General features: G+C 45.7%; 3 protein-coding genes across 3 annotated transcripts in view; 2 read left to right on the top strand and 1 right to left on the bottom strand.

The window, feature by feature from the left end:
* Positions 1-14,867: 14,867 nt before the first annotated feature.
* On the bottom strand, positions 14,868-22,176 carry STMN3 (stathmin 3). Its single transcript, XM_054980959.1, has 4 exons — positions 22,086-22,176; positions 20,191-20,366; positions 19,104-19,295; positions 14,868-14,927 (listed from the first exon to the last, which is right to left on the bottom strand). The coding sequence occupies exons 1-4, from the start codon at positions 22,165-22,167 to the stop codon at positions 14,868-14,870; spliced, it is 510 nt and encodes a 169-aa protein (XP_054836934.1). The 5' UTR covers positions 22,168-22,176.
* Positions 22,177-59,273: 37,097 nt separating this feature from the next.
* RTEL1 (regulator of telomere elongation helicase 1) lies at positions 59,274-204,002 on the top strand. The gene is made up of 37 exons (XM_054980610.1): positions 59,274-59,362; positions 64,050-64,181; positions 67,878-68,076; positions 68,599-68,692; positions 69,427-69,508; positions 72,709-72,769; positions 80,632-80,707; positions 84,127-84,211; positions 86,742-86,807; positions 89,107-89,260; positions 91,199-91,237; positions 92,177-92,255; positions 93,954-94,051; positions 105,625-105,680; positions 114,624-114,695; positions 124,395-124,476; positions 127,819-127,951; positions 130,894-131,007; positions 138,740-138,780; positions 140,462-140,547; positions 142,180-142,257; positions 145,536-145,613; positions 147,570-147,713; positions 148,248-148,363; positions 149,373-149,496; positions 152,923-153,073; positions 157,665-157,813; positions 160,012-160,107; positions 161,806-162,013; positions 169,967-170,104; positions 175,695-175,811; positions 178,299-178,544; positions 191,278-191,475; positions 193,812-193,964; positions 197,488-197,637; positions 198,865-198,968; positions 203,529-204,002. Exons 2-37 carry the CDS (start codon positions 64,080-64,082, stop codon positions 203,607-203,609), a joined length of 4,050 nt encoding a protein of 1,349 aa, XP_054836585.1. The 5' UTR covers positions 59,274-59,362; positions 64,050-64,079; the 3' UTR covers positions 203,610-204,002.
* Positions 204,003-241,032: 37,030 nt separating this feature from the next.
* Positions 241,033-250,206, top strand: part of TNFRSF6B (TNF receptor superfamily member 6b) — a 19,686-nt gene continuing 10,512 nt past the window's right edge. Inside the window, exons 1-3 of the mRNA XM_054980958.1 lie at positions 241,033-241,116; positions 248,981-249,159; positions 250,044-250,206. The exon at positions 250,044-250,206 is cut by the window's right edge and continues 222 nt beyond it. Of these exons, the coding sequence (XP_054836933.1) occupies positions 249,112-249,159; positions 250,044-250,206 (211 nt within the window). The 5' untranslated portion in view covers positions 241,033-241,116; positions 248,981-249,111. The remainder of the gene's footprint in view (positions 241,117-248,980; positions 249,160-250,043) is intronic.

Below are 250,206 nucleotides of genomic sequence, written 5' to 3'. Positions count from 1 at the left end.
TTTGGCAAGAACTTGGATCTTTTCAGCAAGATGACAACTTAGCATCTGATATCCCATTGTCTACCTGGGAAATGCTATTTTGAAGAAACGTTTAAAGATAATGAGGGAGGTTCTACCTCTCCGTATCAATATTTCACAGCTACCTAATTGGCCGCCTCTGTCCCCAAAAGAAGTCCTAGTTGATAAAACTGAAACCATTGAACATACAATTATGGAGTGTCCCATATTTGATGAGCTGAGGGCTAGCTTGATCTTCCCTCTGCTCGTAAATGTGGAACTGCCTGGTGTGAGAGCCCAGATGACGTGGTTGCTATAGGGTACAGATGAGTCCGTTACTCACTCTCTGGCAAAATATATACAGTAGGGGCAATAATTAAACATCAGAGACATGATACCAAGTAAGGTTCTTTCCATTTTAATTTCTGCTTAAAGCAATAGCCGTAGGAGCAGGGATGGATGGATAGATAAGTCCTATCTTTAATTAAATGAAAATTGGAAAGCCGCCTGGGTATGACTTCCTTCTAGTTGAACTCTCTTAAGTTCGATCCAGCATGATGAGAAGAATTATTAGCTCCCTTATTCACAAAAATCAACCAAACCGGAGTAATTCCTGAAAGCTGGAAATTGGCATTAATAACCTCTATTTTGAAGAAGCAGATAAAAACAGATTCTTCCAATTATAGGCCAATTAGCGTACTTCCTGTATTGAACAAAATATATGCTACCCCTTTGATGAATAAATTAAAAGAATTGATGGGAAAATACAACATAATTTGATAAGAGGAGTTTGGCTTTCAAAAAGGCTGTAAATGTATACAATATTGTCTGATTCTATCAGCCCTTATTAATAAATACATCAAAACGAATGAGGAATCTATATTCACAGCTTTTGTTGATCTTTGAGCAGCTTTTGATTCAGTATCCCATACTCATTTATGGGAAAAATTGAATTCTATCTCTATTCCTAAACTTCTATTGGCCCTGATTAAGAACTTGTGTACTGGGAACGTTCTACAGTTAAAAACTTTTAACATGAATTCATCTCTGAGATTAATAAGAATCGAAAAGGTGTATGGCAAGGATGTGTCCTAGCTCCACATTTATTCAACATATATATATAAATAACTTCCCAAATTTGCAAAATAATATTCATGTACCATATTTAGCAAATCATTTTCTACCCATGAGTCATAGAGTTGGAAGGGGCCATGCAGACCATCTAGTCCAACCCCCTGCCCAGTGCAGGATCAGCCTAAAGCATCTCTGACAAATATTCATCCAGCCTCTTATTGAAAACTGCCAGTGAGGGGGAGCTCACCACCTCCCTAGGCAGCTGATTCCACTTTTGAACTACTCTGACCATGAAAAAGTCCTTCCTAATATCCAGCCGGTACCTTTGTGCATGTAATTTAAGCCCATTGTTTCGGGTCCTACCCTCTGCTGCCAACTGGAACAGCTCCCTGCCTTCCTCCAAATGACAGCCTTTCAAATACTTAGAGCAATCATGTCCCCCCTCAATCTTTTCTCCAAACTAAACATTCCCAAGGCCCTCAGCCTTTTCTCATAGGGCTCAGTCTCCAGACCCCTGATCATCCTCGTCGCTCTCCTCTGCACCCTCTCGATTTTGTCCACATCCGTTTTGAAGTGAGGCCTCCAGAACTTCACACAGTATTCCCACACAGTATTCCAGGTGCAGCCTGACCAAGGCAGTATAGAGAGGGGCTATGACCTCCTGCAATTTCGAAGCCATGGCCCCTTTGATACAACCCAGGATTGAATTGGCCTTTTTTGCCACCGCATCACACTGACTGCTCATATTTAGTTTACAGACCACTCTTACCCCAAGATCCGTTTCACATATACTACTGCCCAGAAGTGTATCCCCCATCCAGTATTTGTGCTTCTCATTTTTGTGGCCCAGATGTAATACTGTGCACTTGTCTTTGTTGAATGGCATCCTATTCAAAGCTGCCCACTTCTCCAGAGTATTCAGGTCTTGCTGAATTTTAATTCTATCTTCTTGGGTGTTTCTCAACTGAACCCTGATTGCCTTGAAGAAACTCTGAATAACTTCTGTGTCTTTTGTGCTCGAGAGTTGCTGACAATTTTGCTAAAACAAAGATCTTGAGATTCTCCAAGTCTAGGCATTTGAAAGAGCATTCCTGGCCAATTTGTGGAGATACTATCAAAAAAGTTAGTTTAAATACCTCGGTGTTACATTTAGTCATGATTTATCTTGGAACTCCCATATAAATTCAGTCATAAGAAAGACCCAAGTGACATTAATCACTCTCAAGAAATTCTTCTATACCAAAGGTGGCAAATTTATTCTGCTTTTGTTAAAGTTAGATAAGGCCATTATTCTTCCCAAATTGCACCAATCTGGGTCAATGGACTACTAGATCCTCTTGACAGGTTCCAGCAAACTTTCTTTTGTAAGATCCTTCCTCTCGAGTGTAACTTCGGCCGTGGTGCAGCTAGAACTTGGACTCTCTCAAATTCCAACAATAGCATGGTATCATGCTATGAAGTTAAGATTATCACTTCATGAATCCAATGTTTCACCATCCTTGCTGCAATTAGTAACAGCTGACTCTTGGTTGGAAACTTGGCTCAGCCCGATTGATTCAAACCTTGCTATACTAAAATCTAAACTTGAATTTCAGGGGCTCGCTGAAAAAGTTCCTCTTAACTGCACAAAATAGATTACTTAAAAAAGATGGGGCTTTGTTAAAAACTTCAAGCAGATTGGAAATGCTCCCCTATTTGCTTCCAATTAACCTATCAGAAAATGTTTGAACTATCCAAATACCTTTTTAATCTAACAATCCCAAAGTAACGGCTCTCTTTCCTGTTATTCAGATGTAATACGTTACCTTCTGCTGAGATGAAGGGCCATTTTAGTAGAATCCCCCCTGAAAAACGTTACTGTGCTTTACTGTAAAGATCAAGTTGACTCAACCACCCATATCCTTTTTAGTTGTCCTCATTATATTTTACTTCATAACCCATATATTATTCCCTGGACTGACCAGCTACAGAACATTTCAGAACTGCAGATACTAAAGATCTTACTGTCAGGTAAGATAAAAAAGTGCACAAGTGATTTAGCCATATTTATCCGGGCAGTTATAAATCACTCACAAAACACTCCGATGTATTGCTTGTAGGCTGTTAAGGTATAGGGAATAGAATAAATAATTTTTTAAAAACCCTATTTCACTGGAAGGTTAGTGCTACTCAGATTAAGAAACATGGAGACTTGTGGTTTCATATCAAGTTTATTTCTTTCCCCCCCTTATTAATCACTTCTTTTGCACAACAACAACCTCAAGTTGACAATGAAATGCATATAGTAGACTTAAAGGAATCAGATGAGGCTCTTATTATGTGCGTGGAAAGTCCACTCATGACACCGTTTCAGTTTCTTATTTTTGTTTTTGTTTTGTTTTTGGAAAGAACAGAGACGGCACACGCTGCATTCGAAGAAGTGGGCCCCATGCAGGGCTGGTAACATTCAAACAGACTGTATCGGGAGAAAACACAAGGGCAGTTCTGGGGCACATGAAACATCATTTAGGTCCTGACAGCTGTACAGATATTTTCAAACTTACTTTCTATTGGCTGAACCTGTTCTTAATGCAAGGAGGAGATCATAGTTGGAACAATAATACTTAACTCCTACGTAGTGCTTCTTGTACGGTTACCTCAAGGATACTGCTGCAAAGCAGGGGAATACTATTCCAGCTTTGCATGCAAGGAAGATGAGTCACAGAAAGTCTTGCAGCTCAATTCCAGCCAAGCTTCCTCACAGCTAAGCCCCAATATTTTTTGTCCACATTTGCTTCCCAAGACAGTTACAGGGACAGCTGAATCACATCTGCCAGAATTAGGGCTCCAGTATCTTTTTCAAATGTTGCCCAATAGCCGCTACTCTCTCTTTTCACTATACCTTGCAGAAAGTATGCGCAGCCCATTCCTGCCTGTATTCAACATTGCATAATAGATATTTAGCTACAAAAAGGCAGCTTATTGGCTCAACCATAAAATCAGCCATACCATAATATCAATGGTGCCTTGAATTGGTGTTTTGAAACCGGGTGGGGGGGGGATTCTGCCACATGCACTTAATGATACAGCACACACACTGCTCATGGGTACAATCCTATGCACGCTTACCTGGGAGTAAGCACCACTGGATGTCATGGGACTTACTTTTGAGTAGATGTGCATGGGCTTGTGCTGCATATGTGTTGAATGCATCCATCACATACGTGGTTATAATTGTACAGAGTGGGGGATCCTTGCGACAGCAGTGAATGTTTGCTATATGAAGCCATCTGTACCTGACAAGAAAGTCCTCAGAAATCAAGGAAGGAATGGGGAAGAAGATGAGATGGTCCTGCGTGCATGGCAAAAAGGTATTTAGGGTGACTCCTAAATACCTCGGAAATGAGGTTCATCCCACAACACAGCAACAAAATTGTGCTTGGAATGAGAACTTGCAAAATATTAGATTATAGAGCTTGGAGCTTTGTAGCTATGTACGGAACACAAAGCAGGCCTGTTGCTCAGTTGAAGCAAGAAGATTCGGTGCTTGGAGAAGACCGTGGTAGCCCTTCTCTTGGAATTTCTAAGGACAGTTTGTGTCAACTGATATTTATTACCTCTTGGTCTTCCTGTTTGCAACAAACAAAGCCTCTGAAGTGTGCGAAATCCCTCACAGGTTCCCGATCATTTTTATTCCCTTCCTCCAGTACCTGACATAAAGTGGACAAGCAGACTTGGAGTTCATTTCTCCCCCATCCCACATTTTGGTTGCTGTGATTGATAATTTGGCTCATCATCTTCCAAACCAGGAGGTGTATGAGGTGCACTAACAATGAGTTAAGAGCTACATGTTTATGTCCAGTTCTGCTGTGATAAACCTCTAAAGTGTATACTGCAGAATATTATTTGCAAGCAGCAGTGGACCAGAGACTACAATGGGCGATGACATGCGGAACGGCAGTGATAAGAAGTCCCAATTCTAGCCCGAACAGCTCTGACTTGATCAATTCAAGAAAGGCCTTGCCTATTTTTTATATACACACACACCCATTTGTTCACACTATGAGAAAGAGGCTCTTGTAAGCACATTCAAGTTCTGCCCACCGCTATCTTTTTTTAAAAAAAATCTTTGATGCTTCCTCGGATACTAGACAAACTCATTTCCCCCTTGCTTCCTGACACACCCAATAATGCTGCTCATGATATGACTTGACTGGCATTATTTTCTTCATACGGCATATTATATCGATACAACTAATGTCCACTTCATCAGATAACGTTCCCGTTTTCCCGATACACCAGCATACCCTGAGCAAAACCATTTGCGGATACACCTGCTCTTTCTTAAAGTACTGAAAAGATCAAGGTGAAGGAACTAAAGTTTCCACTCTTGATATCTAAATGAATTTCCGAGGTTGGATTTCTTAACTGTGTTTAGGGATGGTTCAGACATGTGCACTCATCACCTGGCTGGAAACAGAAGGTTGACTTGCATGTGTAAGTGGGCCACATTGGACTTCACACTGGTGGTCAAACTTCCTTCCATACAGCCTTGAGTACAGTGCTTTTCCATGCAGCCGATTCATACATTCAGCTGTCAGTCTTCAAATGAAATTACATAAAGCGTTCTGATGGGCAAACTGGCCTCAAGCCTCCAAATTAATGAAAGTGTTTTGATTAATTAATTAATGCTGAGCCTATGTAGAAGATTGAGACTGGCCAACGTTTGCTATGTGGATGTGGAATGAATAGCAAAGACTCAAGGTGAATGTGGATGAAGCAGCCACAGAAAATGATGGACTTGGTGATTGGAGGGTCAGGAAATGAAAGGCAGTTCCTGCTAAGAATGAGAAAACTCTTCCAGGCACCTCTTATTTACTGTTACAAAGGGTCAGGCTAGTTCCTCAAGACCGTAACTGGGCCTAGCTCCTTCGTGTTATGCTCCATTTGAAATAGAAGCACCCCTTGCAAATTTGTTTCCACCTAACCCTTTTCTCCTACCATCTACTGAACAGCTTTTCTCAGTTCCTGCCATGCCCTTCTCCCGCATCTTTATCTATGCCCCCCTCCTCCAAATATCTGTCATTCTTTTTATGCACAACACCTCAGCTGCTCCACCAGGCAACAAGACCAAGCAAATGTGGACGCAAGCGCTTTCTGCTCTGACTCAAACCGGGTCCTTACCAAGGCAGTAAGGCAATGTCTGAGCTGTCACATCACAGTCAGCCCTTCCGAAGGGTGCCTGTGCCACACGTGGCATCCTACTTTGGTATCTTCTCACACAAGCTGTGTAGCTGATTCCACACACGTTGGATAATGCACTTTCAATGCACTTTAGCAATCGTTTGGAAGTGGATTTTTTGTTTCACACACACAAAATTCAGTTCCAAATGATCTCTAAAGAGGATTGGAAGTGCATTATCCAACGTGTGCGTAATCAGCCTATCAGAGCCGCTTTAGATTGCAGATGGGAACTCACACGATGGTATGCTCTTCTGGACGTACACACTCTCGGCACAGTTTCAATTGGGCAGGTGTGTTGGTCTGCAGAGCAAAATTCAAGTCCAGAAGCACTGAAAAAACAACAGGTTGAGGGTATGAGCTTCCAAGAGTCAAAGTTCCCTTTGTCAGGTACCGGACAAAGGTATTTGACAAAAAGAGATTTGACTCTCAAAAGCATATACCCTGGAAATCTTGTTGGTCTTTAAGGTGCTACCGGACTCAAACCTTGCTCTTCTGCACACAGAGAAGTAGCATTTCAGGTATGGCTAGGTAAGGCTAATATCCTTCTCCTTGGCAAGGGCATTTGCTGTTTGCAGATAGTTTCAGGTAGGTAGATGTGTTGGCCTGTAATAAAACAGCAGGATTTGAGTCCAGTGGCACCTAAAAGACCAGCAAGATTTTTGGGATATCAGCTTTGGAGAGTCAGAAGCTGCATGCAGGCCATGTTTCCCCACATATACGAGTATTCGGACACGTGAGCCCCCATCAACAATCTCAAGCAGTACAGCTACACACAAGTTTGCCACCACAGTGAGCATTAAGAGGCTCCGAATTCCTGCCTTAAACCGAGGTATGGCCAACTTAATCTTTCTGAGTTCCAAATGATGAACAATCGGAATGACGTCTGCTTTTGAGCATCCGCTCATGAGAACGACCTTTCTAGTTGCTGTCACTGTGACAGTCAGTATCAGTCGTAACCATAGTACTAAAAACAGTATTTACAACGTCAGAATTACACACCAAGCAAACACCCAGCACCACAGCAAGTTAAGACACTGTTTTAACAGCTTGCAGTCCTTTTCACGGATCCTGCCAAGAGAACGTGGGCCCGGATAACTGCAACCACTTATTACACACAAACTCTTTAATTCCCCCCCCCACTAAAATTTATTTCGTTTATTTAAACATTTTAAACTGTATCATCGCTATAGTACGGATGAGATGATTCTGCATTATACACAGGTGCTTACCTAAGACAGCCGCTGTTTAGAAACGGATTTGTTCGCTAGGCCATTCAAACCCAGCTCCTTTCCTGATCCCAAGCACGCTGCTTCATGATGCCTGGAACAAATCTAGCCTCCTCCTAATCCTGTAACACACACTTCTGTGGGCACAAGAGCCCCTCTCTTTGGAAACAAAAGCTTCCCCTCTAACTAGGGTTGCCAACTTTGGGTTGGGAAATTCCTGGGGATTTGAGGGTAGAGCCTGGGGAGGGAAGGGGGAGGGACCTCAGCAGGGTGGGGCAAGGTAGAATGCCATAAAGTCCACCTTCCAAAGAAGCCATGTTCTCCAAAGGAACTGATCTCTGTGGTCTGGAGATCAATTGTAATTCACCACCTGTAGCATGGCAGCCCTACCTCTAACACCTTGGTGGAAGGGAGAATGCATTCTGGAGAAGAAGCAAAATTCCATCTGACTTCCAGCCGATTTTTGCCTGTGCTTTGACTGGGTCATGGAATTGGAAGCTTATCTACCTGCCCTCCTCAAGTGTCTAGTGATGACCTCTGGAACTTAAGGGCCCATGTGCTTTCTGAAATGCTTTCCTCGGGCTCCTTCCAACACCACGCCTCCCAAGTGGCCACAGACAATCTCCATTTTCAAACCAAGTCTACATTATTTCTCATTTAATCCAGAAGACTCACAGCAGGCACTTCTGAGAACCATTTCTCCAATTTGAAATGACTCTACTTTTAAAAAAAGAATCAAAACGATACTTTACTGTTTTGGATAGCTCTATCTGCCCCTCTTCTGACCTCCAAAATTCATCATTCTGCATAAGAATTCTTGCTACCAAAAGGGCAGCGAGAAGAAAGCTGCGATCCAGCTGGGCGTTAGAGAGAAGAGACAACCGGGGCATGGTGAAGGGGGGGGGGATTGAAAAGAAGTGATTTTAGCAACAAGATTAGTGTTCTAAGCGGCACCATGCTGTCTGACAAAGCACAAACCAAAAGTGGGGGAGGGGGCGTAAGTTGTTATAGATCCAGGAGGACAATATGAAAAAACTGACTCTTTTCCATACGCCACACTGGCCTATAGTTCTCCTTCTCCATTTCTGACTGAAATGGAGAAGGAGAACCAGGGCTTTTTTCAGCAGGAACGCGGTGGGACGGAGTTCCGGCACCTCTTAAAAATGGTCACATGGCCGGTGGCCCCGCCCCCTGATCTCCAGACAGAGGGGAGTTGAGATTGCCCTCCCCCCTTGTTCCAGCTGACCTAAAGTGATGTCATTGTGTGGTCCTGAGTTCCACCACTGAGTTCCACCACCTCTTTTCCCAGAAAAAAAGCTTTGAGGAGAACTATAGGCCCGTGTGGCATACAGAGATACACATACAAAATTATCAAGCAGCTTTATACAAAGCAGAGCATTGGACTGTATTCTGGCAGGAGCTCTCGAGGGCCTTAGGAACAGAGAGGTCTTTCTCAGCATTGGACAGGAGATAACAAGGGGTCGAAAGGAGGATGTTCAGCATCCAAGCAGGTGCTCTCCCACAGAACCAAACCCCCTCCAAAACCCTGCTTAAGGATTAAACACAGGCAGGGGTCATTTCGTAGAAAAAGAGCTGGAGGAACTCATTAGCATAACTCATTAGCATATGCCATGCCCCTTGCCATCACCGGAAGTGTGTCATTAGCATAATTGATTTGTATATGCCACACACCCCTGACATCAACTATCCTGGCTGTTTTGGACCCAATCCTGGCCATTCAGGGACAAAATTGGGCCCAAAATGGCTGAATCGGGCTGCTGCTGAGTGGGAGAGTGATCCACCACCCGTTAGAGGCCCGATCCGGGCCATTTCAGCCCCAATCCAGGCCGAAACAGGCCCAAAATGGCCAAGAGTCCTGTGGGCGGGGCCACCTGACGTGACCTCTTTGGGGAACTGCCGGAACTGCATTCCTGTGCGTTCCCCCTCAAAATGAGCCCTGAATACGGGCTAAATTAGATGTGACGAAATGGCCTAACCCCCAGTCCTGCGGTCGTTTCGGCACTTGAAAAGGCACAGGGCACGGGGACAAGCAATGCACCCCCGTGGCCTTTTTAAATTCATTTAAAGCAAGGGCATCTTCCTTGCAGTGGCCATGAGGACTCAGTCATGTCTTGTCAGGTCCTAAGAACCTCTTACTAAAGGGTGATGTATTCGCACAAGAGCTTTAGGATTCAGGCTATGCTGCCACTGGAGACATAATCAGCACGAAGTAGTAATTAGAGAGTCAGATGAAGATTGGGGAGACCCAGGTTCAAATCCCCACACTGCCACGGAAGGTCGCTGGGAGACCTCGGGCTAGTCACACTCAGCCTAACCTACCTCACAGGGTTGCTGTGAGATTAAGATGGAGGTGAGGAGAATGATATAAGCCTCTTTGGGTCCCCACTGGGGAGAAAGGCGAGATACAAATGAAGTAAATAAATATATTAGCAGATTTCAGACCTGCGGCGAGGGTAGTTTGATGCAGGGTGAAATGTCAGCCTTCGCACAGAGCCCTTGGGCAAGACATCGTCTCTCAGCCTTTGCTCCTCTCCTGCAAAACTGGAACAATGATAAAGTCACTGAGAGGCCGGATGAAATTGCATTGCAAAGCGACAAGCACCAAAAATTGTGTCTTAAGAGAGTTACAGCTAGGATGACAGCCTTGTGCTATCGTTGTTCTAGGCTAGCCAGCATCTTAACAATCCAAATAACGGTGGGGCCGTGAGATTTAGATAGGAGGCCTCCATCAGCAGGGGGGCAGATTTTCAGTTTTGAACCTTCCTGGGACTTGTGCTGGGAGCGGGAAGTTGTATCACCCAGAGACTAAAGTCTTTCCCATTAATTGGATCTAAACAAGTGTGAGCAGAGTAGCTGGAAGGGCTGTTCTGCAGACACTGGGGTCCACGCCGTTCTCTAATAGGTAGATTATGTAGTATTTCTCATGCTTCCTCTTGTGCAAGAAGGGGCAGGGGTTATATCAAAGCCCCCATCTGCACTACTAAATGACAGCTGTCTATACGCATACCGAAACCTGGCTTATATACTAGATACCCAAAATTTAGCATGCTCAACTTTCCAGCAACCACCGCTGGTACTACGGATGCAAATTCATCCGCCCTGGCAAAACCACACCATTGCATACTTTGTTTCCAAGTGACTCTTTGGGGACTCTTTCTGTGAAATCCTAAGCAGAGTTATTCCAGTAACTCTGCTTAGGATTTCACTAGTAGGCATGTAAACATTGCCAGCAGCAGTCAGTCTAATGTTTTCCCTTGGCTTGATGGTGAGTCGATCAGCAGCATAACCATATCAGACTCTGTCCTATGCCTTGGGCGCCATTCTGGGAGGAGGCAGAGAGGCAGGATAAAAATATTTGAATAGACTAAAATAATAAATAAAAAATAAATTAATACCATTACCGGCCCTCTTCTGCCCATCAGGACATTGCTGAAAACAGCCTAGCTCTATTCAATGGAGTGGAGTCATTTAAAGTGTGGGAAAACCTATTGTAAGACCTCTATCTGTAGAGTGGCACTTCTGCTGGCCCCCTGGCTCACCAACAGAGGCTTTATTGAATTTGCACTTCATCTCTAAGGGCTGCAGTCCTGTGGAGTAAGCCACATTTAATTTAGTGGGTTCTGAGTTCATGTGCATAGGATGGGACTGTCCCCACACATGCAGCTTTGTCAGAATTTCACTTAGCTCTGTGATAAATCTCCGAGCCAGTACTACCATCTGATCTCACTGGAACTATGTTGCAAGGATACCTAAATTATTATTATTTCTCTAGCACCATTCAGTGTCCAAGTGTGCTTCACAACTCTTATTTACTCCCCCTGACGAAGCAGTAAGGTAGTTTGGGCTGAGAGACAGTAAGTTGCAAAGGCCACCCAAGAGCAGACAGAAGAGCAAGGTTTTAGTCCAGTGGCACCTTAAAGACCAACAAGATTTCCAAAGTAGAAGCTTTCAAGAGTCAAAGCACCCTTTGTCGCTTGGTCCAGCATACCCGTGGGACTGCCTTCCTCCTTATGCTCCTCCGCAGCAGCTTCTGAACAGGGTCTCCTGCAGGTGCCACCCTGCACATGGGTGAAATCAACAGCAGCCTGTACACGGGCTTTCTCTGTGGTGGCCCCCACCCTGTGGAAGGAGAGCCCCCACTCTCCTGGCTTTCCGCAAACAATGCAAAAATGAATTGTTCAAAAAGGCTTTTTACTCAGATAGGAGGGCTGTATTGTAGGGAGGGGATCTCAGATGAACCATAGACCTCATCGCTATGTTCTATTGGATTCCTGCTAATGCTACGTCTTTGTGAACTTGCATCTATTTACCCTGTGGCGTTGTTTACGGAAATCTCCTTGATACTGACTGTACTAATCTCACACTGTGTAATCCACCTTGAGACTCAAGGAGAAAGGCGGACTATAAATGACATAAATAATAAATAAAATAAACAAATACAAGTAGGAATGCAGATACCTACTCGTATTTGGCAAGGGGAGCTTTGATTCTTGAAAGCTCATACCCTGGCAATCTTGTTAGTCCTTAAGGTGCTACTGGACTCGACTCTTGCTCTTCTACCGCAGACCAACACAGCTAACCACCCGAAACCAAGAATGGATAGTTGAGCCTGCATTTTTCACAACCAGCCCAAATCCACACACAACCTATTGGGTGATGCATAGTTTACCAGGAAAGTGCTGGGAATGGCACACACATATTTGAAGGGTCAAGACACAGAAGCCAGAAGTCTGTTAACCAAATGGTGCTTCCGTGTTTAATGGTGGTGTTGGTAGCAGGGAGATCTGGGCATTTAATTGTCATTTATTTTAAAGGTTAATTTAACCAAGAAGAAGGTGTCAAGTCACAACTGACTCATGGCGACCCCTTCCCTAGGGCTTTCCATGCATGAGATAAGCCGAGGTGGTTTGCCATTGCCTCCATCCCCATAGCAACCCCCGGTTGGTCTCCTCTCTTAAGTATTGACCACGGCTTAGCTCAAAAGCCCTCGTGAGCTCTGGCGAAACTGGGCCACGGCTAAAGATTTTTCCCCCTTCTACCTGTATTAGGGGGCAAAGGGAAGTTGCTGCAGATTTTAGAACCATGTGCTCATTTTTTAATGCATTTTTCTGCCTAGTGGTGCAGGGCTTTTCACTGATTTGAAACCATGAAGCTGAATATTGTGGGTTGGATCAGCCCAGCTTTTTCACTGCATCTGGCCCAGTTCGTCTCCTTACTACAGCTCCCATCCAACATGTCTTTTATCCATGCAGGTCCTAAGATCCTCACCTTTGGGGTGGTCAATGGGGACTACCTCATCTGTTTTTGACCAGTGGAAAAACTGGTAGGATCCAACCCTATAAGTGAAGCAAATAAGTCATAGTCTCAATGGACGGTGCTGTACACGTATTTTGCCATTCAACCCGGGTGCATTTTTCTACCTGAGTTGAAAAGGGGAAGTGTAAATTGGCTCCAAAAAAGGACTTTTCAACTATTCTGGGTTATATCTGAACGTGGCTGCTGGCAACACAGAAAGGAGCTGCCTTTATCTTTTTTCTCCATGTCAGCTGCTGCAATCACTTCAGGACAGACAAAAGGAGAGACAAAAATTGTTCTTTACTCAACAATTGATTAAAAGGTGGAATTTGCTGCCAGAGGATGGCATGATGGCCACCGGCATAGACAGTTTTAAAAGGGGATTAGACAGATTCATGGAGGTCTCTCAGTGGCTGCTAACCATGGTGAATAAAGGGAAGCCCCACATTCACTCTGAATACCAGTGTTGGGAGGCAGCTTCAGGGAAAGGCCTGAAGCTGTTGGCCCTCCAGAGTAACTGGTTGGCCACTATAGACTAGTCTGATCCAGCAGGGCTTTTCTGACAGGCTGCCACAATCCGAAAATCCCATTGAATGGGCATTCCTCCCTCTGCAGCATCGCCATAAGCACAGCCTCGTGCATTTTTCAATGCCTCCTTATCCTTTTGTTCAAGCAGCCTCCTTCCCTCACGGACTAGTAGCCGCAACAGCCAGCAACCCTTCAAGGGTTCTTCCTGCACCTTCTAAAAAAAATCAGGGCCTCCTGACCATGACTCCAGTTTTGTCACCTGTAAATGCTACTGCCAAGATTCTTCAGTCTTTAGGGCGAGGTGTTAATTGGGAAAAAAGGTCCCCAGTAACAATATTTAACTAAAGGCTTGATGCGTCACCACGCACCTTTCCCGTGGTGTCAAATGAATGACCCAACTAAAGCTTGAATTGTGACAGATGGATGAGCCTGAGACTAGGACACTGTGCGTCCCCCAGGGTTTGGATCGTACAATGTGGCAGGACCTGCTTAGCCAGTTTTCTTTGCCCAAGCAGAGAATCTTCTGAAAAATGCCATTAAATCCATCAGCATGATTGTTCTGCGGCAGAACCAAGCAGCAATCCACAGGCATACTCTTGGAGGTATTTTCCAAACCCACAATATTCTGCAAATGTTCTGCAATATAAACCCAACCCACAATATTCTGCAAATTCTCCGTTGACTGCAAATCAGCCAAGAAACACGAAGCGCTAAAGTTTTACAAGAGGCTGCTCCTGCCCAGATCCTTCAACCACCTCCTTCCTGCTCTAACCACTGAGAAAACAAAAGGCATTTTTTCACACCAAGCCCAGATTTGCCACTGGAAGTACACGCAACAGTGAGCTGAAGCCCATTATAACTCCCTTAGTGCACAATGGGTCTGGAAACACAAATTTGTCCCCCGTTTACCTTTTTAAGGGCACACTTAAAACTTTAAGTGCACCTTTAAAAAATAAAATGTGTGGACTCAGCTTTTTTTATTTATTTAAAACATTTATGTGCCACCTTTTCGCCCAGTTCAGGATCCCCAAGGCAGCAAACATTAAAACAATTTTTTTTGTCATTTTCCTTGGCAGGGGAAGAATCCTCGTTGTTCAGTCCCATGTTTTCACCTGGCTTGGGATGAACACAAAGAACAGTGAACACTTCCATAAAGAATAGCCCTCATCGACACAACATTGTTGAATATGGTAAATGTGTCACCTTAATTCTTGTGCATTCATTTTTTTTCCCAAAGAAGAAAAGCCCAAAGAGAAGCTGGTTTATGGATTCTATATTTCATGTGTGTGAACTAGCTGCTATTTCGCTTAGAGGTTCCTATGTACCTCCACAAGTTAAGGATACAGAGAGGAGAGAAAGATGGAGGTTGGCACACCGGAAGGAGGAGGGAGGGAGGGAAATGGAAATGGAGAAATCAGATGTTGCCTCGTCTAGACAAAACAAAAGTGTTGGGATTTGTTTGTTATTTGTTAGGAAGCAGGTGCGAGTTGTGTAGAAAAGCCCTTATCCAGAAATCTCTTCCCGCTGCTCCTTGTTTCTGCGCACCTCGGCTGCATGCAGTTCCTGAAACACACGGAAAAGAGACGGACAGTGAATTTCATATACAGGGAGGACAGGCAACTGGGGAGCCAGGGGCGGTCACATGTTCATTCACTCTGTCCATCCCCGCCCCCCGCAGCATCCTTTGCCTGAAGCCTGCTATTTCAGCATCTGAAATGTTCATGTTATGAAAACAGAAGCAGTTTTAGGTCCAAGAACATAAGAGAAGCCATGTTGGATCAGGCCAATGGCTCATCCAGTCCAACACTCTGTGTCACACAGTGGCCAAAAAACTAGGTGTCCTCAGGAGGTCTGCCAGTGGGGAAGGGACACTAGAAGCCCTCCCACTGATTGCCCTCCCCAAACACCAAGAATACTGAGCACCACTGCCCTAGACAGAGAGCTCCATCTAGACCTTGTGGCTAATAGCCACTGATGGACCTCTGCTCCGTATGTTTATCCAACCCCCTCTTGAAGCTGTCTATGCTTGAAGCTGCCACCACCTCCTGAGGCAGTGAATTCCATGTGTTAATCACCCTTTGGATGAAGAAGTACTTCCTTTTATCCATTCTAACCCGACTGCTCAGCAATTTCATCGAGTGCCCATGAGTTCTTGTATTGTGAGAAAGGGAGAAAAATACTTCTTTCTCTACCTTCTCTATCCCATGCATAATCTTGTAAACCTCTGTCATGTCACTCCTCAGTCGTCATTTCTCCAAACTAAAGAGCCCCAAGCACTTTAACCTTCATAGGGGAAGTGTTCCATCCCTTTAATCATTCTAGTTGCCCTTTTCTACACTTTTTCCAGTGCTATAATATCTTTTTTGAGGTGTGGTGATCAGAATTGTACACAGTATTCCGAATGAGGCTGTACCATTGATTTATACAGGGGCATTATGATACTAGCTGATTTGTTTTCAATTCCCTTCCTAATAATCCCCAGCATAGCATTGGCCTTTTTTATTGCCGTCACACACTGTATTAACATTTTCAGTGAGTTATCCACTACTACTCCAAGATCTCTCTCTCACTCGGTCTCCGCCATGAATGAAACCATTATCAAGAACAGGTAAAAGAAGAAACAGATCAGATAGCTCACAGGCAGGGCCGGCGCACCAATACAGGCCAGGTAGGCAGTGGCCTCAGGCACGAGGGCACTGGAGAGGCGCCGAAGGGGGTGTTGGGGGCAGAGGCGGAGGAGCGCACTGTGGAGCTGGCATGGCTGGCCCGCAGCTGCTGCAGCCAGCCAGCCCCATGCTGCTGCCGCCGCCGCCGCCACACGCCCCCAGATGGGTGCAGCAGCCACGAGCCGCTGCCGGGGTGGTGTGCGGAATGTGGAGCAGCCTCCGCCCGCCACTCCAGCCATCCGCTGGCGAATGCGCTGTGCGATGACGTCATCGCGCAGTCCGTGGCGCACGTGCGCTGTGCACACGCGCAGGGGGCTTGCCACAGGCGCCAGAAACCTTGGCGCCAGCAGTGCTCACAGGGTAGCAATTAATTGGAAGCCCCTTATTGACTTCCTTCGTGAGATGAAAAAAAATAAATTGATGATTTGTGGATTTGATTACTAAGAAGATAAACTTCGGAAAAATAAATACAAAGGGGCAGTATGGAAATGGTAAATTTTAGAGGTATTAAAACAAGTACAATGTGTGCAAAGATATAATAGGTGTTGTAGAGGAAAATGGAAAATGAAATATGTATTATTTTTCTTTGTTTTTCTTTCTTTTAATTTTCGTTTCTTTTTCTCTTTTTTCTCTCTTTCTATTCCGTTTTCTTTAACTTTCCTTTTCTCTGCCCCTTTATTGGGCTTTTAATCTTGCTAATAAAATAAAAATTATTATCTAGGGAAAAAAGAACATCATCATTCTTTTTTCCCCCTTCTGCTTTCTTTTATACAAGTTCTATGGAACCATTGGCTTGCTTGCTGAAGAGAGTTACTAATATTTCTGTTTAAAATTGCTTTTAAATTTAAAGTTTAAACATAAATTTGTTGCTTTGGAAGCTGTTCAGTAACTGCAGCAAAAATCAGAGCTGGACAAATGGTAGTGCCGTCACTAAGCCAGGTCACTGGTCCATCTCGTTCAGTATCCAGGGTCTCATACTAGAAGGTCTAGTTCCTATACCGGTTACCTGAGAACCTTTAAGTAGAGATGCCAAGGTCTGAGCTGGGGACCCTCCTTATGAAAAAAGATGCTTTGCCACTGAGGCACATCCCCTGCTAATTAGTTTTATCATAGTGGATTAGGTCATGCTGATAATGTATTTATATTATGGAGGGTTCTTACGTGAAATGGTTTGGTCTGTTGGCTAAGCAATAAACTTGACTGTTGTGGGCCAGTCAGAGCACAGCAGCATTGAGGGCTCCTTCGGAGAAGAAGAGCCCTGGGTAGCCAGCCCCTGAACCAGAAACCAGCCAGCGGTTGAGGCGGGGCCACTGACACACTCCGGCCCGGAAGCGACAATAGGTGAAACTCAGTTGACTGTTCCCAGCCCTCCAGCATCACCCACACCCAGGGCTTTTTTTCTGGGAAAAGAGGTGGTGGAACTCAGTGGGTTGCCCTCGGAGGAAATGGTCACATGGCTGGTGGCCCCGCTCCCTGATCTCCAGACAGAGGGGAGTTTAGATCGCCCTCTGTGCCACTTGGCGGCGCGGAGGGCAATCTCAACTCCCTTCTGTCTGGAGATCAGGGGGCGGGGCCACCAGCCATGTGACCATTTTCAAGAGGTTCTGGAACTCCGTTCCCCACGTTCCCCCTGAAAAAAAGCCCTGCCCACACCCTTGTAGCACAGCAGACTGAGGCTAAGGACAAGCCTACAGCAGAGACGGCAAAGCACCCTCCTCCTGGTCTGACACTACCTGCTTGTGGATAGCAATGAGGGGTAGACACAGGATAACTCCCAAGCAACTGGCTGCAAGCCCAGCCCTCCGGTACCATGAGGTATGGAAGCAACACTTTGCCGCCCCTCTGACTCTCACATTGGGTCGAGCCTTGTTTCCTGTTGGACTGTCCTTGACTCTGCCCTTGCCCCACCCTGGAACTGCATGCGGATGACTCTCGGAACTCCTGACGTTGCATTTCGGACCAGGCTACCACTGGCGTTTGGACTCTGTGCTTTCGACCTAGGATTGGACTTTGACTACGCTGTTGGAACTAACCCCCTGCTTGAGCGCACCACGCTCTGGGAATGCAGCCTGGCACCCGACAATGACCTGTTAGAAGAATTGACTGAAGGGATATCCATCCTACTATTTGCAGCCAAAGCAGTCGTAGCCTCCTTATGGGGAAAAGTGCCTCAGGTTTCTCAATGGCTTATCCGCATTTGGGACTGTTTTACAATGGAAAAACTCTGTGATCAGTTAGCACATCTAGATCTCTCTGACTACAGATCTTTCTTTATGGAACAATGGCTTCCAGTGATAGATTATCTTACGGAGAATGACAGAGTGAAACAACTCATTCCAGCTCCTGAATATTACGAAGCCTTGCTTTACCTATAAATATGTCTTCTCTTTTTCTTTTAATCTCTAATAAGAACTTGCCCTTTTTGTCTCCTCTTCTTTCAGCGAATGTATGGTTTCCTCTGCAGCACTGAATTGTACTATATTTCTTTCTACCAGTTATATTGGACAAGTTACTACTAGCTGTTGTTGCTAAACCATTGTTATTCTTTTTCTGACACTTGTTAATGTATGTTTACAACCACTTCTAAATAAAATATTTTTTAAAAAGAATTGGCTGCAGGTCCATCTAGTCAGGCCTACGGCCCCAGTAGCAACTACTCCGATGAAGGAGTAGGGTTGCCAGTCTCCAGGTGGGGGCTGGAGATTCCTAGAATTACAACATCTCCAGTCGATAGAGATCAGTTCCTCTTGAGCTGCTTTGGAACGTGGACTCTAATAGCATTATGCCCCAGTGAGATGATGCCCCTCCCCAAACCCCACCCTCTCCAGACTTCACCCCCAAATCTCCAGTCATTTCCCAGGCATGAGTTGGAAACTCTAGCATGCACCTGGAAGAACTCTGTCTCAGGGTACCGCAACCCACTGGCACAAGAGAGGACGCAGAGCCTGGCACTGTGCGGTCACAAAGAATGCCCCAGGTCCATTCATATCACAGGGCATGCTGGGAATGAGCGTTGTCACTCGCCCTCTTGACGCTCAGAGGTACTGTTTGGCATGGAGTTTCTGGGACTTGCCTTCTCGCGGAGTCGCTCCCTCAAGGCAGCTAGATGGGCCTCGCGGATCTCCTTGCTCAGCTCCATCTTGTAATTCAGTTTCTCCTCAGCCAGCCGGCTGAAGTTGTTGTTCTCCTCCAAGGCCTTGTGGAGGACCTCCCTCTCGTGCTCTCGCTTTTCGGCCAGCTGCTTCAGGACTTGAGCCTCCTGGGTCTGCGAGAAGGCCAACGAAACAGGTGAGAGGGAAGGGCTCTGGCAGGCCTGTGTGCGAACAACTTTCTGGCATCCTCTTGACCTGGGAAGCTTTATCTTTTATGCCTTTTCTAGGGCCTCCCAGCCCATCCCTGTTCCCTGTCCCACTTTGTGAAGTGTTTTAGAGGGCATGTTATCTCTTTGAACCCTTTGTGTTGCAAATAAAGCATTCTTTCTATACGTTAATCGGATTATTAGCAATCTTCTAGTGAAGATAGCTTCAGCCTTGTTGGCCTGTAGTAGAAGAGCAAGATTTCAGTCCGGTAGTACGTTAAAGACTTACAAGATTTCCAGGGGTATAAGCTCTTTAGGGTCAAATTTTCCTTGATCAGGTATCTGACAAAAGGAGTTTTGACTCTCAAAAGCTTATACCCTGGAATCTTATTGCCTACTAGACTCGAATCTTGGTGTTCTAGTGAAATTATAGCGAAGGCTGTGAATTTCTATTCTGCCCGCCTCCAGTGTTGTGACAAACTTTGAAGCATGGAGTTACAAAGATTTGAATGACACACACACACACCTGCTAACATATGATTTTCATTCCAATATATTCTTTTGCAAATTCCCATGTGGACAGGTTTACCAGCCTCCAAGTGGGGTCTGGAGTTCTCCCAGAATTACAACTGATCTCCAGACTAAAGAATACAGCTCCCCTGGAGGAAATGGCTGCTTCGGAGGACAGACTCTATGGCATCACATCCCCAGTGAATTCCCTTTCCTGCCCAAACTCTGCCCTTTCTAGGCACCACCCCTAAATCTCCAGCGATTTCCCAAGACAGAGTTAGCAGTCTTATCTCAGGGGCCGATTAAGGGAGAGCCAGACCATCGGCTAGCAATTCTTTGACAGCCCCATTACCTTCCTCCTCTCCTCTGCAGCTTCCAGCCGCCTCTGCAGATCTTCCAGGGACAGGTCCCTCTTCTTGGGGGGAGAGGAAAGGACTGGACTCTCTGGAGACAAGTCAGAAGGGGACTTCAGAATCACTTCAAAGCTCTGGCCGGAAGCCCTCTTGTCCAGCTGCTTGACCTCCATATCTGTGCAAAACAGACACCCGAGGGTTACACAGTGTGCATCACCTGAGACCATGTGATTTGCATCATAACTTGTTCTTTGTTAATTGCTGTAGAAGTCCTACTGGGCTCCAAAATCTTCCTTTCATATTGATGAGGTTCGGTAGTAATAACAATAACAACTTTCGATTTATATACCGCCCTTCAGGACAACTTAACGCCCCCTTAGAGTGGTTTACAAAGTGTGTTATTATTATCCTCACGACAACAAACACCCTATGAGGTGGGTGGGGCTGAGAGAGCTCCGAGAAGCTGTGGCTGACCCCAGGTCACCCAGCTGGCTTCAAGTGGAGGAGTAGGGAATCCAACCTGGCTCTCCAGATTAGAGTCCTGCCGCTCTTAAGTGACTGACCCAAGGTCACCCAGCTGGCTTCAAGCGGAGGAGTGGGGAATCCAACCTGGCTCTCCAGAATAGAATCCTGCCTCTCTTAACCCCTACACCAAACTGGCTCCAGTAAGATTCTGTAGTGCACTTTGGAGGTCTTTCATTTATAGGTTCGCCATATGTTGGAGTACGAATGAGTCACTCCATTAGAAAAAACCTGTTAGTTACTTCCCTCATAGTTTCATGTATGCCAAACTGGTGTCTGAGGAGGATGGACTGTGAGTAAAACGTCATATGAATACCTATTAGTGCCTTACAGTGAATCAGACCCTTGGTCTAGCAAGGCCATTAACCCCTCTGTAGGTCTCCACTACCTTGGAGGCCAGTTTGTGTTACAGTTGTAGACTGAACTGCCCACATTGAGGGTTTGCAGACTTTGATTTGCAGCTCACGCTAGCAGCATTGGGGGGGATTGGCACAGAGGCTACATGGATCGTAGGCTTTAGTCACGCTGGATAAGTGCGCCTGGCACTCGAAACTTGCAGTTTGGGAATAGCATGATGGCCCACCTGTACTTAAATGATGTGGGATTCGATTAGATTTAAGCAGTCTGGTTCACACTTTTATGTGCAACACTGAATTAGTCAGTACTTGATGACTTGCTATTGAATAAGGAAACTGGGTGGTTTGTTTCTTTTTTAGTTTTATATCCTGAAAATCAAATAAATGTCAGATAGGGCCACTCAAATATGTGGATACTAGATTACATCAAGCCTGAATTCTCCCTAGAAGCTAAAATGACAACACTGAGGCTATCGTACTTTGGTGACATCATGAGAAGGCAAGACTCTCTGGAGATGTCAATAATGCTAGGAAAAGAGGAAGACCTAAAATGAGATGGCTTGAATCAGTAAAAGAAGCCACATCCTCCAGTTTGCAGGATCTGAGAACGTCTGTTAACGGTAGGACATTTTGGAGGTCTTTCATTCATAGGGTCGCCATAGGTCGGAGGGGAATTGATGGCACATAACACAAACAGGGCCACTCAAGACAGCTAACAAATATCAAAGATAAATGAGTTAAAGGAGGCAAATGGGCCAGGCATTGTTTTCTTGCCCTCTCCTGCAAAGAAGCTGGCCTCAGAGGGTTTTTTATTTTTTAAACCCTTGCTAGGTAAGTCATCATTTTATACTTCAGTCATAAAACAAGGGTGGGTTTATTACTCAGCCTCAGCTGTGACTGCAACCAAAATATTACAAAGGACATGAGAAGATGTCTCCAGTCTGAAATGCAGCCACGTTTCCAGGAATGGATCGTGGCCTTGAGCACATCCTTCTTCTATCGTATCTGCTGCTTACCTCCATACTGGTAGATGGTGTTTGGATGTGGCTGGGTGTGGAAACAGGAACAAATCAATGAAAGCAGGGACAGCTCCTTCATTTTTTCTTTGTACGCTGGGAAGGGAAAAATGAACAGGAGTCTTATTGATGGATACGTGTTATTTAGGGAGAGAGAAAAGAGTAACGTGGAATCCTTCTCTTTCTTAGCTTTCTACCTCGTTTCCTCCGCAATCTCAAGAAATATTTTCATTTTCAGAGTAATACAAAAGTTGTACAGATAGTTTTAACATGCAACATGCCACTTGAATGCCTTGCAGCCTGCCCTTATGCTTCGCAGAATGATGCCCTCCTGTAAGTAATAATTGAGCGAGTAAAATAAGCAGCTCTTTTGCTTGTTCTGTTTATTTTCACAGACTGTCTGTGCGTGACTTTTCCAGATGGGTATCTTAGTATATATTTTGGATCTTTGGTTAGTTCATTTTCTCTTTATTAGAATTAACTTTCTTCCCGTTCCTTGAAGAGCCCGCTGTGGTTCTTTCTAGCAGTCACGGGGGATGCTTGTTCCTCCACTTTCCCATTTCCCAAGGCCACACCCTAATCTTGTTACTGTTAAACATAACAATGAGTGCTGACATGAAATACCTGTGCAGAGCTCAGAATAACGTTTGGCGCGTCTAGGTGATTTCAGGTAGCCATGCAGTCAGTTATCTGCTAGTGTTCTTCCTGGGTGTGAAGGGCTTACCCAGGACACAAAAACTTTGAGCCCTTTAGCACTTTAAGCAAGGGTCATTTTGTAGAAAAAGAGCTGGAGGAACTCATTAGCATAACTTATTAGCATAACTCATTAGCATATGCCATGCCCCTTGACATCACTGGAAGTGTGTCGTTAGCATAACTGATTTGCATATGCCACACCCCCTGACATCACCTATCCTGGCTGTTTTGGACCCAATCCTGGCCATTCAGGGCCAAAATTGGGCCCAAAATGGCAAAAAGGGGCTGAAAACAGCTGAAAAGGGGCCCCAAATGGTTAGGATCGGGCTACTGCTGAGTGGGAGAGTGATCCACCACCCGTCAGAGGCCCGATCTGGGCCATTTCGGCCCCAATCCAGGCCAAAATGGGCCCAAAATGGCCGAGAGTCAGGTGGGCAGGGCCACCTGACAGGTGACCTCTATGGGAAACTACTGGAACTGTGTTCCTGTGCAATCCCCCTAGTATATGGATTAATTGAGATATATGTATTGATGGTGATTGATTTTATTCCTGGGAGGTTTTCCTGTTTCCTGTAATGTTCTTCCTGGGCCAGTAGCTTGTGAGAGTCACAGGTCATGATGCCATGTGACCTATGGAGTGGGACGTTGTTTCGGGGGTGTGATGTCTTTGAGTTTATCCTCACTGTTAGAAACTATAGGTCCGTTACCAACCCTTCATCATAGCACAAGAATGAGGAAAAATAAAATGAAAAGAAACAGGCAGCAGAAGTTTGAAACCAAACATGAAAAGTGTAAGCTGGTGGACAGGCACCCTCCTTTTGCAGCTGCCCTGGAGTTACGTCAGGGCGGTACCTGTGGTTGTGGTAACTCTGTAGTGGCCCGATTTGTTTGGTGGTGCCTGGATTCTTATGCTGCTGATATAAAATTGTGTATCAATATTGGTTTTCATATTATTTATAATGTTTTATTGTTTTTTGAATAATATATTTGTTGGAAGCCGCCCTGAGCCCACTAGCCGGAAGGGCGGGGTATAAGTCAAATTAAATAAATAAGTAAATGAATATTGTATGCATTGTACATAACAACCCCCAGTTTTATTGCAACAATCCTGCAACTTAGGTCAGGACAGTGGCTTGCTGAAAAACACCAGCAGAGTTAATGGAAGAGCTGAGATTTTCTCAGCATCACACTGTACTGCCTCTAAGAACTGGGAGGCTATACATCAAATTGAGATCCATTCCAGTGCAGGTTTTACATTTCCATCAGAAGCCAAAATAAAACAAAGCCTGTTTAAGCCTCCTGTATGAAAACCACTGAAGAAAAAGTTGGTGATCCTACTAGGTCTGCTCAGTTGATGGTACAAGCAGTACCAGTTTGTGGTATAGTTGGTGGTACAAGCAACTGGGCTTCCTTTTGGATAAACAAGTGGTCTTGGTGGCCACAGGTGCCCTTAACCAGCTTTGGCTGGTGAGCCAGCTGCAGCCCTTCTTGGCAGCAAGGAGGGAGATTGTGCATCTGTGGTACATGCCCTGGTTATGTCTAGATTATTATAATAAGCTCTGTCTGGGGCTGCCCTTGAAGACTGTCCATAAGCCACAGGTGGTACAGAATACTGCAGCCAGGATGTTGAGTGGAGTGGTTTGTAGGGATCATATCACTCCTACCCTCGCTGCCAGTTTTCTTCCAGGCCCAATTCATGGTGCTGGTATCGACCCTGAAAGCCCGATTTGACTTGGGGCCAACATAACTTAAGGATCACCTTCTCCCATATGAGCCTAACTTCCACTCTGGTCATCTTTGGAGGCCTTGCTTTGGGTACCCCCCCACCATCTGTACAAGTGGCAACCTGAAGAAGGACCTTCTTGATCTTGATGCCAAAGCTTTGGGATTTCCTTCCCAGGGAGGTTCATCTGTCCTCCTCTATCACTGTCTTCCACCAGTGGGTGAAGTTTGTGTTTTGTTTGGCATACCTTTGTGTCCTTAGCATAATACTTTTCTTTGGGATGCTCCTCTGAATCTCTTCCCTATGTGTCAGATAGCCTGGAAGTTACATCATTTGCTATCAGAAATTTTCCAGGGTTTCCACTCTGTTACTTTGTTAGTATGCTTGGACTGTGCTGGAAGGGTGCCTTCTCAGTGGGTCAGTCTAGATGTTCTCAGGGGACACCTGAGTGATTGCAGTCAATCACTGGGGTGCTTTCCAGAGAAACCTTGGTCTAAGAGAAAATCAGCTTCCCCCCTCCTAACTGTAAGAACCCCCAATAGCTGCTATTGCCCTTCTTGCCAGGTTTTGGTGTTATGCGTGCTTACGTGTTTTTATTGAATTACTTTAAAGATGCTTTATTTTTTATATGTTGTTTTAAAGTTTTAAAGTTGAAATGGTTTAAAGTTCTGAGGTCCGCCACCTTGGGCACTGCATTTGGATGGAAAGGTGGCATCGAAAGGTATTGAATTAAAGAAATAATAATAAATACACAGCACATAAGGCACCTGCCTGGAAACCTGTACCGGCTGTTGGAGGCAACATATGACCTGATTCCACACACATTGGATAATGCACTTTCAATGCACTTTATCAATCGTTTGAGGTGGATTTTTTGTTCCGCACATGAAAAAAGTCCGTTCCAAATGATCTGTAAAGAGGATTGGAAGTGCATTATCCAACATGTGTGGAATCACTCCATGAAACTGTGTGTCCCCTCTTATGATCCACACTAGAGCTAATCTTGTTCCTAAAGGCACTGCTAGCAAGCTCATCATCTCAGTTGGGTCATGAGCATGTGATGTGAACACTGGGATGTCTCCCCCCCGCCCCCCCCCCGCTGGCCTGTCTGTAATCTCTCATGCTCTCCCCTCCGGTGAAGAAGCGTCTTCTCCCGTTGTCAATTAAAAGAAAAGTGAGCAGAAGAGGGAAGCTACCCAGCTGCTGTCAGCAGGCTAATGAGATGAGGCGAGCAGCGCACGTACATCTCCTGGCACTGTGGAGACTCTGTCTCTCCATCTTGGCGCCAGCTATCAGAAGCAATTAGCTACTTCCAGACAACACACATCGTGGGGAGGGAAGCAAAGAAAATTAAAAAAAATATCTCTTGGCTTTGGACGCATCGGCGACTTAGGAGGAGGAAACCACAGGGGAGGAAATTTGGAGGCGCTTTTTGCCCTCAACTCATCCCCTTGCAATTAAACGACACTCTGGCTGAACCTTCCAGATGGAGCCACGTTCTGCTGCAAAGCATCCTCACGAGAGAAGGAAGGCAAGGGCAAGCACTGGGCTTGCGGAAGAGCAGCTTCCCCAGAGGCAACGTCTCTGCCTCCCCTGCTTTGCAGGCCTCTCTCGGTTCCTGCTCACTTATGTCTGCCACCCACCATGCTCTTGAATCAGCCAGAAGAGATCAAACCTCGGGGTGGAGGAGCTGTCCATTCAGCACTATGAGAACAAATATGCCGCACAATGGATTTCTTAAAAGGTTATACAGTGGGGAATTTCTTTTTCCAAAATCCACTTTTTAAGATATAGCCATTGATTCATCTTCTCTTTTTTCTCTTTTGAAGAGCAGGATTTCTCTTTCATTTCTCCTCAAAGCAGGTCTATGCAGGTCTTTTATTAGTATCCAAAGTAGCCTATATATAATGGCGCCAGAGTATTTTAATATAAGTTTTTAAATCTGTTTTTAAAGTTGACTATTAATTTATTGTGTTTTAATTATGATGTGAGCCACCCTGAGCCCATTCATGGGAGGGCAGGACATGTCAAATAAAATAAATAAAATAAATAAAGAGACATCAAGGTGCCCTTTGGCAACTCTAGCCCTTGTAGTTGTTTTATGTTATACACCCCATGGTGATGCTTTAGCAGTAAGATAGGGAGGTTTGAGAAGACCCTGCCTGCCTCTGAGCATGTACAGAATGAAATTCTGAAATTGTGCAGAACCTCGCTTCCTGTCCTTCCTCTTTTCAAATTTTTCTTTGCTTGAAAAGAAATTGATTAGAATCTGACTCCAGATTCCTAAAAAGAGGGTAAGGACTGTTGCATTTCAGAGAGAAACTGGGTGAAGAGGAATTAAGAGAATTTCTCTTTTTAATTTTTTTTATTAGTGCAAAAATAAAAAAATAAGAAAGCAAACAGAAGAAAAAGAAAACAAAAAGAAAACAATGCTGGATACAAAAACACTATTGGCAAATCTATACATAGATATCTATAAGTGATTTCCAGATTTCTAAAAATAAGTCCATACGCAGTTTATAGGAAGTGGGCTTTTGTCTTTCCAGTGCTGAAGTATAATTCTTTTAGCAAGGACATGGGGGGACCATTTCCGTTGACAATCATTTAGATTCCAAGAGAGAGTTTAACAGTACATTAACTTCCTCAAAAAAAAGCAAGTTTCTTAACACAAAATTAATATGACTAATAACTTCCTCCCCAAAGGGCTGAATGACTAAACACGTCCAAAGCATATGCTTAAGAGAATTTCTCTTGACAACCCTAAATGGCCAGCACATGCAAGCAGGAAATGTGATGATGCTCTTGTACATGCCAACATGCATTACCTAGCCTCACCGCTTCACTCACAAGGGCTGAGTCAAGCCAATCCTCAATCAGATCCTAAAGCATTGATCAAAGCAGGTAGCCTTGAACTAGGTGCACTGACTGGGAACATGACTGGCTTATATTCATATCACTTTGCCTTCTTCATTGCCTGGCATCATTATCCTACCTTTCTGTTCCAGGAGCTCAGAGACTTATGCATGGTTCTCTCCCCACCTCCCACTCCACTGCATGTTCTCAATAACCCTATGAGGGATGTAGGCTGAGAGTAACTGGTCCAACATTACCCATTGAGCCATGTGGAATTTGAGTTCTGAACTCTTACTACAACAGCCCAACTACTACATCACACTGCCTTTCGAAAGCAGTGCAACAGATTGGTTAAAATGCAGTTCTTTATTGCTTATAAGGTGCATTAAATTTCTACTCTATGTTGCATGCCCCATTAACAACATTCACACACGGTCATAGATCCAGAGGAGTTAGCCGTGTTAGTCTGTAGTAGCAAAATAGAAAAGAGTCCAGTAGCACTTTTAAGACTAACCAATTTTACTGTAGCATAAGCTTTCGAGAATCACAGCTCCCTTCGTCAGATGCATCTCAAAAGCTGACAATGCATCTAACGAAGAGAACTGTGGTTCTCGAAAGCTGATGATGCATCTGACGAAAAGAGCTGTGGTTCTCGAAAGCTTATGCTACAGTAAAGTTGGTTAGTCTTAAAGGTGCTACGGGACTCTTTCTATTCACACATGGAACACCACTGAAACATCAAATGTGAAAATGCCCCTTCAGCCTCTTTATCTTTGGATTTATGCTCCATTTTTCTTGCAGGTACAATGTATTTTCTCCCCCTTCCCTGAAGAGCAACTAAAGTTGCAGCTTTGCTTGGGAGTAAATTCCACTGCAGTAAGTGGACTTCCTTCTCAATAAATATGCACAGAGTTCAAATATGCATGGCAACAGGAAGTATTTTATTCAAAGAGTAATTAAATTGCGGAATTTGCTGTCAGTGGGTGTAGTGGTGGCCATGAACATGGATGGCTTTAAAAGGGGGTTAGGCTAAAACCACAGGATACACTGTCCCTCCTCGGCCTGAAATGCATTTATGAGTGGACTCCGAGATTCCAGCAACACCTAAAGATCTATACTCACTTATGCTAAATGCTGTCATATCAACTAAAACTGTCATATCCAAATTTTGGAAGTCAAAAGCTTCATTACCAATTCAGCCTCGGATCAACAGATTGTGGGAAAATCTCACTATGGACAAAATCACAGATCACATCTCACTTGCTGAAAATCAAAACTTCCAGTCAGACCTTTTTGAGAAATGGGTCACCATTTCTGGAATTTATGGAACCTCAAGAGAGATTGCTCAGCTTGGTTCCTGGTAACCTTGAAGTTATTGTAATATATTAAGTCTTTAACATTGTATAACTCTTTTTTCCTCCGCTGTACAATTGTTAATGAAAATTATCCTATCATTCTGCACTGTTCTGATTATATATTACTGTTGTATTGTTAAAAAAACCTTCAAAATATTTTTTTAAGGGGGGGGGAGTTAGAAAGATTCATGGAGGAGAGATATTAGTGCCTATTGGCCATGGTGATTAAACAAAACGTCCATATTTACAGGAATATTAATGCTAGGAGACAACATCAAGGAAAGGCCTATTGTTGGCCTACTGGGGAAACTGGTTGGCTGCTGTGTGAAACAGTGATGTTGGACTAGATGGACCGCTCAGATCCGGCAGGGCTCTTCTGATGTTCACAGCTGTAAGTGCTTTTGCCATTTTGAAAGAACAAGAAAGATAGATGTTGCTCCTTCGCCGTGCCAGCCCTTCAGAGAACCGATGGTGACTCCCTTAAATCTCCAGCATCCCTTCCACCAAGAGATGCTGCCAGCAAGAGGCTGAGGTTGCTGACTCTTAAGAAGCCCTCTTGGTGTTCTGACATTTTACCCTACAGGGCATTTGATCTATTTGAGGACCTTAGGTGAACTGTACTTAATCACTTCAATTAGCACTGAATTTAATGAGAGCTGCATAAGAGCACAGGTGCAGGCTGTGCCTTGTGGTGTGAAGGTACACCTCATTCATTTTGCGGACCCGTTAGAGGAATTGTGTCGTGGTCCCACTCAGCAAGCCAGGCACAGATTTAGAGAAGGGGGAGACTCCAGGGGCTGCGGCCTCAGTGGAAGAGCCTCTGCTTTGCAAGCAGAAGGCCCCACGGTCAATCCCCACCATTTCCAGTTAAAAGGACCAAGTGGGAGATTATGGGAAAGTCCTCTGCCTGAGACCTTGGAGAGCCACTGATAGTCTGAACCGACAATACTGATCTTCATAGTCTGATTCGGTATAAGGCAGCTTCATGTATGTTCAGACCTTGGCGGGAATATGATAATATTTCTATTGTAATAAAGTGCATTCAAGTGCAAATAGCAACAGTAATATAAACAGTGTACAAAAATAAATATATAATTTTACAAGACAAGTCCGTCACTGTCCATAACTAATCCACAATGGGGAATCCACAGAAGGGGAGGTGGAGTTCTAGTTGAAAACTGAATATATCGGGAGATGCATAAATAATGCTTTAACAATCATAATCCATGCCAGATGAAACCATTATTGCCAACGAGCAGATATGTGCACAGATGTTCCAAATCTCGTTTCGTGGCAGAAAGAAAGACACGGTCCGTTATATCAATTGATTGTACATTTGATCCGGGAGTGTGTTGGACTGGGAGCTATTATTTTCCAGAAGATATATGCCCATGAGGAAGTGTCTTTCTGCCACCAACCAAGCCACAGAGAGCAGCATTTCCAGAAATAAGGAACTAGCAACCAGGTCCTGGCCCTGACCTGATGGAACTTTCTGTCGGAAGATACCCAAGCCCACCAAGATCTTCCACCTTTTCAGTGGGCCTGCAAGACAGAGATGTTCCACCAGGCATATGGTTGAGGCCAACATTAAATCCATCAATGAGTCTCCCTGCTGGTCTCCTACCTGGGGGGAAGCTATATGACCATCTGCCCCCCCCCCACGCATGAGCAGCCATAAGATATTGATCCAGTCCTCCACCCTTTTTATATATGGTGAGCAGGTGGATTTCCTGATAGGTTTGTGTTTGGAACCTGTGATTTTACAGTATTTCTCTATTTTTACTTCTTATTGTAACCCACTCTGAGCCTGCTTGGGGAGGGCAGGCTAAAAATTAAATAAATAAATGATGATGATGATAATCTTTCACATTGTCTATCTCCTAGTCCTTTCAACTGGAGATGCTGGGGATTGAACCTGGGACCTTATGCATGCAAAACAGATGCTCTAGCCCTGAGCCACAGTCCCTCCCCTAAAGGACCAGAGTTTGCTGAAGGACTACTCCAAGAAGCTGCAGTTACCCAGCTCTGCTTGCCAAAGGAGCTGCCGGGAGGCTGTTGAATGGTGCAGGAGTGGGAGACGCCAATCACGAGCGTAGCAAACCATTTCTCATGCAGGAAGGCAAGTCATGCTTCACTAGCACATAAGAGCACCATTTTGCCTCAGAGTAAACCAAATAAAATCTTGTTGGTGATGGGTGGGAGTTTCAGGACAAAGAGAAATACTTCTTCACACGGCACACAGTTAACTTGCGGAACTCACTGCTGCAGGGTGTGGTGATGGCTGCCAACTTCAAAGGCTTTAAAAGGGGAGTGGACACATTTATGGAGGATGGGGGCTATCAATGGCTACTAATCATGATGGCTATCTACACCCTTCAGTACCACAGGCGGCTTGCCTCTTTATATCAGCTGCTGGAGGGTATGGGAGGGGGTAAGCCGTTGCAGTTTTCCTGCTTGCGAGCTTCTTAGAGGCAGCCGGTCAGCCATTATGTGAATAGGAGGCTGGACTAAATGAGCCTTTGGTCTGATCTAGCATGTCCTGAGATTCCTGGTTATTTCTGCTGCAGTAGGCTCTCTCGGCTACCCTTCTGCAGCCGTGTGATAACCATCTTGGGAGCAAGTAGTCAGTAACAAGTTGCCCAAGGTCTTGGAGCCAATGCACAGCACAGCCTACTGCCTGCTTGTCTGACTATCCACGGGTCATACATGACTTGGTCCAGCCCCGGAAGATTTTGCTTCACCCTCTCCGTCCATCCCAGTTCCATGGCTGTGTCAGAACAAATCACCTCTATGCAATCAAGACCTCTGACTAAAGGAGATTTCATTTCCAGTCCTTGGAGCCGTTGGGTGACATATTCCTAGAATGTTGTTGTTTTTCTGTAAAGTACCACTGGATTTTTGCTACAACAGAACTCTCCTCCTGGAATTATTCTCAGAAGGGCAGCATTTCATAAATATCATGGACCTTAACAATCACCCTATGATATAGGTCAGTATTGCTGTCTCTTGCAGAACAGGAATTGAGGCTGATGAATTTTTCTGTTTTGTGATCCCCATTAAATCTTCTTGAGAGTGGCAGGCTATCAAAGCTGTCAAATAAATAGCAATTTCTTCAAGGCCCCCAGAAAAAACAAAAGATGCTCAGATCCTGTGACATTGCATCTCTTACGCGTTTCTCTGGCTGCTGCAAAAGCTTTCTGCTGTTGTGGCGTTCCCTCCCTCCGCCGTTAGAGCTTCTGCATTTGCAAGATCGGTGTTTTGCAAGGAGCCCTTACCCACGCGGAAGTGCTGGCAGCAGAGGAAGCAAATGCCGCAGTGGAGGAAGGCCTCTGCGAGGGCCAGGGAATGATGTTGTAGGATCCAAGTCACTGTCTGAGCTGGCATTTGAACCAAGCTATCCAATACTGACTTCTGCTTTGGAGGCTCGTCAAAAATTTTTAAATGGATTTTCTAATTTATTGTATTTCTAGTCTGCCTTTCTTTCATCATGACATTCAAAGCAACTTACATAAGATTACTGCGAAGTCTCACAGGCATTGGCCAGCCTGAGATCTGCTTAGCTTTCACAAAGCTGCATATCCTTCAGCCATAACCTGGGATTGGAATGTCATGAACGGGCCATGTTTACTCCAGAGCATTTGGCAAATGTGGGCAAGCTGGCCACAGCTAGGGTTGCCAACCTGCAAGTGGTGACTGGAGATTTCCTAGAATTTCCACCCTCCTGCTCTGGAGGATGGATTCTATGACATGGTACCCTGCTTAGCTCCCACCCCTCCCCAAACCTTGCCCTCTCCAGGCTCTACCCCCACCCAGATCTCTAGGAATCACCCAACCTGAAGCTGGCAACCATAGGGTTGAGGCAAAGTAGCTATCGTGTCAGACTAGGAGACTCAAGTTGATATCCCCACTCTGCCATGGAAGCCTGCTGGGTGGTTGACTTTCAGCCAGTCATACACTCTCAGCCTAACCTACCACGCAGGGTTCTTGTGAGTATAAAATGGAGGAGAATGATATAAGCCTCTTCAGGGCCCCAATGGAAGGAAAGATGGGGTATGGATAAATAAATCCCCGTGCACCGCATGATGCTTTTGCTCTCTGTTTCTCTTAAGTTTTGCAGGTATTAGCAACAACAACAACAACAACAACATTCGATTTATATACCGCCCTTCAGGACAACTTAATGCCCACTCAGAGCAGTTTACAAAGTATGTCGTTATTATCCCCACAACAAGGTCAGCTGTCTATGATTCAATATACCGCAGGGCATAAATGAAAGCAAGAAAGCTCCATTTTAGAAGCACTTACAGATTTATAGATCAGAAAGTCAATAAGCTCATTGGGGATGGGAAGACCTGAGGATGGTAAGAAGGTGAATACATGATTAGCGGCCCTTTAGGGACTTGGAAAGAATAACAGCCTCATGGCTTTGTGATTAGAAAATCCAGTTGGAACCATATGGGAACCATGCTGGGCCTATAATGAGAGAGAGACTTCAATGGAGATTCATCAATGTCATTTCAAGGGGGAACTATGCCAAGGTTCACTTTTCCTTCAAATGGATGGAACAGAGCAAAGGCCACCCAGTAAGCTTCTCTGACCTTCCTATTGATTTAGTGTGTGGGACAGTGCTGTCGCACCTAATAACAATAATACCAATAACATTCGATTATATACTGCCCTTCAGGACAACTTAACGCCCAGTCAGAGAAGTTTACGAAGTATGTTGTTGTTATCCCCACAACAATCACCCTGTGAGTTGGGTGGGGCTGAGAGAGCTCTGAGAGAGCTGTGACTGACCCAAGGCCACCCAGCTGGTTTCAAGCGGAGGAGTGGGGAATCAAACCCGGCTCTCCTGATTAGAGTTGTGCCACTCTTAATCACTGTACCAAACTGCCAACTCCAGGTTAGGAAATTCTCGGAGGTTTGAGGGTGAAACCTAAAGAGGATGGAGGGGGGAGGGACCTCTGTGGGGAATAATGCCATACATGCAGAAGAGTTAGCCATCGTGGTAGCAAAAAGAATGCCATACAGTCCATCTTTCAAAGCTGCCTTTTTCTCCAGGGGAATTATGTGCAAATAGGTAGGGGAAGGATTGAGATGCCCTAGGGCTAAGGACTGGGCCATGTGAGGAAAAGTAAGCCAGAAATGGTGCTCTACAAATAGGTTTCTGAAGCAATATCTCGTAGCCATTTTTATTGCCAGAGTGAAGACTCTTTTTTGGACCAGAGCAACAGCTGGGAGCCAGGAGGGAGGCCCCAGGGCCCATCCAAATTTTTCTTCATATTATAATCAAGAGCAGCTGCAAAATGCCTCTAGCTACAGTGACACAGGAATACATGAAGCTGCCTTATACTGACTCAAGCCCTTGGTCAATCAAAGTCGGTATTATTTACTTAGACTGACAGCAGGTCTCCAGGGTCTCAGCCAGAAGTCTTTCACATCACTGACCACCTGATCCTTTTATCGGGAGATGATGGGGATTGAACCTGAAACCTTCTCCATGCCAAACAGTTGCTCTGCCACTGAGCTACAGCCCCTCCCCTCATCAGCCACCTGGGTCCATATGAATTCTACATCTATGTCCGCTTCCTCTGTAAACACCAGATTTCATGATTGGCACAGCGTTCAGCTTTCTGAGAAATAGAACTGCCACATTAAAAAAATTAATAAAACAGGCTCTGACACCTGCACAGCAATTTTTTTTTGAAGTGAGCAAGCTGTGCCTGGTGAAATCTGAAAACCCAGATTGGGGGTGGGTGGGAGGAAGGGGCAGAGAAACCTTCCAGAGGACTGAGATGCTGGTTCAATGAAGCCCTTATCCCTCCCCACAGCCCCAGCTACTATTCCCTTGCCAAATCATTTTGAATTTTTGGGGTGGGGGGTGGAAAGGGAAATGGATCTTGGAAGGTCAACAAAATAAGCAAACACATAAACACGGATTTAATTTATTTCTGTCACAGAAATTTTGAGTTTTCTTGGCACAGAAAACATATGGTTTTGCAAATAAGAAAAGGAACCTCTGATATGTGTGTTATGTGCCGTCAAGTCATTTCCGACCAATGGTGATCCTATGAATGAAAGACCTCCAAAACGTTCCATCTCTAACAGACCTACTCAGAGCCTGCAAACTGGAGGACGTGGCTTCTTTTATTGAGTCAAGCCATCCCATTTTAGGTCTTCCTCTTTTCTTGCTGCTTTCCACTTTTCCTAGCATTATTGACTTTTCCAGAGAATCTTGTCTTCTCATGATGTGACCAAAGTACGACAGCTTTAGTCTTGTCATTTTAGCTTCTAAGGAGAATCCCAGCTTGATTTGATCTAGTACCCCACTAATTTGTCTTTTTGGCTGTCCACGGTATCCGCAAAACTCTCCTCCAGCACCACATTTCAAAGGAATCAATTTTTTTCCTGTCAACTTTCTTTACCGTCCAACTTTCACATCCATACATGGCAATGGGGAATACCATAGTTTGGATTATCTTGATCTTGGTTTCCAGAGAAACATCTTTATCTTTAAGGATCTTCTCCAGCTCCCTCACAGCTGCTTTTCCAAGTCTCAATCTTCTTCTGATTTCTTCACTGCAGTCTCCCTGTTGGTTGATGATTGAGCCAAGGAATAGAAAATCTTGAACAACTTCAATTTCCTCATTGTCAGCTTTAAAATTGTGTAGTTCCTTGGTAGTCATTACTTTTGTCTTCTTGATGTTCAATTGTAATCCTGCTTTGGCACTGTCCCCTTTAACCTTCATCAGTAGTTGTTTCAAGTCTTCACTATTTTATGCTAGTAATGTGGTATATCAGGAAGGTATTCTAAGAGGCCAAGGGGATAATGGCAGTCTCTTTACAGGTTACTAAGTACCTAGGGATGCTCAAGTGCAGGAGTGTATGTTTAGCCCTCAACTCACGTGCAGGCTGTTCTTGCTCAATCCACATGAATGCCAATTTCACACGGGAGCTGCCTTTGTGTGACTTGTATCTGCAAGTGATTCCAGAGGGCAAAGCACCAATTCAGCTCTGTTTTTGCTGGGAGAACAAGTATTGTAGATCTCTTTGAATTGCTAATTTGCATTTCTTTAAGGTGCGAGAAAGTGTCAAGTTCTGCATTTCAATGAATGGATTTGGGGGGAACCAGGATACTTTTAGCAGTTGAGGAGGAACTGATAGAGAACAGGTGAGGTAGAGCAAACTAAAGTATGACTTTGCGATTGAGTGCATGGAAAGTTGGAGTGAGGAGATGAGGTTCACTTGAGCATTGCTACTAGGTACTTAGCAACGTGTAGAGAGACTCTCTGAAAGACCTGGGGATCTGCCAACTCCAGGTGGGGAAATTCCTAGAGATTTGGGGGGGAGGGTTAGCCTGGGGATACATCATGAGAAGACAAGATTCTCTAGAAAAGTCAATAATGCTAGGAAAAGTGGAAGGCAGGATGAAGAGGAAGTCTTAATATGAGATGGCTTGACTCAATAAACACATCCTCCAGTTTGCAGGATCTGAGCAAGTCTGTTAAAGATAGGACATTTTGGAGGTCTTTCATTCATAGGGTCACCATAGGTTGGAGGCAACTTGACGGCACATAACACACACACAGCCTGGGGAGGGCGGGGTTTGGGAAGGAGTGGGAACTCAATGGGATATAATGCCATAGAGTCCATCCTCCAAAGCTGCTGTTTCCCCACTCATCTCTGTTATCTGGAGATCACAATCCTGGAGGTTCACAACTCTAAACCTGCGGAGGGGTTCCTTCCCCCTCTGCGTGTTCTCATTTCCCTCACGATTCTTCCCTACCTATTTTTTTCTGTTATCATTCCTTTCAGCCAAAGGATCGCCACAACTGTGCTTTACAACTGCACTAGTGCTATATCCAGGGCTTTTTTCTGGGAAAAGAGGTGGTGGAACTCAGGACCGCACAATGATGTCAATTTGGGTCAGCTGGAACAAGGGAGGAGTTTTTTAAAGTTTAAATCGCCCTTGGTGAAAATGGTCACATGGCCGGTGGCCCCGCCCCCTGATCTCCAGACAGAGGGGGGGGTTAGATTGCCCTCCGTGCCACTGTCTGGAGATCAGGGGGCGGGGCCACCAGCCATGTGACCATTTTTAAGAGGTGCTGGAACTCCGTTCCACCGCGTTCCTGCAGAAAAAGACGCCCTGGCTATATCTATAAAAACCATTTGGAATGAATCTCATAGGCCGAGAAGCAAATCTGGGTTCTGATAAATCCGGGGCCATCATATGGAAGTAGAATCAGCTTTGCAAAGAGAAATAGAAAAAGTCCAGTGAAAAATAAAGGTAATTTCAGAATCCTCAGTGACAATCTATCTATTCCAGAAGATAATTGAACTCATTTTGCATTGAAACAGGAAGATTACTGGATGCCTGAAACACATTTGCATACATTTTTAGACACCATTTTATAATTACCTTAGCAGTTCTTACCACTTGTTGGGAGTTTTTGTACGTTATTTATTCTCATATAATGAGGGATTGTTAACTGTGCAATCCTAAACCAAGTTACTCTAGTCTAAGCCCATTGAAATCAGTGGGCTTAGACTGGAGTAACTCGGTTTAGGATTGCACTGTTAGTATTGAGGCAATGGCTTGGCTCCACTCATGAACACACATCAAGCTGCCTTATACTGTATCAGAACGTTGGGCCATCAAGGTCAGGATGGTCTACTCAGACTGGCAATGGTTCTCCAGGGTCTCAGGCAGAGGTCTTTCCCATCACCTTCTACCTGATGCTTTTAGCAGGAGATGCTGGGAATTGAACCTGAGACCTTTTGCATGCCAAGTGGATGCTACTGAGCCATGGCCCCTCCCTTTCCAGCAATGTTTAAGTGGAAACAGCAGGGCTTTTTTTCAGCTGGAACGCGGGGGAACGGAGTTCCGGAACCTCTTGAAAATGGTCACATGGCTAGTGGCCCCACCCCCTGCAGTTTAGCACAGAGGGCAATCTAAACTCCCCTCTGTCTGGAGATCAGGGGGTGGGGCCACCAGCCATGTGACCGTTTTCTCCAAGGGCAACCCAGTGAGTTCCACCACCTCTTTTCCCAGAAAAAAAGCCCTGGGAAACAGAAACAGAGTTGGCACAGTTCTGCTCAAGCAAGATCTTGTACAACATGTAACACTTTCCTCCTTAGACATTAGTCTAGAAATTCGTTGCAAAAGATCTCGAACAAACAAAAATACAAGTGAGGATACAATAAATTTGACTTGCTGCAAGCAGCTACTATGTTTTCCTTGCATTTTCACTTGTGCCAGAGCTCTAGCACAAGTAGACATTTGGACTGGATCCGACCCAATGTATTTGGAATGGGTTTCATGTGGAGTAGCAGTGTGTGTGTGTGTGTGCTCTAGAAGCTGCATATAAAAAGTTATACGTATTTTTTTTCTACTTGCATTGGTTGCAGTTCTGCTGTTGAAGTGTTTGCGGTCATCTGTATTTACCACTGCTGTTCTTTGCAATTTTTGATAGTATATAGGACAGACAAGTCAATATATTGTCGTATGTTACATTTTATTAATCTTTTGTGTGAATTTATTACTAACCAGCCAATGATGAAGAAGAGCAAAAGTACTCCTTTGCCAAAGCTTGGGAAGGGGCCATGGTAGAACAAAAACCTTGCATGTAGAAAGTCCCACGTTCAGTCCCTGGCATCTCCAGCAGAGAGTAGTAGCAGTTTTCAGCCTTGTGTCCCTAGAAAGCTACTGTCAGTCAGAATAAATTATATGGGCTAGAAGGGCCTGCGGTCTGACTCAGCTTCATCGCAAAGTCTGCAACAGTCTACGCTTGAGGTAGTGTAGTGTAGCGGTTAAGATCTTGGGCTTCGGAGACCTGAGCTTGAATTGCTGCTCAGACCATGGAGTTCCCTGTGTAATTTTATCTTCCCAGCTATCTCACAGGGCTGTTGGGTGTGGGAAGAAATGGTATAAACCTATTTATTTGTTTAAATATTTATAACCCTCCTTTCCTCTTGGCCCATTCACATATGCCCCCCCCTCATCTGCTTGTAGGCAAGGCGGGATATAGATATGAGGAATGAGTGAGTGGGCTAGGCAGACTAATGGTTCTGCATCTTCATTGTGGAGGTGGAAGAAGGAGCAGCATAGATTTTTGCGAGGTTCAACCCCACCACTTCAAGAGTTTGAGGCAGCAGGAAAGACTGTCCTCTGTCTGAGATCTTGCTGAGCCATTGTTAGTCAGAGTACACAGTGCAAGAAGCAGAAGGCAGTTGAATATTACCAGAGTTATCCATTCTTGCTTTACTGAGCTGTGGAAGCCAGCACACATACATCATTGTCTTGACGAAAACATAAGTGTTAAAGGCTTATGTTTTCGTCAAGAGATTCAGAACTTCTGTGCTTCCCAGACATGCATGGCCTAATTCAAACATTTATTTCATTTATATGTTGTCTTTCTCCCAATGGAGACCCAAAGTGGCTTACGTTGTTCTCTTCCCCTCCATATTATCTTCACAACAACCCTGTAAGGTAGATCCAGAGGAGTTAGCTATGTTAGTCTGTAGTAGCAAAATCGAAGAGAGTCCAGTAGCACCTTTAAGACTAACCAACTTTACTGTAGCATAAGCTTTCAAGTCAGTTCTCTTCGTCAGATGCGTCTGTGCATCTGACGAAGAGAACTGTGATTCTCAAAAGCTTATGCTACAGTAAAGTTGGTTAGTCTTAAAGGTGCTACTGGACTCTTTTCGATTTTGCTACTGACGCATCTGACAAAGAGAGCTGTGGTTCTCGAAAGCTTATGCTACAGTAAAGTTGGTTAGTCTTAAAGGTGCTACTGGACTCTTTTCAATTTTGCTACTGACGCATCTGACAAAGAGAGCTGTGGTTCTCGAAAGCTTATGCTCCAGTAAAGTTGGTTAGTCTTAAAGGTGCTACTGGACTCTTTTCAATTTTGCTACTGACACATCTGACAAAGAGAGCTGTGGTTCTCGAAAGCTTATGCTACAGTAAAGTTGGTTAGTCTTAAAGGTGCTACTGGACTCTTTTTGATCCTGTAAGGTAGGTTAGGCTCAGAGCATGTGACCGGCCCAAGGTTACTCAGTGAGCCTGAAGGCAGAATGGGGATTTGAACCTGAATCTTTGAGATTCTAGTCTGACACTCTAGCCACTACACCGTGGGGGACCATGGTACCTAGGGAGAGGGGAATTACACCTCTCACCTCTGTGCTGTTTTCCTGACCTGAACCAGCCGGGGAGGGCATTACGTGCCCTTTTGGGGACTGCATGTGCACTATACACAAAAGGGCAAATACTCCTCCCTCCGGCCATTTCAGGTTGGAGAAACGGTCCAAGCCTCTTCTCTCTGCCTGCCACGGTCCCAATCCAATTGGGGTCTGTCAGCACCTAGATGTGCAGAATTTCAGAACACGCTTCTCCATCCAACCCAGAGGCATCTCCAGGCAAATTGCAACTTTTAGTTAAACCCCGAAAGTTGGTGAGAACCTCTCCCTTCACAGTTTTCTTGCCTGACTCAGCTTTATTGTTACAAGTAACACTGCTTTGGGAAATGGAAATCTGAAACCGCTGAGCATTTTCCCCCAGAGCAGCTGTGAGGGAGGTAGATAAGATCCTTAAAGATAAAGATGTCTCTCTGGGAACCAAGATCAAGATAATCCAAACTATGGTATTCCCCATCGCCATGGATGGATGTGAAAGTTGGACAGTGAAGAAAGCTGACAGGAAGAAAACGGATTCATCTGAAATGTGGTGCTGGAGGAGAGTTTTGCGGATACCATGGACAGCCAAAAAGACAAATAAGTGGGGTACCAGATCAAATCAAGCTGGGATTCTCCTTAGAAGCTAAAATGACAAAAGCTATCATACTTTGGTCACATCATGAGAAGACGAGATTCTCTGGAGAAGTCAATAATGCTAGGAAAAGTGGAAGGCAGCAGGAAAAGAGGAAGACCTGAAACAAGATGGCTTGACTCAAAAAAAGAAGCCGCGTCCTCCAGTTTGCAGGATCTGAGCAAGTCTGTTAATGATAGGACGTTTTGGAGGTCTTTCATTCATAGGGTTGCCATAGGTCAGAGACGACTTGATGGCACATAACACACACATAGAGAGTATCTGAAGCCAAATATGTGACCTTTCTCTGGACAGACCGTGTCTTGGATGGAAAAGGTATGAATGTGAAGAAACCTCTAACACTAGAAAAGAGAAAGAGGAGGGGCAAAATTCCAAACATACACACCCTTCTTGGCATCATCCCCAGCCCATTGGCAACGCAAAGGAGCAAATGGACAATGCCAGATGGGGCACCATATGCCTCATCCCGCACCCCAGCTTCATCAGTCCAAAGGCAGGGCCAAACCTCACAGCAGAAACATAATAAATGTACGGATTTTACTCAGCAATAGCTGTGCATTTCTGAGAATCTGTCAAGGAGCCTTCCAAAAAACCCCCAGGGTCCCTCTAAAGAGGAGAACGGGCAGCTTTTGCAAGTGAAGGACTCGTGCATACTAACCAGGAGCTTGGCAGTCAGGACTGCAAGAGGCAAGCTATTATCCATCACTCCCCCCTTTGCAGAGATATCGTGGGAGGGAGTCAAGAAGATAAAAAATACCTTATGGAAAAGAAAGGAGCAGTCTGAATAGGCAGAACTGGCTAAGCAAGGTCAGCCATAGTTAGTACTTGGATGGGCGACCACCACGGAAGCCCTGAGTTGCTATGCGGAGAAAGGCACTGGCAAACCACCTCTGCTCATCTCTGGCCATGAGACCCCCACAAGGAGTTGCCATGAGTTAGTTGTGACTTGACAGCACTTAATTAAGTTATGAGGAAGAAAAAGAAGAGAAATGAAACAGACACAGGCCTGTTTAAACTCAATGAGTACATAAGAGGCTTCAAGGCAGCTTAGGCTTAAAATTGGGGTTGCCAGCTCTGGGTTGGAAAATCCCTGCAGATTTGGAGTGTGGAGCCATTTTCTCCTGGGGAATTGATACCTGTAATCTAGAGACATGGGCTAATTCCAGGAGAACTCCCAGTCCCACCTATTTAAAATGCTTCTACTTGCTGGACATCAGAAGACAACTGGGTATCCAGTCAGTGAAGGAGAACGAGGCAATGCCGTTTGCCTTTGGAGACACCCAACAAAAACCACAACAGAAAAAAGTCATAGATCCAGAGGAGTTAGCCGTGTTAGTTGCAAAATAGTAGAGACCAGTAGCACATTTAAGACTAACCAACTTTATAGTAGCATAAGCTTTCGAGAGCCACAGCTCTCTTCGCCAGATGCATTGATGCATCTGACGAAGAGAGCTGTGGCTCTCGGAAGCTTATGCTACAAATAAAGTGGGTTAGTCTTAAAGGTGCTACTGGGCTCTTAACAGAAAAAGAAACAAAGATTATGGAGCATTTGGGGGATTCACAAGAGGGAACTTTGGACTGAGCAAGATGGACTTTGAAGCTCCCTTTGATTTCTACCAAGGGGAGGGATGACACCCCACCCCCCATCCTACCAGCAGTGGTCTTCTTGACCCAGGCTTCCTGTGCAATTCATTCATGCATCTGTCTTTAGGAGGATGTAGGTTTGCCAGCCTCCTGGTGGAGCCTGGCGCTCTCCTGGAATCACAACGAATCCTCAGACCACAGAGGTCCGTTCCCCTGGATAAAATAGCTACGTGAGAGAGTATCACAAAAAGATACAAAACCAGAAGGAGTTCGGGAAACCTAACTAACTACAACAATAAAAAGTCCCAGGGAGGTGGTGCGTGTTTGGATATATAGAACACAATGTCTGATTCATTACAGTTTATCATATGACAATTACATGTTATTGAATTGTGTAACTGTTGACTTTTTATTGTTGTAGTTAGTTAGGTTTCACGAATTCCTTCTGGTTTTGCCCCTGGATAAAATGGCAGCTTCAGAGGGCGGGCTCTATCACATCCCTGCTAAGCTCCCTCCACTCTCCAGACTTCATTGTCCCGAAGCTCAGTCCCCAAATCTCCAGGAATTTCCCAAGAGTTGGCAACCCCAGAGGAAATCTATCTGGATCCAGAAGACAGAAACTGGAACCTGAAGCATTTACAGGTGAGCAGCCATATTAGTCTGTGCTGGCAGAACAACATTTGAGTTCAGTAGCACTTTAAAGACCAACGGAGTTTTCCCGGGTATAAGCGTCTGTGAGTCCAGTCTCATTCCCTCGGGCATCTGGTGGTGCCTTTGAATCACAAAAGCTAATACCCTGGAAACCTTTGTTGGTCTTCAAGGTGCTACTGGGCTTGAATTTGTTTCTGAAGCAAGAGGCCAAGACTGGCTGAGCATGGATGCCAAAGAGTGGTGATTTGAGGAAAAGGGAGAATGAACTCAGACATCCGTTGACTAAACACGGGCTGATGCTGCACACATTGGATAATGCGCTTCCAATCCTCTTTAGAGATCATTTGGAACTGAATTTTTCGTGTGTGAAACAAAAAATCCACTTCCGAACGATTGCTAAAGTGCATTGAAAGTGCATTATCCAACGTGTGCGGAATCATCTGGCCTTGATATGCAGGTAGGTTTGGCTGTTGCCTGTAGTACGTGGTCAAGTGGGGAGGAAAATGGTCTATGCAATTGTTCCTCATCAAATGTCAAGGAAATTGTTCTCCTTGCTGTCTGTTAGGATGTTATGGAAACTGGCTTGCCAAGTGGTTCCCTTGGCAAGTTACCATGGGAACCGGATAACAAACAAGGAACAAGGCTGCGGTGAAACCGGGCCCTGCTTGGGCAGTGAAGGCCTGGCTGAGGGGCACCTTTCTTTTCACAATGAGATTCACATTTAGGAAGGTGATGAAGGTGGCAGCAGGATTTCCAGGACCCCTGACTCCCCCGGTGGGAGATCAGGGGCCCGGCACTTACCTTTGCTGCATCCCAGTTCATGTGCGTGCACAGCATGCATGTGCTCCTAGCTTCCACGATGACATCACTTTCGGGAAGTGACATCATCACATGGGTCAAAGGGCAGCCTGGGAGTGCTCCCGCGCTCACCAGGGGGACAAATTGGCCTGCTGCAGGGTGCAATTCATTGTGAATCGGGCAGCTGTGGGCGTGCGAGCCTGCCACACCACCTGGGGCGCACCGCACCACCAGAGGGGTGCCCTGGGAAGCCCACCCCATCCCAGCTGGCCAAGTACATAAGTGCGGGCGGGGTGGAGGGTGGGAGCAGGGGATGGCTCCCCTAGATGACAGAGTCATGATTCTACAGCAATGCGTGGAATGAAAAATAAGGACGTTCTCAGATGTATGCAAAAGTGATTTAGACTAGGCAACCAGGCTGTAAGAAGCAGGCCAAACCAGCCAGCCTCCAGGATGAGCGCTACAGCAATGCCCGTCAGCTCCCATCTGTACACTTGTAAGATCATCCAGAGATGACAACCTCATGATTATACAACACAGCTACTGCTAAGGGTTCAAAGCTCAGGCAGGCCCTTTGCCAATCTACAAGTGGAGGCTGGAGATCTCCTGGAATCATAAAGATCAGTTCCTCTGGAGAAAATGGCTTCTTTAGAAGTTGAAACTCAATGGCATTATACCTCTCTGAGGGGTCTACCCCCAAATCTCCAGGAATTTCCCAACCCTGAGTTAGCCAGCCTAGGAGGAGAATAAATGCTTTGAATGCTGGGGGGTCTCCACTTCCGTCTGTGGCATCTTTAGTTAAAGGGAACTCAGGGCTGGAAAAGACAGCTTTGAAAACCACTGCCAGTTGGAAGAGAAGACAGTACTTGGGTTGGATAGACATTGGATTGACTCCATATAAGACCGCTGCATATTTCAAGTAATGCTGCAGGCACAGGCAGACATATTAGATAATAAATCCCATTGAAATCAATTGGATTTACTTTCAAAGCAATAAAATGTGCTTCAGATCAGTATATTATTATTTATTTATTTATTTCAGATTTGTATTCCGCCCTCCCCACGAGCGGGCTCAAGTAATCTTCCTTACCTCTCCTGCACCCTTGGTGGAGTGGGAGGAGTCAGTTTATTTTGTTTAATATAGTCAAGTTAGCTGTACCTCTACCGGTTGTATTGCAAATGACAAAAGTCCCCAGAAATCATGGTGAGGCTGTGACCAAGACACAACTCACACAGAGCATTGGACTGGGTTTGCAGGCCTGCTTTGGATCACCCTGCCTGACTGAGATAATCGACGGAGCTCGTATGGCGCGGTGCACAAAGTATTGTGTTTAAACATGTATCTGAAGTTTTCTTCTCCTCCTTTTTATTCTCACAACAATCCTGTGAGGTAGTTCAGTCTGAGAAGGTGTGACTCGCTCAAGGACGTCCAGTGGGCTTCCATGACACAGTGGGGAACCGAACCTGGGATGCCCAGATCTTAGTCTGTCATTTTAGCAGGGCTCATTTCGAGGGGGAATGCGCAGGAACGCAGTTCCGGCAGTTCCCCAAGGAGGTCACATGTCAGGTGGCCCCGCCCACCTGACTTTCGGCCATTTGGGGCTCATTTCATCCTGGACTGGGGCTGAAACAGCCCGGATCAGGCGTCTGACGGGTGGTGGATCACTCTCCCATTCAGTTGCGGCCTGATCCTGACCATTTGGGGCCCCTTTTCAGCCATTTTCTGCCCCTTTTTGACATTTTGGGCCCTGAATGGCCAGGATTGGGTCCAAAACAGCCAGGATAGGTGATGTCAGGGGGTGTGGCATATGCAAATCAGTTATGCTACTGCCACACCTCCAGTGATGTCAAAGGGCGTGGCACATGATAATGAGTTCTGCTAATGAGTTCTGCTAATGAGTTCCTCCTGCTCTTTTTCTACGAAATGACCCCTGCATTTTAGCCACGATACCATACTGTACCCCTTTGATAAGCTTTTACGTATTTTACCCTTAAAGGGCTGTGGTGAAGCAAAAGAGGAAAGAGGTCCTGTATATGCCACAGGAAGCTCCTTAGGGAATGAGCAAGCTGGAAACAGATCTATTAGATATTTATTCATGAGATGTTTTACCCTGCCTATCCATACATGGCGGTTTATGATAACTCCAAAGTGTCACACATCACCTATCCAATAAGGCCTAATAAGCATCAGTACAACAATAACACACATTCCAAAACATAAAGACCAGCACAAGGTTAAGATCTTAAAATATCAAAACCACTGTGTTGTGTGATCAGTAACAGATTAAAACCCTCAAGAGCATTAAAGACAAAAAAGAATCAATTAAGTGAAAACAATGTAATTGCAATTAAACAAACAATTTATTTCGGCAGTTGTAATTAGTATCCAAAAGAGCCAAGTCAGCATGACCTGCTAGCCTTAAACAAAGCTCCGCTCCTTTTATTTTATTTTAATTTATTTTGAGTGTTCATATCCTGTACTTGTGGTCAAGATTAGATCTTAAGGCTTGGATCTCAAGGTGACCTTTAGTAAAAAGTCCAGTAGCACCTTTAAGACTAACCAATTTTATTGTAGCATAAGCTTTCAAGAACTATAGCTTTCTTCATCAGATGCAAGGTGACCTTCAATGCTGTCTTCAACCTTTTCCTTTCATTTGATGACATAGTTGGATTTTAAGTTTACTTGTACAATGGGTCCCCCACCTTTTGCAGTATAGGGGGAAAGGGCTCAGGTGAAATAGGGACAAGGTCAACAATAAACACAGGAGTGTAAGGGGAAAGTATTCCAGGGAAATCCTTCCAAAATTGGGCCATAAATGGAACAGAGGGAGATAGGGTGATCAGATGCAAAATAGGTATCTTTTGTACAGAAATGGGAATTTTGACAGGTGCAGGTTTTCCCTTCTTGGACAAGTTGCAACTGCCAAAATTCTTTCCTCTACACAGCTATGAAATAAATAGGAGGAGGTTTAACAGGCCACAGCTGTCACCCCCCCGGTAGCATTTTGGGGCAGGGACTGGTGTACCAGTGTCATGCTGGCATGCTGATGTCACTTCCAATAAAACCAGAAGTGTCTTCATGGGATGCTCTAGGATTTGCAAAGCTCTTATCACCCCTTCCCATCCTACTTCCTTCCTTTGGCAATTCAGGTGCCAGCAGGCAATGAACTGGTTTGCCAGGAGGTCTCCCATTATACCTGGCAACCCTAACCGTCAAGTGCATCTAAAAAGAAGAGGGCCGTTTGTAGGGTAGCCAGCTCTGGGTTGGGAAACTGCTGAATATAGAGGTGTGGAGCCTGAGGAGGGTGGGATTTGGGGAGAGATGGAACCTCAGGAGGGCATTTTGCCATACTGTCCACTAGCCACTTTCTCCAGAAGAACTGATCTTTTCCGTCAGGAGATCAGTTATCATTCCAGATCTCCAGGACCCATCTTCATCTGTAGGCTTGGTCACACTGAGATCAGGGAAAGGTTTTCAGGTTGTTGTGATTGCATGGTCTACATTACAGGGGGAGTGGTTTGGCCAAGAGCAAGGCTTAGCCTCAGGAAATATCAAGCATTTTCAGAAGAAGGAATACAAATAGAATTGGAGCCCATGAAGAAACAACAGTGCTGAAGCATGAATGCAGGAATGGCCGTAGTCATCAGTCCCTGTGGTTTCTCAAGCATTCTGCCACCCGGGTCCTGGAACCATTTCTAGGCAATGCAGGCCAATCAGCAAAAAAACCCATCCAAGTATTTAGAGAAAGTGCATGTGTAGACAATGCTGCACTGCTCCATTTCTAGCAGAGCAATCCCGTGGCCACATAAACCAAGCGCTTATCTTTGATGGCGACATTTGAAGGGTTGAATCCTGTAATGCATTACATGGCCAGCCCTGGGAAGGCTAGCAAGGTATAGGATTGCTGTGGCCATTTATTTAGATTTTAGAAAAGAACATGGCTTTGGGCTCTGTGGATCATCATTCGTTGAAAATTAAACGTGTCCACTTTATTGTTATTTTGTTGTTACTGATGAATATGCAATTCAGGATGTCCTTTGTTTTTGGATGTTTAGGGCAAGAATATCTATTTATACCTCTCTCACCAGGAACAATATGCTTCCTAGGGAGGTTAATAGAAAGGTTTATTGAAAAAGGGGCTGGGAACAATTAATGGGTGGGTATTGGGTAACTAAGCCTTGGCTCTCTTGCTCATCCACATAAAGGGTGCCTACCTTGCATCTCCCTTCCTGATCAGCCATGCCCTACTAGACAACCAAATACCCTAAGATCCCACAGGATAAAAACTTCTTGCTAATTAAAAATAAACCCTCCTGATGCAGACAAACAGTCATTTTATATCAGTCAGCATTAGCATCAGCTGCCAGTACTAGGTGCAGCCCTTTGACAAATCCCCATGGGGAACCATAAAGAGATGCCTATTGTTAGACATTTCGTGAAGAAAATGGGACTTTGCAAAGCCACAGTCACCGTGGCGTCTCCTATTTCTGCCCCCTTTCTAACCAAGTTTCCTGATTCTGCATCTGATGTTGGCTCCGATTAACAGACAAGGCTCAGTCAGTCCCAGGACAGGGTTTCAGTCCTGAGCTTTCTGTCTCAAGGCAACGCTGTGTTCAAGAAATGTTCCTCCTACAGCTGAGGTTACACCTGTGGGGACAGCTCCCCCTTTCTCCTGCTGCCATCCATCATCACCACATTCTCCTTCCATCTCTACGAGCCAAATACGTGGCAACCATTTGGACTCTCCTGTTGGGTTCTTCAATCAGACACCAGGTTTACCCATAGCAGAGGTTACTCGCAGCTGCCTAAGGAGAGGGTCATTGCTCAGTGGGAGATTATCTCTCTTGCATGCAGCAGGTCCCATGTTCAATACCCAGCCCCTGCAGTTTAAAGGGTCAGGGAGTGGATAATGTGGAAGACATTTCTCTCTGTGAGAACTTAGCCACTGCCAGTTAGAGGAGACAATAGTACTGATCTTGATAGACCAAGAGCCTGACTCTGAGTAATGCAACTTCGTGTGTTCATAAGTAAAGCCGGCCCAATGGATAGAACCTGCTGGCTGCCACCACACACGCACAAATCCATCATATAAGAACAGTTCCCCGGGGCATTCAAGATACTGCACCAATTCATAACCCTCCAAGAAAGGTCACCATAATTTATTCCATGATCGGATACTGAAACGGGCCTGCCTGCGCCATATATGCGCATGAGGTTTTGCATACAGACTATTGGGGGGAGAATCTTCGAGAAGGCGTGACCCTGCTGTGGGTCCGGGAGAAGGGCTCTTTGGAGCTACATGCAAGGTCTTTGCCTGGCCAACATCATTTGGCACGGCACGGCCATCACTGCAGCTGAGTCTGCACTGAGCATGTGCTATTGCTTAGTGAAAATGCTAATATCCAAGCGACTGGAATATGCCAGGGAAGCAATGAAAACAACAGGGGGCAGAAAACTGGCTCCCTTTTTTCAGGGGCAAGATGAGCTTGTTTCTTTCAACACACCCAAAGAAACCCTTGGGGGCATCCACATGAGCATCTATACAGATGCCAGCTCTCCTCCTTCTTCAAAGATAACCTGCTTTCATGATGGATGAGGGGATGGGGAATAAAAGCGGGGAGGAATAGGTAGAAAAATCTCCTTTCTTCTCAGCATTGTGGTTTGCATGCCTGTAATCAAGGACAGGGCGCTGCCTCGGACAGACCTGCTCTTTGTCTTCTGCCAAAAAAAAAAAAAAACACCCACCCTCCCAGGCTCCGATGTGCACTCTTGTCTCCCTGGAATCCTTGTTCTACCTATTAGAGCGACATTGTGCCAGACTTAATCCAAGGGAAACGGGAAAGGAATGGAAATCGCTCTCCAAGGCAAACCGCTCAGCTTTAAAAGCCCTGTCTCATTGTCAGCAAATTGAAATTTATTGTTTCAGGAGGGGGGAGAGAAGGGAAGGAAGTACCATATTGTTCCAGAGCGCCAGATGGGGAAGGCACCTGGCACCCAGACATGCCCCCACCCACAGCCAGCCTTGGCTTGTGGGCTGGGGCAACTCTTGTGTTACCCTTAAACTGGAACTATAATTCTTCAATAAACTACAAGGTGGGTGGGTCTACATAGCCCTTAGAAAACTCCCCCTGTCTTACCATTGCTTTCTCTCCCCCCTCCCCTTATTCAAATTCAGTGGATATGGATTTTTAGTGCAGATCAAGCATTCTTGAAAAGGTTTCTGGCACATTTTTAATGACATGCAAAGCTTGCTTTGAACATTACCTGATGTGTGGACACTCCTACTGTCCCCCGCCCCAGAGGAAGCAGAAGCAAAGAACTGCAGGCATCATCCCATAGGTGGGGAGCAGGAGAAGCCAATATTGAGGGGGTGGCAGCAGCTGCATTGATCAATGTGAAGGCACATCTTTCTTTCCCTTCCTCCCTCTCACCTTTCCCAGACAGGACAGTTTTACTTACCCACCACCCCCTTATTTTTTTAAAATCCAGTAAAAATATGACTTGTTTCTTAATTTTTGTAAAGGGGGGAGTGGGGGTGGTTAGGGTCTTGAAGGTGCTTTCAAGGCATCCATTGTCTAGGTTAAAACATGAGATATGTTTATCCGTTGCCAAATTCCACCCCCTTGATGCCAACCCTATCCATGCAAAACATGCAACGAAAAGCAGGTGTGCACACATAGGCAAGTTGATCCAGCTGGCCACACGCTGAGCAAAGCTGTGTTCCCCACCCCACCAGCCAGGCCTGGCAAGCTGGGTGGGCAACAGGGTGCAGCTATGCAGTTGTGTCACACGGCCCCTGCAGGAAATCTTGTCTAACAGCACTGGATTTCCTTCAGCGCCATGGGTGGACCACTCCCTCTAAAGCATCTTCCAGCTACCTACTCTGCCCTAATTCTGCTAACCCCCAGATGCCTGGGTTTCTTTCATTCTTTTTAAGCAATACAGTTTCCTTTTTGTTCTTTTCAACATCCATATTTTCTGCCACTGCTGATCCACTTTCACAGAACATGGTAAAAAAAATACATCAGACAGTGACCCCCCCTCCTCCCATTTTCCAGGTTTTTTAAAAAAATAAAAACCATATAAAACACAGAGCAAATCATCAGATCCTGGCACCTTTTACAGGCTTGTTACAGTGTTCGAAATGCAAGCTCATCCCACATTATCCCCTCCGCAGTGAAGACAAAAGCAGATTTGCAGAGGATCCCCCGTACATGCACCTTGAAAAGAAAGATTGCCAGTGAGGTTAATTGTTTCAAGCAGGTAGGGTCATTCTGAAGGATTTGTCTGCACTGTACAATTTCAAAAAAGGAAAAAAAAACCCTCTTGCAAATATTACCTGATACGGTACTGGCCATGGTGGTGAGATGAGGAGAGGATGCTGCAGCTGAAGATGCGGAGGCAGAGCGGCAGAAGGCTGACTTTCCTGCCGGAGTGCTGCAATGCTGTGGAAGGGAGGAAGGACTGACTCAGCTCTAGGGGGCTGTGGCTACCCAAGAAGGGAGGAGAGAAAGAGAGACAGAGAGAAAGGGAGGGAGAGAAAGAGAAAGGGCTTTAAAGGGTGGGGGGAAGGACTCCCCAGATCAGAAAACCGATTTGCCTGCGAAGCTGGCTTTGGATGTCCAAATCTGTTCCAGTGTATAAAGGCAGAGGCTTCGGAGCCGAGACACGCCCAAACTGGAGATGCACCACCTGCCTTCTCTTGTCTGGAGTGGATCCTCTAGCAGTCAGCTTTTTTTTTTTTAATTTCAGTGACCTGAAAACAAAATGGGGCAAATGAGCAGAGTAAACTGAATCTCACTTAGAGACAAGAAGCTTTGGGGGGGGAATCTCTGGCCACAGCAGGTTAATTCAGGCTGACCTGGTGAGACAAGGCCTCCCGCTAAGTTAGTCTCAGCTAGGATTGCTATAGTCGGAATGGCCCGTTCAGAATGTAGTCAAGCTGCAGTCACTGGTATGTCTGTTTCTAGTCCTCACTGCTCATTTGAAAGCATGCCGACAGCTAGCTTTGAAACACAAAGAGGAATAAAAGAACACCATTTCATATCTTTTTTTTAAAAGTCTCACCCTCCCCAATCTAATCATTCAGAAACATGCTTCATACAGTGATCTTCCTAGAAAAGTCGCAGGAAAGTAAACAAATTTTAATGGTCTCATCAGTTCACCAAATCTTTTATTCTATCCCATAGATCTTCATCTTCGTCACTATCCTCTTGGCCAGTCTCTTCAGCAACCTCATTTTTATTAAAAAAAAATGTATTGGAAAATGTATTGTCGAAGGCTTTCACGGCCGGAGAACGATGGTTGTTGTGGGATCTCTGACAGAGACAGAGATCTCTGTCTTTTGGTGCTACACCTCTGAAGATGCCAGCCACAGCTGCTGGCGAAACGTCAGGAACTACAATGCCAAGACCACGGCAATACAGCCCGGAAAACCCACAACAACCATCGTATTGGAAAATGTTGACAGATACATAAGTGCAAACTTTCAAGAACCATTTACATGCGGTAGACATGACACAACAACACATTTAACAGTGCTGGAGTTATGTCCATTGAAGTCCATTGTTACATTAAAATAATGGAATGGTTCTGGGAGGTGCTGTTAGAAAAGAAGCAGGATTGTTGTCTATTGCCCTGGTTGTTGTATGTTGTGTCTTGCTGTTTGTGCCATGCCTTCTGCTTTTGTAATGCATTTTCTGCATGGTTTATAACATGTCATGTCTTAAACTGGCTCTTTGACTGCATTGCCTTCTAATTTTGTAATCCTGTTTCTACTGCTTTGTTCATTGGATGTCTAATGCTGTCTACATTCTTTTTACATTTTGCAATCTGCCTTGAGTGTCACCAAAAAAAAGGGCGAGCTATAAATGAATAAATACATGAATACACAAAGCTAATAATTGTGTGCTCTTCAAAATGCACCAAACTAAAAAGATCAGTTATACTGTGGTGGCAGAGCAACATTATTCACCAACATCATTAAGATAAACCTAATATTCCAGATTTTATATATTTTAATTTATATTCTGCTCTGTTCCATCAGAATTTTGACGAGGCTTTGTCTAGTCACAGCTGTCTGGATGAATTCCAGTTTTTGTAGTCTGAAGATGTGAACAAATGACTAATAGTGCAATCCTAAACAGAGTTACTCCAGTCTAAGCCCATTGCGCTGTAATAGTGGTACAGAGGGACAGTTTTTAGTTTGTTGTTGCAAAATAAAACAAAAGTCCAGCAGCATCTTAAACATGACCAACATTTGTTTCAATATGCATTTTCTTAAAACTGGGTCTTGTACAACTATTAGAAACGGAAGTGAGTGAGGAAATCCACATCTCTGTTTAACCCAGGATGACAGGTCATGTTTAATTTCTTGATGAATTCTGATTCAGTACTTTTGCATCTTATATTCCCTTTGAATTTTTTTTGTAGAACCATCAGCGACTTTCAGATCTGCAAGGGTATGTTCACGGAGATTAAAATGTTCCCCCGCTGGTTTCTAATAGCTCTACACGGCCCATTTTTTAAAGAAACTTTAATTGGCTGTTCATAACATGTTTCATCATACTATAACCTTGTATTGATATCAGTTAATTTTCTTAAACTTCAGAATCCTTGTTCTGGATCAGTTGTCTTTATCTTATGTCATTGATTTGATTATTTGTACCCCAAGAGAGGCTGAAACCTCTGACTTCTCTTATCAGGGTAATTTCACTAATTCTGTTATACTTTGTTACACAGAGACATATGCTTTTACGATGGGATTCACACAAAATTTCTCTCTGCCTCAACTCCTCTCTTCCACTTCTTTTTTTCTTCCTAATCAGTATTCCCAAAATGATTTCCTTTCCATATATCTGAAGAAGTGAGCTGTGATGTACAAAAGCTCTTCTTGAAATAAACGTTGCTAGTCTTTAAGGTGCCACCAGACTTCTGTTTTAAGAATGGCGCAGCCAACCATGTCATTGTCTGTCCCTTGCTCATCTTGGCTTATCATATCTAGCTGAAGGGGATTCCCCGGATGGCTCTAAGAACTATTTCCTTAAAAGAGGGAATACTTCCAGTTATCTTGAAGGAGCTACCCAAAGATAAGCAAGGAGACCCTTCTGAGAGGAAGCCCCCAATCAGTTCAGCTTCCCATATTTATAGGCTTTTAAAATCATCTCCTAACAAGAGCTAGCTATCCCATGTGATAAGGATGCAAATTCTTGGCTAACTAATTCTCTTAAAACATCATACAAGGTTATCTATACTCGAAATATGCAGCAATGATGATTCTATGACTCAATATGAATGTGGGAGAGGGAGGGAGAGTGGGAGAGGGAGGGCATGAAGGTATTCGCCAGTGCTAGGCCCTCATAGCCCTTTCCTATGGTGGTGGTAGAGAGTGCCCTAAAGTCATAGTTGACTTATGGTGACCCCTGTAAGCAGGGTCAGCCTTGGTCAGTAATTGGATGGGAGACCTCCAATGAAGACCATGGTTGCAGCACTTTTGTGTTGTGTATTCCTACTGAAGATTTTTTTAACAGTGATTTTCAGATCTGCAACAGTATGTCTGGGAAGATTAAAATGTTTCCCCACAGGTTTTGGCATGCTGTGATCTCTTATGCCAGATTTGTGTTCATTGATTCTCTCAAGTAGGGACTGACACATTTGTTCAATATAGACAGCAAAAAGGGGCATGATGGCATAGATTATACTGAACGTCACTTGACTATTGTAATGCTCTATACGTAGGTCTCCCATCTAAGTTAACTAGGAGCTCCAGGTGGAGCAAAATGGTGCAGCTCGGCTGTTATCAGGAGCAAGCAGGAGCATGAACATCACCCCCATCCTGCAGTCACTGCATTGGCTACCTATCAGTTACCGTGCTCAATTCAAGGTATTGTTTATCACACACAGAGCTCTTTACAGCCTTGGTCCGGCTTACCTACAGGACCACCTCTCTCCCTATGTTCCTCCATGGTAGCTTCGCTATCTGAACAGGGTCTCTCCTGCAGGTGCCACCTTGCACATGGGCAAAATCAACAGCTGCCAATACACAGGCATTCTCTGTGGTGGCCCCTGCCTTGTGGAATGGCCTGCCTGAGGAAGTCAGGAAAGCCCCCGCTCTCTTGATTTTCTGCAAACAATGCAAAACTGAATTATTCAAAAGAGGCTTTTACTCAGATAGGAGGGCTGTATTGTAGGGAGGTGTTCTCAAAGAGATGCTTTACTAATGAGCTAGAGACCATAGACTTCACCACTATGTTGCCTTACATACTATCAGTTGCTTTAAATATGTGCTCCTATGTATTATCTGTTGCTTTAAGTATGACTCTGCTGGGTAGTTCTATGTTGTCTAAGGTCAGTCCTAGAATTGCTTATGCTCTGTTTCAGCATTTCTTCAACTCTGTAGCAGATTATCTGCTAATGTTATGTTTTTGTAAACTTGCATTTATTTACTTTATGGCATTGTTTATTGAAATGTCCTTGATATTGACTGTACTAATCTTACACTATGTAATCTGACTTGAGTTTCAGTGAGAAAGACGGACTATAGATGACATAATTTTTTTAAAAATATGTGAGCTTAAAATGGCATCGCTGATGTTATTAGGACCTGCAATAGGGGGGTGGGGAGGTTAGCATTTAGGTCTGCTGTAGGATTTGGTTCCAATGTTTGTATCTTTGGTGGGTGGGCCACTGTTATTGGTGGGAAGCTCTTTTAGGTTTGGGGGGGGGCTGTCTGTGAGGAAAGGTCTCCCATCCAAGGCCGATGAAAAAGAAATATCCAGGAGAATTATCAAAATGATAATCCCACCCTTATTAATGTTTCTGAATTTCCATGACAAAAACCAGTCTGTCCTTTATCCAAAAGGGATTATGTTGGCAATGTGGCCTGGTGATAAATAAGTGATAAAGGGTAATTTTCATGAAAACCCCAGGGGTCCAAGATCCCAGAGGCTCTAAGTGGGACTCTTGATCCCATAATGAAGTTTAGGATGTAAGTACACTGGAAACTGTGTGTGACCAAGGGACAAGATATCCTCTGCAGCTGGATGGGGGAGGGCAGAGAGACTGTGGCTCAATCCCCAGCATCTCCAGATAAAAGGATTAGGCAATATAGGTATTGTGAAAGCCTCCCATATGAAACCCGGACAGCTGCTGTCAGTCAGAGTAGACAATACTGACCTTGATACACCAATGTATACACAAAAGGGAGATTCATGTGTAAAATGCACGGCTTACCTAGTATGCAAGCGATCCTTGTCTTGAGCTCTGTCTTCCTTTGCACCTGGCTTTTATCCTTGAAGTTGTGCCAGATAAAGGAGGTGGCATTATCTTCCTGTTGCAGTTCATTTTCTGGTCCCATATGTAGGTGCCTTGTCTCCCTGGGGGCAAGCCAGTCATGACGTGACAGTCCAAAACACCAGCAGAGGTGGGGAGAAGGGATAGTACTCCCCATTCTGCATCTTCTGGATGCTGCTGGCAAGGCTCTTGCAATGTATCAGACATAACATGGGAAGAGACAGATGAGAAAGGATGCAGGCCTTTGTGGGGCTGACATGACCAGCACTGTTCCCTTTTATCAGCACGTAGCCTAGGTTTTTTAAAGAACAAAATCAAGTACACAGCTAAGCATAGCAAACTAAACAAGCAGCTTTATGTAACTCTGTACCATCATAGAGTAGCCACAGCAGTCATCTATATTAGGACACATATTTATAGGCTCTGTATGTAGGATGTAGTCTTGGTGGCCCCTACTCTATGGAACGGCCTGCCTGAGGAGGTCAGAGAGCCCCCATGCTCCTGGCTTTCCGCAAACAATGCAAAACTGAATTATTCAAAAAGGCTTTTTTCTCAGCTAGGTATTGTAGGAAAGGGGTCCCAGATGTTTCTCTAATGAGTTAGGAACCATAGATTTCACCATTATGTTGCCTTACATATTATCTGTTGCTTTAAATATGTAATCCTATATACTACCTGTGCTTCATGTTGTTTGATGTAAGTCCTAGAATTAATTATGTTCTGTTTCAGCAATTCTTCAACTCCATACTGGATCCTTGCTTATACTATGCCTTTGTAAACTTGTATTCATTTACCCTATGACCAGGGCCGGCGCACCCATTGAGGCCAGGTAGGCGGTGGCCTCAGGCGCGGGGTGCCAGAGGGAGCGCCAGAGGAGGCGCGGGGGGGGGGGGAGCGCGTGCCACAAAGCAGCAGCCACCTATCCCTCCCGCCCCGCCACCGCCGCCAGCACAAGCCCCCAGCCAGGCGCAGTCGCCACAGGCAGGCATCTGCGGCGGTGCAGGCAACCAAACGGGAGAGCTTGGAGGCCGCCCGCTGCAGTGATCTGTCCGCCAGCGGTGGGCTCCCGTGATGATGTCAGGCATGACGTCATCACACAGGCTGGTGCGGTGGGGGGGCGGCCAGCCACGAGCGCCACAAACCCTTGCACCGCCCCTGCCTATAACATTGTTTATGGAAATGTTCTTGACACTGTATGGAAATGCCTGCCCTTGTCCTTGCCACTGATTGTACTAATCTCACACTATGTAATCCGCCTTGAGTCTCAGTGAGAAAGGCGGAATATAAATGACATACATAAATACATACATAAAAACCTGCAGAGCTTTTTTCACACCATATAAGCTAAAAGGCAAATGCTTGACATGTTAAAAATACATATTTAAGGCTAATACATATTGAAAGGTGTCCTATTGCATTTACCAGGGAGTAAATCTCATTGAACTCAGTGTGACTTACTTTTGAGTAAACTTACACAAGCTCAGGCTGCAAGTGTTTTTACAAAGCACACCTTAATGACAAACAAAATACTGCTTTGGACTTACAAAGAGGAGTACATACTTTTTGGAATTGAGGAAGCCGTGGCAGGGCTGGTGGGAATGATGCAGCTAGAACTGCAATGTCAGTAAAGTAGGGCAAATTGTGAGAAGGTACGATTGAACAAGAAGATGGAGAAGCATCCAGCCAATGCTGAGTCACATCAGAATCTATGCAAAAGGAAAATCCTGACTCATTCTATCTGCTGCTAGCATTTGGTCCCCTTCCAGAGTTCCCCTTTTCTCTGAAAAATGCAGAAACTGTCATAATATAATTCGTTGAAAGATTTAGTGTAGGAGAAAAAATACAATACATCCAGGAAGTATTAATGTAGCATGCTTCTAAAGATAACAAAGACAAGCGTTTTTAAAAAAGCTTAGCAAGACTTTAAAATTAACATCCTACAGATCTGACAAATGTGTCACAATATAGAAGCCTGATGCAGATAAAATGTGACCCAGTGGATACAGAGAAAGGGGAACTTGGAAAGTAGGGTTAAAATTCCATCTCTGCCATGGACTGCCAGCAATATACTTATTTGTTGTTGACCCGGTTTTGTTTTTCATTGGCTTTTCTGCCATTTTGGCAATTGGTAGCTCTCATGAATCTTTGGGAAATACAGATATATTAATAAATAAACAGTCATGCTTCCACCACTCAACAGCAGCAAAGTTTCTACAGAGAATACAAATTGTTCTGCAGTTCCTATATTAGTATTTTAATGACAGTTTTATTATTGTGGTTTTTAGGTTCTGCACCATTTTTATTTCCCTAATTGTCTCTTAATTTTGTAATCCAGTTCTGTCACATTGTTGAACGTTCCTTATTGTTTTATTGTATTATACTGTTTTGGGTGTGCTGTTCTCCAGTGTTGTAATGCAGTAAAATTACTGTCAGTACTAGGTTGTTTTTAATTTGTGTAGTATACAAGAGTCACTAAGAAGGGTATACTATAAATAATACTGTTCTTTCTATATGCAGTGGTTTTAGCTTTAATCATATCACACTCAAAGAAAATAGCATTTTTTGACACGGCATTTTGTGTGTTTTTAAAAAAACTGTGGTCTCTCCTCAGTACCATTATTGAAATGTTTTTGAAATTGCCTGTATTGACTCACATCCTGGACTCTACCCTGAGTCTCAGAGATAAAGGCAGACTATAAATAACGTAAATAAAATAGAAAATAATAAAATAGGACGTATTTAAAGCAAAACAAATTCGTATGAATTCAAAATTAAAAGCCTAAACTGGCCAGTATTTTCAAGAACTCATTCTCATGACATAAAATTGCACAAAAGTTCGTGTTATGACCTCGTTTGTGTATACGAATATATATGTACACGAATTCAAAAATGCCAAAACACTCTCTGGCGTGCACGTGTTCATAAACACACAGCAGTTCAAGCATTTTGACGACGCTTGTGTGTGTATATTAATAAACACACTCGCGTTTTTGAATGTATATGATTTATTTTGCTTTAAATGATTCCTATTTTTAATTTTTAGTTTATGTTATACACATACATATATGGGTGTGTGGTCAAGGCTTCTCAACAAAACCATCAATTCCATTTTAAGCCACCAAAAGCAGGAAATCTAGCCTCAGCTTTTCTCTCTCCAATACGAGGATTTAAAAAAAAATCCCTCGCCTCAGTCCCCATAGCAGCCAGGGATGAAAAAAAATCCCTCGCCATTGTCTCTCACAGCAAGGGAAAAGGCGGGAAAGAAAAGCTGACGAGAGTGACGCGCGACTGCAAGAAAAGGGGCTGTCGGCGGCCGGCCGCCGCTGTTGCCATGGCGACAGCGGTCTCGCGAGATTTGGAACCAACCGCTCTTCTCCAACTCCCTCTCGCGCGCGCGGGAGGGGAAGAAAAAAAAAAAAGAACGCCGCGACCAATAGGTGAGCTAGTGAACGTCACGTGACGGAGCAGGCGGGGATTGCGAACCGGGTGCTGCGTGAGGTGGGTCCGGGGCTCCCTGGGGTCGAGGCGCCTTTGGGCGGCGGAGGGTGGGCTGTGCCCGGCCTTTTCTTCCCGGTCATGCCCTCCAAGCGCGGCAGGAGAAAGCTGAAAGGCTCGGGGAGGGGGGGAAGGGGGCTCTGCTCGGTATTAGGCCTGGGCGGGGCTGAGCCAGCAGCGCCCCCTCCCCATTGAAAATCTCCCTCCCTCTTGCTGCCCTTCAGAGGCAGCATCTGCTGGGGGGGGCACGGAAGCTTTTATGCCACCAGAATCGCTGTTGTCCTTGAAGCTGCTGTTAGGGTTGCCAACTCCAGGTTGGGACATTCCTGGAGATTAGGCGGAGGGGGAATCTCAGCAGGGTATAATGCCACAGAGTCCACCTTCCAAAACAGTCATTTTCCTTCAGGGATACTGATCTCTGTGGCCTGGAGATGATGATAACAACAACAACAATAAAAATAAATAAATAATCGATTTATATACCGACCTTCAGGACAACTTAACACCCATTCAGAGTCGTTTACAAAGTATTTTATTACCAGAGGAGTTAGCCGTGTTAGTCTGCAGTAGCAAAATCAAAAAGAGTCCAGTAGCAACTCCAAGACCAACCAATTCCACTGCAGCACAAGCCTTCGAGAATCACAGCTCTCGCTTCTGACGGAAGAGAACTGTGATCCTCAAAAGCCCATGCCAGGTGCCACTGGACTCCCCTTGATCCTGCTTCTGTAAAGGAAATCCGTTACCTGTGATAATGAGATAACCATTCATAGTCCCAGCTTGACAGAGTCAAATTTACATTTGAATTCCAATTCAGCAGCTTCCCGTTGGATTTTGTTTTTGAAAGGTTTCTGTTGAACCACAGCGACCTTTAAGTCTTTGATGGAATGTCCTGGTAGATTGAAGTGTTCTCCCACTGGTTTCTGGATGTTGCCATTTCTAATGTCAGATTTGTGTCCATTTATTCTTTTGCGTAGAGGTTGGCTGGTTTGTCCAATGTACAGAGCAGAAGGACATTGTTGGCACATAAGGGCATATATCACATTGGAGGAAGAGCAGCTGTAAGAGCCAGAGACAGTGTAGTTGATGCCATTGGGTCCTGTAATTGTATTCCCTGGGTAGATATAAGGGCAGAGCTGGCATGTGGGTCTGTTGCAGGGCCTGGTACCTGTGCTGGTGACTCTGCTAGCCGATTCATGATTGTAAGTGAGAAGTCGTTTAAGATTGGGGGGCTGTCTGTAGGCAAGGAAAGGTCTTCCACTCAGGGCTTCTGAGAGAGAGGTATCATTTTCCAGGATGGGTTGTAGCTCACTGATGATACGTTGGATGGGTTTGAGCTCGGAACTGTAGGTGACAACCAGTGGTGTTCTGTTGTTAGTTCCTTTAGGTTTGTCCTGGAGCAGACTGTTTCTGGGTACTAGTCTGGCCCTGTTGATTTGTTTCCTCACTTCATTTGGTGGGTACTGTAGTCCCCAAAATGCTTGTTGTAAATCTCTTAAGTGGGAGTCTCGATCAAGAGCATTGGAGCAGATATGGTTGTAACGCAAGGCTTGGCTGTAGACAATAGACCGGGTGGTATGTTTAGGGTGGTAGCTGGAGGCATGTAGATATGAGTATCGGTCTGTGGGTTTCCGGTATAAGGTGGTATTTATCCGTCCATTATGTAGTTGTACAGTGGTGTCATGACAATCACCCTGTGAGGTGGGGCTGAGAGAGCTCTGAGAAGCTGTGACTGACCCAAGGTCACCCAGTTGGCTTCAAGCGGAGGAGTGGGGAATCCAACCCAGATTAGAGTCCTGCTGCTCTTAACCACTACACCAAACTATTTTAATTTTAGAGTTTCCAGGTTGCACTTAGAGGTTGGCAACCCTAGCTGCTTTTGGTTTTATTTATTACATTTGTGATATTTTACTTTTCTCCCCGGCGGGGACCTAAAGCAATATAGGGTGTTCTTCCCTTGTCTGTCTTATACTCACAACAGCCCTGTGAGGTAGGTTTGGCTGAGAGTGCATGGCTAGATAAAGCTCACTTTTCTGTGGCAGAGTGGGGATTTGATCTCAGGTTCCCCAGATCCTAGTCTCACCTTCTGACCACTACACCATGCTGGCAAAGTGTCCCAACATTCCCCCCTCCCGCATTTTTTCCTCACAACAACGCTATGTTGAGGCCAATATTATTACTGGCCCATGGTCACCAAGGCAGAATGGCAGATTCAAATCGGGTCATCCTTGGCAGAATGGGGATTCAAATCGTGGTTTACAAGATCCTAGTCTTACTGTTACACTTAATTTGTTGTTGGTCCTTCTGTCATAGTGTTGTCTTCTGTGGCTGACATCAGATATCCAGGAACTCAGACAGTGTGGTGTTGGGGTTACGTTGTTCGAGAAGGACTTTGGAAACCAATGCAACCCTGTTACTCTGAACCTAACCTACCTTGCCAGGGTTGTGAGGATAAAGAAGGGGGTGCTATGTACACTGTCTTGAGCTCCTTGGAGGAAGGGTACGATAAACATTAACTAAATAAAAAAAGCCTTTCCCCACTTCGGCTTCCCAAGATGCTATAACTGGAGGTTGATCCTAGGACATTCTGTTTTACAAAACGGATGCTTTATCATGGAGCCTCCCTATAAATTGATTACACATTTTGGCCATATGGAGCTGTCAGATACTGTGTCAGATTGTTGGGCTGTCTAGTCTAGTTTTGTGTATTCTGCCTAGCAGATGTTTTCCAGGGTTTTACACATCTTTATCTCCGCTGTGGGTTGAGATCCTTACAACTGGACATGCTGGGGATTGAAATTGAGACTGATCTGCATACAAAGCACGGCAGTGTGAAATATCACGCAGAATCAACCAGGAGTTAAACTGAACTTTCCAGTATAGTCAGTTTCAGGTGGGTAGCTGCGTTTGCAGTGGTAGAATAAAATTCCAAGGTCAGTAACACCTTGACCAACAACGTTTTCAAGGATATCAGCTTTCATTAGTTTCAGGTGGGTAACTGTGTTAGTCTGCAGTAGAAGGAATCCCTTCCTTGGGTTGCCACCCCATCTAGCCTTAGACGGTGCGGGCACCTGAAACAGGGCCTCCTAAAGATCACTGAGTGGATGGGTAGGTTCGTATGGGATCAGACAGTACTCGTATGAATCACAAAGTTGCCACAGAGGTCTTTCTTCCCTGCCCCTGTTGGTCTGATGGATGGAGCCTGGATGATCTTGTATTTTGTGGTGTCAGTATCCATCTGTTAGATTTTTATACCACCCTTCCTTCAGTAACAATAACATTCAATGTATACATTGCCCTTCAGGACAACTTAATGCCTCCACTCAGAGTGCTTTCCAAAGTGTGTAAGGAGCCGAGTGAGAGGATAAAGCAGCAGCTCTTTCCTCTGGCTAGTTATTAAAGCCAAATTGTTCTCCCCACACAGAACCACTGAGGATTGGTAGAATATAGGGCAAAACTTTTCCTGTACTGTGGGACCCGATTTAAATGTAGTGCTGGGTGTAGAACACACACACATCCTTACTCTTGGTATGTGTAGCCGCTGTTTCATACAGTTGACTTATATGTGTACTGTCTGCATGCTAGGATTTATAATCTGGGCAGGCACCCTGATGGCATGTTGATGCTGCATAGGTCACAAAAGAATGAATAGACTTAAATCTGTTATCAAAAAGCACGGCATTCAGAAACCAGCGGGTGGACATTTCCATCAGCCAGAGCATTCCATCACTGACCTAAAAGTAACCGTTTCCAAGCAGAGAAACTTCAAAGGAAAGTCACAATGTGAGTTGGCTGAAACTGAGTTTATTTGCAAGTTTGGAACATTGGATCCTCCAGGGTAGAATTGGGACGCAGGATTTTTCTCACATTACAGATACTAATTTTCTGCACTTTGCATCCAGGAGCTGTCAAGCTAACTACTACATGTATTAGAGCTAGCTTCCTGACACTGTAGTTTACAATATCTCTTCCACCCTCCATCTGGATTTTGAGGATACCTTTCTTTTTCCATTCCTTGAACCTAACAAAGGGAGCTCTGACTCTCTAAAGCTCATACCCTGGAAATCTAATTGTTTTTTAAGGTGCGACGGACCCGAATCTTGTTCTTCTACAGATCAGCGTGGCTACCCAGTTGGAAAACTATCTGCATAGATAATGGCTGGGTGCCCAGTTTAAATGTGAAGCCTGGCAGGCCGAAGTTGAATGGATATATTTTTCTAACTTTGCCTTTAAATCTGGCCTTGATCCTTTTGCCGTGATATGTATGAAAAAAGCTGTAATCACCTTGAGTTTGTAGATAGGATGGGATATTAAGCTAAGTAAAATGAAAGTAACTGATGATGTTTGTTAAAATTTGTCATGTCCTCAGTATGCATGTTTATAGAATGCAAAAACACAGCAAAGTTTGTAAACTATGGCGGATATGAGAGCACAGATTGGGATTGGAGCTATATGGCTAATATAAATCTGCTTGAAAATGATAAGTAGTTTAAGTTGAATGCTATAGGACAAGAGAACTGCATTAATCCTGATTGGATAGATAGACTGCATGGTATAATATTGTGGGTCTCTTTACTGTAAGGAGAGAGGTAGAGATCAGCCTTCAGAGTGACATTTGGAAGTTTAGAGAATCCTACCTGTATAGATTTTCAGCAAAGAAGTCTGTTTAACTTGAGCATGCTGTTGGTTTTAGGTGCTGAAATCCTGGCATGTTCGATGAAATATGCCCCAAATAAAAATAAATGGCATTACTGTGGATTTTCCGTTTCAACCCTACCTATGTCAGGAGGCATACATGTCCAAAGTGCTGGAATGTCTACAAAAGGTAAGTATTCTGGGGCATCACAGATAAAAATTCTGGCTTCCACTTCTGGACTGGTATTTAGAAAGTGTGAAAACTGAGAAGCAAGTTTAGCATTTGTAATGAAGACTCAGAAGTTTTTTTTAATGAAGTTGAGTAAACTTTCATAGGAGGCTCCAAAAATTTGATCACAGACAGCTTACCGATATTCTATCATTCATGATGTACGCACAGTCTGAATAACACCTTGAGACTGTAGATCAGGCACTTTATATATACTGTATGTGTGTTTTAAATGAATGCTAAAATGGACTCTTTCAAAATGGCTTTCCAGAATGAATTTTAGTTTAAACGTTTAATTCTTTTCTTGGTTACAGAAAATGTGTTGTAAGCGAAGTAATAATTTTTTCTGGGGGAGCAAAGAACTTGCTGCTGTTGTCCATTTAATTCAGAATAAAAGAAACAAAACAGGTGTACCTTTGTTTGCTTTTTAATTGGAAAACTTCTTTTGAATTTGTATCTATAAATTAAAACCCCAAGGAAGCTTTTGCCTGCATTTGTAGCCAGTTTTACATTCTGTACCTAAGTAGCCACTTTATTATACCCCACTTTATATTTATACCCCACTCTTTCCCCAGTGGGGGCCCAAAGCATCTTACAACAGCATTTCTCTTCCTGCATTTTATTCGCATAACAACATCCTTCTGGGGTAGGTTAAGCTAAGAGAGAGTGACTGAGGCAGGTCACCCAGTGAGCTTTCATGGCAGAGCGATTATGGCTAATGTGTAGAACTATTACAAGCATATTACGATTAGGAGCTGGATGTCAGTGAGAGAGCTTGGCTCACCTAGTGGTCTTCAGCACACCACACTGGTTATAACTCTTTTAGAGTTGTTGGAAAGATTACAGAAGAATGGGTGTAAAGGGCGTTGAGCATTTAGGAAAAAAACTCTATATAAATGAGCATTAATCTTTGTAACCGGAAAGCTTGCATGAACTTTTCATCAGCTGAAATTGGTCCAATAGCACACATTGACTTGAATTTCACAGATATTTTTATACTGTGCAGAACAGATGCATTTTGAACATATGAAACGTGCTTAACACTTCCTGAAAAGAGGCTCTTCTGCAAAACCCACCTCCTGTCAGTGCCTGAAATATACATCTTAGATCCATTTGTAGAGAGGTGAGTAGGTAGGTTTTCTTCTCGAACAGGAGAGAGGAAAAAGGGGAAAAAAGAAAATAAGTGGCCCATCTGTTCATACAATCTGTACTTGAGCTTTAAGGATTAGCACAAGGCATTTTATTGTCTTCTAGGCTCCCCTTTAAGGAAACCTCTATGGATCGTTGTGCTTGACGTTTTGGAAGTTGTCAGTATTATCGTTAGCCTACACAGGAGGTCCTAACATCTGTTGTGGAAACAAGGGGATTGGTTGCAGCTGCTTGATGACAGCTACTTTTATGGGCCTCATGGACACTGCACAATGAAAGCTTTCACTGAGAGCCAATGTAGTGTAGTTGTTAAGAGTGTCAGACTAGGAGCTTGGTTCAAATCCCCTCTCTGCCATGAAAGCTTGCTTAGTGACTTTGGGCCAATCACACACAGTCTAACCTACCTTGCAGGGTTGTTGTGTAAATAAAATGGAAGGGAGGAGAACAATGTAAGCCACTTTGGGTCCCCATTGGCGAGGAAAGTGGGGTATAAATGAAGTGAATAAAAATAAAATTGTTCTTGTCATCCACCCAATTGATGAAATCTCCCCTTGGATCTGTTAAAGTGCCAGTTGATTAAATGGCACTGATTAATGGATGAAAGTTTGCAGGCGGTAGTTCTAGACCACAAGAACTTTGGGGCGTGTGTCCTAAAATTGCGTTGGATGTAATCAGTAAAACTTTAGTTTGATGCGTCTACCATATAATATATTTAGTGTGGCTAAATTGTGGCCTGAAGGTCTAATGGGACTCCCACTCCACTGAAATGATGCTCTTTTGTAGTTAGAGAGTGAGTTGAAATAGATCCCCACTTATGTGGCTTAATGGCAGAAAAGGAATCTCCTGTCCTTTTCTTCCTCCCCATCTCCCCTCTAAGGAAGACATGAAGCTGAGTTGGAGAATAAAGAAACGGCAGTAAAAGGAAAATGTGGAATATATGTGTGGAAGAGAGGAGCAGGTGCTACGACTGGAAGGAAGGGAGAAATGGAGATGGAGGAGGGTTCTTTGGCCAGGAGGAAGAGAGAAACCATAGCAGTAGGACCTGTGGGAGGAGGGGGTGTACACTATGAGAAGTTTTATAGAGGAGAGGAGAGAGGCCAAGTAAGCAAATGAACAGAAGCGGGTGAGAGGTGATCCTTGTGGAAGAGCTGTGGTGGAGGGGGAGGAAGAAGCAACTGGTCATTGCTTGTTTGCTCTCCCTCTCTCTTCCTCTCTCTCTTTTACACACGCACACGTGGTTGCCAGCACAACTGAAGAGGTATGCCCTAGCCCTTTAATCTAGGTCTAATATGTGGATATGGGCAGCTGAAGCTTGTCGTGGTATGAAAATTACTTGATCCGCTAAATAAATCTTTAAACCTCTGCTAAAGGGACAGGATATTTTTTTTTCTCCAGGGAGTTGGCAGTACGGGTGTGCAGGGCCAGGTCGCTGTGGCTAGTTGAGGGGCAGGAAGGGCCGGTGGCAGCGGCTCCGGCCTTCCCCACTGCCCCACAGGTTTAGGCGGCGGAAACATGCTGACCCCGATTCGGATATCCCTAATCTTTACGGATCGGGTCTGATTTGGGTAATTTACCCGAATCGGAAACCTGAAACGCACACCCCTAGTTGGCAGCCCTATTATAGCATTATTTGTTTATTGAAACATTTTTAGCCCTTCTTTTCATGTGATTCAAGGCAGCTTCCAAAAATTATTAAAAACATTTCCAATTAAAACCAAAATAAAATAAACTTCCTCCCTCCTTTCCCTCCTCCACGCCATTCATTGCCCCCTGCACACCATTTTCATACTATTGCCCACTTTATTTCACGGCATCTGCCAGCCTGTTCCTTCCTCAACTCTCAGCTTTTTCTCTAGCTAGGAGAGTCTCTAGGTCCTTTTTCAAATTTCAAGCACAGAGATAGAGCCAGAGTAGCCTGTGGAACTCAAGTCAACTTGCTGTTCCCTGGTCTGGGCAACATATAAGCCAGAAAGAGGGCCTTAGCTGTAGATCTTAATGTCATAGAATCTGAACCGGGAAAAAAACCTCTACAATAATTTAATTTAGCATTCTATTTTGGGGCCTGTTAACATATAAAATCTCTAACAAATGTACAGTGTAGATTAAACCGTATGCTAAAGAGGGAAGAGAACATACTGCTTGGCCAGACCAAATCCTTCTTGCTGCTTGAAGATGAGGTGTAGATGAGTGTGAGTTGCCTCGAGTGCAGACTTTTAGTGAAGGCCCACTGGTCGCTGTGAGAGCTTTTAATTGCTTCGTCCTCTCTGTTGTGGTCTCTGTATAGGCTCATATTGGGGTTCTGCACTTGTGGAAACTTCTCACACTAAAGCTCATATTCTCTTCCGCGTCTCTGGCTGAAGAGTTGTAGCATCATTGGGAAAGCTAGGAAGTATATTTGCTTCTTTTGATGTGGTTACAATCTCTTTGAGGAATCATTTGTCAGCTGACTGGTGAATTTCCAGTTCATTACAGATGATTTTCCTCTTGTCTTTCCCACCATTATTCAAGCAAGTGAACGGGATTTTGGAGAGTCCTACTGGCACAGGGAAGACACTGTGTCTCCTATGTGCAACTCTGGCTTGGCGGGAGCACTTAAAAGATGCTATCTCTGCGAAGAAGATCAGTCAGCGACTTAACGGAGTGGAGCTCTTCACTGACCAACCACTGTCATCTTGGGGCAATGTTGCCACAAATGGTGATGTCTCAGGTAAGTCCTGTGGCTTGTGGGTCCACAAATAATCTCACGGTTGCTTGGAAGCCACAACAGGGGTGCCTGACCTCCATAGGAGCAGTAGAATCTTCCTATCATGTACAAGAAGCAAGAAATTGGCACACCTGTGAATAAATTCCTGAGTATTTGGGTGGGTTCTTTTCCCTGGGAAAAAGTGAGGGTCAGATGAGGAAAAAATAAGGCACTCTAGCATACATTTTGCGGTTCTGGGACCCCCTCGTCGCTAATTAACTTTAAATGGCTGTAGCCAGGATCGTTTTTAACTCCTTTGGAGATATTTGTCTGCAGGTGTTTCATAGGGAGCATTTTTGCTTAAGGCAGTAAAAAATATGCACTCTTCCCATTCGCTATAGGTGAGCAGTTTGGTTGTAAAATCTCCCACTGCCTCTACAAGCTGAGTTGTTACCATAGCACCAGAAGGGGAAAAGCAGACTGGTGATATATTTAGCACTAAACAAGAACTAATTTTTTTTCTCCCTTTGCTTCTCCACTTGACAGCGTATTACAGTGACATACCGAAAATAATTTATGCCTCAAGAACGCATTCTCAGCTTACTCAGGTCATCAATGAATTAAAAAACACAGTTTACAGGTAAAGAAAATTTAAGATACTGCCGCTCACCAAGTGTGCCAAGAGCCTGGGATAAATATGTGCCTGGCCCTTTTCATTTTAATGCTGCCTTTGTATATAGTGATGATTGATGCAGATGATAAAATATTGCTGACCCACTCTGTAGTCCTGGTAAAGAAACTCTCCCTGAAGGCTGGGGGAATATCTTGTCATACCAAAAGCACGCCTGTTGTCAAAGTACTAGGCCTGTCCTTTTTGCTGCCCACCTCTACCCAATTTGAATTCTGTGTTAACTAGAGGTTCCGGGGTTTGAACCAAGGTCTTTCTGCATGCCAAGCAGATACTCATCCACTGAGTCAAGGTCCCTTCCCTAACAATCCAGAGGAGTTAGCTGTATTAGTCTTTAGTCGCAAAATAATAGAGTCCAGGAGCACCTTTAAGACTAACCAACTTTATTGTAGCATAAGCTTTCGAGAACCACAGCGCTCTTCATCAAATGCAGATGCATCTGACGAAGAGACCTGTGGTTCTCGAAAGCTTATGCTACAATAAAGTTGCATCTGACGAAGAGAGCTGTGGTTCTCAAAAGCTTATGCTACAATAAAATTGCATCTGACGAAGAGAGCTGTGGTTCTCAAAAGCTTATGCTACAATAAAGTTGGTTAGTCTTAAAGGTGCTCCTGGACTCTTCCCTAACAATGTAGCTTTTCGGTGTTCTTTTCTTGATCTTGTGTGTTTCTGCCCTTTGTGAACAGGCCAAAAGTATGTGTATTGGGTTCTAGAGAGCAGCTGTGCATCCACCCCGAAGTTAAAAGACAAGAAAGTAACTATTCACAGGTAAGAATGTACAAGCAAAATTACACAGTGCAAGAGGATTTCATTTATAGTACTCTGCGTTTTATTTTGTTCTCCCCTTTCAGCCAGTGACTTCACACAAATCATCAAGGCAGTGATTTTTAAAGAAATACGGGTTTATTGCTTTATATTGATAAGCCCATGACACATTGGTAGAAATGTGTAAAGACCAGTTCCATCGGAGGGCTTTAAATACCCTCAGTACTGGTTGTTTACAGAATAATTGTTACTTGTTTACAGAATAAAAAATCAGAAGGTTAGTACAAAACAGTTCTTAAGAACTACATTCCTCAGGATACATGGCACCCAGCAAGTCTGAAAGGCAGGATGATCAGATCTTACTGTAATATAAACACATTAAACATAAACATATCTACGGGACCGCCTCTCACCCTGTGTTCCCCAGAGAGCATTGCGCTCAGCAGGAAACAATCCACTGGTGGTCCGTGGCCCCAAGGAGGTTCGTCTCGCCTCGACCAGGGCCCAAGCCTTTTCAGCCCTGGCCCCAACCTGGCGGAACTCTCTGAAACACATCAGGCCCAGCGGGATTTATTATCATTCCGCTGGGCCTGTAAGACAAAGATACTCCACCAGGCTTTTGGTGGCTGAGGTGAGTGGGCCTCCTTTCTGGCCTCCCATTGTGGGGAGGGAGTCTCCCCCCCCCCACTTGGTTCTTACCAGTTCTGTTGTCATCTGCCACCTGGGACTCTCAATGACTAGATGCGGGTTGTGCTATAATGAGGTTGCTGTACTGCTACCAATTCTAAATGCTGCTCTTATATTTTATATAATGTTATTTTAACTGCAGCTATATTTTTACTGTATTGACTCTGTGCAGGTTAGCCTCTCGGAGCCTGCTTGGCGGGAAGAGCGGATTACAAATCGAATAAATAAATAATAATAATAATAACATTAAAGCCCTGTAGCCATACTTCTGTTACGGGCTTACAACCTCCCTGGCTAATTGCTTATCCAAGGCTAGTACTTAGTTACAAAGAGAAAACAAGAGAGAATGTTTACAATTACAAGAACATTCCTTCCTCAATGTAAGACCAAGTTGGGTTGCAACTTTTTCTTCTGAAATGTAGGAGAAAGAATTTGCCTACCAATGGAAACTTTGCCTTCCTTTTTAAATGTTTTAGCTTCAGTAGTGCTCACATAGAATTTTTCTGAGGGGTCTTCAGAAAAATCCCTTTACACACAGATTATTAATTCTTTTGTGCTGGAGTTTGGTGGTACGTTACCTGATTCTGGCCTAAACAAGATTGCCATTTGGGCAGTTGTGATATATGTGGTTGCTGTGGTCTGTGACGGTCCTATAGCACCCTTTGATTTTTGTGCCCTTTCTGCGCTCTCTTCTTCCTGAAACCTCCAGTGGGTTAGCCTCAGGTCATTAGCTCATTCAATTATGGGAAAGCATCTGCCACAGTGTGGTGATTCTCCCACAACAGGGAGAAACTGGGAGCCAGTTTGGTAGCGCGGGACTCTAATCTGGAGAACCGAGCTTGATTCCCCACTCCTCTGCTTGAAGCCATCTGGGTGACCTTGGGTCAGTCATAGCTTCTAGCTCTCTCAGCCCCACCCACCTCACAGGGTGTTTTGTTGTGGGGATAATAATGACATACTTTGTAAACCACTCTGAGTGGGTGTTAAGTCATCCTGGAGGGTAGTATATAAATCAAATGTTATTAATATTATTATAAAGAAATGTCATTTTCTGGATGTGGGTATTGTAGAGGATGTTCGGCCCATGTTGAGGTAAGCAAATAAACCCAGAAAGTAACTGCAGTCTCTGTTTAAACTCACACAGTGCAGCCCTGAGAATTATTCTAGTTTAAGCCCATTGATTTCAATGGGCTTAGATTGGAGTAACTCTTTTTAGGATTGCACTGACAGTTGTTTAGCTGTACCACGCAATGCCAGTAGAGTTTTTGTTCACTACATTTGAATTTCCATTAAGTGCTTTATTCTAAAAATTATCGTTCCCAGCTTTATTTTATTATTTACCTTTGGTTTTTGTTGCTTGTTTACTTAGAAAACATACTACTCTTTTACCACTTTTGCCTTATTCTATAGCATATTTCATCTTATTTATTTATTACATTTTTATCCCATTTATCTATTATTTTTTTTGATGGTTCCTGTGCTGCCTGTATGGCGAGCCAGTCTTCCAAGAATCTCGTGGTTTCTTGTCACTGCTATTTTATCTTTGTGAGGAAGCTTAGGCTGAGAGAGTGTGTCTAAAGATTACTTAGTGGGCCTCTTGATTGAGTGGGGATTAGAACCTGCTTCTCTCCAATCGGATCCTTTTTCTATTATCCCTCACAGGCTTTTTATGGCTCTATTGCAGATGGTTTGCTTGGTAATGGTATTGTAAAAGAAACCTTCTAAGTCCTTTTTTCAGCCAAATGTACCTTTTTGGGGGGAGGGGACCTGAAGGGAGTCTCTTTTGGAGCATCAGTAGTGGGTATAAAATAGAGGGGGAAACCATAAAAATCAAAAAATCACAAAAGCTGGAAAGGGCCTTGTACGGCACCTGTTCCCCTTAGGCCAGTGAAGGAAATCCAGAGCACAAATACCTTCAACAGAGAGCCCAGGTTGATAGTTCCATTGTTGAAATGCTGTTACTATTAGGAACTGGACACAGTGTTCCAGATAAAGTCTGACTAGCGTATTACTTCTTGTGACTTGGATACTGGTCTAATACTAATGCAGCCGAAAATTGCTTTAGCCATGAGAAATAAATGGCAACCTTGCTGAGCAGCAGTCCAATCAAACTACTTAGCTCTTGACATACGAATTGTAGCCTGTCCTCTCTTGCTTGGTAGAGAGGGATACTTTCCTAAAGTTCAGTGTCTAGTGGAAAAAAGCCAGATATCAGCCTTGTGTACTTTTAACATTAATTGTATTGACTTGATCCTATGTGCCCTGTTAAGTCTTTCTTAACCAGTTCCCAACGGATGCCCTGTAGCTGGGACTGTTTGGTGGCGCTGGTGTTTATACAGTACCATTAAAAGATTTTTTCCCTACAGTTACAGAAGAGTTCCTGCCCCAAAAGCCTTGCAAGCTAAATTCCGACTGGGAAAGGCAAGAAAAATAAGAGGTGGATGTGAACCAGTGCATTTAATCTTTGAGCGTCATTATGTTATGCACTGAACTGGGCTTTTTACACTGTCTTGCAGATCCACTTGTGCCGAATGAAAGTAACGACTCGCTCATGTTATTTCTACAACAATGTGGAAGGTACGAATCAATGTCTCTGAAAGCTGTTCTCTGTTTGCGTTAATGTTGAGCAAGATTTGCATAAAGGTTTTCTGTTACCTGCTTTAGGGCAAGCTTGTCAGCCTGCTGTTTAAGCCACGCTAATGACATTTTCAGTGGGCTTGTAGATGTTCTTATCTGCGAGATTAGTTTGTACAACCTACCTGCCTCTATATGTGCTTGGGAGTACTCTACTTTCCGGTGGGTCTCAGGTAATTGTGTTTTCAAATTATTGACTGTGACAATGTCAGTTTTTTCCAGAGAAGGGAGTGAGCAAACTTGCCATACACATCCGTTTCATGGCATTCACCCCATCAACTGTGTCTTGTTCAAAGCATGCTCATTTTCAAGACCTCTTCGGGAGGGGGGATTCCATGCAGGCAGAGCCAGGACTGTGGGAGAAGCATCTCTGTGAGTCCCTGTAAGTTTACACCTGAGCAGATAGTGATCTGTTCTTGATAAAACGACCGTTATCAGCGCTCCCACCCTCAGCTCACCTTCCTGCCACCCAGAACAAAATACCAGATCAAGAGTGTAACCTGCACAATGTGTAGGACCAGTTATTACCTGTGATACACCCATGGCTAGGGATCCCATTCCTCTGATAGTGGCTGATAGGTACTTGCCTGGCTGGTGAGGGGGAGGAGGAATTGTGGGAACGGGCTTCCCGGGGCAGAGCAGTGATATCACTTCGCAGGAGTGACATCGCTGCACTGTCCCGAGAGTGTTCCCGTGCTTTGCAGTCCCATTTGGGGTCTAAATTGGCCTTCTGCGAAGTGTGTGTTTGCCCCTGTGCCTGTGCAATGCTGTCACTTCCCTGAAGTGATGTCATCACGCAGTTGCAAGGGCGTGCGTGAAGAGCATGATGGGAGAAGCAAAAGAGGAAGGCTGTCACTGGGAGGGACCGCCTCTCCCTGTACGTTCCCCGGAGATCGCTCCGATCAGCGAATAAATATTTACTTGTGGTCCCCGGCCCTAAGGAAGCCCGCCTCGCTTCAACCAGGGCCAGGGCCTTTTCAGTCCTGGCCCCAGCCTGGTGGAACGCTCTGTCAATGGAAACCCGGGCCCAGCGAGACATATTATCGTTCCGCCGGGCCTGTAAGACAGAGCTGTTCCGCCAGGCGTTTGGTGATTGAAGGGGGTGGTGCCATGTCGGCCTCCCACCTTTGGGGTGGGGAAGGTTCTCCCCACGATTGCACCTTGTTAATTTGTTTTATTATTTGTATATTGATTTTAGTTTTTGTTTTTATCGATTTTAACTGTTCACCGCCCAGAGCCCCTGGGGATGGGCGGTATATAAATTGAATAAATAAATATAAATAAAAGGGACCTGGCAACCCTGCCCATGGCTGTCATACAGCCCATGAAATCCCAAGCTGCTCCTGATACGACAGCTTTTGCATGAGCGTTGAAGTCCCCCAAAACAACCCAACTAGGGTCCTCAGTGCTACCCCCGAGACCACCTTTGTCAGCTCAGGCAGGGCAGTACACCAACAGAATCCCAGTCCTGTCTTCCAGTCCCAGTGTTTGTGCATACTTCCATTTCCATCCTGTTTCTGACTTGAAAGACTGCATTCTCCGACAAAATAATTGGAAAGGGAGACTCCAGCCTGCCTCAGTGGTAGAGCATCTGCTTTGTATGCAGGAAGTCTCAGGTCCCATCCGCAGCATTTCCGCTCAGAACAGTAAGGTGGCAGGTGACGTGAAGGACCACGAACCGAGACCCCCGGGGAGCCACGATCCCTCAGAGTGCACAGTACTGATTCTGTTGACGAGATCTTGTTAGACAATCCCACTTCTGTTAAACAGATTTGTATTCACTGTGTCAGTTTTCTGAGGAAGTTTTCCTCTATTAACAGTGGTGAGATTTCAGCTTTTGCCTTTTTCTGACAGCTCAGGACCTGAGTAGTAACGGATCTCCACATTTGGGGCCATATGGAGTACGGCCGAACGATATATTCAGTTTAGGGCTAAACTGACTATGTAAATAAAGAAAAGATGTTACCGACAAGGAATATAATCTGAGAACTGTTTCATCTGCACATATTATGGTGCTTTATGAAAAAATAATCAAGATCTAAATCAACAGATGTTCACATTTTCTGGCCGAGTTCCTAGAACTGCAGGAGAAGCGTGCTCTGGGTTGGTTCATATCATCATATAAGTTAAAAGACACAGCGCCCCGTCAAATGTTGTTGCTGTTTAAACTCCCATTTTCAATGCAGCTAGTTCAGGAAAGCATGGAAGTTGCCCAGCAGCAATTCAGGGCTGCTTTGCTCAGGGGGGGAAATACCTTACATATGTGTGCAGAAGACCATAATCTAAGAAGAGCACTCACTGTGGCTGCTGCATACTTACTGAGTTTTGTTCAGACCAAAGATCTCCTTGGGATATTGATTCTACCAGCATTTGTACACCATTCTGATTGGTTGGCACCTCTGACCACAGGAAGCTACCGTCTATGGGCAGATCTAGATAATGGATCTGGAGTACAACAGTGATGATTCACGGGATGGTGTGCATGCCGCAATCCCCCTTTGTGTTAATACCCGAAACAGATCACCCAAGAAACTACTAGTGCATACAGATCCGGGAGAAATCCAGATATTTTGTACGCTGTAAGGACCAAAGCTGTAGTTTAGGAAAAGGCATAGTAGAATCCTGAAACCTGAGATTGTTTGCAGAAGGAAATTGTGGCCCATGACCAACCCAGGATATTATGTACTAAAAACGAAACGGTCAAGCGAAACACACACTGCCACAGTTGGCTGCGTGCGATAGGAGGGGACCCTAGCAAAATGTGCTTTGTTATCCCTGCACTAACTTCTTGAATCCTTTGCATTTCCCATCTGCAAGCAGGCGTCAGAAGGGGTGGAGCCACTGTTTGGTCACTTATTCCCCGACCAGAGCAGTTGGAAGTAGGCTTTCTGCTTCCAGGCGAACCGCCAGGTGGTGGCTTCTTTACCAGTAGGCTTTCTGCTTCCAGGCAAACCGCCAGTAGGCGTAGTGGCCGTGGCAGTGTGTGTGTCTGCTGACCCACCCCACCTCCCTGGCAGTGTACATGGCTAGTGGTGACAGCAGCATGTCTGCCCGCCTGCCCCTTCCTTAATTGTGTAATGTATCCATACACCCCTTCCTTGGGAGTGGTATGTGTGCTTTCTTATACCCTCCTTGGTGTAGCTACCTTGCTTCTGAGCAGAGGAGGCCACTTCCTCCCTGATGCAGATAGTGGCTGCTTTTTATCTTAACCTCTGCTGTAGCCAGGTGCGCGCACGGAAGAGGATCCCAAGCAAGCCAAGCCTAGGATGGCAGGGTGGTGGGGATCTCTGCTGTGGGATACCAATGGCTAGGCATGTCTTTTGCTCTAGATTGCAGCACATATTTCCTTTAAAAAGAAAAGTGACAGATAAAAGGCAGGAAAATAGTGCCCCGTCTGTTACTGGCTGTACAAGGCAACAATCCCATGTCTCTGCTGCTCCAGAGAGAAGAATAGCAGTGTGCAGAACAGAGTAAAAGAGAGAGAGAGTTTAAGTAGTTTGAGAATAGAAATGGCAAAGGCTGGAACTAGTCTGAGCCAGTGAAACGGCTGGATGAAATTCTACGCAGACTGCGCCTTGGGGACCCTGAATTGGTTTTGAATAAAATAAGCACGGTGAATCCTGAAGTGGAATTTGAAACACTGCAGAAAACCTCTCCCTGACTGGACAGGTAAAATTAAATGTATAAAAGACAAGGCAATGCACCCTGAAAAAATATATTCCAAGCTATACGTGTGCACTGATGGATTGTGAACAGGTTATAGTTACTCAGGGAAGAGATTTTGGGTTCACAGTAAAAAAAAAAAACCCTCATTGAAACTGTTACTTTGCTATAGTATGGGTAGCGGAAGGGTTGGCATAATCATGCCACTAAATCATTTATATATTTATTTACTTAATTTATATCCTGCCTTTCCACTGGGGGGGGGGGGGCAAAGCAACTTGCACTGTTCTCCTCTCCTCCATTTGAAATCTGTTATCATTTGGAATATTGTGTGGAATTTTAGTAGCCCCCACCTCAAAAAGGATAGAGTAGAGCTGGAGAAATGAAACCAAACTGATCAAGGGAATCAATCATTATATGTAAAATGCTTGCACATCTGGGATTCTTGGGAAAAAGTGGTTGGGAGGGGATGTGATTGAGCTTTTGAGGTTGGAAATGGGAAAGTATTTCTCGCCGAACAGGTTTAACGATATCCTTGGGCCTGGTAATAAACCTGATGCATGGCAACCTTAAGAGAAGCAAAAGGAAGCATTTGGCATAATGAATATGCGAGTGAAACTTACTAACACAGGATATTGTGATAAACCTTTATATACACGAAGAGATTATCAAGAGATAGATATCTAGCCTAGACTTGCTCGAACAACTGTTAATCCAGCCTAGCCTGGCAACTTTCATTTTAACCCTTTATTGTCTTTTCAGTTATTATGACTCCTGCGAGCAGCACAGTGCTTATTTTTGATTGCTGAAATCCATTTCTGGTTGTATGCTGTAGCTAGCTGCTTGATAGGCATCTGCTCTGTGGTTTTTTCCCTAGATTCTGCTCAAAGGATACAGTGTGATATTTTGTAGATACGCCAAGGAACACAGACCTAGACTTTATTGCAAGTGGCAAGTTTCCTTCAAACTGGGCATACGTATGTGGATTAATAATCGGAAGAGCTGCTGGTGGGATAGGCCAACCCCACCTGAAACTAGAACATGTATAAAAGCAGTAGGTTCTGAGTCCATGGAGGAACATTCTTATGGAAATGAGCGTGTAGGAGAACTTTTCAGGTTATGGGTAGTAACAGCTGAAGGGCGATGTTGGATTTGGAAAGGATGACATATGAGAATGCTGAAGTTAATTTCAAGTGGGTAGCCGTATTGGTGTGCAGTAAAACAGCAAGATTCAAGTCCCGTACTAACTTAAAGACCAACAAGATTTTCAGGGTATAAACTTCTGAGAGTCAAAGTTCTCTGATTAAGAGATGACTGGAGCTAGCTATTGATTTATCTGTGTGTTTATTTCATACTTTCCTGAAGCAGCTTACGTTGTTCTCCTTTCCTCCATTTTATCCTGTCTTCTATCCATCTAAGCCTAGTAGTTCTATTTATTTCAAATCTTGTTCACTTTGTCTACTGCAATAACTGGATTGTACACAGACTTACCATGTAGAAGTCATTCTGCAAGATAAACAGCAAAGACGCTTGTGACACTTTACAATTGAATGTAGTTATTATGTGCTTGTAGACTGGAGCCTGCTTCATCAGGTGCGTGCAGTGGACTAGGAAGGTTTGTGCATATATTATCTCCAATATTGTGGGTCCGTTTCATGCATCTGAGAGCTCATGCCACCAGCACCTTTCAAGTTTTAAGGTGCCACAAGACCCTTTATTGCTTTTGGTTGCAACTGTCTGACACTACTACTCTTCTAGAATGCAGAGTGCTTTTAGAAGCAGTTAGCATAAGGTAAAGAAAGAAGATTGACTACTTCGTTACACAGATGTCTAAAAGTTAATTATTGGTAGATCTTCCTTACCGCTACAGCTCAACTGGAGACATAATGAAGAGCAGGGATTATATTTTAGCTCCTTCAGGCAACAGTTGGGTTACTGTACAAATTAAATTGCCCTTTGTCTTTTTCAGTAGCTTTTTGCCCACCTTAAAAAGGACTGTGTGTGTTCTGTGTCGTTTCTTGATCATGGCCCTCAGAGATAACAACTGGGTAACTCCAGTTTACTTTATGGGGTTGTAAGGATTATTTAGCTAATTTATAGATGGGAGTTTTCCCTCTACAAGATCTTCCCTTTTCTAAAGTAATGGACTGTGTGCCATAAGTGCTGGACATGCCCATTCTACAAAGCAACCGTTACCTAACAGACTGACCAACTAGATGATACCAAGTTACAGGCTTGTAAAGATTACTTAGCAAACTTATGCCATATGCTTTAAATACTCTGAAGTGCTACAGTATTATAGATGGCATAAATTAGTAATCCTTGGTGGGGGATTACTATGCCATCAAGTCATAGCTTACTTATGGCAACCCTCGGTGGGGGTTGCAAGGTAAGAGACTAACATTGCTGTTGTCTGCCTCTGCAACCCTGGTGGTCTTCGTTGGCTGTCTCCCATCCAGTTACTAACCGAGGCTGCCCCTGCTTAGTTTCTGAGATCTGACGAGATCCAGCTTGCCTGGGCTATCCAGATCACGGCAGTAAGCTCTACAGCCCTGTAAAGAAAATGAATGTATGTCTTCCTGGTGCCTGTGCATCACACTGATGAGATTTGCTCCTGTGCAGAATGGAGATTTGGAAACTTCAAGAGCTAGCTTTTTGGCATGCAGTCCTCCCTCCCACAAATGCACCGTCAAACCATGCATGCTTTGAAGTCTCAGTCCCGTTGATCCCAGTGAGTGTCCCTCTGTGGTGATGGTGGCACGGAAGTAGTCAGTTGCAGTGGCTGTTTTAGTGGTGGATCTTCCTCCAACTGGCCCTCAGAAAGCGATGCGTGTCTAAGGTGAAGCCTCTGCGGAGCCCGGAGAAAGGAGTTTCTGTGTAGGATTGAGTCTCCAAGATAGGCTTGGGCTTGAGAAGAAGTACCCACAGTGCCAAGGGAAGGCCCAGGGTGGGAATCTCCATACCAGTTTGGTGCAGTGGTTAAGAGCGCGGGACTCTAATCTGGAGAGCTGGGTTCGATTCCCCACTCCTCCACTTGAAGCCGGCTGGGTGACCTTGGCTCAGTCACAGCTCTCTCAGAGCTCCCTCAGCCCCACCCACCTCACAGGATGATTATTGTTGTGGGGATAATAATGACATACTTTGTAAACCGCTCTAAGTGGGCATTAAGTCGTCCTAAAGGGTGGTATATAAATCGAATGTTGTTGTTGTTGTTGTTGTTGTTGTTGAGGACCAAAGGCGGTGTTTATTTAGAGGACTTCCTTTTTTTTCTGTCTGGCTTCTTGCCTGCCTTTTCCACCAGATGAGAGCCTGCCCTGCCCTTTTTTGGCTACTGCTCTATTTACTGAGTAAGGGACTCTGTGAAGGGAAGGGAGGTTTTAAAGTTTGGAGACTTGTCAGCCATATGCAGAATACCTGACAGTAGCTTCTTTCAAAGTAACGACTGAAGCCGGATCTTCCGATTTGCTCTGACCTGTTTGTTGATCAAACTGACATTGTTTGTGAGAGTCAAAAACGGTGTCCATCCGTGGATGGAATTTTCTCTCTGCAAGCTCTGCACTTTTAAAAAATAATGAACTCTACTAAAAGTGGTAGATAGGCCCATTCAACTCTATCTAAAAGACTAACTACTAAAACAATATAGGAAAAGGGAATGGAAAGCCAGCTCCTGAAAGAAAAATCCTCTCAGAAAAGTTCTGTAGTGCCTTAGTCCAAAATGGACCACTTGTCTGAGTGCCTGTTGTGACAGATTCTGGCCCCTGCATCTCCCAGCATCTCCCCCCGGCCCTAGGGGTTTCAGCTCCATGCACTGAGGCTACCAGGAGTCATGTCTGTTTTAAGGATAACTTGCTACCACCATGAGAACTTGTTTCAGGGATTAATGAGACAGTCTCACTTTGGGACTAATTGTCCCTTTAGGCTGATACTTTTACTGAAAGAAGTCTTAGTCTTCCTGTACATCTCCTGTGGAAATCCAGGTTTTAGTAGTGTGCTGGGCATGCTGACAACAGGGGGTCATAATTTTCTCTCAGAACTAATGCACAGAACAGTTAATGCAAAAAGAGTGTTTGATTCCAAGCAAGGAATCTGTGACAGAAGCTATTGCACTCGTGTTTGTAATTCTGCTCTTCTACTCCTTACAGAGAAGAGCACTGACAAGGACCTGCTCGGCTCTATCTTGGATATTGAAGACCTTGTTAAAAATGGAAATAAGCACAGGTAATTGTTCTTTTACACCCTTCTGTGCTCTGTTGGAAGTTTACCGGGAACCTTTTCCTGAGTTGCACTGAAAAGGGGGGTCTGATTTTATCCCAAAGCTTTTAGTCATGTGCAGATGATCTGTACGTGTGCGGACTCACTGCTCTGGGAGGCAGTGCGGTACGAGCGCATTGGCTCCTCTTCCTGCCTCCACACAATGGCCAGGTCTTCTGCATGGTGTGAATGTGCGTGTTCACATTACACAAACTCTTCAGTGATTGTATGGATAAGGGTTAATGTGTTTATGCCTGCTCTCCCTCTCCACATGGTGAGTCCACTGCCCAGGGCTTTTTTCAGAACTGAAACAGACTGCTCTTATATGACCATTTCTGCAGATATTTGATAATTCATTGAGACATTGTTTGATTCTTAAAGCAATCTCTGATTGACTTAAGATAACCCATGTGAGCTGCACAGAGGAGCTTTGCCTTCTCAGTAAGGGGTGTATTTTCATTTAGTGACGTCAGCACATAGCTAAATCGGGTTAGCTATATAGTGTTGTGGCATTATCATGTCTATTGTGAGATCCCTTATCACTTAAGGAGAAATAAAATGGAGAGAAAAATGGTTGCCAACTCAACAGAAGATGGTGAAGATGGTAACTGCTAACAACCATGAACCATGAAAAAGGATAAAGTTAAGGTATCGCTACTTCTGAGGCAAAATCAAACCTGGAAATCATTCAGTTCAGCATTAATTTGTATTTATATAGCATTCAAACAGGCAAACGATAGAGTACAGCCAAAAGCAGACCTTACGCAACAGAGTAAAAAGCTGCTTCCTGATGCCAGAGAGCTGGTGATGATGTCTGTACTGATCTGGACCTTCTGGGGTGCTCTCGGATGGCCCCTACTGCAGCCACAGTAATTCTTGTCTGTGTTGAAAGATGGTCTCTGAAGAGGCTGTGAGTTACTCCGTGGTGGCTCTGTGATGGTTATCAGCTGAACTGGAGCATTTTGCTGCTGCCGATGGACAAATTAAGGCCTGCTTTCAAAAGCGACTTCTACAACCCAGGGCCCTTTTGCTCCAATCCAGCATAGAAACTTTGAGGAGCGACTCTCTAAACATTCGCTGCCTGTGCTTTCTCTTCTGGCTTCATTGAAATTCATGGAGGTTGTGTGCCACAACAAGCACTAAACAGATTGCACCTTTGTCTGCAATCCAAAAATGTGCCTAGATGTGCAAGTTGTGCATTTGGTCACAATATTTATTTATTTAAAACAATTATATGCCACCTTCCCCCCAAACAGAGTCCCCAATTTTCCCAGCAGGGGCTCATGCCGCACACTATCAAGGCCATTCTTTAGATTAGCAATCTTCACCCTTTCCAGAAAGGGTTGCCAACAGCCACGGAGAAAAATGTCTTTTCCCTTTTAATAGAAGCCCAGTGAGTGGGAGTGAGCAGCTGAAGCTTTTCACGGCATGGAAGTAAATAACAGGACTGAAATTTACCCCACGGGCAGCAGCACGTGCTGCAAGCTTGTTGACTGGAAGTTGGATAACATCAGAGTGACATGACAGGGAGCCAGAGTTCCTCCAGCACTGGGTGAGCTTGCCTTGCTGTGCTGCTTCCCTTCTCAGCATGTATACAGAGAGGTGCTGGTAGCATCGTGTCCTTGCTGTGTACTGATGTGTACGAGCAGCAGGTCCTTCCAGAAAGCAAGCAAATAATGGAGGCTGTATAGTCATGACTCACTTGGATAGGCTCTGCAGCACTCCAGAGGGCTAAATACTGCTTTTGATGGAAAGGCAGTCAGATTCGATAATAGTTAGAATAAGTTCTAACTAAGTAATCAGGCCGCTGTGCATATAATGTTTCAGAAATCCTTACAACAAACCTTTAAGCTAGGCTAGTATTATTATCCCCCATTGTAAGTATAGTCAGGCTGAGAAGGAGTGGTCTGAGCCAGTGGTACCAAGGGATTTCAAGGGCAAGCTGAGATTTGGACTGAGGATACCCTGATTCATAGCTTATGCTTCTACCCACCATGCAAGAACTGGCATGCCCCTTCTCAGATCAGAAAGAGCAGTCTGCTTGCAACGATTACATGTCTGGGGCTTGTTTGTCACGTCTTGAAAAGTGTCCTCCCACTTATTTAAAAGCAGCAGTTCGTTGCCTGCATTGCAAAAACATGCCCATTTGTGAAATAACTATTTAAAAGTCCAGTATTTGATGAGCATATTATTGAATGAAAAATCCAATGACAGTGTATATATATTGGAAGAACTTGTGTTCAGTTCACGTTTCTGTGGCGGTTGAATTCCGTGGCTTCACTCCAGTTGGTTCTGTATCTCCACACCTCCGTGGCTCATTTGAATGAACGCACTCAGATTTCAGCAACCGTACATGATGTTCATACAATGAAAACCTGATCAAGAGGGAGATCTGTCCAAATCCCACTATCTTTAATCATGGATAGTAAATACAATCCATATAACAAACTCAACTAACGAAACAGGAATTTGTTTGTTTAATGGGCTAAAACCTGATTTTTGAAAAAAAACCTGTTGCGCAATGAACACACACACACACACCCAGGGCCAGCCGCTATTTATTTACATTAATTTAAAATATTTTATACTGCCTTTCTACTAAATGATTCCAAAACTGTTTACAAGAAATATAACCATCAATAGATCTAACCTTTTTAAAAAGTGCGAGAAAGAAAAGAAAAGGAGTCCACAGAAAAAAATAGTTATACAGGGCAGCAGATAACCAGTTCAACAAATTTGTCATAGGTGAGAAGGAGAAGAACGCAATAAGAACTAAATCACAAAAAGTCAGAGAAACAGAATTGGCTTTACCTGAACCCAGGAAGATAATGGGTTGCAACCAACCACGTAGTTCCAGAACTGAAGGTTACTTCTTTCTTTGGACAGTCTCTGCAGATTCTCGCCTCCCGGTGCATACCTGTGTTTTGCTCCCTCTGTTGTTCCTAGGAATCTGTAGACCCCCAGAAAAAAATTTCATGAGAGGGGAGGACAGAAAAGCCCAAGCGAGTCTTGTTGGAGATAAGAGGACTGTCTTCAGGAGGAAATTCTATAATCTGGGCTCGCCAGAAAAGGGACTTTCTCTGGTAGTCACCTGCCTAACTATGGAAGACAGGCACACAAAGAGGGCCGTCCATTTGTGGCCTGGGAGTTGGTAGCTTCCCCTGGTTATTTTGCAGCACTTGCATGGTTTATTTATTCCAAGTATTCCTTTGTAATAAATGTGTGCCATGGACACACTGGGCCATCTGCCCGATCTGGAGGGCTAGGCTAGTCCATTAAGAAGTTGACAAGAAACCCCTGAGAGGACAACAAAATGATTTAAGGAAAGGATGTTGGGCTTCTTGTGGGCATGGTGTACTTTTTTCCCCTTTCTTTCTTCAAAACAGGGTTTGCCCTTATTATCTCTCTCGAAATCTGAAGCAGCAAGCAGACATCATTTTTATGCCTTATAATTATTTGCTGGATTCAAAGGTACGTGCGTGTGTGATTTTTGTTTTACAAATGAAGGTTGTTCTATTGAATACGTACTTTTAATTTTGTTATTTCTAGTCTGCTTTTCTCACAGGAACTCAAAGCAGATTACACAAAGTAATTCAATATGATCAGTGGCCGGGACACTCTCAGTAAACTATACTATAGGGTATGGAATGGATGGCAGAGATTTGAAAACCAGCATAAATCCAAATACAGAGCCGGAAACTATTTATTTGCATCATTTATACCTTGCCTTTCTCCCCAAAGTGATTTACATCAGTCTTCTCTCCTCCACTTTACCCTCACAACAGCCCTGTGCGGTAGGTTAGGCTGAGTGTATGTGACTGGCACATGGTCACTTAGTGAGCTTCCAAGTCAGAGTGGAGATTCAGAACTGCCTCGCCCAGATCCCAGGCGAACACACTCTTAACAACGGAGCTGGTTGAATAATGGAGAATTCTGATGAGCTGGAAAAGTTGATCCATTGCTTACTTTGTGAAATCTGTACTGAGGAAATAAAATCATATTTTGCATTAGTTTTATGGCATTATTTATTTTAAAACATGCACACCCCAACATTCTCTGCACACAGTATATTTCATGTAATAGGTACAGTTCAATGAGAATATCCAGTATGCAAGCTTCAGAACTCGCACAAGAACATATGGAGCAGAACTCGCACAAGAATATATGGAGCAGAGGTCCATCAGTGGCTATTAGCCACAGGAGATAGATGGTATTCTCTTTGTGGGGAGGTGGTGCTCTGTTGTCTTGGTGCTGGAAGGAAGGCAGTGGGAGGGCTTCTGGTGTCCTGGCCTCACTGACAGTCCTTTAGATGGCACTGGATTTCTAGCCACTGTGTGTGACAGAATGTTGGACTGGATGGGCCACTGGCCTGATCCAACATGGCTTTGCTTATGTTCTTATGTTCTTAACATACTTTGTAAGCGGCACAGTGGTTAAGTGGTTCGGCTGGGAATCAGGACTCTACTGGTTCGAATCCCACTTCTGCCATGAGCTCAGTAGGTGGCCTTGGGCCAGCTGCTTCTCTCGGCCCCAGCTCCCCAGCTGTACTGTGGGGATACTAATAACGCTAATGTGTTCACTGCTCTGGGTGAGGCACTAATCTGTCTAGAAGACAGAAGCACAGTTGTTGTTGGTTTTGTTGTTATTAATTGGGCCTTGTGCAGAGCAAATCTGTCTTGACTGTTTCTTAAATGTTACTACATAAACCAGCTAATGGTGAAAATTGTGAAATATAACATTGTTTGGCTTTATGTTCATGCCCATGCGTCTGCATTTTGACTGACAAAGATTGTGGCAGGTTGATGTTTGCTGAGCCTGGGGCTTGAAATGCTCTATAGGTGATGTCCCTGTGCATCGCTAGTTGGAGGATGGATTTTTTTTTTTAGGCTGCCCCAGTGATGCAGTACGGCAGCCTTGGTTTAGAGAAGGGTTCCAATCTGCTGTGGTAACATTTGGCAACTTGATGAGACGATGGACTTAAAAGAAGGCAGGATGTTATTACAACCTTCCTGTGGTGTTTTTTTCCGGTTGTATCCCTTCTCTCAGTGAAAAGCCAGCTAGGCCAAAGCTGACTAGCCAGTCGGTTGACTCTCTTTGGGGTACAACTCAGACTAAATCAGAGATGCTCACTAATGTCGAGTGGCTAGTGCACTCTCAGGCCCTTTTTCCTTCCAGAGCTCTGAAACTGCAGCCCTGGAGTATGCATGGAGTCCCCATGTTTTCAGGGAACATGGTCTCCAAGCTTGCTCCTGTATCCATTCATTCCAGGCTGGTATATCAAAGGTAAATAAGTACTGCTGCTCTCCAGAAAATTGTAATCAGCAATGCACTGCCCCTGACCATGGAGGTTCCATTTAAGCAACCCGTCTAACAAACATAGATTAACCTGCCTTTCATGAATTTGTCCAAACTCCCTTATTTAGATATCTCTACCCAACTTTTTTCCCTGATGGGAACCAAAAGCTGCCTAAACATTGCTTTCCCTTCCTCAGTTGTCTCTCCACAACTATCCTGTGTGGTAGGTTAGGCTGAGAATGATTGGCTGTCCTGTGAGTGTCCATGGCAGAGTGATGATATGAACCTGGGTTTTCCAAATCCTAGTCTGGGGCTCGAACCACTACCCTACATTGGCTCTGGTCCCTTTTAAAGTAATTAAGCAGTTGGCTAGGACTACATCCTGTGGTTCTGAGTTCCACAGATGAATTGCATGTTATATGAAGAAGTTGTTTCTTTTGTCTGTTCTGAATCTACAGCCCATCTGTTTCATGGGGTGCCCTGAGTTCTAATACTAAAGGAGAAATTACACCAGACCATGTGTAATTTCACAAACCTGTTACATTCCTCCTTAGTCATCTTTTTTCCTCTAAATAAAAGTCCAAAACTCCTTAGCGTTCCGTTGAAGGGAAGGTGTTACAACGCTGTGATAATTTTGATTGTCTCTTTCAGCGCCTTTATGCCGCCTCACACTTTATCTTATTTTTTTCCCCTTTCTCTTTTGCAGAGCCGAAGAGCTCACAATTTAGACTTAAAGGGCACTGTAGTCATACTTGATGAAGCTCACAATGTGGTAAGTAAAGCTGCAACTGGCTTTCTCACTGTTTCTACCAAATGCAGTGGCTTTTCCCTGCCCGAAACATAGTAATGTGTGAATATTTGTTCCCTCAGGAAGCACCAGGAAGGCAAAAGAATTCTGTTCTGCTTCTTTGATATCTACCCAGCTTTTCAACCCCTAGGGACCCCTAAAGTATCTTACATCCTCTAAAACTTCTGTGTGTTCCCATCCCCTTTCACTCAAGCTCACTCCCCTGTCTGCTGACAATTGTAAGGCCAGTCGCTTGCTTGTGGTCAGTCACCCAGGACGGCTGATCTTTTTACTGTCCCAAGGTAGAGGAGGAGCTAGGGGAACAGCCTTGCTTTGCCTGCAGTGCTAAGCGATGGCAGGCTTTCCTTTTTGGCCGGTTACTGCCTTAACCAAGCAAATTCAGAGGGTGGTAGAGAAGGAAAAATTGGTCTACGTTATTTCCATTGATAGTTCATTTTATAATAAATGTGCGTTTATTCTCACCTGCTGTGCAAAGGCACGGCAGTCCCCCCCCCGATCATTAGTTCTGTCTGGGATGTATCCATTACGGGAGTTTCTTAGCCTTGTGGGGCTGCTAGCGAGTCCCAACAGTGCTGCTTATTGGTCAGCCTGGATTTTGCTTCATTAGAGGTGGAAAGCGGAAGTGCAGAGGATTTAAATATGAGAGATGTGATGCCGTATGCTGAGCCAGACTAATGGCTCATCAAGCCCAGTTGGGTATACTTTGCAGCTACTCTGAGATTAAACATGCAAACTGTGTGGCCCTCTCCCTTTCTGCTTGCACAATTTTTCTTCTAGTGAGATCCTTTCCTGTAAATGTACCTTCCTGCGTATTAGGTCATTTTGAACATGCTGTGCTTTCTTCGTTTTTGACATAATCTTTCTCAGCCTTGCCAGAAAGGGGAAAGCAGAACGTAAAGAACTGCAAAACAGAGGCTGCTGGTCAGCTTGTTAGGGACCTGACGGGATCTCTGGGCTCCTTCCCGTGAACTGCTTTCAGGTAGCCTGCAGAAGGTGCCACGTTACAAGATCAAACTGACTGGTATAAATTAACTGTGAAGAAACCACAAAAGCTGGGAAGTTATTAAAAGAAGTGTTCTTTGATCTGCAAACTGCTTCCCTTGTGGCCAAATTCCATTTGGTTTCTGTGCTGCCTTTCCACCCTTGCTTGTTCTCGTTTTGGTAAAATGGCCGCTGGAGAGGATTTATTTCTTTGGCTGGAATTAATTGAGAGCTACTTACAGTTTTGGAAGACCATTTGCCCTGTGTTCTTTTCTTATGGAAAATACATCGTAACTTTGTTTGGTGGCCTCCCCCCATTCCTTTTTTGGGTTAAATTCTGATGGGGGGGCATTTTTGTATGAAGACCATATTGACAGTTGTGAATTTTACATTTTGAAATCTGCCTTGAGTCTCAGTGAGAAGGGGGAACTATAAATAATGTAAATAAATAAATTGATGAGCACCTTCCATTCCATCAAAACGCAAGCATGCGTACCTGCAGATATTATGATGCGTTGCCTCTGACGTTAATTTAGAAAAAAAAAATGTGCCTTTTCTCTAGGGAACCTTTCCAAGGTGGCAAAATCAAAAAGAGTCCAGTAGCACCTTTAAGACTAACCAATTTTATTGTAGCATAAGCTTTTGAGAATCAAGTTCTCTTCATCAGATGCATGCATCTGACGAAGAGAACTTGATTCTCGAAAGCTTATGCTACAATAAAATTGGTTAGTCTTAAAGGTGCTACTGGACTCTTTTTGATTTTGCTACCACAGACTAACACGGCTAACTCCTCTGCATCTATTTCCAAGGTGGCAGAAATCATGGAATTAGAATTTATCAGTAGATTTCCTTGTGTTACCTGAGGATAAATGAATTAGGATGGTTTTGATTCTGGTACCTCAGATAGGATTCTGGAATGATTTGTACTCTTCTCCTGGAGCTTCAGAGATTGCCATAATTGTATTTGGCAGAGCATGTCTGAGTAGAGTTGTCTCTTCCGTGGAGAGATTAGGTGAATTTGATTGGCTTCTTCCAGTTATGTTTAAAATTGGGAATTTCCCCCGAGGTCAAATAGGCCAATAACGCAGGAATGGTCTTCTTTTTCTAAGCAGCTGATACCAAAGCAGACAACAGTAGATGAATCTGCCCCAAAATGGCAGAGCTCATGTTTAAAGGGGTGACACTGCCTCCTGCCCCTTTTCACTGCTGTTTCTCTAGGGCAGGTAGCAGCTAATAGTCCACACACACCTCGCCCCACGTTATATTTTGTCTACATTCGTAGGAGAAGCTGTGTGAAGAGCTGGCCTCATTTGACCTGACCCCCTACGATTTAGCTTCAGCTGTGGATGCCATCAGTGTCGTATTGGAAAAACAAGCCAAAGAAGTCCAGGAGAATGAAATCAACTCTGAATTCAATGCGGAGTATGCCAGTGCAGGTATATGAACATCTGCCAACCAGCTGGTAACTTTTATTATACCACAGGTTTATAAAATTATGCATGAGGTAGAAGAAGTGGGTAGAGAAATTTATCTTCCTCTCTCAGAATATTAGAACTGGGCACCCAGTAAAGCTTGATGGGCAATGCAGATAGAAAGAAGAATTCTTTACTCAGTCCATAATTAAATTCTGGAATTGATTGCCAGTGGACCTGTTGTAAACTGTGAACATAGATGCTTTTAAAAAAGGGGTTACATTCACGATGGCTAGGTCCATTGATGGCTACTAGCTGTAGCGAGTAAAGGGAACCACCACATTCAGAAGCAGTGAACCTCTGGATCCCAGTGTGTGGAAGCGCCATCAAGGGAAGTCCTTGGCCCTCCGGGGACATTTGGCCATTGTGCGAAACAGGATGCTGGACCAGATAGACCACGGAATTGATCCTACAGGGCCCCACAACATTATAGGCCCAATAAAATTGTTGCTCACGGAAAAGCCTACTTAAAAAGTTCTCCTTTGTATAGCCTAATGAAAGATTTGCAGTGACCTTCTTACATCTTGTGGGAAGCCATTCCGTAAAGTGGGGGCCACCACAGAACCCCCCCCCCTCAAATGTTCTCAGGCCAATTTCACTTGCTTATGGAAAGGAATGTTTAACAAAAGATGCTGGAGGGAATGTAATTGTCAGACAGGCTGGCGAAAAGGGAATTGCTCCTTCAAATATGTGATTTCCTGGCCATTAAGGTCTTTAATGGTAAGACCCAGTCCGTTAAATTGGGCTTGGAAACAAATAGTGAGCAAATGGAGAAGTTACAGAGGAGGTATTATACTGAAAGCTCCTACCCTGGAAATCTGGTTGGTCTTTAAGGTGCTACCAGACCCGAATCTTCTCCTGCAGGACGGCTACCCACTTGAAACTAGCTCCAGTCAGAAGCTGTTCTGTTACATTTTGCACCAGCTGCAGTTCCTGGGTTGTTTTTAAGGGCATCCCCCATATAGAACACATTGCAGCAATGCAGCCTCAAATTCTACATAATGTGGATCAGCGTGGCCAGCTTAGACTCGAACAAGAGATCGTTTTCATTCCTGACACAGCTGAAAGAACTCTTCATCACCGTATTAACTGGCCTCTCCGATAACAGAACTGGGTCAGGGAGCACCCCCTAAATCTTAAGAGAAATTTTAGAGTTGGCTGTAACATTTGAAATTTTAAAATTCGAGGGCTGTAAATACATTTTAATTTTAATTTGTAAAGGCCTGTGGCCACATTCAATAAACTTATTACCTACATAACTGCCCTAAATCTTAAGAGTGTCAGCTAGTACAGAACTCGCTGCATGTAAAGTAGGTAACACTATCCTCTCTAGGACATCCAGCATAGTAACAAGTATCATCTCATCGGGGTTCAGTTTCAGCTGGTTTTCCCTCGACCTCTTGCCTATCCAAGACGTTGGCCCAGGACTGAGTTCCTGATGGCTTAATGAAAGAAATAGAGTTGTGTGTCATCAGTATGTTGATGATACGCAACCCTGAAGCTATGGATGGTCACATCAAGAATAACACAGGCCCTTGTGGGTCCCCACTATGTAAGTCCCAGATACCAGCTTCATCCTCTGCGTTCAGTCAGAAAACTTAAAAAGAGTTTTGAGGCAACCTACAAAGTGGTCCCCAGAATTCTTTGCAGCCTTTCTTCCAAGTTAAAATCTGAAAAATTATCATCATATGTAGACGTCCCCCCCCCATTCTTATGTGGATAAACATATGACTTGCATCTGAGAAGTAGTTAGCAGCTTATGTGCACTTAAAAGGGTACGTGACTGCACATGCTTATTTACTTTCACATGCCGGAGGAAGGGTGGGGAGAGACATCGCTGATGTTGCTTTGGAACCTGCTTAGGAAACCAGCAAATAAGAACTGAGTTTGTTTCTCAAACAGGGCTGAACATGACGCTTGAAGACATAGCAAAGATAAAGAGTAAGTTTTGATATTAGGTTAATCTCTTCTTTATAGAGATGTATTTTGAAATGCCTTGAAAATGTGTTGCTTTTAGTGTAGCTCATATATCATAACTGATGAATTTCTCAATTGTAAAGATACTTCGAATCTTGTACTTCATACACCTACTTGTTTGCATGCTCCTGTAACAAAACAATTATCAGTATCTACTATACCAGAAATTCTGAATGCATGCAGAGAGAGCTAAAAGAGGTTCATGGGTAGAGTATTAATACATGGGGGCAGCGTGCAGAACAAGCTTGTGGAAGTAGATAACTGAGCAGTTGGCTTGAGTGAAACATCCACGGCGATACCAGTTCATTTGCTGGAGACTTGTTGAAAACTGAAGGATGTTTATGCGTCTTGAGCTGGAGAGCTGCAGTTGATTTGCATATTTTAATTGCCTCTAATTAATGTAATTTGCATATCTTCATGCTCCTGACATATGCCAAACCACTGATACAATTCTACTTAAACAGTATTTTTATTCTGAAAGCGTCATTTGTAAATTCAAAAATCTTGTATCGTCTGGGGTGTGGGGGAACTTCACATGGCAAGTTATAAAATGAAATACCTTATGAATTTGGGTTTTGCATTACATGGTTCCTTCTATCTGTTCCTTTTTGATGATAATGTGTTTATTAAAGTCAGTATCTTCCTTGCCTAAGGCAACTAAAAACTCATTTTTCTCCTTATGGGACTCTCAAGTTGCTGACAAATCTCTCAGATGAACCAAAGTGGCTACATGTTTCCTAATACTAGTTTGCATGGCTGCTTTGCCTCTCCAAAGGGTTTGGGGGTTATGGGATTGTGCAACCTCAATGCTGTCTTTCAAGGAAGGAGCAGGAGAGGGAGAATTTCAGGGAAAATGTTCCTGTGGTTATCAGAATAGTCATAGTCATTTTGTTTGCCCCAAAGGGATTCTTCTTCAGCTGGAAAATGCTATTGATGCTGTGGAACTACCACCAAGTGGAAAAGGGGTTACTAAGGATGGAGGGTACGTGCCATCAGTTAGAACTTCTGTTTTAAAGTTGCCATGTTATCCCTCATTTATCGTGCTTATAAACTCACAAAACAGCAGTGTGGCTTGCCTCCTGTGGTTTTGTATGTGCAGCTGCGGGGTCTCTGCAAAATGTGTCGTCTTGAGAAATCTCAAGTGTTCCAGATGGCTCTGGTCAGGCCTGATTCAGATATATGCATGCTCATAAAAAGCTCTAAGCGTCTAGTTAGCTTTCTTATATCCAATCATTTAACTCCTGGCAAGAGGTACACCACAAATAACATTTTAGTTTTGTTACCGGATATAGTACACAAGTAATACTATTATAAGGTCTCTGGTTCCATTCGAAGTCTTTGTTACTACAACATGATCAGCATTCTTAATATCAGCTCAATCGACAGAAAATCATACCATCCATTAAAATAATTGTAAAAACCATTAAGGAGAGCATTTACATGAGTCTACTTTTCTGACTGCCTCACTGGTTACGAGAGTAATCTCACCAAAATGTAATGAAATTAATCTGATTACTTTTACCATGCCACTGTGCCAGGCATCTTTTGTCAAGAAGAGGTTTTCTTAAAAATTTCGGTCCACAGTACTTTCATAAACGCTACACTACATTCCTTCTTTCACCTAGACCACATTACTGATACAGAACTAGGGTTCTCAACATGCTGCGCATAGGTGCCATGGTGCCCGCCAGCACCTTTTCTGGAGCCCACCCAGTGCTTTTAGAAAGAGAGTAGGACCTCTGATTGGCAGGGCAGATAAAAAGGCATCCTGCTAAACAGAGTTCCTGCCTGAAACATTGAGGAGTTACTATTAGAGTTATGCGTAGCCTAACTCCATGACATTTTGGAGTTAGCTGTGCCTCAGGTGGCAGTCATTCTGTGATCGGCTCCGCCTCCTATAGCAGCCATTTTGTGTTCACGCCCACCACGCTGTGTCAGAATTCCAAAGATGTCTGCAGGCTCAACAAGTTTCGGTACCCTTGAATTGGATTGTTTGAGGCTTAATAACAGCTGCTAGGATTTACAGATTTCTGTACCGAGACCAGTTCAGAACAGCCATTTGAAGTCCATGACACTGTTTACATGTGCAGAGAAATTCAGGATGTGTTAGTGAGCAATGGGAATAAGGTTTTATCTTGTATAGTCATTCTTCAAGTCAGATAATAGCCCTGTGCCTTCTATTACTACTACTGTTTGTTTTTCTTCCCTTAAAAAGAGATAAGGATAGGTTTAATAATAATGATTGTTTGACTTAGGCTAAAGCCCATACTGTGTAACTTTGGAAACAAGACCAATTACCTTGAGTGGGCACGTAAGTGTGAAAGATCTGGAGGTTTGTGTTGATGAATAAATCAAGTTCCTATAAGCATTTTTGGGAAGGGAAAATAGAGTCCCATGAGCATTTCAAAGGAAAGCATTACTTTTTTGTTTTGGAACCAGAAGTCTTTCTTATGAAAACCTCAGAAAAGAAGTCATCTCTTTGATTTAGCAGGCATTTTATAATTACTGTTGGCAGTCCATTTGGGACCAATTTGTTTGTATTTTTCTATGATCCTGTATATTTGTAATATAAAATAATTTTTTTTTTAAATCGTGAATCGGATTATTGGGCTTCTTGTGACCTGGCAGGATGCTGTTACAGATTTCACACTGTCTTACTTGTGTCGTCTTGGATTTACAGGTACATATTTGACTTGTTTGCAGAGGCTCAGATCACATTTCAGACCCAGAATTCTCTCCATGATTCACTAGAACAACTTCTGCAGTATTTAGCAGGCTGTAAGTATACATATTTCTCTTTCTTTCTTAAGAAGGAATGGGGGCAGGAGGGGAGAGTGAAAAAGAAAAGGATGATGATTAGGTTGGCTGCTCAATCTACGGGCGTAGTAATAATTCCAATGAGTGTAAGGGGACCCAACCTTCCTGTGCCTGTAAGCACCTTTGGAATTTTGAGAGGGAGCACTACCCCAAAATGGCTCACTCAAGAGACAGAGCCAAATGCAATACTTCTCTCTTCACTCATGGCAATGATCGGTCAGCCTAAAGGGAGAACGGCACCTCACACTGACTGTGGAAAGCCTGGCTGCTTACCGGTCCTCTTGATTTTCCAGTGGCTGCAAATGGTATTGCAGCCATGATTGCTGGGCTGCGAATCAGCACTCTGCTGGTTTGAATCCTGCTATTGCTGCAAATTCAGCAGGTGACCGTGGGTAAGCCACTTCACTCTGCCCCAGCTTCCCAGCTGGATTGTGGGAATGATAATAACATTGACTTTGTTCACCACTCTGAGTGGGGCACTGATCTGTCTAGAAGAGAGGTATATAAGCACACTGTTGTTATTGTTGTTGATAAAACCATCTGAATGAAGGCAACCCGTAACAAGCCTTACATTACAATGAATAGCTCAGCAAACACTGGCGAAACAGTGTTGGGAGCCATGTTGGAGAACCCTGGAATATACAATGTACAAACTATGATAATCAGAAAATAAGAGGAACCATAGTATGAGCACATCAGAAAACTGATTGACAGAACTAAAGAAAAGGTAGCGTGATCATAACTGGAGATTGGAATGCTAGTTTCAGTGAAGGAAAACATGGGAAGGAGGTAGGATTATTGGGATTAAATAAAAGAAGTAGGACTGCCTGTAGAATTCTGTAGATGGCTCAAGTAAACACTATCAGACATACAATTTAGAATATACAAGAGACGATTATATACATAGAAAAGATCTGAAGACACGAGGATTTTATTTATTTACTTCATTGATACCCTACCTTTCTCCTCAAAGGAAACTTAAAGCAGCTTACATCATTCCTCTTTCCTCCATTTTATCCTCACAACAACCCTGTGAGGTAGGTTAAGCTGAGTGTGTGCGACTGGCTCAAGGTAACTCAGTGAGCTTCCATGGCATAGTGGGGAATTGAACCTGGGTTTCCCTGATCCTAGTACAACACTCTAAGCAGTACACCTCGCTGACTCTGTATCCCATTTGTGTAGGATGCTATGTTGGTAGGACAGAAAGTTATACAATGAATTAAGAATCAGGTAAAATCAAGCCTGGTTATGCAGTGGCAGATAGTGATTGTCATTTGCTCATGATGAAAAGTGGACTGTAATGTTTAAAAATTATGTAGAAAAGTAAAAAGTAGAATGCAAGGTTCTGAATTATGTGCAAGTACAAATATATAAAAATCAAATAGATAAGAACACCCACAGAGGAATATACAGACAAGGATTATAGTGGGATTGAATTAAAATGGAGGGACTTTAAAGTGGGAGGATGGAAGCAGCAAATTAACCTACAGGAGTGAGACAGCAAGAACCAAGGAAAGCCTGGGTAACGGAAGAAACAATTAACAACAGAGGAACTTGAAAACTGCATGAGTGGGAGGGGTGCAGTGAGGTACCTGGGTAGAGAAATGTGCGTATGTTGTCATGCAGTGATAGCAGAGAATGGTCACAAAGAGACTAAAAAGTAGGATCCTCTGGCTGGCCATCTTTCTAATTTTACCCTATCCTTTGCCAAAGAGCTTGGTGGGTGTTGCTGCATTTTAAGAATTATGAGATATTTGCTCTGCAGTGGTAGGGTGAGAATTGTTGAAAATTTACCCCCCTTTTCATCTGCAGAAAGCTCATCCCCTACCACTACTTTTGTTAGTCTTAATAGGTGCTACTGGACTTTTGCTCTTTTCCACTGCTACAGACAGACTAACATGGCTCCCTGTCTTGATCTGGATCCAGCCTTGTAATTCTTTCTCATCCCTTTCCTATTGCCCCTCCTGCCCCAAACTCACCAGTATGTTGAATAGTGTGTATTCAGCGTGACTGCACCAGCTTTAGGAGGATCCACAAAGAGTCCACACCTTGTTTAGCTGCGTCATTCACTTCATGGTCTCCTGACTCTTGACTTAACCATCTGACTCTTTGACACCTGATGTGTCTACCTGTCATACTGATCGTTCTGATCTAAAGCCTCTGCACACTGGCTTTTGACACTTAGATATCAACACAGTAAACTCTAGTTTATTTCTCCTTTCTCTTTGCTTTTTATGCCTCCTCTGAGAGCAGCGCAGCAGATTCTCAATTAGTATGAGCTTTTATTGGAGAGTGCTGACCATGTGCCTTTGGAGACTGCAGCACAAATTGTCGTCCTCAGCACAGCGAAGGTATCTGTTGTCAGCCTGCTTATACTCTTTTCAGCGTCTCCGTTTGTTCCTCCTTTTCACAGTCTCTGCAGTGGCAAAGCATTTTTCCCCACTGACATCAAATAGATTAGGCAGTGCTGGATCACTGCTCTGAGTATGTCCTTGTGCATCTGTGCGCAGCTAATTCCAGTTTATTCAAAACTTATTGCCTCGGTATGAATGCCCCTTGGGTTCCCTTTTCACCGTTACTAATTCCTCGGATGTGTCTGAACTGAATTCCTGCTTACATGATCTCACTTCAGTTTGATATAAGCCTGATTTGCGTCCCCATGCAAATGCTGAGTCAGAGGTTGACTTGAGCCAGGTCAGCCGTCTCAGAAGTCCTTTGACTCAATCTTATCTATAAATAGTGTGACCTCAGAGGGTGGAGTTCAGTCCCGAAAGGAAACACAATGACTTGTAAATAACTTAGGATACATAATCGCAAAGGTCACGCTACGAGATATAACGGGAAACTAGTTATCCCTGCCAATGACCTTTGCTCTTCCAACACCATGGTTCTTAGTCAGGTCTCTTCTCTCAGCTTTCTTCACTTTTGCCCATTCTTCCTTGCTGCCACCTGTGTGCAGGTTGGGAGTTCCATGCATAAAACCTGGTGCTGTCATAGTCTTCTTTCAAAGCCGTCCTCAAAATACACCTTTTTTTGCAAAGCTGTTGACTTAATCTTTATTATCAATTGTTTTTTTGGGTATGAAACTGTGTAAACCAGGAGTCCCCAGCATGGCATCTGTAGGCACCATGGTGCCTGTCAACACCTTTCCTGGCACTTGCCAAGTGTTTCTAAAAAGTGGGCAGGGGCTACGTAAGGCTTTTGCCCAGCAGGGCTTCCGATCGGCCATTGGAGGTCAGAATGGCTGTGCAGATTTTTTTTATAAGTTGCTTTAGCATCAGCTGCCATCACAGCACAAGGATCTTCACTGTGTGGCCGAAGGTAAGCTGTGTGTATGCAAGAAAATATTTTTGAATAATATGTTCATTTTAAAGGGGATCCTATTAAACACAGCTTCTACTTGTGTCAGAATTCCAAAGGTACACGAAGGGTCAAAAAGGTTGGGGATCTCTGCTGTAAACCATCATGTAGTGAGATGGCACTTCTCCAGATACACTGGTGGTGTGGTATAGACCAGTCTCGTCAGATCTCAGAAGCTAAGCAGGGTCAGTACTTGGATGGGCAACCCCCAAGGAAGACTCCGCGGAGGAAGGCAATGGCAAACCATCTCTGCCTCTCACTTGCCTTGACTACCCCTCACTGGGGTTGTGTGTGCACGCACACATGCGCACGCACGCACACAATATCCTCTTTTTAGGTCCAACCAAAATGCCATACAATACCAAGTACAATTTTGTGATAAATGATTGATCCTTATAAAAAAAAATACTATACAACTGTTCTTTTGGGATTTGATCAGCTTGGCTACTTCACAGTATTTGTCTGCCTGTATCCTGTGATAGCCCTATCCTGTGATGGCACTATCGTATCCTGTGATAGTAAGCAGGTTGGTTTCAATGGCATTCATAATTGGGCCAACCCTAAGCCTAATTGGGCCAACCCTAAGCAATGGGAAGGTTTCTGCATATTTAAGACAGACCCAGGCACGCAGAAAAATATTTCTTGCACCCTTGCGATGATTAGGGGGACATCAAAAATGAGAGAGAGAGAAAGAGGACTACAAGTGCGAAGGCAAAGCACAGGCCGTAGCCGCAGAGTCCGTTATCAAACAGGAGCTGGAAAAAAGGTCTGTGCAGGAGTAGGATGGTGCATGGCGGGAGGCGTCTAAAAGAATCCCCACAGCATGCCAAACCACCCCTGATCCTGGCATATGCCTACTTGAGGCACAAAGTCTCCTGGATCCAGGATCGAGAAGCAGCAAGCCCTCCAGCAAGCAAGAGTGCCTTCCTTGGTTAGTGAGGCTGGGGGCCAAGGTGGGCCTGCAGAAGCTGCATTTCCCAATCTGCCTGCGTGTCTCAATTACTGACTCGTGTAGGCAGCAGGCAGGGGGAAGTTCCTGAGTTGTCAGAGCAGGACAAATCATGGTTCCAAGAGCTGGCCCGTGCCTGGTTCTGTGTTGCCGGCCCAGGGCTGGGAAGCTGAGGGGGAGAGCTGGCCCGTGCCTGGTTCTGTGTTGCCGGCCCAGGGCTGGGAAGCTGAGGGGGAGAGCTGGCCCGTGCCTGGTTCTGTGTTGCCGGCCCAGGGCTGGGAAGCTGAGGGGGAGAGCTGGCCCGTGCCTGGTTCTGTGTTGCCGGCCCAGGGCTGGGAAGCTGAGGGGGAGAGCTGGCCCGTGCCTGGTTCTGTGTTGCCGGCCCAGGGCTGGGAAGCTGAGGGGGAGAGCTGGCCCGTGCCTGGTTCTCTGTTGCCGGCCCAGGGCTGGGAAGCTGAGGGGGAGAGCTGGCCCGTGCCTGGTTCTCTGTTGCCGGCCCAGGGCTGGGAAGCTGAGGGGGAGAGCTGGCCCGTGCCTGGTTCTGTGTTGCCGGCCCAGGGCTGGGAAGCTGAGGGGGAGAGCTGGCCCGTGCCTGGTTCTGTGTTGCCGGCCCAGGGCTGGGAAGCTGAGGGGGAGAGCTGGCCCGTGCCTGGTTCTGTGTTGCCGGCCCAGGGCTGGGAAGCTGAGGGGGAGAGCTGGCCCGTGCCTGGTTCTCTGTTGCCGGCCCAGGGCTGGGAAGCTGAGGGGGAGAGCTGGCCCGTGCCTGGTTCTCTGTTGCCGGCCCAGGGCTGGGAAGCTGAGGGGGAGAGCTGGCCCGTGCCTGGTTCTGTGTTGCCGGCCCAGGGCTGGGAAGCTGAGGGGGAGAGCTGGCCCGTGCCTGGTTCTGTGTTGCCGGCCCAGGGCTGGGAAGCTGAGGGGGAGAGCTGGCCCGTGCCTGGTTCTCTGTTGCCGGCCCAGGGCTGGGAAGCTGAGGGGGAGAGCTGGCCCGTGCCTGGTTCTGTGTTGCCGGCCCAGGGCTGGGAAGCTGAGGGGGAGAGCTGGCCCGTGCCTGGTTCTCTGTTGCCGGCCCAGGGCTGGGAAGCTGAGGGGGAGAGCTGGCCCGTGCCTGGTTCTGTGTTGCCGGCCCAGGGCTGGGAAGCTGAGGGGGAGAGCTGGCCCGTGCCTGGTTCTGTGTTGCCGGCCCAGGGCTGGGAAGCTGAGGGGGAGAGCTGGCCCGTGCCTGGTTCTGTGTTGCCGGCCCAGGGCTGGGAAGCTGAGGGGGAGAGCTGGCCCGTGCCTGGTTCTCTGTTGCCGGCCCAGGGCTGGGAAGCTGAGGGGGAGAGCTGGCCCGTGCCTGGTTCTCTGTTGCCGGCCCAGGGCCGGGAAGCTGAGGGACCATTGTGCTTGGACCTGGCTGTGGATCTATGTCTGATCCCTCAGAGACTGCCTCCTCCTGTAGTGCCTCTGCCACTGGCCGTGGATCTGAGTCAGGTTCGCCAGCTGCTGCTTCCTCAGAAGAGTCCTCTGTATCTCTGCTCTGCTGGGTTGGGCTGGTCCATGACACCGCAGGACTTTCACTGCACACCATCTTTTGGTGGTTCTGCCTGGGCTCTGGCCTCCCCCCCCCCCCCCAAATGGCATGGCCTCCGCTGCTTTTATCCTATCACGGGACTTGCCACAGGGAGGAGGAGGGTGTTCACCTTGCTTTTCTTCAGTTCCAGCTCTCACTGTGTTGGGCTGTGGCTGCCCAGGCTTGTTTTTCTCGTGGCAGCTTCAGGAGATTAAGAGGAGGGGCAAAGCAGCAGCCTGGTTGGGACCTGAGCAGAACAATCCAATATAAGTGTACTTAAAGTAAGTCACACTGTGTTCATGGCGTCTTATTTTGAGGGAAGCCTGCACAGGATTGTAATTTTAAAAGCCAGCTAGAACCACAGGGAGAGAGAAAAGGTCAAATGCGACTGGATCCTACTTCCCTATGGCTGAATGGCAGCCCCTGATCTAGGGGGAAATTTTCTCTTGTCCGCAGACACCTCCCCCATATCAGCTAATGATAAAAATGCTCACAGTCTCAGAACATCACTCCTGAGAAGACAACCTCAGTCTAACAGCTGCTTCACACATGTTTAATTTTAACGTTGTGGTTGGAGTATAAGCCTTTCACTGAGGCATCCTATATTCAAATCCTCCATAGCGTGAAGCTCACTGAGTGATCTTGGACCCATCTCTCTCTCTCTCCCTCTCTCTGTCAACTTAAGATGCTTTTGAAGGGTTGTTACAAGGATGAAATCTGTAATGGTGTTGGGGAAAACTTGAGCTCCTTGGAAGAGGAACACAGCACGTGTGCCGTACGTGGTGTGCGGAAAGTACCACCAACTCACAGCCAATTTATAGTAACTGTAGAGGGGTTTCAAAGCCAGTGATGAACAGAGGTGATTTGCTGTTGCTTGCATCTGCTTGGCATTTCCAGACTTCCTTGGTGGTTTCCCCTCTGAGCATTAACCAGGGCTGACTCTGCTTAGCTTCTGAGACCTGACAAGATCAACTTAGCCTGGGCCATCCAGGTCAAGGTTGTGTCATAAGTACATAAGTCACTGTTCCAGAGGCGTAATTGTATGAGTCTGTTGTAAGAAAAATAAACAAGGAATTTGTGGTGGCTTCAAGACCAGCTTTTAAAATTCTGACATAAGCTTTTGTGGACTAGAGCCCAGTTTGTACTTTTTCCGCGTCAGTTAAAATTAGTTGAACTTTGCAAGACTTTGAAAAATATCCCACCTCCTTTGCCTCGTTCTGCGTTTGTGAGAAAAAGACAGTTAAAGCGTTTTAAGGTATTATGAATCCAGCTGAAGTGATAGAGGTGGCAGCTGGAGTCTTCCATCAGCTAGACCTTAGCGGTTCCCCAGTGTAGATGGGAAATGGCTGCCTCTGTCTAATGGCGTAATAGATTATTTCTCTTAATTGTGCTGCATCTGCCTTTTTAAAGCTCCCACTTGACCCAGTTCTAGCAGGTGGAAAACTGCATGTCTTTTAATTTCAGATGCTGTAGGCATTCTGAAAAGAAACTAATGGAGGCAGGTTGTATCAGTGATGAGTTTATAAAATTGTTTTGCAGTTCTTTTAGAGGATGTAAAATTTTCACAAATTTTGAAGCATTGGGGGAAAACTTTCTTTTTTTGAGTGCAGGGGCAAATTTTGTGGAAAATCTAAATATATGCAGTACTTTCCATCTTATTAAACCTAAGTTTATTTTTCTTCTTTGACAACATTAAATACATTACTTATAACTAGAGGTGGGCACGAAACAAAATACAAACCAAAGTTAATCACGAACCGGGCTGTCTTTTTTGGTTTGCGAACCAGCAGTTCATCAGAGGGCATTTCTGACGAATTGCGATGATTTTTAGGCCGGTTCATTTGGTTCGTTTTTAGGCTGGTTCATTGATCAGCCTGGGGCTGATCAATCAGTTTCCTAGGCAAGGGTGGCGGCTTTCTGCAGACCTTCTGCTGCCCTGGAAGTGATGTATTCATGAACCAAATGAACTGGTTCACGAACCGGGCAATTTCATGCCAGTTCATGGTTTGTGAAACGCGATGAGCCCCAACAAACTGCCATTTTCCCAGTTGATGCCCATCTCTACTTATATATGAAATAGTACTATGGCGTGTTTATGAAATTTTAAAATATAGGGTTTTTTTTTAATAAAAGTGAGATTATGAATATGCTCAGTACCAGAGAGAGAGAGAGAGTTGGAAGCTGCCGCATCCTATGCTACATTAGATTGTGTAAAATAGAAGATAACTTCTTCTTTTCGAAACAAAGAGAGGTACAGAAAAAGAAGGAAGGGGGATAACAGGGTCCAAGGAACGGTAAAATTTTGCACTACAAGGATTGTTAAAACACAGTGTCCGGGGTCTGAGCTCCAGCCCCCAGACTTGCCAGGAGGGAATAGCAGGAGGCAAAAGGGAGGCAGCAACCCTGCCACCCCAGCCAGCAACCAGGGCCAGAACCTGCCTACTCCAGGGGGAAGGGGCAAAAGGCCAAAGCCTCAGGGGGCTGGAGGGAGCAAGGAGAAGCCAGCTAGTCCCACCCTCCAGGGGGAAGAGAGGGGGCTAAGCAGGCCAGAGGAAAAGGGCCAAGGCAGAGGGCATAGGGGCCCAGCAGCAGCCCAAACAGAGCTCTTACCTGGCAGATAGGAGAAACAGCCACTGCAGCCCGGGGCCACACCCTGGCTAGAGGACAGCAGCCTGGCTCAGGAGTGGCTAGGAGCCAAGCCCCTCCAGGTGGAGCTGCCACAGGCATTCTGGGGGAGGAGATGGGTAGCCCCGCCCGGCATCAATAAGCAGGCAGCCCAGAAGCTGGCCAGGGCAGCTCCTCGCAAGCAAATCCAGGCATGCTCCAGGAGCACAGAAGCCGGCTGGGGCAGCTCCTCGTGAGCAAGGCCAGGCATGCTCAGCAGCACAGAAGCCGGCTGGGGCAGCTCCTCGTGAGCAAGGCCAAGGAGACCTCAGCTGGGGATGGCTTGCACTCAACCCCACCCTACCAGCAAAGCAAGGAAGCCAAGAAGGGATTAGTGGTAGAAGGGAAACACCTGAGGGAAGGCACAGCTGGGCCAAGTCAGGAGAGGGAACAAGCCTAGAAGGAGGGCGGGGCGGGGAAAGGAAACCCTATATAAGGTGGCTAGGAAGAGCCCTGAGGTGGTGGGTGTGAGTAAGGAGTGATGGTGTGGAGTGAGAGCAGAGCAGTGTGAGAGTGGAGGCTTGGAGGAGAGTTCTGGGAGGAGGAGATGATGGAGGATGCAGGGGGTGAGCAGGCCAGGTTGAGCAGGCCAGCGAGTGGACTGAGAGGGAGTCTGGGTGATGTATACCGCCCCTCCTTCCACAGAGCAGGGTCCTGCAGTATCCCTGGTGCCCCTCTGGCGTCAGGGCTGGCCCAGCTGGGGCCCCGCCCAGCGGCAGCAGCGACAAGCCCTGACACACAGCGTACACACAACATGCCTTCAGAGTTCATCAATGTTAAGATGAAGATTGCATCTAATATTCCAGCTTCTGTGTACCTTACTAAGTACATTCTTTTTCTACCAAGTGTTCACTATTAAATCATCTAAAGATCGTATCTTTTTGGTTGCAAATACCACCCTTGCCGCCATCAGTAAACATCTAAACAGTTCGTATAGTTTTCTTTCTACATTTTCTGGTAGTATTCCCAACAGCACAGTTTGTGGGTTCATGGCGAACTCAAATTTGAAAACCTTTTGCATCTCAGCATGTATTTCTGAGAATGGAAGATAACTTCTGTAGAAAACAAAAAAGTATTAAAGACAGTCACAATATACTGAGACACTTATTTTGATATCAGGCTAAACTTTTAAAGAGTAAACTCTTCAGCGTCATGCACATTGTGAATACATTGTGGACAATAAACATCCTTGGAAGTATGCTGTATTTGTCTGCGGTGTACACAAGAATGATCATCTAAGGCTGTTTTCACAAATCTCTTTTTAATGTAAGTCTTGAGTATGTAAAACCTTGTCTTAAAAAGCATTTCACTAATTCCGAAAGAGAATTGGGGCAGTCCTTGGACTGCAAATGTTGGGCCCCTTTGCTTTTTCTCCTAAACCACGACTGCTTACTCCATGGCTACAGAGATGCTTGATCAGAGCATAAGCAATGAAGCCATCATAAGTTAAGGTAAACCAGGATTTGTATGAATGTCTGCAAGTTGACTCTTGGAGGTTTTCTTCATTCCCCCCCCCCTCTTGGTTCTGGACCCAGACTGCTTCGATTTATCCCGTGATTTCAACATGCATTTTTCTGTCTTTACTTTTTGCTTCAGCCACCCCCACCCCCACCCCGCCCCTTGTTTTTAAGTGGTTCTTCTGAGATCACTTTTACCCTGGTCTTTTTCTGGAAGCCAGTTTTGAGTAGATTTTTTTTTCTCGTGCGTATTTATTTTGGTTTTGTTTGCCCTGCCCACTCACGCCCACCTCCAACTCGCTTTTAGATAATTGGACATTGATCATTGCTGAACCACTCCTCCCTCCTGGTTTTGTTTTTTTATTTTTTTTAATCATCATTTTCATATCACTGTATTGACCGACTATTGTAATAATAGATGCAGCAGATTCTCTGAATTCTCAGCTTTCATTTTTAAAAAAAGTTTCTAGTCCATTTCAGTGAAGAGATATGCTTTTTCCTTACATCTCTGCAAGGGAAGGCATTAGACACTTCCTTTTTTCTTTGGAAATGAGAGCTGAGAATTCAGAGAATCTGCCACAGCTTTTATTACAATAGTAGGTTGATATAGCAATATGAAAATGACAACTTAAATTTTTTTTTAAAAACTTTGTTGATCGGGGGGGGGGGGGTCGCTCTTTTGGCACCAGAAAAAGTAGCATGGTTTGAAAAGCACATCACTGCTGCTGCTGTGGGCTCCGTCCCAACAGAGGCTGGTTTGACCTGCTGGTGCAGCCTCTGTCTCCTGGCTCCGGGTCAGCCCAGGCAGGTATCTCCAGTTTAGACTGTAGCAGCAGGGGGAGGAACCTAGATATCGGTGGTGGAGCTGCTCCCCTTTTAGCCTTCCCCATGAAAAGACTGCCCCATGCGTTCATTTTTCAATATTTTAAAAATTCAGCCCTTATATCGATTCATCAATATACGCACGCACAAGAAATTAAAAAAGGGGTGTGTGGGCGCTGTGACATCACCGATGATGCAAAGTGATGTTGGCAGCACCCTCACTTGAAAATCCTGAATGAGGGATGTACATAATAAACCGAATCCACAGCTGTAAAAATGCAAAGGGAAGGGCAGACATACAGAAGCGCCGTACCCAAATGGATTCCAATGCTTGGGAATCAACTGCTAAGAAAATAAGGAATAAATCAAGTGTGTGGTTTTACAAACTAAACACAGTTTAAAAAACAAGACTTCGTGTTATGTCTAATCTGAACCGTGATCTTTTTTGTCTTGTGTGTGGACTAGTTTAGAGATGGATCACACCCAAGTGATGCTTTTCCTGGACTGGACTGTTTCTCTGTGTTAGGAGGGTTATCCAGACTTCGGAGAGGGGGGGATAAAAAGGCATTTTTTAAATGTTTGTCCTGACGGCAGCCCTTCAGCTCTTTTTATGTAAGATGGGCACACAGTGCAGTATGCGTGAATGTTCACATACTCTTATTAGGTTGCTTACATGTAAATATAGAAAGGTGTATTGGTACATGTAAAATTGTTATGTTTTTGTCTCTCCTAGGTCCTGGGATATTTACCAACACTGTTGGGTTACATAAATTTGCAGACATAATCCAGGTAGATGCCTGTTGTTTCCTTGTGTATACTTTATAAATACTGCCCAAACTCTGCTCACGACCTGAGTTCGATCCTGGCTGAAGCCGGGTTCGGGTAGCTGGCTGAAGGTTGACTCAGCCCTCCATCCTTCTGAAGTCGGTAAAACGAGTACCCAGTTTCCTTGGGGTAAAGTGTAGATGACTGGGGAAGGCAATGGCAAACCACCCCGTAACAAGAGTCTGCCAAGAAAACGTTTTGATGCGACGTCTCCTCATGGGTCAGTAATGACTCGGTGCTTGCACAGGGGACTACCTTTATCTTTCTTTTTTTTTTTACTTTATAAATACTGAAGAGGGTTATTGAGAGAAGGTTACAAACTCTGTGTTAAAATCCACAGCCAATCCTTCATGGGCTATTGACAGATCCTCATGATATATTCTTTACGTAAACGGGGCAATGTAGTTCCAAGGGGGTGGGGTGGCCAAAGTCACTTCAATTGTATCCCATCACCATGAAGGACTCACTCATGCAGGGAAAATATGGGGAAACCCACCGTGTGGAAGTCTCATTGCTGCCGTGCTGAATTGACAGCCACAGTTGCAATGGGGAAACCATGCAAGCCCATCCCTTTGTGGAAAACACCTAGATCTCATGATATAATTGGCTGTGTTTGCTAGTGATTGGAGCATGTGTATAAGTTTATATAATAAGAATGTCTTCCTAACTGGCGGCAGTTAAGGCTACATTCTATAGTATTCTGTACCCTTGGTCTGAAGCTTTAAATAGTATTTTACTGTGTACAGTGAGGCAGAAGTTCCAGTCTGTGGCTGGTATTTATTGGTTTAGCAATATGTACAAAAGCAACTCAGCAGAACACGAAGATGAACAAGTATGATCGAACTTTTTTCTGCAAGCGAACAAACAAACGAGCCACCTTGGAAATTCGGCTCTACAGACACCACAGCTTCCATGGCTAGTTCAGGGGTTGAAAGTGCTTTGATGGGATACTTATTTGTGTGGCTTCATTTTCAGCACTGACCTATGAAAAGTCTGAGCCAGTCTAATGTTCTGCTTACTATAGATAGAACACTGGGGTCATAACAGATGAATTCTCCATATTGTCAGGGCTTTCCACATACTGTCATACATAATGGTCCCCAGCTAGAGCGCTACCACGTAGGAATTTTTTTTGCAGCAGCTTCCCTGTAGAGCAGAGATACTCACTCTGTGGCTTATGGAGAGCAATTCTTATCAGCGAAAAGAGCTTCATTTGTGCCTATCCCCTGGCATGAGGCCTGCACCTCAGGGAAGTGTGCAGTTTACCCGTTTCTCCAACAGCAGCTGTTTCAATGTGAAAACCACTTGCCCAATCACAAGACCATGGGTGAGAGAATAGAACTCTGTGGCACTCGACAGGACAAATCCCATCCCATTTTGCTTCTCTGGTGTCTGAGATAGACAAGACTGAAACCACCAAAGGGCTGCTTCTGTGACACCAACTCTATATTCCAACCGATATATAAGAACGGAGTGGCCAGCTGTGTCAAAAAAACACTGAGAAGTTTTAGCAGTATCAGCAGCAGGGCTTTTTTTTCTGGGAAAAGAGGTGGTGGAACTCAAGACCGCAAAATGACGTCACTTTGGGTCAGCTGGAACAAAGGGGGATTTTTTAAAGTTTGAATTGCCCTGGGCGAAACTGGTCACATGGCCGGTGGCCCCGCCCCCTGATCTCCAGACAGAGGGGAGTTTAGATTGCCCTCGGAGGGCAATCTAAACTCCCCTCTGTCTGGAGATCAGGGGGCGGGGCCACCGGCCATGTGACCATTTTTAAGAGGTGCTGGAACTCCGTTCCACCACATTCCCACTGAAAAAAAGCCCTGATCAGCAGGGATTGCTGTTCTCTGTCCAACTTTAAATGAAGATTATCATCCACTAGTACATCCAAACCCAAGCCTGTAACTGAATTGAAACAGGTCAGGGGCAGGTGTGTCATTCAGGATGAGTTCCTGGATAGTAGTCGTCTGTCGTTTTGGAATTTAAGATCTTGGGGAAAGAGAAAGCGTAATGTAGTCAAACATATAGGTTGGACTTTAGAAAAGCTAATTTCAACAAGCTCAAAGATATACTGGGTAGAATCATATGGTTCGAAGTCCTCAAGGAGAAGGGAGTTCAGGATGGGTGGGTGTTTCTTAAACTTGAGATATTGAATGCACAATCGCAAACGATTCTAATAAGAAGGAAAAATGGGAGGAACCCAAAGAAACCAGGGTAGCTCCATAAACAGCTTTCTAAAGTGCTGAGAATTAAAATGGGTATATTTAGGAAATGGAAGGTGGGTCATATAACCCAAGAATGAATATAAACAAATAGCTAGTGCTTGCAGGCTAGGGAGAGATGCTAAACGCAACAAAGAAGTGTTCTTTGGCTATGTTCAGAGCAAGAAAAATGATAATGCAGTGAGAGGCCTGTTGCAGTGAGAGGAAAGTAGAATTTTAACCGGTGATAGAGGGCAGAACTGCTCAGCTCCTTTGCTTCAGTTTTCTCTTTCAAGGGAAACTGCTCAACCTGGTAAAAACACGTGCTAAAGGAAGGGAGTTGCAGCCTAGGATAGGCATAGGGCTGGTGCGTAAACACCTTATTTAAATGAAATCAAGTCTTCAGGGCCCGGTGAATTGCATCTTAGGGGACTAAAGGAATTCGGTGAATCCCACTACTGTTTGGTAGGCCTTGGGTTAGCCACTCCTTTCAGCCCCAACCCCCCAGCTGTATTGTGGGGGTAAGAATAACACTGACTTTTGCTGAGTGGGGCAGTAATCTTGTCTAGAAGAGTGGTATATAAGTGCAGTTATTATTAAATGAAGACTGCACTTACGATGGAATGGTTCATTTCCTCTGTGTCCATAACACAGTCTTAAAGTAGTACTTCCTAGAAAAGGAATAGAAGTTAAAAATGTGTATCAGACAAGTCTTGGAATGCAGTACAAACAGCAACAACTTTTTGGTACATTGTGGGACAGATCACATTGAAAAACAACTGGTGCAGATGTTTCCTGTATGCCTTTTTGACGTCTTTGACAGTTCTTTTAATGTACCACCAGGAGGAGCTGGCTCTCCATGCTGTGAAGTTTAAACACCTCTCGTAGGAAATAGCGTCTGGATAAGAATTGCCCTTGTGGAATTGTGCTTTCCTCCTGAAAGTGTAGTGTATGGAGCCTATAAAACAATACAGGTCTTTTATAAAGGAGTTTAGGAATAAGAGGAATATTGGTGGTTCCAGTTGTTTCTATCGGGAGGGGGCCTTGAAAACATCACTGTGTGACCCATGTGGGTGAAGTTAGGTGTCAGATGAAAAGTTGGGGTGGGGCCAGTAAGGGGCCGCGTTTTGAGCTGCGTTTGTGAGAACTGTGAGAGATTCCTTCTCAGTAGCTGCTTTTGCTGCCTGGTTTGTCTCTAAGCGATCTTGCATTTGAGGCCTTCCCTGGGCATAAAACCTGGTATGGAGTGGGATGAGGTGGAGGAGGGAAGCTCCCTTTCTGTGAGGTGTGTGGCTGAGATCTCTTCAGGTCATCCAGGTCTGTTGGTTGTGCAGAGGGCCACACTAAAGGGCCTGTGCCTTACCAACGACTGTGGGGTCAGGCCCTCCCTGAAAGCATCCAGCCCCGGATTGATCTTGGGGGAAATTACAGTATGTGCAGACTTCACCTACCCGTTTGTTCACCTTTACAGCTTCTGTGCAGTCCCTCATGAGTGCCTACAGAGAGCAGGCTGGTTGGTTTCCTGGCAGCTAGAATCTACACAGGATTTATAGCACATGCGCACACACACACACACACACACTCCGATATCCTTGGAGATTCTGGTTGTCTTAGCCTTGGGGGGGCGGGGGGCAAAGAACAAGTTCTCCCTAAAAGCATCTGTGTGCAAGCGACAGCAGTAAATTTATTCATTCATTAAAATATTTCAGCTGTGCCTTTCCTCAAGGAAACTTACAAAAAATCCTTAACACATTACAGAATAAAACCAACCCCTCCCCCCCACACCTGCTGTCTATACTCTTATCAAAAGCCCTGGCAAAAAAAGACAAGGCTTGCAGTCCTTCTTAAAGATCTCCAGCAAAAAGATGCCTTTCAGCTATCATTTTCTGTAAGGCAGCAAAGCTGCCCGAGAAGGTACTTAGAAGTAAAGTGGTGTCAGAGCCCTTGGGGCCATCATAATTTCTATAGAGCTTTCAGGGCCAGATACGATGGTGAGAGTAGTTCAGGGATGCTGGATTGCCCCACAGCCTCCGATCTCTTTACTTGATGTTCAAGGGTACTGTCCTTCTAATCTCTTATGAGGATGTTTTATCATCTTGACTGGCTTCAATACTCGGGGGCCAAATGGTGGTAGGGGTGTACCTCAGGAGTGGCTTCTGCTTGGAACCTGCTCTGTTTATGAGGTCGCTGGGAGCTAATCCATCTGAGTTGTCTGTTGGTTAAAACTCATAGCTGTGAGTTTCAGCTTCAGGAGCATGCCAGTCAAGGGTCGCCAGTGCCCATGAGGGCAATCGGTGCGATGGTGAAGGCTGATGGGAAGGAATCACCAGCGCAGTGCATGATCAAGGCCGCTGCACAGGAAGCTGTGTCTTTGATGCTTTGGGAAGGGGCCTACACGAGACCCCTTTATGCTAAATATATCACGGGCATCCTGATCATCTTCCTCATAATTAATAGCAGTGTGCTTTTATACCACCCTTCTGGACACGTTAATGCCACAGTCAGAGCGATGAACAAAGTCAGTGGTGTTGTTATCCCCACAATACAGATGAGAAGCTGGGGCTGAAAGGAGTGGCTTGCCCAAGGCTACATGCAGACTTCATGGCAGCAGTGGGAGTTGAACTAGCTGAGTGCTGATCTGCAGGCCATCCACTTAACTAGTATGCTCCTTCAGCTCCCATGATGGTAGACTGACTGTTTCTGTTACCCTTTCTGTGGCAAAATGTATGGGGCAATAATTAAACATCAGAGACATGATACCAATTCAGGTTCTTCCCATTTTAATTTCTGCTTAAGGCAATAGCTGTAGGAGCAGTACTAAGACAGGCAGGCAGACTGAGTCACAGGAATTCAAGCGCAGCTGTGTGGAAGTTGTGCTCTTTTTAAACATGTTAGGACCTACTTGAAGATTCTCCCTAGAAGCTAAAATGACAAAACTGAAGCGATCACACTTTGATCATGAGAAGACAAGATTCTCTGGAAAAGTCGAGAATGCTAGGAAAAAGAGGAAGACCTAAAACGAATTATCTTGACTCAATAAAAGAAGCCACATCCTCCAGTTTGGAAGATCTGAGCAAGTGTGTTAATGATAGGACATTTTGGAGGTCTTTCATTCATAGGGTCGCCATAGGTTGGACACACACACGCGTGCGCGCGTACGCGAAGATTAGCTATTTCACTGCTAAATCAATACCTTGCATGTTCTAAAGCAGTTGACACACTGCCCACAGAATGGACAAAAGAAATTCTCTTTGTGATAGATAGGACTTAAAATATTCTCTTGGGATAGGTGTGTGTGTGGGGAGGGAATTCTTTTGACTTTTGTTTCTGGTACATTACTAATCACTGAGACAAGTGGGAGGTGAAACTATTTAATCAGATTTGCAATGGAAAAACTCCTTTAGAGTCCAGTTGTTGTAATGATGTCAGATGCATGCTATTGCTACACAGCTTTATTGTTGTTAACTTGTCTGACTAAGTTAATGTGGGGTGACAGACTGGTCATTCAGTTAAACACAATGGGAATATTATTAAACATTCTATCCGATTATGGTGCTTTTCAGTTTCTTCCCTCTGTTTCCGTCTCAGACATTTATCTGGTGTGTACTGAAGGACCTTCAGCTTTGTTTTGTTTTGTTGAAAAACGATATAGCACCTCTTATGAAGGGACTGTTCCTGAGTGGTAGAGCACCCAATTTGCATCGAGGAGGTCCAGTCCCCATGTTATGATATAGCTAGAAGTTTAGGAGAACAGTTGCTGGATTTGACCAAGAAAATTATAGCAGATGCCTTTGCAGGCAGAAACAGGGCTAGCCCAGCCCCATAGCTAGACACACCACAAACGGAGTCTAGGGGCCTAGAATAGAACAACTTGGAGAAGGGCATGAGACAGAGAAGTAACACAGTTGTGGGAGTTTGTAGATTAGAAGAGTTAATCTAATCCTCATCAATAGATACAGTTGTTGAGGCCCAGGCACAGAGACTGTCTGAGAATGACACGAATGTTTAACAACAGAAGTAGAGATATTATTCAAGGACAGGTGTCGGGGTTGGGAGCCAAAAGGTACTCATTTGCATGAGAAACTTGTGATCCTCAACTTTCCATAAACTTTGTTGAAATAAAATGTAGCAAGAACGAATTAACGATTTTTATACACTTTAAGAAGATGTTTCAAATTAGATAACCTTGTCTGGTGTTTGAAGTCATAAAATAATTAGTTAGCCAAGAATGTGAGTCCTTTGAAGTAGAACAGATAGTTTTTATAAGAACGTGTTTTTGAAACCCCATAAATATGAGAAGCTGAATTGATGGGCAGCTTCTTCCTAGAAGGGGCTCCTTGCCTCTGACCCGCTTGTCTTTGGGTATGATACTTCCTTGGACTCATTGAATTGTTCTCTTTTAGTGATCTATTTAGTTACAATGAATGGTATGATTTTCTGTTGATTGAGCGGATATCAAGATTTCTGAATAACCATTTTTAATAATAAAGTCTTAGAATGGAAGGAGAGATTTGCACTATACCCAATAAAGAGCCTATGACATTATGGTGTACATCTTGCCAGGAGTTAAATCGTCTGATACAGAAAGGCTAACTAGATGCTCAGGTCTTCTTAACTGCATGTCTATATCTGGATCTGGCCTGCCCAGAGTCATCCAGAACACCCAGCACCTCTAGTTAAAGAATTAGGTCATAGGTGATGGGAAAGATGGCTTCCTGTGACTCTGGAAGTACTGTCGTCAGTCAGAATAGATTGGCATGAGCTGGATACACCCATATTACGTACAAACGAAAGCAGAGCCTGCTGGCTCAGTCCAGTGGTCCATCTAGTCCAGCATCCTGCTTTACACAATAGCCAACCATTGCCCTGAAGGACCAACGAACGGCACAGAGGTGATGGCCTTTCCTCCATGTGCCTCCTCGCACTGACATTCAGAAGTTTACTGTCTCTGTGTACAGAGGTTCCTTTTCCTCGCCATTGGTGGACCCCTCTCTTCCATGAGTCCGCCTAATCCCCTTTGAAAGCCACCTTGTGTCGCTATTTGTTGCTTGATTCCCACCACCACATGCAACTATATGGGGTAGGAATAGCCTAGCCTGAGTGGATACATCCTGTGCACCACTCGCTTCTGGCTCTGCCACCTACCCAACCCCTGAAGCACCTGCCCCGCAGCCCGATGAAGGGTACAGTACAGTAGCACCTTGAAGACTAAATTTTTTAGCATAACTCTGTTCTCCCCTCAAAATCAACTCAGATTCCAGTTGATGCAGAACACCACAGCTTGAGAGCCAGTTTGGTATAGTGATTAAGAGTGCGGCACTCTAATCTGGAGAACCGGGTTTGATTCCTCCCCACTCCTCCGCTTGAAGTCAGCTGGGTGACCTTGGATCAGTGACAGCTCTTCCAGAGTTCTCTCAGCCCCACCCACCTCACAGGGTGATTATTGTTGTGGTGGGGATATTAATGACATACGTAAGCCACTCTTGAGTGGGCATTAAGTTGTCCTGAAGGGCAGTATATAAATCAAATGTTGTTGTTGTTAGATGGAGCATGCATATTACTCCATTGTCTACCCATCAGTTACCAGGCTCAGTTCAAAGTTTTGACTATCATATGCAACATCCTTCATGGCCTTGGTCCATCGAATCTGCAGGACCGCCTCTCCCTTTATGCTCCACCTCGGCAACTTTGCTCATCTGAACAGGGCCTTCTGCAGCTGTCGCACTGCAATTGGGCAATACCCACAACTGCCTGTACGCGTACTTTCTCTGTGGTGGCCCCTACCTTTTGGAATGGCCTGCCTAATGAGGTCAGGAAAGCTCCCACTCTCCTGGCTTTCCGTAAATTGCAAAACTGAATTATTCCGGAGGGCTTTCTTACTCGGGTAATAGGGCTGGTGTTGTAAGGAAAGGTTCGAAGAGATGCTTCGATAGAGGGATAGGGACTATAGACTATACTATTGTGCCCTGTCAGTTACAGTCGTTTATTATGTCATGTCAAATTGCTTATATTTTGTTTCAAAATTACTTCAGCTCTGTATCGGATTTCTTGTTTTTCAAAATTCTGCCATCTAGAACCCTATTGTATTGTTTATGTCCCAGCTGCTGCTTGTATTGAATTACACTTGAGTCTCAGCTGGAAAGGCAGACTCTAAATAACACAAATACATTAATTAAAGATAACTGATGAAGGGGATGTTGACACTCAGAAGCTTATACCCTGAAGATCTTGTTGGTCTGCAAGGTGCTACAGGACTCAACTTGCTAGTAAACAGGTAAAGTCTGGATCTGACCCTGGGTTCATCTCTTCCTTAATGAGTTTTCAACCTGGTTGCGGAACTGAACGCTTCAAAAGGATAATGGGATGGCCAAGGAAAATACTTTTCGCTTCAGAGACGCTGCTTCCTTTTTATGGCAGTGGCATTCAGAAGTTTGACGAGTCTATATTCCTTGGGCGCATTAGTGGGTCCTCCCTCCCTTTAGTGTGCTGAAGACTTGCAGCCGAGTCATGACGACCCCATGAAATTCCAACTCATGGCGTTTTCAAGTGATAAGCAGAAGTGGTTTGCCATTGCCTTCCTCTGGTCTTCCTTGGTGGTACTGACGCCGATTAGCTTCTTAGCTCTATAGAGATGAGGCTAGTCTGGGCTATTAGGGCAGCTCCTACCTTCCTTAACGTTCCTGTTTTTTCCCTTCTGTCTCTCACCTAGATGGTCTTTAACTTCTCTTCAGAAGGAACTTCTGGCTGGTCACCGGGCAGTTCAATATCCAAGTATTATAAGGTATGTCTTGAAAATCTGAGGTAAATTTACCTACATTTGCTCAGAAGTCAGTGTAAAAATTCACAGAACCGTAAATTGTAGTTTGTGTGGGTTTGTCAAGAAATGGTTAAATAAGGGTTCACCATAGTGTGATACATCTTAGCAGTGTCACAGGTGTCACTTTACATTCATCTTCGTTCTTCTGTGCCTCCACACATGGGGACTGCGCAGGCGCAGGCCAGCCGCCGGAGAATTTTCTAGAGCTTCCATGGCTCCGAAGGGGCCGTTTGTCGCGCGCCTCAGCGACCGTTTTCCCGCCCAAACGGTCACGTGATCCTCCAGCGACCAACGGCCCCTTCCCTCAGTTCTCTTCTTGCCGCCGCTTGGAGAGAACGTGAGCTTCGTTGCTCTGTGCTTTTTTGTGCTTCGTGCTTTATTCTGACTGATTGCTTGGCTTTTGACTTCGGACTTCGTGACCTCGACTACTCTTCGGATCTCGTTTTGGACTTTGTTGTGGACTCGGTAATTTGACTCGGACTGTTTTTGACCTTCCTTTCGCGTGCCCCTGAAGATGGCCTCAAAGGCTCTCTTCAAGCATTGCCTCCAATGCCACACGAAAATGGCCAAGACCGATGGCCATGAACTGTGCCTGTTTTGTTTGGGGGAGACCCATAACGTGTCGGCCTGTAAGGTTTGCCAGGGCTTCACCAGCAAGGCCCAGCAGGAGCGTAAGGCCCGACTGAACTCCTCCCTGTGGCAGAAGGTCATGTCCGGAGGCGCTCCGTTGCCCTCCCCCAAGGCCGGCCCTAGCCCCTCTGCCGAACGGCATTCAAGAGCTGGCTCAGTGGCCTCCGCGAGGTCGGGGTCGAAACCGCGTCCCCCGAGTACCTCGGCGTCGAGAGCGGCCTCTCCAGCGCAGGGACCGGTGCGGCCACCCCGTAGCGCGTCATCTACCAGGTCGGATCCGAGACCTACGTCGGAACCGAGGATCCTGGTACCGAGTCCCCGGTCGGAACCGACGGCCGGATCGGTTCCGATGAAGCCTAAGAGGTTGAAGCCGAGGTCCCCTTCGAAGGCGAGGAGCGCGTCGGTTCCGAGGTCTTCTTCGGAACCGGCGAAGAAGAAGAAGAAGACCAAGCATCATCGGTCGCCGCGTCCCGCTCCTCAGGAGGAGGTCATCGTGCTTCCTCACACGCCTTCCCCTCATCTGGGTTCCCCCGAACCAGAGGACATCTCCGTGCCGGTGTCGGATCCGATGGCCTTCGAGACGGTGCCCGCAGAGTTCTCGTCGGGGCCGGAGCCGAGCCCACGCCGTCGGAGCCGACCATCGCCTGCCCTTCGGTCGCCGAGGCTGGAACCGAGCCCGTCTCCTCGTCGGAGCCGTCCGTCGCCTGTCCGTCCGTCTCCACCTCCGGTCGGTCGTGAGCGGCATGTTTCCGGGGACAGTGTCCGATCTGTCCGGTCCACTGCGTCCCGGCATCGACAGGCTTCCTACCTCCCCTCGCCATACCGTTGCCAATGGGAGGGGGCACCTGCGGGCTTCTCCGTGTCGGAACCGAGGCCTTCGACATCGAGGTCGGCGTGGGCTCCCCCTCCGCTCCGGGCGCAGGAATCCGAGCTCGGTTCCGATGAGGAGGAAGTGGGGAGTTTTGGCTACCAGTCGGAGTCCTGGTCCGAACCATCGCCAGCTGAGGAGCTAGTGCCATCTGCGGACTCTCCATTCGAGGACCTCCGCATCTACGCCGACCAGATGGCAAGGATGGCCAAGGCTCTCGAGATGGATATCTCTTCAGCAGCCCCCCAGACCAAGGACAAGCTCCTCAAGCGTATCTATGGGGATAATCCGGCGTCCGTTGGCTTCCCCATGCTCGAGGGTATTGAGGAGATTGTGGAGAAGGTGCGGCAGGTGCCCTGTGATCAACCTCCAACATCCAAGCGCATCGAGCAGCTTTACAAGATCAAGCAGGGCACCTGGCCGGCGTTGGTGAAGCACCCTCCACCTTCCTCCTTGGTCACAGAGGAGTTCAACCCCCGACGATCGGGTCACTCCTCGGTGCCTGCCGATAAAGAGGGCAAGAAGCTTGATGCCATGGGCAGGCGCCAGTACATTGTGGCTTCGCTGGGTCTGAGGATTGCCAACTACCAGACCATCATGGCAGGGTACCAACTGTACCTCTAGGAGAAGTTGGCATCCTATACCCGAGACCTCCCTCCTGAGCAGAAGGCTGTGGTGTCCCTGCTGCAAACAGAGGCTGTCCGGCTGTCTAAACAGCAAATGAACGCTGGGAGCCACGCTGCTGACACTGCTGCTAGAGGGATGGCGTCGGCGGTGGTCCTCAGGCGCCACTCTTGGTTGCGGTCGACGGCCCTGTCCCAAGAGGTGCGTTCCAGGGTGGAGAGCATGCCCTTTGAAGGGGACTCGCTGTTCTCCAAGTCCACCGACGAGACCCTGAAGAAGAAAAAGGAGGACAGGCAGACGGCGCGGTCTTTGGGTCTGGCTCCAGCGGACAAGCCCTCCTCCAGGTCACGGTACGCTCCCCGGTCCGGCCCTTACCATTACCAGGGCAGATACCAGCAACAGCGGCCGGGCTACCAGCAGTATCCTGCCTACCAGCAGCGGCCTTACCCTCCCGCACAACAGCAGAGGAGGCGTCGGCCCTTCAAGCCTCGTCCGGCACAGCAACCGGCCCAGCAGAAAGATCAGCAGGGCGCCGGGAGGCAGTACTGACGGGTCGCGCCAGCCGTATCCCCGAACTTTTCGGACAGACTGAGTCCACTCCTCTCTGAGTGGGAGTCAATAACATCTGACTCATGGGTCTTAACTATTGTTGAACTGGGATACGGGCTGGAGTTTGTTGAGCTGCCTAGATGCAGTTCACCCCTGACAGCTGTCAATAACACTATGGCCGAGCTGGATGCGGAGATCGTGTCGCTCTTGGCCAAGGGTGCTGTGGAAGAATTGCCCTATGAGGACTCTGTAAAGGGTTTCTTCTCTAGGTTCTTCCTGGTCCCTAAGAAGGATGGGGGCTTACGTCCCATTTTAGATCTGAGGGGCCTTAATGCCTTCCTCAAGGTGACCAAATTCAAAATGGTTACGTTGGCGGCTGTGATCGCCTTGCTGAAACAGGGAGATTGGTTTGCGGTTCTTGACTTAAAAGACGCATACTTTCACGTGGGCATACGGAAGGAGCACAGGAAATACCTGAGCTTTGTTTACCGGCAAAGGGTTTTCCGGTACAAGGTGCTCCCCTTTGGCCTGTCCACTGCCCCACGAGTGTTCACTAAATGTGTGGCCCCTGTGGTTTCCTTCCTGCGGGAAGAAGGCTGTACCATCTTTCCGTACCTCGATGACTGGCTCATCGTGGCTGAATCGGAGTCTAGGCTGGTGCAGGACATTGCCTTGGTACTTAGCACTTGCCAACGCCTGGGGCTCCTGGTGAACTTGGAGAAATCCAAACTGGTGCCCAGCTGCAAGGTGTCCTACATTGGTGCACTGTTAGACTCTGTGGAGGGTAAGGCCCTGCTCCCCTTGGAGAGGGCTCGGTCCCTAAGGGGTCTGGTGTCCATGTTTAAAAGGAACCGATTCCAGTCTGTGCGCACTATCCAGTGCTTACTAGGGCATATGGCAGCGGCTACCTCTGTGGTGCCTTTCGCTAGGCTGCGTATGCGCCCGCTCCAGAACTGGTTTGTGCGGAGGTACGATGCTCTGCTGCACCCTCCGTCCCTCAAATTCTCTATCCCGAGGGTCATCCTCTCCTCCTTGGACTGGTGGCTGTCTGATGACAACTTGTTTAAAGGGACCCCCTTTGGGTATCAGCACCATGACATCACGGTTACCACTGATGCCTCTCTGTTGGGATGGGGGGCTTACTGTGGTGATGTGTCTGTGCAGGATGTCTGGTCTGACAGGGAAAAGACCCTCCATATCAATGTGCTTGAACTAAGGGCCATTCGTTTCGCACTTGTGTCTCTTACAGCACTGCTGAGAAATCGTCAGGTGTTGGTGCAGACGGACAACACGACTGCCATGTACTACGTGAATCAGCAGGGGGGCACAGTGTCCATGGCCCTGTGCCGGGAAGCCACGCTCACTTGGCAGTGGGCTATCAGGAACGGCGTATCGCTCCGTGCTATACACGTGGCTGGGTCAGACAATGCCCGGGCAGATGCCCTCAGCAGGGTCCCTTTGCTGGACCACGAGTGGGAACTGAACGTAGAGTGCGTTGGGCCGATCTTCCAGATGTGGGGTCATCCAGTGATAGACGTGTTCGCCACTGCGGCGACCACCAAGGCCCACACGTTCTGTTCCAGGGCAGGGAGCGACCCCCTCTCTATTGGGGATGCCTTCCGGTTTACGTGGACGCAGGGCTTGCACTACATGTTTCCTCCATTCCCCTTGATTCCCAGGGTCCTGTGCAAGATAGAGGAGGACGGGACGGACTGCATCCTGGTGGCCCCCTTCTGGCCACGGCAGGTTTGGTTCCCGAAGCTCCTGCGGATGTCCCAACGGACATATGTGAGTCTGCCCCCTCGGCAAGACCTTCTCCTAAACGGGAGCCTGGTCCACCACGATCCCAGGAAGCTGCACCTAACGGCTTGGCGAATCGTTCCTCCCCGATAGGCTTTACTGACGAGGTACAGAGGGTCCTCCTGAATGCTCGTCGGCCATCCACTAGGCGCGCTTATGCGGCCTAGTGGCGCAGGTTTGGGCTCTGGGCACTTGCCAGAGGAGTGGTGCCTGACAGCAGTCCCTTGGGGGTTGTGTTCGAGTATTTGTGCCACTTGCGTGGCCTGGGCTTGAAGGTGTCCTCCCTCAAGGTCCACCTGGCAGCGATATCAGCTGCTCACACCCGAGTTGAGGGTGCTACGGTGTTTTCTCACCCACAATCCCGCCAGTTCCTTAAGGGCATGTACAATCTTTACCCACCTGTATCGGCGCCAGTGCCTCAGTGGTCACTGTCCTTGGTGCTCTCACGTCTCATGTTGCCTCCATTTGAACCTATGGCTACCTGCCCCTTGGATATGCTATCCTACAAGGTGGCATTCTTGGTGGCCGTCACATCGGCCAGAAGGGTCAGTGAGCTGTCTGCACTGCGGTCTGACCCTCCCTTTCTTGTGTTTCATCCCAACAAGGTGGTCCTGCGTCCCTGCCTCGGGTTCCTGCCCAAGGTGGTGTCCGCCTTCCACCTCTCGCAGGATATCTCACTGCCTGCATTCTTTCCTCAACCTTCCTCTAAGGGGGAAAAGGCCCTCCATTCCCTAGACTTGAAGAGGGCCCTAGCCTATTACCTGGATAGGACGAAGGGATTCCGTTCCAGTCCTCACCTGTTTGTATGTTTTGGGGCCAAGGACAAGGGTAGCAGGGCTTCCTCACAGACCCTGTCTAGGTGGATTGTGACGGCCATTAGCAAGGCCTATTCCCTGGCAGGGGTGGCTTGCCCGCTTCATGTCAGAGCCCACTCCACGCGGTCCCAAGCATCCTCTTCGGCACTCCTCAGGGGGGTGCCCCTGGTTAACATTTGTAAAGCAGCCACATGGTCCTCTGCAGACACCTTTGTCAGGCATTACGCCGTTGATGTCAATGCGGAGCAGGATGTATCTGTGGCCAAGGCTGTCTTACACTCCCTTTTTTCCTGAGGGAGTTTTGGAATGACTTTCTTGGCGTACCTGTTGGGTACCCTTGAGTGAAAGTGTATATATGTACCTGGGGGTGTGTATATATGTAAATATTGAGTATTTATGTGTCCTTACACAGTATTTTTACATAGATGTATATATGCATATCTATTTATTGTTGTTCTTGTTTGCTTAATAAAATTGTGTTGGACTTCACCCCCGCCTTCCTTATTGTGTGAAGCTTGGTACACTCCCATGTGTGGAGGCACAGAAGAACGAAGATGAAAACAGGGTTAACATACCTGTAACTTATGTTCATCGAGTTCTTCTGTGCTGACACACAACCCTCCCTCCTACCCCGCTGTGAACTCCAATGCACAATACTGTGATGGCTGTAACAGAAATTGGTGTTTTTAAGGTGTTATGGCTGAAGTGTGTTGGTCAAGCGGCGGCAAGGGAGAACTGAGGGAAGGGGCCGTTGGTCGCTGGAGGATCACGTGACCGTTTGGGCGGGAAAACGGTCGCTGAGGCGCGCGACAAACGGCCCCTTCGGAGCCATGGAAGCTCTAGAAAATTCTCCGGCGGCTGGCCTGCGCCTGCGCAGTCCCCATGTGTGTCAGCACAGAAGAACTCGATGAACATAAGTTACAGGTATGTTAACCCTGTTTTCTTAACTCTGCATTTGTTCACGTGCGTAACCCTATGAGCAGTAGCTTTGCTACCTCATATTGGCTCTTAAAAGAAGTCGTTGATTGTAGTTTTTGTTCATCATTGTGGCTTCTATGCAGTCCCACATGGGAACTACACATGTGCAGGCCAGCTGCGGATGTTCCAAAATTCCTAAAAGTGTGAGATGATGATCACGCATCCTTTTTTAGCGTTTTTTCCTGCCTGGCGCCCTATAAAAGGGCGGGTGAGTGGCTCTCTTCCTCAGTTCTTTTTTTTTTTTTTTTGTCACTACTGAAGAAGGATGTTCTTTTCTCCTCTCCTCGGATCCTGGATGTTCCTATGCAAACTGCTGCCTACAGTTACAAAGCATCAAAGAATCGCTTCCGCTGCGGGTGGAAGATGGCGGAACCTGACAGCCATGATAAATGCTTAATGTGTTTGGGCGAGGCATCAACATTGTGTGCAAGCAATTCCTGCCGAAAGCATGCCATGAAAGAGCATCATAGCTTAAGGTCATAGATCCAGAGGAGTTAGCCGTGTTAGTCTGTAGTGGCAAAATAGCAAAGAGTCCAGTCGCACCTTTAAGACTAACCCACTTGATTGTAGCACAAGCTTTCGAGAGCCACAGCTCTCTTCGTCAGATGCATGGGGTGTGAAGAAACTGGCCAGAGATATAGGTGGGGAGGGATGAGAGGGTGCAGGGAGTGAGGGTCATGTAAATGTAAAATGACCCTTACGTGACCCTCACTCCCTGCACCCTCTCCCCCCTCCCCTCACCACCTATATATCTCTGGCCAGTTTCTTCACACCCCATGCATCTGATGAAGAGAGCTGTGGCTCTCGAAAGCTTATGCCTCAATAAAGTGGGTTAGTCTTAAAAGTGCTACTGGACCCTTTACAACTTAAGGTTACATTATGGGAATCCACCCCATCAGATCCAGAAGTCACCGATGAAGAACCAGAGCTCCCTGAATACATCTCCTTTGTTCCACCAATGGGCCCAGGTCTTGAGTCTGATTCCAAAGACATGTCTATTCCAGCGAAGTCGTCCTCAGTTCCATCTGGGAGCCAATCAGAGCTGCTTGCGAAGAAAGCAAAACTGGACTAAACATCTTGAAAAAACTCATTCACCCTCTGCAGGCTCAGCCTTCAGGAAGAAAGGTTTTCCTCCTTGGCTTCAGATCCAATGCCAGTTCCAAGAACACCTTCTCTGACTCTGAGATGTTGGTTGGCATTGCCTCCATTGCTGTCTGAAGATGAGATCCCTGATCTCATAAGAGACATTGACAGCCATTTCCCCTCTGCCTCCACTTCCGAGTCCTACTTCAGATGTTCAAAACAAGTCCATGGCGCTGGCTAGTGTGGACACTCGCTTGGAAACATTGCACACTGGCATGCACCACCGTCAGTTCAAATACTCACCATATGCCTCTCTTTACCATCATTACAATGCATACAGCACAAAGGCTCTCCATATTCACCTTCATGATCACAACTTTGATCATGAGGAAAAGAGCCTTACATACCATCTCACTCGGAACCAAGACACAAATCAAAGTCTGCCCCAGAGATAGTTGCTGTCCATGACCCTCACTTGGAATCATCCGATCAGTCCGATGATAATTCCGATGTCAGTTCCGATATTGCTTTGGAACCATCACCACCTGATGTGCTCTCCAAGGAATTGGCTGTTTTTCCCAGTGAAGACCTTTGCATGTATACAAAACAGATGGTGAGAACGGAAAGGTCGCTGGAGATCGAGGTCACCTGTTCAGCTCCAACATCCCGTGTTCAGAGTGCTGCATTCCAAAACTGTGGGTCCAGTAACATTTCTCATCATGCATGGCATGCTTAATGTGACCAAAGATGGTTGGGCGAAGCCAGGTTTAACACCAGCTAGTTCAAAAAAAACTTGATAACGAACAAAACGAAACCAGATGGGTCAAGGTTCCTTTTCACTCACTCTCCTGTCAGCTCCATAGTCACAGAATCATTACAGATTAAAGGCCTTCAAAAAAGCACAGGCCATTCTGAACCCCTTGATAAGGAGGGCAGAAAATTTGATATCCTGGGTCGCAAGGTATATGCCTCCTCATCAATGGCATTCCATATAGGTAGCTATGAAGCCATTATGGCTCATTATCAGCTTTTCCTTTGGGAAAAGATTGGCCCTCCTACTCCCCAAGGGAGCCTTTCCTTAGTCTTTTCAACCTTCATGTACAAACCCTTTGAACCCTTAACCACGCATCCTCTTCATTTTCTGTCAGCCAAAATGGCTTTCTTAGTAGCCATCACATTCACCAGAAGAGTGTGTGGAGTGCAGCCCCTCAGATCTGACCTTCCATTTCTTAAAACGTTTCCTAATAAGGTTGTCCTTCCACACAGCCTGCCTCTTCTGCCCAAAGTGGTTTCCGCCTTAACGAGGACATTACGCTACCTGTGTTTTTCCTGTCTTCCCCAAGACAGTAAGGAAAACTACTCCACACACTGGACATCAAGCATGCTTTACCTTTAGACAGAACAGCTTTTTCTGCAAAGATCCTTATCTGTTTATAGCTTTCAGGTCCCCCAAAAAAGGTCACAGACTCTCTTCTTAAACTATTTTAAAGTGGATTGTACGGCTTATCAAAATGTGCTACTCCCGATCCAACCAGCCCTGCTCGCTTACAACTCCAGGTTCTCTCTACACAAGCCCAATCTGCATCTTCAGCCTTCGAGCAAGGTTTTCCACCAATTGATGTCTGCAAAACAGCCACCTAGTCAACAACATTCATCAAACATGATGTCATTGATATAGAGTCCAGGAGGGATGCGGCAGTAGGTAGAGCTGTCCTAAAGAGACTTTTTAATTGAAGCGTGTTGTGTCCTCCTCCAGGGTAAGACAGCTTGCTAACCTCCCATGTGGGACTACACAGAAGCCACAATGATGAAAATAAGGTTGCATTTACCTGTAATTGTTGTTTGTCAAGTGATCTTCTCATGCAGGCACACACCCCTCCCTCTGACCCTACCACGAGCTCTTCTTTCTTCTCCAATGGCAGTCATTAGGACTGAAGGAGAGACCCACTGACCAACCCTTTTATAAGCATGTGAAAAGGATGGGCGAGCGTCTTGCACTTCTAGAAGCTTTGCAATACCCATGGTTTGCTGGCGCATGCGCAGTTCCCTTGTGTACCTGCACAGAAGACCATTTGCTGAACACTTACAGGTAAGTGCAACCTTGTTTTCAGTACTGTAGGACCATGAGCCCTCTTGTGGTGTTGCTACATGTAAAATGTTCTGTTTAGTTATTTATTTAATGTTTATAACTCACAATCTGTAAATAAATAATTGCTTGAGGCAGTTTCCAATAAAAATATAGAGTACTGTAAAGCCTGTTAATGTATATATCCTGTCCTCCTTTTTCTTATTTATTGGTGCTATTTATTCATCCAGGTGCACATTCATCCAGACACAAGTAATCAGAAAAAGAAGCAGAGGACAGACCTGTGGAATTCATCTGTAACTAAAAAACAAGGTGACATTGTTGTGGTTGCGAGGTTGGAGTGATGTTCATTTACGTATATATTTTTAATCCACCCCCATCCCCCAGCATTCAACTACTGGCCTTAGTACAAAGGTTCAAGCAGCCTGGGTAACAGCCTCCTAGACGGAAGTCGCCTAAATGTGATTCCATTTAGTCAGGTCAGTTCCCAGCGTGTTTTGTGTGAAACTGTTAGCAGAGCTGCAGCACTGTACAATAGTTGCCAAAATTGATGTTTCAGAAGGCAAGCTTTCTTTCTTTCTTTCTTTCTTTCTTTCTTTCTTTCTTTCTTTCTTTCTTTCTTTCTTTCTTTCTTTCTTTCTTTCTTTCTTTCTTTCTTCCTTCCTTCCTTCCTTCCTTCCTTCCTTCCTCTCTCTCTCTCTCTCTCTCTCTCTCTCCATCTTCCCCTCCCCTCCCCTCCTTCCCTCCCTCAGTTGAAATGCATGATGTTTAGACAGTCAAAGATTGGTAGTCATTGGTACCAAAAATTGGTAGTAGCGGGACTGAAGGAAATGTGCAAATAGATAAGGCTTCCCCTTTGCCGAGCATCTTCTCCTGTTGCTGCTGCCAATTTTTGATGTCCCAGACATCAAAGGGCTGGAAGCATTAATTTTCAGTGCAGGTTGAGGTCTGTTAATAACCAGTTTGGCACTTAATACTGGGCAGCCTGCATGCACAAAGGCTAGTTTTAAGTTAGTAAGAAGATCGTCACATTGCATCAAATTATGGTAGGAAGAGTCTGAAGCTTGCCACCCCATTCTTCCCTTTCCATGATCCAAGAGGGGGAGGGGTTCAGACCACTTTCCAGGAAATCCCGAACCTTTATTTTTAGGTTGGCTGATTATCTAGATACATTGCGTGAATTTTTTGTGCTCTTCCTTCCATAGCTTCCTTTGAGCTGAAGAAACACAGATCCATAAGCCTGCTTTGGGTTTTGGAGAGAATCTTGAACTGTTTCTTTCAAACTTCCCATAAAACTTTTACTTCAACTGGCAAGAACAAATCAGAGATTGTTGGAAAGAGCAAGAGTCCATTAGCACCTATAAGACTAACAAAATTTGTGGCAGGGTATGAGCTTTCATGAGCCACAGCTCACTTCTTCAGATACCAAATCAGAGATTGTAAAAATGAGAGGGCAGTGAAATCCCTGGCCCCTCAGCAGCTTCCCATTGGATTTTGGTTTTTGAAAGGTTCAACAGAAACCTTTCAAAAACCAAATCCAACGGGAAGTTGCTGAATTGGAATTCATATGCAAATTTGACTCAGTCGGACTTGGATTGAATAGAGACTATGAATGGTTATCTCATTATCAGAAGTAACTGATTTCATTATCAGAAGCAAACTGATCCCATTATCAGAAGCTACTGATTGCATCTGCTCCTCCCTCCACCTATATATATCTGACCAGTTTCTTCATACACTCCATGCATCTGACGAAGAGAACTGTGGTTCTTGAAAGCTTATGCTACAGTAAAGTGGGTTAGTCTTAAAGGTGCTACTGGACTCTTCTATTTTGCTACTACAGACTAACACGGCTAACTCCTCTGGATACATTGGTAGTGGCGTTACTTTCTGGCTAAGAAAATCTCCAGAATTTTTTGGGGGGGTTGGGTGGTTTCAAACGGCCCCCAACGAGTCAAAAACTATGTCTTTGACTGTACCTGACCTTACCCTTCAGGTTTCATCAGTTCCAAAACTAACTCTTGAAAGCAGCGTATTTCTACTTCTTGTCTCAATCTGCTATCCAAAACATATTTAGAAATACATTAAGTGTCACTGAAATCAATAAGGCTTCCAATTGCTTAAATTTCTGAGGGCTAGGCTGTTCCTTTGTGGTGGAATATACTAGAGCAAAACAGCATATCTGTTGGATTTACAATACTGCTAACCAGTTAATATTACATTCTGTCCTTGGTATTTGTTTTGTTGTTGAACATGGTACAAAGTGTTCTAAAGAATTAAGGTTTGACTGTTATGTTTTCTATCATAGCTTCAATATCATTAAAGGCCTGGGGGGGGGATTCCAAGAAAATTATTTTCAACGGTAGTTATTGTAAGTAGTTCTAGGAAAAGAATATTTATCTTGCATGTTCCAGTTGGGAATGCAGCAACACATGTATTGTTTACTGCAAATTTGGCTGCAGTGTGGCTTTGTTTTTCAGTTCCAGGAACTTTTGTGCACAAAACTGTGTGTTTGTTTGTTTGGAAGAGGAAAACAGTTTATTTTACACCGTTTACAAGTTTTGGAATAAGCCAGATAACAAGGAATAAAAATGTAGGACAGGGTGATGACTCGCAGTCTTAAGAATGGAAGTGAGAATGGTATATTGCCTATACATCTCAGCCTCTGGGATTCCTTTTGCAGTTTCTGACTCTCAGTCCTTATGCCCTTCATGTCTGAGATACTCTACTCAGTGAAGGCTCAGCTAACTGATAGCTACCCTGCTTAAAACGTGCTCGTCCAGCACCTGTGTGCTTAAAATGGATGGTACCAATTGCCTGCCCCTCTGGAGCATCATGGACCATGTTGGGGAGAGGACATGGTTATGTCACCACTCAAGATAAATGCAGCTAGCAAAGGGAACACCATTTATCAGTGGAGCCTTTCAGATAGATAAAGTAAGACCCTAAAAGTACCCTAACGTTTAACACTAGAAGAGACAGAAAGTGTAGACAAGTTAGATCTTTTGTTACTCCACTGGCGACCAATGCAGCTGGCACAATACGGGTGTTATGTGTGCACCATTTGGCGTTCCAGTGATGACAGGCGCCGCTGCATTTTGGATCAGTTGTAACCGCCGGATCAGACTCGGGAAGCCCTGCGTAGAGCGTGTTACAGTAATCCAACCTAGAGGTGACCATTACTTGGATCACTGTAGTTAAGTCGCGGGTTGAAAGGTAAGGGACAAGCTGCCTGGTCTTTCAAAGATGGAAAAAAGAGGACCCGGCAACTACTGTGATCTGAGCCTCCATTTTTAGGGAGGCATCTAGAATCACCCCCTTTGGAACTGGCGTGAGTGACACCCCATCAAGGGTCGGAAGCCGGAGTCCCGAATCTACACGCCCGCGACTCAAGTACAGGACCTCCGTCTTTGTGGGATTTAATTAATTTTCTACTTCCTCAGGTTCTCTCACAAGAACCATTGAGGACAGACCTTTGCCCAGTGCCACACACTGGGCAGTAGGTGGCTGGCCAAGGACCATTTGAGCCGAGGGCTTCCCCAAGCGAGTTGTGGACTCTGTCTCTCCTTGCTGTGGTCTGTGGCATGCTGCTCTTTCCTTGAGACTCTGAAGTGACGCTCCTAATTTTTTGCCTTATTGTCTTGCTTGACGCAGGGAAAGTCCTGAGCTTCTGGTGTTTCAGCCCTGGATTCAGCATGCACGAGTTGGTTCGCCAGGGAGTCCGGACCATCATTCTCACGAGTGGGACGCTTTCCCCCATTTCTTCTTTTTCCCTGGAAATGCAGATGTAAGTCTATTCCTTCCTGCATATGGAAAGTCCTTTCCTTCCAGCGTACGTTCAGCACAGCACAGATCAAACTGTATGGCGCTTGAATGGAAAATGATAATCTAGCTTGGCTTGAAAGAGGGGCTTCCAAGCTAGAGAGGGTCGTCCTGTTTTCCTGCCCAAGAGTTTGGTTTAGAGGCAGCAAACCTCTGGATGCCAATGCTGAGAGGCAACAGCAGGGAAGGCCTCAACCTCTCTGCCCTGTTTCGTTTGGTCCTCCAGGGCAGCTGGCTGACTGCGGTATGAAACAGGAGGCTGGAGTAAATGGACCGCTGAACTGATCCAGCAGCCTCTGCTAATGTTCTTATGTGATGCTTTTGTTCATGCATAATATGGGAGCGATCTTTTAAAAGGACTCTGGGGAAACGTAACCCTTTGTCCGTGTTCTCTGTGATACAGTCACAGTTCTGGGAATATCCACCGTTTGGTCATTCTTTATTGTTCATGAATTACTTTAGGAAAACAACTGCCCCTGACTTGTATAGAATTGTTGTCTATTGGGCAAGTCTCCTGTGTTTAGCTTGGTTTATTTATTTGACATAGATTCGACTGCAATAGTGCCTTGGTGATGGAGGAAAGTGCCATTAGGTCATAGCCGACGCCGGCACCCTCTGCTGAGGTTTTCAAGACTAACAGAGGTGGTTTGGCGTGGCCTGCCTCTGCAACCCTGGTCTTCTTTGGAGGCCTCCCATCCAAATACTAACCAAGGCCGACCCTGCTTAGCTTCTGAGATCTGACGAGATCAGACTTCCCTGGGCTATCAAGGTCATAGCAGTAGCACCATAAAAACCAACCATGAGTTTCCAAGGCATAAGCTTTTGAGAGTCAAGCTTAGTTTACAAAGGATGCGAAGACTGGAGAGCAAATTGCTTGACACCACATTCTTATTTCTGAGACACATTTTCTCTCAGTGTGCCCCTAGATTGTATGTTCACGTTATTGGCTGTCATGCTCTTGTGCCTGCTGAGCTATCAGGGCTCTTGCCCTAAATCTGGGCCTTGTTGCTGAACCCGTCTTTTATTCTTTCCTTGGGCTTGCCCCCCTTGATGGCAAGTTTTCTCAGAAAGTGCCTTGTTACTGTGCCGGTATGGTGTACCTCTCTCTGAATAACATTCAATGACATTCGATTTATATTATAAAACATCCCACGTCACTTGGGCCACTAGTCTTTCTCTAGTCTGCCTAGATGCCTTCTTTAGCATAGGGAAGTACACCTTTTCTGGTTTCATTTACACGATCCTGGAAGATGGGAAGTAGAACACAGGCATCCAGCTCTCTCTGTAAGGATTCTGTCCCCGTCTAGCACTCTTCAATGCTGAGGTTGTGTAACTAATGAGAGCCAAAGGAGCCAGGGTGGTGTAGTGGTTACTATCTGGCTAAGATCTGGGAGACCCAGGTTCGAATCCCTGCTCTGCCGTGGAAGCTTGCTGAGTAACCTTGGGCCAGTCATACTCTCTCAGCCTAACCCACCTCAAAGGCTTGTTGTGAGGATAAAGTGGAAGAGAGGAGAATGATATAAGCCACTTTGGGTCCCCATTGGGAAGAAGTGGGGTATAAATGAAGTAACTAATAAAAGCAGGGTATACATTTTGTAAAATTAAATACACAACTAATACAGAAGGACAATTCATATCACTTGCAACAAATTGCAGATTGCTAAGGATTATTCTTTGATCAGAACTTCCTGCCATAGCCAGGATTGTTCCTGACTACTGGTGGTGTAAGGAAGCAGCCAGCCTGCATGTAAAGTTACTTTGCTCATTAGCAGAAGTCAGAGAGGAGTGTGTATGTATGTATACAGTTTTGATTTTAATCAAGATCAGATACAATTTTGATTTTAATGTGTAAAATGATCCTGGAGGGGTGGCGTTCTCTCATTTTTTTTTCTCTTTGTGCAGATGATACCCAACTGCACACAATGAAGGCACGATTAAAAATAATAATACAGCAAAATCCACATGAGTAATGAATACGTGTGAATGATTTAGGTTATGTAGCGCAGGACTTGTTTTAGCTTCCTATGCAAACTTCACCAGTAAGTAAAGAGCCAGGAAATAGTGACAAAACCCTAAAGCAGTGCACGGGAAGGGGGCTGTGGCTCAGCGGAAGAGCCACATGCTTTGCATGCAGAAGGTCCCAGCATCTCCCGTTAAGAAGGACCAGGTGGTAGGTGATGTGAAAGACCTTCATTTCAGACCCTGGAGAGCTGCTGCCAGTCTGAGAAGACCAACACTGACTTGGATGGACCAGCGGTCTGATTCAGTAATAGCGAAGCTTCACGTGCTCATATGAAGAGATTAGTACGGCTAACATCGTAGCAGAAAAACAACATAGTAACTACGAAGAAAGCAACAGCAAGCATGGAATGTTGCAGAAACCCAGCAACTGTACTGTTGCACTTCAGGATTGTGCACTTCATTACACATTTAAGGAGATAGCACTCATTTTCCCAGTGGTTAATTGATTGATCGTTTTCACCAACTGTTGATTTCTTGCTTTCTGCCTTTCCACTATTTACTTACCAAAAATATTTATATCCCACTTTTCTCCCAGTGTGTGGGACTCAAAGCACTTACCAGGATGTCTCTCAACAAAGTTAACTTCAGTCCCAACGGCAATGGACTTCCATATGAAGGTTTTCTATCCTGTACGAAACTACCAGACTCTCTTGTATTATGCCCGATGCCAGTGCTGTAGGAGCACACCAGCATCTTTTTGGAATTTCCTTCCAGCAATGGCTTGGATGCCACGTCAGTTCTTCCCGCCGATGGCTGGTGTGATTGCACTTAAAATCCTCACAGGAGGAGACTCTGTGGAATGACAGAACAAGTCTGTTCCTCAGAAATAAGCAACAAAGCTTGTAAAATTAACATGGTGGTGACATAAGTGTCTTTCTCTTTTAGACCTTTCCCAGTTTGCTTAGAAAACCCACATGTTATTGACAAACACCAGATCTGGGTCGGGATAATCCCTAGAGGACCTGATGGAGGTCTGCTAAGCTCCACTTACGAAAAGAGGTAATGAGCATCCTTCCTGTTTTAAACTCTTTATTTTTCTGGTAGGGTCAGGGACTTAACATATATTTTCCCCCAGTGCACACAAAATGTTCACATTCAGTGAAGAGGTGTTTCCACATTTGTGGTGCGTGGCAGTGCTGTCGTATAATCATGATAATAAAATTCTGTGGACAAAGAAAAGCCAGAAGACGAGAAGCTGGAGACAGGAGACCTCACAACAGAAGAAAGAGCAAGGCATAAGAAACAGGTAGTGAGTAGAGTTTGGTATTTTCCAGATTAGCATAACCATCTGTTCTAACTTGGGATGTGAAAATCCCCTCTTCCCTCCGCCCCTAAAAAATTTCTCTTCAGGCACCATCTACACATTGTTGAATGTTGTGGTGCTGTTGCACTGTAGCAGTCATTTGCAACTGGATTGTCTTGTCCACACAAGAAAATCCCATTGTGAATGATTGCAACAGTGCAATATCCATCACTGTGTGAATGCAACCTAGTTTACATACGTATCAAACTTGCATCTGTAATCTTGTTGAATATTTCTTGTGTGTATCATTTGCTGTCAAGTCACCTATGACCTATGACGAACCCATGAATGAAAGATCTTCAAAGCGTCCTGTCCTTAACAGACTTGCTCAGATCCTGCAAACTGGAGGACGTGGCTTCTTTTATTGAGCCAAGCCATCTCGTTTTAGGTCTTCCTCTTTTCCTATTGCCTTCCAGTTTTCCTAGCATTAATCACTTTGCCAGAGAGTCTTGTCTTGTCTTCTCATATTTCTTAAGATTCCTTAAAAATTACTTGAGCATTTTGTCTGGGCATTTTGTCTTCGTAGTTCAGTTTGTGGGAGTTTGGGTTGCAGCACTCATTCTTATTGTAGAACTTCCTTCACGAAAGTCCTTTAATGTTGGTGAGGAATTTTGCTTCCATAATCTGAAAATAGAATTATAGCTGTACATAGCACATTATAGGATATGTACCCCGTTACAATACTTTGCATACATCAGTGAAAAATATGAAAAATACTAACAATAAAAACTGGGCAACACTATTTAACTCATGAAAGATCAGTGAAGAAAGGGGGTGTAATTGCTTAATGAACCAAACCCACCCCCTTTTCCCATGAGAATGTATTTCTCTGCCAGTCCATATGGGTAGCTTGCTGCTGCAGTTGACTTCAAAAGTCTGACAAATAATCATCACAAACCGAGTCTTGTACAAAGTTGGAGGGAAGCATGGAAAACACTGGAATACAAAGTTTGGTGGTGACATCATCTGTTTCCTTTTTTAAAAAATCGAGTGAAAGCAATTCTGGAGAAAAGGGCATGTTTGGAAGAAACCCTGGTTCCTCTTTTGTCGTTGTTCAAGATAATCACTGATTGGTTTGCCCTCGGTAGAAGAGGGCTTGGTAAGAAGAATAATTTTTATTTTATTTTTTTTGAAAAAATTTTTTATTGGGTTAGAACATTATTTTAACATTTACATTCAATTTTCCCCAATTTTTTCATCTCTAACCCCCTCCCTTTCCCCCCCTTTTTGTTGACTTCCAACAGCTTTCCCACCCTTTGTCCCCTTTCCCTTATTTTTATTAGCTTCCTCTATCTAAAACAAATATATATTCTCCATTATTCTAAGCAGTACATCCTTGACTATTTTTAACATTGTATGCCCAAACTGTAAGTCTTTGTTTCCATCTTAGATAAACAATTTATCCCATTTTTCAATTTCAAATATTTCTATATATCATAAACCATATAAATCATACATTCATTTATATCAAACAATTTGACTTATTCTCTATATATTGCTCATTCTATCTCTTTATAATAATTCTATATATCTCTCATCACATAGTCAATCAATTTGACCCATCTATATCTTCAGACATTCAGTTTGGTACAAAACTTACCAAAAAGAAAGAAAATATTGTTAGTTAATCAATCCTTATATTTAATCCTTATAGTTAATTATTTTCTATCTATATTCTGTTTGTTAACCTATATATATCTATATATATGTCAATCTATTAATCTAACTGCTTATTAATTCACATTTATCTCTTCTCCCCCCGGTAAAGTCTCCCCCCTCTACTTCAGTACTTCAGTAGTTCTCAAACTGCCACAGTTTTCCTCCCACCTCCCATTTCTTCTCCAGGTATTGTTTCAGCTTCTCCCAGTCTGTGTTGAACTGCCCTGAGTCCAGATCTCTCAGTTTTCTTGTCATCTTATCCATTTCAGCCATATACAGCAATTTGTAAATCCAATCTTCAATAGTTGGCACTTCTTGTACTTTCCATTTTTGCGCATACAGAAGTCTAGCTGCTGCTGTCATATAAAATATCAACGTCCTGTGTTGGGCTGGAATTCCCTCCATTCCCAAGTTCAGTAGCAGGAGTTCTGGGTTCTTATTAATTTGAAATTGTAAAATTTCACTCATTTCTCTTATTATTTCCCCCCAGTACTGCCTAGCTACCTCACACGACCACCACATATGATAGAGGGAGCCCTCATGCTTCTTACATTTCCAGCATTTATTGGAAGTATTCGAATTCCCTAGCGCAATCTTCTTTGGTGTCATGTACCAACGATAGATCATTTTGTAGATGTTCTCTTTGATATTAGTACATGTCGTTGTCTTCATTGTAGTTTTCCACAAGTATTCCCATGCCTCCATTGTTATTTCTTTATTAAAGTTTATAGCCCATTTCACCATTTGTGTTTTAACTATCTCATCCTCGGTATACCACTTTAACAGTACTTGGTATACCTTGGATATTCTTTTCTTATCTTCTTTAAGAAGGGTCTGCTCTAGTTCCGAATTCTCTATTCGTATACCTCCCTTTACAGAGTCCGAATTATATAAGTCTCTGATCTGTCTATACTGGAACCAGTCGTAGTTAGGTGATAGTTCCTCTTGTGTCTTTATTCTGAGTTTGGATGCTTCGATTTTAGTTATTTCTTTGTACGTTAAACATTGTTGTTCATTATCAACAGCTCTCGGGTCTATCACCTCATACGGAACCACCCACAAAGGAGTTCCTTCTTGTAAATAAATTCTGTACTTCTTCCAGATTATGTATAGACTTCTCCGAACAAAGTGATGCAGGAACATCGAGTTGACCTTTACTTTGTCATGCCATAAATATGCGTGCCATCCATATATTTTTTTATATCCCTCTAGGGCTAATAGTTTCTTGTTCTTTAATGTCATCCATTCTTTCAACCAAACTAGGCAGATTGCATCATGATAAAGTCTCAGATTGGGCAGTTGCATTCCGCCTCTTTCTTTTGCATCTTGTAAAACTTTCACTTTCACTCGAGGCTTCTTGCCTGCCCAAACAAAATCTGATATTTTCCTCTGCCATTTTTCAAATTGTTTAGAGTCTCTGATGATTGGTATTGTCTGTAGCAAAAACATTACTCTTGGTAACACATTCATCTTAACTGCTGCAATCCTGCCCAACCATGACAAATTCAATCTATTCCATTTAATCAAGTCTCTCTCTATCTGAGTCCATAGTTTTTCATAATTGTTTTTGAATAGATCTATGTTCTTTGCAGTTAATTCAACTCCCAAATATTTCACTTTACTTGTTACTTCACAATCCGTTTTTTCCATTAACAATTGTTGTTTCTGCTTAGTCATGTTTTTGCATAGTATCTTTGACTTCTTTTTATTAATGAAGAAACCTGCCAAGTCTCCAAACTCCTTGATCTTATCTATCACTCTTGGCATGTTCTCCAATGGGTCCTCTACAATTAACATTATGTCATCCGCAAATGCTCTGACCTTATATGAATAATCCTTTATTTTTATTCCACGAATTTCCTCATCTTGACGTATTTGTATCATCAGAATCTCCAATACTAGAATGAACAACAATGGAGATAACGGGCAACCTTGTCTTGTTCCTTTACTTATCGTCAATTTCTTGGTCAATTCATCATTCACCACGATTGCTGCAGTCTGGTCTCTGTAAATTTCCTTAATTGCTCTGATGAATCTTTCTCCCAATTGTAGCTTTTCCATAGTGGCAAACATAAAGTCCCAGTTTAAATTGTCAAACGCTTTTTCAGCGTCTACAAAGAAGAAACCAACCTCTTTGTCACAACGCTTGTCATAATATTCAATAGCATTGATCACTGTCCTTAAATTGTCTCTTATTTGTCTGTCTGGCAAAAAGCCTGCTTGTTCCTCCTCTATGACGAGAAGAATAATTTTTAGTTTGACTGTAGAGTCTGCATTTCAGCTGTTGCAAACATATTTCACCCACCCGGAAAATGAAAGGGAAAAAAATTTACAACCTGTTGGTGCTGTAATTTCCTGCAGGTTGGAATAAAGATGGTATGAGGGTGAACTAATACTTAAGACATCGTGGGCTCATTTTAGGAGCTGGAAACATTTCTGTAGCTAGTGGGAGACACTAGAACTGTTTCTATAAGAAGCTTGTCTATTAGCCAGCCTTCATGGCCTCGCTTTGGAACCAGTTCACTGAGGAACGAGACTCCGTCTTCTGGGTCATTTCGCTAGGAGTCATCACACTGTTGCCTGTTTCGTGAAACACAGTTTTTACAAAGATGTCATTACATCACTGTTTCTCTTGAATCTACTGTTAAAACAAAAGCTGAAGTTTCTCACAATCATGACAACTAGCTTACAGCCTTGTTATCACATATGTGTCCCATCATTATTCAGAGCCGGTGGAATTTTCCAGACTCAGACATGATGAGCCACCAAGATTATTGCTGCAAAAATTCTGCTTAAGCTGTGACGGAGATGAACTTATGAACCTTTGCAGTTAGGCTGAGCATATCAATCCCCTTTATACCACGTGACATGTGGCACCTCCCACTAAGCAGTACATGGCTGCCGCCAGCATTAACTATCTCAGAATTGGCTTTTAGGCTGCAGTCTATGCTGTATCATTCATATTTCCTTAGGGCTTAACTGTAATTCATGGCTTACAGTTTAACTAGAGTTTAAACTAGAGTTTAACTAGAGCTTCCCACAGTTTGAAGGCAGATGTGTTAAACCATACGCAAGTTCTCAACATTACTAAAATTATGGAATTCCTTCCCCTAGGAGATTTAGGAAAGAGCAAGAGTCACTGCAAACAGACTAACACGGCTACCCATCTTGATCTGTCTCCATGGAGATTTGTGTGTCCTTCTTGTCTTCTGCCACTTGGTGAAGACTTTTCTGTTGTATGTGGCGTACCCTTACTGACTCTCCTTGTTTTTAATTGTTGGTTTGATATTATATGTAAGGTTTTAAAAATCCGGTATTTAATTTCTGCCTTGAGGGTCCTAATTGAGTGGAAAGGTGATATACAAATGTTTAAAATAAAGAAATAAAAATGCTAGCACCTGCCATTTCAAAATACCTTATCAAGGGTGGCAGTTTTGGTAATCACTGGATTCCCTGGGGGGGCGGGGGGGGGGGAACCTGGAAAGAATTCTCTTGACTTTTCATTTACTTATAATGTATGTGCCATTTTATGTAATTTCTCTTATGTTAGCTACTTCAAGTAGATTTTGAAGAGATGAGATACAAATCTGACATACTATTTTGGCATTTTACTTATTATATGGCATTGGTTATAAAAATGCAACAGGCAAAGCAAGTGAGGTACAATTGTAATTTAATAAATAATTTCCAGTGTGATTCAGTATCTTCACCAGGAGAAATTGTTCAGTACCTTGATCCTACCTCCTGCTCATATACCATAGATGCTGACTTTTTTGAAACATTTGATTTTTTTGGTGTGTTTTTGCACATCATTCATTCATTCTTTCATTGAATTTCTGTTCCTCCCCATAAGCAGGCTCAGGGCAGATTACATCGTTTAAAACACAATAACAACAATAAATATACAAGTTACCCATAACAATTCATAAAATTCATTTAAAAAATTATAAAAGTTTTGACTAATTATAGTAATAGTAATAAATAACAACATAGCAGCAACTGCTGTATAGCTATTTGTTTAGCTTCACTTGGATAAAACCCATAGGCAATAACTGATATAGTTTTCAAGTGCAATTAAGCTATTAAAAACAGGGTGGTGGTGGAACACCTGATGGGGAGGCTTAAGTCATTGATTCACTCCCTCCCCTCAACATGGCCTGCCCAGCATCAACCATATGCCTGGCAGAACATATGGCGAAAGGACAGCAAATCCTGCCAGGTTCTGGTTTTGATGGACAGAGAGTTATACCAGGTCGGGGCCAGGATCAAAAAGGCCCTGGCTCTGGTCGAGGCCAGGCAGGCCTCCCTGGGGCCAGGGACCACCAATAGTTGTTTTGCTGTGATTTTATGGATTTTGTTGTTGAGAAAGGGTCACTGTAATGTATATTTTAGCTGTCCCTTCACCAAAACAAAACCCATCAAAATCACTGCAAATTTAACCCATCCTGAAAATGCCTGTTTAGAAAGCTCTGTGTTATATCACCTGCTGAATCCTAATAAGGGGGCTGTTGGTCTGATCTCCAAAGGTGAGGGCTGTTACCCAGAACACCCTTGCTTGGATGCAGATGTTTTTACAGTCTTAAGTGAAGCCACATTCTGTAGGAACTGCTCACAGTGCATTTGGCACACAGTTTGATACCGGGAGGTGTGGTCTCACAGGTATATGGATCCCAGGTTGTGAAGAAGGGCTTTGAAGGTCAGTGACAGCACCTTGAATTGGAACTAGAAAACCAACTGGGAAGCAGTGTAGATGTTCTAGATCAGGAGTTACATGTTGAAGTCAGCTAGGCCCTGTTAAAAGAGGGGCCACCATGTTTTGCAGTAGCCGAACTTTCTGATTCATCTTCAAGTGCAGCCCCCAGGTAGAACACTTTACAGTGGTCTGACTTGGAGGCTACAGTGGCATGGTTCAGCATAGCCGTGTTGGCTGGGTCCGGAACGGAGAACTTCTGCGATGGAGGAGCTGTCTCTCCTCCTTGAAATATACTTATTAATTTACTGTTGCTCCTCATTGGCTTCCCCCATTGCATTTTTCTGGAGATCAGCGCAGCTCATTTTCTTTTCCTTTTTGCTTGCTGCCCAGGACACAGATGTTCCTGCCCATAGAACGGTACAGAATACATTAGGCAGGCAAGGCAAGGATGCAGGCAAAGGTCACTCTTGAGAGAATAGTTTGAAGAGGTCAGGGAAAGGACAGCTGAGGAGGAAAGGCTGGGATGGGTTCAGCATCCAGAGGTGCAGACGTGACTTGTGGGAAGAGGAGTGGGTTGTTTCAGTAGCAATGAGCAGCCTGCAAGAGAGCACCGAGACAGGTGTCAGAAGCCTGCAGAAGGATCGAACAGGAGATGAACTTAGGTTGAATGTATGTTTTGAAATTAGTCAGAAGATGATGTTTTTTCCCCAGTGGCCAGCCTTCGTGATCCGCTGAGGCGTGGTTCCTGTCAAAGGATAAGTCAGACGCCGCACCCATTGCCTCCCCCTTCTTTTTCCTTGCTAGCTTTTGGCTAGTTAGGCGTTCTGTGTTAACATTTTGGAGCTTGTCTTAAGCAAGCCTTCTGGATAGGGGAGGAATGGAAAATGAAAAGAAATAATAGAGACCTTGATTATTAATCAGTTGCTTTTCGCTAGAAAGCTGTGCAGTTCTGTAAAACATAAAAGGGGAGAATGGGAAATTAAAATAATTGTCTGAAAGTGTAAAATATAAGAAACTTGATTCCCCCCCCCCCTTATTACAAACTGATAGTCTTCAGGCTTTCTTTTCCCCCCCAGGTTTTCAGAAGAATGTCTGTCTTCTCTTGGGAGAACAATAGGTAAGACCCAGGTTTTGCTGCTACTGATGGCCAGGGAATGCAGTGCAGTAAGAGACTTCTGGGCTGCTGGAATAAAAGGTGTCAGGGATACGAAAGGTCAGGGGTCGTGCATGCAAGTCTGTTTCTGCCACTCCGCCTTGCACCCTGAATCCATCTCATCCCCTAAAGAATTTTGGTAGAGCTGCCCTGCCATCTCAGATTTCCACTCATTCAAAAGAGCCACAGAACCCAATATTGTCTGGCTATATGCTGATGACTAATACGAATGGGCAAAGGTTAGGCAGACTGAATAGAGAACCCCAGGGGACAAAGTGATAAGCAAAAAGGAAAGTAACATTGAATTATTATGAAGGAAATCTGAATTTTCATGCAAGTAACAAGTGTGTCCCCTCTAAGGCAGAGACGAGAAGTTCACCCCACACTTAACCATCAGCAACTAACTTAAATTAGAACAAATTCAAGAATATATAGATGGAACCAAGGACTGCCTCTATGGACAGACAAGATATAGGTTTAGTAAAGAGCAGGGAAGAAAGCCAAAAAAGGGCAAAAAGCTTTGAAAAGTATAAAATGTAAATACTCTTCTCTACCTGATGCTACTAGGCTTTAGGCCAGAACTTACTTGATTACCAGAACTTGTTCCCTTTAGGTCATAGCAAGATGGAGGCAGTTGTGTATTTGTTCCACAGCAAAAGGAAACAGCAGCGTGCGTTCCATCATTTCGCCGAAATGTGCAAAGCAGAAATGTTCTGGAGGGCATTTTGAAAAAGGATTAGAGTAGGAATGTAATGGAACAGCACAGGTGGTTACTTCTGGAAGGGATATTTATTGTTCGCATTACCTCCCTTTCTTTACTGCAACGTCCTGTATCCCCTTTTTCATTATGACGTGTCTTGCCTTGGACTGGTTTTTCTTTGCTTTGTTTTTCCAGCTCTGTAATCTGAATCCTACTGTGCGATTGATTGGAGGTGTTTGCTTTCTGATTGAATTGCTTTTCAGACTTTGTAATCTGCCTTGAGTCTCATTGAGAAAGACAGGTTATCATTGAGGTTAATAATACTAAATAAATAACCGATCGTGGGACTCATTCCCACTGAAAGCAATTGTGTGTTTGCGTCTCTCAGGATCCTTCTCTTTGAAGGAGTGGTAACTGTGCTGAACGAGAGAATTGGAACTAGTCAGTAACAGCAAAGCTAGGGCTGCTAGTTGCTCTCTATCCTTTATGGAAATGAAGGGACTTTTGAAGTGCGTGCCCTTAAATGACTGAGCTATTATTTTGACTGCAGGAGACAGGTAATAGGTAATGTTGGCCACCTACGTTTAGTCTGGCAGGAAGCAGAAAATTCCCCTGAAGCACCTGTGAAACAGAACTAGCAAAACACAAGGAGTGTGTTTGAACGTGAAGTTTCTGCTGTCCAGTGACAGCACAAAGGAAGTGGCACACGCACACGCACCCTTGGATACAGCAAACAGGCTGATTGAGACCTGGGATGGGGGGGGGGGTAGTTGGGCTTTAGAGGAAAAAAGAGGATTGAGATCCAATTAAGATAGGACTTTTTCCGTGGCTGTGATGAAAGGGAAATCGTAGGTGGGGTCGGGGGGATCAGGTCAAAGCAGTTAAGTTCTTACTGGAGACCCATTAGTATGGCCTCAGTATGGATGTGTGTGTGTTTTCTTGCAGGTAACCTTGTGCGAATCATACCAAATGGACTGCTTGTATTCTTTCCTTCATATCCTGTCCTGGATAAAAGCCTGGAATACTGGAGAGTATGTAGTGTTTTCTGTGCACAGCAATGTGTTTAGAGTTCTCGGTCATGACAGTTAATTTATAATACATGGAACTTTTAAAAGAATGATCAGCATTGGAATCAAGAGGCTTTAGGCTCCCAATTTATTACAGTTTTTATAGAGAGGCAGAATAGAAACATTTTCTACAGATAAATGTTTGCTAGATGGTGGGAAAGTCATAAGATCGATCCCTTAACTTCCCTGCTTGTAACTTGATCCATGTTCTCTATTGCCACTGTTGGCAAAATGGGGTTGAAAGGAACGGCTTAAAAGTGGGATGGAGGTGTGACCAGGACCCAACTCACATGGTGGTAGTGGTAGAGAGTGCCCTCAAGTCATAGCCGACTTATGGGAACCCCTGACAGGGTATCATGGCAAGAGACTAACAGAGGTGGTTTGCCATGGCCTGCCTCCACAACCCTGGTCTTCAGTGGAGATCTCCCACCCAATTACTAACCAAGGCCAAACCTGCTTAGCTTCCGAGATCTGACAAGATCAGACTTATCTGGACTATCCAGGTCAAAGCAACTCCTGTGATAGCACTGTAGAGCTTATCCCATGTGGCCTGGCCCTCTGCAGCAATGCTAATGTTGGGGTCAGGCAAATGAACTGCTTCCTAATCACAGTTGTTGCTGGTACAGTTTTGGGCATCATACAAAGAGCTCTTGTGTCACAACAGCTGTGTACAGTTAGCTCCTGGAAGAATAGGGTTCTTTTTTTTAAAAACAACAACAACAACAAAGCCATATTAGCATCTTTCACACACTATATGCTTTGCTTGGTCCCACATTTTCAAAAATGCATCATGTGGTTCGGAGCCATGCCCAGTTGGTTACAGCCTACAATAGATTTAGTTCTGGCAAACATTCCCTTTAGTTGCCAGATGATCTCAACTTCTGCGAATAATTTTTACCATGGGATGTGTGGGTGAGAGATGAGTTTGTGTAATCTCTCTGGTATAAGAAGGGCAATGTAATGCTGAGCCAATGTTGCGCGTATCCCTGGTGCTCTCTTCTTTCTGACAAATGAAAACTGCCACCAGGTGATCAGTAAAAGCCGCACCATTGACCAGGCACGGGCACAGCAGCCACAGAACTCCCCTGAGCTTCTCCCCTGAAGAGAACAGAAATGCGATGGTTGGGTTGTTGTTGCTGCCGCCTTTCTGTATTAGCAAAGAGGCACAGCAGCCCCCAAAAAGGGTGCCATGAAAGCAGCTTTTAGAGTTTTGTTTGGTGGCGCTATGTTAATGCTTCATCTGGCTCTAAGGAGGGGAACGACGACAGTGGACGGGATTGTGGGGTTCTGTGATCTAAAATGGAGTATGCAGCTGCCCCTTGAATGTGGTCACTAGCTTTGCAGCTCAACCGCATCATGCCAGTCCTCACAGCTGAAGCCTGAAACCACTCTGTTTCCCCGAATGTTATCATTTCCAACGGTGTGTGTGATGGGTGACAGTCTGAACTGAAAATGTCAGGTCATCTTGGCGGCACTTGACTCGCTTCACTGTTAAACTGCAGTAGCTGGATTCCAGCGGACAGAAACCGCAGAGGTTGGGGGTGGTGGTGAAAATACAAACAGAAACCTTTCTTATATCCTCTCTGCTTTTAATAGGAACATGATTTTGCTGGGAAAATAGAAGCAGTGAAGCCAATGTTTGTGGAACCAAGAAACAAAGGAACGTTCACAGAGGTTGGGAATGTTTTTATACACTTCAGCCGTCTGTTTCCCCCCTGTATTTGCTCAGTCGTCATCTTTCTGAAGCGCCACAAAACCTTTCAGTTTGGGTTGGTTTTTAATGTTTAGGGTTAAGTCTGACATTAGCTCAGTGTTGCTTTGTAGTGTTTTTGGGAAATGGTTTCAGTATTTGTAAATAAATTATCTGACGAATGTTACACACTGAGCCCTCCAGATGTGGTTAGCGAAAGTTCTGATTGCCCCATCCGAATTCATGGTGTCACAGCGAGCTAGTGTCATGATGACATGATCCTTTTCTTCCATAAACAGTGCAATGTCTTCCTCTCCTTTTTTTGAAACACAAAACGGATGCTTTCCGTGTTGCGCAGCTGCCTGACTGCATGTCAGGCTTTCTCTCGATTAGTCCTTTTCACCCTAGCTCCAAATTCAGGTTATTTATTTAATTAGATTTATATTCCGCTCGCCCCGCAAGCAGTCTCAGAGCGGATTACAACAAAAAAATATAAAAACAGCAGAGTAGCATAAAAATATAAAAACATCAGCATACAATTCATTTAAAAGCAGTGCACAGAGTGCCCAACCCTCCAGTATCAAGAAATCTGTGGGGCAGGGTGGCCGATCGATAAAGGCAGCAAAAGCAGAGGGGGGCGTTGGCCCCCCCCTTATGGCAGAAGGTCGGTCGGATAGCTTGCCTGCCTCAGCCACCATATGCCTGGTGGAACATCTCTGTCTTACAGACCCAGCGGAACGATAACAAATCCTACTGGGTCCGGGTTTCCTCAGGCAGAGAGTTCCACCAGGTTGGTGCCAGGACCGAGAAAGCCCTGGTCCTAGTCGAGGCAAGGCAAACCATCTTGGGGCCTGGGATCACCAGTAGATGCCTATTTGCTGAACAGAGTACCCTCCAGTGAAACACACCCGTCCTATCCCTCAAGACCATTATGAACCAAGCCTGGACTTTCGGAGGGTTCATAAAAGGCCCCCACCTTGTCCCATACTGGGTGATGAGCGGTAGATCCTGTACTTCTCTCCAGGCCAAGACCACTGCAGTTGAGTTTTCCCCGACACCAGTTCCTCATATGTCAAGGATAGGTTTAAAAAAGAGATGGGGTCTGTGTGAGGGACCTCCTGATTTATTTTATTTATTTTTATATATTTCACATTTCTATTCCGCCCACCCCACGAGCGGGCTCAGGGCAGATCACACAACCCATTAAAATCCAATAAAATTCCATTTCCATAAAACATTTTGAAAAGATCTGATCTGTCCATTTGAAGGGGGCTATTGCAAGTCCTATATGCACATGATGATGGCCATGAACCTGAGTTAATCTGCTCAAGCCAAATTAACTCGAATCATGCTTATTTCAAATAGAGCCCAAGGGAGCTTGCTTAGGGAACCCGTATGATGATGAATGATTGATTTTAAAAATATGGACTAACGGCTATAAAGCATTCCGCAAGCAATATATGAGGTCATGCTTTCATCAGCTTCTTTTCCTAAAGGACAATAGACTTGACAGCGAATCTCAAGCGGGTTCTAAACAGAAAGAGTTAAATTGTACTTACGGGTTGGATTGTCCTGAAAGCAAACCATATTATTTGTTTGGCGCAACATCCTGAGTCATAAGTTTAGGAGGTGGTGCTGTTTCATGGAGGTAGGACTCCACAGTTTTCAAAATCCTTTCTAACTCTGTGGTTCAGAGGAGACGGATGCATGTGTGGCTCAGTGCCACAGTCCCTACCATGCTAAGCAGGTGCGAGCCCCAGAGTGACCTTCCCTCTGCAAGCATGCCTGCACCAAAGTGGAAATAATACAACCACACAACATCTCTACCAAGCACAGTGTTGTGCCCTAGCAACTCGCAGTTAGTGTTGCATGAAGACATGCTGTAGTGGCTGGGAGGGTGGGGGTGGACTGTGGCTCAGTGGTAGAGCATCCGCTTGACATGCAAAAGCTTCAGGTTCATTCCTTCGCAATTCCAGTTAAAAGGGAAATAGGTGGTGCAAAAAAACCGCTATCTGAGACCCTGAAGAGCCGCTGCTATTCAGAGGAGACAAGACTAACGACAGTCTGAGTCAGTATCAAATCAGTGCCCTCATGAGTGCAGTCTTAGCAGCCCGCTTTAGACGTCATGCCTAACACCTGTTGATAGGCTTATCTGTCACTGAGGAGCTTGACTTCTTAAGCCCGTTTAACCTAGTAGCCAGCACATCTTGGGACAGTTCATTATGCATCTAGTGCACAGAGCCCATGGTCTACCAGCCCGTTCCCTGGTGCCTCTGATTACTGGGCTTCAAGAAGGTGAGTAGTCAAAGCCCTTTCTTGAAGCCTCAGGGATTCACTGCCAATTACAGTAGTAAGCACATGGCAGAACAAGACAAGGGAGAAAGCCACTCTGCCCTGTGTTTTCATCTTTCCCTTTGTCATATTTAATAACTATATTAAAGTGAGTTGGGTATTGGCCTTTGACTGTTGTTAGAAGAGCCTTACAACAGCTTGAATAAATTAGAACAGCATTGTGTGAACAGTCTTTGAAAGGTTATTGAAAACAGACTCTAGAAGAAATAATTTCTGTTCTGGCCCGTTCCTTCACTCCCGGTTGAATCCTTTCAATGGAAAACTTTGCCTTTTATTTCAGTGGCTTTTTCTGCTATTCTCTCACTCCCCCATGTTTCACAAGAGCCTCTAAAAACCTACATGTCCCCTGGAAAGGGGTTTTCTTCCTTCATTTTTGCTTATTCTAACTACCGGGGCAGCGCAGTTGGATCTCCTTATGAACTCATGATTACTCATGCTGAAGTTCCAGGGAAATCAGCCTTAAGTTTGATTTCTTCAGTAGCTTTACTTACTTGTATAGGTGTGTTTTGTGTAGCTTTGTCAACACAGTAAAAATCATCGTCGTTCCTTTTAAAAAGTCCATTAATAAACCTGCTCTGTATGAGCGCAGAGATGGGGTGGAGGGAATGAGACATAAATTCATACACACACCACACACTCATGGCTGTTTGTATATTGACTCCCCTCTTTTTTTTTTGCCACGGACATTAATTTCCTGCAGTTTAAGAGATAATGAGAGTTCTTGGTGTTCTTTCCCACACAAGTTGGCGACGTCATTTGCGGCCTGTAACGAGATTTTGCCATGAGGGCGCTTTACATTTCTTTGAACAGTCACATGATCAATAGAGCACAGAAAACATACTATGCATGCGGCTGTGGAAGGAGGGGGGTGGATGGTCCTTCCGTTTTTATTTACTGGCTTATCTCCTAGGTCATGGATGCGTATTACGAGAAGGCCGTCTGTCCAAAGTCCAGCGGTGCTGTTTTCCTGGCCGTGTGCCGTGGGAAGGTACATATTTTTTTTAAAAAATCCCAAGGCTATGCATAGGTTATTGTTTCTGTAAGTGACTTCCTTCAGGACTAATAGTGCCACAGCTCTCCAGCAGCACATTGTAAGCCCGTTAATCTTCCCCTTCCTGGACCGATCTTTAGAATCTGTGCTTACTAGGTTTGTAAAAGCAGTTCAGTTACCACATTTTGTTAAAATAGGCATGCGCCTCTTTCAGACACCCAGAGACCTTATTTGTCTTGCGTGCTGCAGAGGCAGAATCTAGCCCAAAGCACAAACTCTTCCTCCATAGTGAGTCGTCATTACACAGAAATGATACCTTGAGACCTCTCCAGCCCTTTTTCTTTCTGCATAGGTAAATAAGACATTCCTTGTATTTTTATTATTGTTGTAACTCACTCTGAGCCCGCTTGCGGGGACAGCAATAATAATATGGTAAAAGCTCAAACTTGCTGGCAGAACCTTAACAGCTGGCATTTCCTATTATTTGTCCTGTTCTCACGACTCTCCCCGTAATGAAATTCTTGTTTTCAGGGGAACCGTTCCACCTTGATTTGTTTGTTAAGAAACCCCTGAGCATCATCTATGAAATTCTTCTGCCCTAGTCTCGGTTGCACTGGCCTGGTCTAGTTAGACCCCAGTGTACCCTTGTACGAACTGAAGATGCCTCCAGGAACACACCCAGCACTCTCTTGCGGATGCGGCGTTACGAGAAAAAAATTGGTAGAAGGGGACCAGCTGCCTTTCAGGGAAGCTTGCGACCACAGTTACTGAACTTTGTACTCCAGACCTTCAGTTTCTTCTGAGGAACTTAAGGGTTCTTATGCCTTGACACAACATTGTTTTTAAATTGTAGCCCAAATAAAGTAAATAAATGTTATAAGCACATTCTTAGCAGGAAGAATGCATTTATGTCGGTTAATCCTGGGGGAGGAAATGCTACGTGTGCTTTCTGCCCTATACAATCCACGTATCTCACAACCTCTCCCTCCCAGTGTGCACTGTGGTCCCTGCAGAGGTTGTCAAGAAGTGTAATATTTGTTAATTTGTTTATCATGTTCACTGGTACAGTTGGGGTGACTGTCAGTATCAGAACTGTATGTTCCAAGCAGCTGTTGACTCTTGGAAAATCTGTACCATCAACGGGTCTGGGAGACATTCATAGGCGTTGCACAAGGGAATTATTGTCACCAGCCTTCACGTGAGGACTATTGTATTGAGCAAAAACAGTTGTCGCTTACCTAGCACTTTTCCTAAATTGATTGGCAGGCATTGGCCGCAAAGTAGCGTGAGCAGAGCTCCATAAGAGAAACTGAACTTCTCCTCTTCAGCTGCAGCCCACTGCAGTCTCCCCCCCCCCATGCTGTTCCAAGGGGTCTCAAAATTGTGCTGAGGATAGTGGGGAGGGGGTTGTGGTAGAAGGAAAAATGGGCTCCCCCCCCCCCGAGACACACACACACTGGTGGAAGAGTGCTTTGGTGAGCAATAACCAAGGGTAGGATCCAAGCCATCTTCTCAGTAATCCTTCCAGCATCCCATGAAAAAGATCAGTTTAGTTTCTCCCATTTGACAAAGGGGTGTGGAGCGAGAGGGCCTTGCCTAAGGCCTATAACAGCGAAACTTGAACTGGGGACTTCGTGGTTCACAGCTCCCAACAGGTGAAAGAGGCTAGCATAGTCATAAAGCATTAAGGCTGAAAATACCCAAAGGTTTTTGCTGGTGTCTTTGGCTGATTACGTAGAGGCTCACAGTTCAGTTGTTAAGCTTCCCTTGTTGCACTCTCAAATTCTGCCGTATATGTGTTGGCAGCTTTGCTTGGACCCGGCTCTGGTGCGCTGGCATCCGTCTTGGACTTAATCACACTGGGAAATGGCAGAATCCCTGCCACCAGCCTTCCTAGAAACAACTAATCTGTAAAAACTTTTCCTTGACAGTAAAGCCTTGTTTTCTCTTTAGGCCAGTGAAGGTTTGGACTTTGCAGATAAGAATGGACGAGGTGTCATTATCACTGGACTTCCTCTTCCTCCTCGCATGGACCCTAGGGTCATGTTAAAAATGCAGTTCTTGGATGAAATGAAGAGTAAAAAGGCTGCTTGTCAGGTAAGGAATCAGATCCTCATGCTGGTAATTTTGGGCATCTGTTCTTGTCAGGCGGCCTTTCTAAGAATGCCCAGCCAGATTCCTTGAACTGCAGGTAGTATTGAAGATCTCCAAAGCTCTGCTGGGTTATTTATGTTGAGATTCCCAGCTGGTCACTATAGATGCAGTCCAGACTCATTAGAACAAAATAAGATTTTAAGCCATTAAAGATAATAACAACAACAACAACATTTGATTTATCTACCGCCCTTCAGGATAGCTTAATGCCCACTCAGAGCAGTTTACAAAGTATGTCGTGATTATCCCCACAATAATCACCCTGTGAGGTGGGTGGGGCTGAGAGAGCTCCAAAGAGCCGTGCCTGACCCAAGGTCACAAATGGAGGAGTAGGGAATTAAACCCAGCTCTCCGGATTAGAGTCTGGCGCTCATAACCGCTACACCAAAGTGGCTCTCCAGTTGCTTAGTAGAGAGAACAAAGCCTCTCCTTATCGATCTGATCCTTTTGTTTGTTTATTCTCCTCCACATGTCTAGAGCCTATCTGGAAATACTTGGTACAAGCAGCAGGCTTCCCGTGCGGTGAACCAAGCTATTGGTAGAGTCATCCGGCACAGGCAGGACTATGGTGCTATCTTTCTCTGTGATCACAGGTGACTGACCCTTCTTCTTGCTTCATTTCACTTGCCTTCTCCTCAACTCCTCCTCCTTGCACCCTGGACCACTACTGCCACCTTTTTGCCCCAACAATATGGGAGAAGGCCTCAATGTACAATATACACACAATCTGGCCCACTCATATTCCTCCCCTTGCCCCCCCCCAACCCTTCTGTCCTTATCCCTGCTCTGGAGTACAATGAGAGTCAACAGCATGCCAGTCCTGTCCCCTCTTTTCTCACGGTGTCCCATGATGTAGCAAGAAGTGTGTGGGGAAAGCAGAATGCCAACTCTCAGCTGTTCTCTGAAGGAGACATTTCCCTTAGGCAGGCAGTCGAGAATGCTGCCTGTAAGCCCAGAGAATAGCCAAGAGATGCCATTCTGACACACACACCCCAACAGCAACGTGGATCACAATGGAACCAGGCAACAATACAGGACTGTCCTTAGCATCAGTCGAGATCTGTTACAGCCTGTGTGGCTGAGTTGTGTACCCTAAGTACAGGTAAGCAAATTCATTAAGGCAGAAGAACATCCTTTGTAGCAAAATGAATTCTGTTTTTAGGCGAGGTTGTGTTGATGTGCTTGCTTGCAGGACTTGGATTGAGGTCGTATTCTTTCTTTTGTGTTTCCACAAGCAGAACAAAACCTCAGGAGAAAGCATATTCTAAAGAAGTCTTTATTGTGATGAAAATGATGCTGTCTGTTCCATAGCAGCAGGATTTGACTCCAGTGGCACCATAGCAGCAGGATTTGACTCCAGTGAGACCAACAAGATTTTCAGACTAAGCTTTCGAGAGTCAGAGGTCCCTTCTTCAGACACCAGAAGAAGACAACACCAGTCTGAAGAAGGGAGCTCTGACTCACAAAATCTTACACTCTGAAAATCTTGTTGGTCTTTAAGGTGCCACTGGAGTCAAATCCTGCTGTTCTACTGCAGACCAACATGGCCTCCCACCTAAACTGTTTCATAGCACTTTTTGTTTTGCTTTTAATTCCCAACAGGTTCGCAAATATAGATGCAAGAGCCCATTTGCCTTCCTGGGTCCGTCCTTATGTCAAGAGTTATGATAATTTTGGGCATGTGGTCAGAGACGTGTCTCAGTTCTTCCGTGTCGCACAGAAAATTGTAGGTATCCTGAAGTGAGAGGTAAAAACTGCCATGAATGTTCTTTCTATTTGGTCTCAGAAAGCAGGAAAAGGATTATCAAAGTCCTTCTAGGGACATGTGGGTGACTGACCACCCAAATTCTCACTATGCTTTTGGGTTCTGAGATGCTTTAAACATCCCTTTTCTTAAGTATTCCCCTGGATTGCAATTGGTGCAATATGCTCATAATGTCAATAATGTAAGGATCCCAGCGTTTTGTGGCACAGCTCCACAGCCTTCTGCGGCCACCCTCAAGCTTCCCTAAGACCTGGATGATATTCATCACTATCATCTAGAAACAAATATCACATTTGGGGGCGGGGAGGGGGCAATGTGGTGGCTGTTCAATCCCAGGCATTCTTGGGTGAAAGAGTTTATCTTGATCCTTTTCAACCTGGTTTTAGGACCAGTCGGTCATCAGGGGAGAAAGCAGGGAGTGTGACCCTGGAACCCTCTTCTCCCGATGACCCCACCCCTCCCCGAGTCTATTTCAGAAGTGGAGCCATGAGTAATAGGAGTGCTTTATATGTTATGATTATTTGGAGATATTTTTGTATATTTATTAAAGGATATTCGCTCAGGTTAGGTATTTGGATTTTACAGAAAAGATTGTTTTTCGCTTATTTACTTTTGTTGCCTAAAGCTTTTGAACTTTTCTGATTCTTGGATTGGTTTTAGAAATCAAGCCTCGAAAGCACCAGCTTGATTTCCTTCCGTTTTAGGCCAAATTGGGACAGTGTGGAGCGCAGGAATGCTAACAGGGAGGCACAAAGGGCCCTGGAGTGCTCCTGCTCTCCACACTGGCCTGATTTCTGCCCGTTTGAGGCTGAATTGGCTGGTGCAGTGCGCAGCAACACTGCCAGGGCAGCATGATGGGCCCTGGAGTGCTCCTGCACTCTGCATTAGCCCGATTTCTACCTGTTTGAGGCCAAAAGCAGCCCTCTACAGAGTGCAGGAATGCTGCTTGGGTGGTGCATGCCCTCACAAGGCCCTGTTAAGTGCTTGTTGTATTGTTAAATGCAGTGGGCTTTGTTGCTAGTTACAGACTAAAACAGCGGTCCAGTAATACTTTAAGGTCTAACAAAATTTATTCCAACATGAGTTTTAGTGAGTTGGGGATCGCTTGGTTAAATGGACCTCATTTTCATTATTCTGGTCCCCTCAAGGCCACGTTGTGCTCGTTCCACTGTGACCTCCTCCTCTGCAGAGATCCACAAGGTCTCAGATTGGAGAGGGGAGGGGTGTTGCACCACCTGATTCCTTCTCCTGTCCGTACCCTCCACTCTCACATGCTGCCTGAGCAGGAATACTTTGTCCTCGCTAGTCTGCTGCAGAGCCTCCCTAAACAGGCCACCTTTCCCCTCCCCTCCCCTCCCAGGGCTGGCTCCTCCCCTCCACCCTTTCACCCAACCATGAATTGTTCCTTAGCCCTGCCTCAGCTGCCGCCGTAAGGGGTGTTTACCAAAAAGAAAAGAAAAAACGGGAAATCTGGATCCGGGATTTTCAGGGATTCTTCCAAAAATCCAGAAATCTTGAAATCAGGGAAACCCTAAGTTACGAGCTAGCAAAAGAATTGCCCTAAATTGGCCAGACATTTTAGAACAGAAGCAACACGATCAGAGAGGTTTGTTTCTTCTTCGTGGACTTTTTTCCCCGAAGAAGAAAGAAAGCTTGGAATTTTACTGCATTGGGAACTGAAAACTGAGTAAACTCTGCACACATTCACTTAATTCTCTTGCCATTTTGTACTTTGCAAATAGAAATTGCCTCATAAATAAGGTTGCCAACCACCAGGTGTGGCCTGGGGACCTCCCAGAATTACAACAGATCTCCAGAAGACAAGAGATCGGTTATCTTGGAGGAAAATGGCTGCTTTGGATGGTGAACTCTGTGGTATCACATCCCTGCTCCCCTCCCCAAGCCCCGTTCTCTGCAAGCTCTACTCACAAAATGGGAGTTGGCAACCTTATCATAACCTCTATATCTTGACCTGCATGATTGTCCCGTGAGAGAGGCCATAATCATTTTCTATTTTGCTGATGAAAATAAGGCACAGACTGACTTGCTCAAAGCTACTCAAGTTCATTGCTATTTGGGGATTTTCCTTGCTTATATAGGGGGAATTCCCTTGATACAACTTAAGCAAAGTCACTTTGCTGCCGTACTTTTTTCCCGATGTGCAGTAGAATACTGTTGTTATTTATGATAAGATCCAAAGGCCATGCCCAGCCCCCCACGCTCCTGCTTTATAACATTGTGAATGTGCATGTCTTGTTCAGCCCTAACAGCTTGACTGGTCCATTGAGAAGAGAGAGGGGAAGGAAAATTAATACTGGCCTCTTGGAGGAGAAAACAGCATGTTGTTTCACAGCCGGTTATCAGTTTTCAGTTACGGTCTTTGACATGTTTTGATAGAAAATGTTACTTCTGGTATTTAAACTTGTTTAAATTAGTATTTAAAATAATAGTATTTTGTTTAAAGTAAATAGTCTAACGGTATTTTAAACAGCGCCAAAAATAACATTTTCCCGGGCCAACTATAAAAAGCTTGGATTGTTTTGAACTGCTTTATAATATAGGGAACTCTCCAAATCTCTTCCTTGTTTTCCCAGAGCTTGGGAACAAATGGCAAAGAAGCATAGTTGCACATGCCTCAGCTTTTGAATGATCTGAGACTCTTGAAAGGGAAAATGTCATTTAAGATGCATAAAGACAGAGTCGGATCCTGTAGATCTGTTCCAGTCGTTATCACTTTCTTCGGGCTGAAAGACCCTGCTTCTAACGCAAGAGGCCCTTCCACCTGCAGATTTAAGTGGCTATTTCCAAATAAGATTTCTGCTTGCCTGGGTGTTTTTGAGAGAATTCATATCCGTCAAATCATCCTTCTCTTCCCAGTTGTAGTATGTAGTTGAATGCGTTTTCTTGAATTGATTTCCTCTGCAGTCCTCTTTAAAATCTCATTCTTGGATTCCCTTGGCATATGTTCTGTGATAACAATAGGTAGCACATCTGTATTTGGATGTGAAAAACTAAACAGAACCTCCCATGTTCAGAGGTAGCACACTTGAAGTCCGGGTTCGATTGCCATTTTGTCCTGCTGGTGGTTTTTAAGGAGCATTGGTTTGGCTGTGACTGGAAGAAGAATGTGGCTCTTTGACGAGCTTCAGCAAAATAATTCTTAACCTTAGTAAATTTCAATAGCAAATAATCATGATGTGTCTTAGGACAGAGCAAGATTATTGAGACCCTGCAACTTCTGCTATCTATTTATTTACTATTGCCTGTAATTGCCGTTGTATTTAAGTTGCATGGGGTGATTTCCTTGAGTTCTTCACTTTGAGGGTCCACCTTCTGAAGTTGTGCGTTTGGGATTTCTCTGGTGTGATGCTTCCACTCTGTGTGCAGATGCCCCCTCCGCCATCCCGCATTACCTCTTGCACTGTCACGGGAGATGATGAGGACTCTACATCATCCGCGACATCTGAACAGTTCCTTTCTGTGACAAAAGCCAGCAATTTGGATGACCATGTTCCGAGCTTGAAAAGAAAGAGGATAGGTAAGTCAAAACACACAAATAATAGGCATTGGTACCTCCCCCCGCCCCCATGCAACTGTGCCATTTGTGCTGACAACATAATGTCCCAGAGAGATGAATAAAAACTGTTACTAATGATAGAATTGTTAAACACATAGAAGAACAAAGTCTCTGAAGAGATATCAAAATATGTTCTGCAAAGGGAAGTTGTGCCTCACCAACTTTTGGGAGTTCTTTGAGAAGGTTAACAAACATGTGAATAAGGGCGATCCGGTAAATATTATACACGACCCTGTGTTTAATCTCCAAGTGGCCCAGCATGAAGATATTTAAACTCATGAACTGGCGTCACTTGGCTACAAAGCAGATACTTCTGCAACCTTAGGGAACCCCTCAGGGTTGCAGAAAAATCTTAACAGTTAGAAACAAACATTGGGATGTCGGCCCCTACAAACAAACGTCTTTTCTGCACATGTGTGGAAATACCATCAACTCTTATTCTATTGGCGGCAGTGAAGGCCAGAAGACCCGACTGGGCCTGTGTTGTAAGTGGAAGAGCTCAAGAGACGCATGTGGCTTAGGGGGCAGAGGCTGGGATCCACATGGGGGCCCAGCCTTCAGCAGCATCAGCTCCGCAGGGTTCTAGGAGAGGCCCCCTTAGCACAAGCAAGGCTGGGGAGCAGGTTGAGCCATGGTGGCAGCAAGACCACAAATAGGCAGGAGGAGTTCTGCCTCTGCTGCAGAACTGGGCTGGATGCAAGCTCCTGCAAGGTCAAAACTGCGGGGGGAGAGCCACCGTTCCCCCCTCCCCTGTGATTACAGTTGAATATCAAGAAGATAGAAGCAATGACTACTGAGGAATTATACAACTTTAAGTTGACAATGAAGACATTGGAATTGTTAAAGATTTTCTGTTCCTCGGCCCACTCACTCTTAAGGATAAGAATGTGTCTCTGGGGACGAAGATCAAGATAATCCATTGTGGGCTCACTCACCAACCAAACTGGAGAGTGCAACCAAGAAATCAGGAGACAGACAGTGCAATCCTAAACAGAGTTACTCCAGTCTAAGCCCATTGACTTCCATGGGCTTAGAGCGGAGTAATTCTTAGGATTGCATTACAAGATGGAAGCGCAGCCATGAAGAAATTAGAAAAGATCCTTAAGGATAAGAATGTGTCACTGGGGACTGAGACCAAGATAATCCACTGTATGGTATTCTTCATTACTGTGTATGGATGAGAAGAAAACAGACAGGAAGAATATTGATTCATTTGAAATGTGGTGCTGGAAAAGAGTTTTACGGATACTAAGAAGGGCCAAAAAGACATATAAGTGGGTTCTGCCTTCTTGATGTTTAGTTGTTAGCCTGTTTGGGGGCTTTTATTCATAGGGTTGCCATAAGTCAGAAGAGATTTGACATATAAGCACGAACACAGATTTTAGTTCAGGGAAGCAAATTTTAAGGGATTTACATTCAGGTTGAAGGCAGCAGGCCCTAGAGAATGGCGTGTAATGTCCTGGATCCTCCCTGGACCCCTTTTTAAACATCAGTGTAACATTTGCTATTTCACAGTCTTCTGATACAGAGGGCAATTTTAGTGGCAAATTACAAGATGCCTTGAACCACTTGGAAAGTGGGGGTATAAATGTCTTAATAAATAAAATAAATCAATTAATAAATATACCAGTTTGTTGATCAACACTTTAGTAGATTTCACATTTGACCTCCTTAAGAACCCTCAATTGTATGCTACCCAGTCCTGGAGGCATATTCATTTTCAATTTGCCTGGTAATTGTAACACTCCATCTACAGTCACCTCCAGTGATGTAGTTCTTCAGACACCTTCCCCAAAGCGGTGGCTCTGATGTGGGTACACGCCCCACTTTTTCCAAAGTGAAAAAAATTCATTCCATTTCTTTGCCATCTCTCAATCTTCCTTGTGTGTAGTAGTTTGGTGTAATTGTTAAGAGAGGCAGGACTCTAATCTGGAGAGCCAGGTTTTATTCCCCACTCCTCCGCTTGACACCAGTTGGGTGACCTTGGGTCAGTCACAGCTCTTTCAGAGTTCTCTCAGCCCACCCACCTCACAGGGTGATTGTTGTGGGGATAATATTATTATTATGTTGTTAAACTATCCTTTTAATTCCTTTGTTATTCAAAAGCCCAACTGCCTCCTTCAGCATTCCTGCTTCTGATATATTTGAAGGAATGCTTTTTTTTTCTTTTAATGCTTTTAGCAACCCACATTTCCAGTTCTTTTTTTTTGCTTGCTGTATTGTCAACTTAACATTTGTTTTGCCAGAACCTGTGCTCCACTCTGTTCACTTCATTTAGGAAAACTTTCCCAGTTTTGAATGCAGCCTTTTAACCTTTTATGGTTTCCTTGACTTGGGCGGTTAACTACACAGGCATTCATTTAGAGCTGGTGGTACCTTTCTGAACTTGAAGTATGCTTTCTATCTGGATTTCAGTTAGTGTGGTTTTAAATCGTTTCCAGTAAGAAGCTAGATTAAAACCAGCACATGAATGTAAATCACTGCAAGGTGGCTTTTAATGGAAACTGGGACAATCGGTGCCTTTACAGTAAGCACCAAAATGCAGCCAAATGTGCCTAGGGTAGCAGACGTCCCGGCTAGGAAGACAGACCGCAAAGACTCTCTTAGCCAGTTCACTCACTTAGACAGAATTCTGTACATAATCTCCTCCAAGTGCTTAATCTGCCTCCTCTCTTAAAATTTCCCAGAAAAGTGACTTTGTCAGTTCCTCAAGCATATTGTTCAACATTTGTCACAGCAGCGAAGCCTTCTGTATCCTATGGATAGAAATGCAGTGTCTTTCCAACGAGCTGAGGCGTGTCTTTTTGTTTTTCAAAGTTAAATGGGGAGGGCTACATTTAATTACTATACCTCAAACCTTTAGATCAAGATGGGTAGCCGTGTTAGTTTGTCTGTAGCAGTAGAAAAGAGCAAGAGTCCAGTAGCACCTATAAGACTAACCAAGTTTGTGGTAGGGGAGGAGCTTTCATGAGTCACAGCTCATACCCTGCCACAAATTTAGTTAGTCTTATAGGTTTGCCTTTAGAACGTGTTAGAGTAAGAAATCGCCTGTTGCCTGAGCACACCCACGTTCCGCCTCTCTGCTGATCTTAGTGGTGCTTCTCGATTGGAAGCCCAGAGCAGCATTCCCCAGCATGAGACCCACGAACACCACAAGACCCACACTACTTCCACTGGCGCCCACCGACCCTTTCAGGAAGTGCGTAGGGTTGGGGTAGGTATTGCGTTCAGTTTTTTTCCTGCTGCTGCAGCCATATTGTAGCGGGACTTACCACCCCCATTCAAAATGCCACAGGCGTCCACAGATTCAAAAATGTTGAGGACCCCCTTGCCTTAGATCAGTGACTCATGCAGAGGCACAACAGTGAGCAGCCTTCTATGAGGGCAGGGAATTTGCCACCGCTTTGTTGGGAATGATTGAATGATCCAGTAGCAGCCAGTGGGCAGAGCACGACTGCTCACCTCCCAGGGGAGGCTGCTTAACAGGAAATAAGGGCCAGAGTAAATCATGCATAATTTCAACAGGCAGGATGATCTTGCAGTGATGTTCCAGCTTTGCGGGGCCATTAATTACTGTTTATAGTCTCGCGTTGCACTAGAAATCCTCTTGCAGGCCCACCAAAATCACTCCAGCAAGCACACCTTTGGGCAGTTGTTGCTATAAATATTTCTTCCTCCCTCCTCAACATGCCCTTCTTACCTTTGTGGGGAGAAAAAGGTAAGTTTGTGATGCCAGTTTTATATTAACTCCATTCTAGCAATTTTGCAAGAATTTTGTTTTGCACGGGACTGTTCACATCAGATTTTTTACCTTTTGGCCCCACAGTTCAAGGATGCTGGGAAAGTGGTAAAGATTCCAAAAGGATCTATGAAAATGATGCACACTCCAAAAAACAAATCACATGACCAAAAAGAGGGGAGAAGCAGAAGAAGCTACTTAGCAGCTTTAAGATATTCATAATAAAGATATTTTGAAAAAGCCAAAACAAAAGCAATGAGGTGAAACTACAGGATAGTAGATTTTGCTTAAATATTAGGGAAAAAATTTAACATGAAAGTCCTAATGAACAATATTTTGCAACGTGTATTTTGGCTGTTAGACAATAGAGGTTCCTTATCAATGCTTTTAAATTTTTATTTCATTTTACCATGCCTTTCTGTCCATTGGAGAGCCAAAGCAGCTTACGCTGTTCTCCCCTCCTCTATTTTTATCCTCACAACACCCCTGCGAGGGAGGTTAGGCTGAGAGTTTGTGACAGGCCCAAGGTCATCCAGCAAGCTTCCATGGAAGAGCACGGATTCAAAGCTGGGTCTCCCAGATCCTAGTCTGATACTCTTAACTGCTACACAATTCTGTCTCAGTGCTTTTACAGAGATGGTGCTGTCCCCCAGGGCTAAGTTTTTATTAACTCCGGCATCCTCTGGGTGTATTTTGATCAGCCTTACCTGGAGGTGATCCTCCTTCTGGGAACTTGTATCAGTCCTGAGCAGAGAGAACCAAGTATGGACGTTCAGGTTCTAAGTGACTTCCTGGCTGTATGTCTTGTATCAGATAATGGAACGGCCCATCTGTGTATCGAGTATGATCAGGGTCCAACTTCCTCCAGAAAGCAGCCTGGTAGCCTCTTGGATGCATTGGAGCACAGTGAACAGAGCTGCAGAGAGGCAGCGGAGGAAGATGACTGGCCAGGAGAAGAAAAGGTATGAATCCACAGATTGATCGGAAGTGCTGACAGTCCCTCCTCTCTCCTCCAAAATCCCACCATACAGCAATGTATTGCTACTAGGCAGTGCTCTTAGGCTTAAGGGATGTAGCTCAAGGGTGGTTTCATATGATACAGCCACGAACGTTTGTGTAACCATGGCTATTTCTCGCTGATTTGTAAGCCGGGCTTTGGCTTCCTGAGGCATGTTCTAGGCGATCGTAGAATCATAGGATTGCAGAGGATCTCCAGGCTCATCTAGTTGAACCCCCAGCACAATGCAGGAAATTCACAACTACTTCCCCCCCACACACACGCCCAGTGACTCCTGCTCCATGCCCAGAAGATGGCATGGAGCAGATCCATCCCAGAAGATGGATCTCTGCTGGCTGATTCCCTAGTTTAGGGACTGAGTTTGAACCTAACACTCCGATTCAGAAATGTCCATCAATCAAAAATGCGTGATGAGGGTGATGGTGTTACTGAACTCAACAGAAACCGAAAAATGTTCTGGATGAGCAGTGGGCATATTGTATGCATTGCCTCCTTAAATGAGATTATCATCAATATGTCTAATTCCTAAGATGGCCCCATGTGTGGATACTTAAATCTATGGATTGGGGCCATCAAGAGGAAAGGGAGATTTCCCCCCCCCCAAGTTAACCCCCTCCACACACCATGAGTTTACAGAAAAATATGAAGGGTTTTTTAAAAAAATGATGGGGGGGAATGTTACCCCCCCCCCATAATAGAGGAATATGTTACATACATGAGTGGAGGCAAAGAAAGAGGGGAGCGGGATTCTGCATACCCTGAGGCAGACCTACCCACAGAGACCACTGCCTCTCCTCTGGATGCTGGCAGGTACGGAGGAGGAGCAAAAGCCACAGCCACCACCACCACCCCCCATCAAAGGGGCAGCAGTGCAGGAGGGGAAAAGCAGGAGCTGCTGCCACTCCCCCCCGCCCTTACTTCAGTGAGTGGGAATATGGATGGGGGAAAGCAGGAGCCCCCACTGCCAATCCACCTCCGAGGTGGTGGCATGGTGATCAAGGGGCGAAGGGGGAACAGGGACTGCCACCACCCCCTCACCACCTGGCTGCAGAGAGGAGGACAGGCAGGTGAGGGAGGAATAGGAACTGCCAACACTGCTCCTCCCACCTCCCACCTGCTTTTTAAATTTATTTCACAATATTTATTTTTGCTTTTCTGCACTCATAAGGACTACCCAGGCAGAGGCCTAGCAGTGCAGGTAGTCAGGGAAGGAAGGAGCCACCCTGGGGAGCCAGTGAGTGCACGGATGAGCTGGGTGGGCAAGTGGAGGAGGGAAGATGGGACTCCCCACCCCCACCCCGCCCCGCCCATGAGTCTTGAGGGTCCCCAATTTATAGACCCCATATTGTGTTACTCCACATAAGCCTGATGTGTACCCTGGACAAACTGGATCAGGGTATAAAGGAACAAATAAGCTGGGGATGGAGGAAATGCTACAAATTTCCTTTACAGCTTTTGCACTCCTTTCTCAATCATTTATTTCAGTTTATGGTTTGTCTTGTATAATCCTCCAGAGCTTGTTATGTACAAAGTCAATTTGGTGTTTGATAAAAGTTAGCTAATTTTTCTGGACTGAAAAACTCTAGCAGGGCTGCTATATCCTCTCAATACTTGCAGATGGAACACACCAGTTTTTATGAGAGCACGACAGAAAACCACCTTTTTAATAAAGAGCCTTCTCAAAAAGATTGTCCAGCTGTTTCAGACTGCAAAAGATTTCATGTTTGAGGAGTATTTTACCTGGCTCTGTTTACAATGCCAAAATCTGTCTCTGTTTTTTCCTCTTCTAATGGTAAATGATGTTTTTTTTCCATCCTACCTTTGCCATTTAATGTGCTAATCATATTTAAATCAAGTCAACCGAGAGGAAGTAGGTCAACCTCAAAACCATTTGACTTCAAATGGTCCCTTTGTAGTTAGGAAATTCCCAGACATTACAGGACAAAATCCTCCCTTTCTTTCGCTGTTTGTTCTTCAGAAAGCCTGTCTCTTTCAGAAGCTCAAATATTGTATTGCCTATGACAAACCTAATGAAGATCAAAGCAGTTCTTTACTGTTGTTATATCAGGATGGGGGGGCAGGGGGGGACAACAGACTTACAAAGGGAGGGAGGAAGTTGTATTAACATTGTTATCTTTTCAGGCAAAACGCATATCTACTCTCTCCCTTCAGTATGAGAAGAAACTCATAGATGGACAGAAGGGAAGCAAGAAGAAAATCAAGATAGTCAGTAATCTGGTACGTAATGCCAGAGCCTGATGGGAATTCACGCATGGCCTTTGCAGCTTTTTCGTTTGTTTTAAAATATTTGTATCTCACCTTTTCACTAACTAGGCCTGGAAGTGACTACGGCAAAACTTTAAAAGTCCAATTGCACTAAGTAATAGTATCAGAAAGCTAATCAACCATTAAATACCAGGGTGAATAAAATTAGTGTTAATCTAGCTTCTAAAGAGTAGCTAAGATGGAACCACACCAATATGTCGGAGAAGAGCATTTCTTTAGTGCAGTAGCGCTAAGGGGGGCACCCTCTCCCTGACAGCCCGTTGTATAGCTTCTAATGGAGAGAACCACCCAGGTTTAAGGCTGGAGTAGGAAATCCTTCGCTTAGCTGCACATGACCGAGCCATTGATTGCGTCGACTCACACGGTGTCATTTTCCTTGAGTCTCAGTGAGAAAGGCAGACAATAAGTAATGTAAATAAATAAAAAAATTATTCTGATCCGAAGAGTTTGAAGGCGTTACAAGTTAAAACAGAGTTTTGGAATGTACTTGAAAATCCACAAAATACGTTCAGAATATAACATGCCAGTAAATACCCTGGTTGCTGGGGATGCTTAATTTTTTTGAATAGACTTCATACACAGCTCCACAAACCGCCTCCCCATTGGTAATTCTCCGTGGTTTCCAGCTTATAATATACAATAGGGATGGAGAAGAGGAAGACTTGAAAGATATTCAGGTGTTCTGTCATGGAGCTTGCCACGATATAAAGAACATAGATGTCCTATCAGAAGGTGTGGCTAAGAATCAAAACACAAATGCGTGTACTTGGGGGAAATCCCTAGTGTAAAGGTTAAGTCCTGAAATGTCTCATCTTCCTCTGAGACTTGCTTGGGCAGTCGTGACACAGCACCTTTTGTTTGCTGTCTGCAGAAACAGAGGCGAGGGGCAATACTTCAGTGATGAATCTCTTTAAGCGAAAAACAGAAGATAGTTTTCCTCTTGGCTGAAGTTTCGTGGCTTTCCTCTAATTCCATCCTTCACCCCGTATTTTCCCACTTGACACTTTGAGGGTGGCCAGATGGTACAATCATAGCAAGCAGGGATGCGTATGGTAGGAGCAGAAATAATTCTCAGGTCACTTCCGTAGAGGAGACTCGAGGAATATCCTTCACCCACACTATAGCAGGGTGGTCTGTTAGGCCAGTGTACCAGAACTTGAGCTCCTCGCCCTGTTCTGCGGAGAGAGCTCCATATACCTTTAATCAGAACCCACCTGCTGGGAACAGAGGGGATAAGGAAGATGCTCCAGCCCTTACATTCTGTCCGGGTTGATTGCCCTACTTGGGTCCTAATGAGAAGCTGTTCACGTGATACTACCTGAGTCTTCTAAGGATGACAGGATTTTAGGATTTGTTTACTAAACCTGGAAATCTTGAAAGTGGCGGTTTGGCCATTCCCTCACTTCCCATCTAGACTACTGCAGGGGAAGCTCACTGTTCCAGTTGTTGGAAGGGATGGCATTGGGCAGAAAGACCCCCAACCCCAAAAGACACGTATTCCCTCTCCCCGCGATTGCTTTGGAGGCCGTGAGAGGCCTCGGCTCTCTTTCCCCGAGCTGATCATCAACTGCAGGAAATTCAGTCCAGAGCCTGCACGCCAAGAGTGGTGCGTCACTGACTTTGTACTCTTCCTTTCTCAAATTGTGGCAGGCCAGTAACGTGGCAGAGCCCCTAGAGCCCAAGAAATCCAGGTCCGCAGCCTTCATCACGGCCGTGAAGCGGTCCCTCAGCCAGCTGAATTTCGACAGGTTTTCACAGACTCTCCAGCACTACACGAAAACGGATGACTTCGATGCCACGTTATCCCAGATGAGTGCCCTTTTTGCCGAAGACCCAGAAAAGCACGTCCTGTTGCGAGGTAGAACTGCGGCCACAGTGGGGATGTTCTGTGGGCATTCGGCTGCTGTTATTGTGGGGGGGGGGGACCTACTGCCTTCCCCTTTTCTGTGCAGTCAGAAAACTTTACCCTGAGGTGGTTGTATTTGCGTCAGCTTATAAAAACAGATTTCAAATCGCCGAGCAGGCTTGGAACAAGCTGGCTGCTAGTCATTTTCTTCAAATTATGGGGGGGGGGAAACCCAAACTGGATTGGAGATCCTGTAATGTTTCCGGCATCGGGGGGAATGCAGCTCTGAATGGCACTCGCTTGATCTGTTTTGAATTAGGATTCAAGGAACGTGGCAGTTCAGGCTTAATCATGGTGGATGGGAGGAGGGGGGCTTCAGTTAACCTTTAGAAATTTACTTAATAAACCAATCTTTAAATAAAATAAAATAAAATTGATCGGTCCTAAAAGCATAATTATTTGGCAACAATATAAACTTAAAATATCCAGGCAATCGTTAAAATTGTAGCTTCAGTTTATGTAATACAAACTTGTGCGGAGCTTCTTGATTGCGGGAAGGCGGGTGGTAGTTCCAAGACTGCAGGTTGAGCATCTGTTTATTTTCAATTTGGGGGGGAGGGGATGTGTAAAAGAGCGCATTTGCTTATTGCATCCTATGTGCCTCTGATCTCCTGCGTTGCTGCATGACTCTCAGGACTGCCTGCCTAGCTTTTTCCTCCCGAGAGTCATGCCAATTACTTGCCCTTTTCTCAGGATGTTCTCTGACCCGGCAACCAGCTACGAGTTTGCTACTTCTTTTTCACCTTGGCCTCAGGCTCTCAGTTCCCACACACTTCCTGTTGCATAGGTGTCAGTTCACCAGTGGTATCGTGGTACGCTTGGTCTTTCCCACTCAACTGCCGCTCTGCTAGGAGAGAGGGCAGCTTTCAGGTGGGAAATGCTATAACTGCTTGAGAATAACATCCTTGTGGAAATGTCTGTGGGCAAAAGTGAAGAGAGTCAAAGGTTCTGGAGTTGCAGTAGGGAAACTGACCCCCAATCAAATCCCTGTTCAGCCACGATCTGCAGTTTTCTCCCTCATCACATCCCTCCATCTGTTGATGGGAGTCCTAAGTTTACCTACCTTGCAGGTTTGTTTTCAGGAAGTAGACGAATGATCGTCGTCGTCCTTCTGTGCGGACACACATTGGGACTGCGCAGGCGCAGGCCAGCCGCGGAGAAGATTCTTTTAGCTTCTAGAAATGTGACGGGGACGTTCGGGCCCACCGCGCATGCGCGTCGGTGTTCCCGCCAATTTTGAAGTACAAGTACCCGAACGTCCCCGGCATTCCCTCAGTTCCTTTTTCGCCGCCGTTCGAAAAGGTTCTTTAGCTGTCGCTCGTGTCTTCGGACTGTTCGTCGCTTGTGAGTTATCGCTTCATTTTCTGGGACACGCCTCCACCATGTCCCATTCCTCTCTATTTAAAAAATGCCAGCAATGTGGCACTAAAATGACCCACTCAGACGGTCATGACCTGTGCCTTATCTGTTTGGGCGAGGGGCACGTCGTGGAGCGCTGTAAGTTCTGCATGGCCTTCACCCCGAAGGCGCGGAACGACCGCAAGGCCAGGCTCCGAGCCTTCCTTTGGGACGCCAACCTTCTGCCGCCCAAACCGTCTGGATCGTCCGGGAGCAAGCCCAGCTCTGTCGCTCCCTCGCCGGCTCCGCGTAAGTCGCCGGAACCGCTCCCCTCGGATCCGACGGGGCCGCCCGTTCCGGAGGGCTCGACTGCCTCCGGTTCCGTGAGTGTTCCGTCCAGTCGGAAGGCGAAGAAACGCGCTTCGTCGAAGCCTTCTTCCAAGCCTTTGGCCACTGCGGCTTCTTCGGAGCCCCCGCCAAAAAAGGCAAAGGCCAAGTCGAAAGCCAAGAGCCGTGCTTTATCGCCGGCCCCGACTTCGTTGGCTGGTTCGCCTCCCAGATCGGCCCCTCCTGCTGAGGACGTCAGGAGTCTCCTGCACACCCCTTCGCCTCCTCGTACGCCTCCTCCGGTGGTTCCGGACGACTATGAATCGTTCCCTTGTTTTTCGGAACCGTTCCAGGAGTTTGAACGCTCCCTGCCATCTGCTCCGGTCCCGTCGGAGGCCTCCGTTCCGGCGCAGCCAGTCTTGTCGGTTCCGGCGCCGTTTCACCGATCCGTTCCAGTGCCTGCTGCTCTACCTCCTTGGCAGCCTGTCCCGGGCTTTGGGAACGTGGCCTCCTGGCAAGATTTCGTGGCTTGGATCCAGCAGTCCGCCCCCTTCCTGCCTGGCCCATCGGCGCCCTTGACCTCGGTTCCGGCGCCGTCGACTCTGCCACTTGCTCCGCCTGCTGCTCGGCCGCATCGCCATCTTTCGGCTCCCGAGCCTTGTACCTCGGTTCCGACGGAGCGCCCTTCGGTTCCGACGCAAACCCCGGCGGTTTTCTCCGACTCCGAGGATGAAGAGGGCCTGGCGTCTCCATCAGAGTACTCCTCGGACGCGGCTTCCGACCCTTCCCCTGATGATGCTGTGGGGGAGCTCCGTTCGTCGTCTCCTAATGACGACTACAGAGTGTTCGCGGAGCAGCTAGTCCGGATGGCCGCGGCACTGGAGCTGGATGTCGCCTCTTCCACCTCAAAGCCCAAGAGCAAGCTGCTGGAGCCGTTGTACTCTGGCTCTCCTGCCTCGGTGGCGTTCCCCCCTGTCGAGGATCTCGTCGACAATGCCCTCGCGCTCTGGCAGACCCCTGCTTCCGTTCCGCCTACGGCCAAGAAGGTCGAGAAATATTATCGGCTCAAGCAGGAGGATTGCCCTTACCTCTTCACCCATCCGAAACCCTCTTCCATCGTGGCCGAGGAGGGTCAAGCTCGGTTCCGACGCGGTTCCTCTTCGGCTCCGTCGGATCGGGAGGGCAGAAAGCTAGATGGCATTGGTCGGAAGGTGTATTCTTCGGCTTCCCTGGGGTTCCGTATCGCCAATTTCCAAGTGATAATGGGCTCCTACAATCTCTTCTTGTGGAAGCGACTATCCTCCTACCTCTCTGACCTTCCCGACGATCGCCGTGCCTTGGTCAAGGCTCTCCAGGCTGAGGCTTTCCGGTTGTCAAAGCAACAGATGACAGCTGGCAAGGACGCCGCCGACTCTGCTGCACGTGCGATGGCATCCTCCGTGCTCTTGCGTCGGCACGCCTGGCTTCGATCTACGGCCCTGCCCCCCGAGAAGAAGGCCAAGGTCGAGGATTTCCCGTTTGAGGGTCCCCAGCTCTTCTCAGAGAAAACGGATGAGTCCCTTTCCCTCATGAAGAAGAACCAGCAGACGGCCAAGTCCCTCGGGGTTGCGCCTTCGGTTCCGCAGACGGGTCCGAGATATCGGTACGGCAGGTTCCGGTCCTATCAGTCACCCTACCAGCAGTTCCAACAGCGCCAAGGAAGGTTCTCCTCCGGTCAATCCTATGGCCACCGTTCCTACTCTGGCCAGCAGCGCCACTCTTCGAGACGCTCCGGCCGGTCCAAGGGACGACAGCAGCCTCCCTCGCCCAAGCCCTCGACTTCGGCGCAAAAGCCCACGGTCTTTTGACTAGACCAGGACGCTTCCCAGTTGGCCTGCAAGGACACTGTTAATATCTTGTTCTTGGACAGGCTACGGCCTTTCTTGCCCCATTGGCGACTCATTACTACTGATAACTGGGTCCTCTCTATTGTGGCCCGTGGTTATAAATTATCGTTTACCACTGCACCCCCTCTTTCGCACCCCCCTCGTTGTGCTTCTTGTTGTAATGTTGTGTTACAAAATAATGTTTTGGAGTTAGTTAACAAGGGTGCTGTCCGGGTGGTCGATGTCTCTGCTTCCCCTTGGGGATTTTATTCAAGATACTTTCTTGTGGATAAGAAAGATGGGGGGTCTCGTCCCATTTTGGACCTTCGGGCCCTTAATACCTACTTGAAGGTGGAGAAGTTTAGGATGCTTACCCTGTCGCGGGTGTTGGAACTCTTGGAGTCAGGCGTCTGGATGGCCATTTTGGATCTCAAAGACGCCTACTTCCACATTTCCATCTTTGAGGGCCACAGAAAATATCTCCGTTTTACCTGTGGAGGCGCTGTCTATGAGTACACAGCCTTGCCCTTTGGCCTGGCCTCGGCGCCCAGGGTGTTCACTAAATGTATGGCCACCGTGGTGGCACATTTACGGTCTAGTGGCTGTTTTGTCTATCCATATTTGGATGATTGGCTCCTGGTGGGTCCCTCCTCTGATTCCCTCCGGGCCTCTATCGCCCTCACCTTGTCCGTGCTAGACGGCCTGGGGCTAGTGGTCAATTTGGGGAAGTCTGTGTTGTCCCCAGGTACGAGCATTAGGTTCATCGGGGTCCACTTTGACTCTCTGCTGGGCCGGGCTTATCTACCCCCGGACCGCTTGAGCAGGCTGTCCTGCCTGGCCCGCCACTTCGTGCATAACCGGTTCCAAACTGCCCTCCTGATTCAAACCTTGTTGGGCCTCATGGCCTCCTCCACAGGGGTGGTGTGTTTTGCACGCCTGCACATGCGGCCTCTGCAAAACTGGTTTGTTCGGGTTTTCAACCCTCTCGCTATGAGTCAACACCGTGGGTTTTCCATCCCGAGGGTGATACAGCGGTCCTTGGTGTGGTGGACTGTCCCTGAGAATTTGTCCAAGGGTTGTCCTTTTGGTCCCTTCCTGCCGGAGGTCACCGTCTTTACGGACGCTTCCAATCTAGGCTGGGGAGGGCGTTGTGGGCGCCTGTCTGCTCAGGGTGTTTGGTCCTCCCTTGAGGTAAACATGCACATTAACCTCTTAGAGCTTAGAGCGATCCGTTACTCCCTTGCTTCTTTTGCAGATGTCATTCGGAACAAGCGGGTGCAGGTCCTATCGGACAATACCACGGCCTGTTACTATCTCAACAAGCAGGGAGGAACGGTCTCGCTCAAGCTCTGCAAGGAGGCAACTACACTCTGGACTTGGGCCATTGCCAACAGCGTCCTGCCCAGGGCCATTCATTTTGCGGGGGAGAGCAACACAGCAGCAGACACGCTGAGCAGGGTGTTTTTGCCCCAGCACGAGTGGTCCCTCAACACGGTTTATCTCCGCAAGGTTTTCCGCACATGGGGCACGCCTTTGGTCGACCTCTTTGCCACAGCCCACAACAGACAAGCCCCGCTGTTTTGCTCCCGGGCCGGGATTGGCCATCGTTCACTGGGGGATGCCTTCCAGATACCCTGGTCTCCCGGGCTCTTTTATGCCTTCCCGCCCTTCCCGCTCCTTCACAAGGTCCTCTCCAGGATCAGGGCCTTCCGAACCCATTGTATCCTGATTGCCCCTCGGTGGCCTCGCCAGGATTGGTTCCCCCTTTTACTTTCCCTGTCACAGGGGCGGTGTCTCCCGCTGCCACACGCCCCAGACCTGCTACTCAGGGACGGAGTGTGGCATCACGATGTGGCAGTGCTAAATCTGACTGCCTGGCTCCTCTGCGCCCCAGACTAGGCCTCTCTACTAGGGTGCTTAATGTGATTCTGAATGCCCGAAAACCGTCTACCAGGTTGTCCTACCAGAGGAAGTGGTCACGTTTCTCTAGGTGGTTAGCCCCCAAAGGGGTTTCCCCTTTCACTTGCCCGCTGCCTGTCATTCTGGACTACCTCCTGGACCTGTGCTCCCAAGGCCTGGCGTTCTCCAGTGTTAAGGTGCACATGGCTGCTATCTCTGCCTTCCATGAGCAGATTGATGGGAGGACTGTGTTTGCGCATTGGCTGTCCAAACAGTTCCTGAAGGGCCTACTAAAGTCCTTTCCTCCTAGGGCCCATCCTATTCCTCAGTGGAGCCTGACCCTGGTGCTCTCCCGTCTGATGCTCTCCCCTTTTGAGCCCCTGTCTACCTGTCCCTTGCCTCTGCTCACGCAGAAGGTGGCCTTTTTGGTTGCAGTCACTTCCTCCAGGCGGGTTGGGGAGTTGTCTGCTCTAAGGTGTGACCCCCCCTTCCTGCAGTTCTTCCCCAGTACGGTCATGCTCCACACTAGTATGCAGTTCCTGCCCAAGGTGGTTTCCAAATTTCACCTGCGTCAAAAGGTGGTCCTTCCTTCCTTTTTTCCTACACCCTCTTCCCCAGAGGAACGTACTCTACACACATTGGATGTGAAACGTGCTTTATTGTTTTATTTACATCGCACCAAGTGTTTCAGGAAGTCTCCTGCCCTGTTCTTGTGTTACTCTGGCCCTCGCAAGGGCTCGCCAGCTTCTGCCCAGTCCATCTCTCGCTGGATTGTGTCTGCAATTAAACTTTGTTATCAGCAAGCTGGAGTCCGGTGCCCGTTGTTGATTACTGCTCATTCTACTCGAGCACAAGCTGCCTCTGCTGCCTTCCTGCGAGGAGTGCCACTCCAGGACGTCTGCCAAGCTGCAACGTGGTCTACCGCTGACACTTTCATTAAACATTATTCTGTAGACGTGAATGCACGCCGTGAATCCGCTGTTGGCACGGCTGTTCTGCATTCTTTGTTCACATAGACACTCACACCCGCCCCCATTGGTGAGATGCTAGCTATTCTCCCAATGTGGGGCTGCACAGAAGGACGACGACGATAAACAGGGTTTCTCACCTGTAACTGTTGATCGTCGAGTCTCTTCTGTGCGGACACACATTCCCTCCCGCCTGCCCCGCTGTGAGTGCTTGGTTTACTCCATTGTTTCTCCGGCGGCTCAGGTGAACTGAGGGAATGCCGGGGACGTTCGGGTACTTGTACTTCAAAATTGGCGGGAACACCGACGCGCATGCGCGGTGGGCCCGAACGTCCCCGTCACATTTCTAGAAGCTAAAAGAATCTTCTCCGCGGCTGGCCTGCGCCTGCGCAGTCCCAATGTGTGTCCGCACAGAAGAGACTCGACGATCAACAGTTACAGGTGAGAAACCCTGTTTTTCTACCTGTGCAAGCTCTGCTTGACTTAGGAATAATAGGAATTCTGTTATGCTTTAAAGCCTCTGTGTAGTCTTCTTGGGGCAGGGACCAAACTGAAAAGCAGCACGTCTGCTTTGCATGTGCAAAGCCACCAGAGAGAATCTCTGCTGTCTTCAGTTAAATGATCTCTGGCAGCCGGACATGGGAAGACTCTAACCTGACACCCTAGAGATCCCTTGTCCGTCCATAACGGCCTCGGCGCACCAGTGGCTTCTTTCGTTGTCCTTCTAAGTTGTGATGGGATTAGTCAGAAGAACGCAGGAGGGTTCTGTCTATAGCTCTCCCTTTCAACTGCCTTGAAGATTCTGGTTCCAGTATAATACAAACATAGATTAAATAAATACGGCTATAACTATGAGGCCTAAACAGGATATAAACAACTGCTAATGCTCCATGATGTTATGTTTCTTGAGTATCCATTCCTGTGGGAGGCAAGGGAGGCTGTGGCTGTCATGCCTGGTTGAGGGCTTCCTGGAAGCATTTGGTTGGCTGTGGCTGGGAAGAGGGTGTGGGACAAGAGAGAATTACTTTGATCTGATCCAGCAGGGTGCTGCTTGTGAAGGTTGTGGTTTCCTAACAGTTGCGTGGATTGTCAATGGAGTTAAGAAACTTTAACCTCGAGGCAACTAACCTTCTTTGAGTGTGGACTACATCCTATTATTATGCCTCACAGCCCTCTGAAATTACCAAATGAAGCTGGCAAATATCTAAGAATCCAGTGGTGCTTTAACAGAGCATTCTGGCAGAGCTGCTGTAGCATGGAGGTTGAACTAGCACTCTGTCATTTCAAATCCCACTGCTGCCATGAGCTCAACAAGTGGCCATGGGTAAGCCACTCCTCTCAGCCCCAGCTCCCCAACTGTATTGGGTTAATAATAACACTGACTTTATTCAGTGCTCTGAGTGGGGATCTAATCTGTCCAGAAGGGCAGTATCTAAGTACAGTTGTTGTTGTGTGATTGTATAAATGTTCACTGTGGGCTTAACCTTGTTCCTTCTTTTGAACACAAGGGTTTTACCAGTTTGTCCGACCGCATCACAAAAAGCAGTTTGATGAAGCTTGCCGTAAGCAGACCGGAGTGGGCTGTGGCTACAAACCTGAGCACAGCCTCCGACGAGAGGAGAGGTTGCTTCTAGCCAAGAACGCGGGTGAGGATGGTCTTCCTTTGAGGGGCTGGCAGCTGAGTGGAGGGGAGAGCTGTTATCTGTTGGTTCAGGTAAAGGGAGCAAGGGCTGTCACAGCTTCTCCTAAAGCGGTGGGATTTCTTGCTACGCCTTCCAGTTGCAATTTTTTTTAGGTACCTCCCACTCTGCATTTTTCCATCCAGCACAGTGAGGGAGTAAAGGACATCTGTTGCCCGTCTGGTGGACCAAAAAAGAAGGCGGAAGCGAAGGCTCCTCATGTTTTCCTGACCTGCAAATGTACATGGCCTTCATTTTCTAGTGCTTCAGGAACTTCCGTGTCCCTTATGCAAGCAGACAAGCACACCAGGGCAGGGGGCGGGGTGGTCAGAAGGATTTGAATTAGGGCCTCCAAGAAGAAGAAATGGCAGGAGAAAGCAGCCAAAGGAACACGGCTTCCTGACAGAGCAAGCCGATCCCAGCTCCCGCCCCTGGATCCTGCATGGAGTGGAGTTTTCTTCTCTCTCTCACGCACACACACCCCCGGCCAGTCAGGAGAACAGATGGTTATTGCTTCCTACACGGGCTTGTAGTGCAGAGACATCCTTCCACTGGCAGCCTCTGTTTCAAACTGCCTGTGGCAGCACTGCAAGCATCACCTGAAGATGAGCCGATTCTTGCAGATTCTTTACTTCCTTAGTCGATAACACCTGTGAGTACTGTAGGACCTGAGAGGCCCATAAGATTTCCAGGGTATAGTCTTTCAAGAGTTAAGCTCCCTTTGTCAGATACATCAAAATCTTCCAACTTGTATCTGGTGAAGGGAGCTTGACTCTCAAAAGCTTATACCCTCGTTTTCAAGAGTCAAGTAATGTTTTGCAAGATAAAAAAGTCAGATATAGGATTGATTGATTCTATTTCTAGCCCACCCTCCCCGCGTACGGGCTCAGGGCGGGTTATAATAAAATCTCAATGAGCATTAAAACATATAAATTACCTTTAATACCAAAGAACACCACAAATACATACAAAAACAGATGGCGGGCCCCCTCCAATTTCCTCAATCATGATATAAACAAAGCAGAACAAAGGGGTGGGGTGGACGCACAGTTTATAATAAACTGGTGACTGCGCTTATAGGGAGGCAGATGGTTACGTTGCCCCCTGGCGGGAAACCAGTAGGAAGGCTCCTAAACGATCAACCTGAAAGGGCACAGTTAAGGAACGGGATGTTCCATTTGGAAACATATATGCAAAATAACTGCAATCAAAATTCTTTTTATGCAGAATTTCAAGCTATTAACTTGTCTTTTGTTGTTGTTCATTCATAGCCTGCCTTTCTCACTGAAGTCTAAGGTGGATTATGTACTGCAAGTTAATACAATATAGTCAATAGCTAGGACATTGACAGCAAAAATACAATGTGATCAACAGTTGGGAGTCTGGGACATTCATGGAAAACAGATACAATAGGGTGTGGTAGCCAGACATTTGAAAACTCGCATAAAGCTGAACACATAGATGAAATCTTGCTGAATTAAAGCGTAAGTAATTAACATGACATCTTTTAGCAATGTTGAACTGCCCAGCAGGAGCATATCTACATCAGCAAACAGTACCCAGTAGCTTAGTCTACAGTCCCTGTCCCCTTGCAAGGTATCTTTTTGAACTCTTTCTTATGACACAGCCCTATGATCTGAGTAGAAAACCTTCTTGAATAAGTCAGTCTTGCATAGTTTGCAGGAATCCAGGAGAGTGGGAGCTTTCCTGACCTCAGGCAGGCCATTCCACAAGATGGGGGCTACCGCAGAGGAAGCACGCTTACCGGCAGTTCTTGATTTAGCCCAGCTGCAGGGTGGTATCTAGCATCATAGAATCACACAGAGTTGGAAGGGGCCGTACAGACCATCTAGTCCAACCCCCTGCCCAGTGCAGGAGCAGCCTCAAGCATCTCTGACAAATATTCATCCAGCCTCTTCTTGAAAACTGCCAGTGAGGGGGAGCTCACCACCTCCCTAGGCAGCTGATTCCACTTTTGAACTACTATGACCGTGAAAAAGTTTTTCCTAATATCCAGCCGGTACCTTTGTGCATGTAGTTTTAGCCCATTGCTTCGCGTCCTACCTTCTGCTGCCAACTGGAACAGCTCTTTGCCCTCCTCCAAATGACAGCCTTTCAAATCTACAGAAGGCCTGTTCAGATGAGATGTGGAGGAACATAGAGAGGCAGTTTCACAGATATGGGGGGGCTTAGAGGCCATGAAGGGCTTTGAATGTAATGGAGGACCTCCATGTATGCATCCCCAACTGGAAGGAGAACTGCATGAACAAACAAATCCAGCACATGCAGTTCCTCTCCGTGATCCAACAACTGAAATGGCGCATGAAAAGCACATATTTTGCAAAAATGTTAAAATCAGAATTTCAGAGAGGAAGCTGGATCTACCTCTTCCCCTCCAGGATCAAATAACCAGACTCTGTGATTTCAGCTGTTTTGAAAACGCTTCATATTCACAGCCCTAGTTGTTCTGTGCAGTCTACACAGAAGCGGCATTAAGATGCATTTTACCCATATTCCACTGTACTATAATCTAAGATTCTCTGCATAATCTTACGCAACCTTTTCCAGTACTCATGTAATTAGGTCAAGTCTTGAACCAAACTCGGTGGTTATCTTAAAGCCTCAAGGCTCCAGACTAGCTCAATGCTGGTTTTGTAATGTAATAAAGATAGGTTTGAACATGTACATTTTTGTGCATCGGAGGTAATGTTTCAGAATGAGTTTCGGGGGGCGGGGGAAGTATTTCTTACATTTTCCCCTAACTAGACAACTGTAGCCATCCTTTGCCTCAAGAGATTTAATCTTGGGAGAAGATTTTAATGGCTTAATGAATAATGTTAAGGACAGATGACTGCAAGGAAAGACGCTGGGTGACAGGTTTCAGGGTTGTTGTTCTTAATGGATATATGGTGTATTGGAATCCAGGTTTTAAGAGATTACTCTTACTTATCACCACTGCATAACTCATTCTCAGATAGTCTTGTTTCTGGTATCTGCTTCATGACCCAAATGTGTTAAAAATATGGGAGTAGAAGCAGTAATGTATGCTTATAGATCCAGAGGAGTTAGCTGTGTTAGTCTGTAGTAGAAAAATTGAAGAGTCCTGTAGCACCTTTTAAGACTAACCAACTTTACTGTAGCATAAGCTTTCGAGAATCACAGTTCTCTTCGTCAGATGCACGGAGGGTAAGAAGAAACTGGTCAGATATATAGGTGGAGAGGGGAGGGGGGATTCTCGAAAGCTTGTGCTACAGTAAAGTTGGTTAGTCTTAAATGGTGCTAGTGGACTCTTTTCAGTAATGTGTGCTGTTTCTTTAGAAATTAGGTCTAGAGAAAGATTGCATACTAGCTGGTATTTAGACAGTTAATTGTATAATTCAGAGAGAAGAACAAACCTCAGCCTGGCGCTCTAAAGCTCAACCCTTTACTACCTCAATCTGGGAGGCAGGCAAAGCCTCCTTTAGAGGTATTGCCCTAAGCTCCTCAGTTTCAAAAAGCTGGAACCGCTCGACTTAAGACTTCTGGAGCCAAAATGTATTTCTTTTTAAACTTCATTAAATAGAAACCTTTAATGAGTTCAAAGAATCGAAGAGAGAGAAAGATGAAATTGTGGAGGTGATGATGAAGATTTTTATTTTATTTATTTATATTTCAATTTATATACCGCCCATCCTCAGGGGCTGTGGGCGTTGAACAAGTTAAAAACAAGAAAAACAAGAAAACAACAATACTAAAATCAACATACGAAACAATAATGAAATAAATTAACCATGTGCAATGGTGGGGAGAACCCCCCCCCCAAAAGGTGGGAGGCCGACATGGCACCACCCCCTTCAACCACCGAACGCCTGGCGGAACAGCTCTGTCTTACAGGCCCAGCAGAACGAAAATATGTCCCGCTGGGCCCTGGTCTCCATTGACAGAGTGTTCCACCAGGCCGGGGCCAGGAATGAAAAGGCCCTGGCCCTGGTTGTAGCGAGGTGGGCTTCCTTAGGGCTGGGGACCACCAGCAAACATTTATCCGCTGATCGAAGCGGTCTCCAGGGAACATACAGGGAGAGGCGGTCCCGAAGATATTCACCCCGAAGATGAATGTTATTTATAGTCAGCCTTTCTCACTGAGACGCAGGGCAGGTTACATAGTGTTGATCAACATGGTTAACATCTGGGGCATTCAGTAAAAAATACAAGAGTATAAATCGCAGAACTTCGAAAAACAAGTAGAAATCTGATCCAGAGCTGGTAGGGTACTGAAACAAAACAGCCATTTGATATAACACATTAAACGATGTAGAAACTACTCAGTAGGAACCAATGGAGTGACTGCAGGATGGGAGTGATATTCATGCTCCTGCTTGCTCCTGATAACAGCTGAGCCACAGTGTTTTGCACCAGTTGGAGTCTCCTAGTTAACTTAGAGCCAAGCTACAAGTGACGAATGACACTTGCCTGGCAAGTGAATAGACTTGCGTGTATTCCTCCCTGTTCACTTGCCATTCACTTGCGCTCCCCTTGATCAAGTGGAGAGTAAGTGAATGGCAAGTGAACGGGGGGGAATACACGCGAGTCTGTCACTTGCCAGGGAAGTGTCATTCGTCACTTGTAGCTTGGCTCTCAGTCGAGAAACCTATGTTTAGTGCATTACAATAGTCAAGTCTTGATGTTACCATAGCATGGATCCAGGTAGCCAAGTCAGCCATGTCAAGACAGGAAGCCATCTTCCAGGCTAGAGTGAGGTTGTAGAAAGCATTTTTTTGCGGCTTCCTTAATTGTGTTCTTTCTTTTTCCTGTTTGCTTTTTTATTTTTTTAAATGTTTTTGCACTAATAATTGTTTAAAATGTCTTAAGAATATGCCTTCTGTGTGTCCCCATCCTAAGAATAATAATAACAAAGTGCTTACATACTGCTCTTCTGGACAGATTAGTGCCACCTTCGGAGCAGTAAACAAGTCAGCATTATTATTTTCCCCACAAAAAATCGGGCTGATAGGAGCGGCTTGCCCAAGGCCACCAGCAGAGTTCGTGGCAGTAGTGAGAGTCAAACTAGCAGAGTGCTCATTCGCAACCCAGCCACTTAAACTCTGATTCTGGCGGAGAAGGAATGGAGAATTTGGTCTTAAGTCTCCATTCTCATCAGCAGAACATCCTGACCTCTCCTCCCTTATTCAGGGAGCATTGGGGCTAGTTTTCGTCAGTGGTGAGATCTTGAAGGTCACTCCGATGTCATTTTTTTTTGTTCTTTAGCTTGGCGAGACTTTGATCCTTCCTTTGTATGGTATTTTGCCCAATTTTCTCCTCACCCCACTAACTTTCAAGGCAACCCTGTGTAAATTTGGTGCTTGTTGAGTGTCCTTTTCCTATCTTTCTAGCTTATCAGGTACTGGCTTAGAAGAGACAGCCTCTCTCTGGGGAGGAAGTCGCCTCTCTCTCCCTGCCAGCCGTCCTACAGAGAGGGGGTTTCCGTCTGTTTCAGAATATTCTCCTGTCTCCTGCAGATTAATCATTACGTCGTCATGTTTTCATTTAATCAATATTTGTGTCTGGTTGTATTTGTTAGTAGGGAAGGAATGTGAGAAGAAAACCACTTTCTCAGAGGGTTCATCAAGGCAGCTCAACTCAGAGCAGCATTTGAACAAAGGAGGTACCCATCTAACTTCTGAGTCAGATACCACAGGTATGCATCTTGCAGAGAAGAAAAATTTTTAAATTTGTAGAACGGTCTTCTCTTCCTATACATCACTGAAGGCCTGATGCGTAGCCTGTGTTGGTCTCTTCCCCCAAGCAAACAGCTGTCAGGTTCGAGACTCCCCTTTCAGCTAGTGGTGTGCAATTGACTTAGGCTGGTCTTAAGATCATGAGATTTTGTCAGTATGCTGGAGGTGAAAAGAATGACATACACAGTTTCCCCAAAATATCTGCATAAATGACTAGGGGTGTGCACTTCGGGTTTCTGATTCGGAATTTCCAAATCGACCTCAGCGTCGCTGAGCCAGTTCAGAAATACCGAAGCAAAGCTTTCCGAAAGCTTCTGGTAGAGTGGCAGCAGCCACAGCGCTTTCCTTGCTGTTTTCAAACAGCCAGAAGAGTGCTGCTTTCAAGCTTCCCATTGCCTTTTTTTACCCGAGGGGAGAGGGGAGGGAGGGGTTGTAGCGAGTTAGTCACTACAACCCCTTCCTCCCCCCCCCCCAAATAAAAAATGGTGGTGGAAAGCTTGAAAACAGCACTTTTCTGGCTGTTTGCAAACAGCAAGAAAAGTGCTGCAGCTGCTGCTGTGGCTTTACCCAAAGTGGCTTAAATACCCAAATCGTTTTCCTGCTTCAATAAACCCAAAGTGGGAAAACCTAATCTGTTTGGGGTGCACAACCCTATAAATGACTACTTGTGAGAATTCTGCTTCAAGTTGCTCTTGCTCCCTTGGCTCCCCCTCCCAAATGTTTATATTTATTTATTTATTTATTTAATGTTAGATTTTTAGCCTGCCCTCCCCGCAAGCGGGCTCAGGGCGGGTTATAATCATAAATAAATTACAATAGATAAAACCAATAAAATACATCTCAGTGCAAACCTAGACATTAAAGGACTATTTAAAAAGTTATTCCTATGAATGTTGGGGTGGGCTCGTGGCATTTCTCATAACGAAGTGTAACCACTTCTGTAAGAAAATTTAACTTGGATTTCTTCTTTCCCAACCCGCTGAGCAGCCAGGGGTTTACTTTGGTCAGTGAAACAAATCCAAACAGCGCTATCATTGCAACACCTTATAATAGCATGAATTTTGTTTCCTGGGAAGTGATAACCATTCTGCAGAAAAGGAGAAAGCTTTTCTCATCGATTACATCAGGGTTTATTCTTAGGAAATCTGAGACCACGGCCACGTGTAGGTTTGTTTTGTCTCTGATGCCATTGCACAGCCTGTGTGTACGCTTTGTACCTGCATAAGGGCCAGATTTGCTATTGTGACTTGGGAGTCACGGGGTCTCAAAGCAGCGTTTGTACTAGATTGCCCCACCCACATTGTTCTGCAGATTTTTCTAGCTATTACAGTGCTCTACTTTTTTTTTTTTTTGGGTCTTTTTCAAAAATGCTTTGGGGCTTTCACCATAAGCTTTGAATTATATTTTCTTTGGCTCACATGTAAGAATAATATAATACTAATATACATAGTTACTTTGTTACTATGTAGGTGCTTACTGCGAACATTAATTTACTGATTTGTATAGTTAAACAGAAGGGTGTTTCTTCCCTTTTGATGACTTCATCAAGCCAGAAATTCTCACTCTGAGAAACCATTGGCAGGAACTAGACTCCAGAGCCCACTGTTCAGTTCCCTGGTGCTTTTTTAGTTATTAAGCTAGATCAAATCAGGGGGACTCCGTTAGAGACCACGGTGTCCGTATGAGATAAAGTGCAATTGGTGAACAGTGGGGGAGCTGCCATTACCTGTGGCCGTGTTCTGTTCTGCAATCTTCTTAGTTTTCTTTTAGTTCAGTTAAGTTTAGGTTTCCATTCCCCTGGATTTAAGAACGGTTCTTCTCTGTAAGTGTCCAGTACATTTTCACCCTACCCTTTGTCCAAGGATCTCAAGGCGATGTACATGACTCCTTTCTCCCGTTTTAGCCTCACAACAACCCTGTGAGGTAGGTTAGAGTGACAGAATGATGGCCCAAGGTCGCTCAAGAAGCTTCATGGCGCAGTGGGGGTTCGAACCCAGGTCTCCCAGATCCTAGCCCAACATACTGGTTTGTCCAGATGATGAGTTTGCTCTCGCTCCAGTTACCACACAGGTGTATCCGGTTGGCCTAAAGCACTATACTGCTTACATATCAGAAAGGCTGCCTTTCGCACGACCATAGTGGTTTTCAAGTGCAAATTGCAGGTGCGGTGTAGTGTTTTCACATCAGGATGAAAATGATTTCCTGTGGTGAAGTATTAGAGAGAGGAAGTTCAAAATGGGCTCCGGTGAGGGTTAGCTGAACACCGGCACAGCTCTGCGCTGTGGTCCAGCACAGCTGCTGTCACTAGGCCCCAGAGGGCGCCGTTTCCAGAACTGTGATGCTGGCCTTCCCCACTGCCCCAAGGAAGCTTCGTTCAGCCCGCTGACACAAGGAACGGTTGCCTTCCCGCAGCGTTCTTCTGAGCTCCGTGTTGTGCTTTTCCTCAGGGGCGAAGAGGGATGCTGTGCCCAGTGACCCTTCCAGAAACGCACCCAGTTCTCTGAAGGAGAGCCACAGCGAGATGATCCGCTCGGCATACCTCAGCGAGCTCAGAACGGCTCTGGACAAAAGCAGCTTCAACAGCTTTTTATCGGCAGTGTCGGCGTACAAGAAGACAGACGACTACGATGCCATGGTGCCTGTGGTAGTGGCCCTCACCACAGAAAAGCCAGAAAACTTTCCCCTGCTGCAAAGCAAGTATCCATACGCACGTTGCTTAGGGCGACTTCGACGGCTGTGTCCTTCCCACTTGAGTGTCCTGAAGCCTGAGTGAATGTCATTGTGTGACGCCATAAGACTAAGGAGCTACATAGCAGCCTTGGTCGGACTTTGTTGTGGCCCGTTAGCATTTGTAGGCAATTGCCCCATGTTTACCGAGGTTATTTTATTCCCTTCCTATGGAATTTTCAAACTATGTGCTATAAGAGAATTTACTCTTTTAAGTGTATTGTAAGAAATTAATTCATCCAAGACTCCTGAGAGCCCAAGGTACCCCGTCTACAGAGGAGGCTGTCACTGCTGCTTCCCTGCATGTTTCGTGGTTCCGGGCGTGTCTATTTCTAATCAATCTCTGCAGGAAGTGGCTTCATTTGCCGCATACAAGTATCAGGGGCGATTGAGTTGTTTAACCACAGAATAATTAACCTTCACAAGCCTTTGACCTGGGCTTCTCTCCTTGTAATCAGGAGATATTCTCAGAATGATTACACGGGGAAAAAGCGTGGAGGTGTGGGCTTCTCTCTCCTTTCATGCTAAAGCAAAACCCTTCCCAGGTCCAAAAGAGCAGCACCTCCACCTGGAATTGAGTGAAAAAGTGTGCCTGCATTCTTGAAAATTGCCATGATCCAGGGACAGTATGGTGAGGATGATTTAAACTGCTCAGATTTTCACTGCCATGTTTGAAACTGAGAATGGTCCCAGGCCTGTGACTTCGCCATAGTCTGCCTGCTCTATCACTTAGGAGCTTACAGTTGTCCCAGAATGACCTGAAATGACTGGATATCTTGTGGCAGCCTTGGCAGTGAGTCACTGGGCTTGCTTAGGAATGGTCTAATGGGCTTGGCTCTGGAGTGTGTGCTGGAAGCGTTGCCTGCTCTTGCTCCAGTGCATTTTGGAGAGCAGCTGGGACGCTTGAGTCTGCAGCTACAGCAAGCAGATCCCCTTCCCTAGAGTGGGAAAAGAGGGGGGAGATGGCTGGAGGGGCTGGCCAACCTCAGCATGCCAGAAGTCTCATCTTTCCCCCGATGGAGAAGAACCCACAAAAGACATTGTAATTACCCTTTAGGGCAGCCCCTCCCCCTGCATCTTAAGTCATTTCTGTACCTAACAGCTGCCTATTCCCTCCACTTCCACTGTAAAGATTGGTAAAGAGGCCTAGCACTCTTAGCCTTAAAAGGCGTGCTGAGGCTGTCTCCAGTAATCTAGGCTGAACTGGGGTCTTGCCATCTCCAGAATAATCATCATAAGGAGTGTCTAAGCTCAGTCTAGTGGCTCCAGTCCAGTGGCTCCTTAGAAACCAGCAAGTTTTTCAGGGTGTAAGCTTCCGAGAGTCAAAGCTCCCTTCTTCATATACAAGACTTCACAATCAAAACTCCCTTCTGACTGTATTTGAAGAAGGGAGCTTTGACTCTCAAAAGCTTACACCCTGAAAATCTGGCTGGTCTCTGAGATGCCACTGGACTCAAATCCTGATGTTCTCCTGCAGATCACATGGCTGCCTACCTGAAACTGTCAATCTACTCAGTATCTATGGCTCCGTGCATGGACCTTCCCCCAATACTCTAGACAATTAATGGCCTTCCTCCACCTCATAATCAATATCCTGTTCGGGTGCTGTGTCCTCTGGAAGCCAGTGTACCCAAAGAAAAGCACACGGAATGTACTCCAGTTAATAGGAGCCAGAAATCAACTGCTGCAGACCCCAGATGGCAAAATGCTGCTCTTGCAAGAAGCCTGATGGTGTAAGTAGGTGTCCCGTCTTGGCTTGGAGCCAGCAGGGCAGAGCAGAATTCCTGCAGGGGTGAGCCCCAGAGGAAGCTCCCCATGGACAACAGCTGTCTGAAGCCAGGAGTCAGGAAGCCTGCCGGGCTGAATTCTGCTGACGCTGACAGCTTGTTCCCATAGACAACAGAGTCAGCTGGATTGTGTTTATATGCTGTCTGGAACAGGCCCGACAGAATCCAGCAGCCTCTTAGAGCACAGAGTGGACTTCCATTCTGAGAGCCAAGCTACAAATGACGAATTACACGAGGACTGCACGTGAAGGGAGTCGCAGTGTTAGCCGGGAAGCTGAGTTTTAAAAGAGATCGGGAGGCTTTGTCAATTTCCCCTCTCTACAGAGCCAGGGAGGTTGCTGCTTGTTAATTTCCTCTTTGCCTCCTAGAAGGGGAGGTGAAACTGACAGAGCCTTCCGGAGGCTCCTGGCATCTCTGGCAGGTGAGGCTCGGCAACGGAGGCGCTTCAAGGAGTCTCTGAGCAGTCGGAGGGGCCAAGCTGCTAGCTCGGGGGGGTCAAGTCCAGGAATGCATTTTCTCTTTTGTCAGTCTTCTTTGGATGTGGTTGCTGCTCATCCAGACTGCACACTTTCCACGCGCACACACAACCCCCAGCTGCCTCATCCTTAGTAATAGGGGCTGTATGGACTGCTCATTTCCTCGTCAAAGTCTGACTGGCTTGCTGAGCTGGATGCCAGTGAATTCGTTCTGCTCTTTCGTATCGAAGTGCTCCTCTTAACTCATCTGGGCCTCTTGTAGATATTTGTTGTTCATCTTCGTTCTTCTGTGCCTCCACACATGGGGACTGCGCAGGCGCAGGCCAGCCGCCGGAGAATTTTCTAGAGCTTCCATGGCTCCGAAGGGGCCGTTTGTCGCGCGCCTCAGCGACCGTTTTCCCGCCCAAACGGTCACGTGATCCTCCAGCGACCAACGGCCCCTTCCCTTAGTTCTCTTCTTGCCGCCGCTTGGAGAGAACGTGAGCTTCGTTGCTCTGTGCTTTTGTGCTTCGTGCTTTATTCTGACTGATTGCTTGGCTTTTGACTTCGGACTTCGTGACCTCGACTATTCTTCGGATCTCGTTTTGGACTTTGTTGTGGACTCGGTAATTTGACTCGGACTGTTTTTGACCTTCCTTTCGCGTGCCCCTGAAGATGGCCTCTAAGGCTCTCTTCAAGCATTGCCTGCAATGCCACACTAAAATGGCCAAGACCGATGGCCATGAACTGTGCCTGTTCTGTTTGGGGGAGACCCATAATGTGACGGCCTGTAAGATTTGCCAGGGCTTCACCAGCAAGGCCCGGCAGGAGCGCAAGGCCCGACTTAACTCCTCCCTGTGGCAGAAGGTCATGTCCGGAGGCGCTCCGTTGCCCTCCTCCAAGGCCGGCCCAAGCCCCTCTGCCGAACGGCATTCAAGAGCTGGCTCAGTGGCCTCCGCGAGGTCGGGGTCGAAACCGCGTCCCCCGAGTACCTCGGCGTCGAGAGCGGCCTCTCCAGCGCAGGGACCGGTGCGGCCGCCCCGTAGCGCGTCATCTACCAGGTCGGATCCGAGACCTACGTCGGAACCGAGGATCCTGGTACCGAGTCCCCGGTCGGAACCGACGTCCGGATCGGTTCCGATGAAGCCTAAGAGGTCGAAGCCGAGGTCCCCTTCGAAGGCGAGGAGCGCGTCGGTTCCGAGGTCTTCTTCGGAACCAGCAAAGAAGAAGAAGAAAACCAAGCATCATCGGTCGCCGCGTCCCGCTCCTCAGGAGGAGGTCATCGTGCTTCCTCACACGCCTTCCCCTCATCTGGGCTCCCCGGAGCCAGAAGACATCTCCGTGCCAGTGCCGGATCCGATGGCCTTCGAGACGGTGCCCGCGGAATTCTCGTCGGGGCCGGAGCCGAGCCCGCGCCGTCGGAGCCGACCATCGCTTCCCCTTCGGTCGCCGAGGCTGGAACCGAGCCCATCTCCTCGTCGGAGCCGTCCGTCGCCTGTCCGTCCGTCTCCACCTCCGGTCGGTCGTGAGCGGCATGGTTCCGGGGACAGTGTCCGATCAGTCCGGTCCACTGCGTCCCGGCATCGACAGGCTTCCTACCTCCCCTCACCATACCGTTGCCAATGGGAGGGGGCACCTGCGGGCTTCTCCGTGTCGGAACCGAGGCCTTCGACATCGAGGTCGGCGTGGGCTCCTCCTCCGCTCCAGGTTCCGGAATCCCAGCTCGGTTCCGATGAGGAGGATGTCGAGAGCTTTGGCGGCTACCAGTCGGAGTCCTGGTCTGAACCATCGCCACCTGAGGAGCTGGTGCCATCTGCGGACTCCCCATTCGAGGACCTCCGCATCTACGCCGACCAGATGGCAAGAATGGCCAAGGCTCTCGAGATGGACATCTCTTCAGCGGCCCCGAAGACCAAGGACAAGCTCCTCAAGCGCATCTATGGGGATAATCCAGCGTCCGTTGGTTTCCCAATGCTCGAGGGTATTGAGGAAATCGTGGAGAAGGTATGGCAGGTGCCCTGTGATCAACCTCCAACGTCCAAGCGCATCGAGCAGCTTTACAAGATCAAGCAGGGCACCTGGCCGGCGTTGGTGAAACACCCTCCACCTTCCTCCTTGGTCACAGAGGAGTTCAACCCCCGACGATCGGGTCACTCCTCGGTGCCTGCCGATAAAGAGGGCAAGAAGCTTGATGCCATGGGCAGGCGCCAGTACATCGTCGCTTCGCTGGGTCTGAGGATTGCCAACTACCAGACCATCATGGCAGGGTACCAGCTGTACCTCTGGGAGAAGTTGGCATCCTATACCCGGGACCTCCCTCCTGAGCAGAAGGCTGTGGTGTCCCTGCTGCAAACAGAGGCTGTCCGGCTGTCTAAGCAGCAGATGAATGCCGGGAGCCACGCTGCCGACACTGCTGCTCGGGGAATGGCTTCGGCGGTGGTCCTCAGGCGCCACTCCTGGTTGCGGTCTACGGCCCTGTCCCAGGAGGTGCGTTCCAGGGTGGAGAGCATGCCCTTCGAAGGGGACTCGCTGTTCTCCAAATCGACCGACGAGACCCTGAAAAAGAAAAAAGAGGACAGGCAGACGGCACGGTCCTTGGGTCTGGCTCCAGCGGACAAGCCCTCCTCCAGGCCACGGTACGCCCCACGTTCCGGCCCTTACCACTACCAGGGCAGATACCAACATCAGCGGCCGGGCTACCAGCAGTATCCGGCCTACCAGCAGCGGCTTTACCCTCCCGCACAACAGCAGAGGAGGCGTCGGCCCTTCAAGCCTCGCCCGGCACAGCAACCGGCCCAGCAGAAGGATCAGCAGGGCGCCGGGAGGCAGTACTGACGGGTCACGCCAGCCGTATCCCCGAACTTTTCGGACAGACTGAGTCCACTCCTCTCTGAGTGGGAGTCAATAACATCTGACTCATGGGTCTTAACTATTGTTGAACTGGGATACGGGCTGGAGTTTGTTGAGCTGCCTAGATGCAGTTCACCCCTGACAGCTGTCAATAACACTATGGCCGAGCTGGACGCGGAGATCGTGTCGCTCTTGGCCAAGGGTGCTGTGGAAGAATTGCCCTATGAGGACTCTGTAAAGGGTTTCTTCTCTAGGTTCTTCCTGGTCCCTAAGAAGGATGGGGGCTTACGTCCCATTTTAGATCTGAGGGGCCTTAATGCCTTCCTCAAGGTGACCAAATTCAAAATGGTTACGTTGGCGGCTGTGATCGCCTTGCTGAGACAGGGAGATTGGTTTGCGGTTCTTGACTTAAAAGACGCATACTTTCACGTGGGAATACGGGAGGAGCACAGGAAATACCTGAGCTTTGTTTACCGGCAAAGGGTTTTCCGGTATAAGGTGCTCCCCTTTGGCCTGTCCACTGCCCCACGAGTGTTCACTAAATGTGTGGCCCCTGTGGTTTCCTTCCTACGGGAAGAAGGCTGTACCATCTTTCCGTACCTCGATGACTGGCTCATCGTGGCTGAATCGGAGTCTAGGCTGGTGCAGGACATTGGCTTGGTACTTAGCACTTGCCAACGCCTGGGGCTCCTGGTGAACTTGGAGAAATCCAAACTGGTGCCCAGCTGCAAGGTGTCCTACATTGGCGCACTCTTAGACTCTGTGGAGGGTAAGGCTCTGCTCCCCTTGGAGAGGGCTCGGTCCCTAAGGGGTCTGGTGTCCATGTTTAAAAGGAACCGATTCCAGTCTGTGCGCACTATCCAGTGCTTACTAGGGCATATGGCAGCGGCTACCTCTGTGGTGCCTTTTGCTAGGCTGCGTATGCGCCCTCTCCAGAACTGGTTTGTGCGGAGGTATGATGCTCTGCTGCACCCTCCGTCCCTCAAATTCTCTATCCCGAGGGTCATCCTCTCCTCCTTGGACTGGTGGCTGTCTGATGACAACTTGTTTAAAGGGACCCCTTTTGGGTATCAACAACATGACATCACGGTTACCACTGATGCCTCTCTGTTGGGATGGGGGGCTTACTGTGGTGATGTGTCGGTGCAAGATGTCTGGTCTGACAGGGAAAAGACCCTCCATATCAATGTGCTTGAACTAAGGGCCATTCGTTTCGCACTTGTGTCTCTTACAGCACTGCTGAGAAATCGTCAGGTCTTGGTGCAGACGGACAACACGACTGCCATGTACTACGTGAATCGGCAGGGGGGCACAGTGTCCATGGCCCTGTGCCGGGAAGCCACACTCACTTGGCAGTGGGCTATCAAGAACGGCGTGTCGCTCCGTGCTATACACGTGGCTGGGTCAGACAATGCCCGGGCAGATGCCCTCAGCAGGGTCCCTTTACTGGACCACGAGTGGGAACTGAACGTAGAGTGCGTTGGGCCGATCTTCCAGATGTGGGGTCATCCGGTGATAGACGTGTTCGCCACTGCGGCGACCACCAAGGCCCACACGTTCTGTTCCAGGGCAGGGAGCGACCCCCTCTCTATTGGGGATGCCTTCCAGTTTACGTGGACGCAGGGCTTGCACTACATGTTTCCTCCGTTCCCCTTGATTCCCAGGGTCCTGTGCAAGATAGAGGAGGACGGGACGGACTGCATCCTGGTGGCCCCCTTCTGGCCACGGCAGGTTTGGTTCCCGAAGCTCCTGCGGATGTCCCAACGGACATATGTGAGTCTGCCCCCTCGGCAAGACCTTCTCCTAAACGGGAGCCTAGTCCACCACGATCCCAGGAAGCTGCACCTAACGGCTTGGCGGATCGTTCCTCCCCTGTAGGCTTTACTGACGAGGTACAGAGGGTCCTCCTGAATGCCCGTCGGCCATCCACTAGGCGCGCTTATGCGGCCAAGTGGCGCAGGTTTGAGCTCTGGGCACTTGCCAGAGGAGTGGTGCCTGACAGCAGTCCCTTGGGGGTTGTATTCGAGTATTTGTGCCACTTGCGTGGCCTGGGCTTGAAGGTGTCCTCCCTCAAAGTACACTTGGCAGCGATATCGGCTGCTCACGCCCGAGTTGAGGGTGCTACGGTGTTTTCTCACCCACATTCCCGCCAGTTCCTTAAGGGCATGTACAATCTTTACCCACCTGTGTCGGCGCCAGTGCCTCAGTGGTCGCTGTCCTTGGTGCTCTCACGTCTCATGTTGCCTCCATTTGAACCTATGGCTACATGCCCCTTGGATATGCTATCCTACAAGGTAGCATTCTTGGTGGCCGTCACATCGGCCAGAAGGGTCAGTGAGCTGTCTGCACTGCGGTCTGACCCTCCCTTTCTTGTGTTTCATCCCAACAAGGTGGTCCTGCGTCCCTGCCTCGGGTTCCTGCCCAAGGTGGTGTCCGCCTTCCACCTCTCGCAGGATATCTCACTGCCTGCATTCTTTCCTCAACCCTCCTCTAAGGGGGAAAAGGCCCTCCATTCCCTAGACTTGAAGAGGGCCCTAGCCTATTACCTGGATAGGACAAAGGGATTCCGCTCCAGTCCTCACCTGTTTGTATGTTTTGGGGCCAAGGACAAGGGTAACAGGGCTTCCTCACAGACCCTGTCTAGGTGGATTGTGACGGCCATTAGCAAGGCCTATTCCCTGGCAGGGGTGGCTTGCCCGCTTCATGTCAGAGCCCACTCCACGCGGTCCCAAGCATCCTCTTCGGCACTCCTCAGGGGGGTGCCCCTGGTTAACATTTGTAAAGCAGCCACATGGTCCTCTGCAGACACCTTTGTCAGGCATTACGCCGTTGATGTCAATGCGGAGCAGGATGTATCTGTGGCCAAGGCTGTCTTACACTCCCTTTTTTCCTGAGGGAGTTTTGGAATGCCTTTCTTGGCGTACCTGCTGGGTACCCTTGAGTGAAAGTGTGTATATATATGTACCTGGGGGTGTGTATATATGTAAATATTGAGTATTTATGTGTCCTTACACCGTTTTTTACATAGATGTATATATGCATATCTATTTATTGTTGTTCTTGTTTGTTCAATAAAATTGTGTTGGATTTCACCCCCGCCTTCCTTATTGTGTGAAGCTTGGTACACTCCCATGTGTGGAGGCACAGAAGAACGAAGATGAAAACAGGGTTAACATACCTGTAACTTATGTTCATCGAGTTCTTCTGTGCTGACACACAACCCTCCCTCCTACCCCGCTGTGAACTCCAATGCACGGTAATGTGATGGCTGTAACAGAAATTGGTGTTTTTAAGGTGTTATGGCTGGAGTGTGTTGGTCAAGCGGCGGCAAGGGAGAACTGAGGGAAGGGGCCGTTGGTCGCTGGAGGATCACGTGACCGTTTGGGCGGGAAAACGGTCGCTGAGGCGCGCGACAAACGGCCCCTTCGGAGCCATGGAAGCTCTAGAAAATTCTCCGGCGGCTGGCCTGCGCCTGCGCAGTCCCCATGTGTGTCAGCACAGAAGAACTCGATGAACATAAGTTACAGGTATGTTAACCCTGTTTTCTTTCAGTTTATACAGGAATAAACTAGAAAGAAGCCTTTGTCAAAGCAGCTTTGGGTAGCATGGTGCTGCAACTGAGTCTTTGAGCAGGTGGTGGCAGGCAGGCAGATGGGGAGACCTTCCCACCCACCTAGGAATGATTCACTGCTTTTGGACATCCCACTCCCAGCTGCCTCTGTTCATTGGGAAAGAAAGAAAACTTGGGTATGCTCTGAATTTCCATTCTGACCTAATAGTGGGAAAACAAGCAGACTGTCCCAACAATTTGTAATTAATTTATTCCAGGTCACTTACTAGTGCTCTTAGGATCCCGTGGGGTTGCCTGTTTTTAGTGTCTCCTCGGAATCTCTTATTCCTCCTTAACTTTGTCTGTTCTTGTCTTGACCCTGAGAGCCCCAGCTACTGTTCCCAAGCGCTGAGGCTACAGCCACTTGAGACCCCCTAACAGCCTTGTGAGGAATCTGGTCTTTAATTTTGAGACTTTTCAGCCTCTGGGTTCATTTCTGGGAGTGTTATGTGCAATCAAGTTGCTTCCGACCTACGGCGACCCTATGAATGAAAGACCTCCAAAACATCCCATCATTAACAGACTTGCTCAGATCCTGCAAACTGGAGGACGTGGCTTCTTTTATTGAGTCCAGCCATCTCATTTTAGGTCTTGCTCTTTTCCTACTGCCTTCCACTTTTCCTAGCATTATTGACTTTTCCAGAGAATCTTGTCTTCTCATGATGTGACCGAAGTACAGTAGCCTCAAATTCAGGCTTGATTCAATCTAGTACCCACTTATTTGTCTTTTTGGCTGTCCATAGTATCCGCAAAACTCTCCTCCAGCACCACATTTCAAATGAATCCATTTTCTTCCTGTCAGCTTTCTTCAGGGTCCAACTTTCACATCCATACATAGTAATGGGGAATACCATAGTTTGGATTATCTTGATCTTGGTCCCCAGAGAGACGTCTTTATCTTTAAGGATCTTACAGGCACACATTCAGTCAGTAACTCTTGACACCAGAAGTAGAATATATTTTGTTTATTAAGTTCAGATAAGGAAGAGTGTATGCAGGGCAAGAACCACTCTATTAAAGCGCAGAGCAATAGGCAATGAAAATAGTAACAGCTGGATGCAGGTGCAGTTAATTAAGAGGCCTGTTCATTCCTTTCTCAGGGAGCCAGACCAAAACCAGGCCTGTGGAAACTTACAGACCTGAACTAACGTTATTCAGACAGGCAAGCCATGCAGATTATGAGGCTGGTCTGGACAGTTCTGTGTGCCAGCAAGGTTGCTGTTAGGGTCAGTGCTTTCTTAAGAGTCCGTACAAGTTCCAAGAGGCTGTCCTGGCTGTCTGCTATTGGAAGCTTTTCAAGCCTTGCTTTCAGAGAGGAATACAGGAGCTAACTTGTTCCTGATTGCCATTCATTCATTCATTCATCCATCCATAGTCCACCATTCTCCTTGAGACTCAAGGGAGATGACAGTGCAGATCAGTACAACGGATAGCTGGGGCAGCCAATACACAGTATAACAGGGTTTGGACTGCAGAAACCTGAAAACAAACGAAATTCTGGTACAGACTGAAATAATGCTGAAGCAAAGAAAAGGAATTAAAACTTGACATGCTAAATGATGCAGAAATTACTTAGTAGGAACATACTAAAAGCACCAAACAATATACAGTAGTATAATCTACAGCCCCTAATCTACAGTCCCTATCTTTCATCAAAGCATCTTTCTGAGTTATTTCCTGACACTACAGCCCCTCCTGTGTGTGTTAAAAAAAAGAAGAAGCCCTCCTGAATAATTCAGTTTTGCAAGGTTTGTGGAAAGCCAGGAGAGTGGGAACCTTCCTAACCTCAAATTTCTCCATGTCCAATGTTCTTTGCTGCCGAAGACCCGGGGGAAACTGCAGTCAAGCACAGGCCCTGCTCCTCTCTGCTTGAAAAAGTTAGCCCTTGCTTCTGCTAGCCATTGCTACTTCCTGTAATTTTCCACCTTCCTCTCTTCCCCTCCCCTTCTTCTGGGGGCAATCTCCCAGTGAGGGAGACATGATGCCTTTCCTGCATTTTCTGCCACAGCCACAGAGGCCACACCACTTTTTATAACTGCTGGGTGCCAAATGTGGCAGCTCTCCAACCCTGGCAGTCTGTCCAGTGTGAGTTCCATTCTCCTGGCAGCATAGGTGCCTCAGGCTCCTGCGGTATCTCTTCCAGGGAACTGATCAGCCCATCCATTTTTGAATGGACACTCCAGAAGATTGGAGATGCAAAGGAGAAGGCCGTTCTAGTGGCGATGCGGAACTCAAGACACCTTCCCCACTGCTGCCTCAGTCCCAGCCCTCCATTCAGGCTCCCTTAAGCCTTTTGTGTTTGTGTTTTCAAGGGTGCCTGTCTGCCCATCAGGCTTATGGGGTGGCTTAGCATGACTTCGTCGATTTGAAAAAAGAAATTCCTCCCTTTAGTCTGAAGATTCCAGGCGTTCTTCCATTCCAGTAAAATAGCTTCCTGAAAGGTCCTCCTTCAGACCATGTCAGCTTACTGCTGCCCGTGCAGTCCTGCCTTGCCAAAGTTCAATTTTTTCCCCACGTTCATAAATTTCTAAAACATTCAGAGCGGCTATTCCAATCAGTTCTCAGTTTCCTCAGCTAGAGCCTCGGCTCCATCGCGCAAGCCTGAGCATCCCTTCTGTAGACATTTCTAGAGATGTAAAATTTCCAGAAATGTTGAAGCCATTGAAAATGGAAATATAGGCGACGTTTCATAATCCTCTCAAACATAAAATTAATTTATTCTGTTTTAACACAATACAATGAACCATTCCCAAAGTGTTCTGCTTCCCATACACAGAATTTGATTTCCCCAACTAAAACAAAATCTCCCTTTCTCCAGCTTTTTTTGTTTTTAAATTAAATGCAACATGGCCTTGAAGATTGCAACTTAAAGTAGGAGTGGCCGGGGTTGCTTAACCATGACCCTCCCATGATTTTGCTACTCAAAATCCTCCATCTGCAGAGAAAAAGATAAACAGTGCCATATCATTCTACAAAGCAGTGGGAAAGTAGGATCTGGGAGACCCAGGTTCAAATCCCCACTCTGCCTCGGAAGTTTGCTGGGTGACTTTGAGCCAGGCATATCCTCTCAGCCTAACTTACCTCACTGGGTTGTTGGGAAGATAAAATGGAGGACCGGAGAACAAAGTTAAGTTGCTTTGCGTTCCCCTTGGAGAGAAAAGCAGGGTATAAATGAACTAGATAAATAATAAGCAATTGTAAACAAGGAGAAAGTAGCCTCGCTGCTCCTGTCATCACGTAAAGCTGCCTTCCGCTGAGCCAGACCCTTGGTCTGGTCTACTCTCACCGGCAGCATCTCTCCAGGCCGGGTCTCCGAAAAGTATTTTTATATTGGCTACTAACTGATCCTTTTAACTGGCGATGCCGGGAATTAAAGCGAGGACCTTCTATATGCAAATCAGATGCTCTACCACTGAGAACAGCCTCTTCCTGTTCCCTGTCATAGCCACCGCAGCATTTTAGGAAGCTCAGACATTTGTTGGGAGGGAATTGCACAATTCCATGTGGTATAAGCCTCAGTTTGTGCGTTGGGATTCATTCTGTTAGATTTTTGCAATGCCTGTTCCTGAGCTGCTGTAGCACAGTGGTTAAGTGGTTTGGCTGTGAATCAGCGCTCTACTGGTTTGAATCCCACTCCTGCCATGAGCTCAGTAGGTGGCCTTGGGCCAGCCGCTCCTCTCAGCCTCAGCTGTATTGTAGGTATAATAACACTAACTTGTTCACTGCTCTGAGTGAGGCACTAATCTGTCTAGAAGAGTGGTATATAAGCGCAGTTGTTGTAGTTGTAGTTGTAGTTGTTGTTGTTATCTCATGAAAACAAGCCAGACCTAGCTATGTACAAGCTTGAGAGAGGAGAGGCTCTGTGCTTGGTACAGATGTCTTATAAATTGAATTTTTCTGACTTCTAGGAAATGGGGGGCTATATTTCATTGAACACCCTGGCCTGGAACAACTTTGCTCAATTATATTTTGGCATTGCAATTTCTTCCGTTTTCAGGGTTCTCTATGTTTGTGCGTCCTCATCACAAGAAGCAATTCAGGCAGGTGTGCCAAGACCTGACTGGAGTGAGTTTCCCTGAAGACAGCAAGGAGCGTCTGTTGCCAGCCCTGGAGCATCACTTCTCTGGTTCTGGGGGTTCATGTTCCACTGCAGAAGAGAGTGGCAGTCTGGGTGTAGCTTCCGCCCCAACCCCAGGTTTGAGATTCTTGTTTTGCTAGTATTTACAATGTTCAAGACGGCCCAAAAATGTTGGGGTGATGGAGACCTCTCTCACTCTCCTTCTCCCTCCCTCCCTCCCTCTCTCTGTGTTTCTGTGTGTGTGTGTGAGAGAGAGAGAGAGAGAGACAATTGGAAGTAGATGTATTGTCGAAGGCTTTCACGGCCGGAGAACAATGGTTGTTGTGGGTTTTCCGGGCTGTATTGCCGTGGTCTTGGCATTGTAGTTCCTGACGTTTCGCCGGCAGCTGTGGCTGGCATCTTCAGAGGTGTGGCACCAAAAGACAGAGATCTCTCAGTGTCACACTAGCAGTGTCACACTGAGAGATCTCTGTCTTTTGGTGCTACACCTCTGAAGATGCCAGCCACAGCTGCTGGCGAAACGTCAGGAACTACAATGCCAAGACCACGGCAATACAGCCCGGAAAACCCACAACAACCAATTGGAAGTAGGCTTACACCCTGGGTATTGTCTGTTGCTGTAGATATGCTCATACTAGGTGGTTTCTGCATCATTTAATATGTCATGTTAAATTACTTACCTTTTGTTTCAGCAGTGTTTCATCTCTCTATTTGGAATTACGCTTGTTTTCAAAGTTCCTCAATCTATACGTTATGTTGTTTATTGAATGTCCCAGCTGTTGATCATATTGATTTACACTATGTAATCTGCCTTGAGTCTCAGTGAGAAAGGTGGACTATAAATAAACAACACAAGAATTATCCTGCTATATAAAAGGTTAAGCGTATTCAAGCCAACTCACTTCCTACCCTGGAGCACCACCAGAGGGCGCTGCTGTGGAGGGAGGCCCAGATGAGGCAGCTGGACCTCCAGAGAGCGTGCCACAGTGGGAGGCTCAGGCCGGGAGAAGAAGCAGAGCAGGGGGCAATGCCCACCTCCCACATTCACCCAGCTGGGATCAGGAGTAGAGCAGGTGGCAATACCTGCCCCCCCAACCTTCATCCAGCAATCAGTGACAGAGGAGGAGGGAATGCCCGCCTGCCCGCCCTCCCCTTTCTAGAGCCCGTTGTTCTTTTTTCCTACAACGGGTTTTGTTGCTAGTCAATAATAAAACAGTCTGGGTGCATAAAACAATAGTCAGCATCCTAAAATGATATTCATAAAACTTTCCCCAAGCTGGAAACAGACTATAAAAACAGCTGTTAAAAGATAGAACCCCTCAGTTTACACCTGTACAACTCTGTAATTTGAGCAAATGAAAGACTTCAAGGTGTGGTCAGGAATCAGATTCATGGTCTTCAGGCACAGCTCATTCTTTCTTCAAAGTATGTTTTTAAAAGAAATCATTTAAACTCTTGTAAAGCTACAAACAGACTGTTAGAGAGTTAACTGGAGAGAAGCATGCAAACAGCTTTTCTTCCAGTAGTGTCTAGTGAGCATGCAGGTTTTTTGTCTCAGTATTTGCTGCAGTCAACTTGGCTTTACATTTTTCTTGGGACAATGAAGCTTGTTTAGCCGGAGGCAAAAGTGCAGTTGTTATCACTGGCTTTTATAGCTCCACTGTTGTGCACAGCACTTTACAGAGTACAAGAAGAGGAGCTTACACAAGCTGAAATTTGACTTTAGGAAGGCACGAGTGGGACGTGGAGTTGGGGATAAAGAGGGGAAGAATACCCTCTTTCCAGACATGTGTCTGTAGAGTGCCATCAAGTCACAGCTAAATTATGGTGACCACACAGGGTTTTCAAGGCAAGAGCCATTCAGAGGCAGTTTGTCATTACCTGCCTCTGTGTAGCAACCCAGGCTTCCTTGCTGGTCTCCCATCCAATGCTAACCAGGACTGACCCTACTTAGCTTCCAAGATCTGAAGAGATCAGGCTAACCTGGGCCATTTAGGCCTTGCCATCTGGGCATCCTTGTATACATTAAAATAGCTTTGTGAGCGTCCCTGGGGCTGAGAAGAGGTATTGCAACAGTATGCCACATTTTATTGTGAATTCCTACTGCTACCTGGGAAAATTGGTCACATGAATATCCATTCCATCTCCTTCTCTTGTCCCACCATTAACAGAGTACATGAGTGGGATACATAAAACCTTCGGGAATTTGTTAACCTGTAGGGGGCAAGGACATTTGCTCAGATAACTGTACCCACTTCTGCTGATGCTGAGGCAAGCCAGATTCTCTTCTTCACGCAGGACAAAACTGGCGGCTGTGGCAGTCACCAAGGTTTGCTTCTTTGACATCCAAGACCTGAGAGAGAGAGTTCCCACTCTTGTGTCCTAGATGTGAAAAACAGTGGGTGCTGCCTTTTGCTGCGCTGCATGCCATTTTGTGAAACTATCATCCACAGGGACTTCCAAGGATGGGAAACCAGGAAGAATACAGAGTACGATTCTGTCCTTCTGCCACAGCCAAGCAAGCCATCTTAAACCTCAAAAAAGAGAGGCAGAGCACTCCCAAAGCACAAGTGATCTTCCAGCGCTCTCTACAGATCCTCTGTTGGGTGAGTATAGATTGGGGTGAGTAGACACACAGCCCTTCAGACAGGCTCCTTTTGCAGGCTTAGTGGTGTGTGTGTGTGTTGGGGGGGTAATCTTTGTGAGTCGCCTGTGGGTCAAATCTTACTTTCACAGAGGCCATGCTTCCTGAGAAGCGACCCTCCTGTTGATTTATGTGCAGGAAGCTAAAATCTGATGAACAACAGGAAATGGCTTTGTAGTTCACGGCAAGTTTTGCTTCTTTGGAGGCTTCCCGTGGTTCATGTACAAGGCCTTGGCACGGGACAGGAGGGGAAATGCAGGCAGTTTGTTTGGTTTCACCTTTCTACTCTATATATAATCTTAAAACAATTTCAGAAATACTGGGTTGAATCCTCGGGCTCCGTAAGCGGAAAGCGCTTGCAGTGGCAGATGCGTTTCCCCCTTCCCATGGCCGCCTTCTGCGAATCCTTGAAAATGCAGTGCAGGAGTGCATTTTGGAGTGCATCACCTGACCAAGGAGCTTGGAAAGACAGTGCATTTTGGAAACAGAAAAGCCACTAAGCACCAGAGTGGGGTGGGGAGGGGGGTGTTACAAAATCACCCCTTGATCGGTTGAATTTCTTCGTCCAGATTTTCTGTTGGCATGAGGTGGGGGCTGTTTCACCATCTTCCCTCTCCTTGTTGCAGCCCCACAGTAGCTTTTTGTCTGTGGGGGTCCTGTGACCTTTAACTGTAACTTTGAGGGGGGCCACAGAAGGCTGCAGTGAGAAGGAGGGGACAGATCCTGTACTTCAAGCGCCTTCCTCAGACTGCCATAGGATCCAGTGCAATGTATTTGATGTGTTATATGGATAAATAAGAACTCCTTTACAAAACAGTCACGTAGTTCAGAACTGTCTGGCACCTGCTCAGCTGCAGCTCCTCACAAGGAGGAAACGCGTCTGTAATTGACTCGCATCTTTCGATTGTGGTGTGTTAGGCCAAAAACGAAACAGCTCCTATTGCTGCATGATACATTTTTGTGGGGCATACCGTATTGTTCAAAATTGTCAGCAGTGAGGTGCTTTCGCTAAAAAGACAATGACTTTTCATTCACCTTGTTATTAAAGAGTTGGCCAGGCTTATCAGATCCAGTCCACTCTTCAAGACTTAAGGATCTAATATTATTCTTAAGGGATCTAGAAGTCTTTCGTGGCCAGGATGGTGTTATGCAATGTGAAATCTTCAGGAGCAAAACTCTGGCCCTTGTTGCTGAGGTGCCTTCTTGACAATCTGCCACCTCTGGGCTGCAGTCCAGCATTCTGTGGGTGATCCGAAATCATCATATCAGGAACAAGCTAAACTGGATGTTGACAAGCCACATTTCTTTATTCATACATGTGGCCCATTCATGCGTAATATGGGGATGGAGTAAGGGGTCTTGTTTTGATACACACAGGGGCACGCAGTACTTTTCTCCCAGCCCAGCTCACTTCTGCTGTGTTGAGCTACTTTGGGCAAACAAATGTAGGGAAGTAAGATGGGGAGGGCAACATCACACAAGCATACCTATCTTTTTCATATTAAAATGGGACATCTCAGTTTTCTACATCAATGGACAAACACGGCAATACAGCCCGGAAGACCACGGCAATACAGCCCGGAAAACCCCCAACAACCATCGTTCTCCGGCCGTGAAAGCCTTCGACAATACAATGGACAAACAGTTGACTAAAACAGTGTAGTTTGCCCCATCACAAACTGTCTGTTGTCACTAGCCTGAGAGAATTTTTTCCACTTCCTGGAAAAGTCAGCAAGTTCCTTCTTCTGTTTTATTAACTGCTTTTCCTTCACTGGACCACAGAGACATTATTCTAAGAATAGTTAAGAGTCCAGTAGCACCTTTAAGACTAACCAAACTTGATTGTAGCATAAGCTTTCAAGAACCACAGTTCTCTTACGCAACAATAAAGTTTGGTTAGTCTTAAAGGTGCTACTGGACTCTTTACTATTTTGCGACTACAGACTAACACAGCGAACTCCTCTGGATCTGTTACTCTAAGGGTGTCCAAACAATCTGTCAGCAGCTGGCTACTGCACAGCAGTGTTTCCCTTACGTTTGAAAATTCTGTGCATGGTACACATTTATTTTAAAAGCATTACAGAATTACCTCTGTGTGCCTGCCGTAATCAGATTTACCTCTGATTTCCTGGAAGGGGTGTTATGACAGGAAATCCCTTTTGATTCCAAAGAACTGGAATTGTCATATGCGAGAACTACGCTTAGAAGATCATTTCCAGAGTGGTAGCTGTGTCAGCCTCTTGCAGCAGACATAATCTATACAGACTTAGGGCAACTTAGAGAACTAGCAGGTTTTTAATTCAAACATAGGGTTTTGTAGAATAGTGCCCAATTTGATGCTTGTGAACCGGCAAATACTCATGCATTGGAGGAAGGGAGCTCTAGGCTAGCATAAAAACTTGTTCTTTAAGGTGCGTTCTCTGTAGTGGCCTCCACCTTATGGAACAGCTTACCTGAAGAGGTCAGGAAAGCTCCTACTCCCCTTGCTTTCAGCAAGCGATGCAAATCTGAATTATTCAAGAGGGCTTTTTACTCAAATGGGGCTATACTGTAAGGAAGTGGTCTCACAGAGATATATTAGTAAAAGCATAGGAATTACAGACTTTACTTATATGTACTGTCTGTTTCTATAAATATGATCCTACTGGGTCTTTTATGTTGTTTAATATGTCAGTCTTAGAACTGCTTATGCTCTGTTTAGCATTTCCTCAACTCTGTATTAGATTCCTGCTAGTTTTAAAGCGTTGTAAATCTGCATTTATATACCCAGTTGCATTGTTTATTGAAATATCTTTGAAACCGAATGTACTGACTCGCACCGTATAATCCGTAGCGAGAAAGGCAGACTATAAATAATGTAAATTAATTCATTAATAAGGTGCCACAAGATGACTGCATATTTTTTCGTGGAAGAGTAGTGGTTTCTGAGGGACTCTGGTGTATTAGGAGCAGGTTTTTCCATCAATCCACAGTATCATGTATGGAATATTTTAAGATTTCCCCCCCCCTCCCTTCACCCCCAGCTGCTCACCCAACATAGTTGTCCTAACACAGTGACTGGAAGCAGTTTTCCATCATCTCTGTATGAATGTCTAAATGAAGATCGAGTGTCTTTGTACAGTGGAAACCTAGGAGCAAATGCAAAACCTAGGTTTAAATGCAAATGCCTAGGTTCAGAGGCTGAGGCGGTTTGTTTTTGACTTCATTTATACCCTTTCTCCCCAGAAGAAACCCAAGTAGGTTTACATGGTTCTCCTCTCCATTTTATCCTCACAACAACTGTACGATGTTAATTAAGCTTGCATTACGTATCTAGCCCAAGGTCACCAAGCAAACACCCACAGCAGCGTGGGGATCCGAACCTGGGTCTCCTAGATCATAGTCTGACACTCTAACCACCGCACCGCACTGGCTGTCTATTAATGTGCATGCTGATGTGGCACATGGTTTTTTGTTTTAATATCACTGTTCAATGCCCTTGGCAGGCTCCTCCAAGTGTGAGACACTAAAGAAGACACCGAGCACAGTCTCTCCTCCAGTCCACTCCAAAACATCACGGAACAAAACAGATGGAGGTTCCGGCAGGGTACGAGTGCCAACGAACTCAGACATTCCAGTCGTCTCACCAATAAGTAGTAGGTATATATAAATCCAGTAGAAGAGCTTTCTTCCAGAGAAAGGGTAATAACATAATAATAACATTCCATTTGTATGCCACCCTTCAGGACAACTTAACGCCCACTCAGAGTGGTTTACAAAGTGTGATATTATTATCTTCATGACAATCACCCTGTGAGGTGGGTGGGGTTGAGAGAGCTCCAAGAAGCTGTGACTGACCCAAGGTCACCCAGCTGGCTTCGAGTGGAGTGGGGAATTAAACCCAGCTCTCCAGATTAGAGTCCTGCTGCTCTTAACCACTACACTAAACTGGATACTTCAGCTGCAGAGCTGATGTTGGGGGTTGGCCTTTTCAGGCCTCTGCCGATGCTCTGAGCACCCTGAGAGTGGCCACTGGCACCAGGAGCAGCAGGTCCCACCACCGCCCTGTCCTCTCTGATGATGTGGATCGTGCCCTCTTTCCTTCGCTGCACTGCAGCTTCTCTTTCTCCCCATCCATGATCAAGGGAGGGAGGGAGCAGGTGGCAGGTGCCTTCCTGCTATGCCCATCTGAGTGGGTAACCATGCAATTGGAAGGGCAGAGGAAGAGCCACCATTGCAGGCAAGTAATGGAGAGTGAGTGGCACTGGAAGGCCTCACCAAAACCTGGTGCTGACCCTACTCATCTGCACAGGAGATAATGAGCACCACAGCTCAGTGATGGAGAACGTGGTTTGCATGGCTAGCTTTCCAACTCAGCCTCCAGTATCTCCAGTTTAAAGGCACTTTGATAGCAGGGCTGGAGAAAAACTTTCTCTGCCTCTGGCCTTGGATTGCTACTAGCAGTCTGAGTCAAGCCCAGTGAGCTGGATGGGCTAATAAACTGACTCAGGGTGTGGCAGCTTCCTACGTTCAGCTATACATCAAGAGACAATGAAAAGAGGGTGCTTCCTTTCTTTTTGTATATCAAACATATTCCGTGGGGGTTTTTTTGCATTCCCTGTGACCAGCTGCTTGAGATTAGTGCTTAAGTCTACCTGGTGATTACCCTACTTTTGTGAAAGAGATGCACTTGAGGGCAATCCTAAACAGAATTACTCCAATCTAAACCCATTGAGATCAGCAGGCTTAGACCGGTGTAACTCTGCTTGGGACTGCACTGTAAGCCTCACAAAACAAGCTACGTGCTGTGGAGCTGAACTACAGAAAGGGTTTTTAGAGCCAAAGATTCTCAGGGCTCTCTCTCTCTCAATTTTCCATATTAGGAGGATTCCAGTGTGTTAGATGCAAATCAGAGTGTGATGTATCTTTTCGGTGTCAACTATGTGGCTTCTTTTGTTGCCAAACATGCTGGAAGAAAGTCCTCAAGGTTGGCTTCCTTTTTGTAGTTTTGCTTTTTTTTCTGTTCTCAGGACTGTCTTGACTTAATGATGACTCTGTATTTTACCAGTTTTGCCGTTTATGGCTGAGCAGGATGCTTGTGGTAATGGAGCTGTGCCCTACTAATCAGGACTTTGAACTTGAATAGTTTAAAATTTCCTCTTGCCTGCTTTTATCCTGGTTTGGAATGTATTGATTGAGCTTCCATGTAATACAAATGAACGTTAGTGATTTATGCAGTAGGTCATACAAAAAACAGCACATTTTTTTTCAGGTTACATTTTAAAAACAAATGTATTTTCCGAAGAACAAAGATTTTTACGTCTGCTGGTTTCCAAGGAAATATCCCATTCAGTGGGCCAGCCAGTCCGGGTGAAGTGCTGTCACCTGCTTGCCTCCCATGACGGCTCCCCTCACCCACCCTTCTGCTTCATGCTGGGGGTGGGGGGAGCTCCTAGTCCCTTGCCTGCCTGCAGCTCTGCTTAAGCCAGTTGAAGGCCCAACCACCCATGATGTTTTCCAACCACTCTAGTACTCCCTTCCCCACGGATGGCACAGCCACTGCAGCAAGCAGCATTTTGAAGACCCACGGGTGCCTGTGATTCAGCTCAGCGACTGCAGTGTGGAGGGAGGAGGGGCACCTTCCGTCTCCATATTGTTTTCTCAAGCCAAACCAGACCCTTGCAGACCTTTTAAATGCCATTCCCCACAGCTGCTGTGGAGAAAAGCTTCCGGGAAACCCAAATGTGGCTTGTTGGAAAACGTAGTAAGTAGTTTGGACTGGAGAATGCAGTAAAAAGGGCTAGTCGTGGTGAAACACATTACCATTTTTTTCCATGAAACTTGCTGGCGGCATTCTTGGACAAACTTTCTAAGCCTTCCCTTGGGAATCTGACTACATAATTATGTGAGAATTTAGAAGGTCTGATGAAGGCACAAAATACGTTGCACATCTGCCTGAATTTCAGACACGAAAATGTGTGCTGCGGATCGTCACATTACCAGATTTCTAAGAATTTGTGGATATAGTAGTGATTCATTCCTAGCCCTCGAGACTCCCATGAATAGGCTGGGCCACAGAATCGTGGAATTCCATCACACATGAGGGGAATGGTGTCTTTCATGACTTTTAGTTACAGCTGTAAGGTGTGTCTTGAGGAATAAAATTACACCGCCAATAAAAGCCAATCAAAAACAACAAAAATAGCAGCATTTAATCAAAGTAGTAGACTGTAAAGGGCAGCTATAATACAACATGAAAGGTTCCGTATAACAGCCCATCTCTCTGGTTCCTGTTGATGAAACTGCGGGGGCCGCTCTGTCCTGTGGCCCTCATAACTGTGTGACCGTGCTGGCCCTGTGAGAAGAAGAAAGGCTGAAAGTGTGCGTTGGTTCCAGGGTCACCCAGCGAGCTTTGTGGCACTGGGATTTGAACCCAGTCTCCCAGATCACAGGAACCACACCACACCAGCACTCTTTTAGTCCCTTCATCCGAAATGTTGGTGGGGGGGGTCGCTCTTTATGAAGGCATGCCAGGTGACAGAATACCATTCCATACATTATGGCACCGTGATGTCATCTTATAACCTAATGAAATCTGGTGGTGTCTATGGAAGCCTCGGAGCCACTATATCGGTGACGGGCATGACCGCAAGAGCCAGAAACATAGGAGAGGCAGAGGAGTAACATGTGAGAGGAACTGGGAAATCAGTATGATGGACCAAATGCATTCTGTAGGCAGCTCAAATGTGCAGGAATTAAGAAAATGGTGTCATAGGGGTTCCCACAGAACCCCTATGAGGACGGGTGGTTTGAAGATTCCACTGGAACTGGTTTTAGGGTTCTGGGAGTGTTTCCACATAGGGTAAAATAGGACCAGTAGCCTGAGGAGGGGGGTGTTTGGGGGCAGACAGGTACGATCAGAAGAGCAGAGCTGCGGTGGATACTGAACATGGCAAAGCTTTTCCCAGAAACAGCCATTCTGTCCCAGTTAAGGTGAAATTAGGCATCGTTCTACTTCTCAGCTGACATTCGTGTTTTGCTGTAGTGGAGGACAGAAGCTGCTTGCTGACTTGATGCAGAGACAGAAGAAAAGCTGGTCCTCACAACTGGCACTTGGGTGGAGGGGATATGGACCAAAATGAAAGCAGCTTGGCAACGCAGCCATCTGGTCATGTGATCCAGGGAACCAATGGCATGGTACCCTGCATCATTGATTCGATACATTTTTATTCCCTCCCTTCCTTCCTTCGAGTTCAGAGCAGTATACGTGGTTATCCCCTCCTTTTGTCCTTGCAACAACTCTGCGAAGTAGGTAAGGGTGAGAGTGTGATTTGCCTTGAGCCATTCAGCGAGTGTCATGTGAACAGAGACTGAAACCCTTTTCTCCAGGCATGATCCAGTCGCTGCAAAATAGTGGTTCTCTATGATCAATGTAAACTTCCTATTCTTTTATCTGACTAGCTCTTCCCAGGTGGGGACTAAATGCTGCTCGTTCTCTGTCTGTTTAGCCTACCTGAACTCCCTCTCTGGATCTGACTCAGTGCTACCATCTCTGCTTTGCCGTTGACTTCACTTTGCTTGGGTTGCAACCACCTGGAATTGTCCTACTCCATTCCTTCCCCATTTCAGTTCCCGTTCTCCTGAAACTGGCTGCCCTTAAGACCTAACAACTTCAAATGTATTTAGCTGCTTTATGTTTTTCACTTACAGGAAGCATTTAATGGTAGGACAGTGTATAAAATCTGTATGTTATTTGTGGCACATGTTGGTCAATAGGGTAGGTGTTATCCTTTTTACATTGCAGAGGTGCTTTCCACGTAGGTATCAAGTGCTTCTCCCAAGTATATGGGTGTTTCCACACAAGTTCTTTGCCCCAAGTTCAGTGCTTCGGGGAAATGAGGTTTTTTTCCTGCTTTCTCAAAACATCCTGGTGCATTCCTCCGCCTCCCCAGGGTTTCCCTTGCTTTTTTCCAATCTTTCTCAAACCTGCTTTGATAAAGATTCCAGCAAAGCCTTGGTGGCCCCATGTGGATGAAAAGGTTCAAAGTTATCTGATCCTGCCCACACAGCAGCCATTTCTACCACTGTAACCATTTCTTCTCCCTGCTGCAGAGGGTTTTTAATTTTTAAATCAGCAATAGCATTATATCAATTTATCATTATATTAAAACATACAGCAGGTCCTCTGAATTCTCAGCTTTCTTTACAAAAACAAAGCAAGTCTCTCGCCCCTTTCTTTGGGCCCATATATGGGGGGAAACGCCCTGACCTGGATAGCCCAGGTGAGCCTGATCTCGTCAGATCTCAGAAGCTAAGCAGGGTTGGCCTTGGTTAGTAGTTGGATGGGAGACCTCCAACAAAGACCAGGGTTGCAGAGGCAGGAAATGGCAGACCACTTCTGTTAGACTCTTGCCGTGAAAACCCCACCAGGGGTAGCCATAAGTCAGTGATGACTTGAGGGCACTCTCCACCACCATGGGAGGAAAACATATCTCTGTAACCAGATGAGCTAGAGACTTGCTTTTTCTTTTAATAGCTGAGAACTCAGAGAATCTGATGCATATTTTGGTATAACAGTATATTGATATATTGCTATTAAATCACTGATTTTTTTACCCAAAAAAACTACCAGGGAAACCTGCTTTGCGGAAGTGCTGTTCCAGTGCAGCAGTAGGGAAACTACACAAGCCTGTCCCCGTGTGGAAAACACCTCTGTTACCTTTTGTAATCATCACAATACAACAGGGCAGAAAGGCCAACAAGACAAAAGGCAGCTCTGAGCACGCCAGGAGGTTTAGCCATGTAATTGGTATGTTCCTTGATGCTCAAGGATGTCATTTAAACATTACTAGCAGGAGATGCAACACCAGGGAGACTAGTTGTCTCTTCCCATAACCCCATAATCAGTAGTGTCTGTAATGCCTCCAGAGTGTTTTTGCTTCCTCCTTTCTATCACTAGACTTGCACAAAGGAACCAGGAACCTAGAAGTCTAGCTGTTATCTGGACTTGGGTTTTTTCCCTCGATTGTTTGCGAGTTTTGCATTTCCTCTTTGCTCGCTTATATTTCTAGTAAGCACTTTTATGGGAATTGTTTGCCCTGGGTTTATATTAGCTGGGGGGAAAGCTACCCTGGAATTCCTGGCTTTAAGCAAAACGAAAAGCCACCTTGTGCCCAAAGACTTCTTTCTGGTTTCGCTGCAATGGATTCTGGCTTTAAGCAGATTCCAGACCCTTTGTGACTCTAAGCAAACACTTGGAAACGGATTGGCGGCTTTTGCTGAAATGTCAGGAACGGTGTCAGAGAGGAACGTGCAACAGCTTCCAAGAGCTGAGTGAGGAAGTCTTTGGTGCCCACCCAGGTCTTCATCCTTATGCCGTGATCACATTTTCCTAGATCCTTTCCTTACATGCAGCATCTCCAACTCCATCCTTTGAAAGCAGAACAAACTAAGATAGATAACGCAATGCAAACAGAAATGTCAAAAGCCAGTGTATGTTTTTCTGTTACCTTTTCAAAACTCTCCTCTACCCGCTCCCCTTCTCCAGGTGGCCAAGAAGTGTCCAGAATGCCAAGCTAATACCAAGAGAAGACATTTAACCTTGTCTTACTGGTCAGACCTCCAGTGAGAGAGACGGACAGTGAAAAGGGTTGCCTGCTTAACAAGGCAAAAACTTGCCCACGAAAAAGAACCAAACAAGCTTCCTTTTGCTTTCCTGACAACTCCACCTCTTCATGCCATCCTTCTGTTTGCTGAAGTTCATTGATCAAAGGAGATTTTCCTGTTGCACAGAACAATCTGGAAGAGAAGCGCCTCTGGTCTGAGGATATAATTATGCCAATCTTTTTAAAAATCCAAGCCGTTTTGTAGCTTTCAGTTGTTTACGCCAGCTGTAGACAACGGGCTGCTTTTGTGTTCTCATTCTCCGCAAGTGATTTTTTTTTTTACTCTATTAAGAAAATGAAGACGTATAATGTGCAGTGTAATATTGAAATATATGAATAAATAGATTTATTTTGTATTTATAGCGTGATTCTCATGTGTTAATGTTGATAATGATGCTGCATTCTTGAACATGCTGACTAAAATATTTCCCACAGCTTAGGCTCAAGCCACAGTGCTAACTACAATTTTCATTCCAGCTGGATAGCAAAAATATTGATCAAAACTTCATACCTGTCATGGTCTTTGCCCTTCAATGAGGAAAGTATCTTTGGTGAGTTGGTTGTTGTGGGTTTTCCGGGCTGTATTGCCGTGGTCTTGGCATTGTAGTTCCTGACGTTTCGCCAGCAGCTGTGGCTGGCATCTTCAGAAGATGCCAGCCACAGCTGCTGGCGAAACGTCAGGAACTACAATGCCAAGACCACGGCAATACAGCCCGGAAAACCCACAACAACCATCGTTCTCCGGCCGTGAAAGCCTTCGACAATATATCTTTGGTGAGACTTGGCCTGGGAAGTCACATTCAATTCTAGGAATAAGGAAGCAGTTTTGGGGGGTTGTTTGTTTGTTTGTTTATGGTCATTTTGAAACAGAAACCAATGTACTTGCGGGCAGGAGGAATGCCTGAATGAATGGATAAGGATGTTAGAGCTAAGCTACAAGTGACGCCTTACACAGGTTGGACACTTGTCAGCTTCCCTCAAGTTTTGATGGGAAATGTAGGCGTCCTGGTCTTACAGCTGTAATGGAGAGCCAAGCTGCAAGACCAGGACACCTACATTTCCCATCAAAACTTGAGGGAAGCTGACAAGTGTCCAACCTGTGTCAGGCATCACTTGTAGCTTGGCTCTGAGTTGATGTCCTCTTACAGAAAAGATGAGCTCTGAGGGAGGGAGGAGCGGATTAGCAATGTTTAAATTTGTTATGTGGAAGAGGAAGAGTGATGTGGAGATCCCAGGCAGCAAAAAGGAGTATGTCACGGGTTTGTGTTGCAAGGCTGAGTTTCAGAGGGCAATCCTGTCGGTTGCAGCCAAAAGCAACAAAAAAATCTGGCGGCGCCTTGAAGACTTGAATTCACTGCACAAGCTGTCATGAATCAGAAACTCCTTCCTCAAGTGCATGAACGGCTAAGCTCACTCACTTTTCACCGAACTGATACGCACTTGCGTGCGAGTGCATGCACACTCATACAAACAGAAGGTTGGCTTTTAAGGCAGGTAATAACTTTGGAAATCAAGAAGGCTGCATTTTAAAAATATCCAGTGTAAAATATGAAGCCTCTTTTTTAAAACACACACACACACACCAAAAACCAGACATTTCCAGTTTATCTGCAGAATTTTTTCCCCCAAAATTGTATTGCTTCCAGAAAGCTTCAGTTTTAAGAATGACCAAGCAAACAGTTTTAGAACAGCAATATGTTTAGAGATGCTTGTCAAGTAATATGGAACCGGAGATGTTGCCAGTCAGGTCACCTGCTCTTGAGTGTGCCTCTTAGATGATTTTCTGTGCTGGTAAAATGTCTTAGGACATCCCTGCCTAGCAAGCATCTCTGCTGCCTTCTCTGCTTATTTGTGTATTTCTTTTTATTAATATATATATAGGAGACCAACATGAGCCATTTCTGGTTATTGTAAGGAGACAAATAGGAAGATTATTACTGTACATGGTGTTTTATGGAGCATAAGAGGTAGATCCCTGCTCCAAGGAGATTACAGTCTAGAATTTTATCTATGAAATATGTCAAGTCGGGGGGGGGGTGTGAAGTAGGAAAATATGCCTGCATTTCTGCTGCATGTATTTCAATTTAGTTTCGATTAACAATGGGAATTAAGGGTTTGTGCCCAAAGTGGCATGGGTAAGTGGGGTTTTGAGGAAAGATTTGTAAATAGTGGCATATAGGTGTCGTGGAAGACAGTTTCTAAGGTCTAATGTTATCTAGTGAGAAAGGGTAAAATGTTTGAGGAGACAGGAGATTTCTGAAAGGGCAAGTCTGCTAGAAATGCAATAATGAAGGTCACGGGGGGCGGATTTATTAGGATATGACGAGACTGGTGTCACAGCTATGCAGGGCTCTAAAGTTCATAATAATAATAACATTCGATTTACATACCGCCCTTCAGGACAACTTAATGCCCACTCAGAGCGGTTTACAAAGTATGCCATTATCCCCACAACAAAATACCCTGTGAGGTGGGTGGGGCTGAGAGAGCTCCAGAGAGCTGTGACTAGCCCAAGGTCACCCATCTGGTTTCAAGCAAGGGAGTGGGGAATCAAACCTGGTACTCCAGATTAGAGTCCCGCACTCTTGGCCACTACACCAAACTGGCTCTCATGAGTTTCTACTGGATCTGGAAGCTAGAGCAGGGATTTAATTACAAATGTCAAAGGGTTAAAACCTAGCAAAATGAAATATTTTGGCTGCAAAATGCTCGATAGAAATGATGGGGGGCCTGAGGTGCAACCACGGAAGGCCAGAGAGGGAGGAAGTTGTAATAGTCCAGGCAGGAGATGGCCAGAATGTGACGTTGAATTTGTGCGGAAATGTAATTTCCAGCAATATAAAGAAAGAAGAAACATGACTTGGCAATGGACATATGGGAAGGAAATGAAGGCTTTACTGGAAAGAAGAAGAAAACCCATTCTTTGGCCTGTTAAGCCTATGGCAGTGATGAGACACACATGTGGAAATTTCAGGCAATTGAAAAGTAGGTAATTAGGGGTGCGACAAGATGCGTCAGATTTTAGGGAATTGGGATTGGGCGCACACCTAACCCTTGAATCATCACGTCTGTCATATGGTGATATGCCAAAGGCAAATTCCAAAAACAATAAAACCGTCACCAACTAACTAAATATAAAATTAACACTTCACTAAAGACACTTATGAAAACTATGCAAAAGTACAAAGGGAAATATCCAGGCAAGTACGGCAGCATTCCAATTCAGTCACCAGCAGGGGGCAGCCATTGTACAAGGGACGGCCTGCTGGAACTCGCCCCCCCCCCCCCCCCGCTGTGCACGGAGGATATGGATATTAATTCAGCCACTGGAGACATATTTTTCACATGAAAACCTCCAGGCGTTTAGGACAGGTCATATTTCTGGTTTAACGTACAAATATGGCGAGTCATTTGATGATGGGTGAGTGACCTTTGTTCTTTCCCAGTCATGCAAGTGAAAACATTTCATGAATTAAAATATTCCAGAGTCCGGAGGGTAAGTGACTGTACTTCTTAAGATCATTTGTTGCTCTTGAAATTCTTCAGGACTCTGGAATGAAAATCCGACCAGCTGCCTTTCTTTTAATTCCAGTAGATTAGCTGTGTTAGTCTGTAGTCGCAAAAGCGTGTAGTAGCACCTTTAAGACTAACCAACTTTTTTGTAGCATAAGCTACAGTTCCCTGATGAGAACTGTGGTTCTCGAAAGCTTATTCTACCGAAAAATTGGTTAGTCTTAAAGGTTCTACTGGACTCCTTACTATTTTTCTTTTAATTAACATCAAAATGACAGACACGCTCCAAATAAGGCGATGTATCAAAGACTTCTGTTGTAGTGAGAATAGTTCTGAATCTGGACCGAGGCATAGGGAAATATCCTCAAGAGCGAACACTTGTGATGGAGCTAGGACTTAAGCAGCAGGGGAGGGGCGCTGCTGTATCAAGAACAGCTAGACAATCAAAACCTCAAGCACATTAGACTGTACTCCTAAGTAGGGTTGCCAGCTCCAAGTTGGGAAATTCCTGGAGCTCTGGGGGGTGAAACCTGGAGAAAGTGGGGTTTGGGGAGGGAAAGGACCTCAGCATGGCATAATTCCATAGAGTCCACCCCCCAAAGTAGCCATTCTCCCTCTGAGGCGGAGGACATCTTGGGTGATTCCCACCATCCAATCAGGGAGGCAGGAACTAACTTCCTTCCTCTTCCTGTCTAGCCTGTGGGACCACCCTCTCTCTTCAGTTCTGTTCCTGCCTCCAGGGAGAGCAGTTCTTCAGCAGACTAGCTCTGCTGCCTTTTTTCTCTCTATCTCTTATCTTTCTTCTTCCTCAAACCATTCTTTACCTTACTGCTTACTTACTTCATTACCTTACTCTCCTCCCATTTCCTCTTCTTTTACTCCTCTTGCCAAAGAAAGAAAAGAAGAGGACGAGATGGTCTCTAGAGAGTCATCGGACTCTGAGGAAAGCTCCATGGAGGAGAATATGGGCTGTTCCCACGGAGAGCCATCCTTCCGGCGGCAGGAACAGGCCCAGCCAGCACCAGCATGCCTCTGAGGCTGTATGGGTTCCCTGGCAAGGAGAATATGGGCTGTTCCCATGGAGTGCCGTCCTACCGATGGCGAGAACAGGCCCAGCCAGCACCAGCATGCCTCTGAGGCTGTATGGGTTCCCCAGCAAGGAAATGGCCTTGGAAGAGACGCAGGCCTCTCAACAGCTCCATCTTCCACAGAGGGAGCTTGTTAAAACAGCGTGCCTCAGCCAGCCAGCTGAGAACAGCGCCACCCGGTGGAGCTCAATTTTGGCGGGAAACAACGCAACGCGCTTGCCAATCTCCTGGCAGGAGAGACACGGCTGAAACAATCCAGGCAGTCCCTGGCTGTTCCCATGGAGTCGTTCTGCCGGCCGTGGGAACAGACCTTGTTGGCGCCGACAAGCCCTCGAGGGCGGCCCAGCTCCCCGATGCACAAGCGGCAGAGTCTGAAGACAGGCCAAAAAGAGAGAGAGAGAGCTCCAGCTGACAAGCCCAGGAGGGCTACATAAATGTTCCCCCGAGCGTGTTATACCTCCAGCAATTATTCCTGTCAGCAATTAGACTGACTATGAGGGAGGAAATCCTGTCACTTTGCCAGTTAGAAGCACCTTGGCCCTATAAAGATTCCAGAAATCTCCTCAGCCCTGGCACCATGTGAATGTGCCCATGCCAATCTCCTGGCTGGAGATTTTTACAGCAGGCCTTTCCCTTTTAGATTTAGCCCTGCTTTTACAACAGGATCTAGCCCTGCCTTTCCCTGTCAGATGGGTAATGTATAAAGGGCGCAAATTTGCCAGTGTCTTTGAACCTTTTAACTCTTAAGACTAACCAGGAGGGAGGAAATAGTGGTGTGGTATCTGCCTCCTCCTCCCTCCATGAGTAAGGCTGTAGCTCTGTAGAAGAGCTTCTGCTTTTTATGCAAAGGATCCAGGTTTGTTCCCCATTAACTCCAGTTTAAAAGATTAGGTAGATGAGGAGAAAAACCTCTTCCTGAGACCCTGGTGACCTGCTGCCAGTCTGAGGAGATAACACTGACAGAACACTTATTCTGAGTCAGAATAAGGCAGTTTGTAATGTTTATCAGTCAGGGATCCCCACGGAGCAGGGGGATCGCCCTCAGATAGAGTCTGTAATGACAAGGAGAAGGATGAATTCCTTCAGATGTGGAAGAGGAGAAAATATCCCTACCAGAACAGTCGGCCTAGCTGTCTGAATCTGAGGTCTACCAGTATTTACTACCTAAGACATTCTCAGCCTTAGAGCTGTAGAAGTTACCCTTGGGGGAGTAGTCTGGGCATACTAAATCCAGGGAAACAAGAGTCTGTTCCTAGTGAAGGTTCCTCAGAAATGGTCCTCCCATTTCCAGAATATTTGGGGAGAAGGTTCAAGGCTGACTGCTTTAAACCATAAACCAATTAATAATCCCCAAACTTGGTCCCAAAACAAACTGTACTCACTACCTTTCTTTGCTATGAGTTGTTGCAGGTACCTGCGACGGAAACTCCAGTGGCTACACTTCAGTCATCTGGGCTCTGGTCAGAAGATGGGTAAGGATCAGTCAGAGACCACTTAGACAAGAGGAGAAAGGCCATGCTAACAAGTGCTCACGAGGCCGTGACCATGGCTATTAAGGCTACGGCTATTGTCTCAATTGCCTCAAGAGTGTCAGGAGTATGGATCTGGAAGATGATCCAACTCCTCCTGTACAACAATAGCTGCTTCCATTGAAGGGGCAAACAGAAATGTAAGGGCCAATATCTTCAAGACAGACGTCATCTTGGATACATTTACCTTTTTCTTCCAGGATTATGGTCTTGACAGCAGTAACAAGCCAGCACGCTTGACTAAGAGCATGGCCAGCAGATTCACACTCTAAAAATATCGTCCTGGCATACCTCTTTCAGAGATGCAAGCTATTTGGGGATGCCCTGGGAAAGATCTGGATTGAGACCTAGGACAGAAGAATGTCTTGCCAAAAACACTCAAACCATCTGAGAGGAGATCCATTGGCCTTCAGCCTTTTATTCACAACATACACTACTAAGGTCCAGACAAGATTCTAAATGGCCATCCTGGGGTTAATCTAGGCAGCCCTTTATTAAGGGGGGTCTTTTCAAGACCCCACTTGTAGTATAGTGGTTAAGTAACTGAACAGTGATGCAGCACTCTGCAGGTTCAAATCTCACTACTGCCATGAACTTGCCACATGGCCTTGGATAAACCAGTCCTCTCAGTCCCAGCTCTCCAGCTGTATTGTGGGGATAATGTTTACCTTTTCCTGAGATCAAACAGACAGTTCTCCACATGTGGAAAGAGATCCAACCTTAGTACCCAGATCTCTTAAGGCAGGACTTGCTAGCTGCCCCTGTGAGAGGCCAACTACTCTTTACCATCAAGCTTAGGTTGACAAGCAGGCAGGCCTTACAAATAGTCTCACAAGGCTATTCCATACAATTTGAAAGCTGTCCACCAGAAAGAGGTCTACTCAATCTTCTTCTCAATCCCTAAAAATAATAGGGACTGGAGGGTGTTATTAGACTTCAAGTTTTTTGTACAAGTTTATCAAATTGTATCACTTCTGAATGGAGACCAATCAATCAGAAGAACACATGACATCTACAGATCTCACAGAAACATACCTCCATGTGCCATTTCTGACAGCCCATCAACAATACCTAAGATTTTATGTTTAAAAAAAAATTGGAAGTTATGAGCCATCCTGTTATGGCCTGTCTATCACACCAAGAGTATTCACAAAATTAATGATCAACCCTATCATACGTTTCAGAGACGGGGTATTCATGTTCACTTGTACCCAGATGATCTCCTGATCGGTTCAAGAGAAAATCTCACCACAACACTCAATTCACCATTCAGTTCCTACAAGCTTGAACACCTGGGTTAGATCACAGTCACCAAAAGGGTTTTTTTCTATCCCTCACCAAAGAAAAGGTCATGAAGACCAAACTGCTGACTGAGACTGTCATCAGAGTGCAAAATCACTTCTCACAGCACTACTGAAACTGATGGGTTTGCTAGTGGCCACCTACAATGCAGTACCTTTGGGGTCGTCTATAGGCAAGACCACTTCAGACCTTCCTTAGATCTCATTAACAACAGATCATGGAGAAGACAGATCTTCCCATTCAGATACCACTTCAGATCAAAACCCATCTAAGCCAAGGTCATCAACCCAATGCAAAGCAAAAGATTCATGACCCCTCAAGAACAACACATTTACAGGTGTAAGAATCAGGTTAGGCATGTCTTCCTATCAATGACTTAGAAAGGTGAGCAATTTGTCTGGCCCTGTTCCAGATCTGTATGGACAAGGTTACAGACAAAACATATATAAACAAGCAGGGGGGATTCAAGACCTCGAGGCGACACAAGGTGGCAGCAAGGATACTTACCTGGGAGGATGGTCACTTAGCTTTGATCAGAATTGTACACATCAAAGGCATATCCAATACCCAGGCAGACTGGCTGAGGGGACAATAGGGGAATAGTCCCTTAAGAAACATCTCATAACATTGCACTTCACAACACTTCATGGACCTGTGTGTGTCCCAACACAACCATCAACTACCGTGGTACATGACAAGATTTGTTCTACCCACAAGCAGATGCCCTGACATTGCAGTGGCCATTAGGCCTCCTCTATGTATTACTACCCTTACCAGTAACAGACCATGCCTTTCCATCCTCCAACAGATGGTGATATTTCCACCTTTCATCCTACTGACCTCGCCGGTCAAGTTACAGCAGGGACCGATTTGGCCTTTTCATTCAGACTTAATCTGCTTAACGGTGTGGAAATAGAAAGGAACACCTTCCTAAGATGGGGATATTCCTGAGAGGTGGCCAACACTCTCCTAGCATTCAGAAAACAGTTTATGCTCAGAATTTACAACTCTGAGTTTATGCTCAGTTTATGCTCAGAACTTACAACTCTGAGTGGGAAGCCCTCACTCAGTAGGCATTTTACACAGCCCTGACCAAACATCCATTTGAACCGGTCAAGGATATTCCCCTGAGAAGGCTGAGAATGAAGACTAACTTCCTTATTATGTTCGCATCTGCCAGAAGATTTAGTCAGACATGAACTCTGTATCTTTCCCAATGGTAAGGTGATGCCTCATACTGTCTTCCAAAAGTGTATTCCAAACTGCATAGTTTGCTAGAGATAAGGCTACCATATTTCTACTTGTACCCTAAATAGACTAGGGAGTGGCTCTGACACAACCTAGATGTCAGAAGGAGGCTCAAGGCCTATCTGCTCCAAATAGTGCAAATTAGAAAGTCAGTCTTACTGTTCTTAAATATATCTCCCCTCAATTTGGGGAAGAAACTGTCTTCAGCAGTGGTAGGTGCCAATAGCAAAACATACACTATCGAAACTCCTAAAAACTCTCTTCATAGAGATTCCTTGTGGAATACCAGCTCACTCTTTGAGGGATGCTACTACTAGTGCAGCATTACACAGGAACACTTCTGTAGAAGAAGGCTGCAAGGCTGCAAGGTTGTCAGTCTCGACCTTATTAAGATGCTACAAATCAAATCTATATGATTCAGCGGACACCGACTGTAGTAGAAAAGTACTGCAGTGCATGATCGTGGACGAAGACCACATCCCACCCAGAAACTGGAAACTACTTTGGGAGCACCCAAGATGTCCTCCGCCTCAGAAGGAGAACAGACCTTTGGACACTTACCGTGAAGGGACCTTCTCCTCTGAAGAAAGGAGGACATCTTGCCCTCCCCGGGTCTCCTTCCTTCTCTACCCTGCTGCCTCATTCTTCTACCTCCTCCGGGTTATGCTTTATTTACAGTACATGTTAATGGAACAGGTGTTTTTTCTCTCAGTATTGACAGTTGCTGAATGATAAATTCAATGTTACTGCTTTGTGGAGTCACCTGAACTGAAGAGAGGGTGGTCCCACAGGCTAGACAGGAAGAGGAAGAAAGTTAGTTCCTGCCTCCCTGATTGGATGGTGGGAATCACCCAAGATGTCCTCCTTTCCTCAGAGGAGAAGGACCCTTCATGGTAAGTGTCCAAAGGTCCGTTTTCTCCAGGTGAACTGATCTCTGTGGCCTGGAGACCAGTTGCAATTCCGGGAGATCTCCAGCCACTACCTGGAGGATGGCAACCCTACTCCTAAGACTGTATTCCAAGCCACTGATGCTTCTAAGGCTGCAAATTTCTGTGGAAGTAAGTCCCATTGAACACAAAACGAGCATGCTGATGATGTGGTCGCTGGTGACCTTTTAAACTCTTGAAATGTGGGGTCATCTTTTGAAATGGCATAACCAGGGCTTTTTTTCAGCGGGAACGCAGCGGAATGGAGTTCCAGCACCACTTAAAAATGGTCACATGGCCGGTGGCCCCGCCCCCTGAGCTCCAGACAGAGGGGAGTTTAGATTGCTCTACGCACCGCTCTCCACCAAACCTATTTTCCCCAAGACTGTGAAAAATAAAAACGTTTAAGACATGTTCAAAACAAAACAAACTTAGGCCCATGAGTGCGAAGGAGAGTCAATGAGAATCAGTGAGGGAACACTGCATTTATATACTGCTCTTCTAGCCATATTAGTGCCCCGCTCAGAGCACTAAACAACGTCAGTGTTATCATTATCCCCATGATACAGCTGGGGAGCTGGGGCTGAGAGGAGTGGCTAACCCAAGTCCACCTGCAGAGCTCATGGCAGTGGCGGGATTCGAACCAACACAGTGCTGATGTAGTCCAACAACTCAACTACTATGCTGGGGAAGAGTTGGAGGAGCTGAGCCTCACCGGGAAGAGTAATTAAGAAGGTCGGCCATGTTATACAAATGCCAGCCTTCATCAAAAGACTCTCGATAGCTCTGTACGCACTACTAACCAGAAAAGCAATATGTTCCTTCTGCATCAGCCACTGCAGTGACACAGGAGGGAAAAAAACCAATTATTAGTGGGAACCTTGCAAAGGGGAGTTCACTTGTGAGTGACAAGTGCACAGGGGTGTCTGTCCACCCAAAAACCATGTGGATTTTTGACGGAGGTTGGATTTGTCATGCCCCTCCCTCTTTTCAAGGGGGAAGCCGCTCACTATATTCCTCTCTTTCTTTCTTGCTAAGCCCCGTACGGTTTGGTGAGACAAATCTCGTTGCTCATTTTTGCCTGGCCTGGCCAACCACCTTCCCACTTGACTCTTGTCGAAGAATACTCTTCAACAAGAGTCAATGCTCTTAAGCACTACGTGAAACAGGCTTCTCATAAATTCCATAAATATGTCAACAAGGATATAATAAAATTCTTTTAAGTTATAAATTATGCGCTGTCTACTGTTAAAACAGTGAATGAGTTTGGTAAGCTTCCACATATTTTAGTTTTTCCTCATGGCATTAACATTTCTAGAAATTGTGGTTTGGGCCTGTCTTTTCTTGCAGAAGCAGTTTTGACCTTGGCCTAGATCAGGGATCCCCAATGTGGTGACCTTGGGCTCCATGGTGCCCATAAACACCTTTCTTGATTCCTGCCAAGCATTTTTAGAAAGTAGACGGTGCAAAATGGGCTTTTTGAGTTTTTGGTGATCATGGTATAATGCTGACGTATAATACTTTATGTAAATTACATTATCTGCGCAAATAGCAGGATGATATTCTAAAAACTTCATTCTGACTAAACATGATAGGTCAACAAGGCTAAACAGGTTACTTCACCAAACTAGAATTTCTGTTGAAGACATGAGTTTTTCAGTTTGAATATATATATTTACTAGCAGCAGAACCTGTTGTGGGAAAAAATACAACTGGCTCTAGAAAGGGGACGGCAGGCAGTCCCTCCTCCTCCATTACTGATCTGGGCCGGATGAAGGTGGGAGGCAGGCATGGCCACCTCCTCTGCACCTGATCCCAGCAGGATGAAGGGGGGGTGGCCATTGCCACCTGCTCCACTCCTGATCCCAACCAAGCGAAGGGGAAGACCTTGCAGCCTGCTCCGTGGCTAACCTCAGCCGGGTGAAGGCGGAGGGGCGGCCATTGCCACCTGCTCCATGCCTGATCTCAGCTGGGTGAAGGCAGGGTGGGCATTGCCACCTGCTCCACTCCTGATCCCGCTTGGGTGACGGCGGGGTGCAGGCATTGCCACTTGCTCTGCTTCTGATCCCAGCTGGGTGAAGGTGGAGGAGGGGCATTGCCACCTGCTCCACTCCTGATCCCAGCGGGGTGAAGGCAGGGGGCGGGCATTGTCATCTGCTCCACTTCTGATCCCAATTGGGTGAAGGCAGGGGCGAGCATTGCCACCTGCTCCGCTCCTGATCCCAACTGGGTGAAGACGGGAGGTGGGCATTGCCACCTGCTCTGCTCCTGATCCCAGCTGGGTGAAGGCAGGGGGTGGGCATTGTCAGCTGCTCCGCTCCTGATCCCAGCTGAGTGAAGGCGGGGGTGCAGGCATTGCCACCTGTTCCACTCCTGATCCCAGCTGGGTGAAGGTGCGAGGCAGGCATTGCCTACTGTTCTGCACCTGATTTCGACCTGGGCTTCCCACCACGGTGCGTTCTCTAGAGGTCTGGCTGCCTCATCTGGGCTTCCCTCCGCAGCAGTGCCCTCTAGTGGTGCATCAGGGTAGGAAGTGAGTTGTCTTGAATACACTTAGCCTTTTAAACAGTAGGATAATTTAGATGGAAATCGATAATAGCATCACTACATCAAACTTTGGTAATTTTTCAAAAACCATTTATGTTCCTATCAATCCGGCCAGAATAGCTCTCTTACTGTACACATTACATGTGCAATGAGCTCTCATCAGCCCTTTAGGACTAACTGTCATCATTTCAAGAAACAGTGAGGGCTTAAAAGGTCTGGGCTCATGAAAGAAGGGCTCGTTTAAAGTGAAGAAGAAGCCAGGAGAAAATATGTACTTGCCCAAGGGGTCTCCAGTGATCCTTGACTATTAGCTGCATTGATATGCCTTGTACATGGGGGAGGGATACAGCAACACTTGGTTAATCGGGGGGGGACAGTCTGAGCACCTATTCTGGGTATCAGGAGGTTAAATTCTGCTTGAACCCCATCATTTTATACCCTTTATACACACTGCCTGAGCCCTGCAATAAATAAGTCTTTTAATGAATTACATTCCCTTCCCCGCATCCAATCAAGAATGAATGAGACACTTCAGGAGGACGTTCTTTGTAAAAATTTTATTCACCTTGTTCTCAGTATCAAAGAGGTGCATTGATTTTGCATATCTTATAGGTAGCATTCCAGCTTTCAAGGAAAATGTAGCAACTACCAGTGCAGTTATTTTTTATTTATTGATGTTGACCTGTACCCACCAAAAGATTTTTTATTACGCACTGTGACCGAATGAATGTGGGGTGCAAAACAAAAGGTGACCTGATCCCCCCACCGCAAGCCTAAATGCCCCCTCTCCTAGGAAGATTCATGAAATAACAGTGTGCTTATATACCACTCTTCTGCCCAGATCAGTACCCTGTTCAGAGGGCTGAACAAAGTCAGTGTTGTTATTATGCCTACAATGTAGTTGGGGCTGAGAGGAGTGGCTTACCCAAGGCCACCTACTGAGCTCATGGCAGGAATCAAACCAGCAGAGTGCTGATTCGCAGCCCAGTCACTTAACCACTATGCTACAGCAACTCATGTGCAGAAAATATGCAATAAACCATTTTTCTCCTTTTTCATTTCACAGAGCAAGGGTCATCCTCTCCATCCACATCTCTCATTCAGGGAGGGAGGAACAATTGGCCTTTGACCTTCCATTACCTGTGGGGGTCTCTACAGGTGCATGCATGCGATCGCAGCAAGCTCTGTCCCGGATCCCACCCCCCTCGCATGACATCAACTATTGTGACTGAAAGTGAGGCAGCTGTTGGTATGTTTCGCTTTTTCTGGAAAACGAATCTTCGGTGAGCAAAAAATCCTTTGTGTGCTTCTGTGATGATGACAGAAGAAAAGCCAGGGGCCTACCCTCCCAAGCAGAGGAGGACCACCATGCAGGAGGATGATACAAGCCAGGGTGCAACAATGAAAAAGAGCAAGAGTCCAGCAGCACCTATAAAACTAACAAAATTAGTGATAGGATATGAGCTTTTGTGAGCCACAGCTCACTTCTTCAGATATCTCTGATGTGTCTATAAAGACATGGTCAGAGAAAGAAAAAGCTGTGAACGTTTGCAAACCAGATGTTATAAAGGGCTTTCTAGGCCCTTTCAGAAGTCAACATTTTTCACAGATGGGTAGAAAAACGATAGTGGGGGGTGAGTTGAAAAGGGGAAAAGAATCCCCAAACTGCTTCAACCCGCTTCGTCGATCTGACGAAGGGAGCTTTGACTCTTAAACGTCATATGCTGGAAATCTTGCAGGTCTTCAAGGTGCTACTGGATTCAAATCTTGCTATTCGACTGTAGACCAACACAGCTACCCACCTAAAATCTTGTCCATCAGAAGATTTGCTCACATTAAAAACTTCAGCAGCTCGGAGGTTTGGGGACGAATGACAACTCTCTCGGGACAACTTATTTTACAATCTGTCTTGGTGTCTCGAAACTCCCGTATGTTTTTCTACCACAAACGAACCCTGCTGCCCTCACCCATGAGTAAGTAAAAAGTCCTGAGCTGTCTCAGCACTCTCAGAGTTATATTTTTGCTGAGCATTGGTCGGGTAATTTTTTAGCAAAGAACCTTTTTGACTTTGTTTTCCACTCAGTTACGTCTTCTGTTTTTTTTCTTTCTGTGACTTAGGTATGTAATTTTGCTTTTGTCATTAAGACGTCTTCTATCTCTGGGGTCTTAAATAATACAGAAGCACTTCAAAGGATGTGTGAGATTTGAGTCTGGTAGCACCTTAATGGCCACCAAGATTTTCAGGGCATAAATTTTCACGAGTCAAAGCTCCCCTCGTCAGATATGTCAGATAAGGTGCTGTTGGACTCAAATCTTGCCCTTCTACTGCAGACCAACATGGCTACCCATCTGAAACGTCAAAACTTTTCTCCCCAATGGGATCTAAAATGGCTTACAATGCAACAAAACAAACACCAAAAAATCCTCACACCTGATTGTAGTTCATTCATTTTCCCTAACCTGGGGCAAATCCACACACCCTTGGCATGTCCCGGCATTGTGCTAAATGTTTGCTAAACACCCAGAAGTATAGCGTCTTTCTAGCGCGATTCAGAAATCGCACTAGAAAGATACTATACTTCCGGGTGTTTAGCAAACATTTAGCGCAATGCCGGGACACTTCGAGGGCATGTGGATTTGTCCCTGGTGAGGGGGGTTGAGCGTGTTAGTGAAAGTGAAAGCAACACCAGCAGGAGCATGGGCTTAGTCAAGAGTCTAAACTACTGGAAGAGTCACTCAAGGCGGAATGGTCAAAGCTGAGACACCAGACGAAGATGCGTCCACCCCCTTCAGGAATCAACGGTCACATCAGCAGAAGAGAACTGAATGTTCCAATGGTGATGGGAATGGAGGAATTCTTGGAGGTCAGCTACTGGGCAACAGCAGTAGTGGAAGGTGACACTGGTGGAGGATCTTTCACAGACAACAGCTGTGTCACTTCAACTAACCCTGGTTAGTACTGCGAAGCGGAAGAAGGCAATGGTTAACCACTTCTGCTAATCTCTTATCTTGAAAACCCTATCATGAGACAATCCAAAATTAAAGAAGATACAGTGCTGGAAGACAAGGTCGGATGGCACTCAATTGGCTACCAGGGAAGAGCCGAGGACAAGTACAAATAGCACTAGTCTTAATTATGGGACTAGTTTAAAGCCAAAAGGACGTCCAGTTGTGGATGTGAATAGATGCAGATGGAACGTCCAAAGCTGTGCGACACACATAATCTGTTAATGATAAGATGTTTTGGAGGTCTTTCATCCATAGGGTTGCCATAGGTCAGAGGTGATTTGACAGCCCATAACACACACACACACATTTTCCCTAAAAGAGACATAGTCTGATTCTGACCCATTACCTTCTCAGGGAAACAAAAGCAGGTTTCAAGTGGGTCTAATGATAAAAGGCCTAACCCTGTGGCGATGTTCACATTGGGACAGAAAATATATGCCTGGATTATACCACTTCAGTTTGAAAGTAAGGCTGAATATGCCTTCATGCCACCACTGCCCTCCATGTAGAAAACTAGGTGCCAGGGTGGGGGAACCCAGCCTAGCCTTCACCCTGAGTTACTGATTTTCCTTCGGTGGGAATACCTGTTACTAAGTACCTAGGGATGCTCAAGTGAACCTCATTTCACCTGTCCCCCCTCCAATTTTCCATGCACTCACTTGCACAGTCACACTTTTATTTAATTTAATTTAATTTATTATATTTATATTCCGCCCTCCCCGCTTTCGCAGGCTCAGGGCGGATAACAAAATACAAACATCACCCACCGTTAAAACATTTAAAAGCATTAAATAATACATTTAAAAACATTTAAAAGCATTAAATGTTACAGTTCATACTGCTTAGCGGTTCATACATGCATCTGTGTTCGCATAGGGGTGATGGTTTAACCCCCCCTCCATGGGGGGGGCACCGCCCGGCGTCAGCCATATGCCTGGCAGAATAGCTCTGTCTTAAAGACCCAGCGAAATGCTTCACTTGACTTTGCATGTTCAATATTAGTTCCTCCTCAGCTGCTAAAAGTATCCCAGTTTCCCCCACTTCCCCCATCCATTTATTGAAATGCAGATCTTGACACTTTCTCTCCCCTTAAAGAAATACAAATTGGCAAGTCAAAGGAGCCTACAGTACTTGTTCTCACTGCGAAAACAGAGCTGAAGTGGTGTTTTGCCCTGCAGTCACACAAAGGGACCTCCTGTGAAAGCGGCATTCACGTGCACTGAGCAAGAACAGCCTGCACGTGAATTAACGACTAGAGATGGGCACGAACCAGGAAAAAAACGAACCATGTGGTTCATGGTTTGTCAAATTTCACAAACCATGAATCACGAACCTGCCCCCAGTTCATGAACTGGTTTGTTTGGTTCATGAAAATGTCAAATCCAGGTCAGAAAACCGTCACTTCCAGGTCAGTAGAAGGTCACTTCCGGGCCAGCAGAAGGTCTGCAGGAAGTCCAACCCCCGTTGCCTGGGAAACTGATTGATCGGCACCAGACTGTCTGCAGTGTCAAACCAAAAAATGAACCAAACGAACGAGCCTAAAGTTCGTGGCAGTTCGTCAGAAATGGGATCTGATGAACCGCTGGTTCGCGAATCACGAACTGGCCTGGTTCATCATGAATTTTGGTTCATATTTTAGTGTGTGCTCATCTCTATTAAGGACCACACATAAAAACCTGCACTTGAGCATCCCTAGGTACTTAGTAACGTGTATTTCCACCCCTTGTGAAGGGGTTTTCTTTGTACTTTGTTTACTAATTTATTTATTTATAGTCTTCCTTTCTCACTGAGAACCAAGGCGGATTACCCAGTGCAAGTGATAATACAATATAATCCACAGCAAAGTACCACAATGCACCACAGTTAGGACATTCAGTGAAAGAGATACAATAGGGTATAGTAGCCAAAAATTCGAAAAACAAGCATAAAGCCAAGCACAGAGATGAAATCTTTCTGAAACAACGCATAACTTAACTCAAAAGGCATGTTTTGCAATGTGGAAAGCTCCCTAGTAGGCATATGACTATATAAGCAGACTGTACCCAACAAAGTGCCCTGACATGCATAGTCCAGGTGAGCCTGATCTCGTCAGATCTCAGAAGTTAAGCAAGGTCAGCCTTGGTTAGTAATTGGATGGGAGACCTCCAATGAAGACCAAGGTTGCAGAGGCAGGCAACGGCAAACCACCTCTGTTAGAACTAAGCTACAAGAGATGAATTACAAGAGATTATTATTTCCTCTTCCTCTCTTAGAAGGGGAGTTGAAACTGACAGAGCCTTTGGGAGGCAAAGAGGAAATTAACAAATCCTCTGAGGAGCAATCTCCCTGGCTCTGTAGAGAGGGGAAATTGACAAAGCCTTCCGATCTCTTTTAAAACTCAGTTCCCTGGCTAACATGGCTACTCCCTTCACGTGCCTGTCCTCGTGGAATTCGTCTCTTGTAGCTTGGCTCTGAGTCTCTTGCCATGAAAACCCCACCAGGGGTCACCATAAGTCAACTCTGACTTGAGGCCACTCTTCCTCGCTACCACCCAACAAAGTATAGTCTCTATCCCTTCCAATGTATCTGAGCTACTTCTTATGACTCCGCCCTATACCCTGGGTAGAAAGCCCTTCGGAATAATTCAGTTTTGCATAGTTTACAGAAAGCCAGGAGAGTGGGAGCTTTCCTGACCTCCTCAGGCAGGGCATTCCACAGGTGGGGTCTACCACAGAGAAAACCCATGTGCAGGCAGCGGTTCATTTTGCCCAGCTGCAGGGTGGTATCTGCAGAAGGCCCTGTCCAGATGAGCAAAGCTGCCGTGGCAGAGCATAGGGGGAGAGGGATCCTCGCACAGATTTCAGGGGCCAAGGCCACAAAGGGCTTTGAACATGATAGTCATGACCTGGAATTGAGTCCAATAACTGATGGGAAGCCAATGGAGTGACTTCCAGAGCGAGAGTAATATGCCTCTAGCTCCCGAGAGTAATATGCCTCTAGCTCCTGAGAGTCAACTTTGCATTCTGCACCAGCTGGAGTCTCCGAGTCAACTTTGAGGGGACGCCTACGTAGAGAACATTGCTGTAGTCTATAATTGCAGGGTGCTCCACAGCCCATTCTGACCACTAGCAACATTGCCCTGACTTAACTCTCCTTGCAAAAGCTTTAAGTTTGATCCCCGTTTTAAAGGCAAGGGGCAGCGCATTTATCCTAGCAAGGCGTGACTCTAGCAAATCTAGAATTTTAGCCCGGGGGGTTGAAGCTGATATTTTTCAAGGCTTGCTTTATCTTTTAATGATAGCTTATGGGCTCTGATTCAAAGGGCTGTGAATGTTGCTTACTCAAAAGGATTATGAATCAGCTTGAAAAATACCCCACATTTTCATACGAACGGGGAACATTTTCCTAGCCAAATTATTAAAAAGGAAGTCTCTGAGCTGTAAAGCTCTGCTTTGCATTTCTGTTCAGTAACTGGAATTTCTTTTCCTTACTGGGCCTCTTAAGAACTGTACTTTCTATGGTAAAAGATGCAAAAATTATTTCAAAGGAAGTACAGTGTTAAAATGTTCTGAAGGTCCCCCGATGGATTTCCCTGTATCTTCCAGCCATTGGCTGAGCCTCGGCAAGCCACAGAGTGTCCAGGGGTATTCTAACTGCCAACCATAGGTTTTTTGAGATTGTGCATTGTCAAAAAAGAATACTCTGATGTGCAGAATGTGAGTTTATCTGCAGTGATGTGTGTGTGTGTATGTGCCATCAAGTCGTCTCCAACCTATGGCAATCCTATGAATGAAAGACCTCCAAAAGGTTCTATCTCTAACAGACCTACTCAGATCCTGCAAATTGGAGGACGTGGCTTCTTGAAGAGGTGGAAATCTCCTTTCTCCTCTGTTATGCTCTCAGATACAGATCCTTTTATTTCCAATGGGATGGCACTTTATGCCCTGGCTGCCAGGAAAGTAAGAGCAAATGTAGCAACTAGGCAAATAAACAACTGATACAGATTTTTGCCTTTTAGTCTGTTAGAAATCATCTGTGACGAAGAGAGCTGTGGTTCTCAAAAGCCTATGCTACAATAAAGTTGGGTAGTCTTAAAGGTGCTACTGGACTCTTTACCATGATTATGAAAGGTTTTGGATTGTGAAGGCCTGTGGCCATATACAATAAATTCTTGCACGCACGCACGCTCTCTCTCTCTCTCTCTCTCTCTCTCTCTCTCCTTTCTTCTCTGCAGTCTCAACCAGAATAATATAGGTGGAAACTTGTGGGTGAAAGTATCAGTGAGTGACAGGTGAAATGGCCAGATGCCGTCCAATCTCTTTGAAAAATCTACAAGACCGGCTGTGCCGGTGACAGAACTGCTTGCATTATCACGTAGAGCACATTTTGCTTTGACTGTCAAAAGTCCCAGCTCTCTCACTGGCCTCTTTCAGTTCAAAGGATCCCACACAAAAGGCGGCACCTGATACCAAAAGCACAAAACGAGAAGATGAGGTTCAGAGAGATGAGATAGCGAGAGATGTTCTAGGGAGCAAGCTATGTTTGACATGCGTCTAGAGTAACGTGCACATCTGTTCATCAGAGAGAGCTGTCAAAAACATTTCAGTTCGTATCCATTAGCCACATCCTTTACTCTTCTGCGAGAGAGAGTAAATTGATCAGTATATGCAGAGTATCTGGCCAAGTACAGCCTTAGTTCCCCCACCCTCCATGCCACCCTTTATTTGCACGCACCCAGGGCTTTTTTTCAGGGGGAACGCGGGGGAACGGAGTTCCGGAACCTCTTGAAAATGGTCACATGGCTGGTGGCCCCACCCCCTGATCTCCAGACAGAGGGGAGTTGAGATTGCCCTCCGTGGAGTTCCGGAACCTCTTGAAAATGGTCACATGGCTGGTGGCCCCGCCCCCTGATCTCCAGACAGAGGGGAGTTTAGATTGCCCTCTGTGCCGCTGAGCAGCGCGGAGGGCAATCTCAACTCCCCTCTGTCTGGAGATCAGGGAACGGGGCCACCAGCCACGTGACCATTTTCTCTGAGGGCAACCCACTGAGTTCCACCACCTCTTTTCTCAGAAAAGAAGCCCTGCAGGCAGCCATCTTCACGCAGAGATGGTGGGCCTTTCTTCCCCTTGGCAATGAAGCCAAAAAGATTCCAAATACAGATGGAGCAGAGCTCTCCTTAAAGGACTTCATGAAGAGCTTAGGAGTCCTAGGATTCTGGTCTCCTACTAGAGAAGCTGGTGAACTTGGTAGCCCAGATCAAGGACATCTGGCATGGAAGCGTGTCTTCTTAATTGCATGGTATAAGGACCTCAAGGCTTGATTCTTGCAACGCACTCTGTGTGCGACTGCCCTAAAATAAATGATTCAGAAATATCAGCAGATACAGAATGCAACACCCTGACCTGGATAGCCCAGGGGAGCCTGATCTCATCAGATCTCAGAAGCTGAGCAGGGTCAGCCTTGGCCAGTAATTGGATGGGAGACCTCCAAAGAAGACTAGGGTTGAAGAGGCAGGCAATGGCAAACCACCTCTGTTAGTCTCTTGCCATGAAAACCCCACCAGGGGGGTGCCATAACTATGCTATGACTTGAGGGCACTCTCCATCAACACAGAATGCAACAGCCTGTCTGAGACTGGCCCTACGGAACATGTTGGGCCTGTTCTGCACTCCCTTCACTGGTTGCCCATTTGTTTCTAGATCCAGCTCAAGAGCCTGGTGCTTACCTTAAAATTCACAATTGGAAGGCTGGCCCTCCCAATGCACAACGTCTTCGCTCTGCCAAAGAGGGTCTTTTGGCTGTTCTGTTCTTAGCCAGATAGCATGCTGCTACTCCCCCGATTTGAGATGTTTTGGTCGCCATCCTGCTTCTCTGGAATGATTTTGGAGAGGAAGATAGGCAGCTGTCCATCTTGCTTGCCGTCAGCAGAGGCTGCAGAACGTATTATTCAGAAAGACATGTGGCACAGGCTGAATGTAGGTTGCTGGAAGGAGATTTTTAGGATTCTTTCTATGAGAATTAATTGCATTGTGAGTGGCCTTGGATTCCAGCTGTGCTGGAAGAAAGGGGAATTTAAATAAACGAATGCGTCCAAGAAGAAATTCTGCCCCCGCAGATTATGCAAGGCCATTGGTATTGACCTACCCGGATCCAGAGTTGTGCTGTGTGCATGTGCCACAAACACAAATCGAGAACAAGAAGTTTCAGTGGAGCAAATTTTATTGTCTCTCTCTCTTTGTACACACACACACGCATGTTCTTTCAATTAACATATACAAGCGGGGGGCCCAAAGGAACAAGACCTCATATTCTCCTGTATTCCCAACCTCACTATTCTTTCCCTTCCCAGGCAGCCTCATAGCCTCTCTTCTGTTCCTACTTTTTTCCCCGTCCACCACCCAATTTATCTTAATCTTTCTTCAGTTTTCCCTCCCCTCAAAATAGGCTTACCTGCCATGTGCCTGTGTCCCACTGCTGATCAGAAGTGCAGGGATGGGGTGGATGGGCAGGGAATGTGTTGTCATGCCAATGGCAGGCACAAACCTGGAAGTGATGTCACTGTGTTGGCAGGCACAAACCTGGAAGTGATGTCACTGTGTCTACAGTAATCTCTATGGAGGATTCTAGAACATGGGTTTGCTTTAAAGAAACTGAGGTTTGGAAGGCTCAGCAATATTGTTCTGGTTGCCTAGCAACCTTCAAAGCGGCAACTGAGAGCTCAGTATTCAGGTTGGTCAAGAAATCCCCCTAACCATCTCTTAGCTCCATTGTGCAAATCTATTAATCCACACTCCATGTCCCTTTATGGAATTAGATATATGACTGAGAGATGAATTTCTACATCTTTCTATTTTCTGTTGCGTACGTAAAAGAAATACTGAGAGCCTAACACAAGTGAAATGTTAAGGAGATCCCGTGGTAACAAGAAGGTAGGCCAGTCTTGCCCTGAATCCACCCTGAATTTCTCAGAGCATCTGCTTCGAACGCAGAAGGTCACAGGTTCAGCCCTTACCATATCTACCTAAAAGGGTTGGGTGATAGATGTGAAAGGCCTGGAGAGCTGCTGCCAATCAAAAAAAACAGACTGACCTTGGTAGATCACAGCTTTTTTTGGATCCAACCAGCTTTTCTCCTGGTGAAAGAGGAAGGGTATGCTTGGGACCGTGTGATTTGTATGGACAAATGTCACACGGGAAAGCAGTTGCAGTAAAGGGGAGAACGGGGTGAGATTGATCGAAAAATGCTGGTTGGATCCAACCCTCAGGGGGGTGACCCAACATAAGGGGGACTCAATATAATATACTCAGTGACCGAAGATTTGCTAGACATGCAGAAAGTTCTAAGTTCGATCCCCGGTATATCTAATTAAAAGGATCGGGAAGTTGGCGATGTGAAAGACCTCCACCTGAGACCCTGGTGAGCGGCTGCTAGTCTGGGTAGGCAATACTGACCTTGACAGAACAACAATCTGGTTCAGTATAAGGCAGCTTTGTGCATTCAGGGCAGCTTTATACCCCAACTGTAAGATATAAACCCAGCTCTAAGAATGGCCAGCCCTCGATACCCCTCTAGTGGTTACTTAGCAACTGCATCTCACTTCCTCCTGCTAGAGACGATCAAAATGGTGGTTGGAACACGCCGATAAGCTCAACTCTACACCATGTGTGATAAGCAGCAACAGCGAGGTGGCCTCTAATACTTTCCTTAATTGATTTATTTTCAACCGTTTATATCCAGTTCTGCCATAAGCTCTACCATTGTTCCCCCCCTTCCCCAGCCATGCAAGCTGAGTCTCAGGTGGGGCAGGGGATCGGCTGTAGGGCAACTGGGACACCCTCCCACACTGCCCTACAACTGATTGCCCATTCCGGCGCCTGAGTCTCAAGCAATGCGGGGAATCGGCTGCAACTCTGCAGCAGCTGGGGCATCTGGGAGCTCTCAGCGTGGGGCTCGGGGTTATTGCCCCAGATAACCCATGGCTCATATCACCCCTGCTCGGAGTGTCTAGCCCCAATATCCCGGTTCAGCTTTGGGAGCTGGGACAAGCCTCCATTCCAATGAGCGAGCCGCGCTACGGGCTAGGTGGCATGTGTCCCCGCGTTCCCAGTCCAAGTCGTCACTGGGAATTCCGTCCTATCACTGGCATACGAAGATCCCTTCTGAGACGCCATAAAAGGCTTCTTTATCAAGGCAAAAGATTTTCCCCAAAGAGGAAACGAAATTGGCCGTAAGACAAGGTGTGGGAGGGTTGTTCCGAAATTGGGTGCCTGGAAAGAATGAGGAGAGAATCAGAAAGAAAACAACTATCTTGACCGCTCAGATCATTCTGGCCCGACTGTGCACATGTTTGATGTGGGATGCTTCTTTTGGAGAAGGAGGAAAATTACCCCAAAATGTCTCATTGGCGGCCCTCCAGAATGTGGCGGCCTTTGTCAAGAAGGCCAGGAGGGAAAACATAGCTGAAGGTGGAAAAAATTATCCTTAACCCCCCTTTCCCTCATCCACGCACATGGAACTGTAGCTGGGAAAAGATCCCAGTACTGACTCTGAGATGGAATTTAGCTGTGAAGGTGGCTATTGACAGAAAGCTCACATTTGGAAGGGAAGAGATGAAAAGTACAAACTGTTTAATTAAAAGTGACCCTGGATATTTAAGCACCATAATCAGTATCTTCTACAGGCAAAAAAACACAGGCCCCTGCCCGGAGGATCTTACAATCTGAATTGCAACAGCGCAGGAGAGAGAAGACATACTACGGATGTAGATCCAGGGGAGTTAGCCGTGTTAGTCTATAGTTGCAAAAGAGTAAAAAGTCCAGTAGCACCTTTAAGACTAACCAACTTTATTGTAGCATAAGCTTTCGAGAACCACAGCTCTCTGTGTCAGATGCATCGTCAGATGCATCTGACGAAGAGAGCTGTGGTTCTCAAAAGCTGACGATGCATCTGACGAAGAGAGCTGTGCTTCTCAAACGCTTATGCTACACTATGGATGGAGAGTGTGGTAAATCAAGGTACCAAGAGACGGGCAAATGGCATTAATTGGCCACTTTGGCCCCCTTGATATAATCCATAAAGCCCTTCCCTATAGACTACACCGGGAATTCATTGCATTGAGCAATTTTTTAAAAATTCAATTGTCTGGCTTGTGGGGACAACTTGTGCTCAATAATTAAATTTTTAAAGAATTGCTGGGTGGCCCAGACCCAGAGCTCCCCAGACACATCTGATTTAAGGACCGCTTTCTCCCATATGAACCTACCTGACGTCACAGGTCCATATAGGAGAAAGTGATCCTTAAATCAGATTTGTGTGGCTATATATCCAGATGGACGGACGGACAGGGATGGATGGGTGGGTGGGTGGGTAGACAGACGGATGGACGGATAGATGGATAGATAGATGGATGGATAGATAGATCGTGAATCTCAGTGAGAAAGACGAACTACAAATAATGTTACATAAATAAATAGCTGTTATTTTAATGTTTTAAATGTCTGATGTTCACCTCCACCTTGGGGTCCCTATTTCGAGTGGAAAGGCCGCATCTAAATGCTTTAAATAATTAAATAGATAGATAGATTTTGCCCTTATAAGCAAAGGAATGAATACTTTCCCATTCCTCTCTTAATTTTTCCTCTTTATGACAAGTATTAGATTCTGGCCTCTTTGGATCAGCGACCTGCCCAGACCCATGGATGGCTTTAAATAAACCTATACCAATTGCATGTATATGGGCTTTATTATGGCAGAGATTGGGAGTGAAGGGGTTAAAGCTAAAGGCTTTGCAGAAAAGAGGTTCCGCATCTCTTGCCTTTGTTGTTTTAGGGTTTTAATTCAATGACAGTGAAATCCTAAACAGAGTTACTCCAGTTGAAGCTCACTGAAATCAATGGGCTTAGATTGGATTTCACTGCTAAAGCCTGTTTGGAAAAAACGAAACCCTGCCCTCAAGTCATAGCTGACTTATGGCGACTCCTGGTGGGGTTTTCCTAGCAAGAGACTAACAGAGGTGTTTTGCCGTTGCCTACCTCTGCAACCCTGGTCTCCATTGAAGGTTTCCCATCTAATTACTAACCAAGGCTGAGATCTGACAAGATCAGGCTCACCTGGGCTATCCGGATTGATTAAATGGTTACAGTTTAATAAGCTTACATATCATGGATCCTGCAATACAAGTATCCTTTTTGACCATGAAGAAAAGGTTTAAGCCGGTGTGGTGACCGTGGGTTCAAATTCCTCCGAAGTCCGCCGGCAAAGCACTCCTAAGAGCACTTACTTGGGAGTAAGCTCCAGTGAATAGACCTAAGCAGGGCTTTTTTTCTGGGAAAAGAGGTCGTGGAACTCAGTGGGTTGCCCTCAGAGAAAATGGTCACATGGCTGGTGGCCCCGCCCCCTGATCTCCAGACAGAGGGGAGTTGAGATTGCCCTCTGTGCCGCTGAGCGGCGTGGAGGGCAATCTAAACTCCCCTCTGTCTGGAGATCAGGGGGCGGGGCCACCGGCCATGTGACCATTTTCAAGAGGTTCCGGAACTCCGTTCCACTGCGTTCCTGCTGAAAAAAAGCCCTGGACTTAAGCAGGATTCTGGGTTGCTCCGTTTAGGATCCTTCACGGGTTCATTTAGAGCCAGTCACCTTTTCCCAGCCTAATCTACTTTACGTACTTTTGATGATGAAATGTAGGGAGAACTCTGCGTGCTGCCTGGAGCTCCTTCAAGGAAGTCTGGAATTCAAATGTGTAAGATGAATAGTTTGTTAGCTTAGAGCTGGATAAACAGAAATCTCCACTCAAGTTCCCGCGACGCCACAAGGGAGATCTGCAAGATACAGCCTTCCCTTCACATAATTGATGTCCATCTCACATCCGCATTTGGGAGCCAACACATTCCGGAAAGGCCAAAAATAATACTACTGCACACAATGTGTAATTTGTTTATGGAATTCACTGCCACACAGACATGATGGGGGCCGGTGGGACAGATGACTTTTAAGGGAACTACAGCAGATCATGGAGGAGAGGTAAACCAGAGGTCTGACTCAGCAGAAGGCAGCTCCATGCACTCACAGAGCTAAAACCACCTTATTCCTCTGTATTTCTCCCCGCACTGAGGCCAGGAAGTGTTTGTGCTCCCATAAGATACGCCAATGTTATTGTGTCAAGCTGATGATACATAATGTGTAACGATTCTCCCAATGGGGAAATAAATTTGAATCCATGGAGGTGGTGGGAGCTGGTGAGAACAAGAGAGGGAATTTCCCACTGGTCTCCCCCAACTATTCCCCAGAGAACACATCTGCCAACATTTACAAGAAGAAAAAGGCAGGGGAAAGGATCGTGTTTAATTGTCTATAGCAGTAGTAGCAACAGTAGTAGTTGTAAAGACTTTATCCCTTTACTTATGCAATTCTTTGAGACTTCTTCTTTACAGTACAGCCCTCTTGGTGGCTTTAGTTGATGAGATCTCTCTGAATGTGTTGCTCCTCTGGGTCTATCTGTGATACAGTATATCACCCCAAAATGTATAGCAGGGATAGCTCTAAGATCGGGATCGGGTCAGGGCCCTATCAAAGCCAAAGCATGGCTGCATACATTCAAACATAGGCTAAAGGTCTTCTTCTCCACAAATAAAGATGGTTTGCTCTACGAGCTCAATCAGGATCAATACCAATCTTGTTGGAGGCAAGAAATTATCTAGCCTTGATCTAGTAAAACGATGATATACTGCAACTTGGGAAAAGCGAATCTATACTACCCATCAAGAAATGCATAAAAGTCCTAGATTACTCCATCTTGGTGATACACAGTATGCTCCACCCAGTTCTTTAACAGACCAAAGGTGTTATGCAAAGTGCAATCTACAAGCTATCCCAACAACAGCACTTGCAACAATTAATAATACACAACTTACTCCAGAAGTAATAGAAATTATTCATCAATTATTTCATCAATTTAAAGTGCTCAGTGTCAAGGCGTACTTTCACAGTAATTCACAACCATTATAGACCGCCCAGTTCTTTGGCGTTCTTCCATCTCCAACCATCCCAGCTTACATCAAATACCTAACAGTCCCTTGCTATTGTAGAGCTTTCATGCCTGCATGCCAGAACTCTGCCCCCTCAGTAGTTCATATGGAAGATACTGTAACTTGCCTTATTTGAATAGAATTTATCATTGTGAACTGAAAAAGATTGATTTCCTGTCCCATATGATATTGGAATGACTTTATTATAACTTTTATGCGACTTGTGGACTGCTCCTATTTTAACTAAACTAAAACTGAAATTGTTCAAGATTTTCTATTCCTTGGCTCAATCGTCAACCACAAGGGAGCCTGCAATGAAGAAACCAGAAGATTGAGACTTGAAAGAGCGGCTGTGAGGGAGCTAGAGAAGATCTTTAAAGATAAAGATGTCTCTCTGGGAACCAAGATTAAGATAATTCAAACTATGGTATTCCCCATTACTATGTATGGATGTGAAAGTTGGACCCTGAAGAAAGCTGACAGGAAGAAAATTGATTCATTTGAAATGTGGTGCTGGAGGAGAGTTTTGTGGATACCATGGACAGCCAAAAAGACAAATAAGCGGATTTCAGTAAAGCTTTTGATAAGGTCCCCCATGACATTCTGATGGGCAAACTGGAAGACTGTGGACTGGACTATAGGACAGTTCAGTGGATAGGGAACTGGTTAGAGGACCACTCCCAAAGAGTGGTGGTCAACAGCATTTCATCAGATTGGAGGGAGGTGTCCAGCGGGGTGCCGCAGGGCTCGGTTTTGGGCCCGGTACTTTTCAATATTTTTATCAATGATCTGGATGAAGGAGTGGAAGGGCTGCTCATTAAATTTACTGATGATACCAAATTGGGAGGAGTAGCAAACACCCAAGAAGATAGAATTAAAATTCAACAAGACCTGAATACTCTGGAGAAGTGGGCAGCTGTAAATAGGATGCAATTCAACAAAGACAAGTGCACAGTATTACATCTGGGCCACAAAAATGGGAAGCACAAATACTGGATGGGGGATACACTTCTGGGCAGTAGTATATGTGAAAGGGATCTTGGAGTAAGAGTGGACTGTAAACTAAATATGAGCAGTCAGTGTGATGCGGTGGCAAAAAAGGCAAATTCAATCCTGGGTTGTATTAAAGGGGCCATAGCGTCGAAATCGCAGGAGGTCATAGCCCCTCTCTATACTGCTTTGGTCAGGCCACACCTGGAGTATTGTGTGCAGTTCTGGAGGCCTCACTTCAAAAAGGATGTGGACAAAATCGAGAGGGTGCATAGGAGAGCGACGAGGATGATCAGGGGTCTGGAGACTGAGCCCTACGAGCAAAGGCTGAGGGCCTTGGGAATGTTTAGTTTGGAGAAAAGGAGATTGAGGGGAGACATAAGTATTTGAAAGGCTGTCGTTTGGAGGAGGGCAGGGAGCTGTTCCAGTTGGCAGCAGAGGGTAGGAACCGAGACAATGGGCTTAAATTATATGCACAAAGGTACCGGCTGGATATTAGGAAGAACTTTTTCACAGTCAGAGTAGTTCAAAAGTGGAATCAGCTGCCTAGGGAGGTGGTGTGCTCCCCCTCACTGACAGTTTTCAAGAAGAGGCTGGGTGAATATTTGTCAGAGATGCTTTAGGCTGATCCTGCACTGGGCAGGGGGTTGGACTAGAAGGTCTGTATGGCCCATTCCAACTCTATGATTCTATTATTCTAAGTGGGTACTAGATCAAATCAAGCCTGAATTCTCACTAAAAGCTAAAATGACAAAACTGAGGCTATTATACTTTGGTCACATCATGAGAAGACAAGGTTCTCTAGAAAAGTCAATAATGCTAGGAAAAGTGGAAGGCAGCAGGGAAAGAGGAAGACCTAAAACGAAATGGCTTGACTCAATAAAAGATGCCACATCCTCCAGTTTGCAAGAAGTGAGCAAGTCTTTTAATGATAGTGTTGGAAGAGGAAGATTCAGTGCCGTCCTTTCCCTCAGTTTTTAGAGGGGGACAAACCAAAGAGAAAGATAGAGAGGTCAGGGCACTCTGTTTACTGTTTACTCCTCTGACTGTCCTTTGATATGTAGATTGCTATTCTCAGGATTTTCTCCTCCTGACGTCCTCTCTCTTACTTTTCTCTTCCTGCCTTTGTTCCAGGCAACATCTCTCTCCTTCTCCTCCCTCCATCTTGGAAGCACGGATGCAGGACTTGTCCTAGCATCCATGTCCATCCTTAGACTAGATAGGTAGTTAGGATCTGTCTCTCCTCCTTTCCTATCAGAGTATGGAGTTCCTACAATAGAGAACTCTTATTTCTTTTCTAAATATTCATTCATTTATTATTATTGCAGCAAAAGCCAGTAAAAACAAAACAATTCTGAGATAAAAGATACCACATCAAAGCATTGCAATAAAATCAGATCATTAGCAAAGGAAGATTAATGAAATAAGAACAATAGAGATAAAAAAGGGGGGGAAACCATGATACCATATTTTCAGCTAAGAGGAGTCTGCGTTTCCTCATGGCTAAGGAACAACATTTGTCCATGGCATAAGTCACTGAACTCTGAGCGTCTTCTAAAAGGAAATTGTGCAAGACTTCCAGTCTGAAGTCAAGATAGGACTGCAAGGAATTGATCTAGTCAAGGATGGCAGTATAAGGCAAACCCGTTCCTCTTGATAAAATTCACAGAATAAGAGGATATGAGTAAGCGATTCCACCATGTTGGTCATGCATGGGCATAGGTGTTCATGCATCGGCACTCGAGCAAATTTACCCTACAATACGGCAGGAGGGAGTGCTTCAAAACGGGCTCTGGAAAATGCCCCTCTGTAAGGCTCACGAGTGATGTTGGCTAGGTAAGGAGCAGCCGTAAAATTGGGACTGGATTTTAAACATTTGAAGTTGTTGGGCAGCAGACCTTCTGCATTTTGCAATTCAATATCAAGAAGTCTCTGTGTAATGCTTGTTCTTGCCATTTGTAGGCTTCCATAAAAGAGATCTTCTGGAACTAAACCAATCTGTTTAATCTAACTAAGAATTTGTGCGGACCAAATAGGATAGGGGTCCGAGGCCAAAAGGTAAGGTATTAGGCCCCTCGGATTGTAGTGAATTTTTAGCCAGAGTGATATTGCTTGTTCCTAGATTTTTGTTTCGACTCCGGGTAGACCGGCCTCTTGCCTAAGTATTACATTCGGAGTGCTTCTAGGTACACCAAATAAGGATCTAAGAAATTTGGACTGGACAAAGGGTCCGATCTGCGAGCCATATAGGAGTTGGGCCAGTAATTTTGCTTGAGAGGATTTTAAAGCCATAGGGAGGAAGTCTGCACCGTTCCTTCTAAACAGCCTAAGGATAGCGTTTGCACTTCTCTCTGCCAAATTAGCTGATGAAGATAAATGCGTTGAAAATTTGGAATTATAAGAAAAGGTGATGCATAAATATTGGAAGTTCTTGTTCTATGGCATTTCCTTTGATATTCCAATTGTACTTCCTAAATGAGTTACTGAAACAGAGTTTTAGTTTTAGTGAAATTAATAGCAGTTCGGTGTCATATTGCTCGCTAAATTTTACTAAGGCTCGCTTAAGTCTGACCCTTGTTTGGGATAAAAAGAACAGCGTCATCAGCGTACATTAAGACTGAGACCTTTCTGCTGCTTGAAAGTGCTGGAGCACAAGTATCAGTTGTATGAAGACATGTAATTAAGTGGTTGACAGACGTTAAATTAAAAAGGGGCCAAAAGGCAGCCTTGCCTGACTCCTTTTTGAACCAGAATTCTTTTCGGTAAATTACCTTCTTGTGTAAGTCTTATCTGTTATTTTCATGTAAATTAATTAACAGAAGTAACAGCCTTCTATCGATATCCATGTCAACCAATTTGGCCCATAGCCTCCCCCTAAATACAGAATCATAGGTCGCCTTCAGGTCCACAAAGGCGGCATACAATGTATTCTTCCGAAGTTTCACATATTTGAAAATAAAATAGTCTAGGACCAGGCAATGATCAAAAATAGAGCGGCCAGGTAGGAAGCCGGCCTGTTCAGTTTCAAGTAGGTTATTTTGGTCTAGCCAATCCCACAATTTTCGACATAGATATTTGGTGTATAATTTACAGATCACGTTCGGAAGACTAATTGGCCTGTAATTCTATGGATCCAAGGAGCTACCCTTTTTGAATAAGGGAACGATTGTGGCCAGACCCCAATATTTGGGGATCTGAGCTGAGATATCTATATAGGAGAACAAATTTGCTAGAATTGGGGGTCCACCAATTTATGTGCTGCAATATTATGTGCTGCAACAGCTTTACTCCTTAGAAAAAAGCCTCCTGCCCGTACCAGTCTGGAAATGGGTCAGATCAGCGATCAGGACCTCAGCGTTCACTGTTGTGGCTCCCACCTGGTGGAATGCCTCACCTGATGAAGGTAGGTTGCCTCACACTCCCATCTTTCCAAAGAATGCGTAAAACAGAATTGTTCAGGGCATTTAAAAAAACCAGTAGTTTTAATGTCTGTGAAAAAATAGGTAGTTGTTATTGTGCTGTTTATTGTATATTTTATCCAGTTTTATTGCATCATTCCTAAACATTGGTAATCTAGTTTTATTGTATTGTTTATTGTAGGCATTGTACTGTTCTAAAATTCTGTAACCTGCCTCTAGCCTCAGTGAGAGAAGTGGGCCAGAAATGAAGAAAATAAAACTATAAGCAGCAACATGAGATGGCAGAGAGTTTGCTGAGGTGGTAGAATGGACTGTACAAATCGCAGCTGTGCAATTCCACCCCCCCCCTCCCAAGTTCCCTGTTGTGAAAAATGGACACAGCATACAAAGAGCTGGGCTAGAACCTTGATCTTTTAAAATTTGGTACCTTTTGAATTTGCATAGAAGCCCTGCTCACATTACAGCAAACATGCATACACCCTGCCTGTACATGCAAACACCTTTTTGTAAGAAGGAAGCAATACGTGTTCACCTTACCAATGAACCCAGAGAACAGTGCCTGAATAAATGTGGAGTTCATATCACAAGTTCAGCTGTAAAAGTGTTCAGTGTAACAGGAGAATGACTCAATTCACATATAAAGAAGAATCAAGTGAGCATTATACATTGACTAGCTTGATACCCGTGCTTCACTACGGTATTTAACTACTTTAATTCCATTCATACTTATGGGTATGTAACATTTTGAGTGGGTTTTTTTTAGTTGGTTTTGTAGTATAATAGCAGAGTACCCGAGCTTCACAAAGGTGTTTGATAAAGTGTTATCCCTATTCAGGAGTCTTGTACCGTTTTTCTTCAACTGTCTGCAGTTTCCTTTACTTGATTTTACCTCAGAATACAGAGTTCCACAGCTGACCAATCAGAGAGGGGGGTGCAAGCAGGCAGGAGCCTGCCAGCCACACAGGAAAGCCAGGCCCCACAGGGAAATTGGCAACCCTAGTGAACTTTTAGGGGAAGACTGGGAGGTGCATTTGACCTCAGGACACATTCAGTGACTCCTAATAGCAACTGTGTACTGTTTAGAATGCGGAGGGGGGGGGAGGACCAATCAGGCCACATACACAAATAACCTCTGAGTTCCAACTGTCTGGGGGGGGGGGATGAAGTGTGGAATGTTGTGAGCCCCAATTAGCCCGCATATGCACATGACCTTGAAAGGCTGGCCCAATCAGGGAAGAGGGGCTGAGCCAGCAGTGAGTTGGGGGCACAGCCACACAAGGAAGCTGTTTCCCTTTGGGAAAACACATTTTACCCCTTTTTTACCCCCTTAGGGGACATATTTCTTAAAATCTCTTCTTAGTTGGTGTTTACATCATGAAAGGAATTTTTCCCTAAATTTCATGTTTCTAGGCCCAGGGGTTTGGGCTGGGCATTGATGAGTCAGTCTCAGGACACTTGTCTTTATACAGATTATACATGTGTTCACGGTCACTTGTGAACAGGTCTTATTGGAGAGCAGAATATTAAACATGTGATTCTGCCCACAGAATAGCAGAGGCCAGGGTTTGAACCCAGTTATAAAACTCTTAATCACTATACCACAGGAATTACTAATGAATGTTGCCTAATAATTTAACTGTTGCTTACTAAGCCTTTTAATTTATCATGAACATTAATGATCTAATAATCATGCCTGCAGCCAAAGCTTGTACTCGATGGTACTCCTTAGAGGAGTGGGTGGGATTTTTTTTTAAGTCCAGTAAAAATATTAGGGCTCTTGCCAAATATCTCAAGAATTATGTTTAGTCAGAAAGAAACTCCACTGAGTTCAATCAGTTTTGTTTCCTAGAATGTATAAGACTGTAGCTTTGGGTGATTAACTGTTTTCTTTACTTCTGTCTTTTTCTCGGCTTTTCCAAAAGCAAAAACCTACCAGTAAAAAAAACCCCAACAGCAACACAAGTATCACCAATAAAAAATTAAGAACTGGATTGCAAAAAGTTTTAATCAATTGAACACTGCAACCCTAGTACGTCTTATCCAAAGGCAGGCTTCAAAGCAGAGAGAGTATGTGAAATTTAACATCATGTTTAACCTATATCTCATCTCTTTTACAAAAGACAATAGAAAAGAGCAAGAGTCCGGTAGCATCTATAAGACTATCAAAATTAGAGGTAGGGTAAGAGCTTTCGTGAGTCACAGCTCACTTCTTCAGATCTGAAGAAATCTCTTCCACAAATTTCTTTAGTCTTATAGGTGCTATATGGACTCTTGCTCTTTTCTACTGCTACAGACAGACGAATATGGCTACCCATCTTGATCTATCACAAAGGATCAGGGTGGCCCAGTTCATAAAGGGAATGAGGTTTTCATCTTAAGAAACATCAGGGTATTTTAAAGATAAATATTGCAGTTTATTAGCTGTATTCAGCGACTGTTGCTGCAGTCATAGATGCAGAGGAGTTAGCCGTGTTAGTCTGTGGTAGCAAAATCAAAAAGAGTCCAGTAGCACCTTTAAGACTAACCAATTTTATTGTAGCATAAGCTTTCGAGAATCAAGTTCTCTTCATCAGATGCATGGTACAGAAACTGGTCAAATATAGGAGGGGGGAGGAGGGGAGCTTTTTGAAGGGGCTGCCTTCGGTAGCTGCCTATACAACCCCTGCTTTGTGGACCAGCCTGTCTGAGGAGGTCTAGAAGCACCCCCCCCCCACACACACACACCCCTATCATTCCATAGAACTTGCAAAACCATGTTTAGGAGAGGCATTTTTATGAAGGACGGCTGTAACATAATGGAGCAGCTCAGGCGGTGCCGCTATTATAAAGGGAGCAAAATTGCAGTCTATTGCACTTTTCCTTGTATGTATTACCTTGCTCTGCTGCTGCCTCGTGCTCTACTTTCGAAATCCATTTTCAGCATCATTTCTGGAATGTCATGTCTTAAACCGGTTTTTGTCTACATTGTATTCCAATTTTAGAATCCTGGTTCTATCCTACTGTTAATTGGACGTCTTATGCTGTCTGACTGCATTGTTTTTTATATTTTGCAATGCACCTGAAGTCTCGGTGAGAAAGGCGGGTGTATAAATGAAGTCAATAAACAACTGCGTGATGCCGTTTAACGGCACTGTTTACGATATGCATTGTTTTCATAATTCTGTAACCTCACCTTGCGTCTCAGGTGAGAAAAGTGGACTATAAATAAAGTTAATGAACAACTGTGTGATCCAGATTACTTGCACTGTTTATTATATATATAGTTTTCATAATTCTGTAACCTCACCTGGCGTTTCAGGCGAGAAAAGTGGACTATAAGTGAAGAAAACAAATAAAACTCTCAAGGCCATTCATAAATGTACTAGTCACAAAGCGGCCAGATCTCACCAAAGCCAAGCAATTTTGTGTCTTCGTTTTCCATGCAGTTCCTTTATTCTTTTATTATTTATTTATAATTGTATTTTTAAAATTTACTTCATTTATGCCCCGTTTCTCCCCAGTGGGGAGCCAGGGAGGCTTAAATCGCTCTCCTCTCCACCATTTTATCCTCTCATCAACCCTGCGAGGTAGGTTAGGCTGAGCGCATGCGACTGCCCCAAGCTCACCCAGCCAGCTTTCATGGCAGAGCAGGGAATCGATCCTGAGCCTACAGCAGGCATCGGACGCTGTTCTCCTTAATCAACCCCCTTTCCATGGTTGATCCAAACTGTAACAGCTATAACCAGCAGTGTAGTGCTAAGTTTTTCGTGGCAGCTTGTAAAATCTGTCAGCTAAGGAAGGTGCAATAATTTCAGCAGATGAAATGTTAAAACTGCATTCTTAATTTTCAAACTACCCTGACCTGGATAGCCCAGGTAAGCCTGATCTTGTCAGATCTCAAAAGCTAAACAGGGCCAGCCTTGGATGGGAGACCTCCAATGAAGACCAGGGTTACATTGCAGAGACAGGCAATGGCAAACCACCTCTGAAAGTCTCTTGCCATGAAAACCCTGCCAGGGGTTGCCACAAATCAGCAACGACTTGATAGTACCACACACACGATTTTTGTATTATCACAGAATCACAGAGATGGAAAGGGCCATACAGACCTTCTAGTCCAACCCCCTGCCCAATGCAGGATGAGCCTAAAGCATCCCTGACAAATATTCATCCAGCCTCTTCTTGAAAACTGTCATTGAAGGGGAGCTCACCACCTCCCTAGGCAGCTGATTCCACTTTTGAACTACTCTGACCGTGAAAAAGTTTTTTCTAATTTCCAGCCGGTACCTTTGTGCATGTAATTTAAGCCCGTTGTTTCGGGTCCTACCCTCTGCTGCCAACTGGAACAGCTCTTTGCCCTCCTCCAAATGACAGCCTTTCAAATATTTAAAGAGAGCAATCATGTCCCCCCTCAACCTCCTCTTCTCCAAACTAAACATTCCCAAGGCCCTCAACCTTTCCTCGTAGGGCTGTCTCCAGACCCCTAATCATTCTAGTCACTCTTCTGCACCCTCTCGATTTTGTCCACATCCCTTTTGAAGGATGTTTATTTATGGGGGAGTTCAGAGAAAGAGTTTTAGAATTTCATTCATTCATTCATTCTACTCTGTCTTGGATCCTTGCTAATGCTATGTCTTTTAAACTTGTATCTGTTTACATTATGGTATTGTATTGAAGTGTACTTGATACTCATTGTATTAACTTCATACTGTGTAATCCACCTTGAGAGAGAAAGGTGGACTATAAATGATGTAAATAAAATAAATATAATCCGCCTTTCTCACTGAGACTCAAGGTGGATTACACGGGGTGAGATCAGTACAGTCAATATCAGGAACATTTTGTAAACCATGGAATCGGGTAAATAGATACAAGTTCACAATGACACAGCATTAGGAATCCAAGGCAACACTGCAGTCTCATACTAACTCCTTAGCGGATCATCTGAGATCCTCTCCCTACAATCAAAAAGAGTCCAGTAGCACCTTTAAGACTAACCAATTTTATTGTAGCATAAGCTTTTGAGAATCAAGTTCTCTTCGTCATTGACGAAGAGAACTGTGATTCTCGAAAGCTTATGCTACAATAAAATTGGTTAGTCTTAAAGGTGCTACTGGACTCTTTTTGATTTTGCTGCTACAGACTAACACGGCTAACTCCTCTGGATCGATCTCCCTACAATGCAGCCCTCGTATCTAAAAAGCCTTTTTCGGGTCTATGAAGCCTGTCGCATTTTACGCCGGCCAAGGGCCGTCGGGCATCAAGAGCGACCCAACAGTTACAACGTGGCCCGCTGACTCAAGCGAGCGCGCTGACCGGGAGGGCCGCCGCTCGGCAAGGCGCTGCAAATCTCCGCCTTCGGCGCTGGCCCGGCCCCGGTGGCGCCCCTCCGCCCAGCTGCGGCGCTCCGGGAGCCGACCAGGCAGCGCGCCTCGGAAGCTGCGTCGCGCTCCGGCTCCTGGGCAGGGATGCCAGCCGGGAGCCGAGGCGGCCCGGCGGGCCAGCGGGGCCGTGTCCGCCTCCCTCCTTGGGGCTCCCGCGGGGCCCCGGAACGGCCCGGGCGCGCAGCGGCTCCTAACCGCGCGGCTGGAGAACGACGCCGGGAGCGGCGGCGCGACGGCGCAGCGCCTCTCCGGCCCTCCTCGCCACCTCGGCCGCCGCGGGCGTCTGCCGCCCCTTGGAGCCCCCTGGCGGCGGCCTCCCTCGCGGCCCGCGTCGCCCCTGCCCCGGAAAGCGCCTCGGCCGCTCCAGCAGCGAGCGAGCCTAGAAGCGCCTCCGCGCCGGGGCCCGCCTGCGCCGCCGCCCCCGCGGCCCGCGCGAGCAAGGGGGGCTTCCCCGTTGGGCTGCGGGGGCGGCGCCTGCGAGATAAAACGGCCGGGCGGGCCGGGCTGGGGGCAGCGGCGGAGCGCCGGGAGAGGTGAGCGCGGAGGCGGGGCGGCCGGGCCGGGCCGGGCCGGGCTGGGCGGGCGCGCTCAGAGCGGGAGGCGCGCGGCCGGCCGGCGGGCCGCTCGCTCGTCCTTCCCCTGCCCGCTGTCCCTCCTCGGGAGTGCAGGTGCTCGCGTGTTCGCAGCGGGTGTTTGGGGCGCTTGGCTGTTCGGCGCGCATCTGATGCTTGAGCGATTGGAGCACGTGCTTAATGCGCTAGCATTCAAGGAAAATATTGATTTGTAATTTTAAAAAAATGTTCGGCACAGTTTGGATTGTGTATGCTTATTTTTCTGTGAAACGCTGAATGCTGATAAAGGGTGAAATCAATAGCAGCCTGTGCACGGGCTTTCTCTGTGGTGGCCCCTGTTCTGTGGAACGGCCGACCACAGAAGGTCAGGAGAACCCACCCACCCCCCACTCTCCTGGCTTTTCGCAAATGATGCAAAACTGAATTATTCAAAAGAGATGTATTGTCGAAGGCTTTCATGGCCGGAGAACGATGGTTGTTGTGGGTTTTCCGGGCTGTATTGGCGTGGTCTTGGCATTGTAGTTCCTGACGTTTCGCCAGCAGCTGTGGCTGGCATCTTCAGAGGTGTAGCACCAAAAGACAGAGATCTCTCAGTGTCACAGTGTGGAAAAGAAGTTGGCAGGTAATTTGTATCTACTCAGGAAGGTGGGTTTGGGCTGAGTCGTCCTGTAAGAGTTTCCCAGGGTGTGGAATGCGAATGGAGGGAGGCTTCACTGTATCCTGAGGAGGTTCTTTTGCATATGCTACACCTCTGAAGATGCCAGTCACAGCTGCTGGCGAAACGTCAGGAACTACAATGCCAAGACCACGCCAATACAGCCCGGAAAACCCACAACAACCATTATTCAAAAGAGCTTTTTATTCAGATAGGAGGGCTCCATTGTACCGAGGGGGTCTCAGATGCTTCGCTAATGACTTCACCGCTATGTTGCCTTATATCCTATCTTTTGCTTTAAGTATGTGCTCCTATGTGCTACTTGTGCTTCGAATATGAGCCTCCTGGGTAGTTGTATGTTGTCATGCCGGTCCTAGAATTGCTTATGTTCTGTTTCAGCATTTCTTCAATTCTGTCATGGATTCTTGCTCATGCTCTGTCTTTGTAAACTTGTATTTATTTACCCTATGGCATTGTTATGGAAATATTCTTACTATTGGTTGTACTGATCTCACACTATGTAATCCGCCTTGAGTCTCAGTGAGAAAGGTGGACTATAAATGACATAAATAAAAATAAATCGAAAAGGAAACAGTGGAGGGGAAAACAACCTGCCCAAACCCCTAACCACTGCTAAATAGCCAGTGTGGTATCGCGGTCAGACTAAGATCTATGAGACATGGCCCACATTCTAATTCTGACTCTCCCATGCAAGTTCAATAGATGTCCAAAGGCTAGTCACACTGTCTCAGCTTGAACTATCTCACAGGGTGGTTGTTGTAAGGGTAAAATGCAGGGGTGAAGAATGATGCTGTAAAGTGCTTTCGAAATCAAAGCATGCTTCGTCAGAGATGCGCTAGCTTCAAGGATAAACGCAATGGCTATAACATTGATGCTCCATGCATTTGATGTAGTCGGCGTCCAGCCACAAAAGCTTCCACTGAAATAAAAGTTGATAGTCTTTAAGGTGTCGCTGGACTCTTGTTTAATTTGGCTGCAATAAGTTAATATGGCTACTCTCTAGAGGGCAAGTGATGCACAGCTGTTGACCCCATTTGGGGGCTAGAAAAGATGGAGCTATGTATACTACTCTGAGCTTCTTGAAGAAAGGGATGGATAAAAAGAGAGAGGGTTATGTGTATATATGTGCCATTCCCTATGCTTCTGTAGCATTATGGTTATGTGATTTGGCTGTGAATCAGCACTCTGCTAGTTCGACTTCCACTCCTGCCATGAGCGCAGCAGGGACCCTGGGGAAGCCACTCCCCTCAACCCCAGCTTCCCAGCTGTATTGTGGGGATATTTGTTCACCACTCTGAGTGGGGCACTAACCTATCTAGAAGAGCTGATGTAGCATAATATTTAAGTGGTTGGACTGCGAATCGGCACTCTGCTGGTTCGACTTCCACTCCTGCCATGAGCTCAGCAGGTGGCCTTGGAGAAACTACTCCTCTCAGCCTCAGCTGCATTGCGGGGGTAATAATAACACAGACTTTGTTCACCACTCTGAGTGGGGCAGTAATCTGTCCAGAATGGCAGCACATAAGTGCACTATTGTTGTTATTATTATGTTATTACTACAAGGCAGCTTACAAATCCAGATTTAAAACACACAAAATACATAACCCCCTCCCACTAAAAAGGCGTGTAACCCACCCACCCACATTCTTGCTCATCTCCTGCCAGACCTCAAGAGCTGGTGCTGTCTGGCAGCTGTGTTATTGCTTTAGACTGCCAACAATTGGGATCAGCTGATCAACGAGCAGTTCAACTCTTGCACTAGAGGCGTGTGCGGGGAGGGGGGGAATCTCCCAGTGGTGCACCCATTGCCCTGTGATTCATCGTGGGCCCCCAACTTGTACAACATGAACTGAAAGTTGGGTTGCCAAACTCTAGGTGGGGCCTGGAAATAGAGTTGCCAACATTGGTTCAGGAAATTCCAGATTCTGGGGTGGATCCTGGGGCGGGCAGGATTTGGAGAGGAGAGGCACCTCTGCAGGTTATAATGCCATAGAGCCCACTCCCCAAAGCAGCTATTTCTTCCAGGGAAAATTATCTCTGTCTTCTGGAGATCAGTTGTAAACCTGTCAGATCTCCGTGCCTCACCTGGAGGTTGGCAACCCTTCTTTGGGACCTTCCCAAATTACAGCTCCTCTCTAGATTACAGAGTTTAGGTATCCTGGAGAAAATTGCTGCTTTGGAAAGTGGACTATATAACAACAACAACGACAACTAGCAATAAGACCTATTGATTGGGAAAATACAACGGGCCCTGGCAGTGCTTCCCTCACCCTGTGCCTCCCACTGTGGCATCAGTCGAGGGGGGTTTGGGGAAAAGATTGAGGGCTCCCTCCTCCTCCAGCCTGTCAGCTGCCGCTCAACTTGTGCACAGCCTTCCCAAGGCCCTGTGGAGGCGGTGGGGAGCCCTGCCCCCCCGAGCGCTGCAGGACCTTGGGACAGCCTCGCTGCCATGCTGAGCCTTCCCACCGTAGTGGCGGGGTGGCAGGGGCAGGCTCCTTGGAAGCCATGAAGCATCAGGAAGACCTGACCGTCTATTCCAGCAGTAGTGCCAGGCCATTCCACGGCCTTTTTGGGCTTCTGGAAGCTGCAGGGAGGCAAACTGTTTTGCCCCAGACTCGATTCTTATCCCTGCATACTGCGCCTGCGTGGGCATAAAAAGTGAGTCGTCGGGAACACGGTTTGCATTTTGTATAATAGGATAATAATAACTGTGTTTATATACTGCTCTTCTGTACAGATTAGTGTCCCATCCAGAGCGGTGAATAAGTTAGTGTTGTTATTAGCCCCACAATTCAGCTGGGGAGCTGGGGCTGAGTGGAGTGGCTTAGCCAAGGCCACCTACTGAGCTCCTGGCAGTAGTGGAATTTGAGCCAGTAGAGTGCTGATTCACAGCCAGAACACTCTGCTACAGCAGCTATGGCATTATACCCCTCTGAGGTCCTCCCCAAACCCTGCCCTCCCCAGCCTCTACCCCCAAATCTCCAGGGATTTATTTATTTACTTTATTTATACCCAGCCTTCCCCCCGCATGGGGTCCCACACCTGTGCTGGCAGTACTAGCTGTGAGTCCTTTCTATGTTTGTCAGGCACCCTGGATCTCAAATCAGGAGCCCTGCAAGTCAGCCGCAGATTTCCTGCAATGTTGGAGAATTTCCTATTTGCTCAATATTATTGAATTTTCCTGGTTTGGTACCAAATGACCCAATTCCTCTGAAAAGGCTCAGGGCTTCTCCCTATTTGCATGATATCAGCTGCTCCCATGCAATCATTTCTCAAACTTCTCGAGGTCATAAACTCTCCTCCTTCCTCTGTTCTGTAGGGATCCTTGCTTGAAAACAATACTTTCATTTCCTGGTCATTGCAAATGCTTTCTATGATTTGAACGTACTGAAAGTTGTCAGGCCAATGGGTCCATCTAGCTCGGAACGTTCTCCTCTGGGTGGGAGTAATTCCCCAGGGTCTTGGGCAAAGAAGACGGGATCTTTTTTGCTGCCGCCACCCAAGATTCCTAAAGTGGACATTCCAGGAATTCACGCCAAGGGCCTTCTGCTTGCGAAGCAAACACTTTGCCGCTAGTAACAGCCCCTCTTCCGGTTTCCATTTCCGAATCCTAAATTGCATGATGATACAGCCCTTGTTAAAAATAAAATTGCTAACTGCTTTGAGTTATGTTCTGCGTGGAATACTCTTGCTGGGTTTCTTTGAGAGGGAGGATGAGTGATAGAGCCTAAAAAGGGTGACCTGTGTACGAAGGAAGAAATTAAAGACGGTGCCACCAGCCCCTTTTCTGCCTCTTGTAGGCAGGGACAGAAACCTGAGCTTCAGCTAAGTTGGCAGAGAGGAATGGTTGGATGAAGGGGGCTGTGGGGGGGGGAGCAGAGAAGAGGAGTGAGTATTGCATAGCAGTTATTTTGTGGATGAATCATTACTCTTCGCTGTCAGCAGATGGTGATGAGCCAAGTATCTCTAGAGATTCTATTCTCCCCTCAAAATGCAAAGGAAGAATAAATACTGTAAAAAGCTCCATGAAACGGGGCCATTTGAGAACCCTGGGGGATGTAGGCTCCTCATTCATCGATAGCAAAGAGTCCAGTAGCACCTTTAAGACTAACCAACTTTATTGTAGCATAAGCCTTTGAGAACCACAGCTCTCTCCGTCAGATGCATTCATCGATGACATTCTCTTTGTGCTCTACAAAAGCCACGTGCGTTGCAAGGAGAGAGCAATGCTTGATAATACTTAATAATGCATCAGTACAGTGAGAGCAGCTACATGGGGTGGGCATTACTCAGGGAACCGGGCTGTGCTGTAAGAACTGGCCCAGGGAGACGGCTTGGGTAGGAACTGGGTATGTATACTGTTCTACTGGGTACTGCCTGTTGATGTAGATTTGCTCCTACTGGGTCATCCCCTCATTATTAAAGATGTCATGTTTAATTACACTTTGTTTAATCTCTCTTTCTGTTTTACGCCCGTTTCAAATTTCCCCAACCCATACCCTATCGTACGGGCTGTGGCTCACAACCACAGTTTAGCAGCCACTCACAGTTTTTCAGCCTGCATTCAGATGTTACAATAAACTGGAATGTAACTAAACTGGTTTATAAGTTAGCTTATTGTGATGTCTGAATGAAGCCACGGTTGTGTGAAAAGTCACCCGTCTCTTGCTCAGTCTCCTGGGATCCCACCAGCCTTCTCATACGCACAAAACGCCTGCCTCTGCAGCCTTAAGAGCTAGAAATGTGTGTGTGTGTGTGTGGTTTTAAAATGGATTCTAAGATTTTGCAACCCCGGTCAGTAGCTAAGCAGATGTGGGAAAGACGGGAGAAAAGTAGGGGGAAGCCTAGATAGTCAAGAATTAGAGGGAAAAAATGAATGCTCCTCTTGGGAAGTAAACATAGAGTGAGAACATTTGGAAACAACTCTAATTGTGGTGAATGAGCTGTGCAGATTACAGAGTTGAGCATTTGTACATGGTAGATTCAAGTTTTGTAACTTGTGCATAATAGCAAAGAGTCCAGTAGCACCTTTAAGACTAACCAACTTTATTGTAGCATAAGCTTTCGAGAGCCACAGCTCTCTTTGTCGAAGACAGCAGTGGTTCTCGAAAGCTGTTGATGCATCTGACGAAGAGAGCTGTGGTTCTCGAAAGCTGATGATGCATCTGACGAAGAGAGCTGTGGTTCTCGAAAGCTGATGATGCATCTGATGAAGAGAGCTGTGGTTCTCGAAAGCTGGTGATGCATCTGATGAAGAGAGCAGTGGTTCTCGAAAGCTGATGATGCATCTGACGAAGAGAGCAGTGGTTCTCGAACGTTGATGATGCATCTGACGAAGAGAGCTGTGGTTCTCGAAAGCTGATGATGCATCTGACGAAGAGAGCTGTGGTTCTCGAAAGCTTATGCTACAATAAAATTGGTTAGTCTTAAAGATGCTACTGGACCCTTTGCTATTTTGCTACTGCCGACTAACGCGGCTAACTCCTCTGGATCTATAACTTGTGCATGTAGATCTCAGTTATATGTAATTGAGACATTATGGAACCGTATTTTAAAAGATTCAAGCAACATGTGCTTTTCCTATCTTGGTAGCTGACGGGATTAGCATCTGAGAAATGGCTGTGCCTGGTAAAGTCGCTGCTTCAAATCTCACCTTTGCAGGAGCTCATTGGATTTCTGAACATTCCGTCATTCCTGCACCTCCGGTGGGGACGTAACAATAGTGTCGTACCTTTCAGGACTGGAATGTGTCATGAATGTCCCTGAACAGTTCAAATGCACCTGTGTGAAGCAGGGTGGATAAAAATCAATGATTTTTTAAAAGATTTTTTTAAAAAAATCAGATTTCTAAAATTTAAATCAGATGTTTAAATTTAAATCAGATTTTTTTAAATAAAATGTTTTTTGAGGAAAAATCTATCTAAAGATAGTTTTCTGTTTAAGACATGTTTTAGTCCAAAGGTTATCATTATAATAAGGATTCATTTTTAATTATGTAGCATGAGGCTATATACTTAATTATACTTTATTATGTAGCTTGAGGCTGCTGCAGCACAGTGGTTAAGTGGTTTGGCTGTGAATCAGCACTCTACTGGTTTGAATCCCACTCCTGCCATGAGCTCAGTGGGTGGCCTTGGGGAAGCCACTCCTCTCAGCCCCAGCTCCCCAGCTGTATTGTGGGGATAATAATAACACTAACTTGTTCACCGCTCTGGGTGAGGCACTAATCTGCCTAGAAGAGCGGTATATAAGCACAGTATTGTTATATAATCATGCAATGTTTAAAATTTTTGGTAAACGAATTCCATCACAATATTATGCTCTTCCAGGGGTTTCTGTATGATTATTGGGCAGTTTTTCTGTCTAAAAGATATTCTCACAGATGCTTGGTTTTACAGTTCTCAGAACTGAATTTGCATCTTTTTGAGATCACATCTCTTCTTCACAGCAAAAAGCTTATAAAATAAACATACACAGCTGAGAAAAATACCTTAATCCCGTTGTTCCTTTGCAAACCTTTGTACACAGAACCAACCCCTTGCCTCTGAAGTGCTAAGTTTCAAAAAATTCAACGCATACAAGATTGTTGGGAGTAGAATAGATCTGCACAGGAAGTGTGAGGAGTCTTTATGTAGAAAACCATGATTTAAATCTAGTCTTACTGATGAGTGATTTAAATTGTGATTTAAATCGTGATTTAAATTGATTCAGTTTAAATCCGATCTCCCCTAGTGTGAAGTTTCATTATTGTTGATCCAAGTGAGATTTAATTACACTTTACAACTTTGGGTTTGGGTATATTGATGAAGATGGTGGAGAGTGCCCTCAAGCCATAGCTGATTTGTGGCGATCCCTGGTGGGGTGTTCATGGTAAGAGAACTAACAGAGGCGGTTTGCCATTGCCTGCCTCTGCAACCCTGGTCTTCGTTGGCGGTCTCCCATCCAATTACTAACCAAGGCCGACCCTGCTTAGCTTTTGGGATCTGTTGAGATCAGGCTCACCTTGGCTATCCAGGGGAGGGCATATTGATGAAGATAAGATACAGAAAATTTCACAGCAACCCGTGCCTTGTTTGTTGCTTCTACCATTTTGTACAACAGTCAGGGAAATTATCGACTCTCTGTTTCCTCTTCGCTTTCTTGCTACAGAACGGCAACCTCACTGGAGAAAAGCTGTATAATTCAAGAAGAAAACAGAACGTTCTTCTTTGGCAGAACCTCCACGGCTGAAGACTTCTCATAATTCTTGGATCTCCAAGAAGAACCTCCAAGCTCCTTGTATGATGCATTCGTACTGTAAACAGAACTACTTCAGGACACGACCCACGGTAAAGCTGCTCATTTCCCCTTTCTGTCAGTTTGTAAAAGTTCATTTAAATAAGTTCCCACAATGTGGAGAGAGCGGATAGAAATAATAATAACAATAACAACAGCAACATTCGATTTATATACCGCCCTTCAGGACAACTTAGCACCCACTCAGAGCGGTTTACGAAGTATGTTGTTGTTATCCCCACAACAACAACACAACAACAACATTCGATTTATATACCGCCCTTCAGGATGACTTAACACCCACTCAGAGGGGTTTGCAAAGTATGCTATTATTATCCCCACAACAAAACACCCTGTGAGGTGGGTGGGGCTGAGAGAGCTCCAGAGAGCTGTGACTAGCCCAAGGTCACCCAGCTGGCTTCAAGTGGAGGAGTGGGGAATCAAACCCGGTTCTCCAGATTAGAGTCCCGCGCTCTTAACCACTACACCAAACTGGTTCTCGTTGTTTCACTGTCTCTCGGGACACTAGACCTAAGGGTCATGGTGGAAGAGGGTCTTTTGGCAGCCATGAGCCCCAATAGCAAAACAGAACCTCCATGTTCAGAGGCAGTACATGCCAGGGGGGACAGATAAGGGCTGTTACCTTTGTGGCCTGATCCAAGGGGGCTGCAAAAGGTACAGAAAAAAAGTATCTAGAAAGGCCAAGGGATTGAAGGACCTTCCATGCTAGATAAAATTGAAAACATTGCAAAAATCCAGGACTGACCCCAGAAAGTACTTCTTTCTTTCTTTCTTTCTTTCTTTCTTTCTTTCTTTCTTTCTTTCTTTCTTTCTTTCTTTCTTTCTTTCTTTCTTTCTTTCTTTCTTTCTTTCTTTCTTTCTTTCTTTCTTTCTTTCTTTCTTTCTTTCTTTCTTTCTTTCTTTCTTTCTCCTGTAGTGGATCGTTTGCAGCCTTCTGGTGTTCTGGAACAATCCAGCTTCCGGTTCCGAACCTGTTTACGAATGGCAAGATCCCATTACAAATGAGAAGGTCATGTGCCAGCAGTGCCCACCAGGGAAATTTGTGGAACAGCACTGCACCAAGGATAGGCCAACCCAGT

This window comes from Eublepharis macularius, chromosome 5, assembly GCF_028583425.1.
Source record: "Eublepharis macularius isolate TG4126 chromosome 5, MPM_Emac_v1.0, whole genome shotgun sequence".
Taxonomy (NCBI): Eukaryota; Metazoa; Chordata; class Lepidosauria; order Squamata; family Eublepharidae; genus Eublepharis; species Eublepharis macularius.
Note: the sequence above shows the minus strand (reverse complement) of the source record. Positions and strands in the feature narration are given on the sequence as shown.

Excerpts from the sequence above, each read along its gene's own strand:
- RTEL1 (XM_054980610.1), top strand. The coding sequence starts at position 64,080 with ATGCCCCAAATAAAAATAAATGGCATTACTGTGGATTTTCCGTTTCAA. Across the intron at positions 68,077-68,598 it reads CACAAATGGTGATGTCTCAG|CGTATTACAGTGACATACCG; the intron begins GTAAGTCCTGTG and ends TCCACTTGACAG. Across the intron at positions 178,545-191,277 it reads AAACTTTCCCCTGCTGCAAA|GGTTCTCTATGTTTGTGCGT; the intron begins GCAAGTATCCAT and ends TTCCGTTTTCAG.
- STMN3 (XM_054980959.1), bottom strand. The coding sequence starts at position 22,167 with ATGAAGGAGCTGTCCCTGCTTTCATTGATTTGTTCCTGTTTCCACACC. Across the intron at positions 20,367-22,085 it reads CACCATCTACCAGTATGGAG|ATATGGAGGTCAAGCAGCTG; the intron begins GTAAGCAGCAGA and ends TGTTTTGCACAG. Across the intron at positions 19,296-20,190 it reads CTGCAGAGGAGAGGAGGAAG|ACCCAGGAGGCTCAAGTCCT; the intron begins GTAATGGGGCTG and ends GCCTTCTCGCAG.